Source organism: Tympanuchus pallidicinctus, unplaced genomic scaffold, assembly GCF_026119805.1.
Source record: "Tympanuchus pallidicinctus isolate F22 unplaced genomic scaffold, pur_lepc_1.0 scaffold22, whole genome shotgun sequence".
NCBI classification, from domain to species: Eukaryota; Metazoa; Chordata; class Aves; order Galliformes; family Phasianidae; genus Tympanuchus; species Tympanuchus pallidicinctus.
This window is the reverse complement of record NW_026294739.1, coordinates 19,547,396-19,835,753: the sequence shown is the minus strand read 5'-3', so window position 1 is coordinate 19,835,753 and position 288,358 is coordinate 19,547,396. Positions and strand designations below refer to the sequence as shown.

The following is a 288,358-nucleotide window of genomic DNA, read 5'->3' as shown; positions in this document are numbered from 1 at the left end:
AATAAACAAAGGTTTTCAAGTGGGGGGCACGTTTTACTTCCTGTATCTCCTTGAGTGCTGTGAAGCTGAGCTTATTTAAATTAGCTTTTCAAAACTTTTTTTAAAATGAAACATGGAGGTTATGCTTTTTGCATGTGTTCACATTTGACAGAAATGTAAGGAAGACAGCATATGCTAATAGAGAGGGGAAGAATCAATGAGTGTTAGGCTTTTGTGTGTGGTGCTGTTGCAGATATGATAGAAGTGTTGCTGGTGAGTTATCCTAACTGTTACCTTAACTGTGCACGTTTGTGAACTCAGTTTTTCCTAACACTGATGGTGGAGGAGCATAAGATCACATTCTTCACTCCTTTCCCCATCTCAGAATTTATCTATAATTTTGTGGGTTACGTATTTGCTTCTCATGACTGTTGTGCAGGAAAACACTTCTACAGATAAGATCCAAGATGCAGAAGTAGTGCCTGTGACCCCTCCTCTTTTTGGCTGGGGACCTGATTTGAATGTGATGAAAGCATGCAAAGAACTAGACTGCCCTTTTCCCTGCCCTCCAGGGGAAGGAAATACAGTGTGACTTGCACTACTTAGTTTTGCTGCAGTGCATAACTGGATGCTCTGCTGGGGAACACATGGGACTCAGAACAATTCTTTGGCCCTTCTGCTTGACTGTAGCCCAAGTGACTTATTCCATAGAAAATAATGTTGCTGAAGTACAGTATAAACCCCATGCTAAATGACCAGCAAGTGATGTTGGTCCAGTGCCCTAGGGCCTGGGAAGGAGCAATCTGCTAGTTTGGCATGTGGGTTAGGATCTTTGCCCTTTTTAACTCTCACTGTACCTTTCTGAGGCTGAAAATGGGAGTGATATGATGCTGTAAATTGCAGATAATAAAGCAAGGAGGAGACCAATATGCAGCTATCTGCTGTGCCCAGAGCTATCAGTCAACTCACTGAATCACTTCTCTGGGCCAAAATGTCAGTGGGTGTGTGGGTAGGAAAACCCAGTGAACAATCAAAGCATTTAAAAAACAAGGCAACAAATGTGAAGCATTTGAGAGTAGCAGCTGATTTTTTTCCCTGAGCGATCTAACAATTTCCATAATCATAAAGAAATATTAATTTTGTTTGCTTAAGCCATCCAGTGTTTTGCTGTGAGCATTAATCATCTGGTGTCACACAATAACACACTAAATGTCACACATTGAATTGTGTCTTTTGTGACACCATTATGAATATTGTGGATGTAGAAAGAAATGCTTCGTGCATTGCTAGCTGTAGAGCAAGCATAGTCTTACTGCTTTGTTTTGCATTCAGTAGATCTACACAACAGGAAGGCAGCATGCAAAGTAAGGAAGAATACTGTTGAAGCTCAACTGCTGATCTTCTACAATGTGACTGCAAAAACTCAGGGATCTGAAAAGATTTCTAAAAAAAAAAGTGCAATAAGATGTTTGCCTGAAGATGCAACAGCACCATATAATGCTTCCTGCTGAAGACAGAAGTCTCCCCCAGTGCAAGCCAAGGAGAAAAGAAATTTGATATTACTCATCTGCTGGAATATAGCATAGAGTTAGCAGTGCAAGATGAAGTGGAGCAGCTGAAAGGTGAGCGTAGTTTATGTTTGAGATCAGTTCAGTGGCCAGGCAGCTCTATGGCTGGGAAATTTACTGATGTAAATTTACTGATACTGTACTTTACTGGTTCTGTCCTGGCTCTCCTTTTGCTCAGCAACAGATTTAGCTTTGCTGAAGTCTAAAAACCTGGGTGGTTCTGTGGTGTGTGTATGTGCAGTAAATACACAGGAGGAAGAGTGAGGAAATGAATCTAAACAAAAGTATAAATTTGCCTTCAGAGGTGATTCTGTATGAGATCAGCTAATGCAGAGAGAGGCAGCAGGTGAACTCATTCGGTTTCAAGCCAGAGTGTTGCCTTTATTGCATCCTGCTCAAAGCTAACCTGTTGGCTGGAAAGACTAATGCACAGAGATGGTGTGCTGCCCTTGTCAGTGATGGCAGACACGTGCTCTGTGAAGTACTGCCAGCAGGCTTGATGTCAGAACTGGAGCAGAAAGGCAGCGTTAGGTGAAGTAAGGTCGTCTTGTCTTTTGAATATGAGAGCGGAGAACACCATCTCTACTGAAGCCAGTAGGTCTGATTTGAATTTGGTAATTGTATGTGTGCTGCATGGATGTAAAATACTTGTTACTCAGAATTCCCTATGTGATGAGGCCAGCACAGCACTCACACTTATGTAGCAGCGGGTACAAATACATATCTGAAGGATGAAGCATTGTAAAAACAGTCCAAAGAATGCTTAAATGCCCCTAGTGCTGCTGAAAGGAGAATGTAGCATAGCCCTCAGGACTGCATATTTTTTTCCTTCCTTTCCAAATTTCTTGTATCTCTGTGAAATCTTTATGACAATGTGATACAACAAGTGTATTCTCTGACTTTCACCGCAAGCAGGTTTTCATTGAATTTCATTTCTTTTGGCAGGCCATGTCAGTTTCTAGCTACATCTCCACTTCTTCCTGTAAGAGAAGTGCTAAGGGAAATAATGCTTTTTCTCCTTGCTTCTATCATAAGGCTGCCATTTTTTTTCAAGCTGAAAGCAATTGGGAACAAATTATTAACATTTGCTGTGAAGAGTTGCACGATTGATGCATTTTGAACGAAAATGGAAGGGTCTTCTCATGGTTCTTTACACTTTTCTGATTGTAGGAGGCTCTGTTTTCAGTTAGAAAACATCTTTATTATCCTTGCAGGCAGTGAATAACAAGGCTGTCAATTGAAGCACATTTTTTTTTGACAATAAGATAGGGAAAGAATACAGATTAACAAGATCAGAGATATCAGGAACAAGTTCTGCCTGCTCATACCCATTCAAAGGTCGTGGTTCTGTCTCTGGTGTCTGCGAACGCAGTTGTCTGAGTTTTAAACAACCAAATTATATGCCTCCCTTAACTGCATTGCTTTGTGTGTTTTTCTGTTCTTCACATGTGTAGGGCTAGGTGGTTGTTTGCGTTTTGTCCCACAAACAGTAACGTCGGTGGGAATTGTAGTGCAGAAGAATATCCTGTTAGCATTAAAACCAAGGAAAGAAGGGGTAGGAAGGGGCTTTGAAAGAAATACATTAAGGTCCATTTACACTGGAATTCAGTGATGTCTGTGTGAGAGTAGTTATACCATGTTCTCTTGCTTGTCTTTGCACATTACTTATGAGTGTAAAGATGTGCATGTACACACACACTCAAATGTGTGTATATATATATGCAGATACACATCTGTAAATACACGTATACAATGGATTGGCTGTGCAGGTGGATTTCTGTAGTTTGTGCCTGCATCCACAGAACTAAACATATTCAGTATATGAATAAAACAGATGTTCATGGGAGGCAGGAATGTACTGGGAGGAAGGGAGGAAAAGGTGCAAAGTATTTCAGACAAAAGTCAGGCTGTGTAGTATGAGCAGCTTGAGAACTGCTGGCACTGATGATGCCAAACTGAAGAAGTCAGATGTATTATGAGTAGTGTTCCTATTCCGTGCTTAAACAGATCATGTCTGTTTATCCTAAATATCTAACATATGATGAAGCAAGTTTATTAAAGGAGTGCTTTAGTGACTCCTAAGTATTTCCTTATTACCTGATCTATGTTTCAGGGAGTTTGTGATGCGTGAAGCAAAATGATTTTTTTGATCTTAATTCAAGCAATCAAGCAAATATACAAAAACAGCAACAAAAACCATAACTACTTAGCAGTTGGCAGCAGTAACATAAATAAATACAATTTATGGCAATTTTGTGGCATCTGCAATGAAGGAAGTTGTGCAGGAGAATAACCAGAGACAGTGGTTAAAATGACAAAGTGCAAGAGGAAGCTTACAAGACTGCAACAGGAAATTGTTTATCAAAATTAATTTAGAGTGATCTTCATGTGATTAAAATTATCTGATGAAACTCATGTTCAATAAATTAGGAAGCGCTTAATGAACGTTGTATTCCATTGGGATTTGTTAACAATTAACATGTGAAAAGGTGGAGCATGAGATTCATAGCAAAGATGTGGATGGGGGCAAAGGGAACTGTCCTTCTCAGAGTTTTCATCTCTGGGTAGCTCCATTATGTGTCTGACACTGTTTTGGCAGTTTTGGATATGATGTTTCAATTTGTGAGAATTAGGCAGCAATGGCATTTGGACAAGTCAAGGCTGACAGAAAGCTCATTAAAATGGATGGCATTTGCCTATCAATTTCAATGAGCTCTAAACCATGGCCTCCATAAAAGAATTCTTGGTTCAGTCTCTTATTAATAAAAATAAAAATCTGGCAGATACTTTTTTTTTTCCTTGTCTGCACATACAGGTTTGACTCTGCCCTCGCTGAGTTCCATGGCAATGCTCTTAGGGGCTAAAAGGTTAATCATAAGCTTGTGTGCACCTGTGGGCTAGGGATGCAATAACTTTATTCATTATAAAAAGCTGTGTTTGGAGGTTAAAGTGGAAATATCCGTCGTTTCAGTGAGAAATATAATAAGAGAAATCATTACACTTAAATGAAGAGGAGTACTGCATGCCACTGACTTCACTTGGGATCTGAGTTTGTTTTCTCTTTCATACAGCCATGGATAAGATGCCAAATGCAAGAGAAGGCAAGAAACTTCAGAGAAAAAAAACCTCGACACATTACTTATACATGATCTTTCTTCAGCGTCAGAAAAAGTCAACTTCATCCATAAATTCTTGACTGACATTTTATGAGAAAAGTCCAATTCAATAGTCTCCCCTAAAACTGAATAAAAATGCCATTCTTCATTCCGTAAGCATCTCTTTCTATGATCCAAAAACCATAAAATCGATGGAAAAACTCAATCTTTTGGCCAGATGTTGTCACTGTGGCTTATATAAGCTCTTTGTTTTTCCAGAAGAGAGGAACCAAGTTTCAGTAGTGTTGCTTGGTTACAGCTTCTCCAACTCTCTTGGAATTCATGGCTTCAACACCTTGGAAAAGCAGGCATATATTGTTTTCACTTCAATTATTTATGCAGTTAGTTGTTGATTCCTTTTTGTCTAACCCTTATGCACCATTTCACGAACTCTGCTTCTCCCATCCAACGCTTTATTTTGCTTTTCTTGGCTTTTCCCTGTAAATGCTCTCCAAGTACCATCACTGGAAGTGAGGCAGTTTATTGGAATCCCAGGTGGGCAGGACAAAAAGAAACTTGTTGCCTAGGTAACCCGATGAAATAACCAGATAGTTTATTCAAGTATGCCTGCTTTTGTGCAGGAACACAGATGAGCATATATATGCATTGAATATTGCTTTCCCTTTCTACTGCTTCCTGTATCCATTCAGATCACACTAATTAAATGTTCAAAGAAATTCTCTCAAACTGACTCATCCAGCAAGAATAACATAAATTTCTGAAAATAATCAAACCAGGTAAGATCAATATAGAAATTTAACTTTCTACTGTACATGTAATAGCATTAAATTCTTGGATCTAATTTTGCTGGTGGATCAACCTAATGGTCTGTTCTCACCAATCAGTATCAAGCTAACACTAAGTAAATTAAGAGATTTACATGAAATTATTTTGAGAAACTGATTTTTAGATGGTGTGGTGCCCTTCCATCAAAAATGTTATAACGAAGCAATGTCATTTAAGTGTTCTTTAAAGACTGTTAACATAATTTCAGATCAGAAGAAGTCAGCAGTTTAAGTGCCCGGGCTTTAAAGCCAGATGGCTCCTCTGTTCTGATCTTAAGGAAGTTGGTCTCTGTGATCATATATGGGTGCTGAGCCCACTGCATAAGCAGAATTTTTTGCTCTTGACTGCAACAGTGTCAGGATTTCATGCTCTGAGCACTTCAGTTAGTTCTGTGTGAAAGGGAGTGGGATAATCTTATTGCCTCTCCCTGATGCTTTGTCTGTCCACTCTGTTCAATTAGACTGTGAACTCCCTGGAGCAAACTCTGTTTACTGCCTTCTGTGGTGCCCAGCACAACAAGGCATCTCGTGGCCTACAGCAGCCATGATATCTTGAGTTGTTTCTGCCATTAGTCAGGTCTCAGGAGGGGACAAGTTCATGTATATTTCAACAGAGCACCAGCTGGATCTATTGGACAAACAGAGAAGAGTCAGATCAGTCACATGCAGGTAGGAGACGTGTGGCTGAGGTGGTTGCATGCTGTGTGTTTGCCCCACTCTGCCACTTTGAAAACAAAATTACTGCTGAAATTGGGCAGAGTGGGAAAAGCCACGTCTTTCTTGCAGGGATGTTTGTGCTGCTGCAGTTCTAGGCAGAAGCACGTTGTTGTGCACAGGTGGTAGGGATCTGTAAAACAGCGTTTACAATGGAAATGCTGACATCACCTTAATGTGTCATTTCAGGGAAAGAGCACAGATATTTTTTCCTGTGCTTTATGAGGAATGCATTTGCTGTGGAAGTTCTGAATCCCATTAGACTGTGATGTGGACTAATGCCTTTCATTTTATGTAGAGTTAAGTAAGAAGGGCCCAAATTACTGTCTTGTCTAATTTAAAAATGAAATATTAATTTCTATTCTGAGCAGGTAGAGAAAAGGTGTGCTTCAGAGACTTGAGGGAACTCTCAATATCCTGTCCTCTGCCCACCCTATAGTAAGGGTGATCTGTGTGAGATCTACATTTTCCACAAAACCTATGCGGAATGGTTATTTTGTTAAATTTCAGATAATGAATTGACAGTTCAACATTTGGGAATTTCATTATGACAAAAGAGTAGAGGAAAGAGAATTCTGAAGGAAAAAGAGGACAGGAGATGCATTTTCTGTGAAGAAATTGCAAGGTGGGAAGACAACCCTAGAAGTCTGTGACTATATGGTATTTTCCATTCAATATCTGTGGGCAAAGAAGTTTACTGTGTAATTTTTTTCACATTGATCCTAGTTTATTTATCCCCTCTCCTTGCAATAGGATGGTTATGAGCTCAAGTGAGGAAAAAGCCATGTCTGCAGAGTGGGAAATGCACTTGCAGATCAATAGAGCGTGATGGACTGCTCTATTATAACCTTAAACAACACAGCACTGAAACTTGGTTCCCGTAACCACTGCTAAGAGTCAAAAAGCTGTCAGTAAACTTCAGCAGGGACTGGGCAACATCCATAACTATACTGAGCTGCTGCAGTCCCATTGGTGGCATGTTGCCAGCATTTCCTTTAGGCGTGAGAGAGTCAAAGGAACATTGTATCAAACACATTTTAAAGTGAATAGCTTCGCTTGTTCAAAGGACATGTAGCTTTCAAGTTATAATGAAAATTTAATATAGAAATAAATCCCAAACTGATCTGTAAATTTCCCCAAGGGAAAGTGTTTAGTTTTCATTCTCAGATGCAAACTCAAAGAAGGTAGCGTGGAAGATCGTGTAAAAGAAGACAGAGTGTGTTCATGTGGTGCAAAGACATTCACCAGAGAAGAGGCATGTCATAAAGACCTTTAACGAATGGCACATAAAATATGAGACTCTCTGAGTATCTATTTTGTTTTCATCCGAAGTTCTGGCATTGTTTAACAAACTGTTCAACAGCCATTAGTGAAGGAGGGGACCATTTCCACAGAGGCAAGCTAACGGGCAAAAATGTGACAGTAATTTGGAAAAGTGAAGTTGTGGAGTGAGCACCCCTGAGATTCATCTGGATGATGTTGTGACAGGGGTCCCCTGCCTGCTTTCAGTCACCTTCTGGAAAGGCAGGCAGCTCGGTGACAGCCACGAGATCAGCACAGGAATTTGTTTGGTGTGCTTAAGAGATCAGTAACAGCCGCTCCTAACGTGACTGCGTTGCGAGGTGACAGTGTTTCCCTGGAGACACTGAATCCATACGGCCACAGCCTGGGCCTGGCAAGTCACCTCTCCTCAGAGGGTGCTGAACTACCACCCTGTGCAGGGGAAAAGATGGGAAGATAAGCACTGGCTGTGCACCAGTAGCCTTATGCGAGATGCGAGGACTTTATGCAGCAGCAAGCCATGTCGGAAAGGTAGGAGGATGAAAGAAGAGAAGGGAGTGCAGCCATTGCACAGCTGCCTTGACGTGCTTTGACAAGAAAGATAGTGTTACAGGATTGAGTGTCTTTTTTATAATGTACCAACCTGTGTTGCTGGTGGAGATTGTTGCGCAGTGAGAACAGAAAAAAATGCTTTTTTTTCTTGGTTCCATTGGATGATTACTGAAAGACAAAAGGTGTCTCAAGAAAAAGGTGTAATTTATTATAAAAATGTGCAAAAGACACAGTGGGATGTGGTGTTTGTATGGCTGCAAGTTAGATCCGTGATAAGCTGCACGGAATGTTAGTTAATTTGCGAGGTATGTACAATTATGCGGATAAGAACTAATTATGTTAATTGCACCTTTTTAGGGGGCAGTTTTATGATGTGTAACGCAACATTATTAATGGTACAGTTAGCAGCATTGTAACTGTAACTCACAGGTGTTTGTCACTAAATTATGCTCAAACAAACTGCTTCAAAGTGTTGGATTATGTCTTATAATGCCTATAAAAATAATTGAAGGGCAATAGAGCGTGAAAACACGATGTCCAAGTCCTATAGAATTCTAAATTCAAAGGGTTCTTTTAATAAGCCTTTGCATACAAGCCACACCTGCTACACAGCAGTAAATTGTCTGCATTTCGAACAAGGCACAGCCTGAATTTTGAGTTTCTTGGTTTTAAATGCCTATGCAAACTGTATTTGCCAGTTAACCCTGCAATTCATTTCTGTTGATCAGCTTTGGCATGTGCAATTGACTGAGACAATGTAAATAATGGGTGTTTGTATCGTGCAGACAATGAGATACGTGTCCCAGTGGTTGGGAGATCCATCACCACCTCTCTCAGAGTCTCTGTAAAGTCAGTGGCTCTTACCCAGATATAAGAATTCTTCACTTTCTGAGGGCTTATCACCCTTTCCTTACTTCCTTTTTCTGAAAGCTGATCTTAGAATCCAGCAGATTTCAGTCCTTCATAGCGATTTGTGTTTTTCACTTCCTTAGTAGTAGAATGGAAAGGCCTTGGAGACTTTGCTGTTGCATAGCAATCTGAGCAGACATGTTGCTCGGAACAAGAGCACAACACCTTTCCATCACGTGTCCTCTGGCTGAGCTAGACATCAAACTGTCGCCATCACCAGATGCGTTCTTACTCTGCATGTCTGCAAGAACGACACAGCCCTATTTCTTGTTCTCAAATCTTGCTGACCCAATGTATCAAGAGTGCTGACGATTTACATGGAAAGTAGTCATTGTTTGGTGGAAAGCTAAGCCTCCTGGGGGCTCCTGAGTCCTTAAAAGTGGTTGGGGGTAACACTATTGGAAACTAGACCAGATCTCAAAGCTACTCCAATTGCCAGTTGCAAGAGTTTCCTCAGCTTACGTCATCTACTGCTCAATATCTCACCCATCCTTATCCGGATACTTCTCACCACTGAGCTTTCCAGTTGCTGTTTTCCATGAGGCTACATCGAACATGTGCAGGAGTGCCTAGAATGTGTTTATATCAAGTCTATATCAAGCTGCCAGTTATAGCAGGGGAAAAGTCTTTTGACTGACAGTCCTTTCTTAAAGACCAAATACCTAGAACAATATGCAGGAGGGATCATTTTCACTCTGAATATCTTTTGGCAGTGTATCTTCAGAAGTACCACAGCTATAGCTTGTCAGAGTATTCAGTGGACTTTTAATATATTCTACACTTGAAGTCAACTGCATTAGAAAATTCAAAATTCAGCATTTTGTTGCCTATGAAAAATTTGCTGAGACTTCAGTGGGGCTGAAACAAACCCATTTCACTGACACGACTGGCACTGACGTGTTGATATCTGGGACTTTCATTAGTAAAGATTTTTCCCGCTAGTTTTTCGAGTTTAGTTTTTAAGTTTCATCTCCAATCGTCTTTTATGGGATTCTGAAAACATAGCTAAGTGTCTCTGCTTAACAGACATCATTGATGCCTCCCTACAGGCCCCAGGAAGAGAGAGAATGGAGGAAGGTTATTGCCATTGAGGGTTTCCATTACTGAAATTAATTCCTCTCTCATAAGAATTTAGATCTATGATTTATGATAACCACCCATTTCTCACTGCAGGCAAAGTGAGAGGAAATGACTCAGCCTGGACAGACATCATGAATCTCATTTTTTTTCCCCTAATGCTTGACATAATCTGGTGCTCTGCTCCCAGAGGTGTCATTGGAGATTCATATCCAGCCAAAGGGCCTCACGATCAAGGCAGAAAATTTTGTTGCTTTCATGCATTGTGTGGTCTGTAGTTGTTTGGAATTGCATCCTGCCTCATTCATTACAATTTCTTTTACATCAATTGTACAGCAAAATGGTCAGGAAAACAAAGAAAGGGAGCAAAAAGCAGTGTTGCCCTTGCTCCTTCTGAAAGATCCTCTGACATAATGTTAGGGTATTAAACTCAGTTTTGAGATGAAAAATGCTTCCTTCTGCCACTTGTTCCAATAAAAATCTCACCGCCCACCTGATTTGAGAAGTGTTATCTATCACATATTGATTCTGCAAAGTTATGTTTTATTTTCTATCACTGACACAGAATTTGGTGAGTGGGCTTCTGCCGAAATATCGGAATAGAAATCATCCAGCTACAATATGTTCGCCCACATTCCAAGGGACCAGCAATGTGTACTCGTGCCTCGACAGAGGAGGCAGTGAGAGGAATGTTTTGGGAAGTCTTGTGATTCTCAACAGTTACTTGAGTGCATCCTAACTTTTTTTTCCCCCGAAAGCTTTGAAGAACAACAGAACTTTTCTTTGAATAGAAAAATATTTTTCTGTATTTCTCTGGTATGACTTTGCTGAACACACAGGGAAATGAAAGCAAATCAGATATCAAGGGAGGACTACATATGAGCTCCCCTTCTTTTCTTTTTTGTAAACTGTAATTCTGTAAATCCTCTTTTCATAGGGTTGCTGTGTGTGAATGCCTGGTGACTTGCAGCACTGTACTCATATAAAAATGGCCTATGTGAGGATGATACCTAAAAATGCCCACGTACATAGCTGTTCTTTTCAGAAATGCTGAGCATGCTCTGCTTCTTCTCAGTCCCTTGTGAGTTATCGTGGCTGCCCTGGTTGCTTTAAACAAACAACAACAGTGCAGAGAAAACATAAAGCAAGAAGGGAGGAATAATTTCACATGTCAGTACTGTGCTCTGCAGTCAGCGTGCACTTCCAGGCAAGAGGCAATGTTTGGTTTTGATGATGTTGCAAAAAGGCAAAAGTGTTAGGAGGTCAACGCAGTAAGTGATTATTTTCCAATGAGTCTGTAATGCTAAGTTTTAACCAGCATGCTGTTCAGCCTGTCTTTTACACTCGATATGAAACTGTCATTACCATCCTCACTAGACCATTTTAAAGCTGCGTTTTTATTCTCCGTTTCTGCCCCTGACTGTAATTGTTTTAATGATGCTTTCTGACAGCTGATGCTTTCAGACAAGCTCTCGCTGAGCATGTACACTAAAAGTCAAATCGTAGTGCTGTAGGCACACACTAAGTTAAAATTATTTTTCTTAAGCATTCCATGGTAAATTTCTAAATTGCAGCTGCCAGTCTGCAAATTATTAAATATCTCTGAAGCACACTTGCAGAAATTGCACCATTTGAGTATGTAAAATACACTTTTGGAAGTGTTATTGGGCATAAACTGGCAAAGCCTATACACACACGACCTCAAGATATACAAAGTTTTGCTCTTCTTTGAACTTTTGACATTCTACTGAAACTTACTTAAAGGATTAAAATAAGCATGCAGCAGAGGAGTCATCTTGTCCTACAACCCAGATCCACAAACACAGGGCTATGCAGGAGAAAATGGGATGTATTGTGATCTTAAAGGTTAGTGTTTTTCAACAAACTGCTGCTTTTATGTAAATAAATGATATTTGTGGGAGAGGTTCCCTCTAGGTACCAGAGGGAAGTGCTGTACCTATGGTTTGACCAGAGTCACCAGGCTGTCATCTGGTGCCACATCCTGCCCCTCACTGCTCTGTGCCTTCTATTACTGTCAAATGGTTTGCATTTGTCTGAACAGAACCTGTTACTGGTTTAACGTCTCCTCTACAGTTCTTCAGGTCTGACTACGAGCAATCAAAAGTTCTGTACATCCTATTCAACCTGCTGCTCCATTCTCAGTGACGTACACACTGTTTCACCAATTTTATCAGCAAGCAGAGGATTCATCAGGCAGAGCTGTGACTCAGGGCTATCTTCTCCAGTAAGTGAGTTGCCTTATCAGTCTGACTGCAAGACTACAGATGAGTGTCACTGGCATAGAGTAACTAAGACTGAAATCTCTTCTTCACCTTTGAACCTGTTGTGTTTTGCTCCCCTTATCTCCCAAAGCTGGATCAAGTCACAAGACTATATGCTATGATGTCAGCAGTGTCAGGGACTTGACTCAATGGCCCAGAAGGCATTTGAGAACTGTGCATGGGACTGGGTGCAATGGACAAATATGTGATAATGAGCCTCTTAAGGAGGCTGTATGCATTTGCTATAAAATGTCACAGCCAGTGCTGCTCTGAAAGGTAACAGATATTCTGTGTGCAATATTTGAGGCAATGCATACAAGTAATTGTGAATCCAGAAAAGGCAGTGGTAAACTGCACCTGAAATGTGAATCCCCACAGCACTACCAGCTGCTGGATGTGTGCGTAGCTCAGCTGTAACGGGATGGAAAATGCCCTGAAATGTTTTAGTGGAAAGACAAAATGGGCAGAAACCTCATGTTCTCTAACGCTGCAGCAGGTTTTCCGTGTTTAGATTGAATGCATCATTTGCCTTCAAGATATTTTGTATGTGAGATGGTCTATAAATATGATTTCACACTTACGTATGCAGAAATTCATGCCATTGTATCCTCTCTACCGTGTGTCCTTTTGCTGTTAACCAGATGGTTTTAAGGCAGAAGACGGTGAAATCAAGTATGAATGTTTTTGCTTCTGCAGTAAGGCCAGAAATATAAGACAATACAGTGCCAAGAACTGCAAAACATTACTGATTCTTTTACTTCTTTGTTTTGCCTTTTTTAAGCTTCCTTCTGATCCCTTCAAGTACCTCAGCTGGCATGACATAGAAGAACATGATGTTCAAGGAAATCAGCTTCATTGTCCCCGTGTGAGAGAAGGTAAAGAGCAAAAAGACACGCATGGGTTGAAGCCTCATCTCTATTCTATTGTGTGCCATTACATGTTAGAGATGATAAAGTGGGGTTTACCACTCTTGAAAAGAGGCAGGATCTCAGCCCATGTTGTACGTCTTCGCTGTTTTTAATTGCTGGGAAAATAACCTTTGTATCTTTGAAAACAGGAAAGAGAAGTCAAAACTCTTAACTTACAATTTTTCAGCATTGCAATGTTTATTATTACCTCTCATAAAATCTCATTAACGTAACGATACCGTTCTGAACACTAAAAGCATATGCCAGACAAGAAACCAGGAGTGAAATCCAGTCCTGCAATCAGTGACATACCTTTTATTCTAAGGCTGAATTGGCCCAATTACAATCTAAAGGTGTAATCAAACACGAGGAATGAAAGGTGAATTTTAAAACCCAGTGTTTAGGGCTAAACAATGGAAAAACATTCCACACTGCCCTTTAGTTGGAGTTTTAAAGGTATGCATAAGCTGTAAGCATTTTGATAGACCCACTGACTTTTTGCCTTCACTAAGACAAATAAGTTTTCAATAAGGTTATAAAGCCTATTTGTAGATGTTGTCAATGACTGGCAAGCTGGAAACGTAATTCTTTCTCAGTACAATTAAAGTACAAGTGCAGCTCTCTTATGTAATCTCACTTGAAACATGCAAACAAATACATAGAGTGTTTAGAACTATGCCTGTCCTGTGCACAACCATTTAGAAAAAGCTTTTATTCTGAGCTCCAGAACAAATGTCAGTTATTAACCACATGCTGGATCATCACGACCTTACATTGCTTGCTGAGTAATGGGCCCAGAAATGGCAGAACAACTTCACATTCATTTACTTCATGCAAGCCTGGAAACCTATGCACCTATAACACTAGATATATTTCTACGCTTCAGGTATAATTCCCTGGTATATAAGTAATCTTTTAGCAAGGAATTAAATGCTGGTTCCATATCAAACCTACTGTTGTAAATCTTTTCTTTCTGAGCAGGGCCTTGTGAAGAAGAGCTATTTTTCAGAGGAGAAGAACATACCTTGAAAAAAAGAAAACAAGTAACTGACACAGAGAAGTGGCAAAAGAAACTGCAAGAGAACTGGGAAAACTGTGCTGTAAAACTTTCTCATTAATTCTTTGCACTATGGTAGTAAATAAGGCAAAGAAGTGAAGCACTGGCTGCTCCTTGCAGTTAGTCAATTTAAAGCTCAGGTTGGCACCACAACACTTTAAACCAGAATGTTTTTACAAAATGGAAGAACACTGGAGAATATTGTAGTTTGGATTTTTGAACCAACTCTGCTCTGGTGATAAAGCTCTGTGCTCAGGCATTTAACAGCTAGTTAAATCCTTTGCCAAAAAATTGATGAGTGAACGGCTAAAGAATGAAGTGGTTCCATTTCAGCTCATCCTCTCTATCCTCACACCAGTCTGAGCAGTTATTCTGTCTGGAGGTACTGCATTATTGCTGGCTCTCATCAGCAATAAGTTATAGCCTCTCTGAGTTCAAGGAGGAAGTCATGTAGGAACTTACTTACCTTACACAGTGTTCTGGTTTCACCTCCCTGTGCACAAACACATGATGGAGAATACCAGTGTTTGGCTGATGCAGAGCATTGTTTTCCAGATAAGATTATATATTGAATGTATAAGCATGATCACATAGTTGTGCACACACACATCCCCAGTCGCAGAGAAAAGAGGCACCTGAAAGAAAGATTCACATGACTGAGGGGGATGGGAGGGGAAGGTTCAGGCATAAAATACTATGTGGGAGAAAACAGAAGAATAATGAGGTAAAAAAGTGAAAGATTATAGAAAAGACTGTTGGAGAGTGGGTGGAGGGAGTGGACCAGTGGAGAACATGGCTATAGAGATGGAGACTGCTATCTGATTGGCAAAGCTCCAGCCTTTTCCACTGTACCACTTCGGGTGACTCTAACTTTCATAACATTATGCAGTGCAGTGCTGTGATTCAAAAGGAAATTTGGCACCGCCGTTTGTTTTTAATTGGTGGAAGAGCAGCATGATAAAATAGATTGACCTTTTAAGGATTTCTGACATTCAAAAGATTTAATATAGCTACTAAAACGCAAAGAAAAAGTAAGTCTTTTCTATTTTTTTCCCTCGCCAGGAGCTGAACCTCTCATTTCAAGACCTGGGTGATCTTTACCAGGTGGAAAACTCCAGAAGGATTCTCCAAAGATTGATACGGGTCGAAAAACTTTGGTTGGTGGACAATTCTTTGACAGACCTAAGTGCCATACGGTTGCCAAGGTAGGCAAGATGTCCTGCTTGTCTTTTTTTTATATTATAGAAATCAGAACTGTTATTTACTTTAGTAATGTCTGGAGCAAACCCTTGAAAACTGATTAAAGATAATATTTTGGGGATTATTATATGGGGAAAACATCACTGTATTTCTGTTCTGAATTGCCATTATGCTGAAATTGAAGATACTCAGTAAAAGGTGATGTCTGCTTTATTTCTGGTGGATAATGAATTCACAAGTCTTACTAAGTTCAGTGATTTTTGCTAAAAGATATCTTGTTAAACAGTGAAGATATGGTGAGAGGCCAGGTGTTAAGATTGCAACTATTTTACTATGCATCCATTGCTATTTTGCTGTCCTGTGCCTAAGAATACTGAAAGTTATAATACAGAGAACAGGAATAATGATGTATCTTTCATAAAATACAATGAAAGCTGAGAGAGTAAAGTATGGGGATCTGATCTTGCAGACCTTGGTTAGCAAAAATAACACAAGCATAAAACAAGTGTGAGAGCAGGTCCTTCAGAATAAAATTCTTGTACCACTTATTGGAAACTCTAAGATGCCATGACTTCAGGTAGATGAAGAACCTTCCCTGTGTTGACTTACAGGTATGTACTGTTATAGATGTGATCAGTGATGTCATATGCTTTGTACTTTACAGATGCAGAGAGCTAAATGTCAACAAAAACTACTTTACATCCTTCAGACAGTTGCCAAAGTTACCTCAGATTCAGCACCTGTCACTGGCTGAAAATAACATTATGACACTGAGTGGAATATCAGACTTGAGACATACTCCGCTTGAATCCCTTATACTCAAGAGGAATCCCTGTGAGTTTCAAGAAAGCTACAGGCAGCAGTAAGTCTTACCATCTCATGCACACTTGGACATTCACACTCTTGTTTTATTCTTCCCAGCTGATTTTGACTCCAAACCCCTGTTGCTAAGAAGAAAAAATTACACTTAGGTCAGAAAGGGTAATGAAGTGCATTTCTTACAAACTCCAGTGATATGCAGAGTTGGCATATCTTCCAACTACAATCGTTGAATCTAGTCAGCCATCTACAACTGACATGGATGATATTTTTGAGATAAACATGTAAACATGTTCTTTAGAAGTTCTTTCTTCCTAAAAAGGTAAAAAAAAAAAAGTAGGAACATCTTCGATGGAAGCTTTTCTGAATTTCCAGTAGGCTTTATATTTCAGTCTTGTAGATGTTCCTTTAGTAATGTGATGGTAATGCTTGTGCTTTTAAGCATACATAGGCAGATATCAAAGTGCCAGTTAAAAGTTATATTTAAAATAATGAATTTCACATTTTATTTACATATAAAAGATCCAGAGGAAGAAACACTGAAGAGCACTTTTTAACAATTACTATTTCCATGCCCCCAATCCTACCAGCGTTTAAGTCAATTACATGTACATAATTCTGGCACTGCTTTCACTGGCAGTGTTGGAGGACAGAGAGAATCATTTTCAAGCACTGATAAAACCCTGACACATGTATTGAGAATGAGAGAATGAGCCCTGAAATCCATGCTCACCTCAGAAGCTACAGAGCAAATGGCACAGCATGTGGGTTAAGGACCTGTGTAATAATGCTTTCAGGAAGCATTTCAGACATGATTCTTCCTCTAAGGAAAAAATGGAGTGGTCTTAATGACCAAGATCAGTAATACTGATACGCTGCTTGAAAGGAACAATATAACAGGAGGTGCAACCATTTATTTCTCTTTGGCACCATGCCCACAGAAGTGCAGAAATCTTTGCAGAGAGCCCAGTTTCTCTATCACAGGAGGATGAAAGTTGAGCTGTGCATCTTGCAGTGTGAATCCCTGATTTTCAGCAGTCCAGGAATTTCAGTGTAGGCCAGCACCGTGTGCTCTCTTTTACAATTAGACAGCTGGTTTGGTTCTACTCCATTCAAACTGTAGATTCCCGGGGTGCTTTCCAGAGTTTGATGATATAAAAATTGGACAGCAGAATGAAAACTGAAATTTATAAATTAGTTCTTTACCAAATAAATTCAGCAACAAATGCCAAATCAAGGTTTCCATCAACGCAATCATATCTGAATAGCACTGAATCCGCTGATTGTTTTTCATCAGAGCCTACTTCATTTGCAAGACCTCAAAGATATTTGTCTCAATTTCTATTATTCTTTCATCTCCTTTTCAGTGTATTCTCCAGTTTGCCAAATCTGAAGGTACTGGATGGTGTCCCAAAACTGCCAGAGGACTATTCACCCCCAGATACCAGTTTTTTCCCCAGAATGTGCACTGTACTCTAGCACTGTATTTGTGTGGGATCACAGCTGTGCTAGAATCACCTTACTTAAAAGAATCAATAAATTCTGTACGTGAAAACTACTCTTTTTTTGGGGCATTGAATCAGAAATACTACTTTTTTGAGCGTGTTCTTGATACCACAGTCATCAAGTGAGTATTGATAACTGGATTATAAATCAGACATGATATGTATGCTGAATGTCATGGGTTTCACATATTTAAAATATTGGCTGACTTTCTGGTCTAAGAACTCTGTGTAAAAGGTAACCCACAATTACTGACTTGCATTGCATTCACCAAACACATGTCCAACTCCAGACCACGTGTCCATTCTGGGAAGTGATGCAGGGATCAATGTCCAGGTTGCTAAGGGAAAAAACTGAACAGAAGAACCACTGACAAAGTAGAGCACAAAAGAGGAAAGAAGTCTGTCAGCTGTTTGCTGGTGTTGTGTAGGAATGTCTTACCATTTACTAAAGGTTCCTCTGCCCAAAGCTACAATGAGGAAAAAGAGCTGTAGGAGCACAAAAGGGATTTGTCATGGCTCCCTGGGGTATCTGAATGCAATTATCTGTGAGAGGTGCCTGTCCTTGTCTTTGATTCATTTCCTGCTCAATTTTAGCTCTTCTTCCAGGCAGCTCATGCTGGTGCACAAATAGCTATGTCCTTAATGGCTCAGGAAGAGAATGACAGAGTTCTAGAAAATAAAGACAATTAACAGAATTGCCTAATTCCAGAGACAGTCGATAAATTCTCTGCTGTGTATTGGCTGCGAGCACGGTTTGGTTCAATTAACAGAGCGAGGAATAACGAGCGCCCAGCCTTGCATGTTCTGAGTGCACAGAAAGGCTGCAGCTCAGTCTGTGTTGGATCAGGTCAAGAGGAACAGCCTGGGAAAGTACAGCTCTCCTGTAGCTGAGCGATCCAACCAGTCCATCCCAGCAATGCATGACCTAAGATCACACGATTCTGCTTGTGTAATATTGTCTAGCTCAATGTATGTCCTAATGCTGTGCAAGAAAAAAGGCTATGGGCTGCTGCAGAGAGGTGTCTTGATGAGGGCTCACCTTGATACAGTTCGACAAGCTTTCACAGATCCAGAGAAGAGGCACGGTTTCCACAGAAACAAGAAGGCATCCAGGGCTCTGAGACAGGCAAAGTAAAGCTGTGTGTGCTGTGCAAATGGGGCCAGAAGAGTGTCTTTCCCACAGAGAGCTAAAGAGCAGAGAAGTCGAAAACTCTGAGGAGTTAGGCTGGTATGCTGTCTAGAGTCTAGAGATTAACCCGAAAATAGGATAATACAAGGATCAACATAAAACCCAACTGCTGTATTTGGAAAGTGTGAAAACAGGACCTTCTCAGCTGAGGATGGATGTGAGAAAGCACAACCTCTGAAGGAGGGTAGGCCTGGGGGCTGCCGCTCACATCTTACACCTGTAATCAGGAATGGGTTGGTTGTCTCCATTGAACTCCCTCAGATCTTTGCTCTCGTGACCTGAGCCCTGGCTCGGTCACAGGCAGAGGAACAGACACTGATCTGTGATTTCCCGGTGGAGAGATGGTTCCTCCCTCATCATTTTTCCTGTCGTTATTTGAGTTGTTCGGGCTTTGCAGTCCCTGAGGATCACAAGATGATATCCCGGCAGTCCTGCTGATCTTATTTAAAGTGCATCCAGGAACAAGAAAGCACTGGTAATGTTTGAGTCACTTTGCTGCAATGAGATTTAAATGAGATGTTCACTATCAGCCATATCACATGGGAAACTGGGGAGAAAGAGCAATTACATTCCAGCTGTTTGGCTGGACAAAAGCCACGAGGCAGAGGAAGCACACTGGACACATTTCAACATCTCCAGTCAGCTGGAAACCCCAGCAGCGAGAACCTTTTGAAACTGGCCAAACCACGGATAAGTTAATACATATTTTAGGCTCTAAATTAGATTATTACTGTCTAGCTTTTCTTTTTCTGCCAAACTTACACTCAGCTCAGCTTTGACATTCCTTAAGGGGAAGTTCTATGCCTGCCCCATATCGGTGTCCCAGGCTCAGCACCGCTGAGGATGGATTGCATGCCATGGTCAACACTTGGCTTGGAAGGATTTGCTGCATCTGCTATGAGGAGAGGAGACTGTTTTGTTATTCTCTTATCTCAAAGGATGGACTTTTGGCTTAGAACATGAAGGAATCATGAGAAAAACCTGACCAAGCCCAAAAGGAGATGGGCCAGCAGCAAATTGGGTTCTCCTCCCTTGTTTTCCACAGTTATGTTATGGAATGGTCTAATCTAAACCTAACCTATGATTCTGAGAAAACCTGGCAGTAATGGGACAAAAGTAGAGCTCTTATTTCGCTTGAGCTTTTCAGATCTCATTTACTGCGATTACACTCTGAAATCTAGAATAATAGCTACCGCTTTGGAGCCAGCTGTGATCTGCTATTTCTGATCATCCCCAAAGCTTCAAACCTGACTTTTCATGAAAAGTTAGCAGTTTTTCCAAAATTTTGCCAACATTTAGCAGAAATGCTTCCTGTGACTTCAGAGCTGCAGGAGTGCGGCTTTACTTGGTGTGGAAGGAGGGAAGGGGAGAGGGAAGTGCTTACACACCAGTGAGCAGGTTACCAGAAGGGGCATGGTGAGGCTGCTCATTTCTGGGAAGAACAACACCCCCCCATTTCCCTCGAGGACCTCTTTCTGAAGATCAGTCTATGTTCATTTATGTCACCATTTCCTTCCTGACGGATTAAAATCAAATGCCTTCTCCTCTGTGTGATGCAGTTTTCCATCACTGCCATTTAAATTTTGCTCCTCAGTAAAGAACCTTTATCATTTTCGATGGTTTCCTGGCTATATCAGCATTCCAACTAAAAATGAATTTAGTGAATATACAGACTGATGTTTTAATCTATCTGAATACATGCATGAGACACAGAGGCACATCGGCAGGAAGCATGGGTGGAAAAAAAAGCTATTAAGATGTCTCTGAGCATTCATTTTTCATTTCTAATCTATCATCCAAGATACATTTGCTTTGGAATGGCCAGATATCTTGTTGCATTATGTGACTGGACGTGCTGAAGATAAGGAAAGAAAGCCATTGACAACATATGCTTTGGATAAAAGCAGTCATAAAAGCAAATGTAACAAGCATACCAGGGACCAGTCAAGCACGGATAGTAACAAATTGAGAATAACCAGAAATTTCATGAATAGTCAAACTACAGGAAACTGTGTAGTCAGCCCTGGGGAGTGAAATCCAACCCCCCCTTTTTTCTTTCCCCCTCCAGAGATCATTTTGCTTTTATTACGTGTTAACATGTTTCTCACTTCTACTCTATGTGCAGTCTGTTTCATTTGTGATGCATTAGTACACTTACTCTTCTCAACCTGAGCTCTGAGCCAGTTCAAGGATGTTTCTGTTGAGATGAACTGACGATGAAGTCAGACATTCCTCTGATGCAACTTTAATTTTCTGTACTAAATGTACAAAGCTCCATCTTTCTGAACACAAGGAAAGCCAAACAAGACTGCATCTGCCCTGGGGGCTCCGAGCCCTTTTTCACCCCATACTCAGCTCTCAGCATTACACATCTTTGAGCTTCATTCCCTGGGGACTTATCCTTCATCTTTCTCCGCGTTAGCTCATTGTGGCAGCAAAAACCTTCATCATGTTGGTCTGATGCTTCCCTTGAGCATGATACGCCAGCTCAGGATGCCTTTGGTTGCTCAGGATGCTGTGAGCTTTTTGTTACATCTCAACCCCAGCTGTTTGCCTCCTCCACCATATCCCCAGTTCCACCTTCAGCTACACCGCTGTGCTTGGTGTGTTTGGTACAGTGAAGACAAAGCAAGAGTGTCGGTGGAGCAAGAAGTTCTGTAGATTTAAATGCACCAGTAGAAGAATTGGAATAAAACAGGCCTCCATCCTGTGTGAGCTGTCCCTCATTAATCTTTCAGAGTTTTTGGTGAGTTTTTTGTGGCTGATTCAGGGCACAAGAGTATTAAAGAGTGAGTGCAATCTGGAGGACATGTAACATCAACAGAATCTAAAGGCAGGTTAAGGAGCTCAGACCTGCTGCACTTCACTCTGTTTAATGTTTTACTATTGATTCTAACTTGAAGTATTGGCATTCTGTTTCCTCTTCTGGCTTGGTTTAGGTTTTTTTTAGTGTCTTAGTTTAAACACGACAACAAATACAACTCCGAAAGCACAGCTTAAGATCAGAAAGTGTAGATCTGTGCCTGTAGAGAAATTGGAATATAACATCAATTTAACTAGAGAGAGAAGCAGTCAAAGGGGTTGTCATGCCCTGTGTGGTACAGAAGTGTTCTAAGTAGCTGAGTGCCTAATTATTATGATGGTGATGGGTTGATGGTTGGAACTACTGATCTTAGACATCTTTTCCAACCTCCACGATTCTGTGATTGTATTTGTCAGCTTGAACGTGCTGGACTAAATCTGAGACAAATTTCTCTCCTGATACAGTCCTGTTTATTGTAGTTGGATGTGTTTATTACACAGATGTCTGCCTATTATTGAAAAGGCCACAGCTGAGCCTACCCTAAACCTGCCTTTCAATTCTAGGTCGTCCTCACATTCTTGTTGAAGAGTAATGTTTGAATGTTGGAGGGGTTCAGGTGCTGGCTGCAGGATAATTTCAGCACAGTGTAGGTGAGCTTTTCAGGACCAACCTGCTTGAGTCCATACATAGCTGCAGAGAAGGTGGGCAAGGGCTGGTTATGTACTGAAGAGGCGTTTCTGCTCCACAGTGTAATGCTTTGGCAACCCAGAAGATGTACTGCAGTGTCTTCTTTGTGATGGTGATGCAGTGCCCAGTTATCTTCTCACCTGCGACCTCGGAAGTACCTGAAAAGGTAATGTCTTCTGTTGTATTAACAGTGGGAAAAGTTTAGATGAGTAACTAAAGCCTCAGATATCCCAAATACCTACAGTCACAACAAAATACAGTGTGACACAGTAAGTGTGTGTGTATTTAATTAACATCAAGCAGATTAGAAGTATGTGCAGCTGAAAAAGGCAGCTATAATGCAAGAACAGGATCAAGGCCTTAGGAACTTGGGGTGGGCTGGTTAGTAAATACATGGAAATGGTTATTTCTGAAAGAAAAAAAATGGTATTTTTGTAGCTAACTGCAGGGGAAGGTATGATGTGACAATATTAGGAGAAAAAAATATTTGAGTTTCTGCTTGTAACGCAGAGCAGATAAAGGGTTATGATGTGAATGAGTGGTAGGGAAGGAGATTGCAGGGGTTGTGTGCTTTGTGTAAGTGCTTGCTTATGGAGCTCTCTGTGCTCTGCTCTCCCAGACTCGTTGTCCTTGCTGAAGTTCCTCCTGATGGTCTGAGGACAACTGCCAGCACTCAACTGGAAGCAAGTAAAGAGGCAGTGTGGTGCTAAAAAAGGTGAGCAAATTATCATGCACCTTCTCATAGACCATAAAGTTTGGGTTATTAATTACTGAATGTGACTTTGTTGGAAAAAAGCAGCTGGAAAACAAGTTTCTTTAGAGGAGATATATTGCTGAAGGTTAGCATTCTCCTTGCATTTATCCGCTTTCCAATAATGCTTTCTGCTTCCCAACATGGGACAGCATGCTGAAACACCCTTTTTGGCCATTGTGCTGTGAATTAAGGGTGCATTTTGTGCTCTGCGTGTATCGCTTCTTCTGTCTGCTGCAAATCTAAATCTTTCAGAAGCAGGCTGCTGCTGTGTTCCCATTCAATCTCCATTTCTTTTTGTTTCTAAATACAAGCTGACTTTGGAGTGAGTGATTTCTGGGCTCAGGAAGCACGCTGTGGTAAAGAGGTACATTTGTGAAGCCTTTTACCTGGGAGAAGTTGTGCCCTGGGAATAACAGATGGCTGTTCCTGTGCTGGTGATGGATGGCCATGGAATCTCTTTTTTCAAAGCACTGCTAGGGCTGGTGTTCCCTTAGGAGTGGTCTGAATTAATCCTTCTTTCTCCAGCCTTCCTGTGTAGTTTTAATTAAGTTACAATTCATCACTTTCTTTAGAATAAATTGTTTTTCTAATTTACTTGGAGATGCATCCTTTAGTCTAAGATAGGGCTGCACGGATGGATGGTGTGCTATTTGCAGCAGAACCAAGGTACAATCTTTCAAGGAAAATGAATGGGGTTTCTCAGATATGCTTAGCTCTTGTTCTTGTCTAGAGACTGGTGAAGGGCAAGTCTGCGTATCGCCAACCCTTTCACGGCTCATTCCCAAGGCAGGGGGCTTTGCAGCTCCCTCAGTACTAATTGTAGTTACTTGCTATTAAATCTCCTGTTATTACTTTCAGGGTCTAACTCTGTTCTGACAAAACACAGTGGTTGGAAGTGAAAATATTCACAGAATTGGCTTACCTGTTAGACAGATATCTCTGTGAACACCAGAGATTGACATAGCAATTAATATTTGGGGGGCTAAATAATATGATCTGAATTCTCCAACAAGGAGAACAGGAGAGAGCAGAGCTGCAGCTGCCAATGAACTGCAGTGCCATCGTCAAAAGTTGAAACAAATGAGAAAATAAAAAGATGGTTTTTTTCTGTGGATTGAGCTACAGCAAATAGCAGCACTGATTTCACAGAGAAATGCTGACTTTTTTTTTTAGCAATAATAATCAGCTGCAATCTGATGCTCTTTCTTTCTTCTTTAAGCCCATTGGGTCTCCCAGTTGACTGCGCTCTCAATGGCACGTCTTAGAATTAACTAGATGTTCCTCGTAAGGCTATCCTGACTCATCCTGTCTTCTGAGTGGTCTTTTCCAGCCTTAATGAATCTATAAGCACCTATCATGAACTGTTCCTACCAGCTTTGCACAGTGATGCTCATCTTTAAACAAAGCCATCTCAATATCCCCATTCCCTTGTTTGGGGGTGGGGGAGGGTGAGCTCTTCCTGTTGCTGGTCTCGTGGGTGTGTTGGTGGAATCTGTTGAGGATGGCATAAGGCAACTTGTGGTGCTTATGAAGGGAAGATTGTGGCGGACCACTGCAGAGAATTGGTGGTTGGGTATGAGGAAAGATTTCTTCTTAGAGTGATGCTGCACTGGCACTGGCTGCCCAGGGAGGTGGTGGAGTCACCATTCCTGGAAATGATCCAGAACCATGGAGATGTGGCACTGAGGGAGGTGGTCAGTGGGCGTGGTGGGATGGGTTGGGGTTGGGGTTTATCTTAAAAGATATTTCCCAACCTTAATGATTCTTACTAGGAAGGTCAGATCAGAGGATTGTTCAGGAATGGACCTCACCAGCCTCACCCAGAGAAGAGCAGGTCCTGTGCTGGAAGGACTTCTGGTCTTGTAGCTGACTGATGTGGCTCACAAATGATTGAGATTCATCACTGGTTACACTTGGGATCTCAATTTTCATACAGTCTCTGTATTAACAAGTATATTACATACAAACTGCACCGTGTGCAGCACTAAGCTGTGACTGGAGAGCAGTATTTAAGTGGTAATGTCAAAGAAATACAAAGAATAGGCTATTTTGCTCAGACGTCAGCTGACAAGCTGGAAAGGCATTTAAGACAATTTTACCCACCACTTTTTCTTGATGAAGTGACAACCAGTGTAGGCTCGTCATCCACTCAGCTGCCAATGGGGATCAAGATATTATACACGGAAAAGTATTTATTGTAGACTGGTCTGGAGGGCTTTTGTACTTAGCTTGTACTACATAATAGAGAATCCAACCTGCTTTATTATCACACAAAGTCTTCTCTATTTCCTAAGCCTCTCACAGTAAAGCACACACATGTATTTTCTTTATTGAGAGACACCAGAAATCCCACTTAGATCACACAGCAAAACTAAACAAACAAACAAAAAAATTTATTGCAGGCTTAAATTGAATGCAGTAATACTGAGAAGGCATTTCAAAGATGGTGAAGCCCACACAGAAAAGTTACTCAACCAGCAGCTGCTGTCTGAAAGAGCAATTTTAAAGTATTTCCACGTTTTTCATGCTCTTTTATTTGACCTTTAGTTCAAGGCCATCTGTGCTGAGCTACTGACTTTTCTTGATCCCCTGAGTGGCTGCTGAAGATAGGCTTCAGTGTACATAATGAGGAACAAAACCTGCTTTTAGAGCTCCCCTCTTCCAGATAAAGTGTGATAAAACTAATTTAGCCCTTGAAGGAGCAAGTCTATTAGGCTTCTGATAGCTAATTTGATTCCTGATAATTTATTGTGCCGCGTGAACTGGGAAAACAGATTCAAATGTCTTTTGGAGGGCAGTAAGAAATCATTATCAGGAAGAAATGCTGTGGAAGAAGTAAATGGTTGAAAATCAGGTGGAGGTGGATGGAAACGCCTGCCCAGCTGGGGCTGTGTGTGGGTTTGGCAGCCTGAAGGAGGGAGCTGAAGGCAAGAGCAGTGTCTGGGGAGAGGATAAGGCTAGGCTGGAAGGGAAGTGCATTCATGTTTTGGGTTTGTTTGTTGTCTTGAGACTTTGGGAGCTCATGTTTTTCACTGTCAGATAAAAAGATCTCCTTTGCGCAAGGAAATTAGAAGAGTAGGTGGTGAGCCCTAAATCTTTTTTTAATTTTTTCTGAACCTCAGGGATTTGTATAACTTACTTAATGCTATCTATCGTCCCCATGGACCTTTATCTCTAGATATGTCCACAAAGTACCAATTTGTGTAGATCCCCTATTGGCTTTTACTGTTGATGAATCTGGAGGATAGCAGTACACTCCCGAAGTGAGCAGCCAGCATCAAAACAAGCCATTTGTATGGTAATCCAGAAAGAGAATTTATTGGCACATACTCAGTGTCTGGCATACGAGGGCAGAGAAATGTTCTGCCAGCAAGCCAAGGGAGCAGCAAAGCTACTCGTGTTTGCAGGACACCTTGCATATTAACATGTATTTTCCCTCACATTCAGCCTCCCCAGCAGCTCAGTGAGCGCAGCACAGCCTCCAAACTCCCAGTCTTTCAAATATGCATCTTCTCCTCTCATAATGTATTTCGTAGCTCTGCAGTTGCTGCCAGTCTTATTTGATGACTGCCATGTGTTAACAATTTTCCTAACACAAAACCAGCTAGCCCCATCTTTCTGCTTTGGTTAGGATCTGGCCTGGGACACAAATTTCAAGGCACGTGGGAACCCTGGTCCTGTTTCAGCTTGTTGCTTTATCATAAATTTTATTTGTTTTCAGGCACGCTGCCTCCCTTCTCTGTTCTTCCTTCTTTAAGGTGGAGCAGTGACATTATTAGTGAATAATTTGTTTGCTTGAAGCATCAGATGGACATTGGGTGAGCCCCACACCTCAGATATTTGAGCAACTTGACCAAGCAATGCCATGTTCCCCCCCTGCATAGTTCCCCACATACTGCAGTGTGAGCTCAGCCCTCCTAGACTGTCAGGTTGGTAGCATGGCATCCTCACTTATGAGCCATGAAATAAAGCTCATCTCCCCAGCAATTTATTGCCATGCTCTCCCATTGATTTTTATGGGTACTGCCCAGTGTGTCATCTCAGAATGTAATTGTTTTCTTTCTCGGACATCTGTGATTTCCAGTCCTTTGTTTAACAGCTCAAAGCCTATGGAGCATTCCATGGTATTTAGGTGGGAGGCATTAGCATAGCGTGGTTGCTTTAATGCTCTTACATATTAATCTTTAATATGTTCTTATTGATCAAGGCCTTGTAAGACAGCAAAGTGCCGCCCCACTCATTTATAGAAACAACAAACTGAAGCAGAGAAGGGAAAATAACTGCAAATGTCAAGCAGTATTTAGCAGCAGAGACACAAAAACATTTACTCTGATCCAGGAGCTGTGACACTCAGTTCATCCTTTTTCCTTTCGAGGTCTTTTTCCTTGGGGTTGAGTTGTCAGGACTGCCCGTGCAGGGGCTGCATCCCTCCTGCAGTGTGCTGCTGGGCTGGGGAGGTGCAGCCCTGGCTGCCCTGAGCCTTCACTTACAACCAGGAGAAATGCAAAGGATCTAAATTAGCTTCTAGGGTTAAAAAGCCCTAAGGCTACTTGTTAATTTATGAGGGTAAATTGTTGGTAAGATTATGTGAGCATGTGGAAACAGCTCTTGGGGTCATTAAAAACAAAGCCAGATTTATCAGCTGCTCAGATGTCAGTAAGCTTCCCTTACAAGCATGGACATCGTATCCTGTGAGGGAGTTAGAACGGGCAGGAAAGGTATCTGCCTTTGCTAATGCAATATTAAAGAGAAATCCTCTCTACTTAATCCTCTTATTAGGTATTGCATTACGTTGGCTGTTGGCATGCTTGCTGTCAGTAGGTAAAAGCAAGTCCTGCAGTGATCAGGTTCTTTCTGAGAGCACTGTAAGTGGTTTGTTTAGTGAGAGATGGCACACTGATCCATTGGCATTGACGTTATATGAGAGATGATACCCATATGGACCCAAATCTTGTGAGGGATGGGGGACAAATACCTAAAAGTCTGACTGTTCTGCCTTGTGGAGGATGGGTGAGGTCAGTGGTTCCACTCTCTGGAAATGGGGCTGTTAAGTATTGGCCTGGTGACACAACATGAGAAAGAGCTTTGTGGAATCAGAAGGAATCAAAGTCCCTTTGCGAGGGTGGATGCTTTCTCTGTGCTTTTCTTGTGTGCAGTAATTCTGCAGGTTTTAGAGGCAGGGAGGCATTTGGGGTCTGAGCTCTGTCAGCAGCTGATGCTCTGCAGTGATATGGCAGCTTATGGTGGTGCTGAGCTCCTCTACAGATGGGGCATTAATTGGCGGTTGAATGATCAGCAAACAGAGACTGAGAGAGTTCTGCAGTGCTCTGAGCAGCCAGACTGACAGCTGCCCAGCTCCTGGACACAGCCAGCCCAAGGAAATAGCATTGGCAAGAAAAATACCATCCTTGCAGACAAGTAATCAGAAAGCAAACTTTCTGAAAGCTAAGATCTGATCTGTGCTGTACTCGTGTTGATTTGTCCTCTCTGCGAGAGGAATGAAGTGCAGAGCTCAGCTGCCTTCAAGCAGGCTGAGATCATAGAATCATCAAGGTTGGAAAAGACCCCCGAGGTCATCAAGTCCAAATGATACTGAGCGGTGTGAGCAAACAGCAGTGAGGTTCTGTGTCAGTGTGCACTTGGCTGTGGGAAGTTCTAATTGCCAAAAGAATTAGCAGATCATTGGATTTGCAATTGATCTGTGTCCACATGAACCAGCTGAGCAAAACATGGGTTCATCATACAGAAAAAGGCTTAAAATACAGGCAGGCCGTGGTAGGTTGTAAACCTTACATGTGTGATGCTGTACATGGGGTCAAAAAATATCACGTCTTTAACACACCAAGGAGAGCCAGGTGACTCTGCTGGAAAGCTAGGGCTTCTGGGTCCTCAGAAGTTTCCTAAAATACAAACAATCTCTCTTTTCCCGTGCTTTCCCTTCTGATTATCCCTTCTTTCCTTCGCTCCTTGCAGCACTGATTACAATTCCTATATGGCAGATGTCCCACTAGCAATGCAGGTGAGATACGCACAGCTCAAATCTGACGTTTGGCTGAATCTAATGGTGCTGTTATCTGCAAAGGTCTTACATCTGTGGCGCTTGGTGTGTTGGGGGAGATCTGAGGCAGCACTTAGATCTCGCCATCCTTGGACACCAGTGGCACGATGCTCCCCAGCCAGCTTGTGAATTAATTTCCTAATCTCATTTTTACACTACTTGGGCTATTTTGTTCCGATAACAGATAACAGTACAATTTGTTCACTAATTAAGGCTGCCTTTTCCAAAATGCCATCTATGACATTTTGCTAGGCTGGCATCTGGCAGTGTACAAAATTCCCTGTGAAGTTTAACCTTTCATTAAAGCTAACCTTCTCTATCTGCTTCAGTACATGGCTGGGTTCTTAAGTGCATCTTGCAGACAAATGTAACATGGTCAGCTTTGGCATGAACAGGGCTCTTGCAGCAGTAGAACTGTGCTAACTTACTCCTGTTGTCAGCCAAAACCCTCCCTAAGAAGAAAGATGTTTCCATCAGACACTATACAAATTCATGGTCAAAATCAGCAGGTTATAGAGAGATGCCAGCATAAAATCACACCCAGAGGCGCTCAGGACCTCAGTTCCATCCTTGGGAGATTCTACAAGCGTGCTGGAAGAAGCAGTGAGGGGCTTCCAGTGCTCACAGCTTGCTGTGCAGCTGGGCTCTGGAACTGAGCTGAGGAATCAGGGCAGTTGGATTCCCTTTCTCAGCTCAGTTGTGCTGCTTTGCTTCAGTTTTTCCCTTTAAGGCAAGGTTTGATGTTTTTTAAATGCTTTGAGATTTGCAAACAAGCTTTGAGAGCCAAGTATTCCAGTGAAAGGAAGGTGTTTTCAAGGAATCACAGGTTAAAGACAGTAACACTGGTGGATTTTCTGTTGTGTGTTTTAGCAGGAAGCAACAAGTGATGGCACTGCTCGTGTTGTCAACTGAACTCCCAAACGTAACAGAGCTGGTGAATCCCTTTCACGTGCTGAAGCTCTAACAAAAGCTTAAAAATACATTATTCATGGATACCGGAGTCATGTAACTGCAGAAGTGATAATGATGAGAAAATAATGAATAACTTTGCATCTGAACCTGTAAGAACTGGGGAAGGGAAGCCTGGTTGGAGACTGACTGTGTGTCAGAGGCACTGGGCGCCATTTTTTGTCTTGGTCTGGGTACTTTGCTCCAGGTTTCTCAGTCCCTTCACTCTGCAACGATTTCCATTGAAATAGTACACATTTATTTCCTGCTGGGAGCAGAATCAGAAGTTCGCAAAGTAAACATGTTTTATGTGCTCAGACTTGAAAAACTGCATGAAGGTCATCAGTGATGGCTCTAAAGCTCCTTTGTCATGGAAACGGGCAGCAAAAGCATATAGAACTTGTCAGAAACTTGTTTGTACTTCAGTGAGAATTGTATCATTTTGTTTCATTTTTAATCACAGCTTGCTTCAAAGCAGAGATGGCTCGCCCTTGAGTAAGCCTGACTTTAGGCTGCGGTCATGGCTTTGGGTCAGGCAGATCCTGCAGGGCAAGTGCAGTTTGCACACTGCTGCTGTGTTGCTCTGCCCACACCTGGCAGCAGCCTCCAGCCTGCATCTGGTCCCAATTGCAGATGTTCAGATGTTCAAAGCCCCATGGCAAGGGGCAGTCGTTGCAGTGAGGTGAGTGGTAGAGCAGTCAGATTCCACCTGAGTCACTGGGGGATCTCTTGATCTACAGAATGAATCCTGCTGAGTTTTATTTTTTTCCATTGGGTGTGGGGTGTTTTTTTGTTTGGGTGTTGTTTTTTTTTAACATATTTTATGGCTAGAGCAAAATCCTCTTGGCTGCTTTCTCAGTTTATCATTAGGCAGGAGGAGATACCCCGTGGTGGCTCAAAAACTAGCAAGTCTGCCTTTCACCTTCATAAGGCCCAAAGGCTGCAGCTGCGGGGCATCTCCAGTTCATTTTTTCACATAGATCCATTAATTTATTGATCAGCAAAGTAGTCACTACTCCCTGTTATCTCAGAACTGTGGGGATAGCAACGAGGCAAGCATTTATATTCACATACACACACTGCTGATCTACATGGGACCTCAGGGTCTGGCACTGAGTACTGTGCACCAGGAAAGGGGACAGAATCTGGCAGCTCAGGGTGCATGGTTATAGTTGTGTGGTTTGTGCTTATGAAAGCTTCTGGAAGTCGTGGAGTGATGCTGTGAGCAATGCCAACCTCCAGCAGCTGGGCTGGGAAGCCCTGGGAAAGCCCCACCACGCCGTGCTGTAGTGGGAGCTGGGTGTTACGGGTTGCACAGTGCTGTTGTCAGCTATGGCTAAAGCCCTATTCAGATTGTTGAGCTTTGGTCAAGTAATTTTTCTCTGGAGTGAATAGGCTCTTGGTGAAGGATAGAACAAGCTTTCATTAAGACTTTCTTGGCCTACTGACAGTAAATGTGAACTTGTTTTGCTTGCTGAAGTAAATATTGCATCTGCTGTGTACACTGGCTCATACAGCACATAATAGGAGCCCTTATTCTGCAGCTCCCAAGTATGGGCAGAGTTTTGTTGTCGCTCTGGACTTTTGCTGGAGTGACAAGTTAGCCAAGCAAAGCCTCACAGCCTGACAGAAAACAAAAGAGCATCGTCACAGCTGCTTAATAAACACACTGTGCCCAAGGGCATTGGTGGCAGCATGGCCCAAATTCCAGCAAAATGGATAAATGCTCATTTAACTCCATTCATCAGCAGAAAATTGCTCAAGCAATTGCTTTCTTGACTTGGGGAAGAGAGCAGCAGCTTATTTCAATGTGAGGACACTATAAAAGTAGAGGTAGTGTAGATCATTTGCATCTGCGGATGACTTTGGCTCATTCCACACTGTAGGTGGACAGATGAGTCTGTGTCCTCTGCCTCTCCACCAGCATTAAAGCTGTCGTATGCATTCCATAACAAGTAATGCTGTTTCCATTAAAATAAATGAAGTATATATTGTGCAAGACAGAGCCCCATGTGTTCCCCTGTTAAGCTTGAGTTTAATATTTGTACGTCCACCTCCATAGTCACAGCCCCAGCCTTCTGCCACAGGGTAATGAAGGAGCCACAGGATGAGGGAGGACTCTCCTCCTGTTTGAACACACAGTACTGACTGGTTCCTACACCACAGCTTGGGCAGAGGACAGCTGGTCGTCGTCTTTCACTTGATAGAAAGGTTAAGAGATGCTCAAGTATGAACACATCACTTCACACTTGTGAAAAATCAGTGACCGTATTCCAGCTCATTGACTGCAGTCAAGTTTTATTATGCCTCAAATAATTAAATACTGCAACAGTGACATTAAAAATACAGGCCAATTTACCAAAATAATTGTATTCTGAGGATTATGTACATATCATACATTTTACAGTATCATGTAAACTTTTTTTATACATAAGGTAATTCTGATTTATGGTAATTAAAAACCCGAAGTACTTGCTGACAAAAATATTCCTATGAAACATAAGCACTGTGTCTGAGACATTCAGGAAAATTACCGAGAGTGGAAACCAACTATAAAACAGAATGTAATTGAGTTAGTAGAAAACTGAATTAAATTACATTCATATCAAAAGTTAAACTAAAACCATTGCTATGCATCGTTATTTAAAAAGGGAAAAATCCCAAACCCTCTCCTTTTATATATTAACACACACTTCCTAAGGGGAGCTACTGCGTGCCTCATTTCCAGCAATGGGGCATGGCCTAGGAAATCCAGATTCCCACTCTCCTTACAACATATATTAAATAACCAGGGTCTGTACCGATACAAACACTGTATATATTCATGCACTGCGATTATGTTCATCGTAGCTTACACCAAGGCACAATTTTTGCATCATTCCCCACCCCTTTTCCATTGCATCCAGGCATGCAGTGCTAGAGATGCTTGCTGTTCAAAAAGCTTCTGTGGGATTTGTCTCTCATTTGATTTTTCACACTAGAGGACACAGAAATCTTTCCAGCTTAAACTTAAAAATAAATTAGTTCAGCATCTGGCATCGAATCACACCAACTCATTTTAAATGCCTTAACCCTCTCTCCAGTCTCCAGAAAGCATGTCACAAAGATGATCTAATTACAGCTGGTAGGTCACATTTTTAATACATTAGCTAGGATGACAAAATTGCTCCTTCTGTAAATCTTAATTTGTGTGACAGCTGTAGTGTTTTGATTTGTCAGGAAGGATCATCAAGTCTAAATAGGTTCCCAGCTCGCATCCCAGCATAGCACCATTTACGTTATCTGCTATGTAGTGCATGTAATTGAAGTACCTAGGTAATAAGGTAATATTTATTAAAATAAATGCATAATTTAGCTGTATATAAACAGCTGCCAAAATGAACAGCTGTTCACCTGGCTGTATTTTGAAGGCTTGTAAAACTTGCATATTTTATAACTGTCCTGCATCTGTAAGAGGCTTGGTCCCATAAACAGCTGGGCATGTGCTCATCTTCAAGGATTTGAAGAATCCATGAGATCATAATGAATGAAACTACCTGTGGGCCTTCAGGAGCACTGCAGGCTGTGCCTCAGACAGGTAGCTGGCCAGCCATTAGTCATGTGAGTGGTGTCAGGGGAGACAGAGCTGGACTGACTAATGCTGACTGGGCTTAGGCACTACAAGTATTTCTTCAGACGTTAAGCGTATCTGAAATTAGACCAAGTGTCTGTCAGGCTTGGATGAAGTGGAAGCATGTTACAGATTGGCCTCTTAAAACATGCCCTGAAGGATGAAAAATGAAACCTGCGTGATGGCTGCTTATGTACATCTTTAATAGAAAAGAAATCCTAATCTAGAGTATCAAAATACTGTATTCATATAAACATATGAGAGCATCTAATAGAAAAGTAAAAAGAGTAAAACACAAACTTGTTTTGGGACTTAAATATCCCCAAAAAGTTTTTCTTAAAATCAGGAATGTGTCTGCTACCAAAAAGTGAGGACTACATCTCCCCTCGTCTGCGTGTTTTTGCTGCAGCAGCTCCACGTTCCTCTTCTTCCTCTTCTTCCTCCTCATAGTTTTCTTCATGAACTTCCTTCTGATGGTTGTTCTCATCTTGCATTTCTTGCTCTTGATCTGTTTCCCCATTATTCTTTTCATCTCCCTGATTTATTAGAAGAAAAATAATTAGATTCCGTGAAAGTGGCAGTTTCCTCATTCTAGGACAAGGAGAGGTTAAGGAAAAGAAAAAAGGAAGCAGCTGGAGTTGTTGCTGTTTTTCAGGCATAGGAAAAGCTTTCAAAGGTGTCCAAGCACCAACCGTGGACATGGAGGTGGAAGGGTGAGCAAAAGTAAGTTCAGGTAAAGTGTGAAAATCCAAGGTCTATCATCTGAGGAAAGTTCCAAGCATGATAATGCAATGTCACTGTGACACAATCACAGCTGTGCCAAGTGTTTAATCCTCTCATGTCACCCACTGAGTTTATGGGTTTACGCAGCACTTACATTTTCATCATTTTCACCATATGGTTCTTCAGCATTGCGTTCCAGTTCTCGTTTCTTCTCCTCAGTCAAATCTTCCTGAATCTGAAGAGCACAGAGCTGTTCAGTACATTTTAGTCATCTTTTTTTTTTCTTTTTTAAAGTAGCCTGTGGCATAAATGTGCTCATCTTCACAGAAGAAAGATTTTTAAAAAGAAGAAAGGGCACGGAGAGGTTAAAGGAAAGAAAGCACAAATCAGGAAACTGCTCACAACTGCTCCTGGAAAACTTCAGAAGAGTAAACAGGGATTGGCAGTGAAGAACAATCTCTTTCAACCCTGTCCTCTCTTTTCTGTCAGCACTTTCCCTCACTTCCATGTCCTTGCGTATATAGGTGCAAATTACAAAGAAGTAAACTGGATTTTCTGTTGAAGAACTGTAAGCTTTTGTGCACACACTCTTCAAACAGTGACCTACAAGTTGGGTATGATGCTTCCCTAAGGCCTTTCAGCTCCCCCAGTGGAAAACAGCCACTTCACATAGCTGGAAAGTATTTGCTACTCACTGCTGCCTCCTAGCCCTGCCACAAACATCAACGTGAGTGCTACTTCCAGCAGGGCTCCCTTTCACATTCTCCTGAACAGCAGCAGCAACAGCCAAATTATTTAGCTTTTCTCTCCCTCGCTCTGTCAGCCTTCATTGTAGCAGGACAGTGTGCTCAGCAGTTTCTCGGAGCAGGAGGTGAAAGCTGCTCGTGAACGTCTTGTTTGGGGTTAGCTATTGCTGCTAGCAGATGAGAAGCTATCAAACCTGGATCACTGAGGGATATTTTAAAAAGATTTGAACAGCAGCAGCGTATAATATTTCAGTCAACCTCATACAGAAACTATTCCTAGTTACAGCATCTTACCTCATTCTTGATTACCCATTCAGTTGCTGCTTACAATTAATGCTTCCAGTAGGCACGCTGGTTCTAGTCCTTTATGAAACATGCATCAAATTATTTCCTGTAGCCAAAGTAATTGCCAAATGCCAGCCATTCCCAGATCCTAATGACTGGTTTGATTTAAGTACTGTATTTTGAACTGTTGAATTCTAAGTGCATCCCAGCTAATCCCCATTAGTGAATAATGAATAGCCGTTTTGTAAATCATTATGTATGAAGTAGAAAATAGCAATTGATTAGGTAAGTACTGAAGAACTGCAGAGCACATTACAGGGTAGTGCATGTTAATGGGCATGCCATTCAACACATGAAGGAAAAGTTCCCTTTCCTTCCTTTCATTTCTCCAGCTCAAAGCAATGTGCAAACAGCTTCCCACCTATTTGACTCCACCAGCAGAGCAGTAGGGGCTAACTTGCAATCCTTAGGAGGAGCACAGATAAATCAAAGTCAGTCTTAAACAGTAAATAATTGAGCAGGAAAGCAGTTTGCCCAGAACAGCAATGTGTGATTAGAAGAGCAAAGTTAATGAGGTTTGCAGTGACCTTCAAAGGGCTCGAGATCTGCAGGATTTTATCCTTGCATTGCCAATGGCCTAATCTTTTCAATTATTTCACAATTAATACTGTGTTACATGGAAGGCTAACAAATCACAGCACATGAGCAGGAATGACACTAACTGTGTCTGTGTCCACCAGTGCACAGCAGAGTAATGGCAAACACTAGCAAGGTTTCATAAAGTCAGAAACTACCGTTGGCAACGTGCTCTGGGTTCATTTTGCAGTTATAAAAGATACCAGCCTTGAAAGTTAATGAACGTTTGCTATGCTATCTGATCCACATATGCCTTACATCTGTTTTCTTACCTCTTCCTCGCCCTCTTCCTGATACTGCTCATCCACATTATCTTCCTGCTGGTCAGGATTTCCTGCCATCTGCAGAAAGATCATGTGAAAATTCAGTTTTTGTGTACCTAGCCATTAATTTTAGAAGACAAAGGGTTAAAGATTCTTGTTCTAAAAGTAAAAACTTCACAGAAAGGCGTAGAAAAAAATAATAAGTTACAGAGCATTCATTAGCATTAATGATAGCCTGGGTATAAGATTTAGATTTGCCCTAAATTAAAAGATAGACAGCAGAATGATTATAATAAAAATCACTTCATAAAATTAAGCAATACTTCCCATGCTAATCAGGAATGAAATAGTCCCACCAATAAAGACCAGTGCCATAAAAATACAGCTTATCTGTGCCTAGAGGAGCTTACAGTTAGAACACAACTGAAAGGTGCAGCATTCAGTGGAATGGCCACAGAGGTAAAGGGATGCCAATGCTTACAGGTGATTGAGTGCTGATGGCATGGAGACAGCACAGCAAGGACAAACAAAAGAACAACACTTTGGAGATTGGACGAAGGGGGGCTCTAGCAGTGCTCTGTGTGAAGGTCATTACAGAGGCCCCTAAGAATAAGATTACAGAACCTCGTTGGGCAAAGCTAGTCATGAAAGACATACTGGTGTATCACCAGGAGTAATTTCATACTTTCACCTACGTATAGTTTAAAACGGATCTTTACATTTGGAGCTGTGTTCTCTCATCAAGCAGTGCTGGGCTGCTCTTACAGAGGACCCACAGGTGCTTTCTTTCCCTTTACTGACCACTAGGTGTTCTTCCACTCCAGGATGCCCTTGTTTCTCACTGTTCTGCTTGTGCTTCTCATTTTCGTCTGGTAAATTTTCTTCTCTCTCTTGTTCAGCCTCCTCAAATTCATCTTCTCCCTGGTTGTTAGGGTCATCAGCAGGGTTCACATCTTCCATGGCTGCCTTCTGGATTTTTCAGATATGATTGTTAAATACATATTCATTTAATTTCACAGCCAAATGCCATTTTACTTGAAAGCTACCTTAGCATGAGGTATGTTAGAGCCACATAGGCTGCTGGACTCTGTTTACTGAATATCTGAAAACTGACACAAAAAAAACCCCTAAAAATTTAATGTACACAGCTTAAAAGAGATGAGATCTGATACCAGTCTGTTTTACAATATTGACCTCATCTGTGTTTATATGAATGAGAAGGAAAAAAACCCACAACGTATTTAGTCTTCACACTTTGCCATTCAAAACTGAGCATTTTCTTTCTGCTTTTCATTGTAGAAGTCTTTCCAGTATCTTTATAGCCAACAATATGAAGGTGCTCTAAAAATATTTACTATCCCACTAAATTTGCTTACGGGGTGGGAAGGAAGGATGACAAGTTTTATTTTCCACAACACTATAAAAAAATGGAACTTGGGGAAGACATGATACTGATTCTCCTGCATCTAGCTCTCTGAGCAATGCATGCAGTGAGTGCTTTCAGTGCTGAAGTTCTGTTCTCCTTTCAAGAACTCACGCTTTGTGGTACCGAATAGATTTTGATCTAGTGACCACTGATTCCTGTGGAAAGGCTCCAGCTGGTTTCAGTGGTTGTTAAGCTGGCTCTCATCCTCTCATCTAATAAAAATGTCACCAAATCCTTTATTCTACCTCACGCACAGATCAGAAGAATTTACAAAAGCAACTGCCTTCCAACTAGAAAGCCCTCTTTCACTTCTTCCCAAATTAGAAGCAGCAACTTTAAATAGATCTCAGATGTAGTTTCAAACTGTCAGACTCGTCTTCCCAGCAGAACTCTGCTTCACCTTATTTCTGTAATGTGTAATTATGTTAGATGAGACTTCTGGGTTTTCATTTCAGTAGCAATTGCAATCCATAGCATCTTAATTCATACTCACTGGTTCATCAGCCTGCTGATTTTCACCTTGATGTTCTGGTTCGTGCTGCTCATTTGCATTGTTTTGATCCTCATCTTCACCTTCATCCCGGTGCTGGTTGTCATGTTCATAAGCTGACAAATTTTTGATATTATTGTATGACTGCAGTTTCTAGGTAGCCCTTTTAAAAAGAGTTGTCATATAGCACCTTTCATGGGTGCTTTTAGCAGTAGGCAGTTTCTTCCTAAAAAGCTTACCAAACAGGTAATGCCAACAGAGCTGTTTTACTTGTAGAAGGAAACGAACACTAAAAGATCATTACATTTCAAGACACCAAAGAAAATCATAGGCAAAGCCATATATGCAACAGAGACTTAAAAAGGCCTGTCTAAGGAGCTTAAGCAAAAGGACACCTTTCCTTTCAGAAATATGGATATGATCTTTAGTAAAAACTGTATTTCAGTCAGTTCCAACAGTGTTACTTGAGCTTGGGGTTTTAAACTGCTTATTTTTTCTTTGTTTATATTTCATCTGAATCTGAGCTGAATGTGAAATAATATCAAAACCTTGCATGAAAGGCAGTTCAGAGGTAACCTTACCTCCTTCTTCTTCCTGAATGCCTTGCTCTTCTTCCCCTTGCACAATATCATGGTCCATGTTATCATAACGAGCCTGCTGACTGAGCAAAGTAAATGCAAATTCATTATTTCAGCTTCAGAAACAAACACCCATACCACATCTCTGCCTCTTCCAACTCCTGCCAGAACGTTTTCCAGTCTAGCTTTATATTAGCTGTTATTTTTTAGCATCACCTTTCCTGAAAGACAATGCTCCTTATAGAATGAGCCCTCCCTACGCTAACTCCTGGGTACTCTCATTCCTACAGATTTCAGAGGCTTCCATGGTGAAAGGGGAAAAAACGAAACAAAAAACCAACCAGCTCCCACTCTTAAAACAGCAATCAGTTTTAGCCATAGAAAGGAAGAGTCGAGGCTAACTTGATTTAATTTCAGTACTGGATTTGCCTCTTTTCAGTGGTGCTGTGGTGGATGCCATAATACCCAGAGCACAGACCATGCAATGCACAGTCCATTACAAACATACAGAAAAGAAGTTAACCTCAGTCGGCTCTTATAGAATTTTTCTCCTTGCTCTGCCTCTCTCTGTAGCTGAAGCTCTTTTTCTTGAAGCTGTTGCTGCCTTAACAGCTGTGTTTGCAGCCTTTGCTGGTGCAGCGATTCCTGGTGTTCCCTGAGCTGATTGGCTTCCTCTGCTCTTTGGGCTGCAAGCTGTTGCTGCTCCAGTTGCTGTTCGTAGGCTGGTTTGTATCTTTTTGTGACAGCTTTTGTCGGTGTTACCTGCCAAAGAAACGTTTTAGTCATAAGTTAAAATCCTATATTCAGTGATCAAAAGCAAGCACAAAACTTCTGACACCAAAAGTAAGTGGGAAAATTAGGCAGATTCTGTATGCAACGGAGAAAATTATAACAAAGTTATTTCATTACCTCTTGTCATTGTTTAAATTTAAATCAGTTTTTTGAACAGATTTTGAGAGTTTTGGGGGTGTTTGTGGAGAACGTGGCAAAGAAGATAAAAACTGCAGGAAGCCACGCTTTTCCTACTCATAAATATAAAGAAGATCAGTAAAATGTGTATTCCTTTAGAGATCTGATCTAGAACATAAATCCAGCACTCGGTGGTTTTACTTAGAGCTGCACAGAGCAAGACCTGCCACTGCTCCACACTGATTTCCCCCATTTTTTGGTCTTGTTCACTTTGCAGTTTAAATTCCCTATTAAATGGCAGTGAACACAAGGATGGAAATGTGCTTATAGAGGGAAATTGTATCTGAAAAGGAAAGTCTGCAATTTGCTGAGATTAGTATGGCAGGACACCTCCTCATCAAAGTGCTGATCACGATTCCCTTCCAGCTCGGGCTATTCTACAATTCATGCTCATAAGCATGATCTACTTTCCATTATCTGCCACAGGCTTCAAATTTAAAATAGAACATTGGATTCAAAATGATTGTTCTTTTCTTCCACCTGTTGCTCTTTATCAGCAGAATTAATGTTAATTAAGCTGCATTTGGCAAGCACAGCAGTGAGCGTGTGCTGATCCTATGCGTGCAAGTGCTTTGAATCCCAAATTTTCTATAAATGCTACACCAATTTTACCTGGGAACAGGCAAGCGAAGTACCAGGACCAGCGATGACGAGCGATGCCTCCAATTAAACAGTGAATTAATTAACCAGCAGGTAAGAAAAGCGCTCCATACCTCTGATGGAAGACGTTCACCCAATATATTGGTTTCTTCTTCTTTCTGCTCCTGTTTCTTCCACTCATGCTCTTCTGGCACTTGGTCCTGTTCCTCTTCTAAGTGCTGAGGCTGACCTGCCTGCTCCATTTCTTCCTCTTCAAGTTCCTTCTTGCGTTCTTCTTCAGCCTGATCAACATGTTGCTCATCATCCTCTCCAGCTTCTTGTTGCTCCTGAATATTCAGTTCTTTGGCATGCTGGCCCTCATTAGCCCTTCTTTGTAGATGAAAAGACTCAGCTCTGTCATCTCTCTCCTGGCTATTTACTTCTTCTCTCTCTTTTGGCTTCTCACTCTGAAAAACATGTAACATTATATGAGTGCAAGATATTACAGATTTCATATTTTCAGAAGAGCTAAGCACTAGATACAAATATCTTTATTTCCACCTGCATAGTGAAACTGTAGTCAGGAGAGCCAACTGGCTGCCTTAACATGCTATCCTTCCTGCCAGAAGGTATCAATACCTGATTCTTGGCTCTGCATACCTAAACAAGCTGTTACACAATACAACAGCATCACCAAGTAGCCCTATATGTATGTTTCTAATGGAAGTTAAGCACGTAGCTAGTATTTTTACTAAATGGAAACCATTTCCTACGGCCTGTGTAGCAAGTCAGTGTTTTATACCTCTTTATGCTCTCCAGCCACAGCTTCGTGGTGTTTTGGGAGCTCACTGTGGGGAGATGGCGGCCGCACCTCCGCCTGTTCGTTTGCTTCCAACTTCTCAGGCTGGCGGAAACTCGGTATTTTGTTCAGCGTGTCCTTCAGCTGTTTGTATTCCTCTACCTGGGACTGAAGTCAACACATTAATTATGCCACGTCCAAATCAACTTCTTAATAAAACATAGTGAAAAACACCAGAGTCAGCTTGCTGGCAAGATATACGCAAGAAAGACTCAATATTCACATCACAGCAACTACTAGGAGTAGCAGGGATGAGAGCTTTTAAGAATGGTCGCTTCCATGCGCCTAACAGCAGTGATTCATCATCATCTTTGCAGCCAAAGTGCACGTGCATGTGAAGAACGTTGGAAAAATCCCCATAGGACAAAGATGAAGATTTTTTTTTTTCATGCCAAGCAGGGAGAATTGTCAGAAGGAGACGATGCAGTTATCTTGGCAGACTAAAGCGAGGGAAACAGAGCACCCCAGCTTCTTTACTGGTAAAAAGCAGCACAATTCTTTTAGCACGTATACACATCATGAAAATGCCAAATCCTCACCATTTAGACAGGTGTTACAAAAGACAACAGACAAGATACAGGACGGAGGCAACAAAAGTCACAGAACACCCTTGGCAAAGAGAGTAAGGAAAAAGAAAAAAAAGACCAAATGTAAATTTCTTAAGTCTTTCTAAAATGTAACAGTAGGATGTATTCTGATTTGCAGTTTAACTCCGTACAGGATCAGAATATTTTCCTCTAGCCTTGAAATCCAGCATGAGAAGCAAGACTGGTCGCTGCCTATACAATAGGCATAGAAGAAAGCTTGCCACACAGTAAAACTTATTGAGAAATGCAAGATTTATAAAAGCTGAGCAACTGCTTATGAGAGGCAGTGCCCCACAGCAGGGCACTTCTGTTGCTCCATGGAGATGGAGGAAGCATTTACTACTCTGAACTCTGAAGTGCATTTCACAAGTCATTTAAAAACTCAGCTTACAGTCTGGCTCCTGTGTGTGTGGTTCAGTGCGTTAAGTGGTATCATAGCAATCAATAGTACAGCAGACAGGCACGATGCATCGATGAACAATGCATACTACAGAACAATATCCACAGTGCTACAGATTGACATGATGCATTGCATTACAGCTCCGAAGCGAGGCGCACCTCGAAGCATCCTCAACAGACTAAGGCAGCCGTTAAAACAGACGGGTCTAAAAGCAAAGCAGAACGCACAGTAATTACTTTCACCATTCCAGAGGGATACTTCTCTTTCCTGATTAACTGTTGGAGAGTCCAATATGAAATTTTAGAGGAAAACATAGTATTTACTCAACAAAAGACAGATACGTAGGTCTTTGAGTTTTATTTTTCCCCCTATTTACTGACCACGCAGAGAGACCAACGCACTGGGATATTGAAACTATGCATGTCTAGATCAGACTTCAAGTGCTCCATCTCACCATACAAATCATTCTAAGCTGAACATTGTGATTCAAGGCCACAGCCTAAAAGGTATTAAGGCTGGCAGAAAGGCAGGATTTATAAAAATGTATAAAGAGTCTGTCTGGCTGTTTGAGCTATGGAAAAGGACACAGATTACAATGCCTTGAAGATTCAGGTCACAAATACATTAGTGCTGCATTGACTACTGATGCTTAATGTCTAGAATATACCTAGAAATAGCAGGGTAATTCACAGAGCCGCATTTCTAAGCAATAATCCCTTGTGCGCCTCCTGTAGCTGATCTGCAGGAGAAACTATATGAGTGTGCTGAATACCTTCTGTTCTGAAAGGCTGCAGGAGATCCTCCACTTGAACGAGGTTCTCCACATGATAAATGCCACATTCTGCTTACAGACAGAAATGCTTTGTCTGACACAAAACTAAATCCAAAAGCAGGAGAAGTAAATGGAGCCTCCCTTTGGCTTTGGTAGACCTTAACTCAGGCTCTGGGTCTGCCCTGGGTGAGTTTCAGTTATCAGAAATACATAGCAGGTAACTAACGAGGACAGTGGGAACAGAGCTTACAATCAGCTTCCAGCATGCTCAATGTTGGAAATTAAGAATCCTTATAAAGTCCATGAGAGACTTTCCTGGTCTCTCCCTGTCTTTTGAATATCTGCATGCAATGCACAAAACAAAGAGAACCCAAAAAACCTCAAGTCCTTTTAATGCAACTCATGATTTTGTGGACCTTGAAAAGCACTCAGATGAAGAAAGTTCAGCCAGGAACAAAAGCAACTTCCCACTGCCTCACGACCTTGCCCCTCATCTTTCACCAGAGCCTTCCATTCTCCAACATTACTCCCAACTTCCAGCCCTGTGACCTACACAGGTCGTACAGCTGACTGAATTTGCCATAGCCTAGCAAAGTTCAGGCTACACAGGCAGTTCATTTGAAACCAACATCTAAGACAATGCTGCTGATTAAAAAAAAAAAAGGAAACTAATTTGAATTTCAGATGGAGCTTCTGTATCTCCATATATATGCCCAATCTGTCCTGCACTGATGTATATAGCCTTACTCGTACAGGAAAAGAAACTTGATTAGACATCAGCATCCAGGTCTTTAAAAGTGATGCATGTGAAAGTCAGAGAGAGATGTTAAACTAATAAAAGTTCTATCAGAGAAGACAGAAAGAAAGGAATTCTCCAGCTCCCACAAGCGCAGAGATTCTCGCCAATAACACATGCACTCTGGGGCCTACAAATACAGCTTTGTATCTCCTCAGAGGCCTGTAAGTTGCTGCAGCTTCTTTAAAGCAACCCTTAAACTCATGCATTTCTCTGCAGTGTGCAGCACTGTGCTAATTACAAATTCCCCATGCGAAAGGCTACATGCATAACGTTACAGTCAGCTGAACTAGGAGAAACTAGCTGGAAGGAAGGTTAGAGCTAATACAAGCTGCTTTCCTTTCTGACCTGTGCAGCAGCTAGTGCACTCTTGTGGTCTTCCAATGTCACTACAAGCTGGTTGTGCTGGGACAGTAAGTTCTTATGCTGTTGCTACACACACAAAAAAACAAAAAGAGCATGACATGTTTCACAAAGTTTATTCTAAAGGTAAGTCAGGAAGCTTAGGGGGTTCTGAACTACGGAGATCACTTGATGCAGTTCAAAATGCAGCACTGTCTTTGGCAGATGCACAATCCATTACTTACAGTCAAATTTCCAATTCAGATTTCTATACTAAATACTTGTCTTCCAATTTAGTCTCTTCTTAAGTATATATAAACATATATTTATTTAAAATGATCATGTTCCTTAAGTGCAGGTGGCTAAAGACAACAAATCCAGTTCAGCCATATTTCTCTCCCTTTTGCCACATTAGAGAAACTACAAGTCTTTGCCCATTGCTTGCTATTAAATCTTGGGCTTTTTGTTCTATTTGCTAATTGTTCTGGCACCCCTCCTTCAAAAGAAAACCAACCTTTACATCTTGCAGCTGGGTATGAACATCTTGGTGAGCTTTTCTCAGCTGTCTGTTCTCCTCCCGTAAATTGTACAGGGATTCTATTTAAAAGAAACAACAGAGGTTAAACCCAGTTTAGTGTCGTAACACTAAAGCACCATAACAGGAACTAACTACAAATATTCTAATAGATATATTAGGATCTACACAATTCCAATATTAAGCCTGGATTAGCAAAATGGTAGGATTTGCTTTCCTTACGCCTCTCACCTATCCTATAAAGAATCTTACATTTGCAAGCAAAAAAAAAAAGCAAAATATTTGGTTAAATTTTATTACAGTGCACCCAGCCTGCAACTGGAACTGTGCATTGTCATTCATTCTAGGGACTGCAGATGGCAAAATTCATTATGGTAATCTGAATCTTTAAAACGCAGAGAGGAAGCCACCCTCCCCTCTTCCCTCTTCCCCCACACTGCATCTGGTGAGTGAGTTTCATTCCAAAGGACTAAGCTATTATTTTGGAAGAGGTGCCCAGATGGCCAGCATATTTAAGAAGCTTTACGTTCTGGGACCAGGGAGAGGGGCTTCTCTTCCCACTTCTTACATTATGTTGATGTGGAATATTGCAAGCAGACACAAGCAAGCTCTACCCACAGTCCAAGCTGTTAGGCTGCAGTCCAGCTCAGCCCCAGAGCTTGCTGTGTGACTTCACTGGTGCAGAGCCAAGGCAAAACTAATACACACAGCCTCTGCCTGTGAAATACTGTGCAGACAAACCTGCAGACAGCTCCAAAACGAACTCATGTGTTACTGACACATGGGAGAGAGTGGCCATGATGGGGAGCCCCTCATCCTTCTGTTTTATGCAACTGTATAATGAAGATTGGAGCGTTCTGCAAACTGCAAGAGATCTTTTCAATAGGAAACTGGGCACTAAGTGGTAAAAATGAACACCTCATCTTCTAAGTATGCAGGTGCAACGTTTCAGAGGAGCTGAGAAATACAGAGAAAAGCAGATCTGTGAGAAATGAGGTATGCGAAGGCCCTTCATAAAGGAGCACAATTAGATCTCTGATAGAAGTGACAAAAATCATTAACTTCCTTTTATAAAGAAGAGATTTCAGAAAGAGGCCACAGAAAATCATAAAGAAAATGTAACTAATCGGTCTGACCCAGCTTACACCTCCTAATTAGTGAGAACAGACATCGTGCCTGTCTATCTCACATCACACAAAACACGACTGACACACACTTAAATATGGGCAGCCAATATACCCTTCAGCTTAGAGATCTCCTGCTCTTTTTCCTGCTGCAGTTCTAAGTATCTCTGCTTGTGATCACTGAATGTCCTGCTGAACTCTTCTCCTTGTTTTCGGTGATCTTCCTCAAGGTTAGCGTGCTGCTTCTTTAGTTCCTCATGTTGACTCTGCAAATACCAAGTTGGACACCTGAACAGCTCTGTATTAGCATATCTGGCTAATATTGACTTTGGCAGTTTATTGAATAAGTCTAAATGAATACGAAGCATTCATAACAGGAAGTTTATTACTCCAAGCATGCAGCCTGCGGATCCTCTCAAACACAAAATGAGATCTGTGACAAGCAGCCTCCTTTTCTAGGGCTGCATCACCTCACCCAGCAGTTGCACTGTGCCACAGGGAGCTGCTGAATGTGTCTGAGAAATTCCTTAGATGCCAAACTATGTGAAGTCTGATAAGTCACTGCTCCATACAGGTAATTGCATTTGAAAAGATTACATTACCCAGTGGAAAGCCTGATTACTAAGAACCACAGTAAATCAGCTTTCAGCAGCACTGCTGTGCAAGGAAAGCACCATCAGTGTGCTGACATTCAGGAATGAGATGACTGAGGCCATACACCCTTTAAGCTGCAGAATACCAGTGTCCTGTGAGACTGGACAGCTCGGTCACCCACCTTCAACATCTGGTGCTGGACACTCAGTGCACTGTATCGGCTGTTTGAATCTTGCTGTAAAACAAACAAGCACACATTAGTACTAACCTGAACAGTACTGTCATTCTCCTAGCCTCCATACATGCAGTTATCCAGGAGTCATAAACCAAAGGACATAACATCATCAAGAAACAAATTAAGCTCTTCACTTGCTTTGAAACATAACAAGTGTATATGTACGTACAAGCGTGTATATATAACTATTACTACTTACTGCAGCAACTATGCATTTTTATGTCTTTTACTCAGCTCACAAAGCTCTCCCCACTTTCAGCCTGAAGCCTCCATAAAATACTAGCTCTACAGGTCTCTGGGTCCTGCCAGTGACCGCTTTCCTTCTGGCATTTGGTATCTAAAACACCTTATTGTTTGGGTTTCTTAATGATTTAATTACTAGTATTTATATGTGGTTTCCTGCTCAAAGACCATTTGTTAGAGTGCTGTCACTGTGCTGTCACTGTTCTTTTCCCTGTGGACTGAGCAATGAAAAGATTTCTAACACCTCCTTACTCCCCTGTCCCTTTAGAACTAATAATAGTGTTTGAATGACTATAATATAAACAGGAGGATATTTTCTAAAGTAGTTTTCTGGAAAGGTATTATTACAGCTTATTAGTTATATCTCTTACAGCAACTCACATAATTAAGAATGGCAGAGGAGAAATGCAGTGAGAGCTCCTTCAGTGAGCACTTGTAAGACCTCTTTCTTTGAGCAGCTGTAATTGCAGAGCACTGCCTTTTTCTTGCAGCCCACATAGCATCAAATATTACTGAAATCTCAGAAGCTGGTACTAGGAGTGATGACTTACCCTTCCTTTATTTAGGGTTTCCTGTGCTTCTAGTTTATAAACAAGAAAATCTACAACATAAGAGGAAAAACACTCATTAAGAACAAAACCAAAAACTTTGGAATCTGTACTTAAATAACTTTTGTGTAGAAAAACTTTCCTAAGAGCAGAATACAGTGCAGTTACAATTTCCAGATCTTCAGAAACAGAGGAAATTAACAAAATGCTCAAGTGCTGAAAAAGTATTTTCATTAAAAAAAAAAAAAAAATCAGAAATAAAAACATATTTAAAGTATTTGTATGAGGTACAGGGGCAAGAAGTTCAAGACCACGGGCACAAATCTGTCACACAGCCTCTCTCAGTTGCGTCATTCAAAAGGAAAAGGGCATCACGTGTGATTCTGTGATTTTTCTATCACAGTAAAGAGGCGTAGTTTAAAAAGTGAGAAAGTCAAGACCAAGGTGAAGTATAGAAATACATTTAAAAAAGGTCCTTTTGCTTCAGTTTGGGATTTCACAGTGACCAATTACCTCTGCACATCACGAGGCAGCTGTCCAGCAGATGGCACCAGGCAGCCATCAGGAGCCCCACCAAACGACGTCACTGTTGGAAATGCTCTCAACCTTTGCTACAGCAGTTATTTAATTCATTGAGTCATCAGTTTTAAGAATAACAGAGTCTTACATAGTTTGCCATGCTGTGGTGATCTGTAACAAGTCCTAAAAACACAATCTGCAGATCCGGTCCTACTGGTTTATTAAATCAGTAATTCAAGATTGAACAAAAGTTACTTTTTTCTTAAATACCCAACTTATCACAGAAATAAAGGGAAAAATGATGTTTTACCTTCTTTTGCTTTCTTATGTTCAAGCCTTTCCTTTTGCAGTGATTTTTCTAATCTTGATCTGTGCTCATATACAACTAAGAAAAGAAAATTTGTATACAGTTCAGTTCACAGGTGATAGATGCAAAGAAAAGAAATCCAACCCCTCCCAGAATATTCCACACACAATGTGCCCAGAAGATACAAGTGGAACGAGGTCACAGGGTGAAGGGCTGCTTACAACACTTGACCTTACGTCTCTGCATCTGATACTGAACCCAAAGTTTGGATCATTTCCGTTGCATAGCCATAGAAAGCAGTAGCTATAATTCATTTGTTTATGGGGAGTCAGCTACAGTTGTTCTACAGGAAAGCTACCCAATCCGTTTTCCTCCTACGATACAGACCTACACGTTTTCTCATTCTTTCTTTCTCTTCTGCCTTGTTTGTAAAGAGATGAGGACATAACCAGGACAGCCCTACCCCAGCACTGCCAGCGGAGATCCTGCAGCATACAAATGGCCACGGGAGGGAAGCGAGACGGACGCACAAAGCAGAATGGCTCTGAAAGGTGCAGCAGCACACTAGATTTCTGTTTAAGCCTAAGACGTGGAAAACTCAAGATCAATCCCTAAGTTCTTCTGAAAGCTTGGACAACTTTGTTTTCTTTTTAATTGCAGAGCCTGGATAACAGTAGGTTTGCACCACGTGGCAGCCACTCTGCGTCACAGCTCAGCACCAACAGACCAACGGTGCCATCCCTTGAGAGCTGACACAAGCAGACCCCTACCAAGGAGTGCACACATGGAGCACGCAGCATTTCCTTGTCACTGTCCCCAGCGACCTGTGACCCTCAAAGACCACCTGAGGCAACTGTTTGCTTACAACATTCCAAAAGACGGTTTCAGTTTATGATTTTATCTAATTGGTTTACTTAACAAAAACGTATTTCTAATTTGCATTTGTCAAAGGAATTGTACAAATTAATGGAACCTGTGATTTTTCCTTCAAAACTAGGAAACTCATTTGCTGAGAAGTAGACCATTGGTGAGCATAAGCCTTCAATAGGAAGCCTCAAATAGGGATTTTTATCTTGGCAGCCACAGAAAACTCCTCTTGCACCTTAAAAAGCATTCGTAATTCCAGCAAGATGCATTCTGCAGGCTCTTTGTCTCCTGGCTTATCTCAAAGTGTTTACATTTTGGCTTAGGTGACAAGGATTGATTAGCAATCCAGCTTCTATCTCTGCTTTGCTATTCATCATCCAAAGCCAAGGGCATCAGTCAAGATGAACGAATGTATCGACATCCTCTGCAACAAAACAAGCATTTAATGAATATTCACAAAGTGACCAGCAAGTAAGTTTCCAGAAAAGAAGAAAAAAATGGCACCACGACAGTAATGGTTTTATCTGAGCACTGGAGATCGTGAATGCTGAACTGCATTGCGAAAGAAGCAGTGGTTGTAGCATAGCAACTCAGGAGAGAAATGAAAATCCATCATGGTTTCCCCTCCCACGCAATCAGGAGTGGAAATAGGCTTCTTGGCAATTAGACCAAACCACAAATGGATCTGGAGGTAACATTTCTCACTGCACTGCTTTGTCTGCAAGCGGATCTGCTTCAGCTCCTCCCGGTGTTTTAACAAGCGTGGGGAGAAGCCCTGCACAATAAAGCCATAATGATAAGGGCAGGAAGAAAGGAGAAAAGGAATGCCACATCTCAGCTTTTAGGGACCACATACTTTGTACCTTTCACATCCAATTTTGGCTCTGCTAAGCTCTGGCTGCCCTGCCTTCACACGGCACTTCAGAGCAGTGCCATTAACATCCCTCTGGGTGGCACATCCCTCTGTCACTTCTGTGCTGAAGCCTTTGAAACATTGGAACAAAGCTCACCATGTCCTAAAATAGCCTTTTAGAGGGCCGAACAGCAAGTGAGGAAAGGGCTGAGGGGAAGTTCCTCTCCTCCATCACCTCCTACTTAATTTGCTGGTTTAAACACGTTCAGCAACACTTTTCTCTCATCCACAGCAAGGTGATCTAACCTCAGAGAGCAAAGCCCAGCAACAGAACCAGCGAAATCACAGCTAACTAAGACATCTTCTATGTTTAATAAGGAAATATTTAACAGTTCTTGAATTAAGACTAAAGACTTCTCTACCACCTTCTTCTCTTCCTAAAGGGAAGAAGCTCACGATGTTCTCAGAAGCTTACATCACCACGACCGCTGCTGAACGTTAATTGCAACACAGGAGTGGAGCGCTCTGATGAAAGCAAGGTTATTTAATATTCATGGTTGGTCCCCTCTGCTTTGCAGTCAAACTACTAAGAAGAATATGCTGTTATAGGATACATAACAACTATTTCCAGTTTGCCATTATCAGCAGTTTTTCAGCTATGTCACTTTGGTACTTGGTCTGTCAGAAGTACGACCTGAGAGCATCCAAAGCACCCCAACTCCCATCAACTTCCACACTGAGAAACTGAGAATACACTGGGATTTAAACAAAGACCATTCAACAAGTCTTATTAATTGCAATGTTATCATCTCTTCTGTAATTTTGCAGCCTTTCTCTGAGCTTAATGTCACCCTCAGTTTAAAACCAGCAGATTCCAGTAGTCTTGGCAACATCCAATGGTATTTCATCTCAGACCGTGGTGGAGCTGAACGGAACCAGCAGAGCATGCCCTACCACACTGGCACCTTCCTAGCAATGCCATGAAGGTCTGTACAACACAGACATTCATTATAAAAATACTGTTACATTTCCAATTCTCATCACTGCAAGCAGAACTATTTAAAATGTGAACCCATGCAAATTACTTTTCTGTTCAGAGAAAACCCATTTCAATTAGACGAGTGAGAGCCCCTTCAATCCGTACAGATTTTCTAGTCCAACGACAATAATTAAAATTGAGATCTCGGATGAGATTTTTTGACTCGTCTGACACTAATGTTTCATGCTGGGAGAACACATGATGAATACAGCAAGACTCTTGGAGCCTTGAGTTCTGCATGCCATGAAGGCAGCGAATCTGGCTTCAGACAGCGAGATCTGCCTGCGACCGTCTGACCAGAAACATCCTCCTACAGCACGGGGAGCTGCTGGATGAGCTGCCTGCCACTGCCCTGCCCCTACTGCAAGGGCTGGAGTAGAGCTGCATAGCCTTCCAGCATAAAAAACAGAAGAGTTGTATTTTATACCGAAAGCAGACAGCTACAGTATACCAAACAAAATATCCAAGCTATTTCATTTCTTATGCCCCTGTATGTTTTCTGTTTTTAATTTATAAACAAAGAGCTGAAATAGAAGCCAAGATAATGCGGAGCTGATCGTGCGTGAAGAACAAGCATTCTTCTGGCTTAATTAGCGAACAGTTTTGTACACAGGCAGGGATGGACTGCTCTCATTTTGTTCACTGCAAGCCACAGCTAGTACAGCGTGCAGTATCACATTTATATTCCCTTTTCTCCTACACTCTGCAGCTTTCACACGTAAAGAACAATCAGATAACAGCTTTGTCAAATTACAACCAGTTCCCACAAAGGACCAGAATTTCTCCTTGCAACTAAACCATGTGCTGCTAATTGTACTTAAAAATAACCACTGCCTTGACCTAATTCTCCAGTCATTTGTGTTGTGCGTGGCATTAATGATTCTGAGAAAGCACTTTGTATTTAACAGTGGGATCTCCTGCTTCCAGCTCTGCAAAATCCAACTCAGTCCCTGCTGTGTTGCCAGACAAGAACCATCACTGATGCTCCCTGTGGAACCTGCCCTACGTCGGGGGCTTTTACCAACCTCTGTATGTTGAGTGTGGAAATGGATTAGAAAAGGTATCAGAACCAATCGTGATCAAAGTTCAAAAGTACTCTGGAATGCATGCAGGCTTTAGATAAGGACACAAAACTTTTACAGGCTTATCAAACCTTCAGCTTTGCATCCTCAAACGGAAAAGAGGAAAACCCAAAGCACAACGTGCACGAGTGCTGCACATCCTAAAGGTTTTGCTTGCATGCAGTTGTGAAATGGGGCAGTGCTGGGGAATTTGGCACACTAATAAGAGCTCACCCCAGAAAGACACGCTTCTATTTCTAAGAAATAGTTTTGGCCTCCATTCAACCATCAAGATGATGTGAAAATCAATTTCCAAACTGAAGTAAACATCTAAATTAACAGAATCCCATTTCAGCCTGCCTCATGTACTCTCTTAGAAGTAAGACCACCTCGAGGAAACAAAAAGGTTTGAAAACAAATCCCAAGCAAAAACCAAGCGAAGAGGTGGGGTGAGAGAAGGTATTTATCGTGTTGGAGCAGCGAACATTTATTTTTAGCAGCAGCTATTCCAGTTTGAGAAGGATTATTAAACATGATTGAACGTTTAATCCCTAGCTGCCAAGCTCCAGACATGACTTTTATTTGGAAAAAGATCATGTTTTCCATCCCAGAGGAGATTTCCTGTACACTCCAAAGATTTCTTCCAGCCTTTCATGCCACACATGGCTGTGACACACGCAGTCACATTAAGATCTCACCTCCCATATGGCATTTCCTGTACTCCTGTCTATGCTGAAGTGGTTTCATTAGTTCTTTTGTTTCGAGTACAAAACCTGTTTAGTGAATGTAGACTTACATTTTTAACTTTATTTTAATGATTGCATTTGTAAGATATCCTTCTGCCACGCACAATTACAAGACTGTTCAATTCCTCTGCTGGTGAGTTGCCTGAATGCTGCTCAAGTTATCCTTTAAGCCACACGGGATGGTTAGCAGATGCCCTTGTAGAATAACTCCATTTCTTTGTTTCCTTTGTATTTTCTTCCTTCCGTAATTCTGCCATTTCTGTCACAACGCAGGAGATCCCTTTGTAGAAAACACACAAACACACAGAAGAGCTCCAGAGACAACAGCTTCCTCCTCCACGTCACCTCTGACTGTCTGGCTCTGCTCATCCATCTTTCAGCTCCAGGAAACAACAGCCTGTTCTTGCTCTCAAAAATCATTTTGGCCTCCTTTCAACTTTATGAAGAAGTCCAGTGATTCTAGTGGTGTTAAAATCCTATGTATGTATATTTTCCATGTACATTTTTTCTCATATATATATATATATATATAAATTAGCAAAAACTGGCACTGAGGAGAAATGCTGTCGATTCCCCACACAGCCCAACTATCCCAACTGACACCTCCATCTGCTGGTTTATCATAACGGAACGTGGCAGAAAGTGACACAACAGCTGTAATTATCACCTTACAAAACTGCTCAACCACTTCCTCCAGTTTGTTCATGAGTGCTGTAATGCAGGGGCCAGGAGCCAGCTTCAGGTGGATGCTTTGAAGAACTGCATACAGAAATGAATTGTTTGAGCCAGTGGTTCGTGATTTGTTTGTTATTTGTTAAATAGAAGATCCCTATAAAACCTTAAAACATGCATCCGAGTACGACAGATTAACTGGAACACTGACAACATCATTATTCAGTGTGGTGGCATGGATAGGAACAGATGCCCCCAGGAGCACGAGCAGACTGCACTTATCTGTGATCACCCCTGGAAATGACTGCTGAACATGGGGACCTGAGTCACCATAGGGAAACAAGGCCAACTTTGGACATCTTGGAGGAAGCAAAAAAACAAAACTGTGGAAGAGGAGATAATATAGTTGCAGTTTTTTTTCCTCAGGAACTTTGGTTTATTCTAGATGGCCAGAAAAAGAACAGAATTGCATCCAGCACAGAAGACTTGTTCAAACAACGAATGCTCAAACAGACTGCATTCCCCCAGCACTGACCTCAGCCTCCATGACATGAAAGTCATGCCTTTCACTCATCATTAAGACAAACAAGAAACCCACCAACACGAGTCACCCAACAAAAGGTGAAAAGATTCTACCTTAATCATTCTGCATATTCTTTTTTTTCCCCAGTAATTTCAATTATTTAAGCTTTCATTACAATTAAAGCTCAGAACAGGACTGACATCTAGCAGAACAGATTTAATTGTTATTTCTGTGCAAGGATACTATTGCAAAATTACTGAACTATACTAGCCACAAATTGCTGGAGGTATCTTTACAGCTATATAAGAGATGCTACACTGAATACTTAAAGCTCAGAGTGGATGGAAACTATCATGCAGTCGCCCCACCCAGATACACTGACTGAGTATCCTGTATCCAGCTCAGCAAAAACATCCAGCCCGATGAGACAATGTGTCTGGCACGTCATATGTAAGACATAATCTTACAATTGTAACTGAACCTCTCTGGGAGTGTGCAACCTCAGACATTAACTATAAAAAAAAACCTGTCAATACAATTGTAAGGTCTTTTCCACCCTCTTCCACTCTTCCCACGTTGTGTGCTTAGCACAGCAAGCCATCACCCGAACTATGCTGCTGATGCATTCTGCACATGTATGTGCATCTAGCTGCTGTGGGTCTGATGAAGTTCCAGCAGGTCACCTCCCAGGAGGGGCCTCAGTTTAGGCTGAGTGGCCCAAGAAGCACGGAGGAACTCCACTGGCTTTTCAGCTGGAGCTTTGCAGTACTGGATGAGACAGTTTTGTGGAAAGCCACACGTTGGCTGCAACTGTGCCAACTCTGACCTCCTGAGTTCAGAGCCCCTGCTGGGTTGCTGCCCAAGATTACAGTACATCTCAGACTGCAGAGATCGCCTGAAGGCAGCGGATACATTAAGGCTCCAACAGAAAGATAAGGAAAACGAAGGTAGTAAAAGACACTAGATTTATGCTGTCATTAGGATTAGAGATTAAGACAGATTAAACAGATTAAAACAGTACACAAGGAATTACCTCATGCCCAGAGGATGCAAAGACAGAAGTTGTGAGAGCTAAAAACCCGTTTGTAGATGCGTTAATCTCAAAGCAGTCCAAGATACGATCAGGTTTGTCTACAGCTGTCAACACATATCTGTTTCAGCAATGAAGTCTGCTCCTATACAGCCAGCAGCTTAAGACTTAGTTTGATGGCATCTTTGCAGGAGGCAAACAGTATCAAGTTTTGTTTTTATCATTTTAAGAAACATTAAATAAGATTGTCTTCATGTTTCAAATACATTAATGCTCTGAGAATGAGATTTAAAATAATCAGCTTACCAAGAAGATCATCTTCTCAGCAGAACACCTCACAGATAACAATGGCTTTGGGTTTTCTTAGCAGCCAAGAGATTTTGTTTCATCTCAAAATGTAGCCTCTGGTTAATTCCCAATGTGAAGTAGCCCTACTTTCTCCTGCCAATCAGAACTTTGTTAGGAGGTAAAAATGCCAAAGTTTGACATTTTCTTCCATGGAGTCCTGGCAGATGAGAAGCTGGACGTGAGCCAGCAATGTGCACTTACAGCCAGGAAGGCCAACTGTGTTCTGGGCTGCATTAAAAAGGGGTGGCCAGCAGCACAGGGAGGTGATCATCCCCCTCTGCTCGGCTCTTGTGAGGCCCCATCTGCAGCACTGCGTCCAGGCCTGGGACCCCAGCACAGGAGGGACGTGGAGCTCTTGAAGAGGGTCCAGAGGAGGGAACTAAGATGATCAGAGGGCTGGAGCAGCTCTGCTGTGAGGAAAGGTGGAGGGAACTGGGCTTGTTTAGCTTGGAAAAGAGAAGGCTGCAGGGAGACCTCATTGTGGCCTTCCAGTACTTGAAGAGAGCATATAAACAGGAGGAACGGCTGTTTACAAGGGTGGACAGTGATAGGACAAGGGGAATGGTTTCAAACTGAGACAGGGGAGGTTTTGGTTAGATATGAGGAGGAAGTTTTTCAGCCAGAGGGTGGTGAGGCACTGGCACAGGTTGCCCAAGGAGGCTGTGGATGCCCCATCCCTGCAGGCATTCAAGGCCAGGCTGGATGTGGCTCTGGGCAGCCTGGGCTGCTGGTTGGTGACCCAATGTGAGCTGTCTGAAGACCGTGCCTAAGATCCAGCCTCTAACCAGCTAACCTTCCCATGCTGCCCACGTCAGCCACTGCTCCCATCACAACCTGACCTTATTTCAAGAGCACATATGCTTCTCAGCTGAGTCCCACAAGCTGCAGACACCTGAAAGAGCAGAACACCCAACAGCAACAGCCATATGCACCGCTGTTCAGAACCAGTGCACACACTAAACAATTTTGACACCTCTTCCAGCATCACTTTCCAGCTATCTGTACATGCCGTACATTTAGGTCCTGTTTTCTTCTCCCCTGGCTGTACAGAAGACTCAGCCTGCTTCACATGCTGCATTTATAACGCAATGCCATGAAAAGCATAAAAATGCAAGACTGGCTTTTCAAGCAAAATCAGAAAATGCTGCTCTGTCAGGCATGAAGAATTGGCAAGTACCAAAAAGAAGCTTCCTATCACCAAGCATAGATTAAAGCCTTGAAAAAACGTGCAGAGAGAAAAGTGTAGAAGGCACAGCAGGGAGCAAAGGGAGCCTACACTTCAACTGGCATTGAAATCTGACCAGATAAACAAACTTAGGAATCACCTATGCTCCTTTAAGCATTTCACAGACCAACTCAAACTTCACCCAGAAACCCCAACAGTGTTTCTCTTTGTGCAGCCAGGAGAGCAGCTCTTCTACAGGCCCTATCAGTCCCAGCTGAACCCAACCAGATGCAGAGGACAGACAGTATTTCACTGCCATGCCAATACCTCAGCCCAGCAGCCCTTCCAGGAGCACCGCCAGCCCAGCACAGGATCCTCAAAAGGACAACTCCAGAAAGTTGCCTTTTTTCCTTTTTTAAGTAAATAAAGGCCTACTGATGAAATGTTTGCTCAGGAAGTACAAGTCCGGGGTTCGATTCTCTCTTCTGCTGGTAACGAGCTTTAAAGTCTTATTCAATCACCCAGAAAAGAGCAGAAAGCACTGAGGAATCAGCCACTGTGAATACACCCACTCTCTCCCTCCTGGCAATGCAACGCAAGTGAACCAGCCCTTCCAGCTACTTCCCATTTAAAAGATTTTGGTGCACTCTTCAAGACTCAACGTTATCTCAGAGAAACTAATTACGTCACATGGAAGAGATAAGCTGTGCTGCTTTAATTATAATGCAATTTTCATAAAAGAATAATTCAAAAACAATCTCTCTTGTGTCACAAAGGACGGCAGAGAGATGCAGCTTTGGTCTAGGGCTGTTTTTGTTTAGTGACAGAAACACTGTTGACTTAAAATCCGGACTATTTACAAGTTCAAAGCGCAGTCAGATGCTGCACCTGCAAACACAAGGTTTTCTGTTAGCACGTCATGTTGTTTACACATCCCTGTTCAGAACTAATTCCCTCCTGTCGCTCCATACGGAAGAGTTTAACAAAGCGGGAAGCGTTCAGAAATAGCTCTGGGTTTTCTGTGTTTGTGAACCTCCAGGTCAACTGGGCAGAGCCCCGAGGCCTCCGTGCTGCCACCACTAACAAACCCCTCCAGCAAAAACACCGAGGACGACCCAGAAGTCCATTCCAGAGTGCACCATACAAAATCTACTGGGATTCCTCCGTGAACTGGCTGGGATAGCTGACGGTACGTTTCAAAAGGGGAACACACGAACTAACAGTCTGCATTTAACCTATCTGATCCAAAGCCCATCTCTGTTTGCTTAGTTTGTTGCATGCTCCTCTTTGGCATTGCCAGAGCAACAGAGGAAGCTAACTTGTTGAATTTTAACCTGAGAACAAGATGTTCCTGTTTCCCCTTTAAATACTGTTGGCAAATATACAGAATAGCAAAAGTAGCCTTTTAGCCCTTTGCCACATACCCACCTCCCAGCCAAACACGTACACCTCGCTGGCAACTAAAATGAAAAGTTTTAATTATTTTTTGTTAGAGCGTTTCTGCTTGGAATTGAAAAACAAAGTAATGGAGGGCTCAGGTCACAGCTAAATACATTCAAGTTACAAACCATTATAGGATTATTCTATTAGACTCTTAATTCTGCTATCTCTGTATGAAAACTACACAATTCTAGGCATGCTCTTACGTCTGCTCCCACACAGACAAGTCTGGTTGAAGATCACCTTGAAGTTAAGTAGCGCTACAGTTGTTAGAGTAGTTCATTCATCTGTTTTACACAATTTTGAGGGGAAAAAAATGCTAAAGCATTCTGAAACCTGGCTCTGGACTTTGTATGTGTTGGTCTGATAACCTCACACTTCACAGTTAGACAGGTGCTGAGGTGCTGCACCCCCAGGAGTGCTGATGCTCTGCATATGTATTTGCCTCTTTGCATCTGATTCCTGCATGTCAGAGATCAGCAGCTTTTCACCAAGTACACAAAGCCCACATCTAATGCATCCTTAAACTTGCATTTATGCTACAGCTTTAAGCCAAGAAACTCAAGGTTGTTTCATTATCCATATAGTTTATTTGAAATTTACACTCAAACTTTTTTTTTTCCTTTCAGGGAGTAAATTATTACAACATTCCTCCCTCTGTTGGAGCTATTTCCATGTTACCTGTCCTCCTGGAACTACAGCTTTGTGCTTCTGCAGCAGAACAGTCGGTAAGCACCATAGAACACACCTGCACATAGTAGGGGGGGTTGAAACTCCATGATCAGTGCAGTCCTTTTCAACCCAGGCCATTCTACGATATGATTCTATGAATAGAACAAGTACAGCTGGGACAGCACAGAGGCATGGAAGTCCCAGAAGTGGGGTGTTCTGTGCTGCTGAGCAGCAGCATAGATGCCTTTTTCACTCATGCCAACTTCAGCATGCTGTGCGTGCCTTTGGGATTTGCAGGCACTCTACACAACGCATGGGAGTGAGGGATGCCTGGATCCACCCTATATGACCTACTGTACGGAACCGGCTTTAGCAGGGGATTGGACTCACGATCCCCAGAGGTCTCCTCCAAACCCTACGATTCTGTATCAGAGCTGTCTGACCCTGCTGGAGCTGGGGGGTCTCACCAAAGCAGGGCAGCTCCAGAGCCGGCAGGGAGAGGAGGGAGGGAAGCTCCTCAGGAGCAAAACTTGGCAAGCGGTGGGGCAGCGCGAAGCCAGGCTCACACGGAGAAGGGGGATGCGTGGCCGTAGGCGGGCAGCAGTACCTTGTAGCTGGGCCGACAGGGACTCCTGGTGCTGCTGGTACTTGAGCGCCGTGGCCTCAGCCTTCCGCAGCTGGCTCTGCAGCTCGTAGTACAGCATCGCCCCGTAGATGAAGCCGAACACCACGGTCAGCAGCACGAGGGTCTGGAAAATCCGCTTCTGCTTTCGGGAGCACATCCCGTTGCCCATGTCCCCCGCGGGGTCCCGGCGCCCCCGCCCCTCACGGCTCAGCGGCGGGAGGCGGCGGGCGGCGGCGACGAGGCGGAGACATCGGCGACCCCAGGTCCGCGCCGGGGGGGGGTGGGGAGGAGGCGGGGAGCGGCCGGCCGAGCGCCTCAGCCCCGGGGCACCGCCGCGACGCCCCGGGCGGCCTCGTGCAGCCCGCGGGCCCCGCGCCTCCAGGCGGAGCCGGCCCGCATGCTGCGCCGCCCGGGCGGCGGGAGGGGACGGCGGGAGGACGGCGGCGGCCCCCGGCGCTGCGGCTGCGGGGCTCGGGGCGGCTCCCCGCTCGCCTCGGGCGGTCCGGCCCGGCCCCAACGCCACCTGAGAGGAACAAAGGAAACTTCCCCGGCCCCGCACTTACGTGTCACCTCCTCTCCGCCGCGGCTCCCCGCCGCGGGATCCCCGAAGGAAGTCCCGCTCCGGGCGCGGCCTCATTGGGCCCGACCGCGGGGTTCTCCCCTCCCTTCGGAAAGGCAGCGCCGGAGCGCATTGGGTGCGCGCGGTGTCCGTCCGGCCCCGCCGGGCGCTCCGCTTCCCTCCGCCCGCCCCTCACCTCACAGAGCGGCCCGGGGCAGCGAAGAGGTGGAGGGAAATGAAAGCTCACAAAGCTGGGACGGAGCTCGCGGCACCGATCCTTAACCAGAGCTGGCAGGACTGGGGTTCTGTCTGCTGTTGTATTTATTGCAAATTAAAAAGAAACACCCTGCTCGCCTCAGGCTGAGCTGAGTGTAATAATAAGCCAAATTATAGAGTCACGGAGTTGTAGAATGGCCTGGGCTGAAAAGGACCACAATGCTCATCCAGTTCCAACCCCTGCTGTGTGCAGGTCACCAACCAGCAGCCCAGGCTGCCCAGAGCCACATCCAGCCTGGCCTCGAGTGCCTGCAGGGATGGGGCATCCACAGCCTCCTTGGACAACCTGTTCCAGTGCCTCACCGCCCTCCGTGTGAACAAATATCAAAGACGTGCTCTGAAGTTATGTTTCTAAGCACATCCAACTCGTTGATTTGTGTTTTTCACACAGGAATAATTCTGGCCTTAAAAGAAAGCAATATGAAAGTGGTTTAAACATTTGTTATTCAAATATCCCACATATACCAATAATAGCAGTCGGTACCACAGGCTGGTGTGACTTTTGCTGGAATGCATTTCATGTTTTTGTTTGTTGCCTTTTAATGTAGTGGAATACCTTGCTTTCCTAATAACAAGATTGAGGACTGAAGAGTTGAAACTTGTGAGTTGGGCAACTGGGGAGCAATTGTAAATGCTTTGAAATAGTGATACCTAAACAAAAATATATCATTTTCTTTTCCCTTGCCTTTAGGAAGCTTCCTGAAAGTCTCCGAGTTACGTACTGAAACTTTGGTTCGAAACTAGGAGTGTTTCAAACTGATCCATTTTCACTGAATATCCATTACTCCCTCAAATTAGTCTCAGTAGGCTTCATGGTATCACCCAGAATGCAGCTCCCCTTCCTCTCCCAGAGTCCTTCAGACACATTCTGCACTCTGCTGCTTTGCCAAGTCATTGGGATGAGTACAATGAGTACCATTCTTTATTTTTGGACTGAGACTGAAATCTCTGAAGGTGCTTTATGCTGCTATACTGCAGTTTGTTGAATTGTTAAACTTCTTGGGTGTCCACTTGTTGCCTACATTACCTTCTATAGAGCCACCTTTAGTTTTGGTGGCTTTGTGCTGAGGAATAATTAATTGGCTATTCAGCAACTACATCTGCATGCAGTAGTCACTTTTGGTTATCATTATGGTTTATACCCATTGAATAGACATCGTGAATTCAAGAGGACACTCAATTAACATTGTTATTTAAAACCTATTCCAAGTATGTTAATTGATTATGTGGTAAATCTAATTTATCTGCTTGTAGAAATTGGCAATATCATTAACAATTGCTGTGGGGGGGGGGGGGGGGAAAGAAGAAAGAAACGAGGGCTTCTCTGCTTTTTTCTAATCAAATATTACCTACATTCAGTAATAGCTGTGATACATCTCATCTTCTGCTCATGTAGATTGTGATTCTTCATGAGCAAACCAATTAATTAAAATGAAGAATTTATTGGGTGCCTGGGACCATTATGTGAAGCTATTAGGCAAATCTGAATTGGAAGTCCCAAAATAGAAAGGCTTGGACTTAAAAGAGACTGTAATATATTAAAATTACATTAGTTGCTAGGAGAGGAATAACGTTACTTTGACAAATTACTGAGTAAGTTACTGATACAATCAAGGAAAGAAGGGCTGTGGTGCTTCCTGAGCCATGTTGTACCACAAGAAGCCGGCTCAGAGTGTGCAGCAAGGAATTTATGGCAAGACATTTATGCACACTCTTTTTTTTCTCTCATTTTTTAGCCTGGTTTTCTAAGAAAATGAAGTTTATGCAATCAAACCATCTGTCCATTTCTCCCTTGTAGGGCCAAGGACTTGACCAACTCATTGGCCAATTTCAGATAGGTTTAAGTGGGACAGAAAAATGTTGAGCAAAATTAAGCTCCTGCAAGTTTGGAGACATTAGAGAAGGGATATGTAAAGAATAACCCCATAAGTGCCCTAAGAGAAGGAGAGACAATGTGCTCAGACTCAACTGAATAATGGAGGATTTACCTGGAGGAGGGACATCCAGTTTCTTCAGAACATGGGTTCTCACTGTCAACCACAATGCATGGGAAGCTCAAGAAGGTTGGCCATAAGAGAACTGTGCTTTTTACTCTTGCCCTTTTCCTTTGATTGTTTTTCCTCTTGCTGCAATTCTCTTGTGCTTTCTTTCACCTTTGCGCTGTCAGTCTTGACTATTTTTGTATCTAGGGATACCATTTTCCTAATAAGAATTGTTCAATGGAGAACAATGAGTTTTTTCCTGAATGACCCAGTGAACACAGCAGTGAAATAGATCAGACAGCAGAGCTTTATTATTTTTTTTAGTGAATTAGAGATCTAAGGCTATACAAGTGAAGGTTGTCCTATGCATCTCACAGCCCAACCATTTAGTCACCAAAACTTAAGGAATGTACTGGCAAGGCATATGTCATTGCTTCTCCAGCTACAAAACACATTCTGACTGCAGATTTTAGGACCCTTTTGTCCTGTGACTGAAGCACTCTAATGCATAACAAGATTGTTTTAACACTCAGTGTCACTTGTTAGTTGCCAGGAATTGAAGAAACAAAAAAGTTGGACCTCAAGAAGCGGTTTCTTGTGGTAAAATTGAGCTTGCCTTTGTGTGAGGCACAGTCTGTGATGTTAGGGGAAGTCACCAAAACCAAGCTTTGTGTATCTGTCTGTGTCTGAGTGTCCTCCTCAATAGCCAGGTGAACGCTGTCGGTTGATGAAGTGATCTGAAATGAGGACAAGGGGGGTTTGTGTTTTAATACAGACAGTGTTGTGCTTCTTAATATGCAAAAATTACACCATTGGGTATCCCAGACTGGACACCCAGTTTTGACATTTGTTTTCTGGTGCCTCAGTTCTCACTGCAAGACCTGAATACTGACTGCATGTAGGAAAACACTGGAATGTGAGTCAGCAATCGCAGAGGCACTCCTTGTACCACGGTGTGCCCTTGTGCCCCATTATTCTCGAGCTGACTGCTGCCATAAAAACTATTCAACAGAAATAGCATATGACAAATATTAGGACTCCAAATGAGTTAAAAAGCATTTGTTAAATCACTAATTGACTTTAGGCAATGGTCAGATGATCCACCTTATAAGAAACTTGCAGTTGAAAACCCCAGCACTCCTGAGGGCTGGCATTTTCCACAAGAAAAATAGTAATATTTGAGCTGTGCTGGTAATAAGAATGTTTGTATGGTTGAAGGGATGATATTTTAGTTATTAGGCACTCTCTGACAGCACGTTATTTGCATAGCACAGAAGTGCTGCGAGGCAGGGATCTTTGTGTGCTTCGGTTCTGTTGTGTTTACACTACAAATCAATCTGAACAGCTAAGTGAAATGCAAACGGTGATAATGCTCAGGCAGGTGGATGTGCTGTGCAGTGAGAGCAGCTGCACACAAAAGATGCACTGTGCCTCCAGTGAGTGCAAGCAGGCAGGAAGAATTTCTTAGGGGAGCACCATGCAGATATAAGAAGCATTTTGGCACAGCAGCCCGGTGGTGTTACTGTGTGGAAGTGTTTGGTAGCATGGGGAATCCTGCTTTCTATCTGAATGATTCTGAGGGAGCAATGGGTTTCCCCATTCTACTGTTTTAATAGATAGCAGTTGGACGCTCTGTTTTATGAGTTAGAGGAAAATGCTGAACTTGGGAACAGTGACTACAGACATGGATGTTTTTCTGATACACAGTAATCCCCAGTGATGATGTTTTCCTGGTGCATTTCCCATTGGGCTGGCCAGACTGGGAGCCGTGGCAGATGGAGGAATAAATAGTTCAGTGAATTCTGAATTTTTCCATCCCCTGTTTTTTTTCCAGTCTTGTCAGATGAGTCTGTTTTTTTCACCATCTTTTGTTTTTTTAGTGCCTGAATAAAAGCCAGAGTCTGATATCCTACAGCTGGGAAACAGTCTGACCTTGCAGGAAAGAGAAATCTTTGGCACTGCAAGATAAGGACAGTGAGTGATGAACTAATGCATGTGTCATTGACATTGGTATCTGTGACAAGTTTGCTTTGTTTTAAGGACCTGCAATGGCACTTGTAAGTAGAGTTTGGAGAGAACTGTTCATATTCTAGAGTTAATTCAAGGAGAGAAAACAAACACTCAGGAATCTAGCTATAAAATCTGAAGACATGTAGACAAAGAACTTTAAGTGAAACTAAAATTCACTCGCTTGAACGGCCGTGTTCACCTTCATTTCCATGTTCACAGGAGTGCCATCTCCATTAGTGATATTATCTTGGCCTCCCAGGGCTGGAAATAGATAGTATTACTTTCAGGGTTATCTCTGGAATACAGTTTTATTCACTTCTAGTTTTGTACAGTTCAAATGCACCAGAAATGCACTCAGCAGAGGTGCGGTGGGGCCAGCAGTTCCCTGCAGCATGGCATGAGAGTTCCCTGCAGCACGGCACTGCTGTCCCCATGGCATCCTGCTGACTTCATGGGTAAGTGTTCCAGTGTTGTTGGAGAGCTCAGTGATGACTGCTGCAATTTGTGTCTTCTGGTCATGTCCTTGTGGGTTATTTGTACTCCATTTTATAACGTGTACTGTGAGCTTTCTGTGAAGATGCTGCATAGATTCAACAAAAGGTGCACTGAGCAATGTGGATGTAGCATAACTTATTAACTGTGTCTCCTGCAAGCTGCATCTTCAGATCCCTTGCTTGTCCCATGTTTTCAGGCCCCTTTTCTTGAGGTTTAGTAGATTCTGCACTCTCCCACACACTCCCAAAGGAAAAAAAGCGAGAGAGAAAGAAGAAAGCTGTGTGCTTTTTCCAGAATCAAAAACTGATTCACAGAGCTGTCTTAAATTCCGAGGCCCATGTAGGCTCTTTCTATTCCTAAACCTATTCTCAACACCAAACAAACAAAAACAACTGAAAAAGAAAAAAAGAAAACAAAAACAAAACCAGCCCAAACAAATAACCATCAACAACTCTATTAGCATTTCATGAGCTTATTTTGTTGGATACCTGCTGGCAGCTCCCACTCACTGCCACATCAGCTTTCCCTGCAGCTCTCCCTGCAGTACTTCCTGCAGCTCTCCCTGCCTGCCCAGCTGCAAGGAAATAGGAATTCCCACAGAGGTTGGCTTTACTTTGCATACACACGTAAGTGAGGCTAACAAAGCCAGGAGCCTCCAAGAACCTTTTCTATGAAGATGCTCCTGACAGAAGTAATTAACAGTTACAGCAGGCAGGTTCTGGTGTAGAAATGACATCAGAAATTGATGTTTTTGTCTGCGAAGAAGTGTAGCTTGCTGTTTGGCTTGGGTCCATGCAGATCTGTAAGCTCAGGAAAAAAAGATCCCAGGAACTGTTTGGTTTTGCAGTGATTAATCCCGATGAGCTCAGTGTTTGGAAATGCTGCAAAAAAAAATTATATATATATATATATAATAATAATAAAAATAATAAAAAGGGGAGAGAAAACCTGGAGCAAAGCTAGGGAAACGCATAGCGGGTGGAGAGGGGAATGTCAGAGAGTCGGTGCCACCTAGTGGGTGCTCCAGGAGAGCCAGCATCTACCAGGCTGCAGCATCCCTGCAGGCATTCAAGGCCAGGCTGGATGTGGCTCTGGGCAGCCTGGTCAGGTGGTTGGCAATGCTGCACATAGCAGGGGGTTGAAACTAGATGATCTTTGAGGTCCTTTTCAACCCAGGCCATTCTATGATTTTAAGATTCACTCCCCAGAACGCAGGTCAGGCCTTGAGATTAAGAAATCATGGATGAGGATGTGACTGCAAAGAAGCATCAGTAAGCACCAATAATTCAGGAGAAGGAATAGTTTGTAGGCTGTAGGGGTGACAAAAGGGAATCAATGAAATCCCTGCACAGCCACTGCAGAGCTTTTTGCCTGCAGTGTGACACACAGCCTGGCTGAGGTGCTGCTGGGAGTGGCAGGGGAGATATGATGCAGTGTGCATGTGTGATTTATTCATCATCATCTGCACTGTAAGTGCTTGGAGGCAATGGAGCTCGTAACGTTTTACAAGCATTTACACAGCACATTTACACTGTGAATAAAGAAGCACTGTGGCCACTAATAAGAACCTTTGTGTGGAAGTACTGCATTATAAATAACAAGCCTTTAGAGTAAAATGTACTCGCTGGTGTTATCAGCCTTAGATGGAGGGTGCATATGATGTTCCTGAAGCTTTCATGCCAAGAGGTGGCTGGGTGGAGAGGGGAAAGCAGAGAGAGAAAAGCTGAAATGTTGTATCAAGGAGCATCTAACAACATGGAAAAATCCTTCTTCCTCCCCACCAATTGAACGCTTGTGAGGAGGGTTTGAATTGCAGGCAGTTTGCTTTGCACCCATACAGAGCTGTGCTTACCATACACGAGGCTGACACTGGGCAGAGAAAAGAGATACCTGCTGCCTATTGGGACAGATGGCTGTTGGCAATCCACTCGTTTCAGCACATACCCCAAATCCCTGCAGTGCAACCCAATTCCCTGCTGCTTCTCTTTAGATATTTTGTGCTTTTTGGAGCCTCGCTTGTGCTCACCTGCTAGAGAATTGATGGCAGTAGCTGTACATGCGAGTCGATTGCAGCATGTTGTAACTATTACTCTTCCAAGGGGATCTCCTTTTCAAACCGAGCCCCATAGAAGTTCCCAAACTTACACACAGAAACCATAAAGAGCCTGGAATCTTGCTTTGGCTGTTCTTCTTGCATGTTGCATTACTGAAGAAAAAGCCTAAACACATAGGGAGGAAGTGACACAGACACATTGCATATGATGAGGGCACTAAGCGAATGGAAAACAGAAAGCGGAAATTTGGCAGAAGCTGTAGGAAGATTAAAGTACATCTGGAATAGAGCTCTTTTTGCTCCAAGGGGTTAAAGAACCCAGATGACTGAAAATCAGAATACATCAGTGAATATTTTAGCTATTGAATACCAGCAATGAAGAGAGTTTATTCCTCTTCTCAGAAGAGAAGCACATTGTGTGATGAATATTACGTATATGAGACAAAGACTGGAATGCCTGCAGACTGTTTTGTTGGTTGACATACTGGTTCTGTTAAGTTCACCATCAGATTATTGAACATCATATACTTAAGATTTCACTTTTACTTTCTTCTGACTTCACAGTTTAATATGTGATCCCTTTGTTTTAACTTGCCTCATGACCTGATGTATGACTAATGTCAATATGCAGCGATAAAACTTCCTGTTAGAGTCAATCCTGAGAAACTCCAGTGATTTTATTGTCAATCTGGACTCACACCAATGCTACAGAGGGGATTTTTTTTTTTTCATCTTTATTTCCACAGTAAAAGTAAGAGGCCCCAGCTGAAATACGACAGCCAAGCTGCGTTTTGGAGCAGTTTGAAGTGCAGAGCTGGACCTGGAGCACGCCGTCTGGATCTTTTTCTAATTAAAATACTCTTGGTCTACTGTTACAGAGCTGAGGAGCTTTTGAAGTCAGATGCTTATTTTTCACTTTTGCGGAGTATTTTGAGGGAAGAGGGATGTCTGTGCTTCGGGGCCAATAAATGAAGTTGGAGAGGTAGGGTATAGTAAGCATAGATGAGATTGCATTGCAAGATTTTTGCCCATTCCAGAGTTGTTCACTCTGAAACATGGAATTTTTGCTGCATTTATCACACTGATATTTGGAAACGTGTTACAGAATGGGCTGTCTGAACTTTCCTAGGCTGCCTTTTTTCCCTCGGGTCAGCATGCTCTGTCTGTGAGGGCTCCGTTCGTGTGTTCCAGAACAAATACTGAAACTTGTTCAAGAAGTTTTATATGATTTCCTGAAGACACTGGGATTAGCGAGGATGGCCCATCCTCTTCATCCGTCACTTACAGCCAATTATGCAAACATTTGTCTATGAATATCACAGACACTCAGACTGGTCTGAAACAAAGGAGGATTTTCTTTTCACAGAAAGTGATTTTCCATGTTTTCTGAGTGGGAATCACAGAGCCACAGAAACATAGAATGGTTTCTTTGAATAGCATCTGAGATACTGTGGTTCCACAACGAAGTCTGAGAGGCTGGATGGCACTCCATAATGCAACTTTTGGGAAAAGAAATTGTTTAAACGTGATGGTGGGGCTATTAACTGCCTTCTCATGTCAACCCTCTGTTTATAACTGAGATCCAGAGCATGCACTGATGCTCTCCATCCTGTCAGCATGTCAGTGGCAGTGAATGGAAACCTCTGTGCAAATCAATGGCACCAATGAGTTCATGCTTGCAAGAAATCGGTTCACTTTTTGCTGAGACAAGAAGCCCTCACTGTAGCACAGTCATGTAATACATGAAGAAGGAACAGTGTATTCGTCTGCCAATTTTAACACCTTGTAATGAGAACATATACCGACAGAAACATGTCTTATGAATAAAGTGCTGAAGTGTTCTGGCTCCCAATTAGCGCAGTTGTGCCTGCTATTAGGTTGGTTTGTTGTCCTGATGGGTTGGTTGCTTTAACACTGCTCAGATGGGATTAAATGTTAATTTTCACATTTATTCATTGCAGTGTATGGATGGCACTGATGTGTGAATTTCTCAGCAGGCAGAGTAACCTGCTCACTGCAGAAGAAGCTGCTCTTCTTGACTATGGAAGGTGCTTCTCTCTGACTGACACGAGGTTTTTGGAATCATCCTGCATCCAGGCCTTGGGGCTGAAGCTGGTATGAGATTCTTCCTTCCTCCCATCCTTCCTGTTAGGCAGACTTAGCTCTTTAACTATGAATTTTTACAATTTATGTTCAATTTGCCCTCTATGAATCCTCAACAACAACAGCATGTGTCCTGATCCAATGTACTGCCAAGTAGAATATGACCCTAAGGAAAAAGCAGGCAGACTTCTGCAAACCCTGCTTTGTGTGGCTATTCTCTCAGTGGTGTTTCAGACCCTGAGATGTACAGGAGAAGCGGAAGCCGTGTGGATCTCCTTCTGTCACAACCTCGATCAGAGAGAAAGTGCTGCTCGGTAACCTCTGTGTAGATGATGCTGTAGGCTTCCAGCCTGTGTCCACCAGATGGCACCAAGTTACTGATGCAAGTAAAACCTTCTGCCGACTGTGACGGGCACTGCCGTGGTTCTGATTGGAGTGGTTGAAGTGAACGAGACGTGCCTTGGCTTTATCTTTGGCTCTCTTTTCTCCGGCAGCACTAAGTCCTTCTAGAGCTGAAGCAGTCTGTTTTTGTTTCAGACTTACTGCGATGAAAATTTTTCCTTTGCTCTTCCATGAGGTGACTACAGAGATGGAAATAAAGCCCCGACACACAAAGTTCCTGAGAACAAAAGTTCTGTAAGGAAATACGTCTTCCATGGGTATACGTGAAGGTGGTGGGACCTGAAGGAGTCTTCTGGTTGTGTGGATCTTTGTGAGAGGCTCTTTCTGCCTATCCTACCCTTCCATTGTGGCAGGGCACTTTTGTTGGAAGCCAGTGCCCTCACCCACCCCGGCTCCCTTGTTCTCTTGTGTGTCGCAGGCTTGCTATGGAGCTGAATAGGTTCTGTTCACTGCAAGATGCTGTGGTGTTAGTGCTTTCATTCTGTCAGAAAGGATTCGTTTCTAACAGCTTCAGTCAAAATTCTGGCTTAAAAAGCATATCTGGTTTCTGTTGACTTAAACTGACTTGCACATTTGGAGATGCATGAAGTGGTCACTGAGGCATGCTGTCCTCAGAGTGTGGCTGTTTGCTACACACATAAGTAAAGCAAAACTTTTGTCTGTTGTGATCCCCCTATCTGGGCAGATTCTGGCATTTTATGTGGGCAGTGTGACTGAAGATGTTAGCTACCCAAACCAACAGCATTTAAAGTTCCACAAAGTAGTAAATGCGCTCTTCTTCCACGTGATTTGAGAGTAGGTTTTGTTTAAGAGAAGGAAAAAGGAGTTGTGAGGTATTATTTCAGAGCCAATAAAGGGATGACAAATAGCAAACAGGAAAAAAATCCTTCCCCAGTTTCATCAGAAGTCATCACAGAGTCCAAAGATGTTTACTATGCCACTAAATAAGGAATTATAACAGTATGTTAGCGTTCGTCTCAATTTCCCAACAGCTGATCACTTTCATGTCCTGGTTACATGCCCTTAGAAAAAAGGAAGAACATTCTACTGTACTACACAAGGCAAGGACAGCAGGACAAGCCTCAAGCTATCTGCTCTGAGCATCCTGTCTGTGCTCTGAGCACCCTGTTCTGCTCCAAGCATCTTGTTTCTGCTTCTGATTTATTTGGACACGTTGCATAAATGCCTTTTGCTTCTCTCTGAATTAGAGATGATTTTTCTCTTCTTCTTCCCACGCATTATTTATTTACACTGTAAAGATTTTATCTCTCACTATGTATTTTTTCACAGCTGAGCTCATCCATGTGGGTATTCCTAGACATTAATAAAATAGAAACGACACTTGACTTCCATGATTTTTCTTGATATTTTTTCCCTGTCTATAAGATTTGGGAAACTTTTCCAGAACTTTAAGGCAGACTTTGCCAGAAGGTTATGAAGTGTTTGAAATCACCAGGATGATCACATCAGAGCAGTGCCACGTACAACGTTACAGGGAAGCAAGTCAAGGAGTGCTAGTATACAGCTGATGGAAGCTGGGCTGTGTCCCTGGCAAGCCTTCCATCTTGCCCCTCAGCTCTTCATCTTGTTTTCACTGCCCTGCTATCCTTACTGGTGGCTGAGTTGACTATTTTCAGTGCAAACTTGATTCACACAGCCCCAAGTCAGCACTGCAAGTGAAGCACTTTGGTTTATGTTGCCTCATTATTTTCCTTCATGGCACACCACGACACAGGGGTGTTTTCACAAAGCTTAATTGAAACCAACAGGTAATTGTCTGACCTGCACTCGTTAGAACTGACCTACGAGGTATCACTTTAGAAGACTTGGACTGCCTGTTAGCTTGCACACAAACATTTATGGCAAATTGCTTTTAAACCTATAGTAAGAGATTATTTCTTCCTCAGAATTTCACCCTTTAAAATCCAGGTTTTACTTCACAAATAAAATTGCATCTGTTCATTTCTGTTGAACAGAAATTTTACTACGGCGTGGTCCCACATTGACCAGAATTGCTCCAACTGGGGTGGAAAGAGGAATTCTGAATCCACGGAGATTCAGCAGGGCAGCTCCAAGCAGAGGCTTTGCTCACCCCCTCTTCTCATGAACAGCTTTTAAGGGAAATGTTTGTGGAGGAAAAATCCCACTAATTGTAACTGCATCGAAAACATATTTTTCTTTTCAATGGACATCTGTTGTGCTAAAGAGAAAATAGGGCTTAGAAAATACTGATGACTCTGTAGCTCAATATTATTTTCTCTGTATGTTCTCAGAACAGACCATGTTTGTCAAAAGTTTTGCTAAGCATTAGTAAGTGTTGATGTAAGTACAATATGCTGAAGTGTGTTTGTAGAAATCACATCATAATTCATAGGAATATAAGCACAGGGCATCCACAGCAATCTGGAGTTCACAGTGCTGGAAGGGAACTCTAATTGTTAGAAGAAATTATAAATGCTCCTGGAATGTAACTTCTGCAGTTTATTTCTCATCTCTAAACTCATTGACGGCGCTTTATGGGCAACTGAAAGCAAATCAGCAAAGACACGAGAAATGTGTTGAACAAGGTCAAGAACACTTGAAGGCAGCAATTTCTTTCCATGATGATGTAAAGCATAGACATTTCAGCACCTCCGTAAAGGTCAGGATGATTCAGGCTCAGCCTTTAGAGTGCTAGCCTTAAAAGAACCATAAACACAGAACGGCCCAGAGCTTTCTGGTGCTCAGCCGCTTTATAGCTGATTACTCCAGAATGAGCACGGGTCGGCAGCAATCATAAAAAGCCCTGCTGGCTTTACACCTAAAGGCATGAAAACTTTATGACGGGTTTTTTGAATACCCATTTTCTCTGAATGTTGCAAACGTGCCAGAAAAGCTCTGTGCATCAAGCAATTTCTTCAGCATCCCTCAGTTAAAGACAAGTGGCATTTCCTACAGCCTCTGCAGACACTGAGCACAGCCCTGTTTCCTGGAGGCTTTTTTTTTTATATTTTTTTGTTGTGTTTGGGTATCATAGAATCATAGAATGGCTTGGGTTGGAAGGGAACTCAAGGACCACCAAGCTCCAACCCCTCTGCTGCAGGCAGGGTCACCAACCTCCCCATTTAATACCAGACCAGGCTGCCAGGGCCCCATCCAACCTGTCCTTGAACACCTCCAGGGATGGACGGGGCATCTACAGCCTCTCTGGGCAGCTGTTCCAGCACCTCACCATTCTCACAGTCAAGAACTTCCCCCTGACATCCAACCTAAATCATTGCTCCTTCAACTTAAAACCATTTCCCCTTGTTCTGCCATTATCTATCCTTTCAAAGAGTTCATTCCCCTCCTTAAGGAAGGCTCATTTCTTTTGCGTGCTCTTTCTACTGTGGAGATGTAGTTGTATGTTGTCCATCTTCTTTCCCACAAATGGCAACAGGAACAACAGAAACCACTTCTTAACAAATGTTAAAACGATGCCCCAAATGCTACAGGAATGATGCAGTGTTTACGTGATTGCACTGTTGTATCTATATTTAATTGAAGTATCCTAGGAGAAGGTTGGTCGGTGAAGTGTGTTGAAGGTCTTTTATCTGCATGGATGCTTCACTTTGTCAGCTTTGATTTACTAATCTGTGGATTCTGGAGCCCTACCTAAATATTAATGGGATCGCATCTGCCCCATAGGGCCACGGTGCTAAAGCTGCAGTTTGCTCAGCAAAGCTGTCATCCTCAGCACTAAGATCAGATACATTCTTGGCATCCTGATCTGTCGAAGGCTTCAGATTAGGAGTTTGTTTTACATGGCTAAGGCTTATCAAACAAAATCACTGCACCAGGGGACGGGTGGAAATATTCACATTCTCTCAAGTTTGGAGTGGCATATCACAGCAGAGAGTGATTTCTAGAGAGCAGTAGTTTATTATGAGTTTCTTTCCCATCATTAGGCAATCCGAGTGCTCACATGGCCTTCATGAGTCACATCTCAACTCATTATCTTGGGAAATAGACCTATTATTTCTGAAAGCCACCCAGTCAATAAATTAGCTTGGAAGAAATGATAGTCCCAAACACCTTTACAATAGATTGCTGTCATGCTTGCTTCCTATCAAAGAGAAGCCTGAATTTTTGTGGTGACATATGGATTAACTGAGCCTTCCCTGCTGCGAGAAAACAAAAGACAAGTGGTGATGCATGGAGCAAGCTGATCTTAAAAGAGAGACATCAGCAAAGGAACATGACAGCATGAAAAGACAGAGTACAGTCTGCTGTCCACATTCACAAAGTCACCCTGTTGCTTCAGCATACCTCTATTGTCTATTTTTTCCCCTCAAAGTAGGTAACAATGTACCTTAATTCAAAAAACCTGCATCTCAGCCAGAAGGAAGAGATGTCAACCAGAGTTCCTTCTGGTTTTGCTCACACGTTTGTGCTCGCCACTGAGCTGCAGTCAGCTCACACAGCGTCAGCAAGGAGTCGTTCACCAAGTGCAGCTCCTGTCTTTGCTCTGCCTTTCATTTGTTCTTTCACATGTCTGAAACCACACTGAAATTTCAATGTGATGCAACGGAACGAGCTGATCTGTGATATTTTTATTTCATTATTTATTCATGACTATAGCCTTTTACCTGATGCACTTGGATTCGTTGCATCAATTTTACTTAACTCCGATGTATTTAAATAGCTCGCTCCATACCATTTAATGTGACCTTGTAATTGCCAATTATATCTTTGTGGTGCGTCTTTCTGGATAGAATGTGGAGACACAAAGCAGCTGGCTCTCAGCTGGTGTAGGACGGTGGCTCTGCTGGATCACATCATGTCAGGCACTGAGGATCAGTGGCTTGTTGAATGGGGGAGGATGGAAAGCCCCTGTTTGACAGCAGAAGCGACACAGGAATCCGTGCTGGGTGCCTGCTGGGAGTGCAGTGACATGAATTTTGAACTTCCTGAAGTGACTTTTTAAATTTCACTTTGGATAAATCACGATCATTAACTACTCCTCTTGTCCAGGTGAGCTGCATTTGCATGTTGATGTTCACCCCTGAAGGATCCGAGATTTTTTGTTCTGGTTTCTTCAGTAATAAATAGCATTTTCTTGATTTCCATTTTTATTGAGAAATAAACATTTTATTTCCTCTCCCTTTAAAAGTATCTCTGTTCTCTGAAATACAGCATGTCTGTACGGGAAAAAAAAGTCCATTGTAGAGATTTTGTCATACTGATTGTTGCTTTTAAGTATGATAATTTAATCCTCAAAGAGCAGCTATCAGAGCTCTTTGTCCACTGTCCTCTTGCCATTGCTATCCATAGAAAGAGACCTTTGAGGAAAATAAACAATTAGCTTTGCTAAATCTTCTCCAGACTGTCATCAGCACAGAACTGGAGAGCTTGACCCATCCCTCACTGATTCCTGTTTCACTTGCCTTATTCCTCTGGTCTGTTTTTCTAGAAACAAGCAAGGGAGGCCGCAGGGAGTTCCTGCTCAGTGCCTGCACCTAACCATGGGATGTAGGAGCAGAAGGAGCCTTGGATGACCCCACTTCCCTGCCCCTCACTGCAAACCTCTGCCTTGAGCCCACAAGCTGTATGGCAGTGAGACTCTGATGGCTTTCATATTTTCTATTCGTGCAGCCACAGCTTTCTGAGCACTGGCTAACAAATGGATCTAGCTAATTAGTCACAGGCTGTATTTAAGCTCAGAGGGAGGAGAGATTTAGGATGAGTTTTGTCTTCTGTGTTTCTGTTGGATAATCTAAATGGCTTCCTTATAGATATCAGCAACCGTATGCTGATTGTCCATTTGTTTTTAGTGCAGCAAGATTTCATGCTGCCTCTCTTTTCAGAGTTAAACAGCCTAAAGCTGTTCTGACTGCATTTACAACTCTTTTCATGACTCTTTTTAGGTCACCTGTGAGCAACGAGAGCAAGAAAATAAACCCAAAGTGCTATTCAAATGTTGTACTAAGGGACATGGTTTACTGGGAAATACTGGTGGTATGTGGATGGTTGCATTGGATAAACTTGAAGGACTTTTCCAGCCTTGGTGATTCCATGATTTTGTTTTAATATCTGAACCTTCGAATTCTGGTTCCTGTGCAGACTTTCAGCTAAGTGAAAGCAAGCCTTAAAATGAACAGAATATTTTATCCATTAAAACTCTGTCTGAAGACTATCACTGTTATGATCCCCACCTGAAAGAGAAGAAGTAAGAAATGTTCTTTCAATGCAAAGATTCTGGCTCAGAAGTGCTCCAGCAGCCAGCGTAGCCAGTTCAGGAAACAAACTGTGAGAATTAAAAGAAAATCAATATGAAATCACTTTCCAAGCTGGGTTTTAGCACATTGCTGTAATTTCTGGTACTGGGAGCAGCATGGGGACCAGCAACCAGGCACTGCTACCCATAGTTAAGTGACCCAGGAGGAGCAGCAGATCAGCAGAGCCATCCCACTTTGTCCCTATCATGTCTGGACCAAGCTCTGAATGTCAGTGGCATGCTGCCCGGGTTCAACTTACCAGCTCTAATAAAAGCTAATTGATGTTAAGTGAATGTTGTCTACCATATCAGCTTTATGAAATTAAATGTTTCTCTCATATTTTCCTACCCAGATTTTTTACTTGTAACAGTAAAAAATGCTGTTACAAAGAGTGAAGGAGTAGGAATGAGATTTTATTCCTTTATAGGAAACAGTATCCAGGTCAAAAGTACATCAAGCCCGAAATCAGCTCTGCAATTGCTGATCAGCCAGAGCTTTCCCTGCATGCCTCATTGCTGGAGGTGAAGGTCTTGTAAAGCAAATTTAGGAGGCAACTTAGCTGATGTTGCATGAAGATATTACAGAACCTGCCTGCTTCTCCTGCTTACCCATAGTGCTAACCTTGGTAGGTGTTATTTATATTACTTATAAATATTATTATATTATTGATATTATTCTCTTGAAAGCGTTTATCAGTCAATGAATGGTTTCAAGAGAAGTGTTTTAAAAATATATCTGGGCCTTGCTTTTATTCAGCCTCTAGGTGTTTCTGCGTGATCTAAAGGACAAACATTGCTCTCTTCTGAAGGGGAAAAGTGACAGCATGCTGTGATTTGGGGGTCAGACTGCCTGTTATTGCTGTTGTTATTTATATTAGCATAATGATAAGAATCCCTAAGCAAGGTCCAGGATTCTGTTGTGCCCAAACCAAAACCAAAAGATGATTCCCGCTTTCAGAAGGAAAAGGTTCATTTGTTGGAAGTCAGCAAACCTTAGTTAAGTTTCCATCTTCTGAAGCTATTTCGTGTAGCTGCTTACAGTAGAACCTCATTTTTAGCACATGAATTACCAGAGAAAAGATCATTGTGCTATTCTTGTACCTGAGGCTGCAATGCACCACGGTTATGGTGATAGGATTCTTAATTAAAACGCTGAAAAACAGCCAGGAACACAGGACTGAAAGGCATCACCTGGTGACCAAATCCAGCTCCCTGTTATCACACAAAAACATATTTTAGAATTTGTTTAATTAATTACAAAGTTCCACTGTTTAGCTCGCTTTTTTTTCCCCTTGTTTTTCCAACTGCTTGCATTAGGAAGCTATTCTAGACACTCTTGTTAAACGCTTAAACATTCCTTCATAATTTCCTGCTTAAATATATATGTATGACTAGTTTAGCTGCCTTATTCTTTTGCCAGCATTGTCTTTCCTCTTTGCCAACGTTTTAGCTGTGTCCCTGATACTTATCCTGTCCCACCTCCTTTGCAGAGTGCTTTAAGAGGTCAGACACAGTGATCCATTTCTCTGCCCCAGCAGGGACATGAACAAGCCATTTTAGCAGCAAACCAAAGTCTACCTGTGGTATTCTACAGAACTGGCTGACTGTTGATTCCATTTCTTTGTGTGCCATAGCAAAGCTTGCTGTTAGCCCCAAGGTATACCACCTAACATCTTGTTTTTTTCTGATTTCATCCTGCCAGCCTCAAAGGCTTGTTGTTTTTCCAGCATGATATTCTTGTTCTCTTCAACAGCATCTCTGAGCTTTTTCACCAGCAAACGCAATGAGGCCATGCCTGTTGCTTGTCCCATGATGCAGACAGCACTGCTTTTCTTCCCACCAGGCTCATTCCTGAGAGCCTGGATTTCCCATAACTGAACTTCCCATAACTGAAGAGTTCCCTTCTGACCACCCCTCACAATCGCATTCTCCTTATCTTTTCATGTGCTGTAGGCTGCTTGAGGTCAAGGTGATGATGCTCCACATGCAAGAAATGCTTCACTGAAGCTGTCCACATTAGAGTTTGCATCTAAAAAGCAATTATAAAAGAAAAATGTTGATTTAATTTGGCATGATTTTTCCTCATAATATTTTGGAATTTGAGTCCATGAATTATAGGATCCCTGAGAAATAGCCCTCAGAAATTTCTGATTTTTAGACAGGTTTTGAAGTCAGTCTAAAGCACCTCTAACCAATGACACTGCCTTGTCCTGCGTGTATCTAGCTGCTTGATTTATTGCTTTCTTGATGCTCAAATTAGTAAAGCAGGTTTGATCTACAGTACTTCATCCACTCAGCGGTGACTTTGTCGGAGCAATGACTGCACTTTGGGCCCTTGTCTATTCTTCTGAAACCCTTCTGTAAGTCTTTGTAGCATTGCAGACTTCTCTGGAAGTCAGAAATAGGAGTGGGCATTGCAGCTGGGAGTTCTATTCCAACACCGTTTGGTTGTGGTTGGTATGATCACAGCGTGACCTGTTAAGCTGCAGATAAACAGCCATGCAGGCATGTGTGAAATATTTGATTGCCACCTTGGTGCTGCAGCCCTGTGCTCACTGTTTGAGGAAGCTTGGTCAGCGTAATTCCCGTACACGGAATGATTTTATTTGCATTGAGCAGCAAATAGTGCTGATGCTAATAGCTGTCTCCCACGAGATTTGAAAAAGAAAACTTATTAAACCGTTTTCAGTTCATCAACTCCCCATAGACAAGAATGTGAAAATCCTGCCTTGTAATATGTAAATACCAATAGATGTGTGCACAGCAATATCAGGCCAACTCAACGTATTCAAAGAGCTGCTCAAGGATACTTAAGATTTCTTGAGAATAAAGGAAATGAAAGCCTTTTTATGTACATAGTTGTCACAAAGAAGAGTTTTCTATGCCTTTCATGTAGCCACGCTTAGGAAAACAGAATCCTTCTATTGCCAACTTTTTTAATAGTTCGTTTATCTTTTCAAGAGATATTGCTTGCTAAAGTGATAGGGAAGGATGGAGGGATGCTTGCAAATATCTTGTGCAGGTTTCCCTTTCCTCACATCTTTGATCTCTTACTAAAGGCAACTGAGCAGCGCTGTTTAGAGACTATGTGAAGGAATCTGAGTTTGACTCATTTTGATTAAAACAAACTCGAAGGGATTTTTAATTGTCTAGATCCTGTGGATTGTTGTTTTATGAGATGGTGAAAGGGACCAGGAGGAGGGAAAGAGGGGAAAAACTTCTTTCTATTAAAATATGAAGTTATCTGAATTTTAAATCACAGTATATTCTAAGAAAACTGAAAATAAGGGTCATCTCCTGTAGTTGCTACTCATTCCAAATCCATAGTGCTGTCCTCAGGTGTTAATATGAAAAGATAATCATGAAGCATTCAAATGTTTTGTTTAGATTTTGGATTCAAGTTTCATAACTCCCATGAAATCCTCCTGATTCCTCCCACTGGTCAGTAAGTTCACTGGATTCACCTTGGAATGAAAAAGCACAGGCAAGGCTCCTTGAGGCCACACATACGGCATCTTTCAAAGGCAAGAAAAACATGAAGAACGAGGAAAAAGCTCTCCTCTTTCATTTCATCCTTCCCTCCTTCTTTCCCTCCAAGCCACTACATTAATTAGCTGCCTGACTGATTATTCAGTCAAGGCCTTAAGAGATCAATGGTGACAGCAGCCAAGCAGATAATTCAGAGGGAAAAATGGCCAAGTACAGCTCTCACATCTCAGAACGAAGTGTGATCTCGTTGTGTCAGCAGAACCGAGAGGAAACCGATGCACGGTTATACACAGAGATGCACTGCGGAGTTTCGATTCTTCTGTGACAAGTTGTGCGAAAGTGCATTCCTGGGATTTCATTAGCTCCTAATTGGAAGCAAACCCACAAAAGTTGTATTCCTTTGAATGCTCCGTATTTTCGGCAGCAGCGATATGCTCAGCACTGTGTCAGACAAAGAAGAAAACGCAGACTTTCCAAGGAGCTCACATCTGAAATATGTGAGCAAATCCAAAGGGACGGGGAAACCCTGAGGAGAGCTCTACTTCTGAGCGCTTCTCGTCTTTGATTTATTTTGCAACTGCATTTTTGGCGATGCAGATTAAAGTTACCAGTCCCGACATCTGAAACCAAACTGCGAGGAAGCTGCCTACCCCAGAGGATAAATTAGAGCTCTTGAAGTATTAGCGCTGCTTAAGACAGTAGTTCACATACAGGAGTTCCTGCAGTGTTGTTACTGCCTGCTTTGTGGGGTTGAGTTCATCCCTTTGTGATCCCAGCACAGCCCTGGCACAGCTGCACTGTGCTGTGAGCTAACAAGAAGTCATTATGCAAAAGAGAGTGATTTCATTACACTTTTTTTTATTATTATCATTTTTATTTTTTATTTCTCTGTTGCAATCTTCCTAGAGAATAACAGAATAACACTTGGAGACCTCCTACCCCTCGGATAGACCAAAAATAGCTGAAAATCAGATGGTGTTGTTTACCTGCCATCGCTGGGATGACCTCAGGGTGCTCGCTGTATTTCCTCACTTGATGAGCTTTTAAACACTCCTAGCACGAGTTCTCCAGATTTGATTTCAGGGAGCGCACAGCACGCAGGTACCCTGCTGCATCTTGGAATGAGCTGCTGGTTCAGCTGTCTGCAGATTTACGGGTGGGTAAGAGGATGGCCCAATGGAATTAAATTGGTAAAGAATTGTTAAAAATTGAAAAAAAAAAAAAAATAAAATCCAGCGTTTTCTCCTCGAAAATGATCTGTAACGTTTGCACTGCTCTGTGAAACTCTCAAGTGCCTGCACCCCCATTCTTTGCATCGAAATGCAGCTGGGATAGTTCTGCTGAGCCTCAGTTCCATCTGGCCCTCACCTGTGCAGGGCAGGGAAGATGCAAAGTCTCCCAGATGTGTGATCTTAATGTGTGTGTGTGTAAGTATGCTGGATCAGTCGCTCATTGGAGTGTCATTACTCCAAATCCAGAAATAGATAGAAGTACTCCCAGTTGTTGTTGCCTGCCAACATAAAACATACTTTAGGATTATAATGTCAATAGTCAGTTCTTGCTGGGGTTTTGGTTAACTAATGTTAAAGTGAAAAGCTAAGAGATGAGGTCAGTGGCCTTTATATAAGTAATTGAGAACGTGGGTAACATTTTATTTTCTCCATCAGATGTAAGAGCTCCCTACAGAAATACATACTTGACTTGAATATCAATAGATTTCTACTTATTCTTTCTAAAAAAAATACCTGTTAATATTTTTTTTCCTTTCAGAGTGGCTGTACTGGGGGTCAAACTTTGTTTTTCATCTGTTTCAGCCCTTCCTGCCCTCCCCTCAGCCCGAATACTGAGCATGAATGAGAGCACACGGTTCTGTTATTCGGGCAAATGGGAAAGCAGAGCTGCTGCTTGTCAGAAGGATGGGGTAGAGGAGAGCATAGGATGGTTTGGGTTGGAAGGGACCTTAAGGATCATCTAGTTCCAACCCCAGATGGGAGATAGGCAGGATGGTGACAGCGAATTCACACCCACACCAAAACTCTCAGTAGGAACGAGCACTGCACTTCAGGTAGCACTGTTTCAGTCAAACATGAAGTTAATTCTTCTAGTCATCCATTCCCAGACAAGTGGTGATAATCAAAACTGTCTGTGAGCGCTGTTAGCAGAAACTTGCTGTTATGTGATGTAGGGAAAAATATCAGGGAGTGACACAGTGCCAGAAAGCTATTGGATGTTAAGACCCAGTGCAACACCAAGTATGTATTAGTGCTCTGCTTTTACTTCCTGTTGAATAAAATAGTTTGAACTACATTTTCTCACCTTACACAGCTGCTTTAGAGAATGTACTTCTGTAATAAGTCCATAATTAGGATTATCTGTGCAGGCTAGATCCTCAGCTACCTCAGATTAGTGCTCCCCCATTCTTTGCAATGGAGCAACGCCAATTTATTGCAGCAGAGGAAGCTTCCAGTTGCCTTGGTACACTGCTTCACATCTTTGAGGGCATTAACAAACCTTCTTTAATTCAGCCTTGCACAGAACTTGCTCTGTTTGGCCAGAACCAATTTAAAAATGGACCTACTCTAGCACTGTGTTCCTATGAACTTGTAAGCAAAAGGAATCCTTTAAACATCTTCCATCGACGAATTAAATTTACAGAGCTGCCTTTCTTCTGTCAGGTGGTCTGGCTTTGCAGGCCACCTCTGTTTCCTTCTTAAATTTCAGGTTAGCCACAGACTTACAAATATTGCTGTAATTATATGCTGGCTCTTACCACTTGTTGTGGAGGAAGGAACTCCAGTGAGATAGCTCAGAAAGGAAATATTTACCTAAAAATGTTTGTATCTGTAGAGCTGACTGCGAAACGTGGAGAAGAAAAGAATCACAAACCGTAGGGAATCTCAAGGTTAAGAATACGAGTCGGAAAGAAAGCATTCTGCATTTTTCAATTAATAAATCCTCAAAAAGGCTAAAGGTTAATCAACTGATGTTTTGAGCAACACAGCAATCAATACATTTATTTTTTTTTAATGTCCTTTGGTCACGCTGGTCTGCCTTCCAGTTGGCGCAATGAAGGCTGCAGTCCCACTCTAAGACTGCTGTAGCAAAGTTCAGAAGTCCTGAGGATGCACCAGTGGAGAGTTTGCCTCCACAAACAGGTACCATCTCTGCAGCTGGTTCTTTCCCAAGTCTCTCTCTCTCTCTCTCAGCATCCCTGTTTTTCATCTTGTGCATGGGAATTGAACAAAGTCCAAATCGGTTTTTGGAACAATCCTAAATCAGGGATACTGTGAAGACAAATGGTAGATGTCTGTTACCCCAGCTGCTAAGTTAATTACTGTAATGGGAAACATCTTGAGAGAAGCATTGCATATGGTTATTAGCAATTAACCCACCACTCCAAAAATCACAATTCCTGCTAATAACAGAACACAGCACAGCCTTTCTAATTACAGTCTCTGCACGAGAATTTCTTCCAATCAGAAGGGGATGTTAAATCCTGGAACTAACTGCAATTTAAAAAGGCTTGGAGATACTGAGGATTGGGCGGAAAAATGGAAATGGCACGGGGAGGTGTGACTGCAAGCTGTAGATGTGCTCATTCACACATCCACACTCGGGGAGAAACGGCAACTTTCACAATGTCTTTGAAGGAAAATAATCATCAATGAATGCTGATGGGGAGAGAAACACACTTCAGAATAAAGACAACAGTAGGAGACTCCACGAGAGATGCCAGCTTCTCTGCAGAACTCATGGATCTCCACTCTGTTGTAAGCAATACGCCGTTCGATAATGCTTAGCAAAGGGCTGCACCTGAAAATGTAAGAACGTCCTGATCAATGAAAGAGGAGAATAATGGAAGTTATGTATTTTCCATCTGACAGAAAGTCCTGCAGTGCTACAGGAGGTGTTCTTTTTCTGACAGCTTTTATTCTATGCGATTGGCTCAGATTATAGCTGACCTGCAGAGTCGCCTGAGGGAAGCAGGACTTTGGCTGCTCAGTTCCAACGCTGGATTTAATTTGTTCCTTTCACCACTCAGGAACAGAATTCTTTCACCAACACTGCTTTGGTGGTGGGCACGACATAGTTGGTAGGAATCAAGCTCAAAGATACACCATTTTGTAGCAAATAAGTTTCGTGGCTGATTGCATCTGGTTGGTCCTGGCAGGGCTGTGTGATGTAAAAGGAGTCACTAATTCTGTGCACACCACCGTTTTTCCCTGACGTTTCCCACTGCTCCCACCATAAGAACTAGAATAAATGAGTTTGCTTTCATGTCTGCATTGTCTGTATCGGGCCTGAAGATTTAACCGACTTGGGCTCAGTCAGATCAATTATCCCAATGGGCTTTTGAAGCTGCCTTCACAAATGCTGCTTCCCCGCAACTCTTACTCATGTGAATCGTCCCATTAAAGTCAATAGCCCTGCTAGATGTTCTCAATTAAAACACGGCTGAGAACAAAACATTACATAATATTTGAAGAAGGGCACATCGAGCAGACTGGGTTTGCTTTTCAGTGTGGGATAATGTCAGTTCCTAAAGCCTGCATGCTGTCCTGTGCTGATCACGAGGGGCTGTAAACCATTCCATCCTCAGAACTCAGCTGTATTTCACCCTTCGCCCCCATGTAAAGGTTTCATCCACTAAACAGCCTTCAGCAAGCGAGGCAATGGGAATTCTGCACTTCAATAGCCCCATAAAAGGCTGAAAAAGAAAAGGAAAAGCTGCTCTTCTTAGTAACTGGGTGCAGTAATTACTGTGCATCGTTCGGAGCCATCGCACGCAGATTCGAAATACTGAATAATTCTTAATGGTTTATTGTTGAGTTCCTTAAGATAGAACAAAAATTAAATACTAATTTACCTCTCTTGGAGAAACCAGGGCCAGGCAATCAGATCCTTTGCTACTTGGCCATAATGCCATCCTGAAAGTGGTCCAAATCGGGATGATGACTCGGGACATAATTAACACTCAGCTCTGAGATAATGAAGGTCTATTATTTTATGAAGAAAGATTTCCTGGGCTTTAAGAAATAAAATGATTAGAAAACGATGTGCTCTGCGGGAGGTAATGAGATTAGCCCGACCCAGGGTCCTGCGGAGCTCCAACTGCTCCAGATGCAAGGAGGGGAGGGGAGGGGAGGAGAGGGAAGGGGATGGGAGGGCTCAGCCGTGCGGTGCGGATCTCAGGGTACAATTCTAAGGTCAGGGAAGGGCTGTGTGTTTCCTTGCCACGGTGAAGAAATCTCTCCGCCTCAGGAGTTAATCGGGGACAACTTAAAACGAGATAATGGGGGCAGGGCGCTCCGAGCCCCACAGCGAGGAGCTGAAAGGGTACGTGAGCGTAAGGGCTGTGCGAGCCCGAGGGGTCCGCGGGGCTCCTCGCCGGGGGGCTCTTCGCTCCCAGCCCCGGTGAGGGGCGGGCTGTGGGCCGGGCCTCGCCGCCCCTTTATAGGGTTTGGAGGGTGGTGGGCGGCTGCTGCTGAGAGGGGCGCGGAGCAGCGCGCGATGGGAGCGGTGTGGCTGTGCCTCGGGCTGGGCTGGGCGCTGGCGGCCCGAGTGAGCAGAGCGGAGGAGCCGAGATTGCAGCGGGGCATGTGAGTGAGGGCTGGGAAGGCGCTTTGTTCGAAGGCTCGGGGGCAGAAAGTTCGGGTGGAGACCCGGAGCTCTCCGGTGATGCTCTCGGGGCTGAGGTTTTCTTCTTCCCGGCGCTGCTGGGTGGCAGCGCTGAGCCGCGCGCGGTGCTGCTCGCTGCGGGAGCGTTACCTGCGGGAAGCGACGGAGCAAACCTCAAAGCCGCCCCGGGTGCTGCACGGACCGCGTGCAGGCGGAGCTGAGTGCCGTAGCAGCTGCAGCCCGCGGCAGTTGGCGGTGCGCGGACACAAAGAGCTGCACGCACGGCTCGCGGCGCGGACCGGCCCTCCCTGAGCAAGTTTGTGAGGTGTTCTCGGCGGTGAGCGCCCTTTGTTTCGGAATGTGAAGCGAAACGCTTATCTTTCCGGACAATTTCTTGAGTAGGACAGCCGGAAACGTGCACGGAATCCCACGGACGAAGTTTTTGCTCGCTGTAAGTGGAAATATGATGGCTGGAAACTGTTGCGTGCTTTGTGTGGAGCGCTTCCCCCTGCAGAGCTCCCCTGCATTGTTAGCAGATCGCGGACGGCCCGTCCTCCCCACCCCCAAAGCGCTGAGAGCCGTCCCGAGGTGTTCCTACCTCCATCCCTGCCCTCTTTGTTCCCCCTTCTATTTATTTGTACTTCGTACTTCGTTCAACTCCATCCCACTCTCGCAGAATTCACTGCCTGCCTTTTGGTTCTTTCCCATTACTTCTCGCGTGGCAGAAGTGAAATGTCTGAGTCTGTCGTGCAACGTGTTCTCAGGCTGTGTCAGGCTAACACACGTAAACGGCCTCCAGCAGACTCCTGGTAAACCTTACTCCATTTTGTAGGGCCACGCTGTGTAGAGAAGTCAGGTTAATGTGCTTGGAGCTCTCATGGAGTTTCTTTGAGGCTGCTTTCTCTTTCTATAAGCAATTCTCCTAGAAGAGCACCGTTGGCCCGCACAGACCTGCGGTTGCTCCATCAAACAGTGGTGATCCAGAACTTCTGATGCTGGAGGCGGTGCCAGCTGTGAATTGCCCCGAACAAATTCTGTTGTAAATGGCACCACATGGAGAGTATCTGCCGTTGTGTCCGAGCCGTTGGGAGCAGCTGTGCAGAAAAACACGGACCCTGCCCCCAGCCCTAATACCTGTGGCAAGCCCTGAGTGCTTTCACAGGTGGGATATCCCTGCAATCACTCTAATTAGCATTGCTTTTGTTGAGTCAGAGCAAGTGTAAGTATTCCTCCCCTCTCCCTTTGCCCTGCTTAGAGACTTTGGTGCCCTCAGAAATACAAGAAGTCGTTGCCTGCCCAGCTTGCACTGCCATGAATCATTCTGCTGTTTCAGTTTTGTTCTTTTGGCGTTGATGACTTGTGGTCAATGGGATGAGTACAACAAATGCATCCCTTGGCACGTTCTGTGCTGGGCGCTTTTTTCCTTGCCATTTGCTGTTGTTTTGCCTAGGATCTTATGTGGCTGAGGGTAAGAAAGATATTTCTCCTCATAATTGTTCTTGTTTTGCTGCTGACTTTGAGTGTTTACTCCTAGCTAGAAATGCACAGGGTCTGTGTGCATGTTGGTTTTCTGCTTTCAAGCCCCCTGAGGAGGCATAATGCAGAACAGATCATGGGATGACTAACTCCATCAACCATATTTCCAGACAATTAGCCCTTGATGATCTTATATTAGAACTTAGAGAACAACCAGGGTCCAAATACACATTTTCACTAAAAACCATGGCGTTTAGACCTTGAAATGAGGAGTCAACCATCTCTCATCACAAAAAGCTTACCATTAACAGTTTCCTCTGCTGCCGTAAGCCCTGTGGTTTAAAATTGGGGCACATCATGACATATAAGCGGTGATGTGTAGCTGTGCAACACTGAGCTTGCATTCAGGATTGTGCCTAACAGAAAGCAGGAGTTATTGTGGGTCAGGGCAGAAATGGGAACTGAGACCAGAAGGCTTCAGCTGCTGTCAGAGGAGGAAAACCTTTCTTCAAGAAGTATTCACTGTGTGTTTTAGAAGTATAGATGCTTCCCCACACAGAGCAGGAGGAAGGAGTGGCTACAAGGCGAATGCCAAGGCCCTCACTTTGTGCACTGCTTGGGATCTTAGCAGGAACTGAGATGTGGCTCAGTGAATGGTTCCTCCTGCTCCCAGCTAACTGAAGTGAGGGCTGCTTTGCACAGCTCACCAAGTGCAACCTGTCCCCTTGCACACTCAGCCCAGTGCCATGCTCTGTGGCTGGGCAGCCCAGGATGCTACATCAGGGGTCTGCTTTGGTTTTAAAGGATCTCACCACAATCTTTAAAACCATTTTATTTCATTTTTTAAAAAAAATTCTCAGGTGTTGCAGCTGCATATCATCATGCTACCCATAGGCAAGTCACGTTGAGTGCACCTCAAGGAACACCTGGATTTAGAGCTGGGTTCCTGCCTTAGAAACACTTTTCAGGTTTCTTTAATTCTGTGTAGGCTCCTTGAGATAAATCATTCCCCAAAAGCAAGCTGTAACATTCAGCTTTGTATCTTCATTGATACAGTGGTCAAGTAAACTCAGCCCATCTTCTGTAAAGGTGAATGTGTAGCAATGGTAGCTGTTATTGCAGGGCTTCACTGTTGGTTGTGGACACTTTAAGAGTAGTGCAAACTGCAATCCTTAATTATTTCAGGCAAGTAGATGTAATTAAAAAGCTGAAGTCTGTGTTGTTGAGGACTGGAACGCATTTCACTGTGACTAGTGGTGTACAGGGTGCTTCCATACGAGAAGATACATTTAGATCCTAATTGTTGTTTGCACTGAATTTTAATATATTTGCAGTGACGTGCAGTTTGTTTGGCTATAACAAAGCAATGCAAGTCTTCCATGAGGTGTGTGGTGGTACAGAATCACAGAATGGCTTGGGTTGGAAGGGACCTCAAGGATCATGAATCTCCCACCCCCCTGGCACAGGCAGGGCCACCAGCCTTCCCATTTAATGCTAGACCAGGTTGCTTTGTATAATTTTTTGTAGAGCTGTGTTTGGGAGCCTGGAATTCTGTCACAAGGCTCTCTGGGTGATAAGGAAGAAGGCTGTGTAGTCATGTCTTGGTTAGATAGTATCCCAGCATATTTAGATGATATGTTGGGTTTTTAAGCTTCAGCGATGCCCATTTGCAGTTGTTGAGAGTTGGTTTGTGGGGCCTGACGTGTGTTCAGGTTTGGGAGCTGAAATAAAGCAGTGTGGTACAATTCCCTTCTGCTTCTGTAATGGAAAATCTTCTGCTCTCAGAGATGGCTGTTTTTAATCCTGCTGTCCTTCTTCAGTATCCAGTAGCGGTTGCTAGGAAAGAAAATAAATATGGAAGGGTTTCTCATCTTTGTGAATATGAATGTCACGGCGAACGAAAAAATGAGCGCTGCCATTCTAGCTGCTGCACTACAGCGTGCTGCCAGCAGATCGAGCTGTGCTGGTCGGCTCCCTGACAGAACCACAGCCGCAAAAAGTTGGCGTGCAAAGCCTCTTTTCAGCAGAATTTCTGGAGGGAAGTTAACTTAGAGTTTAGGCTTTTTAACAGATAGTGAAGGGCTCTCTTTCTGTCCCCTGGTATGTTCACTGGCTGGAGGATGAAAAGAAGTGGGTGAGTGATTTCTCTGAAGTTCCTTTCCTGAATTATAACACTTTATTCAGGAGGAGAATGAGATCAAGATACTTCCATCTGAACTCTGGCAGTGGGAAATATGTGGTCATAAAATCTGATAGCCTGAAGATGGTGTGTTTTTGTACGAAGGAACTGATCTGATTTACTGTAAAATATTGCCTGGTTACATCAATGCCTGCTCTCTTAGGGAGATCTAGAAACTTGCTACCTGTGATCACAATAGCTTATATATGTATATGTATACAATTACAATTGTTTGTGAGGGTGGGCAGTGATAAGACAAGGGGGAATGGTTTTAAACTGAGGCAGGGGAGGTTTAGGTTGGATATCAGGGGAAGTTTTTCACCCAGAGGGTGGTGAGGCACTGGAACAGGTTGCCCAAGGAGGCTGTGGATGCCCCATCCCTGCAGGCATTCAAGGCCAGGCTGGATGTGGCTCTGGGCAGCCTGGGCTGCTGGTTGCACACAGCAGGGGGTTGGAACTGGATGAGCATTGTGGTCCTTTTCAACCCAGGCCATTCTATGTACACATAGTATGAGCCTTAAGTCTGCACGTTTAAGGCAAAGAAGCCATTCCTTCCTCTCACTCCCAATGGGATTTGAGTTTAAGCTACTCTTCAAAAACACCCTGAGGAGGGAGAACTTGTCAGCACTTCTTCAGGTTTAATTAAGTGTCATTCTGAAATGTTGATGTGGCTCAGGTATTTATGTACACATCAGTCACAGTAGTGGAGAACCTGGTCTGACTCCTCCACAGAACCTCGTGTTGGAAAGGATGCTTTGGATCTCAGAGAGTTAACAGCCCATATTGCAAAATCATGTTACTCACCAATTAAATACCTTCCCTCTTTGAACACAGTTAATGGATTTCCTCCTTCTGAAATCCAAGCCTGTTATTGCTTATGTTCTCTCTAAAATGTATTGCTTTTAATTTATTTCTGAGGAGAAAGAAATTTCCTTTCATTATTGCTGAATCAAAGCTTTTGAAGATTATGTGCTGAGCACACGCAGTCTTGCTCTTTTTGCTTTGGGTTCCATGCTGCTCTTGGTTTGAAAGTCAGCATTAATTGTTCTGGGAGTGCACTGAAGACTTTCCTGCCTCTACAGTGCATGCTTTCAGCTGTGTTGGTTGTACAAGCTTGTATTTTTTGGTTGCCATTGACCTCTGGATGAGTATTCAATCCATGCATTTGAAAGAGGAGGGTTAGAGGAATCTGAGTGCCTGAGTTCCCTTTTTTTTGGATTCTTTAGAGGAAGTATCATGCCTCCTTCCTTTAATAAATCAACAGCAGCTTTTGGGCAGCAGACAACACCATGCCCATACCATGTTTTTTACATGGAAAATATATCCCAATAGCTCAGGCTGTGGCTGAGAAGCAGGCTTCTTGTAGTGCTTCTTATGGTTTTATAACAGAAAATGCATCTCAAATCACCCTGCACTTATCTGTTTTGTGCCTGGTCTTTTTCAGCCAGGCTATTCCTGAGTAGGAAATGAGTTTCTGTGCACTTCAGCCCTTCACACCAGCCTGTGGTTCTGCTTCTGTGTGGCTGCTAATGCTCTGCCTACCTGACAGATGCATCATCAATTGCAAAACTGCCTGGTGGCAATCCTGCATCAGTGGTGTCAACCTCTGTTTGTCAGGGCAAAACAATTGGGATACTCCAACACTTAAGATATCAGCATGTAAGAATTGAAGTTTTCCTGCATGTATTACACATTACTTTGGAAGTAAGCTTTGAAGAAAAGTGGTTTAGTCAAAAATCTGGCATCCTCCATGAAGGAGATGGCTGAGACCAAGGTAGTTTGACAGCAGTGATGCTTTCTGCTGGCTTCACTGGTTTCAATGTCAAGCAATGCAGCATTCACTGTAAACAAAATCGGAGCTTTTCCTCCTTCTGGCTCAAGTGGTGTGATATTTTTTCAATGGCTTTCATTTTAGTATGTTAGCATTAGATCCTCCTGTGCTTTCTTGCCAAGAGAAACTTTAGCGTGCGTACCTGGCAGACTTGCTGGGGTTACTTTTATTGCTCACTCTTCTGCAGTGGAATGATAATTGAGCCTGGGTGTATTTCAAGTGAAATTTCATCCAGAAGTGCCTGCTGCTGCTTCATGCCTTCCTCTTACAGCTCACTTCTGGACAATTGTGTGCTCTGTCTTAGTGCTGTGTACATGCAAACTATCTGGTAGCCTCCTCCTGTCTGACTTTCCTCATGGTTCGTTGTTAGATTGGAGCTGGATCCTTGAGGCACAGGTTCTTGAGCTGCCTAGAAGGCACTGTGCTGCTGGAAGGGTTTCTCAGTGCTGCTCCTGGATGCTGTCCTTTCCAATCTCTTGTTTAAAAAATAAATAGCCCCAGCTTAGAGATGTGAGGAGGTATGCAGAAGGCAGTTAGCAACGCACAAGCCAACCACAAAGAAGACCAGAGGGGTTAGGGAGATGCTAACAGGTCATTTTGCAATTATTTCCTATTTGGGTAGCACACTCTTCAGACTAAGCCTCACTCCAGCCTTGTTGTTGGATAACCTGCTGTTCTGGGTGCAGTACACACAGCAATGTGCTCAGCTTCCCTGCACGTGAATGGATGTGGGTATTAGGAGTTCATTAGAGTTGCATGCTGAAGTGATGATGTTACGTTTTTCCATCCCCTCTGGGTCTGTGCTTTACCTGATGTCTTACCTGATCCTGCAGAAGCCAGCCAGAAAGTAGCAGAAAGTGTGAAACTGGGTGTTGCTGGGAATATTTGGTTCTAGTTCAAATAAATAAAATAACTCCTTGATTAAAGATGCAAAAAAAAAAGAAAAAGTGACTGGGCATAATAATCAGTGCATGTTTATCTTCTACATTTCTTGCTAAACAAAACAGATTATCCTACCCTGGGGGAAGGAGGAGGATAGTTAAGTAGAAGCTGAAGGACAGACGCTGCAGCCTGATAGCAGTAGGAACTAAAAATCTTATTGTTGTTATAATAGTTGAGTGTGTAATTAATCATCTCATATTGATTTGCTTTGCATCTGGATGCGGTGCACAAAGGCTGGAGGAACTCTCGTGTTATTTAGCTGCTCCATCTAATCAGAGAGAGGATGTGAATAAGACACAGCAGTGCATTAGTAACCCGTGGGGTTAAGAGTCTTCTGTGGCAGACCTGCATCCACAGATCCCGAGCACAGCAGTGATAATGAGACCTAATCTAAATGAGCCTGGTGCTCCCAGTCTATATCCCAGAGGGCACATAAACATCACAAATATTGATACGGGATCAGTAGAGAGCAGGGATTGATTAGCGGTCAGGGGAGCAGGATGCCCTAATTGTCTCTGGTAGTGCTGATTAATTTTATCTGAGAAATGTGGGGAAATGAGCCTTAAAATAGTTGAAGGGTGGAAAGAAGAGTTTGTGGCAGTTTTTAAAGGGAAGAAATGTCTCTTCTGTCATTCCAGTCTTTGTGGACTATTGTTGCTCTTAACCAAAATATCTCCATATACAAAATGTATAACTATTTTTTGATTTGCTCTTTAGACCTTTTCATCATTTACTTCCTAACTTGATTTCTGCATTTGGACAAAATTTACTTTTTCCTTTTCCTCTTGAGTTGCTCCTTATAACAAACCCTGATCAATATCCTGTTTGCACACAGCATCGTAGTGCTGAGCTGTTCCCTTCTGGAGCACAGCATGCTTCTGCAAGGCTCCTTCTGGAGCACTCTTACAGAGGAAGCTGCTGGTTCTTGTGCTCAGGTTGCAAATTCTTCAGCTGAGGCCATGCAGTCTGCGATGCCTTGCATGTAGGAAGATGTTAACAGCCTTCTGCTTTAGTGTGAAAGTGATGTCATTCACTCGGTCTCTGTGGCAGACCTGCAATCAGACAGCCAATGTTTTTTACTTCATATTGTTTTGTCTTAACTGCACTGTTGAAAGAAACCTTCAGGGATATCTGAATGTCTGTTTGCTCTCTCACTGCCATTAAACTGATCCAGCTTCAGCTTTCTGGTTTTTAAGTTGGGACAGGGTAGAAGGTGGATTGATGGAAGGAAAGGCTGACTTCCCTTGTCGTTCAGGGGTCCAGGTGTTAGGGTTGTGCTATGCAGACTAAAACTGTCATGAAGACAATGTACCTCCTGGAATGGCAGAGCTGCTCCCATGTGCTCACTTGTCTTCCTTTCTCTTCACCCCTTCATCCCCCTGTGGAGCACACATGCCAGCAGTGTGCAGAAAGCTGCCTCCACGCTCCCAGGAGCAGATGGGCTGTGCTGGTAACTGCACTTTCCTTGTTACATGGAAACGGTATTGCACTTGATCAAAAGAACCAATCTATTGCTATATGAGATTACATCTGGTTGGGTGATAACGTGCAAAATAACTGCTCTACTGTCCTTCCCTGTCTGCCAGAATCATGGGCAGGAATAAAACCAGTGTAAGTCACTTTGGAAATGGTAAATCTGGGGCTTCTGTCATCCATCCTCTGCCCTGAGTTGTGGGAACCCTGTGGGTCTTTCACTGGGGAGCTTGTTTGGGATGCTGCTGAGGTTCAAAGACCCCAAAATGCTGCTTTTTTTTTTTTTTTTTTTTTTTAATGCTTTAGTCTGTGTCACCAAGCCTACAATTATTTTTCTTTTCCTGCCTTGTCCCCATGCTGTTCCCCTTTACCACTCACAGGGTTAGTAGTTGGAATATTTAATCTTAAATTGCAAGATTAGAAAGGCTGTTCTGAGTGGAAGCTGAGACTTGTGTAGGTGCACGCCTTTGGGATTTGGTGCCTTCAAGAAAGATGCAAATGAAATAAAACTCTTGGGATGGATGAGAGCAGAGTGCATTGAGCTTGTGGCCCACAGGCAGCCAGTGAAAGGCACAAGAGAAGTGTGAGTGTGCAGCAGAGCTTTGCTTCAGCCTCAGTGTGAGATTCAGGGGTGCCTTGAGGCAGCTTAGCAGTATTCCTACTTCACAGACCTCCACGTGGTTGATTATTTTGACTTCATTTTTTTTTTTCTACAAACATGTATATTCCCCTTTCAAAATGTAAACCCAAGAATGAATTATATTCCTTCTGGAGATGCTTTTAATTCTCTGATCTTTTCCTGTTGTGCAGTGGCTCTTGCTTCATGTTGATCCAATTATCTGTTCATTGGAATCTTAAGTCCTGAGCTGTGTATAGGGTGCCTTTGTTTAAAGGGCAGACTCTTAATGCAAATATTAAGCTAGAGCTTTCTGGCTTGCCTGACTCAGACTGAGGAGCTAATAATAGCCTTGGTGTTAGTCTTGGCTAACAGAGAGCACTGGTGTATAAAGGTGTTAAGGGATTGGTGTATCAATCAAATCAGAGAGCATAATACACACGTGTTTGGTTTATTTTAACACTTAAACTCTCAATAAGAAGTATTCTGAATGCAACGGACACGACAGTAAAAGTGGAGCTCTCCTTGCCTAAATGTATGTTTATAGAATCACAGAATGGCCTGGGTTGGAAGGAACATCAAGGATCACCAAGCTCCAACCCCTCTGCTGCAGGCAGGGTCACCAACCTCCACATTTAATACCAGCCCAGGCTGCCCAGGGCCCCATCCATCCAAACAGGCCTTGAACACCTCCAGGGATGGACAGGAGATCCACAACCTCTCTGGCTTTTCATCCACTTGAGCTTCAGTTTAGTCTTAGGTGGCACCTATCGAGCAGAGAGCCGTAACACATAACTAACTGCATTTTGTGTGGTACTTCTGTTCCAGCAGCTTGCTTGTTTATGTGTTATCTATCGAAGAGCAGTGAGACAGAGGGCTGAACTTCGTGTGTTGTGAGCTGGGAGCTGCGTTTGAGGAGGGGATGTGTGTTGCCCTTGGTTTTGCAAAGGATTCCATGTTATGCAACTGCTGCAGTTGAGTTGCAATGTAGCAGAGGTTTCAATATTTGCCTTTACGTTATCCCAAGGGCATGCTGGGGGAATGGCTTGCTTTGAATAAATCTTAATAAGCATTTGACTTTATGCTGCTGCCTTTCTTTATTCTGCGAGTGCTGTTTGTTCCTATTAACTGTATCATAGAAGTCAATACAGCCATTCCTGGACACGTGGCAACAGCACACGAGAGGAATTTATAGGATGGGCTCAGTCTGTCATTACAACAATTGTCAGCTTCGTTCTTTTATTTATGGAAGTGTGGTGCAGACGAATGTACCTTTATCTGGAAATTTTTAGGCAATTCTAATAAAAGGAGATATGCATGAATTATCAGTACATGATGTTCCATTCACTAGAGGGAGAGTCATTTTAAAAAAGCCTGCTAAGTGAGACATGGTTGCTAAGTAAGGCAAGGGTTTTATTAGACCAACTGACGTAATGGAAAAAGAAAGCAGGCAAGATTTTGGGCATACAAAGAGCTGCTTTGGATGTGAAACAAACAGCAGACTGTGCTAAGAATGGGCTGAGAACAATTGCTTTGAACTTAAACTAAATACGCTGAGTGCTGAGGTAATGTGAGAGGAAGGAATAGCTGGCACACATGGGCTGTTGAGTAGTGGAGGTGACATGGAAGCAGAGCAAGGGTGGTTCCAGGAGGAATTGAGGCAATCTGAAACTACACTGCTGTCTTCTGCTTTGCTTTGCAGTGTTGGCAGGCTCAAAGAATAGGAAGCATGGAGCCATCTAACAAACATCAATAACTGCAATCTCCCCACGGAGGAAGAAATATATGGGGTAGTGGGGAAGGGATCTGAAGGGGCCATGTTCAAGAAACCTTCTCTCAAGAACCTTAGGGATGGGATGTGGGGAAAGCGATGTGCCTTAATTCTGTGTCTTGCACTCAGTCAGCAGCAGAGCTTAAGTTCTCAGAGCTGACAGAAATTCTGTCTCCTGTGAAGAAAAGGACTAAAAGGTTCTCTTGAAAGCTGGGGGAAGGCCTTGGGGGGCTGATGGATCTTTCTGTGTTCTGGTGTGAGTTGTCTGGTGTGCTGTGGTTGATTGCTGCAGTCTCCAGGAGGATCCACAGTGATGGAAGCATGTATTACGTTCTGTAGAAGCAAGAGATGGAGGTTGTGATGTTTTCATTTTGGAAAGAAACTGAAATATTATAGTTTAGGAAATGTCTGTTTAAATGGTCGCATTGCAGATGGTGTGCGTTGGTCCCACTGAAAGTGTGGTTTAGGGTAATGGAGATTTGCAGCTACTTCAGTGCCTGGGGGAATTAGGTATCTTAGTTCAGGGGACTGCTTTTTATCAAGGTAAGTTTATCCAGGACAAATGTACTATTTATGCCTTTCTATCATAAGATAGGCTACCTACATAATGAAAGTCACGTCCAAAACTGTGCCCCAGTTGTCCAGTCTGGGACTATTTGGTTGTTTGTTTCTTTTTATTTTTTTATCAGCAGCACCTTTCAGAGACCTGCTTGGGTTTCTCATTTGAGGTGTTTTGCATGACTGTAGACCCCTTAATGTTGAGACTTTTTCCAACAACAGTGCACGGGTTGCTGCTTTTCATGCCAGCTGGGGAGATACCACCCAGCAGAACTAAAATGGAGAGGGGGGAAATGATTCAATTGTGGTGCCTGACTTTTCAGTTCTTATATTGCCTGCCTTAGGTACGCCGTAGTTCTGGTAGGCCTGCTTGTCGAGGAACTGGCAGGTTATGCACTAGAATGGTGTCGATAAGATTATGATTTGGCAACCGAACCTTGGTCTGTTTTATTGAAGGTAGAACAAATAAAACCAGTGCTGATTAGATGAGCTCCTTCCTCTTGTTCTTCTGGTAACCAAAGTCACACCTGACACTTCTGCTACACTGTAAAGTGGCTTTGATCTAGGCAGGCAGCTATTTCCAAGTGTTTAACTCATTGGTAAAAATGACCCTGCTTATAGGATTTTCCTGTTCTGCACAGGCTGAATTTAATGATGTTGGTAAGCTACCTGAAGACCTGCAGATGAAAGATCTACTTCTCATTAGAAAAGCTTCATTGTGTGGTATTCAGACATAACAAGGCTGCAAAGTACTTTGGGGCCCCTGAGGTAAAAAAGCCCAGTAAATCCTGAAAGAGATATTGCCAATATCCAGTGTAGCTAATGATAACTCTAACTGCCAGGCTGCTGTTGGGCGAGAAATATTATTTATTGCATTAATGGTGAAAGCAAGTTGCTTTCTATCCATTCTATCACAACCTCACGTTTATGCTTCTGTCAGCTGACTGTGTATTCTTCATAGCCTGACCAGGGCTCTCTCAAAGTGGAAGAACTCCCCTGTTAGCTGTGTGGCACACCTGCTACATGTTTACAAATGCTAAATGAGAACAGATATACAAAGTTCATGGTTTTGTCTCTGTGTTTTGATCGTGGAGGTTTACATTTGCAAAGGCTCTGTGGCTAGAGCTCACTGCTCTAATGGAGCTTAATTATTACATTAGCAGTCTGGCATGCTATTCCAGAAATAGCTTTATTTCAGTGTTGCTACATGAGACCACTGTATTGAAAGTCACCAAAAAGAGCTTTGTAGCTTCAGTTGGACTTGGTATGCTCTATGCAGAATTATTTTCTGTTATTCAGAACTTTCCAATTTACACCAGGAATAGAATTAAAGCAAGGCTGGCAGCATCTCTGCAAAACCCTCAGTCCTTTTGTAACCAGAGCTTGGTAGCAGGATGAGGATTACATACCATCCTACAAAGCAACACTTCTATTTTGCTCTTGCTGTTTTTGGTATCCTCAGCAGGGAACAGCTATGCTTCCTCTTTAAATCTCATATGCTTCCCTGAGGAGGCAGATAGCAGAGGGGGGCTCTTACAGAATGCCCTTTTCCCACAACAATTGCTTAGATACATCTTATCTGCACTTGAATCAATGGAGCAGCTCCCATTGAATTGTACAGCCTGAATTTCATTGTAAGTTTTGTTCGGTTTACATGCTGTTTTCTAAGGCAGAATCTGTTTCTATTATTTATACTCCGTCTGGCTATCTGGTAGCTGCTCTGCAGAGGTCAGTGCCTGTTCCTACCCTGCTTTGTCAGCTCGATAGTGGTTGCTGTGTGCTCCATAAGGAGCAATGGGGCTCCCAGCATTTCTAGCACAGGCATGGATGGCCTCAAGCGCCTTTCAGGCTCCCTCACCTCAGCCATCAGCTTTTTTGCTTACCAAGCACCACCCTTTGTCAGCAGAGCCTCATCTGAAAGACCATTGTTGTCTACAGACAGCAAAGAGTGCTGAGTTGTCCATCACATCCTGCTCAGGCACTGCAGGTCTCATTTTCTGGGAACGAGGTGCAATTGCATTTTGCTGGCCTAGCTGTTCAGAGGCCAGCTCTTGTGCAAGAAAATTGCTACCAGGATTGTGTTCCTGCTCGTGGCTTATGCAACCAAAACAGTAATGAAATCTTGGCTCTGTTCAGGTCTGTGACACTTGCCAGGCTGAATTCTCTGGGCTGATTTGTCAGGTGTTGATGGGTGCTGCTCTCTTGTTGTATCAGTTCAAGGTGGAAAAAGTCACAGATCCACAGTATTTTTAGTAATGTTTCTAACTCTTAACTGTTGCAGGTAGCTTAGCTTTCTGTATGTTCTTCTCAGATTTTCAGATATTGCATTGGAGAGAATGAAATGTGATTATTTTCTTTTCTTTCCCCAAAGGCCAAATGTCTGCCCCGTGTTGGAGCTGGTGCTGGTGGGACACCAACAGCCATGTGTTCAGGCCTTCAGCCGCATGGTGAAGATGTGGAAACAGGGCTGCACAGGGAGGAGGTGGTGCATGGGATACGAGAGGAGGTAATTAGTGATACAAATGAATTCTGGTACTGACACTGAAAGCAGTTTCTTTGTACTTTGAGAGTTCAGTCTGTGTAATCTCCTGAGATATATGCAATTTGGTTTTGGGCATATCACATCTTGCTGAGTCCTTAAGTCTGTTACTGGGTGGAAAATGTGACTTGCGTGTTTTGGATGTGTCATGGCCTTCTTGACTTAGCTTTAAATCACAATTTTGTACTCTGCTACTGATATGTGAATAAGCTGACTTGTTCTCTCAAACTGATTCTCTTTGAAGGTCTGGTTACTACACTGTGTACAAGCAGGTGTACAGAATGGAGCACCAGACTGTCTATAAGTGCTGCCCTGGGTGGGCTCAACACAACAGCGAACCTGGCTGCTTGCATAGTAAGTTGATGATGGCAAAACTGTGACAGAACAATGACTGAAGAGATCATATCCTTGGGCCTTTCTGCATCTTCTTTCTAGAAAGATTTTTCTTGCTATTTATAACTGGGAGTTCTAATTATGAAGAGGGAATCTATGAATGGAGAAGAAGCTGCAGTTATCTTTCCACCCTGAGGTTCTCCATCTGATGAGAGCCTGTTGCTATCAGTAATTCTTAAGCATGACTGGATGTTTTACTGAAACATGGAATTAAGTTGAAATGGTTGGGAAGCACTTTGTCCACTGTTAACAAGACATCAGTAAAAAACAACAATCTACTCACTGTTTATTTTTGCTGCTCCTTTCATCAACGGTTGTGTTTGCAGCTTAAAAGCAAGCATCTGTTCCTATGTATCTTTAATCTTTCTACCAACTTGAGGACTGCATTCAGAGATTGCTTTTCTTTTTTTTCCTCTTTATTCTTAAAAAAACCAAAACAAAATCCAACCACCTGAGAGCCTATTAGTGTCAGTGTGAATCTGCGTGTTTAGTGTGCGTTTCTTCTGTTGTAAGAAGTCAAAGGCATGCTTATAATCTGCATATTAGTCTCTGGCATAAAGGAATGTCACATATTTGAGCACTGGTGGCAGTACAGAATTATTTTCTTCTGAAAGAGCAGCTGAGACTTGTTGCAGATCGTTTAAGGCACAAAGGTAGCCACAGTGTTCTTTTGTATTTGATACTCTTAACAAATTTGGCTCAAGGAGGTGGAATTTAACCTGTTCTAAGTGAATAATATTCTGAGTTGAAAGAAAGTACCTTCACTTCCTCAGACATACATAACATCTTCTAATACCCTGCTGTTGTCTGCCTACTGCTGCATTGCCCTTCAGCAGTTCATCCCTTCTGTCATTCTACATGCTTCTGAGTCCTATGAAATTGTTTTCTACCTTTGAAGTGTCTTCAGGTGAAACCACGTTGCCCTAGACTTATTTTCATTAGAATTAAATTTAATGCTATCAACATTATAAATATCTGCTTTCTGATTTTAAAAGAATTTCATTTTATTTGGATGTTCTGTTGTAGTAGGCTATGAAAAGAGGAGGTAATTCTGGAGAATCCTTGGCAAAAAAAAAACAAAACCACTCTGCTTTGTTCTGTTTGTTCTAGTGCTGTGTGCTGCTGACACTTGCTTCAATGGAGGGAAGTGTTCTAAAGAAGGACCTCACGTGTGCCAGTGTCCTGCAGGATTTCAGGGTCCTCGCTGCCAGTATGGTGAGTCAAATGTCAACCATTGCAAATGCATCTGTGATGAACAGTGTTGCTCCCTGTTTGAGTAAAATGCACATAGAGGAACACTTATAAACAGAAATACCTTGTTACCGTTGGCTGTTGTGATTGGGGCAAAGAGTGTCAGACATGGCAATTTCCTTTTCAGCCCTGTTGGAAAAGTCAGCAAGCATTATTGCAACAAGTTTGTGTTTTCCAGGCCCTGGTCATAGAAAACATTTATTCATTTGTAAGCAAACAATTAAATAAAATGCAGAGCCCTTCACAATGAAACTTCTGACACCAGGCTACAGGATTTCAACCTCTGCCTTCAGGCAGTGTTACTCAGCTAAGCAGACCCTAGCAATGGTTCTCTGTACGGGCAGGAAAGAAATACATGAGTTTACACGTAGCTTGGTATGAACCAGTGTCACACCAATGGAGATTGCTTTGTTATGTAGAGCTGCTGCTTCGAGGTAAGCAGGATTAGAATCTCTATGGAGCCCATGTAAGAAGCTTTAACCAAATGCAATATTTCTCAGCAAATTCTGAACTGTCTTCACTAGACTTTCGAGTCTTCCTTCTGTTGTCTGGAAATACCTACAGCATTAAAGCACTTCTAACAGCAGATTATGTGGTCGTAGCACGCGGATAGCAGAGGTCAGATTTTCGGCCTGAAATGAGATTGTGCAGTCTCTATTTCACAGGTTGGTGGCTGCGGACACTGCAGAAACAAAGTGAGGCATCCTGCAGTCCTTGCTCTTTGCAGTCGGGTGGAACTTTATCTTGGTGGCTTGTCTGCTTTCTATTGATTCCGAGGGTTTGAATGGAATTTCAGCAGTCATCATTTCCAGGTTTATACAGTAGCTGCTATCGCAGCCTGGCAGGAGTGCGTTTATAAATTAAATTCTGAAGGGAAAAACCTCTCTTCTGAAAGAACATCATGGACATTTCACCTGCCTAACAAAAGTAAGGTAATTTAGAGTGCAAGGCTTCTTAACCATTGCAGGCATCTCCAGTCAGATGATTGTGGAGGCTCATATCATATTTGTTGCAAACAAAACTAAAGAAAATGTTCTGTGGAGCTAGCAGCCTTAGCATCTGGGCTTTTTCCAAGGGCTTTTTATTGTATTTTTCTGGCTGAAGTTGGAGCACTGCTGTTTTAGGTAGCCTGAGTTTTAATGCAGCTGTGTTACTTAACTGTAGCACACTGCTTTTTAAATGGTCATTAAATCTCCTCTATCCTCCCTGCAGCTTTACTGGAAAATAAATAATTTTCCTTCCTACACTTAACATACAGGACAAGGTGATCTCTTCTACCAAAGGCTTTGGCTTTGAGGTTTCGGTGAATCAGATGAGTGTCAGACCATAATGTACAGTTCTTGAATATAATAGATAATAGATAGATATAATGAATATAATAGATAATAGATCATGTTAATTGTATATAATATATAATGAATATAATTCATTATTGTATATATATGTGTATATAGTACATACATTGTATATATTGTGTATATATATTGTATATAATATATAATGAATATATAATGAATATAATAGATAATAGATCATGTTAATTGCAATGGTGTTACACAATGGCATCCTTTCTGGTAACTCTGGTTATTGGCCACTGTTGGTGCTGTGGCCACCTCTCAGTGTCCTGTTAGAGGAAAATCCATTAGCAATTGACAACACACTCATTATTTGATTGCATTCTGAGTTGTTGCAGTATCCCATCTGTTATCCCTTCAGCCCTTCTGCTCACCTGCTTTCTGCTTTTGCTGTTCAGCACTGACAGCTGATTTGAAAGTTTAGTATATGTAAGAGTTCATGATCACCATGCTTGGCATTGTGTTCCACAGACAACAGAGAGAACATTACTGAGAAATAAAACAAAAAGAGGAGAGCTAATTAAAATTAGACCCTCTAAACAAAAAACAAGCAAGAACAATAACAGAACACCCACACAAACAAATGGAAACGTTTCAAGACCTTCCTGATCTGTTTTCCTCTGTTGCATTTAACGTTTGCCCCTAAGTTTATTAGTAAGTAGGTCATCCTCCTGGAGATCCAGCTGCTGTGTGCTCTGCATGGTCTGTCCCACAGAAAGTTTGTGGCAGATCGTTGGGAATGACTGACGATGGCCCCCTGCATCACAGCAATGTGCAGCAGAGGTGATTATTCACAACTGTCACAATCAAATCTAATGACTTCTCAGGGTGCTTTAGCAGCCTGTAGCACAATGTTATTTCTGATTAGATGCTGAGAAGGTTATGATTCCTGTAACAAACTCCATGTAATTGTGACTAGAAGAGATGCATTACTGCATCTCTTGTATACCTCAAAGTTTTATTATTTTATCCACACGAGCAGCAATAAAAACTTAGTAGGAAGATTTATGAGTGAAATGGTTGAGCTCTTCATATAGCCATTACAAGGATTCAGTAACAGATTGAGCTGTCTCTCTCTCTGTCTGTTGCAATTTGTCTTGTAATAATAGACTTATATCAATTACAATATAAACTTACGAGCTGTGGTGTTTTTTTTTTTTTTAACTTGTTCAGAAGTTGAGATTCTCATTTCTCTTGAGCTCAGAAAAAGGGACAGAAAACCTGTAATAATAATTAACAAAACCCAGTGCCAAGAATAAATCAGCTTCAGTGCTGGTTTCATTGTTATTTGCTAGCTGTCCTGATAATCTCAGGCACCTGAGCTGGACTTAGAAATGAGTTAATTTGATTTAGCTTTTTTAATTCAGACTTGGAAGTTGTATTTGGACATGCAGCTAGTGAGAGCATTCCAAGTTCTACAAACAGGAGTAACTTCCCTCCTTGTACAAATAAAAGTGTGCAATGCGAAAAATAAGGATTAGTTTTGACTCTTAAACTGAGATCTGATGAAGAAAGGTTTATTGCTTTTTGGAGTTCCTCCTCCTCTGATATTAATGCACAAAATGAAGGAACAGGCTTTGTTGGTTTGACCAAAGCAAAAGCTTTCCATTACAATGACTTTGCAAAAAGCTACTGTGACTGGCAAGGTGACCAAAATTGGGCATCTCTGAGAAGATGGGTATTTTGAGATGTTTAAAAACAGGTGTGGAACAACCAAGGCAGACTCCTCACAAAGTGAGATTTTCTGTCTTAATCACTGGAGAAAGGCTGAATGCAAAGATGGAATATTCCAGTGTCTTACGGACTCAAAGTACAGATGCTTCAATTTTACAGTGCAGTACTTGCTGTAATGCAGGTGAAACTTAAATTCTTTACACTAGCTAATGTAAATTGCTAAATATTACATGCTTGGGAAGCAGTGTGGTCTATGAATGCAGTGCTTGCCTGATGTGTGAGATAAGAGCTGTTTTTCACCTGTCACTGACCTTGGATATGAATTCAATAACTTTGGCAAATTATACCGCCGTGCCTCAATTTCTTTGTGTGTGAAGTGCTGATAATAATAGTTCATTTCTTTGTAAAGTGCTTTGAGACCTAAGTAATTAAGCATGAGATAATAGCATTGGAATGTGTATATAGAGGCAGAATGTCCACTGCACGGTTAGCTAAAATGAAATGCTTATGTGATGGATATTTATCAGTTCATTGACTAGCTGTCAATCTATTCCTTGACTTTGGTCACACACTATTAAGGTATTGAACTGTATAAAGATTTTAGTAAACAACTGTGAGCACCTCCTACTCTGGATGGATAAGAGTTTGCACTACAGAACTAGTTAAAGAAAACACTTTTTATAAATATTGAATGAAATGGTATGAAGCCTGATGGATCTTCTTGCAACTTAAGAATACCCTTTCATGGTGAATGTTTCCTTCTCTATTTCTCTAGTAAATATCTCTAGGAGTTGCATGATGAATGCTCTTCCTGCTTAATACTTGTCTCTTGGAGAAATGCATGTTTCCTTCTGTGAGACTGAGGACCTGGATAAGCTTTACAGGGCAGTATATATCCATATATATCCATAAGGCTGTGCTACTCATTTTGCTTCTTTCTGAAATCACTTAAAATGGTAAAAGTCAAACCTAAAGTGCCATGGATCTGTTACCCACAGCGATGCCTTTAGATTTCATCTTTCCTAGGAGAACTAGATCATATTTGTGGTTTTGAGGGTAGATTAATTCTTTGTCTGCTTATGTGGTGCTGTTGATTGCAAGGCAGATCTAGGATCCAAAGCCCTTCAAAGTAGTGAAACTTTAAAAATATGCCTTATTAAAGCACAATTGCAGGTAGCAAGGTGTTTCATCAGATGTTCACAGTAGACTTTGGCACGTCCTTTGTGCTGTGTGAGCATAGGGGAAAGGAGCAGCACAAGGAAATACCTTTTGTTGGTGCTTTACTGCTTTTGCTTGTGTGGAGGTTGTTTAGAATCCTTCGAGGGAAGGGACTGACTGGAACTTGAAGGACAGGGGTACTCAGTTTTTCAGTGGAGCCATGCAGCAGGCTGGACACAGAGCCAGCTCTTGCCTTGCGATGTCACAAGCTTGGCACCTAACGTGGTCACTCCTACTGACAGTGTGAGAAGCAGTGTTAGGTAGGTATGTTTATTTAAGTATTTCAGAATGCTTTTTCCTGTGGGGAAAAATGGTGGATGGAATTTGGCTTTTTCTAGTGCACAATCTTAATTTATGCTTTATTAGTGCAAATTTGGACAGGCACAGCATTAAAAACTATATACTGCAGGCAGTTTTATGTAGTTAAAGTATTAGCAAGAGAAACTATGCTGACATACCTTTGGTGTTTAAAATTAGTATATTAATCAGAGCAGCTATTTATAGTTAGTGAACTGAATTGATTGTTTTTTCCTGCTATATCCTACACTGCTTGGAAGTAATTGATCTCATCTTATGTGCAGGAAAAACAGTCTTGCTTTCTCAGTCCTTAATTAATTTACCAACTTGAATGACGTTTGAGACATGATGAAGTCTTCTGACATAACCTTTAAGCAGATTCTCCTCTTGGTGAAAAGTTGGATAGCTCCAGCACATCAGTGACCTAATTGCCTTGAAAATCTCTGGATCAAATTTTTAATGATTTCTTATTTTTTCTTTTAAACCTAAGCCTTAATATAGCAAACACAAACCTCATATCAGCTTTTTAAATATTTTCAAATAGGAAAGGAAACACAGCTTTATTTTTTTTCCCCTATTTAAGATCCATCTTTAACATGCAGTGTCAGCTCCTACATGTAGATTCATAGGAAGTCATCTGATGACAGTGAGTAAATGCCTTCTTTTTTTGAACCTGGGGTTACATCCCATTCTCTAATGCCTTCTCTCCTTTGGCAACTGATAGATAGGCTGGTACTTAAAACAGATTGTGGTTTGAGTAATAAACTATATGCATATATAGTCACAAATTAATACAGAGGTAAAGTTGGACTTAAATACAAAATGCCAGGGCTGATTAGAAATATAGGACAGAAATGAGTCAAAAGTTCTTCGGTGCAGATGCTTTTGAAAGACAACTTTACTGCACAAAATAACACAGAAGGTCCAAGCTATCTGTTATCTCTCAAGGAAAAAGTTATGGATGACATAAAGTGACATTATCTGTTCTATTGACAGATAGCTGTTGATTCAGAGATTTAACTCCAGTTGCGAGCAGGACCTCATAAAGGATTTAAAAAGCAAAAGCGTGGCTTCCTCCAACCTTTCCATTTCTCCTTCTTTGCCCTTTCCCTGCATTCACTTCTCTCTTTGCATGCATCTCACCTTCATCTTTGCAGTCTTTGGGAACCCCTTTCTGCATTGGAAAGATATGAACCTCTACAGGTTTAAAAAAAAAAAAAAAGCCCTTTAAAAAAAGCCACTAAAAAAGCTTAGAGATAAAAGCTTTGTCATTTTAAAATGGGGATGGTAAAAGCAAAATCACAACTGGCTTCCACCTAGGTGTGACAGGATGTAATAATCAGCCCATCTTGCTGACATGCCTGGGCTTTGCAGCCATTAGTGCTAGCGGCAGGCAGGAGGGAACAGCAAACAGATGTCAAAAGTAAATGAACCTAAGTATAACCACCTGAGAGCAAATTCACCTTTATTCTGGCTTCTGTTGGGCTTTCTCACCAGTCCTCAGATGTGATTGGGTTGCTGCATGTTTCCAAAGAGGTACAAATAGCAACTCCTCACAAACGAAGCTGAAATGAATGTTTTACTTCCTACTTTGGTGATGTTGTTCTGAGGTGTTTCTGCCAATTGCTTCTATTTCTGTGCAGTGTTTTTTCAGAAGCTTTCAGTCACTTCTTCACAAAAGCAGAGACTTCCTTGAACAGCACTTAAAGGGCTGTGAATGAGAGAGTCAAATTTAGGTAGCTGACTTTTTTGCTGACACATGAATATGAACCATTTGACTGGAGAAAAAAAAACTTACAACAAAGCTATACTCTAAAAGTACATCTGCAGCTATTTAGTCAAGATTGGGCTATCTATAAGTAATGTTAGTCATGGGCACTGGGCTTTGGAGATGATTTTGCCCTCGAAGGAAGCCCTGTGGTTCAGTCTGCCATACCTCACCTGCAATTCTCTCAAACTGGGTATTGATATTTGCTGTATTCTGCAGTCTGTGTTTTAAGGCTTAAGAGTAGATCAGTTAATATGTGCGCTGCAGGAAACTCCTTCCATCCTGTGTCTTGTCCTTGGGTGTCCTATGAGTGCTTTTTTGGGAAGAGCTATCTGCTCTGGGCCATCATCCACCTAGAGTTTTCTTTTCTTGGTTTTAATGACTGCGATAGAACTTTTGTAAATAAATACAGTTTTAGTCATTTAACACATTCTTTAGTGCTGATGTTTATTTCATCTAAAAGAGGCAAAAGAGTTAATTACATTGTCTAGAAACAGAGGCAGAATCTTGCCAGCAACCACTCAGCACTGCTGCTCCCTTCGATAGAACTGCACTCACAGTCCTGGCAGCTGGATTTAATTATAAGTCTGCAACCCCGTGGTTTCAGCAGCAGCTGCTGAAGAATGGATAATGCAAGTAGCCTTCAAAGCCATTCACATTAGAGATAAAACCTTGTCATTCACAGAGACAGCTGACAGAACAAGTATTAAAATGAACAAAGATTTCCCCAGGGAGGTTGCAGTGCGAGGTTTGTTTTTTTTGTCTCTCTGGCACTTGCTCAGGTATGTCAGGTATGCTGTATTTTACCCTGTTTCCAAATATGCAGCTATTCACAAACAAGCCCTAAAATATCCGATCACCAAATGCATTGTACAGTGATGTGAGCATTTGAGTGACTTCCATACAGCTGAGAAGTTGGGGCTAAGCATGGGTTGTGTTATGAGCCCTCAGTTAAACAGGTTTAAAAGGAAGCAGTACTGTGTCATGTTGTGTTTCTGTGGCATTCCTGCAAGGCAAATGCTTGCTTGACACAGGAGTAGGAAGAAGGCTAAACTTCTGCCAAAAGCACTTAAATATTTCCCTCTTTTGTTTTTGATGTCATCAAAATATGTCAGTAATATGTCAGTAATGGACTGCCCTGACTCACATACTGTAGAGTCTTAGAATCACAGGATGGCCTGGGTTGAAAAGGACCACAGTGATCACCTAGTTTTAACCCCCTGCTGTGTGCAGGTCACCAGCCAGCAGACCAGGCTGCCCAGAGCCACATCCAGCCTGGCCTCGAGTGCCTGCAGGGATGGGGCATCCACAGCCTCCTTGGGCAGCCTGTTCCAGCATGTGTAAATAACATAGCTGTTACAAAAGATATCTTCTTGTTTTTTTTGTTGATACTTTCCAGTTCTCCTAGAATTTGAATTTGATTTGAATGTTGGAAAACTGTAATGGGAATTTCCAATTGCCTGGGAGAAAGTAGTAGTTTCCAACCCAGATGGGAACAAGAGCAGCTCTAAGTGACGTGGAATTCTGTGTTTGGTACAGATCATAGGCTTGGTTTCAAACCTGATTGTTTTGGTACCACTCAGCATGATGTCTTTTACATGTGAAGAACTAGAAGTCCTTTCTCCAGAAAGGCAAATCTGTCACTTCATTAGATTTACACATTAACTGTGGGTGCAGTAAGTTTAACTGCTTGTACTTAGGTTTCCCCTGTTCAGAAGGGCTTTCTGCTAAAAGGATTGTAGTTGCGCAGTACAAACTCAACAGCTTACAGCCTTCAGCTCACTTCGGATGCTCCCTGTTGTCACTTTCCAGCATCACTGATCACAAATCCTTCCTGATATGACTTCCCATGCTCTCCTCAATGCTGAGAGGATTAATGGTTTGGAATACTGGAAATGTATTTTTATTTTTCTGACTAATGTGAAGCTCACTGTTCTCTGAAAATAAGCTGTGTTCTTAAAGTATGTTTTGCTGGGCACACAAACCTACAACAATAACTCACATTCTATATTATGTGTTTCAAAGCTATCCTACACAACAATTTTTAGGCACTTTCTTAGATTCCTCTCTCTCCTTTTCAATAATAACAAGCTCTGAAATGCAGGAATATGCTGCTTACTGAGCATGGCTTTTATTTGTCTGGACAGGTATCTGTTGTTTGCGCTTTGTCACCTCCTGCAGGGGATGAGAAGGCTGCAGATAAAATGTTCTCAGGAGATGGAAGCCCTCTGTTCCCGTGATTCTCTGAAATTCTGCCATTTCTATTTCTTGTCTCAGTCGTCCTTCCTTCCTGTCTTCCCTGTTCACTTTTTCTCGTGTCCTCACCGCTTCTGAAGCCAGAAGTTGTGACTAAAACTTTGCATTCAAGCTATTCAAGATTGTGTTCTGCTTCTTCAGCAGCTTTCTAATAACCTGTTCCAAGTACAACCAAAGTGGGTAACGTCAGCTTTGTTTAAGGGCCACCTGCCATTCTATTTTTTTTTTTTTTTCTTTTAAGCTGATTGAGGTGTTCTGATGGCATTCATCACTTGTAGGGTACGATGGTAAAGGGAAAGATGTCAGTCCTATCCTTTCACAGAAGGCTTATTTCTAACTGTTTCCTTTTTTGTAAAATCCAATTGCTTTGGGTTCAACAAGAATTCATGGGCAATTGCTTCTCTCACCCATTCTGCAATACAGCTTTTGTGTTCGGGGTTGCTGGCCTGAATCTGTTTTCTTTCACGGTAATCTCATACTGTTTGGAGCTCAGGAAGCTGACAGGATTTGGAGGAGGCAGTGCTGATCTGTTACTGTTTTACATCCTTTACTTCACTTGCAAATACTGTAAATCCTATTAATATACGACAAAAGATGAGTGATGATGGGCTGGGGGGGGGGGAGTAGATCATTTCAGTGGACACTTCAGGACTCCTCTTTCAGCTATCCTTCCATCTCCTTTTTCTACACAGCTGTCCCTCAGCATGAAATGTACCTGCATATAAAAATGTGATTTTGTTTTCCCTCACACCACCCCTCCCTTTTATTATTTCTTCTAAATTCCAATTTTGCATTTATGCTAGAAAATAGAAGCTATAACTGGGTAAAAAAAAATCAACGGTGAAACCCAGTATGTTAAGCCTCCTGAATACTTTTTTCCTCATCTTGGAACATTGATGGATATATTCTTGAAACTGTGTAATGCTTACTGAACTGAATAGCCTTGTTTGCTCACCGTGTCACTGACTGAAGGACTGTTTATGTAGGTGATGGTCTCAAAGCTTGGCTATAAAGTACATCACTTCTGCATCTTTGCACAATCAAGGAAGCTGAGAGTTCAATTCAATCCACTCTTCCCTGATTTCTCTGCTTAGTGGTTAATTATGATCTGGAGAACCGCTTTTGAAGGTCTGGTTTAAAATCTGCTCTACTAGGTTTTCACATAGCTTCTATATGAAGATATTTGGGAATTGAATTTGGAATTATTTATGACTCTGGCATAGTGAAGGATCAATCTCCATTTGTGGTCGTTTTACTTCAGTTTTACATTGTGTCTGAAGCTCATCAGAAGGCACGCTTAACTGTGAAGTAACTGCATGTATGAACAAGACTTGCTAAACTCTTTGCCTGGAGGGCAAATTCACCCGTGGCATGGCTGTATATTTGGTGGTTGAAGTGGAGTTGTACTTGACATCTCTAGAGACAACTCTAGAGAACTCTGTTACAGTTGATTTCATGTTCCATCCCTGCTTTAACCAAGCAAACTTGAGATGGAGGAAAGGAGAAACTGTGGGTGCAGCTCAGCATTGCTCTCCCCATTGTTGCTGTATTTCAGATGGCTTTGTGCAGTGATCCGTTTCTCGTGGCAGTTGTTGATTATCCTGCTGGCCCCTCCACTTATTCTGACATGTGCACAATAAAGCAGAGCGTCTTCTGATGAACTGCTGGTGTATGTGATTAATATTCTGAATTTTTATGAGGGGGCTGTGCCCCCTCAAAAACTAATTAACTGTGCTAAAAACATTTTCTAATGTTTTGTCATAATTTCTCAAGAAAATTAGATGGCAAATAAAACCTGAGTTCAGCAACAAATGAAATGTGATCAGTCTGTAATGGGATGTGAGCAACGTGTTGGAGGTGAAGGGGCAAGCTAACAGCTGACTTAAAAAGTGTGTGAAGCATAAAAACACACTGAAATTTCACAGGAGATTTTAGGTATCAGTCCAGAAACACTGTTCAAGCAGATTATTTGGACAGTATGTGTCTCTTGACTTCGCATATTCAGTTAACCAGAAGTTCTTGAAATAAATATTCTCTCAATGGAAGTTTTCCTTATCACCTGGTGTATTGGTCTCATGGCCTCTTTCTGCATGTTCGTTTACATAAAGCTTTACAAAATGCAAACTTGGTACCTGGATCTTTCCTTTCTTTGTAATAGGCATATCAAAGCACCAAGAGGAAAGTGCCTGCTGGAATAACACTTCCATGTTTATGAACAGATGAGAATATGAGAATATAGGGCAGCATGGTGCCGTGGCATTCAGAAATTGAATGCTTGAAATACAGTTCATTAGAGTGAAGGTCAGAGCCCAGCTGACCTGCAACAGTTTGTTTTGTCTGTACAGCTCACTGGGTACAATGCTGTGAGTTTCTTTTGGTCTTCATCTTGATGCAGTTGTTTAGTAACAGTCTCCTGATTTATTGCATTGGACTCATTCCCTTCCAATATAATGTTTCCAGACTTAGTATTTCTAAACAAGACTTTTTAGTCTGGGAGGCTCACTTTCATGTCACCATTTCAAAGGTTTTGTGGGGCCATTATTAACTTTATCCAGTGCTAATAGGAAACCTGTTAGGTTCTTAACAAGCAATGATGACAAACGTTTGCCTACAAAATGTGCTATCTGTCTTGATAGATGTGCCAATCTTCCCATAACAGTAGTAACTGTAGGCTACATGAGTGGGTAACTTAATAGCTATTATGCACTGAGCATTGTTTTTATCTTGACCAGGTGGTATTGACTAGCAGAATAGGTCTAGACAAGTTGCCAGTAATGAGACCAATTTAAAGCTTTCTCATCTTGCTGTTTTACTTGATTGTAGCATACTTTTAATGATGTGATTTTTTTTCACAGACCTTTACGGACATCTTCAGTAATCATTTTTTTAACTGGAGACAGAAGCACTCCTGACCCTTTCTGTCCAGCGACTCTGAACTGATGTCCAGTCAACCTAGAAGGGTTGAAGTGTGCACCAGCTCAGGCAGAGAGGATAAGAAATAGTCTGGGTAGAAGCAAGTAAGGGAGCTTTTCCTTAAGTGAATAATGATGTTAATTGGTACAGAATGGTAGTTCCACAATTACATAAATCAGGGGCTTTGTAGACAATGGGAACAGCCTTGAACCAGAGCAGAAAAGTAGGGAGAGCAGCCAGCAGAGTGGATGATTGGTTAATATGTATTCTTAATATTTGACTGATTATCTTTTCATAGATTTTCTTTTTCCTGACTGAATCCAGGAAGTTGGTGGTTTCTGATGCAAACTGAGGTTTCAAGTCTTGGCAGTGAGATGCAGCTACAGCCATCTAGTCCGGATTTTGGCCCAATGACTTGCTGTACTCTGCCCATCTGTCATCAGCATCCTTCCTTCTGCATCAGAGTAAAACTGGGAGTTTGACTTCAGAATGCTTGTTATGCCTGGTGTATCACTGCTCGTGACAGTTCTGATGTACTTGTGTAGCAATTAATGGTAGTGCAGATTATCTTTTGGCACTCCTATGCTTCATGACTTATCGTTCTATACGTAGTTTAAGTGAACTAAATACTGAATGTTAGAGATAGTGAGGGCTGGGACTGCAGAGGCCTGCACAAATAGCCTGAGAGAAAATGTACCGTATTGTAGGGTTGGCCAGGCAACAGTACTTCACTTCTGTGATTATCTTCAAGTTCAGAGAGTGGTTTTGCTCTTGCTCTAATCCAGAATGTGTTGCTAAAATTCAAATCTATATGTACCTGAAGATCTCTGTTGTTGTTCTTTGAGTATACATGCAACTTCATCTCCTCTGGTAGTGCTGAATGAACCCCAAATGGTCTTTGTCCCTTCTATTATTCTCATGGATGAAACAAAAGACCAATCTGTTGCCCAGCATGACATGTCCCCGGCTCTGCACATGCCTGCAGCTGGGCTATCTCAGGGCCTGGCCAGCACAGCTCCTAGATCCAAGGGATGTCTGTCTCCCAGCAATTTCCCAGGTCATACTTACAGAAAGTCCTTAAGATGGGATCTTGTTATTCTCTCTGTTCTTCTCTAGCGTTTACTCCTCCTTGTGTTCCATCTATTTGTTTGGAACTCTTTCTGTAATTCCCAAAAAAAACTCAACCCACCACAATGCTGATCTCACTTCAGCCTATATGAATAATGACTCTGAAGTTTCTGTTGTTTGTTCTGCAAAGTGATGATTGTTTAAATGCAACTTTAGATTCACAGCTCAATTCTGCTCCTGTTGATAGGAATGTCAAACTTAGCTTCTGTCAGTGGAAGGAGAAGTGGGCCCTTTCCTCACATCTTAGGAATGAGAACGCTCTCACAAGCTATTGCTTTATAAGAACAAACCATTACAGAAAACCTCTTTGTATTTTTTTCAGTGACCAAAACATGTTTTCTGTATTCAAGCTGTAATGAGTTAAAGTTGAAACTTGCAATACCTTTGCTGGTTTTACTGAGGACTGCAGCATATTTCCAAACTGTTTTATAGGTGTAATGTTTCAGGATTTCACTTACTGTAGTCTTTAAACTGAAAAATGTCTGTGTAGAATTGAGCTGTCCCAAGTCCAGCTTGGCAGCTGTTCCACTGCAGACTTGTGCACTTCTCATTTTAAATCCTGTTGATCGAGTTATTCCGTATTCCATTACAGATTTCTCACATAAATGACTTCAAATCTCAAAGAGGCTGAAACAACCAATGCGGCGGCCAATTCTGGATTGTGATTTTTCTGATCTTTTTTCCTTTGCTGACAGTGAGTGCACACGTCAGTCCTGACTCAGCGACTGCCCTCCTCGGGCTGCTTTTTCCTTTGTACAATAACAATATCAAAGCATATAACATCGTCACCTCAGCCGGGTCGTTTTTAGTCTTTCAGCTTGACAGACTGGGACCATCCAGGCTTTGTAAAAGACTTAAAGTAGATGTTTAATGTAAAAAAAAAAAAAAGGCTTAGACTGACTCATTTCATTTCCTCTGTCATTATTGTGTGTGACAAATGAAAAAGCCAATAATAATCTTTTCAGGCCATTATTTAGACAGCTTTTTCACAAACTTTGCTTAATTCCTTCTCTGTTTTCTCTCGTCTCGATAGAGGGAGAAAGGACAAATATTAGATGTGCTCTCCTCACTTTACCATTTGCATAGTGAGCAACCACTTCTAAAAGTCACTGTTTCTGTCATAGGGTAATTTACATTAAAAATGAGCAAATATTTTTTCAAAATATCTGTCCCTCTTAAGTATAAAAACTGTGTCAATATTCTTCCAGAGAACATCGTATGGGGGAGAAAGAATTTTTTTTTTCTTTAATTTGTTGATTTGATGCCTTCTTTTGCAAAGGGGAAATGGGGTCTTAGAAAGATAGGCTTTAGCAGAAGCCATTTCAGAAAAATGCATGTGCATCTCTGCAGAAATCTGGTGATGGATGACACTGAACTGAGTGATTGATTGGCACCTGTGTTGCTTTCAAAATAAGTTCATGAAAAAATGAGTTCTGCTCTTTCTAAGTATAATGATACTGGAAGAAGCTGCTTGTAGACCCTCTCTGAAATTCACTTCCTCTTGATTTTTTTTTTTTTTTCAACCCAAGTGTGTCAGAAAGTGGTAATTTTGTAGTTTTGTTCCAGTTTAGATGAGATGCTTAGTGACGTGAGATGCTTAGTGAAGGTACTACTATCTGATATTTGTGGCCCTGCTGTGTGTAGACGTTGTCTGTCAGCGGATGCATAAACTTCAATGGAGGTCTGTGTGTATGCATATATGCTTGTCACATACCAAGGGGAAGAGAGAGTTGGTTTCCTAGATCTGTACATCTGATGACTTTTGATTCTTCTTTTAAACCGAAAGATCTTAAAGCTAAGGAAATGGTTTTGCTTTGCTTATATAGCTTAGTTTGCATACACATAAAATAATCTCCAAGTACTAGATGAGTTCACTAGTGCTAGCCAGACCCTGTGCATCCTGCATATGTACAAAGGCATCCCTTTAAGCTAGCCTCTCTTTCCAGTTACTATTCTGAGAAATTCCTCCAAAAAAGAACCTTGTAACATTTCAAGCAGAATTTTCCTTCAGAGGAACTATTTCTCAGCCAAGTGTCCTCTAGGGCTAACGTTTCAGCATGAGCCTGGACATCAAAATCTAGACACCATTAACTGAAGTGCCCCAATTACTTTAATTGGCACAGGCACATCTGAGGAGAAAGGCTGTTTCCAAGGTTACCACAATTTAACCTATAGCATTACTTCTTATATATATTAAAAAGTCACTTCTTCCTCTGAACTCCTTTCGTGTTAGAAGTCAAATAGATTGTAGGAAGGGAAGAGGCTTTTCCAAGCACTAGTAAATATTGTCCTAAGCAAAATGATTATTGACTTATGTAATGCTGTTGACACTTTGGTTTGCTTGTGGTTCACTTGCAAAGTATTGGTAGTTTGACTAGCTGTGAGTGAAGGGTTGCTTTCTGGATCATTTGGGGATGGGCACTGGCTTTGTGCTGGAGCTAATCACTCAGTGTTGTCCCCTTTCCTCTGTCCTGTAGGCTCAAAGTTAGGCTCTAAAGTTCAGGAATCATCCTGTCTGTAATTCCATATTTTCTTTAATAGCTTGATAGAAGAATACTGTCTGCAAGTAAGCTCAGCCATTAACTTTTTTTGGTGAACTTTGCTCCTAAACTTCATTTCCATCATTGTAAATCAGAAGGAACCTTAGCAATGCCAGTCTGAGTTCCCTTTGTGTAACTGAAGGGATAACTGGAGTGCTTGAAAACCAATCAGCAAATTTGGTAGAATCTGTGCTCAAAAGGAAGAGGGTTTTCCTTTTGTGGGAAAAAATTGTCAAGTACCCAGTTTATACGTCATGGAACGAGTGAGAGAACCCGGTTGACTTTTGCTTGAGGCCTCGTGTGCGTGTGATCCAGCTCTCACTGCATCAGATGCTGGTTGGGCAGGTCCAGTACCACTTAGTTCAGGTTTTGGCACACCTGCATTCCCTGCTCATCCAGAGGGCAAAGCGGCAAGTGGAAAATTTGTTACTGCTGGACATAAAATAAGAGAAGTTCCATGAGATTTCCCGAGTAATTCTATAGCTGCAATGAGTTTAGATAAGGCTTGGTGAGACACACAGGGATAGCAGATTTTTATGCTCATCAGTCAGCTGTGTAAATGTGTAATATTTGTTATGGGCGTGCTGTCGAGACTCTGTAAGACTCCAGTGAGGAATTGTTTGCAAGAGTGGTTCATCATAAATTTTGTCATGTATGAGTGAAAACAATTTTTTCTTATTGGACAGAACTGAAATATACATGGTTCTTATCCAGTGAACATCTTCTTTTGAAGCTTTTCTGGATTATATCTGCTTTATTAATCTACAGCCATTAAAGAAAATAAAAGGCTGTTCTGAGTCTGAAATCTTTTCATCAGAGAATTGGAGAATGCCACAGTAGGTGTGAGAAACTGCGGATGAATTTCCGTTCTGGTCCATGGCTCAGGTGTTTAAAAGAGGAAATGGTATATGAGATTAATCTGTAGTTCAGATTGTTGGCAAAGAGAAGAAGCAAGAGCAGCTTCTGAATAGCATAATGAAACTAAGGTGTTTAATTTTTTTAATATCTTCAAAAAGTGAAGCCAGCTCTAGACGTGCAATTGCTGATGTAATCGTAACCGATGCAGATGTAAGAATCACCACAACTGAAGTGTTTGGAGCTGTGGGACAAGTCTTTCCTCGCATCGGTTTTGTGGAAAAAATGAACTTTTTAGAATCTTCTAGAGCACTGAGTAGAGAACTCAGTTTGTCAGTGTTGAACTGGATTTTCTAGGTGCTTTGACATGTAGCAGGAGGCTTGTGTGTAGGGCTAGGCAACAGCCAAGCAAAAAGACAGTCCACGTCTCTGAATGATGAAAAAGGCAAATGGAACATTTGGAACTCTTACAGAGGAAAGGTAGAATCTTTTATTTCTCAAATTAAATGCAGTAGGAACATTCTCTATTAAATGAATTTGCTTCTTCATGGTCAAATTCAGTCACCTCTTTTTTTTTTTTTTCCTTGCAGAATGGAGCACTTTCAATACATTGCATGTTAGATCAACTCCTTTAATTGAGTAGGTGTGCAGTGATCGTCCTCTATTTTTAAGCTGGGTCCTTGTCCCAGCAAGGTCGGTCCCAGCAAGGAAATGGTTTTGAATGCCTGAAAATGCATTGGCCAGAAGATGACTACAGCAGTGCAGCCACGCTGTCTGCACTCTTCCTAGTGGTCTAGTCAGAGGTTGGCAGGAATCCCATCTGATAAACTGCCACAGACATAACACATGATGTAATCATAACTTAAATTGTTAGGAGGCCAAAGAATGTTATTTATTTATTTTTAAATAGAGTACAGTTGTAGCTGGGTTTTCCAAAGAATACTGTAAAAATCTCATTGCCAAAAAAACAAACCCGCAACAAAACATCAACAAAAAAAAATCTCCTCCTGGACTTGGAAATGATTAATTCTGAATGGAGCGCTTTGTGGTTTTTGGACACTGCTCATCTCAGCACTGTAAGCCTCTCTCTAGCAAATGCATTTGAGCAGCACACAGACACGTGTGTTTCTACAGGCACGCTCTAGGAATTGCTTATCAAATCCATAGAGGCTGTGTAGTCATTCAGTGAGACACCTCCCCGTAACAAATCAAGATTTCTCTGGTTCCAGTTTCCACCCAAAAAAATCACCAAAACACGTTTGGACTGTGGAGTTAAATTACCACCACTTGTTTTGTTCCAACATATTGAAAAATGGCATTAACGCACTTTTCATCGTTTTTCTCCTCATTTACATTCGACTGCTGCCCTGGGATTTGCCAAAGATTTTTCATTTTGCTATTTCTCCACCGAAAAAACAAAGTGATGGAGTAAGTGGTTGTACTGCAGGATGGTCTGGAGCTGAATCCTCAGCTCCTCTCTGGTTGATGGAAAAACTCTCACTGACTGTAGTGAAACTGAATTTTCTTCCTAAAATCTGTATTTAATGATAAACAATAAACCTCTTTGTTTTCTTTGCTGCCTTCTCTCCCCTCGCTTGGCTTTCCATCTTTGCTCATTTGTATTATGTTGAAATACTCCAGCTTGTGTGTTGTAACAAGTTTTGTTTTGGGTGGTGAAACTTTTTCAGAGATTCCCGTGCCTCTGGAGGATTTCTGAGTGGGAGCATTCTTCCACAGCAGGGAAAGGCAGGTACTTGTCCAAGGCTTTCATATTGTCAGCCCAAGTTGATATTTTGCCTTAGTAGATCTTATGAACCTTCATTGGTGAGCACTTGCCCTGAGCAAGTTTTTTATTTATCTCTTCAGCTTTGACTAAAATTCAAAGGGAATATTTTCCTGACTAAATATGAAACCTATGAAGCAGTCATTTGTCCTGTTGAAATTAAAGGTGATTTTAGCTTATGCTGCAAGTCCTTAAATAGTTGATAGTGCTGCTGGCTATTTTTGCCTATAGTATTTTACTTCCCCTGCTAAAACTTTTGCGTGCCTTCTTTAAGGAATTAATTGTACTTCCAATGGTCAACAGTTACTTGAAGAAACCAGACAGCAAAGTTTTCTAAGTCTACACATAGTAAGTAAAACACAGCAGCTGCTTTTGCAAGCGTTGTTCTTCTGTGAAGTCCTGGTTTTGTAATGCCTCAGTAAGGAGGGAATTGATGCACTGCTTCTGTTGTTAGGTAACCTCAGCAGACAGATCCTACAAAGATGCACATGAAAAGACTCCTGTCTATAGATACTGCTTTGCTGCGGTTGTATTTCTACAACAACTTGAGGGATTGTTAATAGATGTGACACAGATGTTCTTTCCCTCAGCCTCTCTCCCAGGAATTGGGCTTCTTACAGGATTTCAAAGAGAGGATCATTCTTACAGTCCATTTCCTAGGCAGAATAAGTGACGTTTTCAGATAGATTTGAGCAGATACATTATATTAAAAAAACCAAACATTGATGGCTCTTAAATTGTCCAGCGTGTAGTTTATTTGAAGTGGGGATTATTCCTAACATCCTGTAAAGGACCGTCTTCTTTAAAACATTAAAGCATTTCTATTTTGAACTGTTCTTATAACGTCTTCCCTTCCTGTGTTGTTTTCTTCCTTCTCTTTTATCTGAAGATTTGAAACTTGTTGACGATACCCCAGGCTTTATGCCCGCTTTATTTTTATTCTTGCATTGCTCACCATATAGAGTGCACAGTCTGCTTCTGAAAACATCACTAATGGTGCTTTCCTGAGATATGTATTTCATGGGATCATGAAACGCAGCTCCTGGTCCCTTTTGTTACTACCAGACTGTTCTTCAGGTTGTCAGTTAATTAATCACTTCTCAATTTCTAAAATAAAACTGAGCTTATCTTCTAATGAAATATTTGACAAATGCTACGTCGGTACACCGAATGAGGAAGTCATGGGAAAGTTTTCTGCTTCAGTTTTTACAGTTCTTTGAATAACCTCTTCAGAAAAAAAGAAATACCACTGAGGCAAATGGTGAAAGACTTTGCACACTGCAGCATCTTCCTGTTTGTTTGCACTGTTTATTGCTTATCTTGTGGTTTGGTCACGCCAATGGAGCTGTCAGATTTCTGAAGGCAGTCAGTGCTTCAGTTTTGTTTTGGGAGAGCTGTGTCCCTGAGTGTTCATAAAGGGTGAGGGACAACGTAGGACAATATGCAAGAGGGGACACTTGCCTTCATTTCTGTCCTGTGGGTAATGAAGTCTGACATCTTGACTGATGGAACAAAGCTATTAGGGACCTTGGAAGTATGGTAAGGCAAGAAAATGTATGCTTGATATTGCAGAGAGGGATGAATTTGCAGGGGAAACAGCAGTGATATTTGGCTGTAAATACCACTGCTGGTTTCACAAGCCTGTACACATAGCAACAGGGAAACTGCAGCACTTGGGACCAACAAATAAATAAAAAGGATGTGATGACATTAAAGCAGTCAACGCATAAAGACAACGCATGCCTTCCACAGAGGTGCAGCCATGCAGGTGAGTGCCTCTGTAGAAGCTGGGAGGCAGAGCAGAGCTTCGCACTGCGGTGCTGTGGGTGAGCAGCTGGCTGGCAGCTTGGTGGTGTGGTACCCAATAGGTGAGAGGAGGTGCAGCACGACTTCCTTACTGCAGATGGCACCCAGACAGAAAGTGGGGCAGCCCTGTTTTGCCTACTGCAATTTAATTCTTAAAGAAACTGGAGACTAGCTCATTAAAGCGTTCAAAACAATTTGTTAATTAGCTTATCTGTTCAAAAGGATACACCTAAGAGAGCATGGAATAATTGGACTGGAATAACTGGAATTCCAGTTTCCATGGAGAAGCAGATTCAGAATTTTAAATCTAAACAAAAGCATGCAGTGCACTAGCTCCCACTTCAAGCATCTGAGAGATAGAAAAACAAAGCTAGTGGTAAACCAAATCTCAAGCAATTCATTTAACTGGAGAAGCTGCCCCAGGGACTTAGATCTTTTTCCAGAGGAGCTTCGCTACCAAATGTTTGTTCTCTTTTTTTAGCTGCAGCAGGGTCAGTCCTACCGTTTTATTTCTCTATCTGTATATATTTTGTTGGTATTGCAAAGAAATTTTTTATTTTCGTTCACCCACATTTTCAGTTTGAGAAAAATGAATCCAAATCAGAACTACTCATCTTCTGTGCTTCATCATTTTATTTTCATATCTTTTTTCCTAGAGCTAAAATATACTTAGCCTCAGACCTGCGTGGCTGATACACTCACCCTCCATAAGGTTTCTCTATTTTGGATGTCCACTGAGACTTCCAGATAAATTGAATTGACCTGTGCAGCTCTCTGCCTGTTTCTCTTGCCTCATCCTCCTCTACAAGACATGCATACAGATTGGAATGAATGTGATTATACAGGAAAGCAAATCCTCATTTATAATTACTTTCACTTGCTACTACTTGGCAATAGAAAGTTCAAAACTCTTTTTCTATTCTTCCCCTAATGTGCTGTGTTTTTTCTTTTTTTCTTTTTTTCTTTTTTTTTTTTTTTTTTTTAAATTTTCTGCAAGTATTTGTTTAAATGGAGAATTGTGTAGACCAGTGATTGTGCCATGACTGGTTTGGAGATAGAATTGGTTAATTGAGAGCTTTGATTGCATGCCTAGTACTGCTGTTTATTCAGGAACACGTGTACGTTTTTGCAGCTAAGGAAGACTCTGATCTGAGTGGAAATAGTAGCTCAGTGTTTTGGTATTCTGCCTTATGATCATCAGTTCTACAAAAGCAGTTTTCCCATTTCATGTACAGTCTGTGGGAAATTTGTCTTTGTCAGCAGTGTTCCTCTGCTCTCCATACCCGAGGATGTCTTTTATCAGGTGCTTCAGAATTATTCTTTGCTGCACAGGAAGTCTCAGAGGAGGAATTTCTCCAGTCCTTTGGGCCAGGGATGTCTTCCCTCTGCTGCATTTCCTATCCAGCTTTTGCAATATTATGCAAACCTTTGCAAACTCAGAATTGTAACACGCTGTAACCAAGAGGGATGTTCACAACTGTATTTTGCCTCTTGAAGGTGTAAATAACAAACATCAATGATGCAATGTCTGTTTCACGTCTGCTGCTGTATGCCCTCCCCTCCTTCCCATCCACCTAATTCAGTTGACGTTCCACTAAAAATGAAAAAAGTAAGGCCATTCAATCTAAAAGTGATGTATGTCTGTCCTGTCTGTGTTGCATTTGAATCACTGCTGAAATCCCCATCAATTTTTTCCCCTCTGTCACTTCTGATAGCGGTGTGTTCAAGGCAGGTTTTGTATAAGAAATTTAGGAACTCACTTTTTAAGAAAAAACACTGTTTGCTATGACAAGATAGTTCTGTTCTTTTCCTGCATAGAGAACACTGAATTATTTTCCTTTTCAAGCAGCTGCCTACAAAGTGAAAGGAAACGTTAAGTGCTACAGATAGCTAGACACAAAGCGAGGTGGGACAGGAATCTGCCTGCTGCTGCTGCTAGCAGCGACAGTGACACTGATGGCTTGTGGCAGTTTTGCTTGCCAGACGGAAATATTTCATTCATCACTATCTGTTTCAGTTTCTCACAAAGAATAGGATTGGAATTCATCTCTTTTAATCGCTGTTAGCGGAATTAATAAGTGGGGAATCAAACAGCAGCATTGAGAAGGCTGGTAAGTTTAATGCTTACTTTTAAATAATGAACTTACATATGTGGAAATTAGACACTTTTTTTTCCCCCCTCACCTTATCTCAGTGTGTAATCACAGACCTCACAACACCCATTTAACCATCTGGCACTTACAGCTTCAATACCATTCCCCATTCCCCAAACTTGAAGGCTCATGGGAATGCCTGCAAGCACGTATTAATAATACATTTTTCGTCTGGATTGAAATCATTTGTAGTGTTCCTAAAAAAGGAGATAAAATTGAACTACTAAGTCTGTCTAATTTCTCTGTAGTGCAGTGTTTTCTTCTTGCTTTTGAGAAATTTGGAGATGTGGGTTTATCTAACATGAATGTTAGCTAAGCAGAGGTGCGACTAGTTTTCCTATGCCTTCTTGGAGAAGAGCATGCTATTTTACAGAAATAACTAGATTGTTGCAAGGTGCAGTGTTTGGTTGGGCCCTTATCTGACTCTGGATGTACAGTGTTAATTTTGTTTGTGTATGGCTTCGTTCTCTCCAAGCCTTGACTACGGAACGTATAAGCCTCAAACTTGCTCACAAAGACCCTACTCCCATGTTCAGACTACACTTACTATCAGCAAAGGCTCCCTGTAGGCATTACACAGAGCAGTCACAGTGCAAATCCTAACAGCACGTAAAGCACGTGTCCCACAGCAGGAGCAGGGAAGCTGACATTCCCAGCCACTGGTCCACCAACATGCCTCCATCACGCAGTCACTGGTGGGAATCCTTCCCAGCACAGAGCTGTTTGTTCCTGCTTTGGACTTCCAATAAGGCAGTATGTGTAAATTGGGTGTCAGTGTGGTGAGATATGCGCTGAAATCTGAGTTGAAATCCTTTAAGTGTGGAAATAATATTAGGAGTACAGGCCTTACTTAGAAACCTGTGATTTTCAGCAAGTGTAGAATGAAGCCAACCTAACAAATGCTGATTCTGATTATCTGTGAGTATTTCTTCTTGCTGTGTCACAAACAATGGTGCTCTGAGTGCTATACATATTTAGATACTAAAAGCTGTTTCTTATTAGGCAGCTTTATTCTATGAAAATATTTTTTTTTGCACCAAAAAAATTAGTGAAATCTCAGACCTCCCTGCTTGGTCATAAGCCCTCTCCTCTTCCACCACCTCCTTGCAATGATGCCTTTAATGAGACTGCAGTTCACATCTGGCTTTTAGTACTGTGGATGTATGACAGAACACAAAGGGTTTGTTGTCTAAAAGTGAAGACCTGAGGCTGGTAGGAAAGCTGTAGGAGTTGAAAGTGACTCTAAACAAAATCCATTTTAAATGAATTCAAGTCTTCAAGAGTGCTTCTTGTATATTTTGCATATCAAAGGCTTTCTTTTCTTGTTTATGATAGTTGAAAACCATATAGGCCATGGGTTGGTATTTTGTCTTATTTTACTATGCGGGTGTTTGGTTACTTCAGGGTATTCTGTCAATCTATTTATCTGTTCTATTTGTAGAGAGACAGTGAATCTCTATTCTCTGCTCAGGATCTTTATGTTCATACCGGACCAAATATTGCTGGTTTTTGCAGAGGAAGCAGCAAAGCGTTCTGTCTGATAGGCAGACCCTGCTGATGAGGGTTGTGAACACAGGACAGCTTCTAAAAGCCCCGAGGAGGAGGTGATGGGGCAGTCCAAGAGAGCTTTAGTGGCTGATAGGACCAAGCTGTTGTGAGTAAGGGGCTGTGAATCCTGCAAGCCAAAACCTCCCATATTTCAGGAAAGAGTGGGCATTTTATAAAGCGCTTTTTCATCTGCAAGCAACAACTGTGGAATGACTTTAATGGTAATCTGTAGCTGTGAAGAAGGTTATGATCTTTTGCTGTCCAACAGAAGGTGCTTGCACAAAGCCCCTTTTGCAAAAAGAGCAGAAATACATTAGCTTCAAAAATTACAATTTTTATATCTCGTGTTTTTGCAGAAGTTCACCATATGTTAAGGGAGTGATATAGCAATATATATTGCTAGGGCAAGCAAGGGGGCTCAGGAGACCTGGCTCTGCTTTGGCTTTGCTGTAGAATTGTTTTGCATAGTCTGCGTTAGTGCGTTCTTTTTTTTTGCTTTGGAGCATTGTTGCTTTCCACCTCCTATCATTTCTTTCACATTCATTTGAACTACTTCATAATGGGGATGGTTTCACCCTGCCATGTGGTCTCATCTGTGTCAGCTTGGATTTTTCCCCAGATTACCTGTTGCTATTTCTGCAGCTCATTTAGCCACGCTGCATCTGGTGGCTGAGTTAACTGGAAGCTCATGGGAGGTGCTGGGAATGGCAATTTGCCCTGCCGTGTAGGCACACCTTGATTGCTTTTGTACAGGCTGCTACAGCTGAGATCTCTAGATGATACCATAATATTTGTGCTGTTTTTAGATGGGCTGGTTAAGATTAAAGCAGCTTGTGTCTTTTTGTACTTTTCTTTGGTGCCTAGCGTTCCTTCTCAGCATTACTGATTTCCTGTACAGAAATACAGTGTGGTGGTTCGAATTAATGGCATGTGCCCTCTTCTGTGAAGCCATGAGATTCTGGAGAAACAGGAAATTTGTGATTATGAAATGGCACGTATTCCTTCTAAGAGTACACAGAAAGTCATAGAATCACAGAGTGATAAAGCCAACTCTGTTTTAGGCAGTGTTTCTCTTTCCCACGTAGTCATTCAGGCTGGAACTTCAATGAAATTAGGTTAGAGCTGAAATTGGAAGAGAACAGAGATTTCTCCCATAACTAAGTCTACTTTTTTCTCTTTGAGCGTTTTTTGTGTAGTTCCACAGTAGGATTTCATATCTCTATATGCTTTCAAGGCAAGCAGCTTTCAGCTGGTCAGCTGGAGTTAGTGTGCCCAAAACAATGTGGTCCTCAAAACAGCAGTAAGGTTTAGACTTTGCATTGTGGTGTGTGAATACCTTTTTTGTGTATAACCCTCAAAAGCAGGCAGAAAGTCTTCTTTCCTCTCCTCCCTTCCAGAGGAAAAGAGGGAAATGAGTATAATGAGCTGTAGCAGCCACTGATTCAAAGAGTGATGGAGAAACAATTTGTAGTTGGGCTTGAATAAAACACAAGCAAGTTAATTTTATTGCAAAATTTCTGTTTTTCACTGACAAGCAGCTGCTGGGCACAGCCTGGAGGTCAGAGCGAGCCGGGTTGGCAGCTGGTGGGGAGCAAGGGTGGCTGCTCTGATGTCTGCCCATTGCTGGGACAGCTGTTGGGCTGTCTGGTTGGGGTTGGTGATCCCAAGCCAGCCCTGGATGGAGGATTACAAGGTTCAGGTGTCCATGTGCTCTTGGATGCTTACTCTGCTGATTTTGAAGTTTCTGATATATGACAGACAAGGCCCTGGAATTTTGTCTTCTGGGAAGTTGTGTTGTTTGTGTTGCCTTTTGTTTCACAGAGGTTGATGTACTTTTTGCTGTTTTCGTCAGTAATGGGAAATTTACAAGACTTGATTCTTTGTAGACAGAGCAGCTCCTGTGGTTTGGCACCTGAATCTGTTCCGGAGCAAAGAAGATCTGTCTTCCTCTTTGGATTTGGTCAGAATATTCCAGGAGCTTTCAGTCTAGGCAGAGAGAAATTTAATAGTTAATATAATCAGGCTTATGCAAATGAATCTTGATCTATTGTTCTGATGCCTATATATATATATTTTTAAGTAAATGTTAATAAATGGCTGAGAGCTCCAGCAAGACCAATGTTTTGCATTGCTTTCCTTTACTAATCAGGCAGCATGCAGTGCCTGGAAGCATGTTGATGGTTTTCTGATATTCCTTTTCCTGGTGTGCCACACACTGCACCACTCGTGTTCTTGGGCAAACTGGCACATATGCTTTATGTTAAACAATGTTCCCTGTGTGTGTGGTTGGTGTAAGCTGTCCTTCAAACTAAAGATAAGGAGTTTCATCACCTCTGAATTCTGAACGGTTGCCTTTGTGACACATGGCATATTGAGAAATAAAGCCAAGCAACAAAATGCAGGAAAGATCTCTACTGCCTAAGGGAACCAAATACAAGAAAAGAATTACACTGAAAAGCACAAGCCTTCATATTTAACAGACACCAAAAACTCTACTTTCTGTGGACAAATTGTTGTTTTTGACTGTTTTCTGTTTCTGGAGCAGACAGAACCCTTCCTGGCCAAAGCAGTTTTCACCTTCATTCAGTTTCTCATTATGTGACCTGATTTTTTTTTCCTGTTAACCTTTCCTGCTCACACAAGGTTAAATCTTCAGGGATGTTTCCCTTTCCAACTAAAGCTCTGGTATGAGGAAAGCACAAAGCGTAGCTTAATCTGTTGCAGCTCCCCAGTTAATACAAACTCTGCAGAGATTGCAGGGCTGGCTGCTGAATTGCTTTTGCCTACCACTTGTCTGAGAGGTGACACAGTAATGGTTTCTAAATGCCCCCCCAGCACCTGATCTCAAAGCATATGGCAGATTTTGGTGGTATAAACTTTGTGATAAATGAGAGAAACTGGGGCACGTTGGTGTTTGGGGATGGTGGACGTATTGTGGCTTATTGAAATGGCCATAATTAAGCAGAATTGCCCAATCTCAGATTATTTTTTCAGCTCCTATGTTGCAGCTCGTGCAGGATAAAAACTGCCTTCGATAGATTTGTATTTTGGTGGAAATCTGCCTGTCTTCCTGCAGAACTGTCAGCTGCAGAAACTTCGTTTCTCAGAAGTGCTGGCTTCCCAGATTGTTAGAGAAGGCAACTGTGTAGGTAAGCTTGATGTATTCGAAAGCGTGGCTTCTGGGGATGCAGGATGTTACCCACTGTCTTCCAAAATTCAGTTAATTCTAGAAAATGGATGTAGCTTTCATCAGTGCTGTGGCTGAGCATAAATTCAAATATTTATTTGAGACTTTTTGGATGGAGTGACGTACCGTGTGGTATAAATAAGACCTTAACATGCCTATCTGAAGCAAAAATACAGCTCTTCCCCATCCCTTGCACTATCCCTCATCCTATTTATTTCTTTTCTGAATCTTTATGTTCAAGAAGAAAGAGGTCATCCACTTCCTTGAAGCTAAAGAGAAGTGCAGTGATACTTTCTCCTTCCTCCTTAAGAAATTCACAACGTGGAAAGAAATTCTGTGGGGAAACCAAACGTAAGCATCTAATACTTTATGAAGAATGATTTCTCCCCTAGGGTTACTATTTCATGTTTTTATTCTAATAGATCTTGTTAACCAATGAGGCAGGTAACTCTGTCCCTACTTTCAATGACTGGTTTTCAACAGAGCACAGCTGTTCATCAAGTTGAGTGCTTAATTATTGTTCCCTAGGCCATTTACAAATATACCCTGAAACAGTCTATCAGTGCAAAGATTAATTGAAGTCATTTTGATGTCTGGGGAAAATCTGAAGTCATTTTGTTGTCTGGAGAGAATTTCAGCAACTTTTTGTGATGTTCCCTGATCTTGTGAGTAGGATCCCAGAAAAGTTGTCCTGGACTCATGTTGGGGTTGTCATGTGTAACAGACAGCATTTTCTTTTTTCTAAGCTTTAAACAGCCTGTCACCATTCCCAAAAACAACACACTTTTGCTCAGCAGCTGATCCAAAGCCTGTATCTCAGGCTTTCAATCAAACCCTGGCTTGCTGGTTTGTGTGTTTGGCTCAGCTGCTGCTTGTTCCCTGCTGTGACTCAGAGGACCAAAAGAGCATCCACTTCACAGCCATCAACAGGCTGCAGTAATAAGAGAGAATGGAAAGACAGTTATCTCTCTTTTAACAGCTAGAGAAAGTTGCTTCATTAAACCAACATCAAAAAATACCCTCTCAAATAGTCTGTGCCTACATGCTAAGCAGTTGGAGTCCTGGGTAAGGTTTTGTATGTGATGTTTATCCAGCTTTTCATCAGTGACTTTGGGCTTTATGAAGAGTTTATGAACTCCTTACATGTAAGAATTTCTTTGTTTCTCTCATTATAAAAAATACATTAAGCGTAAGGATGGAGATCCTCAGATATTAGAACACCTACTAGTAGCAACTGGAAAAATATGCATTTGTTTATTAAAAATAATTATTTTCCTCTTATAGAAGCATGTAAAGGTATTAGTCACTTGGTGCCCATTTTTGTTGAGCCACGTAAAGCTACATTGCAGGAGGATGACTTCCTTTCCATGCATTAGCATAAGACAAATATAAAATGAGCAATAACAGGTGGAGGCAACAGATTGAGGGAGCACAAGTTAATGATGATATCACTATAATTAAAGTATTAGCAGTGGTTACTTTATGGCGACTGCTGTCAGGAACAACCTATCCAGCTCAAAACACAGATTGAGATAGGTGAGAATGTAGCATCTAGTGACAGTTACAGCTACAATCTTGGCATTCATGCAAACACATCTTAATACTTACTGGATATAATAATAGTTCAAAATCACTAAACCACCTCTTCAAAATCTGATCTAAAAGATGGACTCGGAGCATCTAATCTTGTAGTCCTGTGTTTGCTCCTAACCCGTGTTGCTTTTGATATGCATTTTTAAAAATCCTGCAGCTTTCTGTGTTTTTTGGGGAGATTGTATTAAGGCTTAAATATTGAAGTTTTAAAGAGTTCTCCCTTCTGGGCTACAATCTTGGAGTCTATTGTTTCAAAAATTGATAGAGAGACAGAGGGAAGTCGTGTGTCTCTGGAACCGTGCTGAGTTAAACTCTCCTAAGGCAACAAATGGAAGGTGAAAGGAAGGCACCCATTTCATCCTTTTCTGGGAAATCTTGAAGCGTGTTGCCTGATGAGGAAGCCTGATAATAGAGGGCAAATGTCCCTGCAAGTGTATTCAAGTGTCTCAAATTTGTCCAGACTTCTCAGGAGGAGCTGTTTTACCTTGAGGTAAAGCATCAGCCAGAGGAATAACACTGAGAATGCTGTGGCCATAAAAACAAAAGCAGCTTCAAGGCAAGCACCCCATTTGAGAGATTGGCATAAACCAAGTTTTCTTGCAAAAGCTGCAAAAATGCTTACATTTCAAAAGATCTGAAGGCAAGCAGCTCAGGGTGAGGAGCACGTGGACTAAGGTAGGGGAGGTCCGAAGTTCTCCTTCTCTAAAGTTCCAACATATAAAATATTTCTTATTTTAGTCTTTGCCCTCGTTAAGATACGCCTCTGAAGCAAATGCCATTAAGAAGATGAGTAACTTCTCAGTGTGCTGAGAAATGCCCAGAATCTAATAAAATTTGGGAGCTTGTCCCCACCAGGAGGTAATTGCTTTAGTCCTCAAACAGCTGATCTGCGTAGAATAAATGATTGGACCAAATACATCATTAGCATATGAAATATTTATCCTAGCTCTTCCTAAAATAATGACAATGCCTGGAAGAGTGCAGTGCAGCTGGAATGGCCGCCTTAGTTTGGCTTCTTTGCTTTGAAGAAGTGCTGCTGGGCGTGAAGGATGAAGGTGAGGGACCAGGAGAAGCCCTTGGCAGCAGGTGCCCATTAATCCCTGTGGGCTGCTCAGTCCTTGCAGCTCTTCCAAGGCTCCCAGTGCTCCCATCTGTGCCTTGTCCTGCTGCAAGCGGAAAACAGAAGCAGCTGGGAAAAGAAATATCCCAAGTTTTGAACTTATTTTTTTCCAGAAAAGGGTACGGAAATGTCATATACAAGAGAACGATTTAATAGGAAGAACTCCTTGAAAAGGCAGTCTTGCTGATTTTTAGCTTTGTAATAGACCCTTTTGCAATGTAAGGTTGCAAGACCTAAAGCATGTTTTCCTTACTCAGAATATTTCATGTATTAATAATTAAAGTTGGATTTCAAGGGACAGCTGGGCTTTGATATGCAGCTCCTCTGTTCTGCCTCTCCCTTTTTTGTTCATTAGAGACCTTTGGAGTGAGAGAGGAAAAAAAAGAGAGATTTGCATTGCCCTTTTGCTTTGCACGGGGACCGGGGAGTTTTTGAACTGCATTTACAAATTCATATTTTCATTGGAGTTGCTGATTGGATTAGCAATACTGCTGGCTTTATTATTATCCCTGATTAGAGTCAGAGCACTGGGGAGCTGACAAATGAAATCTGTCTGTAGTTTACCCAGCACACACTGTTTAATCCTGTTGATTGCAAGGCTTACCAAAATTGTTTAGTCACAAAGCTAGTTCTGTAAGTCGGCGAGGAGAAAAAAGGTAAATAAAAGATGACTCAGGAGGAAATGAGTTTGCAAATTATGTATGCTTACATAGCCTCCTTCAGCAGTCCAGAAAATCAGGGTGTTAGAGCTCTGAATGACCTTTCAGTCATCTGGTCTGCATTTGTACTAATGCAGGATTATTTCCTATGGTATATGTCTTTTAAGTCCTTGCAGAAAGGAGATCAAGTCTGAGTGCTGTGCCAGTGAAAATGGACTTGGGAGCAAAACAGAAGAAAAAATGGTACATATTTCATTTTTGGACCATAAGACCGAATAGAGTAGTGGTTCTTTACTAAGAGTACTAATAGCAGACAAGTAACTAATCAGCTGTTTTTTGGCTACAATCTTTGAGGTTTGGGGTTGTCATTTCTCTCCAAGAGCCCTATGTATGCAGCCCTCCATTGCAGGCAGCAGTCCTGCTCATCTCCTACCACCTCCAGCCCAGGAATGAGGCTGCAGTGAAATTTAATGGCAATCCTTCTGGTCTGTGGTCAGAACAGCTGTGGGGCTGGCAAAGCTCATGGCAGGACGCAGGTTTGCTGCTCTGAGCAGCCCCTTAAGAAAGAAGTGGAAAGGTTTTCATGTCCCTTGGTTTGTGAGCTGTGTGCTGTAGTTATGGAGGACTAAGCTGCCTCAGGGCAAGCCAGAGCTCCACAAGGTTCCCCAGTTTGGAGTGGTTTCTCATCAGAGCGCTGAGGCTTGGGGGGTGATGGCGCAGAAGACATTTTGCCATGTTCTTTCTCATGCTTGCCATAAGCATCTGCTGGCTTCTGTGATGGTGAAAATGTTTAAAAAAGAAACTATCAAAGAGAACAGGACTCTGATTTTTTTAGCTGGTTTAACTGATGGATTTGCAAGACAACCCTCAGGCAAAATTGTACAGAGGTGTAATTCCTGTGAACACATTTATGTGGTGCATCCCAATGACTCAATGCGTCCCATGCTGCTGAGAATCATCCTGCTACTCAGCAGAGAAGTTTCTCAAGTCAGCCTGACTCAGGCAGACGTCCCAGCACTGTGCTGGGTTTCCATAAGCACCACGCTTAATTCCCTACAGCCACCTATTTTCTGGTATGGTCATGGTCAGCTTATGACTTCCCTCGTTCAAAAGCATTCTGTTGGGTTCCCTCTTTGCACAGTTACAGTGGGAACTGTTTCAATGTTTGTGCTCCTGGAGTGAGCACCAAGTCTGGTTTGTGGTGTCCTGCTCACAACCACTGCTTCAGGGGCTGGATTTTTTGGATTTATTGCTTAATTCAGTACAGTAACACTGGAAACCTTCTGTTAGCAAATGCTAAATTAACTTTAGACTGTAGAAGGAGATGATATAAATGAGATGTGATAAATCAAAGCATGTAATTTGTACCGAATACTCTTGGAATGAGTGTTGTGGCTTTGGAAACTAGATATTACAATTTCAGAGTGGCAGAAATATGTTTTGGTGAGAATTAATTCCCAAGTAACAGAACTATGTTTGTCTACTCAGCCTCTCCCTTTCCAAGGCAGCATCTGGCTTATTTTCCTTCTTCATTTTACATTTGGATGAGGTCCGGATGAGAAAACTCATGGCTGTACAGCAGCTGAGCAAAGGATGCAGTCCTGCCGAAGTCCCTTTCTAACTCTCAGCTGCTCCCCATGCTGGTTTGTAACATGGATTATTTTTCTGTAGATCCAGTTAACAGAGATCAGTGAGTTCAGGTGGGAGTGGTACTGGATCTAAAAGGCTCTCCTCCCCCCTGCTGCCTTTGGCAGTTCATGTTTTCAGCTCTTCCTTGTTAAACTTTCTTACTCTCTCACCTTTGAGGCCTTGTCTTCTGCATTTTTTTAGTACATGTAAAATATGGTGTGGTGCTCCAGTCTCGTGAAGCAATGTTTGGGCTGCCCTGTACAGCAAGTTAATTGTGTGATCACCACGTGGTTTAAACGTCTGCTTTGGGTTTGAAGCAAAAATGCTGCGTAATTGCTCTCCACAAATTGTAACTCACACATGGGCTGGATTCTGCCAGGCAGATGTTCTTTTCATTGCCCAGCACGCTCCATGGCTCTGACTCTTAAGTACTGATGCAAGCAGAACATGCTCAATTAGCTCGATTGTCTGTGGCTAACCATTATGGCCCACGTTTTGTTTCTAGGTATGGCTCTGCAGTAACTCCCGACAATTTTCTCATGCATTCATTGATGTTAGACCAGCGAACCGAGCCAGAGCTGCAGCACGTGACAGTACAGAAATGCTGAGGGAACACAGGGTGATAGAACGGCCTCCTGACACTTGGGCATTGATAACATTTACAGGGGGAGGCCTGCGATCCTCCCAAGCCAACGCCACCTCTCCCACCAATCCATGAGCAAAGCCCTCTCCAAAATCTTGGGCTTTCAGTAGCACGCGAGGCAGGCGGTGATCAGTCTGGAAGCATTGTGGTAGGGCACAACTCCAGTTGTACTTTCAGAATCTCTCCTCTGAGACTCTGCAAGTGCTTAATGTTCTTAGGACTACAGAGTAGATGGCTAGAAATATTTGGAAAGATCTGGTTTTGGTACTTGTAGTGCATGGTAGCATTTTTCATAGAGTCATAGAATGGTATGGGTTGAAAAGGACCACAGTGATCATCTAGTTTCAACCCCCTGCTATGTGCAGGGTCACCAACCACCAGACCAGGCTGTCCGGAGCCACATCCAGCCTGGCCTCGAATGCCTCCATTCCTCGTCTTCCTTCTCATCATTTCACTAACTAAACAATTACATCTGCTTTTTCCTGATTTGCAGCACATATTCATCTCTAGTCAAACACATACTGCCTTCTTGCATATGGACTGCTTCTGCTTGGCATCTCTTCATTGGTCACTGTGTTCTTTGAGATTTCCATTACCCTTTTAAGTGTATTTTAAAGGCAGTGCAGCTGGTGTTCTGCTGGGAAAAAAATGTAATAAATCTTTTTTTTTTTCCTTAAAGGTGATTGAAGGTGATCCATCACATTATCCTCAGTCTTCTTTCTTTCATCTATCCTATAGCTCAAATTTATTTATGTTTTATCGTGTTGCAAAATATTCCAAAAGTGGAAAAAAAAACAACCACAAAACAAAGGAAGAGTTTACTCTATAAGCTTGGAAAAATTGGTACAAAGAAACCCAACTGTAAAGTTAGTTCTTAAAGCGTAATTAAATCAGCTCTGATCAGCAAGTATGAGGGATCTCTGTCCATGGTGAGGCAGGAATTGCTTTCAAAGGTGCTGTGGTGGGTCATGACTGTAGCATTGAAGAAGAGCCTAATCTTGTATGGAAGAGGCAGAGTGGAGTAGTAGTGATGGGATTTGGGTGCCTTGAGCCCCAGACTTTATTATTATTGCCATTCTATGCAATTGTTGGCCATTAAACATCTAAAATCCAAATGTGGGTGCTCAATTTGTCTAAATTTTCTCTAAGAATTCAAATTAGACTCTCCTGCCCTTACTTCTCTGCTGCTGATTGCTGACAAATTACTTTTTATATCCCTTTGTCACCAATGTAAGGAGAAATAAATATCCTTGAACACTGACTCTTTATTGCATAGGTGGGACCATCTGCTTTTAAGTTCACTCTGCTGTACATCAGATCCTGAAGATGTCACAAATGAACGTTAAAAATAGGAAGGCAAATGTGGTGTCTGAGGTCCACATCACTCATAATTCTAAATAAAGCACATTTTGAGCTGTAGATAATAGCTCCTTAAAAGCAGAGGAGCAGCAGAAAGTGTGCACATAGGTGCACCTGTCTTCTGCAGGATGAGATGCTACCAGGACACTGGAAAACTCCTGCTGCTGAATTAAGGAGTTATTAGTAGGAGCTCAGATCTTAGAAGCTGAAACTTCTAAGTATGGTATGCCAACCCTGGGGATGCCTGAGGCCATGGATGGGGGTTTGGGCAGCCTGAGGTGGAGGTGCAGCCAGGCCACAGCAGGGATGGGGCTGGTGGGCTTTAATTTCCCTTCCAACCTAAACCATTCTACCATTCTATGATAAGTACTGATCACACTTAAGAACACGTATGGGATAATTTTTCAAGGGAAATTAGGGCAAATGGATAATATCTTGTTCAAGAACGGCCTCCAAACTAATTTTAGGAGCCTAAAAAAAAAATAAGTAGCTCCCAAGGTGCAGAGTAAAGCTGTAAAGTGAATGTAGCTATAGTTGAGAGTCTGAGAATTCCCACATGGTCATCCTGAAATATTGTTAAATTAAGTTAAAGTTGTCTCATGATAAAAATTGATATTTTCTCTCCTCATTGGAATTCTTTCCTTCAGGAGAAAGCAAACACATATCATGTTTATTGTATTTAAGGCACGCACAGGCACCTGGAAATCTGACTGGTGGATTAAAATGTGTTAGGGAATAACAGAGTTTCATTTCTGATCCAACCAGAACTTTCATGCTGAAATTGATGTGGCTTTTGGGGAGATCTGGTCTGACTGTCCTGGGCAATTCTGTTACAGAAAGCTGCAGCTGTGCTGTGAGGGAAGGTCTGATCCATGGTTCTCATTAACACGAAGGGGTCTGAAATGTGGGCAGGAAAGAAGAGATGGAAACACAGCAATTCCTTGGAGCGTGTTGACATTTAATATTTCAAGATAAAAGATGATTTTCAGTAATGTTATGATACATCTTGAGCCTCACTGGTGCTATTTGTCTTTGCATTACAAGTCATTAAGAATTGCCTATAGATTAACCCAAGTTCCATGTGCTCTTTTAAAACATTGAGCTCTTTTGAAATCTGTTATCAGGATTGTCCTAATACAACAATGAACTTGTTGTGGCCAAACCAAACTGCACACTACGCTGCAGTATCTTGCACCCTTCCATCCAAAAGCTTCTCTTGACCTGCTGATAAGAGTACAAAAGATCCAAGAAATAATTTTTACAGAGGGTCGTACTGTGTGTCATAAGAGTTACACTAATGAGGATTGACTGAGATTCACTGATCTTGGAAAAGGCAGGAGAATAGCTAATTATTTTGTGAAGGTAAATAAGTAGGAGATGAGATCCTTGTTTATGGGATTGTTTTGTGATAGAAGAACACAGCATCCCCCTGAGAGCTTAGAAGTGGGATAGAAAGCATGCCAACTGGTTGTGCTAAACGGTGATGGTAAATGCATGGAATATGAAGAGATTGCTATCAAATAATTCAGATTTAGGATTGGAAGAAAGCTTGTGGGCCACTGACAGAGCTCCCAGCTAACATGAACAGATGTGTCTTATTAATTCCTCTGTAAACTTTTTAAGCAGTTGCTTTAAAAAAGACTGATGTTCTCATATTTCTGTCTTTGTTGGATATCTTGCTGTCATGAAATATTTTTCAGTGCTGTTGTTGTTAAACCATCTGGCTGTGGATGCAGAGCTCTATTTTTTTCCCAGGTTTTCCTTGTCTCTTCCTGCTGGATTTTGGCTTTCTTGTTTAACAGCAGACGTAAATCCAAAGAAATGAAGAGCTGAAGGGCTAAAACACTGTTACTTCTCCTATTTTATGACCCATGCACAGGCAGCTCTGATTTATAGCATAGACAGAACCTTGACTGTTGTGATGGAAATTCTGCTTTTACGTTGTGTTTAATTAAAACAAACCTTTGAGAGCACAAAATATCACAGATCTTGGATGACTTCTGTAAAATCCGTCTGGGCTTTGTTCAGGTAATCAGCAGAAAAAGTATGAAAAGAAAAAAGAAATCCTATTGCTTTCCCTGCACAATTTGTCTGCCTTCATCCCCATGGGAATGTTTTTCTCTACACAGAGTTGGCTGCAAAGGAAAGTGTTCTCAGGAATTGGGCAAAGCAGCCCTCTGATATCAGAGCTGAAAGTGCTGTGCAATATCCATTTTGTTGTAGAACGGGACAAAAAAAAATCTTAACACTCTCAACCAACTTCAAAGTGGAGAAGCTAAGAAATGTTCTATTTCTGCTTAGACAAAAGAAAAAAAAAGAAAAAAAGGAAGAAAAAATAAAGCAACTTCATGCTAATTGGAAAACATGACAAAATACCTGTAGATGAGCCTGACCAGTCTGTGGCACTGGGTGCTACTGGGGAATGAGATAGCAGTAAGTCTGGGAAGGGAGACAATGTGGGAATGGAATGCTGCAGTGTTACTGTAGAACAAAAGCAGGTGACTACAGGAATGTCAAGTAGCAAAGAAGAAAATAGGAAAAACCTAAAAGTATGTTTAAGTAGAGTATTTATAGTCAACTGTGATGCTTTATTTAAAAATTTAGACATGCTGCACACAAATTGCAAAATATTACAAATAATTTTAAAAGGCTTGATTTTTTGTATGACGTACATGGATACGAGGCACGACTTCTCAGGTTGTGGTTTTCTGTTTTGCTCTTCAGTGATTTAGCTCTTAAATGCTGTCACTGGACGATCACGGCTTCTCCTGGCTTTCTGACGGCACTCTTGTTGCGTGAGTCAAACACGGCTTGGTTCTTTATCAAATGGGCAGCAGCCAAGATGCAAAACACAAACTCCTTTGTCAGTGCCTGCTAAGGCTGATTGTATCAGCGTGGGGAAAGGCAATGGTAGGGGGAGGGGTTTGCTGACATCTCCCCACATTCCGTGCTGAGTGAGGGTCTTTCCCTTTTACAGTCTGGTTTAAGAAGTAGAAGAAGTGGCTTGGGGGTCTCTTCCCATTTTTGGTTTCCCTTTTCCTTGGGTTAATGAAGGTCACATTCCTCTCTGGCACCGTTACTCTTTTTAAATACCTATGTTTCTGTGATCGATTTTAGAAATGTCAGCTGGAATGCAGGATGAAGTCCTTTTGTTGTCCTTTTGGATTTACATGTTGATCTGTTGTGGACTGAAATTACGCTCTCAATTTTCCTTACTTTCCTTACAAGGTGACTGTAAGACCCCCATCTCCACCTCCCCACCTCAGTTTGAATTGCAGCTCCAGCAGTTCACGTCAATATTAGGTATATCTGCTTCTCCTTGAGCAGTTGTGAGAACAGAGGAACCAACTGAATAGTGATATCAGGTGCTGGTGATGCTATTTTCTTTCCTGGGGCCAATTTGAATCACTCTAGGTAAATATTTTGGTGCGGTACACTTATACATGGTTTCTATCAGCTTCTTAAATATTTACTTACATTTATATTTCAGCTTGAAATATTTATTTGAGCCAGAATTGGCTCTAAGAGGTACCCCATAACAAAATTATTTCTGTACTCAAGGTTACCTTTGGGTTAAGCATCTTGTCTACCAACCTGATGTTGGATCCTCTTCTCACAAGCAGACTTCCAAACAGTAGAGGAGCCAAGCAATCCCTGCAGAGGGCTCAGCACAGCAATCAGTGGCAGAGAGAAGATGTCCTTGTGGACACAGCTGCCCCATGGTGCCACAAAAACAGCTCGAGGCTCCTGGGTCACACGCCACGGGGAGGAAGAGAGGATGGTTCCAGCTGAGTATTGAGAGAAGGCTGATGGGGAATTTAGGTGCCTCTGTGACCTCATATTGACTCTTTCTCTGCAGTATATCTGCTTAGTTAAACCTTTCAGTGCGAGGGTATGTGACATGTACTTTTCCCTATATCAGATGAATTACCCTGATGAGAATTTCACTCCAGCAATAAATTTTGCCCTGTGCCTCCCCCTCCCCATCTCTCCTTCCTGTTGTGTGCGGACTGTACATCCTGACATTCCCTTGAAGTGTCTTTACAAACGACTGAATTAATTTTCTTTCGTGACTCCTATCCTGTGCACTGGCGGCGATTCGCAGTGGTGGTGGAGTTGTTTTTTAGCTAATGACTTGTATTTGATATCAAATGCCCCATTTTAAATGCAAACAAAACATATCCTGCCAAAATGAAAACAAAGCGTGTTAAGCAAAGAGCAGGCACACAGGGCTTGACAGATGCTCAGAAGTTATTTTTTTTCTCTGTGAACTCTTGTCAAAGTCTAGAATTCATGAAAGCAAAAAAGAGCCTTGATTCACTTCGTGTGCCCTCGGGGCGTATAGATGGCAAAAAGATTTAAAATTCTGATACAGCAGCTTCAAAAAAAAAAAAAAAAAGTGGCATCTGAAATAAATTACTTTCACTATAGACCAGCAAGTGAACTTTTACACTGAAATTATTCCTTTTCAACTTCTGCATGGTGAGCAATGCAACTGTCTCAAGCCATCGGGCACCAAGCAATCTCTGCCTTCCAATGCTGGCAAGGGCTTGCAGCAGCTGTCAGACTACTGTCTGCTCCCTGGTATTGATCATTTGACTGGAAAATGAAAAGATGATTAACGGCCTGGTATTTAATAGGGATTTGTTCTAAAACAAGGCAAAAGCGAGATGGAAGGGATTCCTGGTGGAAATTACCCTGAGATTGCGTGTTTCACTTAACTGCAAATTCGCTTCCCATCAATCGTAGCACTTCTGTTCCATATTAAATGGATTTAGTGTCAGCAAATTTTAAAACAATGTCTGAAGTGTCTAATGAGTTTATAAGCCACTAGAGAAGATAGGATGCTTTGCTTGCAGCATGGAGCTTAATTTGATATTCAAGGTCAGCACATCAAACTTCTTAATCAAGACCATAATGAGGAAAACATTTCTACTCAAGCAAAGGAGCAGAAAATAGGAGCGGGACAAGAATGAACATTTTACATTGCTGATGAACATGTTCTTGTTTCAGACTCCTGCCAAAGCTTAGCCAAAACTCTTAGACGTTCTCCTATTAAACTAATTCAACAAAATGTAGAAAAATTACCTTGTCTTCCAGGGGACTGGTAAATGGGAGTGAAGCCACGTCATTCCATTTTGCTAACGAGGTGACAATGTTTTGGCATCCTACATTTCAAATGGAAAATCTGAAAGCTTCAAGATTTAAGGCATTAAGTTTTGCCCCAACAGAAGCTGAGCACAGGGACTAGGAAAGCTTTGCAAAGGAGCTGGGAGCTGCTCTGGGAATTAGCGAAGGTATTCTGTTTGTATTAGCAAATGAAGATAAGGACTGCTCAGTTCTATAGCAGCAGAGTTAAAATCTCAGTCCTCAGGGCACTCTTTTGAATGGAAAAAGTCTGATGCTTTAATAATTGTATTTATATGGCTGATAACAGGAATGGCTTCTGTTTGAGCTAGCTGATGACCAAGGCTTGGAGCAGCGGCGCTGTAGCATTGCTGCTTTCTGTGAGTGCTGGAGGCATCGCCCTTTGCTTTGCCCTTCAGCAGGGTCCTTCAGGCTCCGTATCTCCAGATGACATAAGCAGAGTCTCCAAAATTCTTTCAATCTGAGATACTGTCAATATGTCATCAGCGGCAGCCTTACTGGGGAGTTTTAAGATTCTTTCCAGCACATAATGGATATATCTGTTTAAAGAGCCCTTAAAATTCTGAGGAGATAGACAAACCCAGCAGAAAATCAATACTGCGTTGCTAGTGGCTGTATTATTTATTAATTTCAAAACATCCCAGTGCACTCCTGTGTGAATATCAAAGGGGAGGGGGCTGTTATGAGACACTCAGGTTGGGTAAATATCTCTGGAAGGTCCATCAGTTGGACTCAGTTCCTTTGGAAGTCTGAGCTACATTTTGCACAATTTAAAACACAATTTGGGTGTATGGTGATATTTCCATAGAGCTACTTTTCTTCCTAGTGCTTTTTTTTTTTTTCCTCTGAAAATATTATGGATGTTTTGTTTTTTTTTTAAATATGTAGGCCTTGAGTATGATCTTTGTGTCAGTGGCGTTCTTTAATCTTGCCAGGAAATGAAACAAAGTGAAATGTCTGATACACAGAGAAATTTCCTTTCATTTATTAGTCTGATGCATCTCATAAATAAAGATTTAAGAAAACCTGTTTCAGTAAGCATACTTGTATTGAGAATAAATCTTTTATCACAGTACAAGCCATTATTGCTCAGCGTGAGTATCCACTATACATTGGCAATAGCTTGGGGCAGCTTTTAAATGGTAAATCTTGATTATGAAGATATTAAAGCCTGGCACTATTCTGAAAATAAGCACATAATGATGATACCTTCTTACTTGCAGCTCTACTTTCTGCATGTATTCATAGTCCAGCCTGCTAATGGAAGAAACTAAAATAGATTCTGCTTGCTCCTGGTAGCTCTGTAGTCAGCAAACTCCTGGAAATGGGAGTTGGGCTTTTCTCAGGGCTAAGCAAATCCACCATACTCATTAGGGAAGGATCTTCGTGACCTGTAATATATTCAGCAAGAGGGAAAAAAATCAAGGTTAGATTCAAGATGAAATTGCCAGGCTAATGGAAATCAATGAAAGGAAGCCCATAAACCAAGCATGGGAAATCTAGAGATTTCCTGGGAATCTGGGGATCTCCTGGACAGCTTTTAGAGCACCATTTTTATAAAGAAAAACAGCATTTCGATGTTCAAAAATTAATGTCATTGGGGAAATCCTCTTCCTTCCTGCAAAAATATACGGTCATTGGGATTTTATTTTTTTTTTAATAATATTCTTTATTTGAAAATTCAAATCTGGTCAGCTGTGAGTTTGGTGGGCAGTCAGCAGTATACAAGGCCAGAAAGGAAAACCAAGCCCTGGACTGCAGGCTGGTTCTTCTGCTGTACTCCTAGGAGCCATGTAAATGTACCCTCGTGTGTTTGCTGTGCTTTTGAAACTGGTGTCAAATACCAAACTTCTGTCTTCTCATCTGAATTAGTAAGGCTGGGTAACCCAGGAGGTGGAAATCTGTTCCAGGTGGTTAAGCATCACTCACTGCCCTTGTTAGCCCCTGAGCAGCAGTGCCTTCTGGTTTCTAATTAATCCGAGTTGCTGATAGGCACCTTTTAGTTTTTGTAAATAGGTAGCAAATTATTTAAATTGAATTTGTAAAACGTTTATGTGTATTATGATTCTCTGAGAACTTTGCAGAGAGAGGTGCAAAGCTTTCACAGCAAGTTTCACACCTGTGGGCTGGTTGAGATTCAAGCCTTAGGGCTCATTCTCATCTGGCATTAAGGAACCTACTTCTTCCATGTACAGAAGTGGCAACTTGCTCTTTAGCAGTAAGCTGACTCTGCTAATTGATGGCTTTTAATGCACATCTATCCAACTGATATATAGCCCTTGTTTTACACCATTGTCTTCCTCCCTATAGCCCTCATCTTACACCATTGTCTTCCTCCCATGTGATGCAAGTGAAAGCAAATTTTTAGATTTTTTTTCTGTCTATATACAGGATTTAAGCCTTATAGAATAAAATCATAGTGCGATTTGTAAAACTTTGTAATGGAGAGGAAACTGCCCATCAGGTTTTTGTATTAATTGTTTCAGTGCTGTTTAATTCCTGTGGTTGAGGTAGCACTATTCTTGTTTGGGCTTCTGTGCTTGAGGTGTTGTTTATGTAGCACGGGTACAAATTCCATCTGGACAGCCTTATGTACTTTGGAGGCACTATGACTTAAGATACAAAAATAAAGTATTGAAAAGTAGTCAAATTTGATTCTAAACTGTCTGGCCAGCCAAAGTCAACAACCAGTACAGAGAGAATGGTGTCATATCTTGAAATAAAAACATTTAAGGCACTGAAAAGGATGTGATAGCAGCTTTTAAGGACCATAGTCGGAGTTTGATTCTCTTGAGTTATTTTCCAGTCTAATGAATCTAAGCAGCATGGCTTTGTGATCTATTCATGCGTTCATATATGGAAAATTATGTCCAAATTATGCATGAATTTGGCCAAGTTTTGTCCAGGAAGAATGTTTACAAAATACTCCCGCACAGTGTTCTGGTTTAGAAGGTAAATGTACTGAGGTGTAAGCGTGGGCTGGCACAGAACTGGAAGGAAATCTCTGCTACCCTAAGGATGCAGCATCACTTTGGGTTAGCTCTGGAGCTGGGTCTGCTTTAAGGGAAGGAATCTCTCTTCTGCTTTTCTGAAGCAGATGCAAGGAGAAAGGCCACAACATGAAGAAAATGTACAGCAAAAAGTCATGTACATTTCTACACGTTACCACATCTCCCTGTGAAATCTAGAGAAAACGTGTTTAAAATCTTTCAAAATGAACACTTATGTAGTGCTCAGGCATGGTAGTGCTTGTTGTTTCAAATAATTTTTTGTAGTAGTTTTGATTATATTTTAATTTTTTGAGTTGAGGTAAAAAATAAAGCAGGAAGGCATGCACTAAAACTAGGATTTACTCCACTTAGTAGCTTCTCTGTAAGAAAGCTGTACCTGTTTTATGAACTGAGTGATGAGGTGTGGATTTAGGGCTCCTATGGGAAAAGCAAGAAGTGGATGTGAGAGAGGTGTATGCTGTAAAAGCAGGAAACTTCAATTCGGGCATTTCCTCTCATTCTTTCAGCAGCAATACTCATTTGTTCTGTTTCACCACTAGATTGTGCAGCTGTAAGTCCGTAGTGCAATTTATTTTTCTGCTTGGAATTCCAATTGACAATTGTAAGGAATTTCACAAAGTGGGATTTGATTTAGCATACTTTTCTGTAATATATTTGAATATGCAAATGCTGTGTTCTAGTTTATGGTAGCAAAATCCCTTTTAAATACACTTTTATCTTCCTTCTCACTAGAAAAGTCGTTGTTATCTGAAATATACTACCACTTTTTTGAAGATAGAACTTATTTAAGGTCTTTTTTGTTTTCAATAATTTATGACATATAAATCTTTGCTTATAACTTTATGAAGCCTTCAGGCTGGAGGCATTTTTAGAAGAAGAGTTATATGAGGCAGTCATTTTTATACGCTCCTAATAAATGGAACTAGGCTAGGTAAGGGTATAAAAAAGTCAATGCTTAAGAAGTAAAGACGTGAAGGCAGTAGATTGCATTTCTATTCTAGTCTGAATAAGAAACAATGCACACAGAATAAAGTGATGAAGCAAGGCTTGACTTGCATTTGAGTACACAGCAAATTCTGTGAAAATTCTTATTTTCAGCAAATTCTTGTATTATTCTTCTAAGTAACCCAAGTAGTTTCTGTGTGTCAAGCAGTTACATTTCAGCACAATTGTTTATCTTACATTTCAGATATGTAAGTACCTTTTTGATCCACATTTGCAGGAAACTCGATTCAGCAGAGATGAATTGCAGACGTAATTTTTCACCAAACAACTCTTTAAACTGTATTGATTGTGTGAAGCTATTCTTCCTCGTACAAATCAGTGCATGGGTGCACAGACTGAGGTACAGAAAGTGACAGAAAGAATGGCTTCACCCAAGGGATAACAGGGTCTGTGGCTTTATGTTCAGTCCTGCACCAGGATATGCGATGGGCACTTGAGTGCTTGCAACAGGAACTGATGCTCAGTGACTGTGGCAAAGGTAATTACACTTCTCTCAGGGCTGACCAGAGAGCACTTGAGACCACAGAGCTCTGAGTTTATAAATATGGGTCACATTCCATACTTGCGTATTTTTATGTTAAGTAAAAACAGCCACAAACCAGGAAAAATAGAAGCTTTCACCCAACGTGCTCTGCCACCCCCAGGGTCTACCAGCTATTATCTCTAACAAAGCCTGGATGTGTTTAGAAGAAAAAGGCCTGAGTTGCACTTCATAGTTAAAGGATGAATTGCCCAAAAATTTGGATGAAATCTGTCATCTGTCCTTCAGGACCATCTGCTCATGCCCATGGTCTGCAGCATGACACTGGGATTGCTGTGGTAGAACTCAAGGCTTGTGGTGTTCAGACATAGAACAGAAATGAAAATGAACTTATCTTCATGCAAAGTGGTAAAAAAGAAAAAAAAGAAAAAAAAGTGTATGATATCTACACACTCAAGGACTGAAACAATGTCACCAGACACTGAAGTTCCCCAGTATTGGACTGAAACTGTGTCAGGGTGCCCTGCTGGTCAGTGTCTCCCCAAGCCAACGCTTGGTTCTTACGATGGAGTGAATCTGAGACGCTACCTGGAGAGAAAGATTAATGTGTCAGTGCTGGCTTAAACTGTCAAGCAGGTAATATTTCTTGGTTTTTTTTCTAAAAAAGTAATTACTAGTGAGGTAAAGGATGGGCTTAGGCATCCAGAGGTTTAAAATGACATGAAGTATTTGGTGCTGCTATTATGAGCGGTGATTTATCCCAGTGGATCCAGAAGGCTGGTGGAATGAAAGTATTCCTGCATGCTGTTACTGCTTACCATGCATAAAATCCCTCAAAGAGAAATATCTGAACCGTGCTGAAGAATAGCACTGGAACGAAACCAAGTATGGGTGGTTTCTTGCAGCATATGAGTTCCTTCTTTCATTCTGTTTCTGTTTTCTCCTTGAAGATTCCAGTAAACTATCATTAATATTTACACTGAAGAACTCAGTTTTTAGAATTGTAAACTGCTGACCTATAATTGAGGTGTATGCGAGATTATTTGGCTGGTTGCCTTTTCACAATGACAGGTTTCCTTGTTGAGTGTGAAAACTAAATGCCAGTGTTTAAGTCACAACTGCACCTCGCCAACCTTTGCAGGTAGATGCACAGGGCTCTCCTTGAGGCGATGTTGGAGCCACATGGCATAAAGCAGTAATTGATGGGACTGATCTGCACATGAACTCTGCACGGTGTAAGATGTATAGTGGTGAAATTGCAGAAGCTGCGGTAATGAGGCAGGTTGTATTTCAGGCCGTTTTGCTAGATGTACACTGCTGCAGATTGCCCTGCTTTATGTTATAATACATAGTAAAAGGTGTCCAGATATAAACTCGACATTTTATCTTCAGTTTATTTCGAATCGGCTTCAAAAGTGTTCAGTATTTTGGAACAGGGATTTTATCAGAAGTACAAGTTGTCTTTTATGCACATTGTGCCAAGAAAGGAACATAAACATATATATATATATATGCATATATATATATACACACACATTTTTTATTCATTTGTTTTTTACTTTTTATGTGTTTACTTGCTTCTAAACAAAAGTTGGTGGCATCTGGAACATGACCTGTAGGTTTCTTGACGCTTGGACTGGATGATCTTGTAGGTCTTTTCCAACTTGGTGATTCTGTGATTCATATCGGCTTCCAAGGTGACTTCTTATACAGAACAGAACAGGTGTCTAACATGTTTGAAGTTCTTCAAAGAAAGAAAAGAGATTACTTTTGTGAAGTAGCTCTTAAATTAATGCATGTGAAAGCAGCTATGATCTTGCTTAGTAGCAATATACTCATTTCCGAATTTGACCATAATTCTTCTAGCAAAAGGAGACAAAGGTTTAGACATACATACAAGGCATCAGACTCAAAATTTCACATTGAGTTATATTACTGCATATCCAATATATTTCAGATTTGACATTTCGGTTTCCCTTAATTCTTGACAGGAATCACTACTCTCAAAAACGCCTTTCCTTGGCTCTATGTGCTGAGAGGTGCCTTCCTCTGTTTCCATCATGGCAGTGTTTGGCACTTAGCACACAGCTCCACAGCTCAACCAGGGGCTTACGGTGCTATGGAGAAGCATGTCAGAAAGCCACCACATCCCATAGGCCATACCAAATGGGCCTTCCTCTTCTGGCTTTGTCAACCTCTATCACAGATGTATGCGGAGTCATGATGTGAAAGCAGAAAAACAGAAGAATTAAGAAAACTGATAGTAAACTGACTGAACAAGTGCGTGTGTGTATCCCCTAAACGATGGGCAAAGCCCATACAGGTCCTCGTGTCTCCTCCTCTGTTCCTGCTTTCTCCCCACTTTCAGCCATGGAAGTGCGCATTTTGGGTCTGGATTTCTGTGTAAAAATTAAGGCTAGCTTGTGTTGCTGGAGATCAACCGGGGCAAGGAATCAGCGCGTGGCAATCGTGAGGGGGGAAAGGAGTGGAGGGCTGCTAGTGTTTGGATCAGAGGAGTGGCTGGAGCTAAAAGGGTCATGAAATTTATGCATTATTGACAGAATAGCCATAACGACTCCTGAGGAGCTATTATACAGTGATATGCGATGGCCTACGTTGGGGATGATTTAATTTATGAATCATTTCCATGATGGATTGCCTGTTATGTCAGACTGGCTGCTGCACTGTGTTCCTAATTCATTATGAAAGATTTTATGCAAAGTAATTGCTGTACAACAGCTACTTTTCAGAATGAAATAACGTGAATGTTTTTTCCCTTCCTAATAGCTTAAGCTTTTGTTCCTGTTATGAGCGATGTTCAGTTTGTGGAGGATCATCTGGTAAAGCTTTGCTAGGAAGCAGAGCTGCTAAAGAGCAGAGTTTCTGAAATGGCAAATAGTTTTGCATGTTGAGATCTAATCTTTCAGGTTTCAGGTTTCCTTCTGTTTAATGGAATCTCGTGTTAACTCACACGTAGATCACATAGTGGAATTCCTCATTCACAAATCCTCTGGAGAAATGTAGGAGCTGGGTTTAAAATAGCTGAGGTGAAATTTAAAAGCAATGGATTTCTATTATTTTGATTGTCTTCCCATGCAGTCTTCAGTGACACTCGTCATCTTTCTCTGCCTGTCTCTCCCCGCTGTGCAAAATAAAGGGAACATTCCCTTTCTTGCTTCTTCCTTAGAGAAAATGAACAAGTCCTTTCTAACAAGCAAAACAACAGAACTCATTTCTGCAAAATGAGGAGGACAGAAGCGGAGGTGAATTCGGAAGGCTCGGACAAATGCCATGCCCATCACTAACTAGGATGCACTTTTTGTCCCAGGAAATCACAGCAGAACAGAAGAGATCCAACTCTTCTGACACAGTGATTTCCCAGCCCAGGATAACAAACCAGGTCCTGGTCACAGGGGAGGCATCTCTCCTTCTCTTCTTTCAGCTGCAAGCTCTTTGTGGCCATGCACTCTGGCAGCAGGCAGTGGGAGCCCAGCTCTGCAGGCGTGGGGGTGCAGGGCCTGGCAGGAATACTTGTGAGCCCCAGCACAGGGAGTTGCATTAATGTGGTGCACACTTAATTTATTCTGCTCCTCGGGGGTCGAGTTGCAAGTCATTATTAAGAGAGAATATAAACACAGAAATCCAAGGCATGGTTCCAATAGTTATTATTATTATTATTATTTTAAATCTTAATTCCTTCATTCTACTTTCTTAATTCAAAGCGTGGCTGAAATGGTAATATATTCTTTTGGGAAGCATAAAAATGGATTCCTTTGGGTTAAAAAAAAAAAAATCAAGCTTGAGCTTAAAAATAACTCAAGTGATCCTTTTTCTTTCCACTAATATATGCTATTTTTAAAGCCTAGAGATGAAATCTTCAACATTTCTGTTTAATAAATGGGTGAATATCTTCAAAGTGCAATCCTAGAAATATTGTGAGAGGGTACGAGCACCTCTGCCTTGGACAAGATTGATGAGGTTAGCCTGACTGGCAAGTGTGCAGTTTAGATGCTAATAGAAAATAGGCTGTCTTGCAGGGAGAAAATACGTTGCAGAGTAAGTGTGGAATGTTTATTAGTCCCAATAAAGTGCAGTGGAGACGGTACGAATGATGTAAGAGAAACGTTGTGCAGGAAATATAAGTCATTAGATCAGGCATATGTGTTTCTTGGCCAAAACCCCTTTGTTTTATCATCAGCCTGTAAGGAGCTGGTGCAGACAGGCGTCGCGCTCATCGCCATCCTCATGTTTTGGGTGCTGCAGGGAGCAGCACTCCACCAGAGCTGCCCCATGGCTCCAGAAATCAAGGGTGGGTAAGACCTCGTAGGACAACTGGCAGGCGACCCATACTTGGTTTCAGGGGCTGTGTGGCTGTCGTCAGCATTGGCCATCTCTGCGTTCGCAAACATCAGGCTTGCTTTTTGTTGGTGAAGGGTGAAGCTCTCACCTCCCTGGTGACTGCGCTGGTGATAAATCACAGAGAGGTTTTGTAGCATGGCAACTAAAAACAAAATGACAATATATCCCTGCTGCACAAGGTAAATATGAAGCACCTCGACTTCATTGACTTTAGCATCTTTGTGAAGAAAAAAGGAATTTTGTTTCACGACTGTGACTAGCCCATTACTTATGAATTCATCCTTTTTTTTTAAGTTTTACTATTACTCTAGTTTTGGAGGAAGAAGGGAATCACATTTTTTGGGCTGTCCCTACTTTTTTGTCAAAGAGTAGAAGATTCCAATTAAGTTTCCTTTTTTGAATTCTGGCTTTATACGCATCCCCTTCAAATAGAACAAGAAATATGGCAATGACTGTAAGTTCTTTTTATCTTCCATACATAAACCTCTTCATTGCTTAAGCATGCTGGACAAACCTATTGAGTTTTCATTCACCACAGCTGGGAACGTACCCAAATTTCCATTTGTCCTATTAGAATGGAAATTTCCAAAGAATGCTGCCCTTATGAATTGCAGGTGAATCAGGGTAAAGCCAGCAGGAAACAACCAGAGCCAGAGCAGCTTGTCCAGTGCCATTGAGGAGAAATACAGCAAATCCATGGTACTGTTTCTCCTGGTAGTGAATCTGATCGTGTTTGTCTGCGTAGGTTCTGCTTTCAGTTACTCTAATACAACTCAGATTTGGTGTTCTTCAAAACACCTGGCCAATGGGCTGGACTGAGTAATCAGCACTTTGCTACATAAAGAGCATTTGAAGTCTTGTGCTTTGATTTTGGTTTGCCTCCAGGTACACAGAAGCATATGGATAAAGGACGTGCAGACAAACATAAGCCTCTTTTATATGACCAGTTGTTAACAATAATCTTAAAACGAGCCACCTGCTCTGAGTATGCCCCAGAAGTCACCATCAGCATCTTTTTAATCTGAAATGCTTAGAAATAAGAAAAACTCCAAAATGGTACTTTGATATAAACAGAGAATTCATACATTGGAAGGCTCTGGTGAAGAGATTTGGTTTTTTTTTTCCTTTAAAAAAAGAAAAAATTCTCATTTATGTATGCCATTTATCTTTATCCTTCCTGATTTGCATACTGGCAATGAAAATAACCTGCTCCCCCATTATTGGAATAGGCTTTTCAAGCCTGTTTCTTTTTTTAATTGCTCAATTTCCTTCTGGCATATAAGACAGAGTCTTTATTTTTTTTGCTTCATATTGTGGTGTAATAATTTTCAGATACATGCTCTTCTAGGAATATACAGTTTTCCGTACTATATTTTTAAAGCTGATTTACTGTTTTTCTTTTCTTAGCTTAAGGGTTAGAGGCTTTGGGCAGATTTTAAAGTCTGTGTTTGATCTTTTTTCTCCTATGAAGTTGACAGTTCACGGCAATCAGAGCGCTTTATCTCTCTGGGCTTTCTGCAAAATAAGTATCTCTTTATGTGAAAGTATATTTTTACATTTCAAACGGGGGCCATTTCAGAAATGCTTTTTTAACTTTTTAAAACAATGATAATGGTAAGAGACGATTCTTTCAAAACACAGAAAAAACAAAGTTCATTCTCTACCTTCCACGTTATCTCAGTGTGGATTTTGCTGTTCACTGGGATGAAGGCAGTGCAGTATATGTGTTCTATAAACCCAAAGCTGAGAGCAGTGGCACTCAGATGTGAGCATAGATGCTGGTCCTGCACACAGCACTGGCTCTGAACACGTGCTCTGATTTATCTTGGGAAACCATTTCTGATTATACAGTAGGTGGCTCTTTGAATTGGGCCCAGTAAAAGGACTGTGTTTCTATTTACCAGGAGAACACAAGTTTGACATTCTTCATTTTTCTTTGGTATGCTGATGCCTCTTTCAACTGCTATTAAGAGAGCAGATCTGCTCTTCAATGTGTGCACACAGAAGCCCTTTGGGTTTGGATGTGTAGTAATGTCCTGCTCTGCATACTGCTCTATGATGGAAATGCAGGAGGAGATGTTGATTATTGTTGACTGTGAGATAATACATCATAAATGTTGAGTATGGAGATATTAAAATTACATTATGTTAACAGCTGTTGTTATCTGTCATACTTATGGACCATAGGTAACTACAACACATCTGAAAGTGCTGGAAGTACGACTCCATTTCAAAAGATTTTTGTTTTGGTGAAGAATTGCTGGTAAGGGCTAACCCCATCATCTTTTCCCAGTGAAAAGAGGGAGAAATTTTGTGCTGCCTAAGTGGAAAGCATTTAACCATGCAATTAGCACGTTCATCTGGAGGCACGTGACGAAAGGCCCAAGAATCCTCTGGGGCATGCAGTGCGAATGCCAATGCATTAATTAAAATCTCTTTACATATGTCATTACTCTGCAGTTGGATCCACATCTATCATGGGGCCATCTTTTTTCATAAAGTTACTGTGTACACATACAGCAAATGATGTTTATCTTTTGCAGAGCCACTTTCCTTTGGAGGCACATTAAAGCCCGGAGGCTCCTGGGTTTATACAAAAGTCTCAGGCTGCAGAGAATCAAATTGTCCTTCCTGCAGGGAGACCCTGAGACACCCACACGTTGTGCAGCGTAAAAGCAAGTCTGTTTGGGTTGTCCATCTGGTCTCCTTTCTTTGTTGAAACTACGAAACTTGCAATGTAAACACCCAGTATAAATAGCCCAAACCAAATGTCATCTATAAACTTTTTTTTTTTTTGCATTGGGCTTCATTGTTTAAAATTCTCTGGAGTGCAAATTCCCAGACTCCTTACGCCTGGTGCTGAATCAGCAGATGCTTCCCTTTCATCCTGCTACTATGATTCATCCCACCAGGCCCAGGTTTTGTGGTCATCTTAGCTATTTTCTGTCTACTCTTACTCCTGCTGTCCTCTGCTCTTCTCAGTTACTCTCTTTTCCACTGTATTCTACCCCAGTTCTAAAATTTACTGGTTGGGACCCCTAAGCCACATGAACTTAAAGCAAGAACAAATGTTGGTGCCTTGGAATCCACATCCCCACCAGGACCAGCAACCAGGTAGTGAAGTAAATCCATGGGGCAGATGTTGGGGTAAGAAGACCAGCTGTCATGCTGCTCGTGCCAAATCTCAAGGGAGATTGCAGCTGGGAGGCATGGCTGCTGGCAGCTCACTCAAAGGTAGCTGCAAGCACCACGCATCCCTTTGCTCCTGTGTGCCCCAGGTGGGGAAGAACAGAGTCAGAGACACACATTTTCAGCTGTTAATAGGCTGTAGTTGGCTTGGCCGTGCCCCTTTAAGCAAGCCCCTCACGAATCCTATGTTGCTATGTAAAGTTTGTAAAGTTTTCCCATTCGATTTGTTGTTGCTAGGTGCTGGGTGTTGTTTTTTTTCTAGTGTGCTTGTTATGAAGAAGCCTTCAGCAGGATAAGAATATTTTATAAGGTTAGAAAATGGTGTTAAATGTTAATTAGCAGTTGCATAATCCCAGGTGGCATCGTCCAACATGCACTCGTCAATTTTTAATGAGTGTCACTCGTGCACATCAAACTCAAAATTAGCTTTCTTTCCCAAGCACTGTATTTGATTTCCACACTCGCTTCCCCTCCCCTTCTCCTTTGATGTTACTGACACAATATATCATGCTGGCATTTGCTTTGGTTTCATCTCCAGTGCATATTGTGATGTAGCTAGTTAGTTTAGCTGCTACATATACACATACTCATATTAATGGAAACATGTCCTGGCTTCTTTTGCTTCTTAGGTGTATCATGTAGTAACTTGAATAAGGGAAATTTGATGCAAAGGCATTTCAGCTTTCAACCTCAGAATTAAGAGATATGCTCTCCCAGCTTCTCAGAAGGTAGCTGAAGGTGACCCAGTGACTTGAATCACATTGCATCCATTGAAGCCCTAATCAGAGGTGGAAAGGATATTTAGCATCCGTGTTTACTCTACATGGGAATGCCCTCTGACAGCGGTTGGGTTTGGGTTTTTTGGAGGAGAGAGGTTTTCAAAATGAGAAAGTTGCCAAGCCCAGCGGTGTCTGGCAGTTGTGCATGTACAGATGCAGTAACCTCATGATTGTGATTCTTGCACTGACTCATTGGGTGCTCTCAAAGCAATAATGGTGTTACTCAAACAGCTGGTCTCATGGAGCACCCATACACAGGATGGATGCAAATAAAAGGACAAGCAGGCTGAGTACAGTCATTTGAACTTCTACAGAGTCTCTTTTAGTCTCTCAGGTTGAACAGGTCTGTAGACTCAGGTCTGTTAACCAGCCTGTATGGAAATCATGGACTGACTGAACAGAAGATTGGAGAACTGAATTTTTGTTGCTGATCATTTCCATTTTTCTTCTTAGACTCTCCTTCCTTTGCCCCCATCTGCCCCTGTTCAAAGCGCACCATTTCCGTCTTTGCTTCTGATTTTGATCACATAAATAATTTTCCTTTGGTCTTCATTTTGCTTTGTTTTTTGTTTGTTAAGGAAGGAGCTCTTCCAAGCATTGGGGTGATTGTGTTTTGTTAAATGGAGTTGTTAGCTCACTTGGCAGGAGGCTTTGTGCAGACTTTGCTTTGATTTCCCCTAAGAATACCATGTGTTTGAAACATATTGGCTTCTTGACACCATAGTGCCAATGACCTCTCTTTCCAATAGAACAAACTCAGCTTTAAATTATTTTTATTAATCAAGATTTTATCTCTTACCAGAGATTGACAGTTTTCCAAAAGCTTTTTGACAGCTACTGTTGCATGCAAGAGGTGAACGAGAATTAGCGATTAAGAGTCACAGGCCTGATTCCTGCTGTTACTTACTGCAGTGTAAATTGGGGGAAAGCTCGCTGATCCTCATGCAGTTACACCAGTGTAAATGAGATTACAATATGGTTGTGTATCCAGGAAAATGAAAATGTCACGGCAATGACTTGTGTCCAGCTTCTGAAATAAATAGATCCAAAAGTAGTAATTACATTTTGCTTTCGCCCTCTCTCGCGCACAGACAATTCTCACCAAATTTTGATGATCTGTACTGAAAGTATAGATGATAATAAATACTTCCACACTCATTGCTGGTTTGCAAGAGTGATGTAGCCTCTTAATAAGAAGAAGGCGGCGAGATGATGATACACAAATCATTGAAATGTCAAAAGGCCTCTATATTTTCTGAAAGTTTTCTGCTTAAAATATCTGTTTTTTTGTGTTCGTTTCTTCTTTTTCAAATTGCAGTAGCAAAAGGAAAAATAAGAGCACGTTTTTGTTTTGTTTTGTTTTGCTTTTCTCATACCTCAGCAGTGTGTAGGTGCCCCAGTCACAAACAGAAGGTTGGTGCAAACCCTGACCAAGGAGGGAGTAGGGATAACACCAAATGGTGCAACAGCTGCTGACTTCCTTTATGCTCTCTAGTGAAAGCAAGGATATAAAATACTCCAGTATCCTAATAGAAACATATTGTGCTTTCATTTCAATGTTCTTATTGTGTGGGAGAACTTACAAGAACGTTCTAATATTAATTAAACCTGCTTGATCTTTTGTAAGAAAAAGTAATCCGTTCTAAGAGGAATCCAGCTCTTGCTGCTCCTGAACTTGCAGCCTTTCTAGAGCCATCTGGAAACTCCAACGTGGTAGATGACTTGGAGAGAGAAACTAGTTTGAGTTTTTTCCAGTCTGGACCAGAAATTGGATGTTCAAAATTTAATGAGCTAGCTTGCTATTGTGGGAATTGGCACCCTGCTGGAATTTCTTAAAAGCTTTGAATAATAAGCAGTATCTATTAAGACTGAATTTAGGCTCATTTTGATACTCTGTCCACATTCTGATTTTCCTAGTTAGTTTTTCAAGGGATTTGAACTGCTGTCTGTTGAAGCTCTGATGAGATAGACACCACTAAAGAGGCTGGGTATTTCACACTGTTTACGTTGGTAGGTTATTAGACAAAATATCTGTTCACTCTGGAAGACCTCCAGTCATTTCATGTGAATTTGTCATCAAGCACGTCCTGCCAAGCCTCCCAAAGGCAGGCTTAGTCTTCTGTGTCTGCTGAGCCAGCTGCATCAGCCTTAAAAGGTTGTCTGAACTCTGACTCAACCTGGGAGAAAAGAGCAGAAAGGTGTTTTCAGTGCATTACTTCTCGGTCTGTTTCCTGACATGTAATTATATATTTTCAAACACACATACCATAGTATGTGAAACCTATTCATTTGGAGGGCAGGATTTTTTTTTTCCCTTGCTATTGAATTACGGTTTACTTAAGGTAAGATATTCTGCCTTCCAAGAGACAGAAAATTGGTTATTTCTGCCAATATTTGGAGTTATAAGCCGTTGCTTGAATTTGATGATAGCATTAATCCCAACGTGTAGATTGTTATGTAGTTAAGGACTGTCATATCAGCTCTAACAGCCCTTGGTATTGCTTCAGGCCATTGAGCAACAAATTGTCTGCAACGAATAATTTCTTGACAGCCACCCCCTCCCTTTTTGTAATGAAAGGTATTATATTTAACATTATGCTGTCTTTTGTTCAGTTGTCACCACCAGACAATGCCATCAACCCTTCAGTCTATATAATTGCCCAGTTATTCCCTCTCTTGGTAATATTTCTCAGACAAGATGAGATCAATTATGAAGTATTTTGAAGTATTGGCAGGTTTGTACTTTTTGGTAAAGTTCATGAAATGCACATCTGTGCATTACTGTTTTTCTTAGTCCGTGGCAATTTTTAGGACAGACAAAAACAGATTACAGTCTGCTTTGAGTGTCTATTTGCATGTCAAAATGAAGTTTTGTAAGTTCATATATCAGCTTAGAGAAAGTTGTGGCACAGGAGGAATGTGCCAGAAGATGGAATTACTGAGGAAACGTATAGTTATTGGATAAAATTATTAAATAAAATTGGGGATGTGAAAACATCAGAACATAACCTTGTTTTGAAGACAGATATATCATCTTCTCAGTTGCATTGTGTCCAGGTCTGATCTACTCACACTCTGACTCTAGGTTGTGTGGTGGAAAGGGAAATAAACCTGTTGTTTTGAATTAATTTATTCCCTCTTCACAGCTTGTTCCACCAAAAAGAGGGATAAGGGCTTTTTTAGCCTCTTTCCTTGAAGTTTTGAAAAAAAAAGGAAAAACAGTAGGTACAAGATCTCAAGATGTAACAGTCTGGATAGGACATCATGGCATCAGCAGCATTGAATGATCTTGCTGTATCTTACTGACAGGTGAGGTCCCTCCTGCTCATAAACAACATCCCTGTCTCTGTACCCCTTCGTGGGTACAGGTGGAGCAAATGCCTTTGATTTCATTTTGCTGCCCCATTGGAATTAATTTTGTCTCTCTGTAAATCAGCTGAGAGCTGGCCCAAATGCATCCCTAAAAATAGGCTGAGCAGCTGGGAGTAATGAGCAATTACACTGTGTAATGTCCATCCACCTGGAACTGGGAGCTCACAGGAGTATAATGTTATGACATAAGGCAAGAAACCTGCTTGGTAGGTCTTTTCTTCTTCCTTGGCCATTTTATATAAGTATGGTTTAGGGTTAAATAAATGTTGGATTCCAGCTATTGTAGTGATCTGCTCTAGACAGATATTAGTGCCTTGTTAGCACTCGGGCAGGATGAAACCTGTTAAATGCCCTTTCTCCTCCAATCATTAAGCTTGGAGAACCTATAAAGCCTATAGAAAACTTCAGGGAGAGATGGTGTGATGTTGGTACATTGGTGGGGAGGTGCTGATTGGTACTGCCCAAGGAATTTGCCTCCAGTGAAAGGTGGGTTGCATTTTTTATCCCCATTATCAGGAGAAGTCGTGCTTTAAATTCCAACTGGCTTAGATATGTGCAAATTTGTTGAAAGCTTTTGGTGATGCAGAGAGTAACTAGGATGTAATTTGGCTCTGCAGAACTTGAAATAGGAAAGTGAGAAGTAGGGGGTCTGCTTTCCCTTTTAGGGTAATGTATCAGAAATAACTGCTGAAATTAGTGAGCTACAGAACTGTAAAATTTGGAGAAAGTGAAAAGCAAATGAGTTCCATTACTGTTTTACTTGTAAACTCGATATATCTGATAAAGAAATCATTTAGAAATAATAAACATGCCATTTCTACAGTCACATTTCAGAGCAGAACTACACTTCAAGGGCTATAATTGTGACCTACATTCTGAATTAGTTGATAAGGCTGACCCCCCACGATAATCTCAAATTAAAATCTTATAAATTACCACTTTCTGGTAAGTAGGCTTGCTGTTATCATTTCAGTTTGACATTTATTCTTTGCTGTGGGTCACTGCTTTATTACTGTAAGAGCTTTTGGCCAAGTGCTGTTCCCAAAGCACAGGAAAAACGTTAAAGGTTAATTTCTTGCCAACTGTGAGAAAATGTTACTTCTCATTCATTTGGTCTTGCGTTACTGAATTTGCATTCTTTTTATAGTATGTGTATTAGTATGTAGCTAAAATCCCTCACAGCAAATCAACCAATAAATTACATTGCATTACAGTGCAGTAATGAATTGCTTGTCAGTTGGTTTCCAACAACAATAACAGGAACTTTTCTTTAGTGCTCTTAGCCAGACAATTAACATATTCTCTTGTGGTGTAACTCTGAAGTCTGTGGAGTAATGCCTGCAGAATATTTGGCCCAAAGGTTGTAAATACCATAACAGTTGTTTGTCATATCTTTATCTGAATATGTCTTGGGCTGTAGAATTGCATTTAAAAAAAAAAAATTACAGTGAGAGCAAATGTTTGGATCTACTGTGTGCTGGGTCTTCAAATGGACAGGCAATTTCCCTGGAAATGAGCAGCTGTTTCTCAAAGGAAAAACAATTCTTGAATGGCCAGCACGAGGCTGGATGGGTTAATACCTGCCAAAAAGAGCTCAACAAAACATTTATTCACCATGTAAGCTAAATTCTCCTGGGATTTGACGAGAGAATGCATGCGGTGGATTTCTTGGGATTTACTGGAACACGACCCTTCAGGTGGTGACGAGCCCAGAAGGCAACAAGGGTGATGCAAATGGCTAATTGCCCTCTGAATAGATTGTATTTGATGTGAAGTTAAAGGTATTAGTGTCAACCTTCCCATTGGGGACATTCTTCAGAGGAAGTGCTAATTATCTCCATGCTCATCTGCAATCCAGGGGAAGTAGGTGAACTAAAATGTCATAACTGCATGTTGCCTGGGCAAGGACTTTTCCCCATGGAATTGAGGTTGTCCATAAAAAAAAGTGGAGTACAATGTGAGATTAATAGCAGTAAAGATATCCCCTCACCCACATCCCTTTGGTATCACTCAGAGGAATTTGGCTGTGTGGAATAGGAGGGAAGGAAATATTGACACAGCTCTTTACCAGACAGAAATGATTAAAAAATGAATCATGGTTCACAACATGCAAGTTATCACCAGTGCTTCCCCTAAGAAATAGATTAATAAAGTCGTGGCCTAATTAAATCTCAGGTCTTTTTTTATCTCCTTGCCCATGTGAGGTTGACATTTTCAGGACTTCACCATCCCAGGGTCTCATGTGCCTTGTGTGTGGCTGTGGAAGCAGGTGAGATGTTTGCACATTGAGTATCTTAAGTATTTCCCTTTTGCACGAGGAGGTAATTTGACCAATCAATTAATTGCTTACTAGGTGTTACTGCAGGTAGTTTATGCTTAAGATCAGGAAACATCTGTGCGACCTCTCCTGAGGTTTCTGTCACTACTCTACTGCCTAGCTTTAGTTCTCTCCAATTATTTTGGTGATCTTGGTTTCTCCCTTTACTGCTGAGTTTGGAGACTCCAGTAAGCAGGAAATTAAATGTGTAACCTGTGTGCGTGAAGAGCATCCATATCTTAAAGGCTTTGCTTCATTTTGAACTTACTCTTACAGCAAGAGGAAGGTGAGCAATGTATCAAAGATTATCCAAGGTTTGCTTTGGTGCCAGTTGATGGTTATTTGTAATTGATGGTCTCCCAGGAAAAGCAGACAAGTGACGTGTGCATTCTCCTGGTACTGGGGGATTGCTGTCACTCATCCCAGGCCTAACACTAGTAATAGAAACCAAAGGGGTTCATCATTCCCAATGCTGGATGAAGTTCGTTTGAAAAAATAAATTTGATAAAATACTTCCTAAGGTGCTACATTGTGAGGTGTAAGGAATATATATACATAGCATGAAATTCACATCTTCATCTTTTGTGGCTTTGTAAGGGTTAAGATATAAGTTGGAGCATTCCGTGTGTTCCAATTCACTATATATTCACTGTGAAGGAAGTCTGACCCTTTGAGACTTTTTTCTTCTCCAGTTTGTAAGTATACTCCCTGTATTCTTTCATCCTGATTCAGACTCTTATTTTGAGTTAAGCTCATTGATGGCTGTCTGTGAAGAATGTACTTGCTGCTGCCCATCTTAAAAAGATATTTGAAGCTTGAGCAATTCCCCAACATGCACTGGTTCAGAAACATTAAGGGTTTCTGAATTGGTTCTTATTTCATTTGCAGTAAAATCACAACTTTTATCTTTCTTCGGGGAAGGAATGTATTTGACAGTGATTGGATGAGAATATGGATTTCAGGGATAGATTTTTATGGTGATATAGGTATGAAATACAAGAATTAAAGAAGCCACTGATGTGCTTATAATACCTTTAATATTAAATAGAAGGGGCATGCATTCCTCACAGAGCTAGTTCTCTTTTCTGATTCTTGTTCATGAGTAAAGAAATGTCAGTGATGAGGTCATTTTGGAGTAAGTTCTATGGCTTTCCTCTGCTTCCCTTGTACAAGGATGTGGTTTGGTTTTGGACTTATAAACGAGTTTTTTCTTATGACTCCATTAAGTGGAGATTTGATTGTGATACACCTTTGCTTTTGGACAGCTTTAACATTATATACATCTTCAACTTGTTCCTTGCACACACCCACAAGTCAGAATTTCTTTGCCAGTCTATTTGATAAAGTGGTCAACTTGATTGACCGTCTGACTGAAGAAAATCTTCCCTTGTTAGCCTATTTCCTTAAACTGTCTAAGGATTTAGGAACTATGTAAGGAAATATGTGGCATTGGGTCATCCAAGCTTAGTGCTGTAATTCAAACTAGGCTAAGGAATGAGGAAAGGATGTGTCATGAGCCTAGAATTGTATCACTCTGATGATCAGTTTATCAGTGTGGCTTTTTTATTGCCCATTGATGCTATGCTTTAATTCTAAATTTGAAACATGCAGTTTCAAATTTAGGTGTTAATGAAAAAATAATCCTTTTTTTTTTTTTTTTTTTTTTTTTTTTTTTTTTTGAACTGCACTGGTAATTAAATCTGTTATTTAACTCTGGTTTTAAATCTTTGTCTTCACCCTATTCCTGGAAATAAAGTCAATTCCAATTTTGTTTAAGATTGTACAGAATTTTGTTAGGCCCTGAAGGGTCAGGGTTTCTTTACTTTCCTTGAGGTTTTGAGCCCAAATTCACCATAATTGAAATGGTGTTCAGATTTACTTTTAAAAACAATGAATTGAAAATTCTATTCAGTTGCTGCATTAAATGAAAATAATTCTTAAGTGAAACAGATTGCAAAATAGTGACTTGTGGAATTTTGAGCACTAGTCTCGTAATTTGTATTGGAAAACAGATGTACCCTCTCTGCCTTCCCTTAGACTATCCATTGCATCACAGCTCAGATTAGGTGTGTTATCCATCATTCAGTAAGGACTAGAACTGTATCTCTAAAATGCTGTAAGGAGGTGAGACTGCCACCTCCTGCGTATTTGTATGGTACTTCCATCAGTGTATGATGGAAAGTTGTTTAAGAAATGCAATATGGTCATTTCAAAATCTTATGCCAGGGGAGAAAGCAAATGTTTCTCTGCAGAGTAAAGGTAGGAATAGAAAATGGCCAATGGAGTGGATTAAGGGGAATAAGGAGGAATTCCCTTCTTGCATAGTTCTACTCAGTTCTGCAGTTCCTTTCAATCCCTTGCTCTGGATGAGTGTGTGTACTTCACTGATAGCAAACTGTATGAATTTGTCCTCTAGGTAAACACATTTCTGTTTTAAAGAGTGGTGAAATTGCTCCAAGATACAAGTAAATGACCAAACGTGCTATCAGCTGCTGGTGTAATTTTTGGCTTATTGATCTTGGCTGCGATCAGATACAGCACATTTAAAGCCAGACAAGGGAGGCAGTGGAGAACATCCTCCACTGGCATGGGCTGACTGAGTAACACAGCAGTTTTTCTACTGCAATTTCTGGTCTTCTAAATAGCAAGGGTACAATGGGCAACTTGAAAACAAGCAAGAATAAACCGACAGAAAAAGCTAAGGAGTTCTAGCTACAGATATTTGCTGTTAAGGCTCCTGAGATACAGTTCGACTGACCAGATTGTTGCTCTTCTGTTTGAACACAGTAGAACTTTTTGAAAATCACTTGTGCAGGCATGCTATTTCTCTTTGAGTAATAACAAATTACCAGCTTTTATTTCATCTGTCGTGTATGCAGGGCAGCAGCATTACCATACTAAGACTAAATAATTTTTCCTCTATTTCCTTAGCAGCGTTCGACATGGAAAACAACAAAAAAAAAAGATTTTCAAACAATTGAATAACCCTATTTCCTTATGAAAAAAAAAAAAATATATATATATATATATATAAATAAAATAAGGTTTCTAGCACACTTTAGTGCTTTAGGTCAAATGTGCTTAATGTAAGCATAAGTAAAATAATAGCTATTGTAATATTTATGTAAGAGACATTTTGCTGTGTGCTGTGTAGCAGAATTGTGGCTGTTTTATGGAGATTCCTAGATGCCAAGATTTAATAATCTTTTTGATTTGTCACTCTGATGGAATGAAAGAGCTCGAAATACAATTTTCTAATCGTTCTTAGGAAAATTAGAAATATATGGCAGATTAACAAACCAGCCATTCATCTGTTGGGTTAAACATACTAACAAGATCTTAACAAGCCGTGTCGTCTTTTAACACATGCAAAGGACCAAATTATCTGCTGAAAGACTGACATTATGTAAATGTAACATTTGCTGGACCTCTAAACCCTGTGATTAAATTACTGTCTAAATTATTCTGCAATATGAATGTCACCTACAAAAAGAAAAGCTGAAGAAGAAATGACTGTGACATCTTCTGCGTTTGCAGTATTTCCAGAATGAATGTTTATAATGAGCAGTTTGTATATATAACTTAAAATTGTAATGAAATAAGAAAGACAATGGAAGATCTGATTGGAGTGAAACTTTACATAGGGGAAAATTTATCACAAGATTTCAGCTAGACTTCCTTAGCAGAAGTATGTGTTAAGAGGGGAATTTTGGCCTGTAATGAGGGCTTACCACGAGAGACATGCACTCCTGCTTCCTTCTGTGAATGCACAGGGCAGTCAGTGGCAGGTAACCAGCTTTCACTTAAGATTTCATGAGATACACATGGATAAAACAGCAAAAACACAAACAGAAGCATGCTGAGACACTGCAAGTAATTATGTCCCTGAAAAGCCACTTACAAACTGTGCTCTCAGCAAATAGAATCAGAGGCTTGAGTTGGAAGGGACCTCAAGGGTCTTCAAGCTTCAATCCCCCTCCACATGCAGGGCTACCAACCTCTCCTTTTAATACCAGCCCAGGCTGCCCAGGGCCCCATCCAACCTGGCCTTGAACACCGCCACGGATGGACGGGGCATCCGCAGCCTCTCTTGGCAGCTGTTCCAGCACCTCACTGCTCTCATATAGTGATCTAATAGTAATCTCGTGCAGAGCCAACCGATCAGTTAACATGTGCTGTATCATGAACTCTTGTGAATTATCTTTTTCATTTTCTGAATGACTGAAATATGAATATCTGGAAGAACAAAAATCCTTCAAGAAATGGAGGGATAGAACGTTCTATTAATGGGCTGCTTAGTAAGCCTCCACAGCACCAAGAGGAACAAGGCAAGAGAGCAATTAATGGAGCCTTGTTGTGCACCTGTGTAGTGAATGAGTGACTTCTGTGATTACACAGCACTGGAGCCCACAGAGATGGAGAGCTGATGTTCCTGTTCCCTGAAAATCCATAAAAGATGGTTTGTCCTTCCCTTGGTGTCTCCTTGAAGCTGTGCTTGGAAAGCTGTGGTGTTGAGGTGCTCAGAGGGAAAATGTGGTGTCCATCTTGTTGAGAAGCTGGAGATTTCTCTAAAAACTCAGCTTTAATTCTTTGTTGGACCTTTTATTCTGTGTAGGCATTTTTCTTCTTGCTTGCTCAGTAGTGAATGCTTAAAGATAGGTGAAAGGAGAAAAATATGTCTTCATTTAACTGAGGCAAGATGCTATATTACTGTTTTTAGAGTGGTTAATTTGAGCTCATGCAAAAGAAGACTGATAGAGAAATGAAGATTTAAAGAGTGGTGACAAGGGAGAAAAGGCAGGTATTTTTGGCAGATATTTTTATGTACTTTCAGATGTTCCAACCAAACCACACTTTCTTCACATGAAAGTCTCTTGATTTTTGAGATACCTTGTTTCATTTGTGCTCTTAGCTGCTAGGTACTGAGAATTTCATTCTGCCCAATAATACTTTGGAGTGTTTGTTCAGAAGTCCATATGAGAAGAGCATGCCCAGTGCTGGTTCTCAACAGATGGATTTTCAGGGTCCTTTTTGCATTAGTCTTGTGTACTGATTGGTTTTCCTTTAGGATTTGTTGTTACCCCAAGGGCTCGGATCCTCAGCACCTCCCCAGTGCTACTGTGTAATCATGAAGACCAGTTCCAACCCCTGGGAACTCTCAATGGGACTTCCCAATTCTTTTTGTAGGTTTTTGCTGTGGTGACTAAAAAACAGAGTCTGAGCTCTGTACCTGCAATGCGTGTTATCTTTTCTTAGCCTGCTTGACAGCAGTATTTTGCTGACAACCGCATTCATTTGCTTGTGTGCCATTGCCTCTCGTATCATGAGGGTATCAATTCTATGTATATTACTCAAATTCTGAAGAAATCCAGATGTAATTTCCAGCTTAGTAGCATATTTCGATGAGCTGAGCTATTGTGGCACCATTTTCAGATGAAACAAATCTCTCCCAATCCTATGCTGTTCATGGAAACTTCCCTCATCTCCCTGTTCTCCCTCGTGATTTCATTCAGTGAGAAAGGGGATGAAGGGGACCCTCATTCAGGTAATCCTGCACTGAGCCTACCTGACTCAGCATACTGATGTTTGCCAGTTAAATTGGGTATTACAGGGTTTTCTGCTAGAAAAATGCTTTTTGGTGGAAAGCCTGGAGTTGAGCTGGTTTCCTTTGAAATCTTTCTGTTTGTTGTATGGGAAAGAAAGCAGAAAAGTGCAGGGGGAACAAACTTCTCCCCAAAACTAGGAGAAGGCTGAGCAGGGGAATCTGATGAGGGAATTTGACGAGGGAATCTGGCTTTCTTTGCCCCCAAACCCAGACTGCCTCCAAGATTTACTTCACTTTTGGTTGCAAAGGAAATATTTCTTTCTCCTGTTCCCCTCTGCCCTTTTGGTCAGTATCCCATAAATGCACCAGCAAATAGTCCCTGCATTTCACTCTGTAATTAAAAATTCGAGAGAAAGAAAGAGAAGCAGGAGAATAATTGGAATGTTCCCTGTTTTTCCAATTTATTCATATTCTGGAGAAATGGAGACGCACAGGAAAATAAATGAGTTTGAATGCTATGAGAGTGAGGGCTGGTCCTATATTTGATTCTTTCTGAAATGTATATTGCTCTTAGTTACACCATAATCCATGGTAATAGAAGAGATTGGTTACTTCTGGCACAAACTTCAGTAGTTTTTCAATATCTTGCTACTGAGCCTAAATTACTGTAGGTTTACAGTGGTGTAACTGTAAACTGAACTTAATCATTAATTTTTCAGCATTAAAAAGAAAAAGTAGGCTAAACTTCAGCTATAGATGAAGTATTTAAAATAATTTCCCAAAGCCCTTCATAAATATGACATTGATTCATTGATATACAGACCATTAGCAGTTAGTCTCCTCTGTTCATATATCATTTCAATTATCTCTAGACTTCCCCAGGGTCTTTGACAAATGGGAGACAATTTGCATTTTGTACATTAATGACCTTGGTAGAATTTATAATTCTTTTTCCCCCCTTCTTATTGTTATACATTAGCATTTGAGAGGAAAACCCCACTAAACTTTGGATGGCCAGTTTGTAACTTGTAACCAGAAGTGGATGGCTGTGAGAAAGGGGAAAAGGAAGAGCTGTCAGTCGTTCCCCCATACCAGCTGATTTGCACAGGAGGGACTTGCTGGTCTCTTACACTAGAGGAGAGAGAGTTCCACATCTCTGCCCTTTGGAAGGGGCAATAATGAAGCTTCTAGTGGGCCAAGAAGGTGGTACAGTGTACAGAGAAAGTTGAATTGCCCACTAATTGTAAGTCAACTTGATGGATACTGCATCAGTTCTGACCTCAGAAGTCCCCATGGCCAGCTGTCAGGATTTGGGGGCAATGTGTTGCTTTTTTGAGACTCTGTGTAGTAGATCCATCCCTTGTGATAAAAATGTGGTTGCTGCCATCCCAGGAATGTTCTCCAGCTGGTAAAAATTCAGCATTACCATCAGTAACGGAGCGTGATACCTCAGATACCAGAGCCTTTGCCTTTAAACAGTCACTGCAGTCTCTCAGGCAACATTAGGTGGTGACTGTTGGCAACTGCTATGATGTTAGGAGCAACTTGTTTCCAGCTAGATCTTCAGAACCATCCAAAGCGCTACACTAAATGTGCTCTTCTTATATATCACACTTTCCTTCTGTGAGTCAGAACGATTTTTGGCTGTCTTTTCCATGCAAAAACAGTAATTAGGCTGGTTTGAATGTGAGGAATTTATTTTTTGATTGGAGCTGAAGGGTGAAGTTGCAAATGTGGGATGTGAAATATCAAATTCACTGATGCTCACACTTAGGAGGAATGGATGCATGCAGCAAGACAGGTCTTGGGTCTCAAGAGCCCACAGTGCAGTGTGGAAGGCTCAGGGCATGCTGTTGTGCATTGGTTTCTTCTGATGTGCATCATACTACTGTTATTCCACGTGCTGGAGAGCTATCAGCATTTGGCTTGAAGAGAGTTGGATAAATCAGAAGCTCTGAGTGGCCTGTAAGAATGAGTGAAAGATGAAGGTAAACATATTATAGATTTATTTCATCACCTTCTGAGAGCAGGACTAGGCCTCCAAATAATACATGGCTCTGGAATATGTCTCTGTTTGCCCAGGTTGTATGCTCTGCACACAGATGCTGTGTGGATGGCTTTATTTCTGCACAGCCTGCATGGCCATGCTTTGATTTTTCCACCCCGAGCAGTTGTTGCCCTTTGATGTCTGTTTTTAATTTGTTGAACATCTATAATAAATCTTAAGAATATTAAATATATTTCTAATAAATATTCTACTTAAGAGTATTAACTTGAATACTGTGACTTTACTGCTGCTGACAAAGTACAACTGGTTATCTTAAAACCAGTAACTTGATAGTTGTGTGCTGTTATTTAAGATTTTACAGCAGTAAACCCTTTTTAATAGTCAGGAATGTGAAAACAGGCCTAACATTTGCAAGGAGAAGGGTGAAGGAATGGATGTTTAAAAGTGTAAAAGGATCACATGTGAGAAGACCAATTGGATTTGTGAAGGCAGGAGTGTTTTGCACCATCTCACCAATGCTTTGCTGACAGCACAAATGTGAATTTCTTTGGTTATACCCCTGGAAAAAAAACAGGGTAGTGGTTTGGACATGGCTTGTTTTCAGTCTTGCTTAACTCCATCCCCAGGCTCAGGTGTCCTGCTTGAATGCATCAGCAGGGATTCCTTTTCAGTACAGGGGTGCTCACCTCACTGCTGATTCTAGATATTTCTGGAATATTTAGCCCCCATTTAGAAACATTCGAGGCAGCTGTGGCTTTCCATCAAGGTGCTGCACAATGCTGCTCTTAGGAAACCTGCCCTCCAGGAACACTGAGTAACAGCTAATGAGCACCCACTTGTGCCAAATAAGCGAGAGGAATTTGGAAGACAAATTAGGCAATGAGGTCTCTGGGAATAATGACTTCCCTGGGGTTTCTTTACAAATTAAACTGATGAAGATTTAATCATTTGTTTTTATTTCTGTGGATTCTTTTGCCCTTGATGTGCCAGATCCGTTACAAGAAGGCACTGTGAGTGAGCACAGCTAAGTGGCAACGACGTACGTCTGTGCAGACCAAATGAAGAGTTCTCATTTATGCTCGTTATTAAAGGGGTGACCTGGTTGTATGGTCGTGTTGCAGCCACCCAGGAGAATAATTACAGAAAAGTTATTTTCCATAGTAGGAAAAAGTGAGATGGCTTTACAACCGTAGCTTGCAGAGGTCATTTGACAAGGTAGCGAGTAATTCAACATGAAGAGATTTTGGGAGTCTTGTAATAATGAAAGACAAAAGACAAGAGGAAATATTCAGGAGGAAATAAGAAGAAAGAAATGTTTAATGCAGAAGCAGAGGCGTTGTCATTCATTGCTGCCTGATCTAATCCCTAGTGATGAGCAGAGCCTGTCCTACCAGTGATAGACATTGAATGGCAAGGACAACTATTAAGAAAAGAGAAGAAAAGAAAATAGAACTTTCCAGTTAAAACTCAATCATCATTCTAATTCTAAACCAGAAGCCTGGCATACACCTGTTCCACACTTCAGTTATCTGTATTTTCATACGCTATTCTGGCTGGCAAGAGTTTTTTTGTTTGATGGAGGAAACAAATGGCCCCAAGCATTTTCTGGAAAGGTCTCTATGTGCCACCTTTTGCAGTACTGTGTCCCCTTTCCTACATGCATGCAAGGTGAACTGAAGTTCCAAATTTGCAATTATTTTGTAGGACTGAAAAGAAGGAGTTGTGCATTTGCTTCTGTCAATCCATTCTTTTCCTGAGCACAGGAAAATAAGAGTGACAAAGCTGGAATAAATACTTTGCTTTACATTTATAACGGTATTTTTCCTTGTTGCCTTTCCTGGAATGAGAAAAAAATAATCATGATTTGAAGTTCCATTATATTATTTGGAATTTCTTTTCCAAGGAGGCTGCTCTCAGAGGGCCCCACTTGCTGCTCCCATATCCTGTTGCCCTCAGCTCGCCCTGCTCTGTTGTCACCACCTCTGCTTGCTGCCATGTGTGGATGCTGAAGTAACAGCATTGCAGGCATCTAAACACCCAGTGTGTGCCACTGCTGACCTGGTTGGCTCTGACCCATTGTTACAGGCTTTACCTGGAATCCAGAGTAGTTATTTCTTTCTGAAACTGCTGCACAGTGTTCTCTTTATCTCTGCTTTTGTTACTTCTGTGCTCAACTCGCAGTGCTCTATGCAGGAGGTGACATCTTAAATCTCTTGAAAATAGAGGTTGAGCAGAAGGTGCCTTCACATTCCTGTCATGCTTCTTTGATGTCAGTGCTGTTCACCTCTGAGATTGTGTTTGTTCCTGAAGATGTTGGTGGTAGCTAACCTGTAGCTACCTTTGGGTTATTTCCACATATATGTCAGTTGTCACACTCCTGCTATTGTGGCCTGAGAACCCCAATGGTTTTACATAGCCTTGATTTTTTTTTTTTTTTTTTTTTTTTTTGTGTCAAACTAACTATTTCTTACCACTTGAGATTAATAAATGTAAATGCTAAGCTTTTAGCAATGACCTAGCTTATCTGCTTTTTCTATACAACTGCAGTCTGATGACCCGTTTTATGGGTGATAATGGGAAGGAGGGCATAAGGCAGTAGTTCTGCATATAAATTTTCTTGAGATACAGAAGATGGAAGCTGGACAGCTCAATGGAAAAAAAAAAAAAAAAAAAGAAAAAAAGAAAATACTGTGAACATCTCAGCCTTCATTTTTGATCAAAACCTGATTTTCTTACCCATGAAACAAGGGGTGGAAGGCTGCCAGATTGTCCCAGGGTCGAGTTGCTCTTGGTGAGCTCCCCAATAGGCTCCAGCACTTGGCTTGGCTGGAACCCAACACCTAACTGGTGCCTTCAATTCCTGCCAGAAATTGAGTCGGTCAGGCTCTCGAAGTCTCAATAATAATAACTGCTTTGGAAATGATCTTCACAGAATGTTTACCTGCCTGCAAGTTAGATAAGAGCTTATGTCGTGAAATCTAACCTCCAAAGTTCAGAGTCTTTTCTCCTGTTTGCATGCGTCTAGCCACCGCTTGTTGGTAATGGAAGTCAGATATAGCACAAAGAGAAGGCGTTTGTAACACAACTGTGTTTTCAGACAAAAGCAAAGGCTTTTAAGGATGTCACTGCAGAGCCCTGCGTTCTTTCTAAAAAGGCTCCATTTTGTGGCGTGTAAAGTCTGAGCAGAAAGAAATCCGTCTCAGAAGAGCTCTGCTGTAAGAAAAGATACATTACAGCAAATTAGGCTTTCTTTTATGTTTTGCTCGTAACTGTCATAGCAGGGGAAGGCAAACTCTTGTCTAATTTGATAAAATATCTTTAATTGCAGCAGTGCTACTCGCAGTTTGGGCTGGGTGCTCTGTTTGTAATCATAGCTCTAGTTGTGCTCCACAATCATCTCCAATCACATCCAATTAGCAGTCGTTAGTCTGTTGTTGCTTAATTCAGGTGTTCTGAGATGTTCGGTTTCATTATTCATACCTCGTGTGCAAAATTGAAGTTAAAAATGAGTACTATTACAGGATTCCATTGTACTGATGGGCTTTTTTCCTTTCGTTGTAGTCATTCCTGTTGGTGTAGAAAACTTCATGTAGGTCCTGCAGTTAACTTTGAGGAAGTCGCTGCTCATGCTAAAGGCGATTTCATGAAGTGGGATAAAAAGAAATCCAAGCAGTGTTTTTTGCTTTTTTTTTTTTCGCCCAATAGTTTGGTTTGGAAGTTATTGTTGCAAAATAGCATTGAAGCTTAGGAACATGAGAAGGAAAAAAGAGAGTGAAAGAGACCAGCCGTGTGTGTGGTTTTGGAGGATAAGCAGTAAGATTTGGAAGGACTATTAAATGCCAGGTTACAGGATTTAGTCCTGAGAGCAGATGTTGGAGTGGGCCTTCTCCATCTCAGAGCACACGCTGAACATTTCCTGATCTTGCACCAGATTAACGGCAGGTTGAGCCCAGCACAGCAGCCCTGGCTGGTGCCTTGCTTTTTTAAAGCTGTTCTTTAACTTGCTATTTAAACTCTAAGCTTGGTGGTTTCTTTTTTCCTTTTACCAGTTTTTATTCTGATTTTGAAGGACTTATTCTTGATGCGTGCAAGGGCAAAGCACTGATGCATCTTTTGGCTCTTTTCAATCATCAGCTATCATTTTAATAAGAAAAAATTAATACTGTTGATGTATGTCTAACAAGGAGTTTTATTTATTTATTTTTTTGTTTGGTTTCACATCAAGATTTCCTGAGATCAGGGTTTTTTTTAATGATGCACTAACAAAGGCAAGCAAGCTTTTCAAGGATCCACCTCCCTGGGGAAGGGTGGGCCACGAGCACAGCAGATAAATTGGATGGTTGATGCTCTCTGTGTATAAGAATGTGACAAAGGGCTGGAGAGGAATGCATGCAGCAGTAATTTTTCTCTGAAAAAGGGAAAAAAAGATGTCTGTATAAAAGGAGGTGCTAACTGGTGGAAGCACAGGTTCGACAGCTGGGGGATAAGGTGGCAATGAGGGAAGCTCTCTGAGAGCTGGCTGGAGAAAAGTCTGTGCCAAACTCAGAGATGTTTGCTCTACTAATCGGGAGCTTGTTAATAACAGCTCAGATTTACAGTACTTCATAACAGCACAAGAAGAACTATTCCTCCAGTTATTGACTTTGTGGAGAAAGGAAACCTAATAAAGCATAAGAGTGCTTAATCAATACACGTGTAGAACCTTGCCTGGCTGTCAGAATGAGCAGCATTGTTTTCTATTCAGATGATAATCTATAGTTTGTGCTGGAAGTGATGGATGTAATTTATGTTTTCAAGACAATTACTGTCCAACGCTGACTGTTATATAGATCTTGCATGAAATGAAGAAAAAGAGAGATGCAGGAGCTGGGCGTGAGCATTGTGCGCTCTGTGTGTAACGATGCTGTGTTGCGTCTGTATTCACATGAACTGTGTGATGTCACAGCACTGAGTGGCCTATAAAGTTCAAGTCAACTTTCCCAGGCTTCAGGATTTATTCAGACATATGGTTTTGGTTGCAGACCATCTGGGCTGTAGTTTTAAAAGCAGTGTCTGAAGCCTTGTGGAGTTACGCATTCTCTGCATCTCTTAGCTCTTTCAAAACCGGAATCGAATTATTTAGATCTGTAAATGAAAAGTTGTCTAGTGTGCATTATAATTTGGAGGCACTCGCCTGTTACACCTCCTTGTGAAACAAACAGCATGCATGCCAATGTACTTCTTTGTTCATGTACCAGGCACTTGTCTATCGTAAGATACTCAAATAGGTGTGTTTAAGTTGCACTAGATATACTTACACTCTCATTCAGCACATTGATTTTGTGCTGCAGTGCTTGCAGGACTTTCCCTGCCTGGTGCAGACCTTGAGCAAGCCTCAGTCCCTGCAGGCAGGGCAGGCTTTGTGCCTCGTTGCTGTGGAAGATGCTGAACTCTGTGCTGTTGCAGCTCAGCAGCCCATACACAGTAGAGGTGTGCAGGGCACAGAGTTAGTAATACTGCAGGTCACCTCTGTTAGGTCTAAATTTGGAATTACTGATGATAAACTTCTTGTCCAATGCCTGCATTTATATAAAATTTGTATTTATTTGTGGGAAATCTTGAGTCATCTCAACTTAGCTAAAAAAAAAAACTTGGTGAAAGTTCATTTTCTCTGGAGCTGGGCATGTTTCAGGTTTGCTCTGCTTTGGGATACTGTGGGACAGTGGCATCCAGCAGGAAAGCAGATGGCTATTGGGATCAGCCCTTCTCTGTTCAGCACATGGCTCTTACGTATATTTATTTGAGCAAAAGTGATCCATTTCAAGACAAACAGACATGCTCCTCGACTGTGAAGATATCAAATATTTGAGATTTTTGAACAAATAAATCCATTTGTACGTAGGGCAGTTCTGTAATGCCTCACATTGGGAGTATGGGACATAGGGATATGCCTACAATCTCCATCCATGAATGCTGCTGATTTAAAATGCAACATCATTTTTTTCTCCACATGCGGCAGATGTCACGTGCAAGTTAATATTAAGATCATCCAGATGTTTGCTCTTTTTAATTTCTTTTTTCTTTAAGACTTCCCACTGCAGGATTGAAAGCTCACATGGAGCACATCCCATGGATAACATTTTTGTGTTGCAACATTGGATCTATAAATAAATGTGAAAAATAGCAGTAGAAAGCATCACATTTATTTTTCTGAGGTGCCTACAGCATGTCATTACAGATGGATTGATAGTCCTGATAACATTGAACTTTCGTCAGCCCCAGCCTGGCAGACTTGTTACATGTCAGAAATTTCCTGTCGTTTTTCTTGCTATCCAAAAGGCAAACATATTTGCAACCTTGAATGACATTGAACATGGATAGCAGACAGAAATTTATCATTTGACAGAATTGTTGTCGTCTTTTCCTTTTTTCTTTCCCTCTTTTTTTTTTTTAACTGACAAATCTGTAATCATATAATATAAAAAGCAGTAGATATTTGGTAGTATAAAGCAGTGAAGAAAACAAATAATGGGGCAGAGAGAAGGAAATAAGGGACGCAGGATGAGAAAGAGATGAAGAAGAGGAGTTTGTTAGTTAGGACAGCAAGTGCTGCTGCTGGGGCAAAATGTCCAGATGGGCCACAGGTTTTAATGCTTAATAAGAAGATTCCTGATTGAAAATAAAAATGTGTGGCAATCAGGAGGAAAAACATTTTGTACATTAATATGCAACAGCACCGTACACTTCCGTGTAAGTTATTATTGTGAAATCAAGGGGATAATGATTACTCATCTGGAAAGGTTTACTTTCAGTGCTTTGGATGAAAATATCGGTATTTTCCCAGTTGTGTATTGGTGCTAATCAGTTGGGTTGTGCTTGGTAGACCACACGATGTAATGTTTATGTCAATATTTTATGCTAGGAGATCATGTGGTACTATGGATGCTGAACTAGAAAACATGAGTTCCTCACATAATTTTGTTTGCAAAAGAAAGAATAAGAGATTTTACTAGTTTTCAGCACTATTAGTGCTAAAGATGTGGAGTGGGGTTACTGTGCAGCTTATCACTGTTTATTACCACGAGGCGTATTGAGATGTGTGCTATTCAGAAGGAGAAAATCACTTAGAATGCGTCCGCTTTGCCAGCCCTCTGCGCGATGCTCGGCGCTGCCGTGCCTTCTTCCTGTGCTTTGAGGAACAGGACTGAGATCTGTCACTTGTCATATGTTCTCCCAGCTTCTTGCTGAGAAGCAAACAGACGAATGTCTTATTTTGGTATGGTTTGTTTTTGTGTTTCGGGGTGTGCAAGTGTTTTTCTTCAGAAAATTTTCTCTCTAAATCACCAAATCGAGAGCATCTTTGCTGGCTTTGTGTGGGATAAGCTTTGGGTTGTTGTGTAGCTCTGACATAACTGAATATTTTTTAATGTAGCCTGCCAGTGTCACTGGGGGTGAAGAAAGTTTTACTGCATCGCACTGAATGTAGAGCTGTAGAGTAATGAGGTCTTTGAGCTTATGCTGGTCCCAATCCACATTGTCAAATGTTGATGTTTCTTTGTATGTTTGTTTGTTTGGTTTTGAATAATCTGAAGCCTTCCTTAAAATTTCTTTTAACTCTTTGATTTTTAACCAAAATCTTAAGCCAATTAGTAAAATTGATCTCAAGCTCTTCAAAGAACAAGCCTTGGTAAACCTTAGTCATTAGCAGCTAAGGACTGCTGTTGAAAGCAGTTGTTGACTGCTGTTTCTCTAGGGTACATATAGGAAATTCATTCTTTCTTGATTTATTTTTTTTAACATAACTTTGTATTTCTTTTGGACAAAATCGAGTTAGATTTAAAAATTAAAAAAAATGAAAAAAAGAGAGAAAAAAAATCCATATTTCCCTATTGATGTTGCAGAGTGTCTCTCAATGAAGTAATTGCTTCCATTTGTACAGTCAAAATATTGCTTACCTTCTGTTGTTTAATCATCCTCCTCCCAGCTCTCTTGCTCTCTAACCTGATTGCTGGTTGACTTTGCAACTTGCACTCAAGCAAAGGAGGAAAGTTTCTCCCATTGCGGGTTGAACTGTGGGGCACAGTAACACAGATGGGAGTAGAGATGACCAGAAGGGTCCTTATTTATTTCTCAGTGGCTTTCTCATTCTGTAGAACCAAAATCATATGCATTGTTCTTAAATAAGCACATAGAATCTGGTCACAGCCCCTTTTACTGACCACTTGATCTTTTTACTGACAGATGTAAACGAGTGCAGCACTGAGAACGGAGGCTGTCAGGACCAATGCTGTAACACCATTGGCAGCTACCACTGCAAATGTCCAGCTGGCCAGAAACTGGGGGAAGATGGGAAATCGTGTGGAGGTAATGTGCTGTCCTGTGCCTTACAGCTAGTGAGGAATCACAGAAGGTATTGGAAAAGAAATAGAAGTGCTAGCTTTTATCTGGAGCCACCTCAAGAGTGTGCATTCAGAGCTGTTAAGAATACCGATCGTCTCATGTCTGGATTATAAGGATATAACTCTAAGAACACTTCAAAGGGCTGTGTTTTTTTCTTTTGAAAAATGGTTATTGCTTAACCTGGATTGGTTGTGCCATGTTCTGATTATGGAATTTCCATCATCAGTTTTAAAAACCTGAAGAAAGTGTGTATGTTTTATAGCATTTTGTGTCTCTAAAACAAAATGGGTCTTATCAGAAAATACATATACATTTTTGCATTTCAATCACAATTCCACAGCTAGAGATTAACAGAATAAAAAAGGATTTAAAATCACATGCTACATAAACCCATTTGTCTTCTTCCTAAGGGAAATAGGAACCCAGTTTCTGCATTATGGGGTAAAATTTGTTCTTATGCAAAGGTTTGACTTTCTGTAAAACTGAAACATCACGTAAGCTTATATTAGAATGCTTAAGGATTCACTAAAGTCATATTGGTAAACATGGAGCGGATGTAAAAAAAAAAAAAAAAAGCCCATTGGATCTGTTAATCTGCAGTCAATCTACAGTCATTTTATATTTATCTACAATCATTATATATGTATATAATAATAGTTTTCTGATTTTTCTCAAGAGGAGAGATGTTAGGTACGTTTTTGTGAGCCGTGTTATCTCTTTACAAGAAGCCTCTGACTTTTCCTGTTGCACATCTCACAAATTCCTTTCCTCCACGATTTCGTTTTACTATTGCCCTTTAACATGTTCCTTAGGACTTGTTGCAAAGCAATGTATTTCTTACCTGTGATCACATTCCTTATTTTAATTTTATGATTATACATCTCCACTCCTTTTCTTTCCTCAAGAAGTTTTGTAGAAATATTTTGCAAGGTAAGCTATCATTCAATGTTGAGCTTGACAATGTATTTTATTTATTTGTATTTATTATTTATACATTATTTTATTATCATAGTTTTTCACTATGGTCCTTGGTGCTTTCTTTTTGGTCTTTTGAGGGCTGAAGCTAGAAATAGTATGCATGATTCCCAGATCCCTGCTACTTCAGCTCAGTCTTCCCTTGCCCTCTTGGTGGCCAATTGGTGATGCTCCTGTGAGCCAGTGTGTGGGTCTGTTCGTTGATGAATACTGACTGCAGATCTGCTTAAAAGTTTACCAAAACTTGTGATTTTCAAAAGTAAGGGTCCTGTTCATTGTAATCCTAGTTGTTCAGCGTGTGAGAGTACTGCTTCAGTTAACATGGGTTTGTATCAGTTAGATTAGTGTTCCTCTGTACGAATCTGCTATTCTTAAGATAGTCTTCAAATTCTGTTATTTTGGCATTCTGTAAAAACTCAGAGCTAGAAATACTTGATTCATGTGTTACATAGGAATGGGAGAAGAAAGTACTGTTAGCCATTTTGAAGCCTCTGAAACCTTCTAACAAAAATGGAAACGTGCAATGAGCTGAAGCCACTCGAGTCATAGATCAAGGGGAATGCAGCAGTGATGATAATTGCACCTGAACTTTTGTGGTGCAGGTAACAACAAGGAGCATATGGCTGTACTTGCAGCAAGGCACTTTCAGCAAACTCGTAGCCATCAGATTTAGCAATGTAAGTGACTCAGAGGTTGAGGGAAACACGAGCTCCCAAAAATACTGTGCGTGTTGCTGGAAGGTGCTGATCTCTCAGGACTTGGTGCTTTATTGATGCAATGGTTCTGCAGTGCTCAAAGGGCTCTTTTTGCAGATGAGGGCAAAGCAGTTTCTCAGGTTAGCCAGCGTTTTGGGGGGAAGAAGGCTGATAGTCATTCTGGGTAGTTACATTCTTTTTTATAGCTTTGCTGTGCTTTATGTCAGCTCTTAGTCTAAACTGTAGCATTAAATGGCTGCGCTCTATTGTTCTGCTCCCATTATCTGTCTCGTGGTTGGTTTTATTTCACTGGTAACTGAAATGATCAATTGCTGTAGAGTGTGGGTTTTTTGTCAGCCAGAGTACAAACAAGGCATATTGTTACAAAAGCTCATGGAAGAAGTGTAGGTTTTATTCAGTAGGTCATTATTAGTGCAAAGATTGATCTTGTTTTTCAGAAACAAAATAGAGCATCCATCTGACAGAAAGAAAAGATGTCAGGAAATTACTACCAGAAAAAAAAAAAAAAAAAAGAAAAAGAAAAAAAAGAAATGTTGTTAGCTATTTGTAGCTGTTTAACATTGAGGAGGAGAATGGTGAATAAAAATTCACTAATCTGGCAACATAATGAATTGTATTACTGATTAGTCAATAATAGCTGCTTTTTGTGAGCTGTGTTAGGAAACTCAAGAGCCGAATCTGACAGTGGGCAGTTAATAGGAGTTGAGACGCTCAGCATCTCAACCTTCTTTGTCATCAAAGGTGTCCACAGGACACAAGGCTACAAGAATATCAACAAGACAACGGTACAAACAAGCATCATCCTTAAATAAAAAATAAAAAAAAAAAGGTTGCTGCAGTTAGGATTCAGCAAACCTGGCCTTGGGGTGGTTCTTTCTATAAAAGCTGTATGGGAAAGGGCCCCACAACCCAGGGTACCCCATGCTGTGCCCCTTCCAAAACTTGTAAGGAATGTTTCTCACTGGTTGTGGTCTCTTATGGAATGAGATGTGATTCATATACGGTATGTAACATCTTATTTCAGTGAGGGCTACTGGCATTAATAGGCAGTTACAGTAAGATGAAGGCATATGCATCTATATGGAAATGCCAACCAAAGTGGTGAGCTGATTAGCCTTTCAAGACTAATTAACTACATGTTGTAATGCACCTTTAATCTCCAGTCTTTATGGACAGAACTTAAGTTTTCTTATTTGACAGAGAAATATTTTTTGGCAGATAGTCACATAGGCATTACGGATTTTGACATAAAGCTCATGCTTGCCTCTCACTCTTCACACAGCCTGTTGAAATTAATGATGAAAGAGGATTTGGATTTAAATCTCTGCATCTTACAATAAATTAATATTTGACATTTATTAGTACATGGCTGAAGACCTTATTCTGTGTCCAATGCATCTGTAGCAGCATTCAATATTTCTGGGGGCAGCCTGGCTGATGTCAGTGAGGGAATTTGCTCAGAAAGTTGTAGCTTGGTCTGAGTAAGGGAGGAAAAACACATATTTGTATGCAGAAATTGGCTCCATCTTTGTGCAATAGCTCCTCATTTCTTGGGCAGAAGTAACCTTGATTCCTACATGGTATTCTGTGATACATATAGTATTCTCTATCTGTATTGTATATCAACCTGAAACAATTTTACTCAAGCATCACAAAAAAAAAGCAAAAATGTTATTTTCTAAACATTAATACCATTTTTAAGCTCACCTATCAGCACAAGCTCAGATCTGTAAAGCGTGCTGAGGCTGGAGCTACAAATGCATCTTTTCACACATGAGTAAGCTACAGAAGTCAAACGAAAAATGTTGTGACCTTATGTTAACCTTCTTTGGTAAAATGTCATTTCTTATTTATATTATTGTGTTCTCATCTGTCAAGGCAGATGAACGAAGTCCTATGATTAGCTGTTGATGAAAAGAAGCTTTTATTTTACTGATCAGGACAGTATTGCAATCAGTGCAGCCCAGTCCCTGGGCATCCCTGGGGGCTGAGCCCAGCTCCAGAGCCTGGGCAGATCCCTGACCTTTGCAGGAGAGGCTCAAGGAATGGCCACCTTCAGAGGACGTGTGTGACTTTGCAGTGCCACTGCTGTTTATCCAAGTAATGTAATAGTTGTTGGTGTCAATCATTTATCATGATTTCTTGTCTGATGGGAGCTCTCTAAACACTGCTTCCACAGGGAAGTTAATAGCTTGACTAAAAGGAATGGTGAAGGATTTGTTAAAGTGTTTATTAGGGCGACCTCAGAATTTATTTAATCTGTAAAGCTTGAGATTTTGGTCATAACTTATTCTTGTAAAATACTGTTTTTTTGCCAAAGAGAATAAGCACACTAATTCTGTATTTGGACTGGTTTCCCTGCCATCAAATCAATGCATCACACTTCTGCTGTGTCCTGTGAAGAAACTGAAGGACATAACACTGTGCACCTGCAGAGCAATGCTAAGTAGTTGTTTTTCCTTTTTATTCTTAATTATTTACTTATTTTAACTGAGGAAGAGGATGCAGTCTGTGGGAGGGTGTCTTATTTCAGAAAGTTTGTGGTTTCGTACTGCTGTGATGTGCAATGGCACAAAGGAGAACATGGAAAAGAAATGATAATTTACAAGAAGAAATATAGATCAGACTTGATTATACATGCAACAAGTGCCACTCAGCTTGAACCCAAATCTTAAAGTAACCCAGTGAAGGCACTCTTTGATGTGCAGAAGCCACCCATCCCTCTTTATCTATCTCTGCTTCAAGATTCTGTCCTGAGATATGGAAATAAAGCAAAGTCATAGCAATTGCCCCACAGTTATCTAATTATCTGTGACTTACAGACTATGCCCACTTAATGTCCAATTCCAAAGGAATTCTTTTGGAAATTGACGCTTCTCTTTTTGTTTTACCTCTGGTTCTTTTGGAGGAATGAATGCTGGAGGTCATTCTAGCGTCCTTTCCTGTGCACTCCCGTGCTGCATTAGGAGCCAGCCAGGATCGATAGATGCTGGGAGCTGTTGCACTCTCCTAGGCAAATAGTGTCATCTTTCTGCATTTGTCTCTCTGTGACAGTATTACAGCCAAAAATATACTCAGAAATAAGTAGGAAAAATTACAATGGATTCGTAGTAAAGGTAGCATTAATTGTAGGTTATTGGACTTTTAAAGTGAATTACCTGAATCCTGATTAATGGCGAGCCCAAGGCAGGCAGAAACCTGAGCTGAATTTTGGGTTGCTAATTGAAGGCTGACAGCACACAGTGAGTGCTGCAGGTTGGTTTGGTCACTGCCCTCTCATTCTGTGTGCCCCTCCAAACCTAATCCGCTCAATTACTCACACAAACCTTTTCCATCTTATTAAAATGTATCATATACTAAACTTAGCAAAATCACCCTCACTTCAGCTCTGACCTGCTTCTCTTCTACCGGGGAGGGTGGGGGATGAACACAGCGCTCGAATCGAGCAGGGCAGACAGGACCAGAGACTTCCAGCCTATATCTTGAGTAACAGTGTGGCACTTTTAGCCAGGAAGAGAACCTGATACTCTGATAATCAATTCATTTTAGAATTTCAATTGCATTGCATTACACTTTTCCTGATTCATGTTTGGCCATTGCAAAAATCTCCCCTTTCTAATCTGTGGGACAGAGAAGGCTGAATGAAATCACGGATCCCTCGAGGTAGGTGATCTAGCAGCTATAAATACATCCATTGAAGAGTGCACTTGTTTACCCTGGGTATGTGTGCTTAGTGGAGCCAAGGACACACACTGGAAGATTTTGGTCACTTTTTAAACAGGAGTTTCACACTAACCAGTTGGGTGCAAGCAGGTAGAGTCAAGAGCAACACCTTAGCAAGGGGCTCCAAAGCAACAGCTTCAGTACAGGAGTCCTACACAGCTCCCTGGGCAGGCTGGATCCCAGGTCCTATTCTCTTCTTTTCCATGGAAGACTTTTTTTCTTTTTTTCTTTCCTGACTGTTTCTGTTTAATTCAATTGCAGCATTTCAATAAGCCATTTGCATGAAGTAAATGCAACAAGCAGTTTAATTTTAAAATTATGTAAGGATGGCTTTGAGTCTTGTGTAGTTCTACATATATACATACGCATATATGCATTATATATTGATATGTAATATGTTTCCTACAGCACATCTTCTGCTATGTTCCAAAACAGCATGATTTTTAAACAGCGTGGTATTATTCATAAAGCACAGAAAACTGGCACCTTGTTCTGCGTGTCAGCTATCAGATGAATTATTGATCACTGTTCTGACACAGACTGAAAGAGAAAAATTGTTTCTCAGTGGCACAGGCCTCCCAGGTAACAGCAAGCTCAGAGTCCCAGCTCTGCTGCTCAGGTCCGTATGGCACATGAAAGCTCACCGTGTCTCATAGCTGGCTGTGGGCTCTATCAGCAGGGTGGAAGTACTGTCTGGAACCATAACTTGCTACTATCTTTGGAAAGAAGTGGTTGTGTAAAGTGCTGGGAGGATGGCAGTTGTTGCCTTCATGGTTTTTCTGTATGCAGTGCTGTTCATTTGTGCAGAATGCTGGGGGTGGTCAAACATGCTGCTGTGATAACTTCTCTTTGTGCCAACTGATGTACAAAGCTTTACTGGTCCTCTTTAGGCAGTGAAAAGATTGGAGGTTGGGAAACACTGCAGTATTTACTACACGAGTCAGGGATTTCATCTGTTTTAATTAGTGGATGCAAAGAGCTTTGAATAGTTAGACGAAAAGCACAGTACATGACAGCCCTATTATTGTCCAGACAAAATAAAGTAGTTAGAAATAATATGACAAAAATGATAGACTGCAGTACAAATATATTTTGAGGCTTTTCTAGGGCTCTGATTAGTTTATATTAGCTAGTTTTTGGTATTTGTGACTACCTTTGAAAGGCAGGTTACGGAGCATGTTAACGTTCCACTGGGCTGATTGACAATAATTAGTTTATTTTAAAGGAAAGGAAAGAAACACGGTATTGTTGCAGCTGACTAATGTGAATTAAAAGCGAGGTAATCTGTTCTGCAATTACGGAGATACAATGATTGCTGCTGTCAGAGAAGAAAATACACTCATACTTTCAAGAACCATTGTGTAGGAAGAGTTTTGCAAGCCTGAAATTGAAGCCCTGTTCATGGTCTCCGAAATTACAGTTAGTAATTTTATGCTGAACTAAGAGTTTTGAATACTTAAATTATAGCTTGTTTGTAGCAAGGTATTTACCAGCAAATATAAGCATCTTATAAACAGCACATGAGTCATCTTGGTGTTGGTTTTGAGCACATCGAAAATGTAAATTGCTCCTGAATTACTCTTGCGGAGAGAGGCAAGGCTTGGAAACCTTCAATTCGTGTTTTAAATGGAAATTATAAAAGGAAAAATGTGCACATTTGCCTTTCAGTGGAGAGCATTGTGCAGGGTAACTATTGCATTCTCTATAGCTTTGCCTACAGGCTTTGTAAACAGTGATGAGCAGCAGATACAGAGATATGCAGAAGTACGGCTCCCCAGTGCTGTTTATATTCCTCTTTAGAAGCATTTAATGTCATCTTTAATGGGGACAATAACAGAAATCCCACTTTTTATTGAAATGCGCCTGGATTTTATGAGCTATCTGATATGTCCCAGGAAAAAAAAAAAAAACAACATGGAACTTTAAAACAATTTGTGATAGAATCTAGAGCGGAAATCTGTCAGCCTCTCTGTTCAAAGCACTGGCCTGGAGGAAGCGATCCAGACGTGACTGTCAGCAAGATAGCAACTGCTGGGAAGGCTGCAGTTCCTTATTAAAAGATCAGTAGTGTGATCAGCATCGCATTGGATTACTTAAACTTCAATTACATGAGTACCTGAGGGTTTTATCTGGGATTTATTAGAAGACTGACTTGACATATACCTGCTGGTGGTGCATACCAGATCTTTGAAAGACCCACCTGAACACCTTGTTAACTGTTCCTATCCCAAAAGGGATGCGGTGTCAGTGGAGGAGTGTTTTGGGATGTTTGATGCCTCTTCACCTGTTCTTATGGAGGAATCTCTGCAGTCACGGCTAACATATGTCATATAGTGTCAGGAAGAAAATCTCTGTAATATACTGTCTTTTCCTTGCTGACAATTTATGTTTTAGAAGTTCAGTCTGGTGTTACGATAGCTCTAGTGGGAGCATTTTGAGGAGGCATCAAATGAATGAATGGCTGTAGAGCAATTTCAGTGAGCTGGATTTTCAGTAATAGTGTGGGAAGTACTGTGGTCTCACCTGGGGGATGAGATATGCTCAGCTCAATATTGTGTTATTTCTTTCCCTATCTTCAAATACTGACAGCACTGCAAGCATTTCACGTGTTGAACAAAACAGATCTGACTGGCAGCTTCTCCACCCTAACCAATTATCACCAGGACTGACTTCTGTTCCACTCAGTTAGCAAGATGAGACTATCCAGGTGATGGCAGAAAGCTGCATCCCAACCCATGCAGGACGTTTGTCTCAAATAAGCATTTATGTTTCAGATGAGCAGAGTGCATGCACAGTAAGCAGGAAACATCAGATTATGAAGGTATTTGCGGCATTATCCTTTTACTTGCATATTTTACCTACTGTGGAAAGACATCTCTGTGCCCGACCGCAGTGAAGATGCTCATTGGGCACAGCAAGTGTGCATTAATGCTGCTACAAACAACAACAAAAAAGAGGTGTTCTCATAACAGTCCTTTCTCCCTTTTTATTCCATGACTGTTGTTTTTTTTTCAGTTGACGTATCATGCTAAGAGAAGATGCTGATGTTCCAACACAAACCTCCTTAGTACCTCTTCAGTTCAAACCCGCACAAGAAATTTGGCTGCATTGTGCTGTTGCTTATTAATGCATCTCCTCATGTATATCCTTTCCTCCTTTGCCACCCTCTCATCTCCCAGCATGGCCTAACTGAATTGTGCAGAGGAATTGTCTTTAAAAATTGATGGCATGATGCAGTCCCACAACAAAGTGTCCTGCTGCTGTTGTGCCTCACGTCACAAGCTATTCCAGTAGCACTGCCCTGTACCTTCTGATGCAAGTGATATCAAAGCCTCCTTCTTAAGCAGAAGTTACACAAGTGTTCAGCCCACTCTGTGGCAGTGCACAGGCAAAATGTCCTCTTCCAAATTCACTGTTTGCAGCCACTTATCCTGGCAGCAGTTTGTCACTGCAAGCCTACGTCCATCTACGTGGGTTTCATATTGATGTGAATTGGAGTCATCCAGTGGGTCTGGCTGCCAAAATATCTATTAGCGTAACCCAGCACGGAGGCCGGTAACCCTATCAGTCTTCCTTCTTGGCTGTAATTCTCTGTGACGTGTACTTTGATCTGAGATTCAGAAATGGATCATTCTTTTTTCATTAAAAAAAAAAGGCGAGAGAAATGTGCAGATTTGCATTGTAAAAAGAAGATGGAAAGTATTTATTCACTGCTAAATGCAAGCGTTCAGTGTAGTCTGAAGGCTGCCCATGAGAATTCAAGTGTTCTTTAATTCTATACCCTGACTTTCTTTCAAATCATCTGACCCCAATCGTTCCTTAAAGCTCACATATAGATGTCTGCGTGCGTATATTTAATGAGGAATGCCTTGAAACTCTAATTAGGGCTGCTTGACTCCAAAGCAGTTTACATATCGCAGGCTCACACAGCTATCAAACAGATGCTTCTTCTTTTTTTCATTCAGCTGACATTTTCATTTTCTCTGCATATTTTGAGGACTGAGCAATGATGTGTTTTGACTCCTGAGGCTATAGATGGTATCAAAATGAGGATTAGAAATGAAACTTTACCTGTCAGTTAACTTATTAAGCTTGTCCTCCACAGCATCTATGCTTTCAAATGGCCTGTTTATTGAATTTGAAATAGTTTTCATTCCTGACCTTGTTTCAATTGAATGGACAGTTCTAATTACAATCTTCAGAGTTTTCAACTGCAGCATATGGTTTGTATATAGGACTGTGGATGAAGGGCTCTTGACTGTTTATTGAGTTAAACCACCACTAAATATCTCAGGAGAGACTGGTGTGTCAGGCACTGAAATTAAGCAGAAATCAGCAGTGCAGCTATTGGCCATTTTGTCTTCACATCCCTCTGCCCGTGAGATCTGCTCCTCACTGAGGAGTGAACTGAGATGGTGGGACCAGGATAGGTGAGGAAGAACAAGTCTCTGCCCACCACAGTGCGGTTGCATTGTGTCAGTCTTTACATGAAAGACAATATTTAAAACAAATGAACAGCAACCACCAACAAAACCACCAGGCCCCAAAATGAATTCAAATTACCAGAGTTTTTGTCAAATCAAACTCCATTCTCTCAAATCAGCCATGGACCCACTAATAAGGTTGCATGCCATCTCACAGCAGTTTATTTGTGCGTTTATTGTCCAGTAAGGCCAGTGACAGATCAGGAAATTGAAATCAGGACTTGATTGGGTGAATTATTCCATCCATCAGTGCTCCAGGTGTCTCTCCAGATGGAGGGTGACTGCTCTGGCTGCCCCACGTTCCTCCCTGAGCAATCTGTACTTTAGAGATGACTCTTTCCTCTTCCCTCTTTGAAAAGTGTCAAGAAATCAAGAAATGCATCTCCCTTCAAACCTGAGCATAAATATGTATTACCCAACATGACTAGTGTCCCATATATGACTTTCATTTAGTATTTTCCTCTGGTGTTCTAGGGGTATGGGAGGGGAAAGCCAACCTAATCACAGCTTGAAGTCATTGAATCTATGAGGAAAAACATCAGAAATATAAGGCAAGATATCAACCACAGGGTAGAAAATTCCCCTCTTTGAGGTGACCGATTCAGCAGGGAGGTCTGAAGAAAGGAGACAGACTGAGAGTCAGTGAACCTTCTCCAGAAAGCTGTCTTTCTGTCTCTCCTTCTGTCTTTCTCTAATACCATTCATTTTCAGAGGAAGGTAAGTAATTAGATAACACGGAAAGCTTGTTTCCATGCATGACTAATTGGGTAGCCCTGCCGAAATAGGTGCTTTGTGCTTAATCCCAGGCAAAGAAGAAATACTGTGCAAAACTCACTGCACTAACAAGGGTCCTCATTCAGTGAGCAATTGGTTCTCAGCGACTAAATTGGGTAAAGAATCTCTTAACCATCCCTTTTAACCAATCTCTTATCAGATTTGACATGCTCCTTTCAGTATGACTCGCTCAAGCTATTCCATTAATTAATTTTGTTGCTTCCCTCGGACACCTGTGACTTACTGAAATTTAAGTAAGCTTCAGCAGTGATTTGAGCTAACCTGGCTGACTTTGAAGTGAAGCAGACAATGGATGCTCATATAATCCATTGGAGGGGCCAGAAAAGGGCAGAGACAAATGCCTGAGGAGAGAAAATAAAAGCCTGGGAGCGGCAGCAGTTTGAAATGACCCAGCTAACTCTACAGGAGCACATTTATCTCTGCTGAAAGCTGTTTCACTGAGGTGTTTTAACATCAGTTTCCAGTGGACCACTCAAGAGAGCTTGTCAGGTATTTATGGCATTTTTGGTGAAGTAGAAAAGAAAGTTCATGGAAGATTTTGCAACGTAAAATCTATCAAAAATTGCTCTCTTTGCAGCTCAGTTTGATTCAGTGAAACAGAAATAGGTTTTTAATTCAAATTAGCAGGAATTCTGCTTTTTCTTGTTGAACTTTAGACTTAAAACCTGTTGTATTTTATTCCTTACAGTCAGTGCTAATGTCAAACAACCTTCAAAGTGGAAAAATTGAACAAATATTTTTCTAGCACCAGGAGGTCCCAAACTCCTTGAATCAAACTTTCAAACCTCAAAACCCCTTTAATGGCCGTAAAGCAGGGGAGATCATTTTAAAAACTTCTGCTTAAGGAGCAAATCATGTCACGCTTCATAGTAAGTACATTTGTGAATGGATTCACACTGGCTGTCAAATTGCAGGCATTTCCAAGCACAAGACGTGAGGGGAGACTGCGTGATTTAAAGGGAGCTGAATGTGTCATAAAATTATCTACTGACAGTGGTTCTCACTTTATGTTTCATTCTCACAGAATTAATTTCTGAATATCAGCTTATGCACCACTGGATATTAAGCCTGTTTCCTCCCCTTCTCTTAATTATATAAATTATTTAACTTAGAAACGTGAAAATAATGTATAAAATCCACTTTGTGAACTAGTGGGAAAGACGGTTTGATGTTTTCACTTCATCACTTGTGTGAGGTTTAGACATCCCTTGGATTCTACTAACCAAACCAGTGCAGCAGGATTTTTGCTAACTTCAATCCAGAAAATTCCCAGGTTAAACAGTTCGTGCGCTTCTGGTGATGTTAAATGCAGCCCCTTTGTGTTTCTCATTGTGCTTCTTTACCTACTTCTCCCTGCCTCCCTATATCCCTACTGCACTGAATCCTCTCTGTACCATATCTGCACCCACAGAGCTCCTACTTTACTAAACTCTAAGATGATGCTGCAAAGATCAAATCTATAAACAATTACTGTAATTGTTTCTAATTAGAGTCTGACTTTATAAATTTAAAACTACTGACATAAGACGTTCTCCAAGTAGATGGAAGCAGGATTTTGTGTTTCCCTTGGTTACATCCCTTCTGGTGGGTTGTGGTGAATGGAAAATGGTGATGTGCACGTGTCATTCATTCCAACTGCATGCAGTGTCTCTTGGGCATCTGGGAACAAGGGTACAGTTGTGGAAGCCTTTGAGGTATGGTGGTTTCCCTCAGTGGAAGGAATTTTCAGTATTTCTGCAAGCACTGTGAGATCTGACATAGTGGCCATCCTATCCCTGCACCACAGCTCAACTCCATGTGTGTCACTATAGCAGAGAAAGAAGGATGTGAATGTACCACTGTGAGAGTGGGGATGCACTGGTTGTGGGAGTAGTGGCTGTAGAGATTTCCAAACAGCTCCCTTGGGGAAAAAAAGGATTTAAAAGCAAAGAGGACCTGGGATAGCAAAAGGTGCTGCCTGACCCCAACCGGTGTGCAGCCTAGTGCACTGCAAATGAAAACCCACTGTAATGTGCAGCTGGTAGGAGCAGGAGGGTCAGGGGAATGGAGAGAATTCTGCAGTGCTTGGTCCTTCTGCTGTCAGAACTCATTTTCTTCTCTTTCTTTGGGCTTTCTTTAGTTGTGCATGTTATGTTTCTTAGTGTAAAAAGTGAAGCTGTTTGTTAGCAGGAAATTGATCTGGAAACACCTTGTTGTTGTTTTTTTCTTCTTTATAAAAACAAAATTGGAGGTCCACTAATTATCTGTGTCTGGCACTGCTCTCTGTTTATTTTTAAGGAACTGATTGATCATTGCTGTTCCTAAAGATTGTAAGTAGCAATACAAAAACAATCCTGCAGGCTGTGTACAAAAGCCACTGATGTGATGACCTTGAATTCCAAACAGGCAATCACACAGCTTTAAATTGTTTGTAGTGCAATTTAAAAGTGTGTTTAAATGGGTATTTGGCAGGGAAATCAGTGTGTTGCCAAAGCAGCTGGGGGCAGACTTCCCTGAAAATTAGCAGAGCCCCCATTTAGAAATGTGGAGGCTTAAAATCTTTAATGTCGTCAGTAAAACCTGCCTTGGAAAGGGCAAGGTGATGTGTCATTTCATGGGTTTGTGTGCCCAGCATCTGCTCCCACATTTGGAACTGGTGTTGTGCATCCCCATCCTCTTTGGTGTGGGAATGGGCGGCATGCAGCCATGCTGTGTGGACCTCAGAGGTCTGCCAGTTTTCATCCTGGCACCAGGTAGCATTGACTTTTGGTTTGACCATAAGACCATTCCCATTGATAAGTGGGTAAGTCAGGGCATCATCTCTGTGCATCCCCAGTAGGCTGTGGGCTGCCAGCAGAGACTCTCAATGGGAGATTTCAATAATGTGCATCTCTGCCAAAACTCTCACAGGTGAACTGTAGGGTATTCACACACTGACTCTGCTTTTTTCACCCATCAGAATAATTCCATGTTCAAGGTAGTGCTGGGACGGCACAGATTTCTCATTTTGCTTCTCAGTCTCAATCTACTGCTCCACTCATCTCAATGGATGGCTCTGCCTCTGTCTTCATAGAACGGCCTGGGTTGAAAATGACCACAATGCTCACCCAGTTCCAACCCCCTGCTGTGTGCAGGTCGCCAACCAGCAGCCCAGGCTGCCCAGAGCCACATCCAGCCTGGCCTTGAATGCCTGCAGGGATGGGGCATCCACAGCCCCCTTGGGCAACCTGTTCCAGTGCCTCACCACCCTCTGGCTGAAAAACTTCCTCTTCATATCTAACCTAAACCTCCCCTGCCTTATCTTAAAACCATTCCCCCTTGTCCTGTCACTATCCACCCTTGTAAACAGGGGAAGTGTAGTTGCTTTCATCGCAGGGCAACTAGAAATAAGAGAGAAAAAGTGGCTTGAAATTCAGGTTATTTGGAGAAGCAGCCTCAATTGTAACTGTAGGCAGTGTAGCACATAGGTATTTTAGTTTGATCTGTGGTAGAAATGAATCCAAATTTAATTATATAATAGAGTTGAACAGATGCAATCTCCTGTAATCCTGTGTGGAGTGACTTCATAATTTTAGATTTCCACAGTTATTTCTGTGCAGAAAAAGAAATGGCTGCTTGTCATACACCACTCATATGCTTCTGGCAATGTAAGCTGTTGCTTCCCTGGTGTGTGTCCTTTACACGTGTTGCTATTTTAATATAAAAGTGCCAATAGCTTACACCTGTAAAACTCTTAATTCAGCTCTAGCATTTAGATTAGTTCTGCTTTTCAGCCTGCTTCCCTAGGAAACATAATGAAGATGTTTTTCTTCTGTAACTGGGGGGCAGAGTTGTTTCCTGAGATGTAGGAGGCACCAAAGGCTGCTGCTTGTTGCATATTTCTTCATTATATCCTCAGCACGTGGAAAGATCTTTCAGTGTTTAATTCTCGCCATGCTGATCTCCCACAGAAAGCCCCAGAGGGGCTTTTTGAGTGGTTGGAAAAGAAGGAGGTGGGCAAAGGGTCTGGCCATGCAGGGGGCATGCTGACATTTTGGGACATTTGGGGATGAGGTTTGCAGAAGGGCTGTGGCCAGTGCAGAGGTCCAGGTGCTGTGCTGGAAATCCAGGCACCAAAATGCTCCAAGAGAGTCAAACAGGTGGGCCTAAGTGTAATTGCTAGTTTTGGTTATCTTAGCTATTTTTTCTCCTTTGTAAGCACTGATGTCCTAATGTAAAGCTGTGTTTGGTGCATGGAGAAACTCCGTAGCTGACTGCAGCCTATAAAGGTAATACATTGAAGCTTGAAGTAACTGAGTTAATGGAGGTATAAATACTGGGATGCGAGGAACTATATAGCTCATCCTCTTCCTTCTTGTATTTCTCTGAGTCTTTTTTGTGTACTTTATTTCTTCGATACTCAAGACAAATAGTTTCTTGGTTTTGATTTCATCCTGGGATTTTTCAGCAGAGCGTTTCTTAACTGCATAACATCCAACAAGATGAATAACATTTTCTGTTTACAGTTTACATTAAAAAAAAAATGAAACTTCTGTTTTGGTTTGTTGGTTTTTTTTAAGTATTCCAGATGTCTTCAGGCAGTAGGAAATGTACATAGTATACAGTCCAATAAAAGAACAAATATAGCAGGAGGATTAAAAAGTGGCACACATTAGCAAATGGTCTGAATTTAAATGCTACTCAGCACCAGGACTTCATTTTAGGTGAGTGAAATTCACATGTGAAATATTAAAATTTAACTTGATAAATATGTTTCCTTAGGACCAGGATGTCGTGCATTTCCAAATCATCTTTAAAACTTCCTTTTTCATTTAATTTTGATTAGATTTTCTAGACTGGAATAAACATAAAAGCGTAACAAATGTAAACCATCAAAGCCAAATGTAAAGCAGATACATTGACAGCAAAAATATGAAAGCCAGACCTCTGTGCTCCTTGAGTGCAATACCAGGGGGAAAGATCCCCTCTTTGTGCTCTCCTTTCCATGCTCCACTCTATTCCACATTCCTGGCTCTGCTACCATCCCCTTCCCTGCAGCAGCAGTTAGGAGATGGCCTCTCCTTGTAGCCACTCTTGTCTTTCTTTCCATTCCACTCTCCTCATTCACAGCTGTTTGGACGAGTGAAGCCTTTCAGGTGGTTTCAGAATGTTGATCTAAAGGGATGTTAAGTCAGTGTGAATCTTTAAGAGAAAAAAAGTCACAATAGGGGATACAGATACAGAGTGCAGAGGGGAATTTAGGGAAGTTTGGGTTTAGCAACAAGAGGGAATCTTCAGCGGTCAGCATGACTTGGCTCCAGCATTGCCCCTGGGTGAGATGGAGGGATGTGAAGCTGCTGTCCCAGGGGGCTATGAGGAAAGGGCAGACCCAAGATAAGGATCTGCCAGGTCAGGGAATGGGTAACTGGCCCTTATTTCCAGTGATTTCTGTGTCAGTTTTTAAGGTAATGGTATCAACATGCCAATCAAATGCTGTTTACTGTAGTGTGGTGTTGCAGAAAATATACAGAACCTGCTGATGTGATACTTTTGTAAGTTCAGTCCTGTGAATTATTGCTGAACATTCAAGTGTTTAATTCAACTTTTGTTGCTCTTTTTTGTCCACCATTGTCTTCCTTCTCAGATGAAGTGTTACAGCAGTTGATTGTCCTGGTTTCAGTTGGGTTAATTATCTTTCTAGTAGCTGATACAGTGCTGCAGAAGACAGTACTGTTGGGAACACAGCAATATTTTAATTGTTGCTGAGCACAGATCCAAGGACATTTCAGCTTCTTGTGCTGCCCTGACAGTGAGGGGCTGGGAATCATAAGGAGATGGGAGATGGCACAGCCAGCACGGCTGACCTCCTTGGCCAAAGCCCAAGGGACAGGAGTCACAGAAAATGTGTCACAGAAAATGTGTAGTGCCTGTGCTCTCATTGATTGGGAGCACGAGCTCTGATCTTGCACGCCTCTTTGCCATGCCAGTTGTATGTGCTTGTATCCTTAAGAAGACCTTCTATAGGATTAAGGACCTGATGCATAAAGAAATCTATTTTCAGCATAATTTTGCGGTAGCCAAATGTTTGACCAGTGATACCTTCATACCCAGACATGTTTAAATTCTGTCTTATCTCCCTGAACTCTTCTCTTGCCCCTGAGGAAACATTGGTGTCACAGATCATTCTAATTAGCCAGCGCTTCAAAAGGAGAGACCACAGACATGGTGCCTGTGGGCACTTTGAAAAACACCATCAAAATTTCAATTTTCTTTGCTCTGTTTACAGTGTGGCTGCAAAATAAACCATTAAAAAAAAAAAAAAAAAAAGAACACAGCATCACAGTTGGAGCGTCGTGGTTGCATTATGTCCAAGCTATATGCTTCTCCAGGAGAACTGAACTATGCCTCTGCTGTTTGGTAATTTCAGCCATTTCTCTTCCTCCTACAGATGTGGATGAGTGTGCAGAGGTGAATGGAGGCTGCCAGCAGGGCTGCATCAACACCCACGGCTCCTTCCACTGCCACTGTCAGACAGGATACAGGCTGCACTCCGATGGGCGCACGTGCTTGAGTGAGTACATGCTGCAAGGCATGGATATATGTTTTTCTCCTATGTTCTTGTAAAAATGCAAGGTTTTGTAGACTTGGGCTTTTCTGCTGCAAATTCTTCCACTCTTTCTTGGTCTTTTTTTCCTGTTTTTCCTTAAGAAACACAAACAGCAGATAGCAAAGCTCTCTTGCAGTGCTGTTGTTCTGATCAGTCAGTCCCAGAATAGATCTTGTGTATTTGGTGACAAAGGCAAAATAAAGGGTTGGGGTTGTCAACCTAAATTTGGCTTTAAGTTGGCCCACAGTAAGTGAGATCTCCATTAGACTGAATGGGCTGCGGGTCCTGTGGGTTTCCCAGATGGTTCCACGAGCAGAGGGAAACCATCAGCTCTGCTGAGAACTATGACAACAAAGGAGAATCTCTGACAGTATTTTCCAGTGAATGGAGGACCCAGAGCAGAGGCTGAACTTGTGAATAACGAAGATACTTTTAGGAATGTGGTGCTATGGGCTGGTAGTTGGAAAGAGAGTGATAAAAAGCTAACAAAATACTGAAGTAGCGTCAAGTTTGCACACGGAGGTCTTTTCTGTTTTCAGGAACTGCTTAAAAAGAAACCTTTCTGATTGCCACTTCAGTCTCTGCTGTACATTTAATTTTTTAATATTTTTTAGGTAAGGCAGTAACACAAATTTGTCTGCTTTTAATTTTAATCATTAGGCAAAATGAGAAGTATGCATGGGGTGGGCTGGAAACTCTTTTTCCAAGGCTTGTCACAGGAATGTTTTCTTGTGCTAATCTTTTTAGCTCACAAGGGAGGTTCTCATGAATATGAATGAAGATGAGAGTTTGGATGTTCTGCTCTTGCTGCAGGTTGATAATGTGGGTGCTATGGATTTGTGATAGCTCCTGTTCCATCAGTAGTTCTGTCTCCTTTCATCCATTCCTGAATTTAAATCTGTCTTAAAGGTTTACGTCACTCCTGTTTGTCAGAAATATGTCTTAATCTGCTGCAGACATGTTTTAGTAGCTCTGTTACAAGTCGTACTGAATTCCTCTTCCTTTGCTCAGTGAGCAAAACCCATGCTGTAATTCTCTATGGCACAAAAGACAAGAAATGAAAGTCAACAACCAAAGAAGTTGCAAAACAAACCAATCTGTTCACTTTATATCATACTGAAGATCTCTTCTCTTGATCGTCATTCCAAGCATCAAGGAGTAGAAAACAGTAGGAAGAGGGATTATATGGTCCTAGTCATGTAGAACAGTGGTCATTTCTGTGTTTGTTGAGAAGATAAGCAGTTCTGCCATTAGCAATAAATGTTTTGCTTCTTACATTGGACTCCGGGCCCTGAAGTGAGAGAGGCAGAGTTAATTCTGCATCTTGCTTAGAAAATCCTCATATGTATATACATACTCTCATTTGTATTGCATTTAAAATAGCATAAAAGTCAGGTTGTCAAGTTCTGCAAAAATAATGAAAATATTCTGTCACTTCAGCAGAAGAAGTGAACGTAATTTGTTTGAATTTTGAAGCCTGATTTCAGGTAATTTGAGAAGAACAGTCAAGTGTAGTCAGACCACATCTGCAGAATCAATTCACTCACAGTTTTGTCATTGTTTCTGTACTGCAGTGAATTCCCTTGGTTGTGCTTAAATTCAACCAAATATGTCATTCATTATTTCTTGTATTATCACAGCAATAAATTTACTGATGCAGCCAGAACACAAAATGAACTCATGTTCAGGCTGCAGTAATAACTTTTTTTTTCTTAATTTAAGGAACTTAGCATTTCAGATTTGTTGGGTTTACTGCATACAAAGACTTTCAGCATTTTGGTAATGAACTAGAATTAAAAATATGGCCAAGTCGGAATCTTTTCTTTGCTCTCTCAGTTGGGTAGAGAGTGCGTGAGGAAGCACAAGGGTGTGAGAAATAAATTAATTTAAGGCAAAAGCAAGATGTCTCATATTTACATAGAAGCAGAAGTGTATGAATTACAAGAGAAGAGAGAAATCCATCTCTCTCTGATCGGATATGAGCAGGTCTGACACAGAAGTGAAAGACGGGATGTTTGAATTGCTTTGCTCTCTCTGAACTGTCTAATTTTCAGCACTGGTAGAGAGGGAATTTCATACTAAAAATGACTAATGTGGCTTAGGGGGAGAAGTGATAGAGAAGTGAACGATAAATACAAAAAGTAGAGATTGAGGGGATTAAATGAGTTTACCTTTATAACACCCATAGCCTTCTGTGGGCAATCTGTAGCTGTTTGCTCTTGGCACTGATCGTAAAGCTTAGTTTTATGTTTTCCTAGCTATGAACATTAACAGAAAGTGAGTTTTCATTTTGGGAATGTAAGCATTGAAAAGCAGTTATTAAAAATACTTAACACAACGTTCAACTCAATATCTCAGAAATTATCAAAGAGAAACAGAAATAAATCCTGAGAGGAGAGACAGAAGGAAGTTACAGAGAGTTGCTATCATGGTAATGGATGTACACAATACCGAGCAGGGAATATTGAGTTCCATTTCAGCTATTTAGACAGGAAACGAAAATAAACGGATATAATAAACTCTCATGTGCTGGAGCACAAGACAGATGCTAGCTGACGAGGACAGGGGGAAGCATTTCATATAAAACCATTTTATAGCCCAGGGATTTGGGCATGAACAGCTCATGCTGCCCAGGTGCAGGTGGGGATGGGGCTGGCATGGCCTGCTGCTCCAGTTTCTACATTTTGAGCACTCATCTGATCAAGAGGTAAATGGAGCAGTGCACGTCTCCTTCAACCTAGTGCAGCTGAGCAGAGGGTCTAACATTTGCAGCAGGGCTCATAATAGCAAGAGTGTCTGTTCGAAGAATGCATTAGAGGATGTAACAGCCTCTCAATCATACAAAGAATAAAAAGGGTCTGCGTTCTGGAAACGAGCTGTTTATTGGAGGTTATTATCTCCGCTACAGAAATTAGAAACAAGGATCCCTTTAGACAGGATTTCAGATGCACCCAGCTCAGATTTCTATTTTGCTCATTCTTTCCATTTTTGGAAATCCTACGTTTCAGGGAGCAGTGTGCCAAAATGACTTCAGGGAAGCAGATTTTGATACCTCAATGTCTTGGAATTCTCCCATACATAGGAAAGGGGATCTCTCTTCTAAGATATTCAGCCCACATTTGAGGACTTGGAAACCTGGTAAAGGCTACTTTATTGTGAGGTTGCATGGGAGACTACTCAAGTTCTTTGCAGCAAGTCCAGTCCTCCTACTGCATCATCGTGATGTGTTTGGGACCCATCTGTCCCTGGGGCACCACCAGCATGACCCTCAAAGAGATCTGAAGAAATCCGTTTGTCATTTCTCCTTTTCTCATGAGAAACTTATGCTTATTCTCCAAGGCAGATAACTTCTGAAGTGGGTTACTATCTTCACAAGTAAACAGCATCCAAGAGCAAAATTCTTTCTTGTTGAATATTTTGATGATCTCTGATACTTTGTGTTATGCCACAGTATGCCACATCTTTTACAACGCTCCTTTTCTCCATTAGCATTTTGTCCCACAAAATTTTGCTCAGTACTGAATTCATTTTTGGTTATATGTGCCAGGCTGAGCATTCACTACCAATTAGGCAATTAAAATAACCAAAGGTAACAGAGTCCATTTCTTCTGTTTGGTTGTCAGTGCCTTGACTATGCTAATGTCACAAATTTAACTTCATTAAAGTTTAACCAGCTGGTGTCTGGGAAGCAGAGATTCAAACAGAAAACATATTTATGGCAGCACTGGGCTGTGCTTTTGGATTGATGTAAATTCATTGTTTTCACTGGAATTTATTCTTGTTTGAACTCCAAGAAGAGAAAGCAGAACACAGGCTTTGGAGCCCAATTCATCTCTGGTGCCAGCTGTTATCTTTGATGTCTGCCTTGTGTAGGAAAGCTGTTGGGATGCAGTTCTGTGGAGGCTTTCAAACACTGTGACTCTTAATAGGGGAAGTAACGAAGAAGGTATCTCTACAAATCTATAACCTTTGTTTTACCACACAAGTAGAAGTACAGTATGTCTGGTTACATTCTTGTCATAATCTGAGTTGGTGAAAAACACAGGCAGAAGGAGGCTGTGTGCTCTGACTCCATTGTTACTATCAATCTTCCAGCAAGGGTTCCATGCTCAGGGTTCCATACATTTTTTAGCATTATTTTAGGCAATAACATGTTGAGAAATGTATATTATAGGTCAGAGCTTGGCTTTTCTGCCATACAGAAACTAATTGTCTGCTAATGGATAGCATAGGGTGAAATGCCTCCTACAGCTGCTTTTGTAGCTAACACTTTCTGAATATCTACAAGAGATAACTGAATTTATACTAATATTAGTAACGGAAATGTCAGAACTCTTTGCTGGCATCAGTGGGTCCAGAGTTTGGTGCCTTCCATGGAGGACAAAATAGCCTTTCCAGCCACTGATGGAGAGCATAATACATCCCTGCTGTTAGTATGGATAGGTGCAGCCCTGCACACGCTCACACGTACGTGTGTGCAGCACAGTAACGGGTTCAGAGAACCGATCTTATTTTTGTATGCAGTGTGTGGATAGGTGTGGGTGTGTGCTAACGTGTTTTGGCAGGAAGAGAAATGTTTCTCCAGAGGCTGGGGGTCTATGCTGAACAGAAAGAATATTAATTTGCCTGGGTGAAAGGAGAGGTATCTTCAGAGATGCTCAAGTCCACCTCAATCCCTGTTGTTTATTCCATGTGACTGTGCTACGGTCCTTCAGAGCCTGAAATGGGCGATGCCAGGGGGGCTGTTCTGTTTCCCCCTCCTTCCCCTGACAGACCCTTGGGCCCTTTGCTGCCATCAGATCAAAGAGTGGCTGCACTTCAATCATTTCTTCCTCTATTCACTGCCTTTGGCCAACATTGCGATGCCAGGCAGCCCTGTGCGTGCCAATGGAGTGACGCAGGGGCTGGGATAGGTGCTGCAGTGAAAGCTTGGTGAGTATGTAGGAAGCACAGGACCGTGTGCATTCATCCCATTTCGTATAATCGATGGTAAAAAGATTAATGTAGCTGAGGTGTGAAGTTTGCCTTCTTTCACAGTCACAGAGCTTTTGCCCTCATGGACTCCTGGCCACTCGTTTCACTCTGGCAGCAATGCCATAAGTGAGCAACACGGTCACGTTTTAATCCCAACATTCATTACTCATCAAGTTGTGTATAGAGTTGGCCTCTCAATTTTCTACTACATGATGTCTTTTCTTTATCTGATTTTGGCTTATCTCGCTCCTAATCACAGCCTGATTCATTCCTCCCCTTCAGGCTACAGAGCACTTGCAAGCAGAATAGTAATGCTACCTTTGAGTTTGATTGTTGCCTTTTTTTTTTTTTTTTTTTTTAGCAAATCCATCGTTTTTTAAATCAAACCTCCCCCCGCACCATGACAATCTCACACACATGGCACCCTTGGATGTGCCAGTGAAATATGGGTCCAAACTCATGGATTTATTGTGCTAAAATTCCCATCACAAAACTGTTTCCATATGGCTCTGCTTCTCCTCAGGGCTTTTCTATGCTGTGTACAAAGTGTGAGTAAATCCTGCCGTCAGCTCCCGTGGCATGCAGAGCTCTTGGCCTCAGGGTCTGGCTTGCGTGAGCTTCACCACTGGAATTCCTGAGCAATGGCTGTGTCTGTGGGTCAGATCTGAGCTGGAGCCTGTTGTTAAACTGCATGCAAGGTGATGGAAATTGAAATGGAGAAGCATAGCCTTTCCAAGAGAGCAGCTGTGGGCAGAGGAAGGAAGATTTGTCTTGCAAGAGGAGCTTAGCTGGCAAAATGAAGGCTGAGTGGGATGCTTTTCTCCCATGAATGCCTTAAAGAGTAAAAACTCAGGGGAGAAAAGTGCTAGTTAAGCTGATGGACAAGGTTTTTGCAGAACAAATGAGAATAAAGTGGCTGTGAGTGCATTGGATTGGCATTTAGGGCTGTCATCCCAGGGCTGATGCTGCAGCCAGGATCCTGAGAGGCAGCAGGGTGAAGCCTTCCCCACAGAGGCAGGGCAATGGGATGGAGTTGTGAAGAATCAGAGTGATGAGGTTGAAGCACCACGTGTGTATGGATGGGATCTGTGGTAACACTGGTACTTCTGTAAAGGCGCAGGCTGTATGACTTCTCTGCTAGAGTGAGTTCTACACTGGGCTAGGAGTGATGAGGATTTTCTCCTGTGTAAGGTCACAGTTGCCACGAGCAAGCAAACTGTGACAAGACCCAATTCTCTTTCTTTTGCTGTTCTAGTGTGCACAACCAGTAGGATTGTAGAACTAGACCTTGTCCTTTGCAACCTGCAGTGAAGGTCTGGAAGGATTCCCAGCACAATACAACACATGCTTTCCCAAGAGCATTGTTTTTGCCTCAAATCAGTGCCTTGGTGTGGCTTTTTCAGGTTGCCCAAGGAGGTTGTGGATGCCCCATCCCTGGAGGCATTCAAGGCCAGGCTGGAGGTGGCTCTGGGCAGCCTGGTCTGCTGGTTGGTGACCCTGCACGTAGCAGGGGAGTTGAAACTAGATGATCATTGTGGTCCTTTGCAACCCAGGCCATTCTATGATACAATTCTGTGTCTCAGGACAGCCTGGGAACAGATCAATTCTGGGATTGTTTGGGGTTTTCTTGGTCTTTGTTTTTTGAACACGGCATTTAACAGCTTGGAATAGAGTTTCATAGGATGTAGTCTGTTACCCAATAATGTTAACAAGTCAGACAATATGAGACAAATGCTTAGAAGAAAGAACACTAATGAGATGTTTCTAGCTTTTCCTGAAACCTGCCCATGACAGCAAGAAACAGATATGTCAGAATGAAACAAAAGCAAGTAAAACAAGTCAATCTGTAGTTGCTTTATGTTCTGAAAATCTCTTTCCTTTACGAATTTTTATCTTGTCTAGGGACTTCCAAGGCTGCTATTTTTTATTCAAATTACTACATTTTACTACCGTGTACCCTATAATTTGTTGTTTGCTTGTAGTCATGTCACAGATTATTACAAGTCTTGCTCTCTGCTGTAATCATTCTCAAATTAAAGCTTTAGATGCTCTGAAAACCTTTATAATATGTAGGTTTAACAGATGCTGTGTGATAGTGATTTCACTTAATTTATCCAAATAATAATAATAAAAAAGAATCAACAAATAATATTTCGTATCAGTCAGAGAAAGAGTTCTTGCTTGCAGCTAAATCCTTTGTAGACAGGCAACTGTTTAACTGCAGAGCCAAGCTGTCAGCCTTGAAAGTGTCACATAAGATGAAGTGCTGCTGTCCCTTGAAAACCTATTTGCAACCTATCGTGCTGAAAGTCCAACAGAAAAATTCAGTTCTAAATCCTTAACTGTGATATTATTTTATGCTATCTTGTCAAATTCTCAGCCTGCACACTCGAGTGGCTGTGTTCTTGGGATGTCAGGAGGTGAAATGAGGAAATTTGAAGGTGTTCTGGGGCAGTGTCCTCTGTTGCCAACAGTGACATAAAATACCACTGGCTACATAGGTTAAAAAAGCAAAACTTGGAGGATGTGGGGGAAAAAAAAAAAGCACCACCATGTTTAATGTACCACCACTACAAAATAAAGGTCTTGTTCTCCCAGCACCTTCTTCATAGCTCAACATATATGTGTGTGGGTAGCCAATGGAGCAAAGTCTGGAAGGAAACACCTTAAACTGATGCTGGCTTTCTTTCCCAGTTCCCCTCTAGAAGTTACTCTGAGTAGAACTTGAGATGAAGGAGAAGTGAAGGAGAAGTCAGGCTGGAGGCAAGTGTGGAGTATTGGTCCAGTGTTTTGAATCAGTCAGTAATTAGTAAGAAGCTAAAACTATGTTACAGCATGAATTGTAAGGAAATAGCCTTGAGTTTTAAATGGTTTAGAATGCTGAAAGACTCATTTTTCAAAAACATCCCACAGATTTGCCTGCATGCTGTTATTTACCAGCGTGTCAATGTAACTGGACTCCAACTGGAACACCAGCTCTGTGCAAAATATCAGATTTTAGTATGAAGACTCTGGCTCTTAACCCAAATCATCCTGTCCAAGCAGTCCCAGTAGGCCAGTTTGTGTATGGACAAAGTCTTTGTGCAAACACATCAGTTTGCTTCCAGCAGCCATGCACTTCAGAAATAAACACATTAACCACAGTGAAGTTTTTGAGGTGGAGACTTCTGCAGGCACTTTATAAATGTATTTTTAAGTACTCATCACTTAGAACTGCTTATCCTTGAAACTGCGTGTTATTGCTGAATAAGAGTGAAAAACCTTGATGTATAACATTAATGCCACGTGTTGTTAGATTGAAGGAGGTCTTCTGGTGCTCTTCAGCAAGTGTTTTCTTTGGAGACTTCTACATATACATTATTCTTTGGCAAACTTCATGTTAAGTGTGCTTATGGGTTAAAACACTGGTGTACTAATTGCTATTGTTTAGAGCAACTCTTGAAATCCGCTCAGTTATGGTGAAATAAGGATAAAAGCTACTCTCCTGTCCTGCTTACGGAGAGTAATACAACCACAATTTCCCTCATTTTATAGTGCTGCTGATCTATGGAAAATGCTGTCCAGGATCAGAGAAAATAGCAGACAGAAAAACAACGGATTTAACCATACCTCAACTTGTGTCAGATGTTTTCTCAGTCCAATCTTTCACAGTATTGTAATCTCAGCTGTGGTTGCAGCGATGGCAGGTAAGACTGTTTTCAGGCACAGGCGTGACCTTTAAGCTGACAGTGTGCTCTAATTGGTTTCAGTGATAGACCCCTGCACAAGTGGGAATGGAGGATGCTCACACATCTGTCAAAATGAGAGAGGAACTGCCAAATGCGAGTGTCACCCAGGGCATTATCTTTCTACAGACAAGAAGTCCTGCTTAGGTAAGAAACTGTGGACTCTATTAGAAGGAAAGTATTGTTTGGTGTTCTGGCTTATTGGGCTTTGAATTAAAAAGTTCTATTTAATTAAGTTGTTTAGAAAGAGAGTGGTGAGGTGCTGGAACAGCTGCTGCCCAGAGAGGCTGCGGATGCCCCATCCCTAGAGGTGTTCAAAGCCAGGTTGGATGGAGCCCTGGGCAGCCTGGTCTGGTATCAAATGGGGAGGTTGGTGGCTCTGCATGCAGCAGGAGGGTTGGAGATTTGTGGTCCTAGAGGTCCCTTCTGACCCTGGCCATTCTGTGATTCTGTGTAAAAGAAATATGTTGGAGAAACATGTACATGTTTTATTGAAGCAGCATTTCTCTTTGTGATATTTGCATCAGCCAGTAGTCATGGAGGGGCACCTTCATGATGGCAATTATTCCATGATCTCGTCAATCATTGTTTCTAGCAGTGGGATTTCGCAGTGCTGTCGTGTTATTCCTGTAGTGTCCCTTTAAAATAATGCCCCAGATACAGCTCCTGAGAAATTGGTTCAGGTAACACTTTGAACCAGGTCACCGAAAACCTTTTTAGAATTCAAAGGGCTTTTTAGCTGGAGAACTGTTTCCATATTCATAAAGAAAGTACTGTGAAGAAAGAAATCACGAAGTCTACTTTTTCCAAAGAGAGGAGCTTAAAAAGTTGAATTCCGAAGTCCTGCATTTAGGCTGGGATTTTCAAAGGGATCTGAAGCATTTATGACCTGAAATGTGTGGAAATTAGTAACCAGAATTGCTGCTTTTCTCTTCAATATGATGCTTGGAAGCAAGAATTTGTCAGTTTAATGAAGCACAGAGCACCCGTGGACTTCATGATGTGCAGGTTTCTAACAGCCTTGTCAGGATCAGGGCACGCATTCAGACACATTAATTTTAAACTCCTCTTTTTGAACACTTGGCCAAGATTGTACCAGTACTGGACTCGTTGTGTTATCTCTATGGGTCTCTGTGCAGGATGCTGATTGCATACAAAGTATTTTACTCAGCTGCCTGTAAACCCTTCCCTAGGGAGCACAGCGCACCTTGATGATCCCAGTCCTGTTGGGATGACTCATGTGTAAGGTTACTGAAAAAGCATTTTCAACACCAAAAAGTAGTTTCAAGTAGTGTAGCCTCTATGGTGACGATTAATTAGTGAAACAGCAGTGAGTTTGATACTGGGGTCAACATATTCCTCATTTTATCTTGAATAAACGTTGACAGTTCTGTTAATTTATGTATAAAATGAAGCACTAGATAACTAGCAATGTTACATACTGGAACAAATTTTCTTTCTGACCTCATGGCAACAGTCATAAGTTATTAGGCATCATTTCCTAACATGAATATACATATATATATGTTTCTCTTAGAAACTATTCCATGTTTTTTGCCAAATTCAAGCTGGTATCTGACTCTGTAAAATGAGCTAGAAGGAAATCAGGGCAAGGAGGTGTCATGCTTTAGCTATTAGCTGTGTTTACCAGGTATGAAGAAATGAGTACACCATGGTGGCTGTGGGATGGCTCTCTAGTTTTTGCTTTCTTTTTTGAAAAGCATAATAAGAGAAAAGAACTTTTCCAGCAACTGCCAACATTTTTCTACTTGCAAATTGACATTTTATGACAAAATAAGGAGAAATAATCCATTTTATTCTAAACAGCAGCTACACACATGGCCACTTCAGAGCAGCTGTCATTCATCCTGCAATCTCCATGGGTCAGTGTATGGTGTTTGCATTGCCTGGGGTCTCTTTCTGCAAGTAGGCTGATTGCATCCGTAAAGCTTCTTGTGTTCAAGTGCAGGAGTCTGTGAGCACGGGTCTGATTACAGCACATATGGAGTGGAGCTGTTAGAAAGCTGTTTTCTGGAGTAAAGAGCAAGGAGCTGCATGCCTGGCAGCAGCTCCTGGACATGAGGTGCTCTGTCCCTGGATTGTTGCAGGGTATAATCTGCATTTTGCAAGTGCAGTGTCAGAACCAAAGCAGGAGCAGGAGGTGGGTAGGCGTGTGCTGTGTCTGCGTGCAGGCTGGGGGTGTGCAGCTGTGCTACATGGCAGCACTATCTAGTACAAATAAAGTTCCCTTCCCTTCCACTGAGACTTTAGGAAGATATATGCCTTTAGTGGCATGTAACTCCCTGCGTACAGCTCCTTGCCTTTTCTATTTTCTCCTCTGAGGAGAGGGGATTCCTCACTGCAGAAGGAACTTCAGGATTTGTGGATGCGACAGAGAGGATCTGTCTCCATTGTACTTGCTGCCATTTAATCCAAATCATTTAACACTCAGGAAATAATCAAATATTTCTTGTTCCACTACTTTGAATGTAATGGCTGTGAGGACCTACTGCTAATTTTAGGGTAGAAGGAGTTAGGACTTTTGTCTGCGTTCTTCACATGGCTTCTGTTACCATTGCTCTTGTTAGAGGAAATACAGAGAAATTATGTTGGTTGCTCCAAAAGTAATGCCTTTTATTTGTTACCACGGAAACTACAGCAGATACAAAGAGCACAATTACACTGTTTAATAGAGCAAATTCTCAGCTACAAAGCACCTTTTTTCGACATAGTCAGCACCATGATGAGCTGATTGAGATGCTTCTCATTGCACGATGTGACAGCTGTGCACGGCCATCTGGATCATTTTGCCACTGCTGAAACACAACGTCCACTGCCTCAGTTTGCTCACATTCACCATTTGGCCCCATAAATGTTCAACAAACATCGATGAATGTCAGTGAGTGCCATACTCTGAGTGGAACATACCATCACCATCTGCTTCTGACATCATGAGCCAACATAATAAAATAGGAGGCATTACTTTCAGGGCAACCCTCATACGTTGGCTGATACAGTAAATATGATGTCTGATGTAAAAATTCGTGCTGAGGGGCTCAAGGTAAGCACTGAGTAGAAAAAAAATATTATTTTGGAGAATATTGCTGTGAGTCCAGTGTTCCTGGATCCATCAGCTGCTGTCATTTGTAGACCCACATCAAGATGCTCTTTCCACTGGACGTTTGGAAACGCAGCCATGTGATCATAAGGGGATATTTTTGTTAGTGTCTTTGCCTTTCTCTCTGCTTCCTAGACATTGACGAGTGTGCAGAAGGGAGAGCCAGGTGTGCTCATGGCTGTGTGAACACGCTGGGATCCTTCACCTGTGCCTGTAATCCTGGCTTCGAGCTGGGGGCTGATGGGAAGCAGTGCTACCGTAAGTGACAGCTTTACAGCTCTGCCTTTCAGGTTGCCTTATCTGCCAACTGCTATGCTTCATTTTTAATTCAGTTGGATTAACACTCCCAGCAAAATAAGTATATGCAAAAACTCAAGCTTAATGTTATTTTCTTCATCTTCTGCTATTGCCATTTTTGCAGGTTGATACCTTCTTAAGCCTCTGTTCACCGACCTTAATTACTGCATTTCAAAGAGCAAATCTCCCTGTTGGTTTATCTTCAGAGCCTGGTGAATTCTATTCCAGCAACACCAAAATATTGCTGTTCTGTGAAATGTATTCATTTCTGCCCTCCCTCTCCCCATTTTCTTACATGCCTAGTCTGATGCGGAAGAAAACCAACATGACATTCTGCTCCTGTCTTCATCTGCATAGGTTTACTCATGTTTCTGCAGAGATTACTGACACTGTTAAGTAGATGCTTAAAAAGGGGAAACAAAACAAGATTTAGAATGGAAAAAAAAATACATTGGAACAGCTAAAATTTCCCAAGCTAAAGTAAATGAGCCCTGTTTATTTCCCTATGCGCACAGCAGGGTTTCCTAAGCTGCAGTGCCGTCCTTGAGCGGGGGATTGGCTTGTTGGGAGGCGATCCCTGCACTGTCCTTAAGGGTAAGATTAGGTTAATAAAAGAGATGGTGTGGGAGAGTTGGCGTTATTATGGACATAACGTAAGCTCACTGAAATGCAGACAAAAGCATGACCTGTTTTAGCAGAGCTGGGCAGTGATCATTCAGTCCAATATTACAGTGCAGGAACTTTCAGCAGGATTTCTTTAGGAAAATACGTGGTGTGCCAGAGAGTAAATGTGTACTTCAAGAATCTGCGTGTAAGAAATATTTAATAAGGATGAAAATCGCTTTGAAACTATCAATGTACATGGAAAGCAATATAATAATGTATAATATATCATATTTTTACCTCAGTGTTCAGCAGGTCTCTGTGAATGGGGATTCTCTGTGCCTTATGCACAAAGCTATGGAGCAAGCAATATCAACACAAACATTCTGCATATTTTTGTGATCAGGATTATCACAGTGTTTGAGCAATTCACAGTCTTTGTTTATTCTCTCATTTCCCCAGCAGCACAGGGAAATCCGTGTTTTACTAATGAACAACTAAGACAAAGTAAATGGCAAAGATAATGCATAAGGGCTGGGTTTGTAAATCCCAACTTAGCATACTGGACAGCAGCCTAGATTTCTTTTCCCTGATGCAAACAATCACACAGTGGATTAGATGTAGCCTTCCATATATCTTCCTCAAATTGATGTCCTCTTCCAGGTAAGCTGAAAGGAAAAATGGAGTAGGATCAGTGCCACCAATGGAGATGTATCTATGAGGTGCAAAAGAGGGGAAATGCCATCCATCTGTGCCAGCTCTGCCACATGCTGCTCTGAGCAACATTTCTGGCTGTACAATGGCCCCTCAGGGGCGTTGTTTCTTAGCCCCCCTGCACAGCACGGAAAATTCCTCTCTGGATTGCCCTCTAAGGCAGCAATAGGGTTAATTGAAGAGAATTAGGCTTTATAATCGAGCTTCTTCCTAAAGAAATCATTTCATGAAGTAGCTGGATAGGAAAGAGATGGATAGATGTTCCTCTTCCCATATGAAGGTTTCCACTGAACCTGACCAAAATGTCTGTGCCCAGACAAGTGTGGGAGAGTGGGGAGATCTGTCAGGGTGAAGGGGACTGGTGTCAGCATCGTGTTGTCTCCCCATTGAAGGGTCAAAGCCTGTAGGTTGTTGGCTAGATATCGGAACTCTGTGATGAAAACATACAGAATTTATGCTTGGAAATCAACTAAAAGCAGCTTTTTGGAAAGCACAGGCACGCTTGGTAGAGCTGACTCACTTGGTCTATTCAAATGCTTCCATTCCTCTGGGACAAGGGCAGAGCGTGCTGCCTATCCTCATAGTTCAGTGGCTCAGGGCTGTGCTGTTTCTGCATGTAGGTGTGAGCTGGCTTTCTCTTCCTTGCCAGCATTTTGCTTGTTCATGGGTGCTTTCATATGCAGCACTCATTCTCCAGTGCCTCTCCACTTGTGCTCATTTTTACCATCCCTTTGATTTGTTTCTCTGCAAGGCATTGAAATGGAGATAGTGGACAGCTGCCAGAAGGACAACGGTGGGTGCTCCCACGGCTGCGAGCACACGGCAACAGGGCCACGCTGCTCCTGCCACGATGGCTACGTGCTCAGCTCAGATGGCAAGGCATGCACAGGTAACCCAGGGTACAATTCATGCTGTCAAGACCACGTCTGCATGCAGCCCAAGCAACACATTGCTGAGGCTTTGTTTTGTTTTCCTTCCCTCTCTAGCCAGTTTGGGATGGGAGCATTACGACTGCATTAGGTTACAGCTGCATTAAGTTAGCTGTTTTTCAGCAGTGCTGCACGTGCAGACTCTGCTTTGTGCTGTGGAAGTTATTCTGTTTCCGTGCTTAGTGGTGAGCTGTGTGAAGTGTCACTTAGGAAGTGGAAGCCATAGAATTACAGTTGTTTTTGCTTCAAAAAGAGCTTAAAAATTCCTTCATGTTTTATATATTTTTATGACAGGATTGTTTTTCTTTACAGCTTTTGCTATGCTATCTTGTTCTATTATCGCTATGCCATTAAAATTTTAAGGAATAGACAAGAAGAGAGAGGAAAAAAAGGAGCAGGCATTGTGGAAAAGAACAGTTAGATGGAAAGAGAGAGGCAAGGAGTGGGAGCTCTGGGGACAGCATGGACAAAGGTCCTCAAAGGAGAAAAGAGCAAGGAGGGTGGATGGGCAGGGAGGAGGAAAGCACAGCTCTGTAAGGGTGGCTGGTGCTGGGGCACAAAAACTGAGAATATAAAGGAAGGAGAGAGGAAGGCAGACATGGATCCTGAGCCAATGAGTTGGGCTGAGAAGGTTCCTTCAGCCACATTCCTGTGCTGAGGAGGAGGCAGTGACTTGCTAATGGAGATGTCAATGTGAGAACTGCCCTGCTGGCCACAGCCAGGGAGAGGGAGCAGAGGTCAAGGGCTTGGCAAGGCCAAGGTAGTGCAAAGCTGCTCTTAACAGCAAAAATTTCCTTCTTTTGGAGGCACATTTTGCATTCCTGCACAGACAGTGGGCTGCTAATAGACCCCAGAGCAAGGTGTCATCTGACAAAGTGCAGAGAAGCTCAGCTTGTGACATTTCTGGAAAACACTCCATGTCCAAATAACCTACATTAATAATTTTTGTGCTGACCTCTTCACCTCGACTGATTAATTACATTTTCCTTCTCCTCTTTCTCCTGCCCGTGCTTCCTAATAACGTTGGTGCTCTCTCCAAGGTTAATTGAGACACAGACCTTTCCCATCTGCGGCTCTTCGCCTGGGTAACGTTCAGAAATGTTTTGCAAACTCAGCATTGACAAGATGGCCTTCAATGGCCACTGAGCAGGGCAGCAGGCTGGGAGGGGGAGATCTGCCAGGAGCCTGCAGTCAGAAGATAGCAGCTCGATTCTTGAATCTTTGAGCTGGAGGTGTGCACTTGCAGCCCTTAAGGCCAATGTGTCCTGGGCTGCATCAGCAGAGGTTTGGCAGCAGGGAGAGGGTTCTGCCCTCGTGAGATGCCAGCAGCAGTAGTGCATTCAGGCCTGGGGATGCCAGTGTGAGAATGACATTGATGACAATGACAAAGAGGTTTTGGAGCAGGTCCACAGAAGGGCCACAGAGATGCTTACAGGGGTGGAGCTTCTCTCTTCAGAAGTAAGATTGAGGGAGCTGGGCTTATTCAACCTGGAGAAGGGAAGGCTCCAGGGATACCTCGTAACTGCCTTCTAGTACTTAAAGGGAGCTAATAAATGAGAAGGAGATCAGCATTTTAAGTAGTCTGATAGTGACAGGACAGGGGGGAATGGTTTTAAACTGAAAGAGGGAGATTTAGTTTAGAAATTTAGGAGGAGATTCTTAATGCAGAGGGCAGTGAGGCCCTGGCACTGCTGCCCAGAGCTGTGGATGCCCCATCCCTGGAGGTGCCCAAAGCCTGGGCAGCCTGAGCTGGTGGTGGCAGCCAGCCCATGGCAGGGGTGGAGCTGAGTGGGCTTTAAGGTCACTCCCAGCCTAACCATGCTGTGATTCTATCATTCTAAGATCTAACCACAGGTGCATCTGTGCCCAGGGTACCAGTTATAGATATGTACCACATCTATGTATAGCAGAAAGCTGTCAGTTCTCAAGAGGCTACATTTGCACTTTGCAGGCTGGCCCCCCAGCAGCTGCGCTGTTAGGCTAGAGCTCTGTTAAAAGCAAACTGCCTTGCAATAGCTGCTTGCTATGTGTGTGCATTGCATTCTGATGCTGGGGTGAGAGTTCAGCCCAGGGCTGACTGAGCTGCCCCATCCTTGCAGACCTGGATGAATGCGAGACCGGCGAGTCGTGCTGCTCCCAGTTCTGCATCAACTACGTGGGCAGCTATGAGTGCAGCTGTAGAGCAGGCTTCCAGCCCAGTGCTGACGGCTGTGGCTGCGATGGTGAGTGCCCTGCACTGATCCCACCCAGCTCAGCATGGTTTAAAAATGAAATTTCCACTTTGTAATGTTGGAATACAGTAAGCCAACATCCAGTAAGGACAGATGGGCCACGGGAGATGAATCAGGGACCTTTCCCCCTCTCTGTGCATGCTGTATGTGGATGTGTTTTAAAGACTACTTCTGCAAAAGGAGAGCCCTCAGAATAGCCAAAGGATCAACAGAGCTTAACAGCTTAAAGCAGCTGTTTTCACTTGAGGCAAAAACATAGGTGGAATGATCTCTTCCATGCTGAGCTGAAATGTTTTAATACCTTCAATAGCCCCAAAGTACTAAGAAAATTTGGTTTCCTTATGTTCAGAATAGCTCTGGCCCTGTACAGAGAGCACTTTCCCAACAGAGGCACTAACCAGCCTTTATGCCTGTTTATTAGATGTGGATGAATGTCGTCTTGAGAATGGCAACTGCGACCACGTCTGCATTAATTCCCTGGGGTCGTATGAATGTGCCTGCAAGGAAGGGTTCCGGCTGGGCGCTGACCGGCGCACCTGCATCGGTGAGTTCCTGTTGCATCCTGAAGTGTTGGTCAGTATTTCTCAACTGTGAACTCAGAACTGGGATGTTCACAGGTCCTGGGATTTTGGGAGCCCAACTGGAGAGCTCTCAGATGTGTCCACGGCATCTCTGAGGTGTCCAGGTTCTGCTGTGGTGGAGTCAGTGGCATGATTCTGGATTTCTGCCAAAGCAACCAGATCAGCAACCTAATTTTATAACCTATATTAGCAGCTGCTAAATTTTAGGCAAGTTTTGATTTAACCAACTGAAAGAAAGCCAGCTGATTTCCTATCACGGTAAGACTTCAGTTGTAGTTTTTGGAAATGGGCAGCCAGACTTGCTCTGTCTTTGTCATCTCCCAGATGAGTGAGAGTAATGACCTTCACTCACTATCAGCAATCATGAACTTCAGGTGGAGAAAATCAAACTCCCATTGAAAATATGGCACAGTAACAGGGATGGTCTCATCTGAGGCCCAGGGTTCAATTACAGAAAAAAGAGAAGTATTTTTGTTTCTCCTTGTCTCTTACCTTGGGCATCAAAAACGGTTCATATCCATAAACCAGAAAACGAATCGGCTGCAACATGATGTACCAAAGCATAGCTGGGAAGTCACCGAGCACCAAAGCACAAATGCAAGATGGGTGCTGGGGAGAAAGTCTGGGGATGCCATCCTAACCTTGTATGCATTGTGTGTCAGTGTTAGGAGGGGACTCAGCAGTGTCGGGCTTCGCAGGGGCTCCGGGGCTGCAGTTCAGAGGTGCCCCCCAGCTCCTGCACTACGTGCTCGGGGCCCTGCGTGAGGATGAGGATCAGCGAGGGGAGCTGACGCTGGTGCACAGAGCTGGTGAGTGCATGTTCTTATTTGTGAATTAAAAAGACGCACATAACTTCCCTCTGGAGGTTCAGATGCTTTGGTGGTGGCTGGGGCACGTCCTCAGGGAGGTAACTACATAGAGATGAGGCAGCAGAGCCCACGAATGCACATAGCCGTAGGAGTGGGTGCAGAACACTATGTCTGTGCTGCTTCCAGCTTTGCACCCTCTGCACTCTACACAGCATCAGTTTCTCCCCAGGAAATGGAAACTGCACCATGGAAGGGCTCAAACCCAACTCTCAACCTTTTGATGAGTGCTGATGGCTCATTCATGCTTGTTACATATGCCCTATGATTTTGGTATTAGCTCTAATTACTCATCTGAGGGCTGTGCCCTACAGGCAATGAATCAGGAATCAGTCTCAGCTATGATCAACACAACCATTTAGGCCTCCGAGATCACATAGCATCCAGGTATACTCAACAATACTGATAATCAATTAGGAAACTGGTAAATGAGATAACCATGGGCAAACCTCAACCAAATATTTATTAACAAGTTTTTGTATGTTTTATCTATGTTTAGCCACACAAGCATGGGGATTTTTAGTCATAGTGAGCACCTGCTCTTTTTCTAAAGCTGAGGATTTACAGCATGTGATGGTTTGTAGGAAAAGGTGAGGAAGGAAAGAAACTCATGTCTCAGTAAGTTGTTTTACTTCTCAAATATCCCTGTATTTTTGTGCTGGAATCTATATTATTAAAAAAAAATGCTTTAAATGATTAAATGGAGCAAATAATTAATGATTTTCTATAAGCTAAATGACTTTCTAATGTAGAAGCGTGAAGTTTATGGTGGTAATTTGTATTCTTCTTCTGAAGTATGCATTTTCAGCTTGTTCCAAGTGGGAGCACTGAGATTCTCAATGCCTCTGCAAACCTGGGCGTTTGCTCAGCTTTAGAAGGAGGAACAGTCGGGTGCTGAGACTTTAAGGAAATCTGGCCCCACACAGAAAATTGCTGGTGAAAAGCAACCAGTCTGCTGACTTGCTGCAAGCTGAAGTAATCTGCCTGCTTGCTCTCAGATGTTTTCTAAAATCCCCTTCTAAAAAGGCTCCAGCCACATTTGTAAAGCCTGCAAAGCAATAGTCTGACCACATGGATAAGATCTTCTTGTCACCAATGCATTTTAGCTAAGAGGAACCCTTATTTTTCTCTTCCTTTGTCAACAGAGCCCACAAAGAAGAGTGTGTGCCTGTGTGTGTTCATAACTGGGCAGAGAAGGAGGGCAGGATGGGGAGGCACAAATGCATTTTTGTATTTCTTAGTTTTTCTGCCTGGAATTACCCTTGCTAGAACAAAAAGGAAACAAAGAAGTGATAAATGTGTATTATCCTTTGTCTTCCTAGAATAACTCAAACTATGCTGTTAAAAATATTGCTTGTCTGTGCTTTACAGCACAGAATGCACCTACTGAAATCACAGAACAAGGTGAGCCTCACAAGGAGAAAAGGTTCTCTCCTAGTAAATATTTTTTGTTGTACGCAATTATTTTTAGCATTAGCACAATCTCAATTTTTCTGAAAGCTATTTGCTCTTAAAAAGTACTTTTAAATGCTCTTTGATGGGGAATCACAGTATTTAAGGGCATGAATTCCAGCTGCAGACCCAGTTTTCCTTTTATTCAGATTAAAATTTGAAGCGGAAAATTTGGGAATGTCCACTTGGGAGTACATTTTGGCACAGCTTGGTGATATTTGCAGTGCTTCCAGCATGAACGCTAATGACTTGAATAGGCTTTTTTTTCTGATTGTCAATGTCATGCACGTTCCCTTTTGTACTTGTGCATCTGGAAGGACAGCTAAGAGCCTCCAGAAGTGTTTTGTCTGATGCTCACTGAGCCTTCTGCATTTTTTTCCTTTCAGTTTGCCTTGATAATACTTTTGGCAATGACTGCAGCTTGAGCTGTGAGGATTGTATGAATGGAGGCAGATGTAACAGTGAGAGCAGTGGCTGTGTTTGCTCACCTGGGTGGACCGGCATTACCTGCAACGAAAGTGAGTACAGTGCACTGAACTCGTTTGAAAGGCAGCGACTTTGTCCTGGAGCTGTGGCACTGAAGATAGGGAGGAAACAGGAATAAACTGCTGTACTTTTAATCCAAGAAGCTCTTCAAGGAGCGCAGCTTTTTCACTTCCAGATCAACATTTTATTACAGTATGACACGTTAGGTGTAAATTGTGTGGATGCTACAACAAATGACACAAACCTTCAGACAGCGAGGTCTCTGCCATCCCATGCAGTGCAGCGCCCCATACGAAATGCTCACTTTGGGACCGTTCCTATTCACTTTGCTGCAAGAGGTGCCAGGTGCTGCAGTGTGCTTGCAATGCTCCACTCCTCAGCTCACCCAGCTGAGTTTCAGAGGGCTGTCCTGGCGGGTGGTGTGACTGTCTGGGTGGGCAAATGTGCTAAACTTGGGTTTTCCATTATAGAATCTCAAGACATTGCCTTTTTTTTTTTTTTTTTAATTGTATTGGTAACACTGAGCTGTTTGTTTCTTTTAATCATCCTTTTTATTATTAACATAGTTTTCTGGCGCTGGTTAATTTTTAGCATTGCACATTGTATGTTTCAGAGTTTTCTTCTTATTCTTGGTAGAACATCTTTCTGTTTCAGAAGTATGCATGCGAACCAACTGGAAAGACAACGTTACTTTGCATCAATAGGCAGTGGTCCTCAGGTTAATCATCTTGTTTGTTTAGAAGGCATCATCACAGAGACAGAAATGATTGCAAATGATTGAAATCATCAGTCTGCCCTTGGTTACTTCTGGAGACCAATCCAGATTTGGTTTGTAAACACCAAGGGGAGCTGAAGGAATAGGAATGAAGAGAATTGAAATGATGATTTCTACCTACGACTACTCAGGCTACTATGTTAGGATGATTTTACTGACATTCATGGTGCTGTAGAGGTTCTAGAGAGATTACAAAAATTTCAGGACAGGAAATTCTTCAGTTCACTTCATAAATAATAATAACATTTTTGCTCTATATTTACACTGGATATCCATGCATGTGATGTTTTGGAATTTAATTTTGGCATTTAGAGAATGCAGACTAATGGAACTGTATTAAGCCATACCTGCAGTTCAACGAAGCAAGCACTGACAAGAATAAATACGACATCTAATCTGTATGAAGTAACCAAATGTGATGGCTTTCATTCTTTTTTCTTTCTTTCTCAAATGAAAAAAAAAGAATGGCGTAGTTCATGGGCTTAGGGTAAGCTAAGGAGCTGAGAAATCTGGAACTGTATTTCTATAATAATACACCATAGAAACCAAATGAAAATGGATGTGAAATGTCAAGTTTCTTAATGTACATTGATAAAATGTCAGTTAAGTCAAATGACTCCAGCAACTGCAGTTACTCAACTGGCTGAAGGTGCAAACAGGAGCAGTGCTCTATTTCACCACTATTTTTTTTAATTTTTTTTATTTTTTGCACCGGCGTAATCAGAGCAATAAGAAGGAGTGCCATGCTGTTGTGGACCCACTTCTGTATTATGGGCAGCTGTGGAATTTTGGAGAATGTATAATTAAAAACACAGCATTTTCGTAATGGTTATTGGTGGATGGGAGGTGTTCAAAACATGCATTTCCAACTGTATAAAACTGTGCTGTATTTTCAAGCTTGGTACTTCCTAGGCAGTTGTTCTGAGCCATTGTGTGAAGCATACATAGGGGAGAGTATGGGTACCACACAATGGGTACTCTTCACTTGAGTTAATTTGGTTGTTTCAGACATCGCTTTAGAACCGTCTAGTAAACATTAGGGGAATGTTTTTGCCCTATATAGAAAGACTATGACATTGCTCAGAGACTGCTTGACTACAGGGATTATTTTCTTCCCAGTTCTGATGCCTGCCTTCTCATTTTGCTCCATGTGGAGCACAGGGGCGGGATGTCGGGGCCCATTCACTCTTTCTGCTCTCCCTGCAGCCTGCTCCCAGGGCACGTACGGTGACGGTTGTGCCAGTACCTGCAAGTGCCAGAACGGAGGCTCCTGCGACCCCATCACAGGGCTGTGTCGCTGCCCACCAGGAGTCCAGGGGCCATTTTGTGAAGATGGTATGAGCTCCCTCATCCTGCCAGGTGTAGCGTGAGCCTGAGGCTTTGCCATCTCCCTTCGTTTCTCCCTGTCTGTCATATGGCGTGTGGTACATCTTGGCCACGTGAGAGTAGTTTCCATTTTGTGGGACACAGTGCAGCCCTGTGGAGTGCCTCGAGTGATGTTTGTTTAAATAAAGGCAAGAAAATGGATGAGGGAAAGCAAGGGCTTTGCTCCAGTGGCCTGTGTAGAGGCTCCTCCTGAGGTCATCAATATTGTATTTTCTATAGCACCCTTTAAAAGAGAGCTGACCTGGTGTTCATTTAAATCCTTAACAACTGATGCATTGCCTGCATTTATTCACTCTAAAGGTTGTCCCAAGGGATTTTTTGGGAAGAACTGCAACAAACCATGCAACTGTGCCAACAGCGGCCACTGCCACCGGCTGTATGGAGCCTGCTTGTGTGACCCTGGGCTGTACGGACGCTTCTGCCACCTCAGTAAGTCCTAGCAGCCTTCCTGATCAGTTTATGTAATGTGTGCACAGCATAGCAGACTTACTAAGATTCCACATGTGTCCAAAATGAGCAAGACTTTGGGATAGGGCTTGCTGGGTGGTGTTAATAGGAGAGCTCACACTGGGGATGTTCGTAGTCCATGAGCTCTGCAATTAGAGAGGAACAGAAAATGGAAGACTTCTCAGATACTCTGTGAGGCCCCAGAAACTCCATTTGCCTTCTTCTGCAGCAATTAATCCTTGCTGTAAGAGCTGAGGTTTGTTAATGTGTAAAAGTGAGGGCTATAGGGTGATTTGGGTTGGGCATGTTAAAGTTAGGGTTGTGGATAAGGTTCAAGTCTGATAATTTCATTGCTCACCCTATGGTAAATCAAAAGTCATAAGCACAAACTTTAGCTTTCCCTAAATTTGTGTCTCTTTCCCTGCATGGATTTCCCAGCTGTGACATCCAGGATTTGTCCTGAAGTGAGAATGCTCATAGCACAAAAGCACAGCCATGAATGCAACCAAATGTTAAATGGGAATAAAATGGATCAAAACAAAAAAGTGTCATAAAACAGGCAGTCCAGTTGCTTTTCACTTACAGTTTTTGTTTGGAAAATCCATGCAAGATAGAAAATAGTTGCTTGATTTTTTTCTTTTGTCATGAAACTTTTGTTCTGGGCTATATCCAAATATTTTTCATTCCAAAACTTAACTAAGTTTGTGTCAAAACATTTCTGATTCTTGCATTTGCCACATATTGCTTGGAATGGAGTTAATTACTTTATATAGGAATCCTATGAACTGCATTTTACACACCCACACACTAATAGGCACTGCCATAGGAAAGTGGACACTTTTCGCAGTCATTGCATCCTGCACAAGGGTGTGATTTCAGATAACTCATGCCTAATTACAGACCTAATGATTCCCTTTAACCTGCCTGCAGCCTGTCCCAGGTGGGCTTTCGGTGTGGGCTGCTCACAGGAGTGTCAGTGTGTGAAGGAGCACACGCTGGGGTGCAGTGCACAGAACGGGACCTGCAGCTGCAAGCCTGGATATCATGGCAAGAAGTGCCAGAAAGGTACAGCAGGAAGGGATGTTCCCCCTGTCTTTTTATTCCTTTGTCCTCTCTGCATGCCTCCTTCCTCCTCCCATGAGCTTTACTGTGCTGCTGCTAATGGTAAATTCATATTCCACTAATTATTTTGTCTCTGATTTTTCATATTGCAGGCTCTGTGAGTGCCCGATATCACAGAGCCTGCAGAGACACCACTGGGAATGCAGTGCAACAGTGCTGTTTTTCAGCAATCTAGAAACCAAACTCTATTACAACTCTAAATAATGAAGATTGTGGGAGTTTTCACTTTTGCTCTTTTTTTTTTTTCATGCAGACAGCAAATAAGTGGCAAAAACTGTGTTTTACACGAGGAGGCTCATTTGTAAATGGTTTGTAATGCTGTTTTCCTTTAGCTTTCCAGGTCTTTGAATTCAGGATATTCTGTGTAGTTTTGGGCATAGTTCAGAGAGAATTGTGTTCTGCATTCCTGTTTGTATGTCTCTGTAGGCAGAGCTGGAGTAAAGCAATATTCTCCCTCACAGTTCTTCCCTGGGCACACAGTAACACATCAGATTCATGGCACTGCATTTGGGAGTTTGGTGAAGAATGGGAGTGATGATATTTCATATCTTCGTAGTCTAATATAGCCTCAAGTACTCTCATTCTGTTTCTGGGTTGCATTTAAGCAACGACTTCTTAGCAGTGAGTGTGGGTGTGTTTAATTGTTGCTTCCACTTCATTATCAACACCTCTGAAATATGTGTTACAGTAGATTTTTCTGTCAAGTTCTGCTAATTATTGTTCTGACTTCTGTTAAGTTTCTTTATCTCTTCCATTTCCTCACACACACCGTGCCTTTACTTTCATTTTCCAGCATGCACACCAGGCTTTTATGGGGCTGGCTGCAAACTGAGGTGCAACTGTTCCACCAACGTTTTGTGTGACCATGAGACGGGAGCCTGCAAACATCCGTGCCCGCCTGGTTTCCATGGAGAAAAATGCCATTCCTGTAGGTACTCACTGCAAGTTTCCCTGGGAGGTACACACTAGGTGGGAAAGCTTACTATGTACCTTATGTTCAGATGCAGAAGCTGCAGATAAAAAAGTACAGTTGTTGTTAGAATAAGACAGTGACGCTGACGTAGATCACTCTGTGCCAGCACAGCTCTGTTTAAAATTACTATAGAGGGTGAATCCTGTTATCTTTCAAATGCTTTGCTGTATTAATCAGCTCTTTGGGTTTCCTCTGACAGCTTGCCAGCCCGGGAGGTTTGGGGTGGACTGCAGGCAGAGCTGCAGCTGCGGGGGAGCACCCTGCGACCCAGAGACTGGGCATTGTATTTGCCCAGCTGGGAAAACTGGTGCCATGTGTGAGAGAGGTACGTTCCATGTGGGGTTAGGGTAGGGAGTGCTTTGCTTTGGCAGAGAGGGTGAAGAGCTGGATTATGGCATTGTCTACCAAAACTGCTGCAACCCAATGTGCTTTGCTTGAAGTACAGGTAAAGGGTGAGTCTTGATGGAGAACTTATGACATCCACTCAGTGGGATTGCTCATAGAAAGTGCAGTTATCCTATCGTGTCCTCCCAACTCCATTAATAACAGTGATTTGTATGCTGGCCTAGGTGCACAAAGTGTGCCCTTGGAGCTCTTGCAGAGAGTCGGTATGAGAGAATGGTTCAGGCTAGAAGATACATCTGGAGGTCACTTGGTTCAATCAGAATAGGACTTGGAATCAATGAAGGAAACGAAAAGGAATGCATTACTCTGGAAAACTGATAAAGGAGTGAATAAATTCTCCAGGACATTGCATTGCCATGGGGTCAGGGCTTTCCCCTCTGCTATTTGCATGGGAGGTGAATCTGGGTATGAAAAACAGGATGCCAATTATACCAGCTAGAAATGCAGCTCTTCAAAGCACCTCCTGCATCCAGCCCAGCAGAAATACAAATGCAGCCCTCTTCTCCTGAGCTTCATTCTAGATTTTCCTTGGCTGAGTGTGGAAATTCATTTTTCATATATACCCATATGCTCACAGTGTTACTGGATCAAAAACCAAACCAAAAAACAGACATGCAAGGCAAGCTGGAAGAGAGCCTTTGTGTCTGCCTTTAGATGTATTCCTGCATGCTGCACTGTAGGGTTCTGTTGGCTCTTTCAGAGGGTTTCCCTTGAAAGCGCTTTCAGTCCACAGAGATAACATAATGCCTGGGTGAAAATTCAGCTTCTGGTGTGGATTTTGCCTTCTTTCTGTTCTGTGAGATTTTTGTGGCATTAGGGACACTGACCCAAAATAAAGCACTCTGCAGCCTGAGATGTTTCCCAGATCGAGTTTGACTATGTTTTGCAGACAGAGGCAGGTAACAGATAAACGCCAAAAAAAGGCTAAACTGTATCCTAAATTGATGTTATAATTAAAGCCATATTTAGTTAGAAAGGCAATATTAAATAGCCATAATACTTGCATTGTAGTTCTGATTGCTTGGTGAGAGGTGCTGAGCAACTGGCCCCATGGGTTATATAGGCAGCAGTGCAAATTTATTGCACTGATTCTGTATTAAAGTGTGAGGACAAAGAGTGATATCACAGACCATGAGAATACCCTCAAGCCCCCAGTCTATGCTGCTGGAGCACGGCTCCTTCCTCAGCTGAGTGTGTTGAGGCTGCCAGGACAGACAGACATTCAGGACAGAGTGCTTCATGCAAGGCTTCCATGCTGGCATGTGTTTTCTCCTTGTTCATCACAAAATCACCCAGTGCTTTGGAGAAGATTTTTCCTCTGGCTGATACTGATGGGCAGAAGTATCCAAAAGGCAAAACTGTTCCGCTTACAGGATTCAGCCCTAGCCACTCAGTACACAAATTGCAGATGCTTCCTTCATTTCACCATTTTGCTTCCTGGATCCAGCTAGTGCATGTTTTAGGGGACAAGCTGTTGCTGTCTCGTTTGAAAAGATCTGTGCCTGAATTATTATCTAGTTTGCTCCTCTGCTTTCAGCCTGCCCTGTTGGATACTATGGACAAAACTGCCTGCTGCCATGCAGCTGCAGCAGTGATGCTTTTTGTCACCACATCACTGGGGAGTGCGTGTGTCCCCCTGGCTGGACTGGTCACGACTGCAAGCACCGTAAGTCAAACACAGACTTGCTATCCATCACATGTGGTATCTCACAGAGACTCATCTGCTACTGTAAGAGCCAGCTCTGTTTGTTCTTAGCCTATTACGTTTTTTTTTTCATAGACTTTCGCTAATCTTATTGCTCATGAAATGGTGTATTTGTGGGTTTGCACAGCCTGGATGGATATAATCCTTAATTATCTAGGTTCAAAGTGTTGAAATAGATGGCCGATGAAGCACCAAGTATTGATATAAGCTCTTGTTTCAACACTGTGGAACCCTTTGCCCACTGTCGGCACTTTGACTGACAGTTCTGTTTTTCATTTCCTGCACATATTAGTTTAAAGATTAGTTCCTCCATTTTTCACACTGTTTAGGGGAGATTTATCCAACAGGTGAGTGACATGTACAGTCTTGTGTCTTAAGGTCACCCCCTAACTTGTACATACAAATGCTGGGAGAACCTCTGTTCTCTGGAAGAGCAGCACATCCTTTCATTGACTTTAGCGTAGCTCTCTGCGTTGGTGGCAATGTAAGAGCCCAGATTTGCCCTTTTTGGACAGCACTATTGGAATGCCAACCCGTTCTGGTTGATTCTCTCCTTTTGTTCCGTTTACATCTTTTCTGCTTGATCTGTTACAATCCCTCTTGCAAAAATCCAAGAGAGCACAAAGCTCTCTCTAAACTTAAAATTAATACCAGTTAATTGCAGGTGTTGACAGAAGCAAGTTTTTTGGATCTGGCTTCTCAAGCCTGATGCTGAAGAAAATTCTGGGAGAATTTGAAGCCTCCTCCAATTTGTGAATTTTAAGTTCAACCAGTAAGAAATACATGGAGCCATTTAGATAACTTCCCAGAAATCCTCAGGCTGTCTAAAGAATTACGTGACCATGGCAAAGAAAAGCTTTTATTTCTGTTTGGGAAGAGCTATGACAAAAGTTGTTTTGCAGAAACCTCTCAGTCAGACAGCTCTTCAGCTATTGCAGCCTGGGCATGAAACAGATATTCAGCTCCAAAACCGTTTTTTCTGGTCCTAATTGACATATTCATCCTTACTCTTACATGAAAGGAAGGAGATGCTGCGCTTTGGCTGTGGCACGCTGTCATAATCGTGTTATATGATTTTCAGAATGAAAGCGGCGCGATGCCTGAACAAAGACGCTGAGGTTTCTCTGTGTCCACATTTCATCTCCCCGTATTGTGAAAAGAAATCTTAGTCATGCTTCCAGTTTTAGCTGTGCTTGTCTTAAAACAAGGGGTGTTTTTCTTTTCCAGCAGCCACTGTCAACACACAGCTGGGAGAGAAAAACTGCTTCAGGGTGATTTGCAACCGTTTGAAAATCTGCTACGATTTTCTGTAGAAACTCTCCAGACAATGAAGGCGATCCCATGAAGCTGAGCTTCCTTTTCCCCCTTTCCCTGTAAATTCTCAAGTATGGAGATCCTTCTTGTTTATTTTTTGTTTTCGTTGAGTTTTAGAAGAGTTCAGGCGCTCGTATAGAGATAGAGAGATAAAACACACGTTTCTCAGTAGAGGAGAAAAGAGGCATATATTTTTCTCCTAGGACTTTGCTTGTCCCTGCTTCCCTCCCATTCAATAAACGGTTTGTACTAAAATAAAAATATCCCTCTGCACAGAAATGAGGAATCCTTATCTGTCTTGCCAAAAGTCAAAGGCGAGTGTTCCAACACCAGGCACTCGAGCCTTCCGTACATACCTGAAAAAAGCTTAATTTTCAGAGGCAGCCCACTTCTGAGGCTCCCATTTTCTTCTGTCATTTCAAGGCCAGAAAGCCAGCTATTAGATTATTTGAAGTCTGAATCCCTGCCTAACACACGACAGCCAATCTCATCCAGTCACACTTCTGCCGAGCCCATTTCCATGTCCTTGACAAAGGCAGAAAGACACCCAGCTTTCAGGAGGGGGAGAAGCTGCCTTCTCATTCAGAACTTCTGCAGGTGGCTGGCTGCTAACAAGTTACATGTTGTACAACCAGCTAATCCCAGTTATGCCTATTTTTGCTTTATCAGTTAACAGCTGATATTTTACCCCTACGAACGTCTCTGTGCTTATTTTGCATCCTTTCTGTTCTCTTATTTATAAGTGAAATCATCCCTCGGCCGAGCTCAGAGCTCGTTCTCAACATAAACACTGCTTTGCATTGCAGCTTGCAATAGCGGCCACTGGGGACAGCGCTGCGAAAACTCCTGTGCCTGCAATAACAGCGATGGGAGCTGCGATCCTGTCACCGGGTCCTGCTTCTGTGAGCCAGGATTCACCGGGGAGCACTGCGAGCAGAGTGAGTCTCCCTTTTGTCAGCAAAGGGAATTTGGAAAAGCAAGGAGCAGGAATTTGTCCTCCTTGCAGCCGCCTGCTGGGTTTCAGCAGGGTCCAATGCTGTCACTAATTTGGATCCCAGACAAGTTATTTTCAGGCCTAAATGGCTGTTTTGAATCTTAGGATTTAATGTGAGTAATAAGATTTGATGTATGTTTGGTGTGTAGCGTAAGGTTTTCCATATTGGTTATATTTATTCAGTTGTAGGTATGCATATCTTCATAAATGCTCTTTAAGACCAGGCATTGAGAAGTGTTTCGTGTGGACATAACAGATGCAGGATCAAGAAGATTTAGGATCCTCCAGTAATTAACAACAAGAATGTCCCATGGCCTTACCAGCGACCCAGGATCTCCACCAATCCATCTCCAGCAGGGGTCAATAGCAGATGCCCTGAGAGGATAAAAACAGTCATATAGAGGATTTCTGATACGTTTTCCCAGGCTTCAGCAATTTGTCATTTGGAAGTTTCTTAAAACAGAAGCAATGTGTCTATATTTAATACAGTTTGGTATTTTCTTCCAACTAATGTGCCTATTCCCTTTTTTGATTCCATGCAAACATTTGGTATCCACTCATCTCGTGGCAGTAAGTTGCATAGTTAAGCTATTTTGTTATTGTTGTTATTGTTGCTATTGAAGAAAATGAAGATTTTATCTATTAAACAGTCTTACAGTAGCACAGAACCAGCTGCCAGAATCTCAGTAGTGCAGGCAGAATTATCTGCTGGTGTCACACAGAAATGTCAGAACAATTAATCTGGAGTGGTGACCCAAAGGCAAAAACCCTCAAAAGACTATCTTAGGGCTCTTACTGCTGTTGGCCCACAGGGAGTGAAAGGACTGCTATGGGAAGGCCGTAGCTGCCAACTCCACTTGTCCTTCTCTCTTGACCTCTCTAAAAATGCCATCTCTGCAGATAGGAAGCAGACAAAGAGCTGGTCTTCATCTTCTCTGACAGAGGAAGCAGGGAAGCCATTGCTTCTGACAAAGCTTTTGGCTACCCCTGATGTTCCCTCGTTAGATTTGCTGTTTTCTTCAGTCTGTGTTTTGTTCCACTTTAATTATATGTATTTGATGCCTAGGCATCTCTACATTTCAGCTTGTCCAAAATATCTAATGTCAATTAGGCAACTGGCCCTGTTCTTGACTAATTTTCCTATAACCATGGAAGAAGTTATTTTCGTTCTCAAGTGCTGCCTTTTCCTTCAGATAGAGAGCAGCATGCAAATCTTTTCAAACTCTGAACATGAACTGCTGTGGAGATGTAACCATTAATCTGTCCCACAGATGTAACGTGTTAGGCTGTCCCATGAATGTGATGTGTTTTAAAGCAGAGCCCGAGAGTGAATTATGCAGCTGTCTGCAGCAGTCCATCACGTTCCATATTTTCTCCAGCTTTCTAGGGAATGAGGATTTGCAGGAAAACAGAGGATATGGCTCACAAGGAGGCAGTGGGGATGGGAGCCTTCCCCTCCTGGCAATAGGTGTCCCGGAGGACTTGGGCATGTTAGCAGTGCTAGACCATCAAGCAGAAAGAGTGGAGTTGCTGGCTTTGCTGCTCTCACAATCAATATATTTTTTCCTGAGCGGAATTCAGTCTTCTAACACCCTGACATTTTCCTAAACAACGGAGTTTTAATAAACAAGCCCTAGGAGAGCACTTAATGATATCAGATGTAAGGCATTACCTTAACACCTCGAATCCTCTTTTGCAAGCAGTAAGAATTTGTTTGTCTAAAAATTTCTCTCTGCTACATCATTCACCCCGTATCTGGTTTGGATTCCTTGCTGCAGGATGTCCTGAAGGAAGCTTTGGTCCCAGCTGCAAGCACAGCTGCCAGTGCCAGAACGGGGCTGCGTGTGACCATGTGAGCGGAGCCTGCACGTGCAGTGCTGGATGGACTGGGACCTTCTGTGAGAAAGGTGATGTGCCTGCACTGCTCCCCATCCTTTTGTGCATTGAATACCATGCATCTGTGGGTGGATCTTCCAAGGGAACTCTTTAAGAACAACCAACCTTTCAGCTTAACAAATCTGACAGGTCATCTCCTATGATAATTTGCTAGAGTTGGAATGGACTGGATAGATTTCTTAGGGATGTTGTTGTGAGCCAGTTCATGGCATCATCTAATGTGTTGTGTCCTTGTGCAGATCATAAAAATATACAGCTTTGGGTGCAGCAGGAATAGCACATAGTCAGACATTCAAAAAATTGTTTCTTAATGATTGAAAGTTTAATAAGTGATGATCATTACATCAAAACCACAGTTATTTTATTCCAAAAACCTTATCAGCTAATTTATGATGGTAGCATTAAGAGGGAAATGGCAGCACTCGCAGGACCCTACTGCCCTCTGATGGGAAAGTGCTGCACAGCCTCCCTGCTCACATAGCAACATGGGGCTTAGTGTTTTCCTCCTATTCTTACCAGGGGTTGTTCTATGAAACGAATATTCTTTCCAAAGCTCTGTTACCGAGCGTGTCTCATAATTCATGGTACCTACATTGTGACCCTTTTAAAAGTCACACTTTCTATTTTAACCTTATTTTCATAAATTTTTGTTTTGTTCTGTTGTTTTTTTGCTCTGGAACACAGAAATTCCTTGTAATGCATGAATACAGGGCTGTCATTCCCAAGCAAGACAGTGCACATCCTGTAACTCCTTTGTTATGTTGTCATAGGTATGACATCAGGAGCTGACAAGCCAAATCACCTGGTTTGGGTCTGTTTAGTTAGAAATTAAGTCATACTACTTGAGAAATATTAGTTGTGGATACATCAAAAGCACTGGTTTCTGCTGGACTGTGACAATACTGAAAAAGCAATGCTGTTGTCTGTGTGGTGTTCTGTTCATTTCGGCAGGAATCAAAAGGAGGACAAACTGGCTAAATATCCTTCTGCAAAGTAGGTGTGAGGAACAGGGGGAAACCTGGGTGATACAATTGGGAGAGAAAATAAAAAACAACCGAATTCCAGTTTCCAAATCAGATTGGACATAGCTTTTTAAATAGTTGGAGGACTGTAGAGGTGAAAGTGGAATTTTGTGCCTGTTGCTCATGACCTTGAGTTGCCGCCAGACCCCGTTTCCCACGTTTTCTTTCAGGCAGGCTGAGTGTTTGCTCTGCACTGATCTGTTTTACCTTTTCACATAGAAAATTACAGCTAGAACAGTTAGGTTGGCTTCAAAAAAGTGAAGGCAGAGGAAAACGTGTGGGTGGCTTGCCCTTGCTACAGCTTTCCGGCACTTCTCCCAGGAGCTGTAGCACTTCTGTTTTTAGTGGCTTGGCTTCCTTTTGGCAGGGATGTGCTTTTTGCTGTGCTCTTGACAATCCACCCACATGGGCCAAGCCTGTGTGAGGATGCAGAGATGCAGACTGGAGCTGCCAAGTTGCCTCGTGCTCCCAGCAAACTGCTGGTGCTTCATCCCAGGGCCAGGAAGGCTTTTCCATCATAACATTGAATGTGACAATTTTGCAGCCTCCTAACTTTGAAGTCTTAGGAGACGGCAATGTTTCCAGTAGCTAAAGGAAGCCCATGAACAGGAGGTAAATCAACTCTTTGAAAGATAATAGCAGGATAAGGAGTAATGGTTTTAAATTGAAGGAGGGAAGATTTAGGTTGCATGATCAGGGGGAAGTTCTTTACCAAGAGAGTGGTGAGGTGCTGGAACAGCTGCCCAGAGAGGTAGTGGATGCCCTGTCCATCCCTGGAGGTGTTCAAGGCATCCATCAGGTTGTATGGGGCACTGGGCAGCCTGGGCTGGTATTAAATGGGGAGGTTGGTGGCCCTGTCGGTGACTGGGAGGTTGGAGTTTGATGATCCCTGAGATCCCTTCCAACCCAAGCCATTCTATGATTCTATGATAATGTTTTCAGATCTCAGAGATAGAGAGGGAGAAAAAAATATTTCAGCATTCGCTAAAATGCTAAAAAAAAAAAAAAAAAAAAAAAAAAAAGATTGTTTTGCAATTTCAGCTTGCCCAGAAGGATTTTTTGGGCTTGACTGCCACCAGGTGTGCAACTGCAAGAACGCTGCAGGCTGTGACCATGTCCTGGGGACGTGCCGCTGCCTCCCGGGCTGGAGGGGCGAGACCTGTGAGCAGCGTAAGTACAGTGACAGCTGGGCTCTGCTGGGTGTGGGGCTGGGGGCTACAGGGTGGTACACACATTAGATGGGTCATCTTCCTGCCCAACAGTAGCAAAAAAATGAAACAATTAGCAGCAGTGCAAATAATCCACTTTTTTTTCTTGTTTTTTAGCTGATGTTGGGACTTTTTCAAGTATTTTAGGCATCGTTTATTGAATAGCAGTGCTGTTATCTGACTGGATCTCAGCTTTACATTTTGAGAAGTGTAAGGAGACGAAGTGTTTTGTCTGTGTTGCTCAGGTAGCTTTCGATTACAATGTGGCACATTACAGATGTACAGTGTGGAAAAATGAGAGCTGGGACTGTTGCATTATATAGCCAGGAGAAAGTAGTTATAGAAGTAATTCCTAGAAAAGTTATTATTATTTTTTTAAAATATCAGTTTCTTGGGTTTTCATACGTGCAGATCATCCCACAGTATTGGGATTGATAAGACTTCTGTATGTCTGTGTGTATACCATGTAAAATTGGCTCTTCTGAGAAAGTAGTCACCAAATTTCATCGGAAATGGTACTATTTTCTGTAGCTACATGGCATTACAAGTGTTTTCAGGTGTTAACTACTCAATTAATTTCCTAGTCTCACATCAGGGTGATGCCATGGTCTATACTTCCTTTTGAAAACACAACTGCTTTCTGAGCACTGTGCTGTAGACTGCTGTCTGAAGCAGCAGTATACACGGACCCAAATTTTGCTGATAGTAAATGCTTATTTCCAAGATTTCTTTAACCCATAGGCTGCAGATTTCTGCAATAGAAAATATGTTTAACTTAGAAAACAGAGAGAAATGATACTTGCATTGAAGCAGTCTGATTTTCCACTGCAATATATCCAGCCCTAATTGAGGGCTGCATTTGCTCCTGGCATCTTTCCCTCATTTGCCCTCCACCACCCAACATGGCCCCCGAAAGGATTTCTCCCATAAGATCCCTGGCCCTTTTGAACCAGCAGTCTGTCCCTTTGGCCCTTCCCTGCTCTTTGGGCTGTCCTAGAGATGGGAAGCTTTCTCCTCTCATACTTCATTAAATTCACTTAGGAAATACATCTCTTTGTCAGCGGCCTTGTGGCCCTTAGAAGCTATCCATCCACTTGCACTGCAGTTGTTAAAGCCCTGTGCCAGCTAATTTCTTTCTCCTTTGGTTTAAGATTGCAAATCCTACAAGGTCTCTTCTGCCAATAAGTAAAAGAGCAAGGTCAGCCAGCAGTGTGGTATGGCATCCTGCTCTTTCCTTGGCTGGATGGTGCATCTCCATTCTGACTTGAATGCTGTCTGGTAGCACCTCGCACTACAGCAGTTATTACTAAAATAGATGGCAGTGCCCCTTTTCAGATCATCTGGTCGTGCACCCCTCCCTGTCCCTGCCTGGTGTTAATATTCACCCTACTCTGTCCTGGGGATTGCCAGCTCTGGCAGCTGGGAGATCAGCATTTGTTTTCAAATAATCAGATTGCAGGCAATGTGCTGGAGGATACTGAGGAATAATTTTGACATATGGGATTTGAATTGATCTTAAGGTGGCCATGCAGTGAGTTTTATACACTGTATCTAATTACAGGAGATATGGACAGTAATGCCTTTTGTTAAAGCTGCCTGACACTTTCCATTACAAGACCATGTTTTGCAGTTGCTTATAAATGATTTATAATAATTTAGGATTTCTCCCTCCTCTTACAGATCTGTTTGGCAATTGTATTTTTTCATGAATGTCCACCTAAGATATTTTAGGAATCCAAGAAGGTGTTCTAGATACATTACCAATGTTTGAGAACATTTCAGCTTTACTTTGTTGAGTATCATGATGCCACAAAGATATAGCAGTGATGACTTGACACTTGGCATCTTTTTGTGCCAGAGATGTAATCTTCCCTTCTGCATACAAACTCATCCAAATTTTGTGACCTCCAAAAACGAGGAGAAATAATAACAAAATGGTGTCACAATATGTATGGACACTCAGCAAAGGTATTCTGCCCTTCTTTTTGTACAAAAATGCCTCTTTCTGAAGCAGCCATGGCTCCCCAGGACCTTCACAAGCAGTTTCCCTTATAGTAAACAGAGACCACATTGGTTTTACAGATAAAGAGTACAGAAAGATTGGTTCTTCCAAGAGCCTCTGCTCAGAGGCACTGATAACCAGAGCTTTGACATTTCACAGTATGTGAACACTTGACTTTGCAAATTTCCTGATATTTTAACAACATTTTGGGAAGCATAATCCACGGAAGCTGTATGAAATCCAATCTTCTGGGCACCCCACTGAGCCTTAGTGCACATCTTTTTCCCCACGCTCCCCTACGTTTTTGATAGATGTTGACTTCCAGACTGAATGTTTTGGCTTCCAGTTTCTTGTGTTCCTCTCTCTGCATGTAAAAGCAGATTTTAAAGACTTTGAATGAATAATTTCTCCTTTCACGGAGGAAAGGCACTGAGAGGAAAATGTTGAAGCAGGAAGAAATGTAATAATTTAAGCCTTGCTGATGCTTTCCTTTGCACTCATCATAAAGAGAGGAGGAAAAGCCCCAGGGATGTTCGTACACTCAGTTGAGGAACTGTGTGAAAGTAACTGCAACATATCACTTATCTTATTCTTCAGAAAAGTGGTTTGATAACTAAGATTGTCCTAGAGAGAAGCTAAAAGAAGTTTGTTTGCACCCAGTAGAATACTTAAAGTTTTCTCCTCCAGAAATTTCTGCTTTCTTACTACAGTTTTCACTAGAAAACTCTTTTGTCTTCATGGTAAGTATAACAAGAGCTTAGCACACATGCTCCAAAAACCTCACTCAAACCACTAGTAACCAGTCAGGGGACATGGTTATGAGCTGGTTTTTCCTTTGGCTTGGTTGTGATATAGTTCTGGTCTGTATTGTGGAAATGTTTAGTTCTGCTCCCAAAACTGAGCCAAAGCTCTGTAAGATGGGCTGAACCCATCAACTAGAACTTGGCAATCAGGCAGCGTTTGCAGAACAATCTTTGACTGTGATGGGACTGCGCTCCTGCACTTCCTTGTGGTTTTAATGTGGATGGGTTCCAGGTATGTGAAAAAAAATGAATTGTTGGGAAGCCCTGGGAGAAATGGTGTCTGTGAGAACCATGTCTGGAAGCTGGAAGTCTCCAAATGGGAAGAGAAGGGCTGTGAATGGGTCAGATACTGTCAACCAAACATGCTCTCACAGTCAAGATGATTTCACTCCTCCATCCTGTCCCCAGGGACATTTCCTCCTGCAGCACTCCATCATGCTTCGCCAGCTGGCATCCTCAGGAACACAGAGGTTCTGGTGGAAAGAGATAGTTTGGGTGTGATCCTGGGAGATGTCCTATTCAGGGAGTGCAGGACACTTTTCTGGCTCGGGGATCTGAGCTGTTCTTGTCCCTACAGCACGTGCCAGCAGGGCTGCAGGGAGGAGAGGCTCTGACGGCTCCATGCATGTGAGTGGGAGCTGCTTGCTGCAGACACAGCCGTGCAGTGAGGCTCTCCAAATTCACCAACTCTCTCTGCACGCTGTGGGGGATGTTCCAAGAAACCAGAACAGCAGGATTGCCTGTTTTCCACCATATATCCAAACCTTCAGAGCAATGGAGACCAGAGAAATTTTAACACTGCCATTCTTCATGGGTGGCAGCACTGCAGCGAGATGGTTTTATTAAACTTTCACCTGGGACCCAGCTGCTTAACTGAACGTGTTGGAAATATCACTCCTCTCTGACCAAAGAATGAGGCTCTGGGTGAGCTGGTGCATCCAACTGTGAAAAATGAACAATGAAAACAATGAAGTTGTCAGGTCTCTTACCAGGATGCAAATAAATACCCAGGCTGTCAGGCCAGTGGTGCTGCTGGACCATTAGTTCAGCACAAAGGAATTCTGCAAGGCAGGGGGATGACAGCTGATCCATCACCCCAGCAATCCTACCCTTTTGTGGAAGTCTCCTCAGAATGTGCTATGATACATATTTTTAAGGCACATTATTTAGTGTCAGAGGTGGTTAATGCACGGACTTATGCACCATTAAGTTGTGAAAGGCATGTTGACAGAAGGCAATTTGCAACTGGCACTGGGTTTGTTGTGCGATGCCTCCTTGGATGCTCACTGATTGGGGACTCCTCTCATTGCAGCGTGCCAGGGGGACAGGTTTGGGCAGGGCTGTGCTCACACCTGCAACTGTCACAACGGAGCAATCTGTGATCATGTAACGGGGACATGTGCCTGCACCCCAGGCTGGGGAGGAGCCACCTGCCAACAAGGTATGGCCAGGGAGAAAAGTCCATAAGCTTCTATTTATGACACCAGGGCACACACTTTCTATGCTCTACTGTATTGTCCCATGCCTTTGATTGATTCACATCATTACGGTCACAGACACGGTCTAAATCCAGAACAAGTGAAAGGCACTGGGAGCTGCAGCTTTGAGCCCAACTCCAATGAGGCTTAAAGAAGAAGGCTGGCAAACTAAATGTCCTGGTTTGATCATTGATTGTCAAGCATACCCTTTTTCTTTAATGATATGTTTGGAGATTTCTGTGTTTTTTCTTTTTCCTTTGGAAGGAAGGAGGTAGAAAAAGTGTGTGAGGATGGGAAAGCCATCCCCCAGTCACTGCTTTGACAGAGGAAGAATTTGCTCCTGTTAGCATCCTAAAAAATCTGTCCATCTGGTACATGCCAGAGAAATAGGCTCTGCCCATCGGTTCTGGTTGTGATAGGCATTAGTAAACCTGTTTAACTTCAAATTAGGTGAACTGTAAACTGTTATCTGGCAGCTGTGGATAGCAAGATCATTGCCCATTGGAAAAGTAATTGTGATATAAGAGCACTGTACAGAGAGACGCTGGAAGCTGTGAAATCAATAGCTCTAGTCCTTGGTTTTGAGGAAGCTGGTGGAACCAAGGCTTGTTTTCCACAGGTGTGAACAGAAAGTCTTAAGGGCTTTGGTGGCCTGTAGTTAGCTCACTTCATCAGGCGTGCTTTCTCCTGTTTCATTCCTGGAGCAGTGTTACATTGTTACACCGATGTAATTACTTGCAAGTTATGGTCCCCATTTGTACCTCCTGCAGCACCAACAAAGCCACTGGGGCAATGGAAAGTGAAAGTTTGTGTCCTACCCATGTCCTCCTGCCCTCCTAACCCATGATTTTGCTGCTCTCTCCTCTCCCCAGCCTGTCCTCAGGGCTGGCACGGTGCCGGCTGCCTGCAGCGCTGCATCTGCCCTGGCCAGACTGCATGTGACCCCGTGACTGGAGAGTGCCAGTGTCCCAAGGGCCGGACAGGGACGTCCTGTGAGCTTGGTGGGTGTTTTCTCAGTCCTTTGGTACTCTTGTGCCTCATGTCACTGAGCTGTCACTGTGCTGTCTCACTGCTGAGTGTGAGGATGTGAGGTGCGGAGTGGGATGCTGGCAGAACTGCTGCAGCCATAATGGTTTAGATCACTGAGATTGCCCAGATTTAATGTAGTTTGTGCGTTTACATCTATGTAGATCCCTTAACAGCAATCTCACAAGCTCAGATCCCTCACAAGCAATCTCACTAGGTATCAGATGAGTGCAGTGTACGTTCAGTTTCTCCTTTGGCACAGTGTGATTTTTGTAAGCCATGAACACTGTTCTGCTGCACTGTAAACTGCTGAGGGACACAAGGGTCACCTGTAACACCATGTAACACCTCATAATGCCAACCTCACACCACTTCAGGCCTCACTTTCTCCTAGATCACTCTGTAGGGACCCATGAGTGTCAGCTCCCCCTCTGTGCACCTCGCTGTAAAAATATATGGTGCTTTCATATCTATAGAGATCATCTGTATATGTACTGTAGACATCATTATGAGTTTTCATTAATAACCAATGCTGAATGGTTTTATATTTTTAATATTTATTTCAATTACATTCTGTGGGCATCCAGCCTTCTGAGCTCCCATCACCATGCAGTGAACAAGCAACACACTGTCCCTGCTGCAGCACTAACTCATGCTCTCTGCCTGTTTCTCCCCACAGCGTGTCCCCCAGGATATTTTGGAGAGAGGTGTGAGGAGCAATGTGACTGCATTCACAGCGTGTCCTGCCACCCCCAAACAGGGGCTTGTCGCTGTGCCAGGGGGTGGCGAGGCAGGCACTGTGACAAGCGTGAGTGTCTGTGGGGCACGCATCCCATAGCCATCTTGGGATCCTTGCACTCCGAGTTGGTTTTGAGGGCCTGTCAAAGAGGAGTTTGGGGAGCAGCTTGGTGCCATCCTGCCCTGGTGCTAATGGGATTTGGTGTCCTCCTGCAGCCTGCTTGCCTGGCCACTACGGTGTGGGTTGTGCCCGGCGGTGCCACTGCCCTGCAGGCATCCCTTGCCACCACCTGACTGGTGAGTGCGGCTGTCCTCCAGGATTCACTGGCCATGGCTGCGAGAGAAGTAAGTCACAAGGATGCAAATAACTAAAAACTGTGGGGGTAACAATTAGTTTCTTCACTGTCTAAGGCAGAAGGAGCAACCTTTGCAGCAGTGAAGCTGGACAAGGATAGGAATGCAGTGCACAGCTGCGCTCCACATGCATATGTCACTCACCCAAATGGTTTGGCTGGTTCTGAACGCTGTGCCTGGTATGGTTTGGGCAGGTGAGGTTTGTCCTCTGGAGGTCCGTAGCCTTCTGACAGCCAACACAGACTGAACTGGATAAATATGACTTCCCCTCCCAGTAAAAGCTGCCACTCCTGTGTTTGCTTGGATAACCTACAGATGCAGCAGTGCTCCTGCTGCCCCTCCTATCCCTTAATGTCCTCTGGGCAAGGTAGCCTGGACAAAGCCTAGGGGAAGACGAAGGTCAGCTGTGCCTCTATTCAGAGCCACCACTAAGAACTAGACATGAGAAGTCTGAAAAATGGAAATGATGTCCTTGTCACCAGGCAAAGTGAAGCCCACAGAAATGTTTGTGCCAAAGCAGCTGTGCAAGTTTAAACTCTCTGCAAAAGGTAGAATGTCTTTATCCATATGTCTGGTCCCTGGTGAGTTATACTGTTATTTCAGTCAATTTTACCTGACATTTCCCTATGATTTTCTCTAGTGACAAGAGAACTGTATCTGGCCCTTGACAGTTGGGCACAAATTGACTGAACGAAACAAAATCAAGTGGTGAAGTAACCCCCAAGTAAATGCAATAAACCCAAAGTCCCGGAGGACGGTGTCGTTCTGTGGGCAGGGGTTTTATTCAATAAATTTCAGCTTGCTCTTTGTTTGAGTGCTATATTTACCAAGGCAAATTGAATTTATTGGTTTACATTTCCTCTTCCCCGAGCTTGTCCACCAAACACGTATGGCCAGAGCTGCAGCCAAACCTGTCGCTGCCGTGCTGAGGAGGACTGTCACCCCATCACTGGGCAATGTGTGTGCCACCCGGGGTACCACGGGGCCCTGTGCGACCGCCGTGAGTATCACAGATGGGATGCTCATCTTTTGGGGGGTCCCGACATGCAGGAGTGCTCAATTCATCTTATCCTTCAGCACTGACTGAGACACAGTGAGCAGAGTGCTAATTTACAGTAATAGCTGTGCCTGCCTTGTTGCGGGGGATTTACTTTTTCCTGGGGGCGAATGTGGTTTGCTACCTAAATTCTTTCTGATTTCACGCTGTGCTGAAGAACGTCAGTGTAATTCTCTGTGTTCACACTTCTCATCTTCAGCTACACCTGGATATTGATAGCACTTTCATTTCAACACACCTTGGCCAAAATGTTTCCCAAAATCTCTGAGTGCTGAAGTCGGGACAAATGGTTATGATAAAACGACAAGCTGCGATTGGCAGTAAATCTAAGCGATTCATAAAGGCAGTTAAGTTGCAAGGCCTTCTGAGGAACAATCAAATTAAACAAATTGTTAGTCTGGATTGAAAAACGGTGAGCAGTGTAGAGGACGGAATGCCAATTGGCTGAATGCTCCATCATAAAAAATATTCCCAGATCCACATGCCTCATGCTGGTATTTTAGGACATCTGTGAAGTTGTTTCTGGTGGAATGTGACAACTGATAAGAAACATATCCCAAAGTATCCAGAGAAAGGAGACAGTTAATTGCCTTTTTATTTACAACTTTAATTTTGTTTTTATTCTGTGCTTGTAATAGTCTGTCCTTTCAAGCTCAGTCTTTTTCTCTCAGGAAAATGCTGATTTTCCTTTCCTAGGAATTTAGTATGGCTGTGTTTGGGTTGCTTGGTTTTCACAGAGCACAAAGGGCAGCTGCAACATAGGCAGCTCTGGTAAGGGTTAAACTTGTGCGTTATTCTTTGAGCAGAAATGGCTAAGAGGCTCACTTTGGAGACAGACGTTTGTATTACCACCCTGTCATCAAAAGTTATTCTTTAAAATATAAATGTAAATGTAAGGATTGATTCTATCCTCCTTTGTACATCAGTTCTCACTGTGAGTGATTGAAATTCAACCTTCAAAATCTAGACTAAAGCCATCTGGATCCATTATACATTAGATTATAATAAATATTATAGCAGAGCAGTAGTGGAGATCAACTATTTAACAGCATCATTTTAAAAGACTTAATCATGGTTAGCCTATTACCTTTAACGTAGTAATCTTTCAGTAGTGATTACTCGTGCATATGGTACTAATTCTCCATAGATTGTAATAAATGTCCTTATGTTTGCTTAGGTCCCTAAGATTTCACTGGAGAATTTAAAATTTAAAACATTAATTATACTCCAGTTCTGTTACAGAAGAAATTACTTACAAAATCAAATCTGTGTTTCATTGCATTTGGAGGGTGTTTTGTCATGGACTTTGGTGCCGCTGGGATCAATCTACATCATGTGAGATGTGATCCTTCAATGCATTTTGCTGTCCTACATAAATGCTCAGCAAGTTCTCAATCGTTATGAGTTTTGTTAAACTTCGACAGGAGAGGCAGTGGAATGGCAGAGATTCACTGAGGGAGAAAACTTGTCTGGCATCTATCATTTCTTTTTGTTATTCTCTCTTATGTTGTTCAGGCCAAGCCATAGAGAGACACAAAAATGGAAGGAAAGCGGCTCGTGCTTGAGGCTTTTTTAGCTCTATGTCAATGGAGTGAGAGGTCACGGACCTCACTCTGAAGCAGCTTATCTGACAACTGTGGATAGCTCGCGTGACTTTGGTGGAAACGCTCTTTGTTCCTGCCGTCCTCACTGCAGAGAGAGCTGGGGCTGCTCCAGGATGAAGAAGCTTTCGACATAATATTAAAAACAGCATAGGGAGCTGCTCCTGAGACGTGAAATGGGCTTCAGGCCAGTCAACATGTGGTTGGATGCTGCTGGAATCAGTTTCTGGCAACTACTGGTGTATTTATAGCACTGTGAAAAAAGGTTCAAGAAAATATCTATAAAAGGTGTAGTTGGCTGGGAAGTCAAATTTCCAGGAGCCAAGAGCAATGAGGCTTTCATGTTCTCAAATTTTGGAGTGAAGAGCTGAAACAGTCTCCTGTTTCAGGAAGGATCCTGAGGAAGCAGACAAACTAGCAATAAGGTTCCCTTCAGCTGTCTGTAACTCAGAGGATGGGCAGATCTACTGGAGTGGTGTTAGGAGCAAAAACCTGTAAGGGGTGTTGTCATGGGCAGAAAGACCATGCTACATCTCGAGTTGGGTGAACCCTGAGCCAGAAAGACATCACCAACCTCACCTTCAAGCTGTGGGTAACAGGATGCTTCCAAAATGTGTTTCTGACGGTGCGTTAATAATAGCGGTAAGGAAAGACTTAGTGTATGTGGTTGGTATGAAAAGATTTAGGAACTATTGGTCATGGCAAAACCACCCAAACCAGAAGGGAAAACTCAGGAAATGAGTTAGAAATCTGTCTGCTTCTCCTGCCATTCTCAGAATAACATGTCAAATGCACAGGAAACTGTTAAATTAGAAAATGTCTTTATTAGATAACTGGTGGTTAGAGGCTAACCCTCTATAAATGGCAGGACTGCGTGTCAATTGCTGTAGCTGTCTGCATCGTTCTCCCCCAAAGCAGCAGCAGATGAGATGGCATTGGTAGCAGTCACGTAGCCAACAGTTTTGCCCTGCTTGTGCTGCTCTGTCTTGAACAAAACTAAGTGAAATGTTGCAAGGGTAAATAAATTGGTACTGGGGGAATTGCTGCATCCCCTTTTTTTAATGGAACAGCTCTTTCTAGTCTTGAGGAACAGCCCTGAAAGCTTTGCCAGGGAGAAGCCAAGTGTGTGGGAGTGTGGGAAACTGAATTAAAAAAGAGAAAAGCCAAATGATGACTGAAAGGAAAGGGAGGATGAAGAGAGAAACTCACTCAGAGTCCAATTAAATCATTGAATCAGGGTGTGCCCTTAGCTTCATTTCCATGAAATAGATGTTGCAGGGCTCACACCTCAGTGCCAGGGTTTGCACATGAAACAGATTTTCTGCACCAACAGATGGAAGCACTGACAAAGTATTCATGGAGATGAGAAGGGCTGAGGAGAGTATCTGCATGTTGGAAAAGTGTGTATCTGTTTAGCCCTGATGATCTGCTATCCTGATTTGAGCAGAAGCCAATTTTCAGCTTTATTTTAAAAGGCATCCCTTTAAAGCGTTACCGTAAGCTCTCCTTCTCTATGGAATGGTTTGAAAAACCCAGGGATTTCTCCAGGCACTCAGACCATGCTTTGATGCTTTCAGAAAACAGAAAAAAAAAATATAAAGTTCTTCATACAGAGATTGCAAGAAATCTGTTGCCTGGAGACGTGCAAATATACATTCAGCCAGATTGCCAAAGTAGCCATAAGCTTTCCTTTGGTGGAGATTAAGAGAAGGAAGAAAGGGGCAAAGAAATGTCATTCGGAGGCAGGGAGATGAATGCGACTGTTGAACAATGATTGCTCTAGAAGCACAGGCTTTTCACTCCTCTGGTATACTGAAAACTGGGAGAAACTCATTGCCATATAACACTGGCTTAGTAGTCCATCCAGGTCTTGTGTTTGTTTGAGTGATTCCAGAACAAAGCCTTATTCTTCTCAGAGAATTTTCTGGCTTTGCATTTAAAGCATCTCACTCCTGTATCTACTTTCTGAGAAGGCATCACCTGAAATTCCGCATTACTGTCACACGCACATCTTTGAAGTCTTCCATCTACAGCTCACTAGGTTTGCCACAGCACTGCAAATTCCAGTTTGGTGGTGAAGAGTAGATTTTAGTGAATCCAACTTTTGCTGCTTGAACATTTTCACAAGATGAAACTTGCCCACTTTCTAGAACTGCTCAGCTAAAACAGGAGCACAATGAGGCAGTGCTGCTCATGGCTCCTCGTGATAAAGCAGGCTGCTGTTGCCCATTGAAAGAGAGACCAGAGCCCCATCTCCTTCCTCTGCCATGGAAAGGAAAAGAGAGTAAGTTGATTTGGTGTAGAAATCTAAGAGGAGAATCTCTGAAGAATTCTCTAGGAGGAGAATCTCTGGGCTTGCTTTTCTTGCTACCTTCAAGGATGAGAAATAGAAGGAGGAGCCAGTCAGGCTCTCTGGGGCTTTGGCTTGGAGTCAAAAAGAGGTTCTCTGCTCAAGGCAGCCATCTGCCTGTCAGTGCTTTCTGCTGATCCTCTGAAAGCAAATAGAGTTAGAAAATGAAAATCGAATTTTGCACGAAGGCAACAAAGGGCTTATGACATGAAATGTGAAAGTCCCAGCAGCAGCGTAGCCTAATTGCCTTTTTGTTTTCCTTAAAGCAGGGTGTCCAAAAGGTACTTACGGTTCAAACTGCCAAAAATCCTGTAAGTGCATGAATGGAGGCCATTGCGACCCAGTGTCGGGAACTTGTGATTGCGCGCCTGGTTTCATTGGAGCCGACTGTAGTAAAAGTAAGCCAACATTCATGTTCTGTTTCTTTCGAAAAAACAGCAGAGAGAATAATCTGCGTAAGAATTTGTCAGTATAAAAACAGACAGATTGCAGTTACCTCCTCCTTGAACTGTAAATCGGGATTCCAGCTTTGTAAAAATTCTCTTGCAAAATATTTTCCTTCTTTTCTGTGTGAGTAGAAGCAAGGACACTCATCCCAGGATTACAACCTACTTGCCCAAATTTGTTTCGAGAGCCAACTCAACATGAATTGCTCAAGTTCCTTCTTCCTGTCCAAAATTTCTAGGTTGAGAAATTGTCTCAATATTTTGTTTCATGCTACGGTGCCATTATTTTCAATAAATGGGAAAAAGAACAAGATTTGTCATGGCAAAACTGGTAAAGGCTCCATGGCAACACTTCTCGTACTTCTCTATTTCAGGGCTAGATCATGTGGCTGAATTTCTGTGGTATTTCCAAAGCTAAGATCTCCTAATATGGATAAATACAGAGCCTTTGGGATTTCCACTTGCTATACCTGTACCAACTATAGAGGTTTCAGTGTTAATCAGAGCTTAACTGATGTTTTATCATCTTCAGTCCCTTTCTGAAGCTTCTTTCAGCTTATTCACAGAAAGACAATGCTTTAATGCTAAGCAGTTGGTAGCTTTGCTCTTCAGCATAGGAGAGCATCAGTATTGAGGAAGGAAATAAGTCTTTAGCTTGAAGCATGAGCAGCTGATATGCACACTTGCCTTACTGGTGGAAAACCTACTAAGTATTTCACGTGAAAGTGTAGGCTATATTTACAACTTTAAAAGAAAGATTTCAGAGGAAGAGGCAGTCATGTCTTTGGAAGGGATTTGTTTTCACAGTCGTTTCGAAGTGTGTTAGATGGAACAAAGAGGAAGCCAACTCCCATCAATAGATCCTGCCTTCATTGGAAATGAAAACTGGCATACCCTAGGTGTTTAACAGAAGTCTGTGTTTCCTTCAGCTTGCCCAGAAAATCGATACGGGAAGGACTGCGCCCTGTTTTGTGCATGTGGTAAAGGTCAGTGTGACCCACGGACTGGCAGCTGTACCTGTCCTCCTGGCCAAATGGGACCTGGCTGCCAACAAGGTAACAAAGTGGGACCGGAGTTCAGCTCGTCTGCTGGGCTCATAGTTGCAAATTAAACTCAGTGCCAAGCATTGTGTTTCCCACTGTGTTTGAAGCCAATATTGGCTCGATAATGCTTGCTGCATTTTGCAGGGTCTCAGCCTTGTCCCCCTGTTCCGCTGCCCTGCCCTTTTCCTACCCATCTCTGCCCGTATCTCACTGCCCTTCCACCAGCACCACTGCACTGCTTTCTGTGCAAAGATAAAGTCACTTCTTTCAAATACTGCAGCTCAAGCAGCATGAACCTAAAGATGGGGAAAGTGTTCTTACCACACAGGGAGGGCGCTGTGAATGGATGTTACGTGGGATACTCAGCAGGAAGCATGTGTTTGCATTTATTCCCTGTCACTTTCATCTTTTGGGGGGATGCTAAATTTATTATTTTTTTTTTTCCCAAACTTTGTTAATTCTCTGTAGTGTGTCCCCAGGGATGGTTCGGCCCCAGCTGCCGCCTGACGTGCAGCTGTCAGAACGGTGCTATCTGTGACCACGTGGATGGCAGCTGCACTTGTGGACTCGGCTGGACAGGAAAATCGTGCGAGAAAGGTAATGTCTTCCTTTGGTAGTAGTGAACACATGCATTCAAGCAGGGGTTTGCAGTGGCTGTGGGCCTTCAAAAAAGGAACAGGTTTTGCTTAATTAATCTCACTACCAGCTGCTTTCATCGTTGTAGCTTCTCTCATGCTGCCTTGCCCAAAGTTAGAGCTTTAGATCTCTTTTTAGAAACAGTTTCCTCTTGAGTCTCACTCTGTAATCCTTGTAAATTCCTTTGAATGGACTCTTATTTCTTCTCCTATCCAACTTTTTGTTCTTTTGTTCATGGGAACATTTTTTTTGTATCTTCTTTGAATTGCTCCCCTGAGGTCAGTAGAAGCCAGCATCTCAATCCCATCTTGTTACCTTCTCTCTCCATTTTCTCTTCCCTTTGGCACTGGACTGCAGTTAAACTTCTCACATATTGACTTCCCTGATGTTCTGGCAACATCTGTCCAAAACAATTGAAATTATCATGCTATCTTGTCCTCACTTCTCTGTGTCAGCTCTCAAAGCACACTGAGCAGAATGAGCACAGAGTCTTTTTGCGTGTCTTTTCTTTCTTTCCATTTCCTGAAAGGCATGAGATTCAGAGCTCTGCTTTATGTATATAGAATAGCTGCCAACTGGAGTGATGATGTCAATACCACTGTGGATGAGCACTAAAATACCTCTTCCCTTCATCTCCAAATTAGTGCTGTTTACCAATAACTGGCAAACACAGTGTTGCATGGACTGTGAGCATCTCTGCCTGCTCCTTGAAATTTGTATAACCGTACATGGGCTGTGTTTGGGCTGCAAACTGTGATGGGATGGTGCAGATGTGGAACAGTGTCTTGTGTGCATCCTCTAGATATGCTTAAATAAAATGACTTTGATATCCAACACTGGGGAGAGATGTGCTCGTTGCATAAAGGATGGAGTGCTGTATTGCTAGGAAGGTCTTCATGGTTGTCTTTTGACATACATACTGAGCTATGGGAAAACTGAATCTTTCTTTCCACAGCAGTGTGGTTTTGAGCCTGTTTTGACTAGAAATCAAAGATCTCTAATCAGGTATCTTTCTGGTGATTAGATATGATGTTCTCCAAAGACCTTATATGCCATTTGCAGTTATGAATCTGATATGTACATGGCCATGCTCTGTTAAGTCGGTCTGCACTGCATCCAGTTATCACTTCCACAGAAATTATGCCCATATTAGTTATATTGACCAGTCACTTTTTCATGACATGGTTTTCGACAGTTTGAGATGCACTTAGTTCAGTACAAGTAGATATCTAGTTATACATGGAAAGTCTATGTGTGAAAAAGAGACCTTCCCTTTCTCCTTTATGAGGAGTTCAAATACTGTGAATTCCAATGATAACATGGAGCAGGAAAAGCTGTATGTTTTCTTTCACACTTCGTATGTGTCTAAAAGAAAGCATTGCTGTAGATGTAGAGGGTGGAAAAAGAAGATATCATTTATTATGTGCCTTTACAACACTTGTGGGACTGGAAAGGCTCAATATAAACAATATAGTGAAAGAATATTGAACTCTTCAAACATCTATAAAGTATAAATCCTCATCAAAGTATGTAAATACATAATAATGGTGCAGAAATGCTATGTCTTCAGTGAGCACGACTGCATGGAGAGAAAGAAATTCACGAGAGTTCACCTGAGCTCTGCAAGTTACTATTTGAGCGTCATGCCTCAGCTGTAAAAGCCATCAGATTTTGGTGTGAGATGGGTGTTTTTCTTGTCCTTTTTCTCTGTCCACACGTGGCCAGCAGAATGTCTTCCTGGCAAGTATGGCCCCAGCTGCAGCTTGGACTGCTCATGCCAGCACAACGGCACCTGCGACAGGTTCACGGGCTGCTGCCACTGCCCAGCAGGGTTCTACGGCCGCTCTTGTGAGCATGGTGAGTACACAAACCCCGCACAGCCCCACCACCTGTCCTCCTGCAGGGACAAATGGGAACTCAGAGATGTTCCTGTAGAGCAAATGGGATTACTACCGGCAGTGGCAAATATCAATTTTGCTGGCTCCCAAAGAAGGTAGCTGCAAATATAGAGGAGCTCAAACGGATCCATGTTTTTCTTCCTCCTGTTTCCTCACTTGACACTTTTCCTTTCTCAGGGTGTCCCCCTGGGTTTTATGGGCTGAGCTGCCTGCATGCATGTGCCTGTAAAAACGGAGCGAGCTGCGACGCCGTGATGGGGCAGTGCGTTTGTCCCTCGGGGTACCATGGTATCCACTGCGAGAAAGGTACTTACACCCACCTGGTTTAAAAAGCAAATAAACCACATCCTTATCTAAATGTTTGTTTGTTCAGAACCACTTCTTCCATATTTTTCACGGTTCTTGAAACACTGGATTTGTGATTGCTTACCTGTTCTGTATCTGGGTGTTCTCAGTTCCTTATGCGTTAACCACTCTGGTTCTGATTAGCACAGTGAAAGTCCTGGTCTCCACGGTGTCTTGCAGCAATGAGTTCCACATGTTGTTTATTAAGAATAAGTTTCTTTTACTGATTTTAAGTTTGCTTCTAAAATTCCAAGTAAGATTATTAAATTGATGCATGTCAGACCAGTGGAGTGTTATGAAATGGTCTTCTAAAGAGCCCTAATTAAAAATGAAAATAAGTGCCAGTAACGTTTTGGGACAGATTTACAAATACTTTTGATAAGTTGGATTAGATGAAACCAACTTAAAGAGAGTGCACATAAATATTATGCCTATCTGCTGCATTCGATCCTTCATTAAACTTGGCATTAGCACTGAGTTCAGCTCAGAGTTTACGAACTTTCCTCCGAGCCATCCTTCAAGCCCTGCTCTGGCTGACGTATTTGTTGTGATGTTGGTGTGCAGTTCTCCTAACAGGGGCATTTATGGGTCTCTTCCCTCCAGGCTGTGCCAGCGGGCGCTTTGGTGAGCAGTGCCAGCACCGGTGTGACTGCGGAGGAGCTCCTTGCAACCCAGCCACTGGGAAGTGCCTCTGCCCACCTGGAAAGACTGGGGACAAATGTGACATTGGTAAGGGAGTATTTCCTGTGTGCTGGTGTGCAGTGAAATCCATTGGTTGGTCTGAGCACAACAGCAAAAGGACGCGTGCCAGTACAAAGTATTCCAGGACACACTGTTTGCAGCAGAGTATTCTCCTGCAGGTTGCCAGGTTTATCAATAGGCTTACTGTGATTAAATCAGTGTTTAAATTGATGCATCAATAGGAAAACCATGTATGGGCCAGCAGTAAAATGTCATTTGTCATGATTGTCAGCACAGCACAATAGGAAGGGCTCAAGGGTTCTGCGACAAGCAAGAAGGGACTGGGTTCCATGGGGATTTTGTCATGGGGGCACTTATGGGGTTCTTCCAAGAGCTCAAAGAGTGTGTAATTTGAGGTGAGGGTGGTGGAGCTGCTGCAGTGTTCCTGGTTCTGAGAACCAGCAGTAGTTTGGGAACACTGACTCCAAATAGCGTTGCCTCATTCACAACACAGGAGCTGTGTGCTTGGTAAATGGTTGGCCCAGAGAAGCAGAATTGTTTTGCAACAGGCTTGTAAAAATAGGCGAGAGAATTCTCCTGTGAAGGAAACCGAGCAAACTGTCAAAAGCATTGAGGGCTGAGAGGCAGTAAGGACAGGGATTCTTGAGCCAGATTCTGATCTCAGTTGTGCTGGTGGAAATTTAGGGCAATCAGTTAAGAGAACTGCACTTTTCTTTTAGCAAGTGTGAAAAGGGATGTGTGATCCCAACAAGCAACGTACAGGGTGGTGAGCATCCATGTGCTAACATTGAAGGATCACGCAAGGAACCACATTCCTCCCAATCCCCAGTATCACAAAGGGAGAATATTCCTCATCCTTTTGTTCTGGGACAGGGCAAGAAACAGCTCTGAACATCCTGTTATTAATGTAAGCAAGAAGTCAAGTAAATTCTGGGAGCCTGAAGGCTACTGCAATCCCAAAAACTAAAATGGAGATTGCCTTGCTTGCCAACATGCACCATCATCCTGCTAGAAACTGAGCAGCCCATCCTCCTGCACTGGTGCCACTGGACTTCAGCCACCCAGCACTCAGCACCGTGCATCAGAGGCCTTTCCAGTGCGATTCTAGCAGCAGTGGAACACAAGGGGGAAGCTCAGCACCGATGATGTGAACCAAGGTTTTGCTTCTTGCAAACTCTAGGAGTCATTTTTATTTTTCTTAAATCAGCTAGGGTCGCCCCCGTCCATGGAAAGCTGTTATGGGGTAGGTTTTATTTGCATTTTTATTTTCAATTAGGCGCAGTTCATCTGTGATATAACTGTGAGCAGCTGTGTCTGTGCAGCAGCCATAAAGATAAAAGGCCTGATTTTAATTTGAACTCTGGTAAAGCACCCATTAAACAGGCAAAATGTTAATTAAAAAAAAAAAAGAGAGAGAGAGAGAGAGAATATAACAGACTTTTATGGGCGTTCCTTTTCTGTAGTAAATTAACATTGCAGACTTTCAAACAGATGTCTTAAATACACATTGTTATTAACATGAAAATGTGGTATTACATAAATTAAAATCAGGTCCAGAGGTGTTTGTGGAGACCTTTTCTCATAACATTTCCTAATTGAAAAGGCCGAGCTCTGAGCACTTGGGGAGGGTTGTCCCACGTGCTGGGGCTGCAGCTGATGTGGGGCTGGGGGCTTGGGTTAACCCTGCAGAGCTATGTGAGAAAGGCAGCTTGGGTTACTTACAGCACTGTTGGTGAGGTGAGAGAAAGAAGGCTGTTGTGTGCAGGGCTCTCAGCACCCTGCCATGGGACATGCTGGGGGCTTTTCCTTACAATGAGAATTTGCCCATAAAATATATTTGCCCATCCTTTGCAGAGCTGGGAGTGAGACCTTTGTGAGTTTACATTGCTAGGGAGTAACTGAATTGTGCAAAGTGGACATGATGTACAAATATACCTAAAATGAATTAATTTCCATTTGGGAATTGCTTGAGTGAAAGCTCTTTTCTGCTCCACACTGATAGCCAGGCAGCCCCAAAACCTCTCCTTTTGTGCTGCCAGCCCCTGGGTATATGCCAGGGATGGTTCCCATTTCAGGAACTTCTTCAGGTCAGGTGGGTCACAGTTTGGGTGGGCTGTGCAGCAGACAAAGCTTGAGGATTGCAAGGTGTTCCAAAGCGTCATGGCTCAGTATTAGCAGGTGTAGATGTCAAAGCAGATTCCCAATCCCAAATCTGTACCTCCTGAGAGAAATAGCAAAAGCATGTCATAATTTAGGACAATTCCTATACAGTATACTAATAACTTACTGAGGCTTTTTTAGTTTCGTACTGATAAGCATATAACTTTAGGCAAAGTGAGAGTCTGGGTTAGAAGAATTAACCTCATGTGAAATTATATGAAGGCGTTTTTTAAGAAACAATGTTATTTTCAGTTCATCTGTTGAGGCTCACAAAGCTTCCCCTAGTTTACAGAGCTTGATGGAGGTCTGAGTTCTCACTGAAACCTGTGTGAGCTCTACATTCTCTCCCAGTGAAAATCCAGGGACTTAAATATATTTTTTTTCTAAGTAAACATCCTTAATTTCCCTCCTGTGCTTGCATTTTGCCCTGAATGCTGACCTTGGTCTGAATTTCTATTGCATGCACTTTCAAGGATGCTCCTCAGCATAGCACAGCCATCGAGCAGGGAAAAGCATTTATCCTCTAACAAACACTTCTGTCCTTCCAGGCTGCCGGTCGGACCAGTATGGCCCCGACTGCTCTCTGCGATGCCAGTGTGCCAAAAAGTCCCAGTGCAACCCATACAATGGGAAATGTGTCTGTCCAGCCACGTGGATGGGGCCAACCTGCAAGGAAGGTAACACTGCACATTGTGTTACAGACATTGTGCTTTGGTTGTGTGTTGAAGAGCATGGTGAAATAGTGGCTGGGTAAGAAGATAAAACGTCAGAAGATTGATCTGTGTGGGTGACAAAATGCTCAACAAAAAGTTTTCGTTTGGTTCGCTTTTTGGTTCTTCATTTAGATGATTGCTCATTTTAATGATGCATAAGACCATGCGGAACTTTTTTCCCACTTCTAATCTAAACATGGTCAGCTTGCTGGTAATGCCATGCAGTCCTTCCCTTAGTTTAGGAAATACTGTGGAACCTTCCATCTGAGGGACTTTTTTAATGTCTTGCTTGCTCTGCCTGCCTGTGTGAGGTGGCCAACATAACTCAGTCCTCTACCTTCCTCTGAAGGTTATCATTCATTAAATTATATAAATGTAAATTCTGTGATTTATATTGCAGTATTATATTATATAGACCTAAGGCTGCATTTCTACTTAATTCTCTAGGTGGCCCTCCAAAGCTTCCTTTTTATGAAGAACAAACTCAAGAAGGAGGGAATATTTTTCCGAGAGCTCTACAACAGTAACGTTTGGACTAATAAATGAACTCTTTTATATGCACAGAAGGTATTTGAATTTGGATATGAAAACAGGTATTCAATTCAGCCTGAATTGTACTGAAGTATTCACACTTCTTATGGAAGACTACAGAGGCCTTTTAGTAGCTGGTTCCTTTTAAAAAGTTGAATCTGTTTCATGTATTTATTCCTAGCCTGTTGCCTCTCCATTAGTCTACTTGGGACATTCTTTCTGATAAGTAGTATAATTCCTTACTTGAAAGCTTGGACATGTGGATTTTCTGTTTTCTTTTTGCTTTTTGTAAAACCAGCTCCAAAGAGGATCAGTAACACACCAATTTAAAGTGAGCCATGGCATGCTAAATGAGCATTTAACAGATTATGAAGCTAATGCAAGTTCACTGCAAAATCACATTGCTCAGAAACCAGTGGGATTCACCAAGTCTGTGAAGAACATTGTATGTTCTAGAAAAGCATCCAGTCTTAAAGTCACAGCTGATGAAGAATCTGCCACCATCTTTGATAAGTTATTCATTCGTTTGAGAATACATATCGTATTTCAAGTGTGAATTGGCTGGCTGGAAGGTCTCCATCTATATCTTGTTTGCATCTGAGGCTCCTTTCTAAAGAGCACAATGTTAACTGTCAGGCTCCTCTGGTTTTCTGTGTTCTCCCATCTCATCAATGGAGTTTCTCAGCAGTTTGTGAAGTCAAACTGTTCAGCAGTTCTTGCAAAAATTTCTTACAGTGGAGGAAGCTGTATCTTGGATGGAGAAAGCCGATAGTGAGGATAGATATGAAACAGTAATCTGAGTTCTCTTTATGTAAAGGATTATAATGTGATCTTTACCACACAGTAATCTAATTATCAGCTTTAACAAGTCCTGATACCACTCAACAGCTGCTGTTGGTCACCTACAACAATGGCATTTTGGTGCTATTTTTGTCTCTTTAGACAGGCTTTTTTTTAATATAGGACCAAGTCATTATTAAGAAATGATATTCTTTGTTTTAGTATTCTGAGTTAACAAGGCTAAAAGATTTCAGAGTAACTCTTAGTACTTCTCTTTAGATTAAGAGTTACAAAACGTGCTCAGTAACCTCTTGAGTCTTACTAAATCAGGAGTGACCTTGGTTAAAGGCATCAGGACCACGGGCTCTGGCCAGGTAGCACAAGCTCTTCCAGGTTTTGTGTTCATGCTAGCATTACCATTCACACACCACAACGAATCGCAACTCCGCAAGGGATTTTTGTCATAGAAGAGAGAAAGTGGCAATAATTGAAGCTCACTTGTGATTTTGAATAATGTTTATGTTTGCAATTGGATAATGAGTATGTGAAGCAACAGTTACTTCTTGGTTCTCCTCAAGTCCAACCAATATGTCTGGTTCGAAGCAAGTAATGCTTGCTCACCTGGAACTGCAATTCAAGCTGTGATCTTTTGGAAGCAATAAAGGTTTACTAGGTGTTTTTTCAAGCCTCATGGAAGTCTTATTGTTGTTATTCAAAATTTCATGGGTGTTGGAAGCCGTTCTAAACTCAGTAGAGATATTTGTGACCGCAACCAGATGAACCAACCAACTGTGCTTTCAGCCAGAAAATGTCAGGAGCTGGTTCTGAACTCTTGTCCTTTCTTTATGATAGCTCTGTAAATTGCAAAAAAAAACACTTTTCCTGATGCAAATGTGATAAATCTATTGTTCCCAAACTAGTCTGAAGTGAGTTGTTCTCAGCAGGATTTTTTCTATAAGCCATGGTAGTTAAAATGTTCATTTGGAGATGTGCTGGCCTAGGTCTGATCTCTAACTGTGAAACTGGGGCAATTTCACTGAATTGGAAGTGTTTAGGTAAATCTTGTGCAAGATGATTAGATATCATTATAGTAACTGATGGAGAAAAAAAGCATCCAGGTACAGCAACAGGCATCTCTTGATTTCAACTACGGATTTACCGCAGAGCCAAACTATAATAGTAGTGTAAACACTGCCTCATATTCAAGATTTTTCACATTAAAGAATGAGCATTGGATGAGATCTGGAGATCCAGGTTTCTCTTCGGCCACCTCCAAGGTTAAATGAGATTGCTCAGAGATTCATCCAGTTGTTTCCAATATCTCCATGGATGGAGAGCCCACAGCCTCTTTGGGACCATGCCCTAATGTATATTTCATATCCATGATTTATTTCTCCTAGTTTCTAACCAGAATTTCCCACATTTTGACTTCCATCCACTGCTTCTTGTCCTTTCAAGTGCACCTCTGAGAAGAGCTTGGCTTCATCTTGTCTGCAGCCCCCATGGGGTGGTTGAAGACAGCAGCAGACCTTCCCATGGTCTTCTCTTCCGAAGACTGAAGATACCCGGCTCCTTCAGCTCACCTTGCACGATGTGTGCCCCAGTTTCTTCTCACCTTACGGACCTTCCATTGGCCTTGTTACAGTTTCTTGGACATAGAAGTTTTTGGAAAGATACTCAATGTCTGATGTGGTTACTCAGCAGCTAATGCATAAAACCTGAGAGCTTACATTTTACTGTTTGACAGCAGCTTATAAAAAATACTGCCTTTTCTTATCTACATATCTAAGTATACTTATATGTGATTGGAGCAGCTAATCAAAGGAGAAACTTTTCTCAAGCCATATTCTTTACACCTGTGTACCTTGTTTACATTTTCCACAGTAACTTGATATTAGAATTGTAAATATGTACTATAAAGGAAATAAAAGATTTTGTATGAAGTATTATTAAAGAATGTCACCATTTTAGGTACGTGATGAAACACGTATTTTAAGTGGTTGACACTGAGTCTGTGCCAATGAATCAGAGGGCCAAGAAGATCTGCTTGGGAAATACTTCAGCAGACTTTTTGTTTTTAATTGGAAAATGCCAATTCATACAAAACTATTCATATGCAGCAGTCTTTTTTATTAACTCCTTCTTCAAAATACTTCTTAATTACTTAATGTTATTGTCCTGATGAAAGAAGTTTACTTCAGTTCCATAGAACAGACTGTCCTGATTTGGGTCTCGATATGAGTTTTGGTTCCAAAACATAGAATGAAGTACAACTGTATAAAACTACGAATCAAAATTATGTATTTCAGATATTTTAGCAGACTTTTGGTAGAGTACTTTTCATTGTCTTTTCTTGGTTTGCTATATGTGAAGGTTTTCACTTTTCACAAGGCAGGGAAAAAGGCAGGATGTCAGTTTCTAGAAGAAAAGTTAAAGCTACTCATAATTAGCTATTAATTAAGTAATTTTACTTGTTTGTGATATCAGTAGTATGTTTTGATGCTATTCCTTTCTTCATATTAACGAATTTACCTTATTCTGTGCATGCTAACTTGTTTCTCTTAGACTGCGTGTACTTTTTGTAATGGAAAATTCACTAAATTATTATCCTAGTAGATTCACGTTATGGAAGGTGAGCTTAATTACTGCTAAAACAATATCACTCCCCTTATTTTGTTCATCAGTGGAAGACTGTCGGGATGATAGCATCCTGAACATAGCACTGGCACTTGTTGAAAATGAAAGCAAAAAATTCCAGTGAAAATGCTTTTTGTGTTTAAATTTATGTCCGTCTTCCACTTGGTAAATAACTTTCTTGGCTCTGTATCCCAGAGGACCTAAGTTAATTATGCTTTCTTGAAATGAGCGGTCTGTGTATTCCACTGTAGCACACTTGCACACACAGATAACTCCTTTCAGAAAGACATTTCAATTATTTTGAACATGCTGTTTCTGTGCCAGATGCCACTCTCTTACCTTGTTGTTCATTCCAGATAACTCCAGTTTGAGAAGAGTGGCAATGAGTTGAGTGTAACTCAGTGGGTCCGGCAGAATTTTATTCAATGAGAATTCATGAAACCAGAACAACATGTTTTAAGTTAGACTTCAGTATTTATAACACTATCCTCATAGGAAAACAATCAGAATTTTAAAAATTCCCCGCTTCTCCTGCCAAAAATTATTATTCTACTTTTATCCTTTTTATGTTGAAGAACCATAGCTATTAAAGTTTGCCCAGATTTCTTGCCAACCATATTATTTTGATTGGCTGCAGATTTCTGTTTGTGTAAGTAATAACCATCATAGTATCAGAAGTTGCCAACAGGACAAACATGGAAATTATACCTTTATGTCCTTTCCAGAAGAGCAAAAGACAGAGTTTGGAGCCATCGTGGCTTCATGCTGTTGATCTAACAATGACAAAAAACAACGTCTGTGTTAGAGATTTCTTTTTTATCGGAGCAGAATTCCGAAGAGTTCTTAAAAAGAACTGGTGGAACCAGAAACCTCCATCATCCCATCCCTCTTCTTTTTTGTAGTTAAGCTGGAAACCTTCTCAAACCCGGGTTCCTGAAGGACTTTTCCTGTGTGTTGACCTACGACTGACTGCCACAGTGGTGCCCAGCAATTATTTTGCAGGGCCAAAGCTTTAGATTCAAACACTATAAAGCAATTTTCAGTAGCAAGCGAGGATTCTCTGCTTTTAGAGTATGTATTGCTCATTCTATTGCTATTAATAAGCACATGCATAACAGTATTATGTCTATGGGTTTGTAGCCTTTTACAAAGAATATGTGGGGTATATCCCAAATCTGTACTGTACCCCTATCGTAGTGAAAGGATGCTGTTTTTTATGGTAAGATGTCATTAAATTTGCTCATTTTCTCCTTATTGACAGTCTTAGTGCAATAGAATTGTGTCGTAGATGAAAATGTATTAAACTAGTTTACATTCAGGGCAAGCACTTGGAAATCACATCTGCTTTTAGTGGTTTGCATGGAATAAGTAATGACCTTATGTATAAGTGGGTTTATATAAAGATCCTCGACCAGAGCAACTTGTCCTGTGACCGAGCCTGATAAATAGAGGTTTCTGGCACTCGGACTCCAGAGTATAAGAAATATTCAAAACAGAGCATAAATCTTGTTGGAAGAAGCTGGTTATGAAGTGTAACATTTCTGGAAGACTTGGGCATTAAGCACTTTGAAGGCATTTGAAACCGCACACCTGCAGGCTTCCATCAGACTTCTTGGACACTTCCCAGAGCCTAATACTCTCTGAACATATAGCCTTGTTCACCTTAAGGGTATTGTCTTCTCACATTGGCAGGAGCTAAAGGAACACATGGGCCTGTTTAATGCCAAATAATGCAGTAAGTGTGTGCTGGTTAATTGGAAGTAGCATGCTAAATTGAATTCAAAATGTGTAACAAAGGGGTGACAGTATATCAAGCTGTTGGAGAAGAAGTGGACAGATGTGGAGAGTTAGACCCTGGGAGAACAGCTTTACAGTCTTGGGCTTATATTTAAATTTCAGAGCAAACACTTCTTAAACTGAGCTCTGCAGTACTGGAGGATTTTGATGTATGTGATTTACTTCATTTTTCATACAGCTTTTAGTAAGGAGTAGAATAATGAACTTCATTTGGTTTGTCATCTTTTTGACGTGTGTTGTAAAGATAGTCCAGTAATTCTTGTAACGTGTTCAATATTTTTTTTTTTATTAGAAGCAGCATTTAAACCATTTAGAGAAGCTGTTGAAGTTATTGCAGTAACCTTCAGTCCCAGTGGCTGCTGTTAAGAGCTGATCAAAAGTAGACATGGTGAGTTAATGCACCCAACCTGCGCAAAGCTAGCGTTGGTCTGCATCATAAGCTTTTAAAAAAGATGTTGCTTGAAAAGTTCACGTATCCTCTTAGTAGATGTAAGTCAATGGGAATAAGAGTAATGTGACTGTGATGCTGGAAGCACTGCTCCCTGTCACAGTCCCTTCCACATCTTAAGAAAATGTTAAGCCCATCTGTAGCCAGTACTGTTTATCTCTTATTTCAGCCCACTCTGAAAGTTCACAGAGTGATAGTGCAGTATTCTGTATATACAGAAAGAAGGAAAAATAACAATAAAAACCAAACTGTCCAAAACCCAGGAATGATTTAAAAATAACTTATAAGTTCAGTTCGATAAGATACTGCTTTGTTGATTTCTTCAAGCATGGTAGTTAAAAAAAAAAAACAACAAAACACTGCTCAACTCTGTTGTTTTATATAGGAATAAAGATGTCAGCAACTAGTCATTTAACTGTCCATGCCATTTGGCAGTATCTAGCTTCCTTCTCAGTAATAGCCCAATAAATCTTTATCTTTTAGTAAGCTGATGACAGCAAAACATCTTGAGAAGCTGCATGTGGTGTAGATATTATAGTTAATTTTTAAAATGCTTCATGCCACCATCTACAGGGTGTTTTCTCCAGTCCAGATGTAACATCTTGGCGTAAGACATATTCTCATGTCTCCCTCTAGTGACTCCAAAGACCTGATGAGATTTTAATTAGTTACTTTCAGGGCTGTGATTGCTTGATGTAAGAGATCCAAGCTAGTGCTTCTGCTGCCCAGAGGTCAAATTTTGATTAATTGATGACTATTGTAAGCTACAACCTACCAGCATCGGTAGCAGAGCATGGTCCAACTGAGCAAAGGCTGCCCAAATGGAGCACTGATGGTCCTGCCTGAGGCCACTCTGCTCGTCCTAAGCAGCAGAAGTCCATCTGTTCATACGGCCCCAGTGCTTGCACAGACCTCTTAGCAGCGGTAATACAGAATTTGCAGGTTTCCAATTTGCAGAAGTTTCTGCGTTGATGTTTTCTACATCTGCCTACAACTCCTTCAGAGTTCTTCCAGAAGGATGAAGGAAGCCCGCTGTGAAACTTCAAGGTTTGTCTCATTCCTGTGCTGCTCAGAAAATGTGGGGGCACCAGGGTTAAGTGAGTGCACGTTTCCTGCTCTAGTGGAGCCCCATTTGGGGTTGAAATACTGCATTGTTCGCACCAATTCTGTCCCGTTGTTCCAATTCTAATTAATAAGAAGCCGCCCTGTCATTTCTTTGTTATTTTGTCAGTCTTAGAGTGCTATAAATTACTTACAAAGTGACTTAATGAAAATGCTCCAGTTTTTGCAGCTGGCGTTTTTTTTTCAGCCAGGAATCCAGTTTTGAATGATTTATATGTCTTGTAAGATGTGCAGTGCAATTCCTTTCTGTATGTCATCAACAAAGAGTAAGATCAGTATGAGCAGAGGCTGCGGGGCCATTCCTGCCTGTCGGTTTGCTTTTTTGTTTTTTACTTTTCTATTTGACATTTATGTTGTGGTAGCCAGTGTGGATCTTGGCCTTGCTCTACTAGGCACATGAGAAATCTGCTCTTAATTATTGCTTTAACCTTAAGGGTATGTATGAAGTACAGAACAGCAAGCATAAAAGCATCACATTATATATGGGATGTACTCTTGGGTAGCGAAGGGTTGGATGGCTGCAGGATAATGAAGGCTGTGCTCATGGTGCTGCTCTACTTGAACCTTTTGCTGTGCCCTATCCCACTCTCTTTCCCCCTCTGAAAGCAAGAAGTTTGACCAGACACCATCAAGAACTATTAGAACTGTTCACAGACACATTTAACATGTTAAATTTTTACAAGAACTAGTGAATTTGATCAGAAAATAGTTATTTTTGGCTGCCAATGTGGCAAAACCACTTAAAATGCAAACTCAAGAATGTGTTGAAAGGAGACATTTTGCCAGCACAGCTATTGTTGTAGCAAAGGTTCCCCTCTGATCCGGCGGGACTCTTTTCTCCACCATATATTATTCCAAAAGTCAAGGTGGAAGTCAAGAGCCTGGAAAATCGTTATGTCATTGAAAAGGGTGTTGGCAGGGTTGTTTTGGTTTGGTTTCTTGTTGCAAAGGTTTTCTTCAGTGGAGTGGCACCTGGCTTTTTTCTTCGCTGGACATTAATTTCTTCCTTTTGCACATTAGTTTGATAGTCTTGCGCCTTTAGTTCATAAAGTTCCATCTGCAAGGGATAATGGAGACACATGATTTGTGGGCAAGCCATTACAGAATCACAGAATCATAGACTGACTTGGGTTGGAAGGGACCTCAAGGATCATGAATCTCCAACTCACTGCCACAGGCAGGGCCACCAACCTCCATATTTAATACTAGACCGGGCTGCCCAGGACCCCATCCAACCTGACCTTTAACACCTCCAGGGTGTTCATTAGGCAGTGCTTCCAGCACTCTGGAGTCAGTTTTTCACTTTAAAAAAAAAGACAAAACAAAACAAAGTATGCTGTAATGATGAATTTGTCGTCAATTTTCTATTAGCTCTGATTCCTAGCTACCCCCCCAAAAAAAAAATCCTGAATTTTTAAAGTCACTCTTCAGTGTAAATCCTAAAGCTTCCTACTAACAAGGGAGGTTCTCCAGAGATGCAGGGCTGGTTCCCTGAGAGAACGATGCAGGTCTATAAACATTTGGGAAAGAATGATTTCACCAAACCATAGCAGCAGGAAAAATTCATTTAGTGTATATCTTGGTGAGTGCTTGTGCAGGCAGAGAACAGGCACTGAACACTCCAGGCACTGAAAAAGGGGCCCATCCACATCGCACGTTATCTTGAATACATAAATGGTGCTTTGGAGCCCTGAGCTAAAGCAATCACGTGATAAGTGCGTGCCAAGTCATGTGAGATGAGAAATACATAGCAGCTGATAAAGGCATGTTTCATTTTGAGTAGGCATAAAGGACGACGTTGAAAACTGGGTTTCTTCCTGACTGTGCTGCCAAGAATACAAAGCACCACACAGGAGACTTTGAAGGTCCCTCTGGGAAAAATGCCATTACCAACTGAACTATGGTGTGTTGTCCAAGTTGCCCTGAAGGAATCTCTGCCAGAAACACCTGTTAACAATAAGGACTTGTTAACATTTCACAATTATTTTCCCAAGTATGTTATTGCTACGCTAGTTCCCAACACCAGAAAATTTGGCAAACATTAAATGCACACAATACTTCTGGAAACCTCTGGTCTGTCTGCATCTGCAAAGACCAAGATAAAGCTGTATCTTCAAGTCTGGTGAGGGCTCAGAAGAGCTAAGCTTGTACCCAGCGGGGAGGGATTAATGAAGTGTGTTGGGCACACATTTGAGATCCTCTGGGAACTTGTGCTGGGGAAGAGATGTTTGTCCATAAGTGAAAAATGATCTACTCCAGGTCCTCCTTACCATAGCATTATCTATCACAGACTAGTTTGTTTGCCCATCCATTGAATTCTCACTTTGGAACTATCCTTTTTCAGTTCAGTGGGCCACTTCATTACAGATGAAAAATGGCCGACTTCTGCTTTTTACACCATTCCCCTGACATTGTGTAGCATCTCTCCTCTACTCTATACGCAGAAAGAACAAAGAGTTCTGATTCCTAACTCCAGAAAACCATCAGGTCATGCCACTTGCAAATCAGTGGTTTATCAGAGAATGAGCTTCTTCCTTCAACATCATTTACAGAGATCTTTACAGGCATGGTAGATTTCTGCTCATGAAAGTCAAAGCTGTTGGTTCCTAAAACCAGTACTAAGAGCCTGCCTTCATTCTTGAGTCTTTAGCTGTATTAAAAATACCATCCTCAGGCTTGATGCACATCCTCAGTGGGTATTTAGATGTAAGTAGATGCTTAAATCTCATCTGTTGCATTCAGTTTATGTGCTGCTGTTTAACAGCTTACATTTCCAATTAGTGACTGGATAGTAAATGACACGGGTCCCATGGAACTGTTTGCACTGATGATGCATCTCTCCTAGATTCTCATTTGCTGAGTTTCACATACATTTCTTACAAAAAAAAATTCACAGACTCTGACAGACTGATTCATTTTGCTTGGGTTTTCTGGGGGAATAGGTGAATTCAAACCTGCTGAGATACAAGAGGGAGATAGATTTGGCTTTTCCTACACCTTGGGTAAGTGCTCTTGTCATCAAGTGAGCTGATGAAAGGAAACAGTTATCCATGGCTCTCTTCCCACCAGCTTATGAATTTAGCTTTCATGTTTGTTTGTTTTTATCTGAAATGAGCAAACTGGCTCTTTGCACAACTTTTCAGCCTTTAAAAATGTCTGAGTATCTCAGTAGGTGGCACCCTTTCTATTCCTTTATTTTCCACCAAAAGTAAAAAAGAAATCGGAGCTGAAGCTGATGAATATGTGAAATGAGTTCAGTAAAAATGTAAATGCATATTTGTCTCCTTAATTGAATATATTATATTGTGAAATCATTACTGTCACGGCACACTTTGGTTTATACGAACACTTAAGTAAGGAAAATATATAAACCTAGATTGACTTGAACAATTTGAATGTGATAGCAGACATCTGTGTTCAATAAGGTTACTTTGGTAAGCGGTGTTTAATATTTCATGTCAAAGTGAGGAGGGTAATAGAACAGGGTATTTTCTGAATTCTTAGATTGCTGAAGTTTATGGGACGGCGTAACGTATAATCTGTCCTTTGTCAAGCTCACCAGAAAGAGCCCTACTGCAGCTGAAGATGTAACGTGCTCTAATATATATGTTTCTAGACCTCTCCCTGCTTGAGGAATTAATCTTGGAAGGTGCTGAGAGCCCTGAAGTGCCAGTGAAGTCAGTGGGATTTGAAGTTTCTCACAGCTCGATGGACAGGGTCCTTACAGGGGATAATTACCCCGCTCCGTCCCCGGCCAGGAAAGCCTTTAAGCACTGCTTAACTTCTAGGATGAGAGGAGTCCTCTTAAAAGGGGGTGAGTAACTCTGCTGAGGTAGTGCCCAGCTCCCGCCTCTGTCCTATTACCTCTGCTGCTCTCTGGCCTGGGGAACTGCAAATGTGAATGCAAAAAGGTGAAAAAGAGGGAGCGAGCTCCTTGCCCAGGGCAGACCTGCCACCAAGGGTGAGCCCAAAGTGCCAGAAAATGAACCGCTGCCATATGATCTAAACTTGAAGTGGTGAAGGAGGCAGGTAGCTGTGTATGTTCATTTGCTCCACACAAGGAACATACACAAATACACGGCTGGCTAAAGGACCCTGTTTGCTTTCAAAAAGTTCAAAGTAAGTGAAACTTTTCTAACTATCTTCCAAGTCTATTATTAATGAACAATTGCATTGATGTTTTTGGATGGGTTCGCACAGAATAATTCATCCACAAACAATTTTTTCTTTGGTATTTTCTCCCCAACCCCATTCTTTTGTATTTCAGTTTTAGGTGAAATTCTGTGGTAGAACTGGCCAAAAGAAACACCCTCCCAAGCCTTTTGCTGAATGTCTGTCTGGACGTTTTCATTTTAACTGCAGCTTGGGAAAAAAAAAAAAATGTCAACATAGTGTTGGCATCATTTCTAAATTGAAACTGTCCTTCCCCCATGATCAAATACATTATAAATGTTTGCTTAAAAGACACATGTTTATTCACCTCGTCTCTGAGAGAATTACTGTGTGCATAGGTAGTCACACAACTGTATTGAAGAGTGAGAGAGATTTCCCTGGTAAATGGCTTTTTCTTGACTTCCTATTAAGCATCTTAGTGCAGCTCTGCTGCAGCCTCTCTGAGGAGGAACGGTTGCACCAAGAAGGAAGGATTTTTAAAGTTGCAGATGGTTACATGCAGTGAGCAAATAAGTGGTGTTTTTGCTTTATGATACTGGAGAGAAAAGAAAAGAAAGCCTTAAAAAACTACATTACACATAACAGTTACCATGATGAATGCTGTTCCTGACATGCCATGTCATTCCTTACAAGGCAGATGATCTGCAATCATTATTCCATAATATTCTTTTTTCTTACTGGTTTCTCAAGTGGTGTTTTTTGATGTGACCATTCGCTGCTCCTGGGTTTGATATTCTGATGTTGCTCAGGTACCCAACTGTGCCACTTATCACCTGGTGCTTTCGTCCCATGATTACCAGTACAAGACTTTTTACGTGCAAAAACAATTTCCAGTAACGTTTTGTGCATGAGACTGTGGAATTGCTTTTCCTTGAATGTGGGTCACTTGGATGTTTGTGGAAAGAAAATGCAAAACAGGAGGGATTATAGCAGAAAGAAATTAATCAGGCTGTTTGTATGGCTAGAGGCAGGACTTCCCAGCTTTGTTCACCCAACTAGTTCTCCTATCCAATTAAATGTGCACTTGGCAGTCATCAGACTGAAAGACTCAATTTGCCATAGAAGCTGGAGATGGAAAACACCTGCTCAGATCATCCTCTATCCAGTGCAGAGCCATTTCCCTACAGGACTTAGATCGTCTGTAAATTCTGCAACTGACATACTATATACAACCTCAACTGGCAACATCCTGTCCAGTGCTACACTTCATAAATCAGGCTTAGGCCCAGTAAATCGGCAAGGAAGAGCAGTTAGCAAAAGCATATCTCCCTTCCCAATGGCTTTCTTATGTTTCAAGGAATCAGTGGCATGTCAGAAATGATAATCTTACTCAAACACTAAATAGCATCTTGATAGCGCTGTGTCTTGCCAAGTGAGAGCATAAGCAAACACTCAGGTCTTCACTGGGGACTTGAGCAATTGCCCTCCACAGCCAACATTCCTCCCAGCTGTTTAGGCGCCTGTCATAGGGTCACTGCTGTTGTTATCAATAGCTGATATTGTTATTGCTGCAGCACTGTGTCATATTCTCATTCCTGGGTGGGAGGATGAGTGAAACGATGAATCCGTGCGTATTTGTCTCAATGGCAGCCTCTGGTTCTCCGTGTTTCTGTGGAAACCTGGCCCTGGTTTAGCTGAACTGGCTTTAAAATCTGGCCCTGCTATGGGTGCTGAGCACTCAGGGAAGGAAAAATATCTGGTTCCGAGCTCCACTTGAAAATCTGGTCCCAGATGTAGGGGTGTTTGTTTATTTTTACATTTAAGAGATGTAGAGAACTGCACCAAGATGCAGAATAGCACGACAAAAATAGTCTTTGCAAATGCTAATCTGCACCGACTGGCACTAAGTGGATGTGTATCCTTGTCATAAAGTTCTGGGTAAGTTTAACTTTTAAGAGGCCAAAAAGGAAAGATCAAAAAAAGCCTGTATCAGCCAAGATCATTAGTTTAGACTGCACATAGAGCCAAGAAAGTACAAATTACACAATTTCATCACATGCACCCATTACTTAACCCTTTCTGGAGTAGTCAAAACTCAACAGAAGTTGATGACTCCAGTGGGTAGAGGTAGACTTCATATTGGGTTGTGGCAGCTACTCCTCACCATGGACCTTTGGCTCATTGGTCTCAGTGTAGGTAATGCAGATGATGCAGAGTTGTTACTTCCTTACTTGGTGCCACAAAGAGTATTTTGAGCAGAATCCCCTCGGCTTCTATTTGGAAAGAGCGTGCCTTCTCCTCCATTAGATACAGATTGGAAGCAATTCTCATTAACAGCTGTTGCTTCTCTCTCTGAAAAAGGCCAGAGCACTACATTATTGTGTCTGTCTTACTGGGTCCTGGGATTAGGTTTTTGAAAGTGCACTTGAGATACCTGTAACAGATGGTGACATTTTCAAATATCCACCATGCTGGAGAGTCTGGACTGTAATGTAGGCAACTGCCACACTGCAGTGACACTGGGGAAATAGCTGAAGTCTGGCTTACAGAGCAAAGATTAAGTAATATTGTCCAAAGTTTAATAAGGTTATCACAGTGGGTCTGGGAAAACTTTGGCCATGCAGTTCTCTACAGGAAAGACTTTGAGGTACTGTTAATTAAATGACTGCTGTGTTTTTACCTCCCATAAAATGCTCTAACTCTTGTAAAAGCTTTTTAGCTTGACAAAGCATCAGGCAGAAATCCTGCCCAGTGTGCCTGCTTTTGAGCCAATGCCTTGTGTAGCTGCTGTAGGCAGCCACAGCTGTGGTGCTAGCCCTGTAGCCCAACCTGCATCAGGCTGGACAAAATGTTTCCTCTGCCCTGTCTCAGCCCCACTCTTGGGCATAAGTGAGACAGTGGCACCAACCTCCTGCCTGATGACTTCAGCTGGGCAAAATGGAGAAGGTATGAAAAAACATTCAGATTGCCATGAGTGAGAAGCAACACAACATCCGTATTGCCTCTCTTGTTCTTGGCATTGCAACAATGCATAGTTTTCTGTTGTCTCTGGAACCGCTCAGGCACATAATGAATGGAGTACCAGTGATTGGAAAAGTTCCTTTTAAGTGGATGTTTCCATTACTTTGTTTTCCTCCATAAGACTTGTAATGGTTTTTTCAAGTGTCAGCAGAAGGGCTGAAGCATCTCTTGATCTTGCAGATCGCATGTCCATGTGGACCATTCCAGGCACTACATGGAATTTTCAACACAATATTCACTTGTTCTCCAAGCTCTCAATGTTTTTATTATTTCATTTCACGGGTACTAAGAAGGAAAGGCTTCCAAGGTCTGCATTTTTCTAAGAGATTGCAGACAGTGATTCTGTTCTCAAACATGAAAAGTAAAGCTGATTTTCAGAAAAGATGAGGTCATCTTCTTCTCCACGACTCCAAGCAGACTTACGGGAGTTTGATATCTCTGAAGAGCTGGAAAAAAATGTTGGCTACTCCCTAAAATATCATCTGAACCTTTAGAGTTTCTTCAGTCCACGATGTACCCAAATCACAAGCATGCTGCAGCTTTAAGTAGCGCCATGGTCAGCATATCTCAAATGAGCAAGAACTGGGATTACAAACCTACACTGAGTGCATCAGAGCAGAGATTTGTTCTTGAATTTTCCACACCCAAAGACCTAAATTCCAGGCCATTAGCAAGATAGAAACAGTTGTCAAGCATCTATCTTGTTCAGCTGGAGAGTGGGGGTAGACAGACAGGGAGGGAGGAGGAAGAGAGGAACGGAGAGAAAAAAACTTGAAGATTTTGGCTTAATCCCAGTATGGAAACCTTTTCCCATTTTGATTTAGCTGAAAATAGAGCCAAGACTAGCAGCCAGTGACTTAGTAATGTAGGAACCCTACTCAGCAAACTGTCGAATCCTATACTTAAGTGTACGTAAGCACATGATTTACATTGAAACTTGCTTGTTTTGCTAAATTAGGATGGATTTAGTTGGAAACTTGAAGATTCTGTAGAAGCAAACCTCTATTTCCAAAGTTTTGGTCTTTAATTATGCGGAATACTTAGCAGCCAATAGACAGCCAGGTGAATACTGAAAGAGGAGATTACTTTTCTCCACCCTGCAATGATAAAACGTAGAATTTAGAGCCCACTATCCACGTACTCATTTTTTCTTGTCTGTGAGATGCAATGCAGATTTGATCACAGTAATTTAATCTCTGAACATCTCACATAAAACGGAGTGACTGTATTCAGAAGATGGCTCTGAAAAGTCCCCAAAAGTCACTCCTAAATTCAACAGCAAGCACAGGTGCTCAGTGGGAGGATGTTCTTGTCCCCTCATGTTGAAGTTGTTCTTCTGCAGCAGAAGCGTGCTGGGCAAAGTGAATTAGGAAGCCCAGAAAAGGGGCCGGGAATTTGGATGTTTGTACCATGAAGAAGAATATACATGAAGAATATCCTGTGTCTGATTTTCTTTTGTATCAGTGCAGTAGAGGAGTCTTGCACTCTTGTGCTTCCAGACATGCTTGATGGATTTTCATGAGCTCACAGAAATGTGAAGTTGGCTGGGACTTTGGGAGGTCACATAGTCAAGCTGCTGCGTTGATGCCAAGACCATCCCTGACATGTGTTTGCCTTCACTGTTATTGAAAACCTCTTCTCAAGGGACTCACTAACTCCACTCTTTTCATTAAGTGCTTCACGACCTTTGCAGTTAGGAAGCTTTGCCTAACATCCAAACCACAGCACCTCTGCTGAAAATGCAAGTGATTTCTTTCCTCACGAGATGCAGAGTTGATCATTGCTCTTTTCATAACCAGGTTTTTTGTGCTGGGAGACAGCTACCACGTCTCCCATGTGGAAAAAAAAAAGAAAGCATCTTTTTAATTCTCTTCGGACTTCCTAAGCTCAATCCTGTTATTCTCCAAGTCCTTCCCAAATCCCCCCAAGTCCAACATCGGGTGCTGCAGGACCTGCGAGTCCCAGTGGCTGCGTGAGGTAGCCAGGTATCTGGTGGTGCCTATGCTGATACAACAGCATCATTGTTCTTAGAAGAAAAAAATTGGCATCCAGGCATGACTCTCCCCCACAGAATCATAGAAGTGATTTAATATCTTAAGCTGTGAAACGTCTTTTAACAGTTTCTGCAGGGTGCAAGGGCACTTACAAGATAGCGCTGTATTAGTCACTACCATGGGCCACCTTCTGAATATTATAAACCTTAATTTACTTTTTTTATAATCTGAATGGATTTTTTAAGTGTATCTAAGGGAATTGGAGCGAGGAGAACCATTGCTTAATTCAGCCATTGCATCCTTAAAGCCAGATTGGAAACATGGAAACCATATGTGAGCTTTTAGCTAATAAAATAGAATGCCAAAATGTGCCGGCTAAAGCTATTGCACCCAAAATATAATTGCACATATGCTCATTTACTCACTTATAATCAAAACATTAAAAAAAAAAAAAAAAATTGATACTCAGACTAGGTGTAACTGTTGGACTAAGTTATTTTACAAAATTATTTTATATGGAAAGAATGTGCATGGGGTTTTCTAATGGTGATATGAAAAGCAAAGTGAATAAATGCAACCACACACAGCACCGTTTGATAATGTTTCACCTGAGCACAAAAAAAGTCCTTAAAATCCTTTACAGGCTAAATTTATTTTAATTTTACTGTAAAGTAATCTTACTTTTAAATGTCTCTAGACTATATATTAATAGTAAATATGTTTTTGTGTGTGTGTGTTGAATGTCACTTTTCTTAGCTGTAGGTTCAGTTTTCCTTGATTATGAGTCTCAAAGAGATATTTAGCACTGCCAGAGGTGCCAGAACTGAAATCATCTCTTTACTTAAACACTTCATCCCTCATGTCCTTCCTGTCTCTATAACATTTTACTTCTAGTTGCTTTTATTCTCTTCAGTCTGAATTCACCCTCCCAGAAGTGATTGGAAGGTTCACAAAGGCCTTGGGAAAGAGCTGCTTAAAAACAGGTCTGTCCCCTCTAGAAACAGCAAAATTCAAGCCATGGGCACTGATTGCAGCTCTGCTGGATGCCATCAGCGGGGCAGTAGAGCTCAGAGGTAAGTGGATGTGCTTGAACGTGGGAATGGGGCAAAAATAAGAAAACAAATTGCAGGGGGACTGTAAGAAAAGAAGGCCGTGCACAGCTATGGCAAGTCAGTCTGCTCAGCGCTGCAGAACCAAACTCCTATTTTTGCATCAGCAGACCTAACTTCTTATCAGATGCAAAACACAGGGGATGACGAGGCTGAGTTATGTGCATTTTAAAGCTGTTTGCTAGCTACTAGCTGTACCTACAGCAGTGGCTTGTGCCATGAGGATGTGATAACTTAATCACTTGGTCGTACCTCAACTTTTCATTCAGAGATCAAGAGCTGAGAGGTTCCTTTTCACTTAGTTGCTATTGGTGTCATACTGGTTGCATGAATTCAAGGAATCACAGTTGTAATTTGGGTGGCTAAGTTGGTTTTTCACAGGGCATGGTCCCTCTGGAGCTAAAAGTCCGCAGCCTAGCGTAAGGCTGCCATCCAGAGATTGAGGGAAGAACATTTATCACATCAGTTGTGAACACTGAGGTATAGTGCAAGGCTGTACTGCTGTTGGGGCCATAATAAATCCAGTTTTGCTGTGGATTAGCTGTCAAGAGTGGAAAGCAAGAAGGGGTAGCATTGCTCTCTCTGACCGATAGGCTACACTAAAACTTGCCTGAGCGTAAAGCCCAACCTAATGTGCAACAAAATGCCACTGCCCAGCTGGAAATAACGGGAGCTACTCTTTCATTCTGGAGGCACTGACCTTGCTGGCATTGCCCAAGTTTGTCACTGCTGACAGCCTGGCCCCACGTTGGGCAACTGCTAAGGCCTTTCCAGAGCTTTGTTCCCAAAGCCAATGTGAATTTCAATGAAATTAACCAAAATGACTGAAAAACAAAAGCAAAAAAAGTGTGAAATGCGTGAATAACTAGATTTTGCACACTATCACAAGTACTTCATATTTATTTGTTAGAAACGTGAAGGAACGGTCTAGAAATTACACTGAGACTGTAAAGTTGAGAGAAAAATTAATTTATGGGGAAGCAATTGGTTGGGAACATGGGTTAAGTGCCTAGCTTTGCCACTGGCTTCTTTGGTAACCATGGCCAACAGCCATATTTCTTTCTTTTTCCAACCTTCATGGCTCTCCTGCCCCCGTACACCATCTGTAAAGTAGCTCCCATCTGCAAAGTATTTCCATTGTTTGTCTTGAGAGCTTGATGGCTTTTGACTATGTGCAACACATTGCACAATGGCCTCTGGATACTATTTTATAAACAACAAATATAAATAGAAGACTTCTAGGGAGACTAATGAAAAACTTGAGGAATAATCTGCTTAAAGTGCATTTGAAAGTGAAAAGCTGATGTGCAGATGCATTACTAGGAATATCTTTAAGGCAGGCCAGCCAAGAAATAGGACTTTGTTTATTTTTCTATGTGATAAGTTAGATAGGAAAAATGTTTTATATATATATATATATATATTTTTTTTTTTTTTTTACAAAAATTAAAAAATCAGATGGCGCAGCCAAAATAATGAGTGAAGTCAGATCAAAGATGACAAATTGAGTCTGATGAGATGAAGAGTTTACCTATTTCAAATGCCCAACTTAAAAAGCGTAATTTATAGAAAATTATTTCTTTTTAAAAAAGTGAGGAAGAAAAGAGAGAAAAAGAGAGAGAGAGAAATGAAAAGAAAAACATGCCATGGCCAATAAGTTGTGAAAAACTGTGGAGACTGGCACTTTCAAATGCTTGGCAGGTTATTAAGCCAATTTTTATTTAGTCCACTATAACTGTTGGAGGGTCTGTGATTCCCAACTGTTTCACATCAGAGAATGAAAACAACTATAGCCCAGCCAAGACCACATTGGTGACTGCCAGCCCCTTTAAGTGCCAAACATGAAAGCAACAAGTCCAGATGCTTTGATCCCAGCATTTTTGGATTTAGCCCAGAATGTTTTTAACTCATGTTAGGACAACATACATTATAACTGGAAATCAATCAATAGCACTGTGACCTTCAAACGCAGTAAATGTTTGGAGTTAGTTTCTGAGCATGTAATCTAAATTGGGGATTGGAAGTTGGAAGAGATCCTAACCTAACAGGAAAAAAAAAAAAAAGTCTAATTTTAAAAGCTGGAGTTGCAAGGAAGCAACAAATGAAGGTTTAATTATCTAAGGGAAGAGCATTAGGCATTGGAGATGCATCTGATGCAGAGGGTTGCATAAGCCCAAGGAGTAAATCAATGCCATTGGATCATCCACCCCAGCATAAAGGGAAAACAATAAATGTGATAGTATAGGGGAAAGATATAAGGAGCAGCCCTCTCCATATCCGGGCTGGGGACTACGAGTCCATTTCAGTTGTGAAATAGTCCCTGGGTTGGTGCCACAAAAAATGGGCCTCAGCCGCCTGGTGAGAGACCGTTGGCATCTGCCTTCAGCACAGCCGTGGTTGGCCTCTGCTGCCTGCTGGGGGTCAGCAGGCAGGGTGGTACTTCAGGGAACGAGATGCCTATTGAGAACAGGCAGAGAAAGCATGTCCATGACTCACTGGGGGGCTTTAAGCATGGAATTTGCACCTAGGGCATGTTACACGAATTCCTGAGTCACCGCATGGTGCTGTGGCACTGCTTTGGCAAGTGCTGTATCAAAAAAAAAAGAAAAAAAAGCACATAAAATAATTTATTGCAAATGTAGCTGTAACATAGACCAGGTTTTAGGTAGGCTTATAGGCTGACACTGTGATCCCTTTAATCTGTACGCTGTTGCAGAGTCAGTGAGTAACACCTGATTTGCACTGATTTAAATCACATCAAGTCCTGACTTCTGCAGGGGAGAAGTGGCTTCAAAAAGTAATTAAAATAATTTCATCTCTCTTTCTTTTTCTTTTTTCAGTATGATTTAATTGTATTGCCACTAAATACCAGTCTAGACGCTGTCTTGCTTAAAAGCTTTAAAAATCCCAGAGTCGATTTTACCTATTAGTGATCATGAATGGCTGTTGGCAGACTTTGGGACAAGCTGTCCCCTCACAGCAACATTGCTAACATTGCAAAATCCTGCCGTGAGGAATTAAAAAGAAAAAAATAGATAAAGGCTCTTCTCCAGCTAGAAAAGCAAGTCTCTTTTAGCTCATGTGAGACCCACGGGGACAATGAAGCTCAAGTGAGAGGCTGAGGTGGGCCATGAACCACCAGCCCATGATCAGCACTCATGGTGCACCAGGGTGGCTGTGTGTATCGGTTGTAATCTCTGGAGGCTGGGAAGCAGCTTGCCCTGTCCAGCATTGTTTCCTTCCCTATTTCCCCACCAGATCTCGCCTGGTTCCAGCTCTGCATGCTTGAAGCTGTGTGCTGGCCGTGGTCAGGGCACAGACTCAGCACCTCAGATTTGTGTAGGCTGGAAAACAGGAGCCAGCAGTGATGGCAATTTAAAGGGAGGATGCAAAGAAAGCAGAGCCAGGCTCTTTTCCATCCTCCTGGTGATGAGGGACTGGCACAGGCAGCTCAGAGAATCTGTGGATATCCAGTCCCTGCAAGTGTTCAAAGCCGGGTTGAATGGGGCTTCATACCTTGTCTACTTTGATATGATATACATGGCACTAGAGTTTGGAACTAGGTGCTGTTTAAGGTCAATTCCAACCCAAACCATTTTACGATTCTGGTCTATGATTATTTTTAGTGGTGCCTAACGAATAGGATGAGAAGCTTTGTGTTCAAACAGAAACACACGAGGTTGTGTTTGAGGATCAGGAATTATTTCTTTAGTGTCTGGGTAACTGAGCACTGGCATAGGTTGCCCAGAAAGCCTGTGGGTTCTCCCTCTTTGGAGACCTTCAGAAGTCACCTGGCCATGGTCTTGGGCACCATGCTTTAGGTGTCCTTGCTTGAGCCATGTCCTTGCAGGTCTCCCACAGGCTGCCATGCTGCCAGTGCTTGGCCACTACTCTCAGCTAACAGAAGGTTGCTGGTACGATGTGACTGTGCAGGTTGCTCTGGCTCGGGTTGGTGAGCCCCAGTCAGGAAGGTGGCTGGCAGATAGCAGACCGACCTGGAAGCATTTTTGTGTCTGTCTGAGCTGATGGCTTTCCCGTTTCATTTCCTCCTGTGTAATGTTATAGGGGACATATATGAGATATTCAGTGAGGACTGAACCAGGGAAGTCTGCAGGAGTGTTTAGTGGGAGGTCAGGAATTTTTAAGAGGTATTATTACAAGGCGGTGTGGTTTGGGTCATGTTTCTTGTAGACATCTTGTCAGGAAACTTTTTAAATAATAAATTGTAATCTCTTTATATATTGTACAAGCTTATTAAACTCAATCTTTAAACATAAACCTGCCTTTTGAAAATAGCTTCAGATGAGCTCAGAAACTAAAACAACAAGAAAATATGAAGAGAAATAAAACATGTGCTGGCCAGAATTTTAAAGACAGTAGCCACAGCACACCAGATTTTAATTAGCAGCTACCTGCAGTGTCAGCTGCCTGAGATGAAATGTTCTGATATGCGTAAATGTGTCTATAAAACAGTTGAAGCTTTCTTAGATCCCATATCTTCTGTTTTTTTCTGAGCACTGTGGTTATCCAGCATGGACATTTCACAGACCAGGTTCTGGGGAAGATCTGAAGTCTTGCTCTCTGTCTCTGTTTCTCCTATAGTAAAAAGAGGATAATTGTATTTATTTCCTATGAAAGACTCTTAACGCTTCCCCCCAGAAAAACAATATTCATAGGCTGGGTAGAAACAGCAGTTGTAGTAACAAAGAGTGGAAGGCATAATCTTAAGTCCTGCTAATATTTTGATTAGGAGAGTAATAATAGAGAGAAAGATTTCCTTGTTGAACTATTCTCACTCTGCCATCTATTTTCAGAAACATCCTTGCATCTGACTGGTATGTGGTTTCAGAAATGGGAAACAAATGATTTCTGTTCTTTCTCCCAAAAGCTTATTGTGAATGAATGCATACTGCAGAACTCCATGGACTTAGCCAAGTCACTTCCCACATTCTGTCCATGGAAGGCAGCACAATGATCCAGGCACCAGCTCTACTGGGGATCGCTCATGACAGCAGCTCAGATGTGCTTTGAACTGGGAGCTCTTTGCTTTGGCATCACCCTTCCCCTCCTAAATAGGTCAGGACTGCAGGGAATCACAGTAAAAAACAATAATTCATCAACATAACCTTGTTTCCCAGAAGGATGCAGGGTGGCAAGAGCAGTCCCACAAAGATCTTCGAGCAGGGTGGCCATCCCCATCACCATGCTCTTCTCTTCCATACCTGTTGGACATGGTAAGGCAGGGCTGACCCAGTCTGTCACACCTCCCAGGATTTCACACTAATGCCTTAGATGCAGAGGATGCATCATAGAATCATAGAATGTTTTGGGTTGGGAGGGACTTTTAAGATCACCTAATTCCAACCCCCTGCTACAGCAGGGACACCTTCCTCTAGAAGGTTGCTCGAAGCGTTTTCCAGTCTGGCCTTGATGTCCTGACTTACATGCTATGCACTTCTGGCCCAGCACTGGCAGCAAGCACCTTGTGAGGAGATAATATTCCCAGGGAGCCCCATTCCATTGCAAATAATACCAAAATGATCTGACCCTGGATACAAATTTCCTTGCTTAATACACAGACGAATAGAGCTTTCCTGCAAAGTGAAGGCTTTTTGTGAAGGTGCTTTATATCAAACACTTGGAGGAGGTAGGTGGGGTGGTTGGTTATGAACTGCCAGCCATGCAGTAACAGAAAATGTGATTAAGGTAATTAAGTTGTAGGCACTGTCGCTTATTAAAGATATCTGTAGATTTTTGTTATCTGTTTTGTCAGGTTTAATTGGTGACTATTAATGTTCAGTTACATCAGAAGAGACACAAAGCTTTTTAATGGGAAATATGATCATACCTTGGGGCATCTTTCTTTCCTCAGTCAAGAATGTTTCTCATCTTTGTCATAGGGAACTCGTGTATTCCTCAGTACTACAGTAGCTCTCAATTAAAAACTATCCCTCAGTAGTTATTAGCAGGCATTAGAAGGACTTGGATGAACAGATAGCTTGGGCAGTATACAGGGAACTGGGAATGAGAGTTTTATTCTCTGTATTGCTCTTTACCTGTGTTTTGAACTTCTGGTCCTGTCTGCATATTTTGGCTGCAGAGTATTCAAGGGAAGGAGAATTGCACTCCGTTTGTGCAGAGCTGAGCATATTGGCTCCAGTCTTATTTTGGGGCTTGTTGGTCTTTCTGTAATGAAAATAGTAACTACAGAATATTACCAGAGTTTGGGGATTTTTTTTTTCTTTTTTAATTTAAAATTAAGGTCCAGATTGAGGCATAGAACAAAAAAAAAAAATTGGCCCAGTCAAAGTTCAGAGCAAGGGAATGGAAAATTGGCAGATGGGTAAATCAGTCATAAACCAGGCAAGTTGCACTGATGAATGATGATACCCTTGCTCTCAAATCACACTGAAAAGCTGCTCCTTCCAGTGCTATGCTACATGAGCACCTTGTATTAACCTATGGGGAGCATCCCTACTGCTGAACCACACAGCTCATCAGCTTTGAATAACATGCAAGATTTATCCTCTGCAAACTCTCATCCACATGTATAGATTCGGACCAATGTTGTTAAGCTTGTGAAATTTGATGGGCTCACAGCACGAGGTAGTTTAGCTGCTGCTATGTGAGATTCCCATCTATGTTACGGTTTATTGAAAACGTTATGTCCCATCTGTTTCTAGATGCTCCTTTCATGTTCTTCATCTTTTTAGGCTCTCTTTTCCAGAGGGTTTGCTTGATCCATGTGGAGTTAATAAGTGATTTTGGTGTGTGAGTGCATGCATAAGGACCAAGATGTCTTGTTTCATAAAAGTCTGTCGTTGATTTATTCCTCCTTCTAGTGCACTGCTTCCTGTTCATTTCTCCTCTCACTTGCAGAGCGAGGGACGCTGTTTATATTAGGGATGTTTCTTGTGTTTACAGATGGGGCAACATTTGTAAATGATTCTGAAGAGCTGTTGTTTCGAAGAAGCATCTCCAGGCTCTCAGAAGGGATCCCACCACTCTGGTGGGTTGGGCTCACGGTTATGGAATTATTTTACAGGTCCTAGAAATGTGCCAGTGAGAGCGGTCAGTTCCTCCTGCATCACTGCCTTTGGAAAGCCAGCAGACACGTGAACATTGGTGGTGTTGGTCTGCATGTGCAGGCTGACTCTCCTGTTGCATGTGATTGAGCACGATGTGCAATCATGCGGTTTTGTTTCAGAAAATCATCTTTCCACCTCCTCTCTCTCCATGGTGTGTGATGAGGCTTCATCCCTATGCTATAACTAGTTAGACTGGAGTTCTACAGTAACTCTATTTCAGAGAAATAGAGGCAAAATCACAGAGGTCTTTTGTTTTATCTGTGCACATGCTTTGTCTTTTGAGTCCTACTTTAAAAAAAAAAAAAAAACCAACACATTTGTCGTTTTGGACATTTTTGGGTTTATTTAAAAACAAACAAACAAAACAACAACAAGACATATAGAAATAAAGTCAATGAGCCAGAGTTATGGTTCCTTGTGGAGGTCCATCTACTACTCATGGTGGATTTCATGCTTCTCTTGGTGTCTGAGCCACAGAGAAACACTGCAGATAAATATGTTTATCAGCCAGATGTGTATGCACTTGATGTCATGGAAGAGTGGATACCAATTTGAATCAACTACCATCCTTTTTTTCCCAGGATGTGGGAGGATATATTTCCCCTGGTGTCATGACATAGTTTTTGCATAGCCTAAAATAAAAAGCACATGTTGGAGAAAAGCAAAGTTTGCTGATATCTCAGCTATCAGAGCGGCTGAGTGACCAAGCCAAATACCTTTGGCAAAATGAAGCAGGAATTCAATGTTGAGCACTGTGTTTAAAAGAAAGAAAGACAGGAAAGAAAAAAAAGCTCATTGTTGTTGTTTGCAGGAGGTTTTACAAAAGCAGCCACATCTCAGCACGCACCGCAAGCTGAAGTTTTGCTGAGCCAGCAAGAGTTGAAAACACAAATGGCAACCAATGGAAAGGAGCTGATGGCTTTTGGAAAACATCACCTACATGGGAGCATTCCTGTCTGTTCAGAGAGAGGTGTGTGAGGGATATGGAAACAACTATGGTCACTGAATACGTTTTTATATCTGAATGGAGGTACGTGCAGAGAAACTGTCCCAACCTGAAGCGTGGCTAAGTAACAGCAATTCTGTTTAGAAAAGAATTGTGACGTATGCAAAGAAACTTTTGCATTGCCTGGGTTGAAGTTGTGCAATTCCAGTTTTAACCATTAACTGGGAGCCATTAACTAGATGGAGCTGGTGCTGAAATGTTGTACTCAGAGATCTGAAAGAAACCGATACTTCTGTGATGATGCAGATTTGGATACTTGACCATTCTTTCCATTTATATTTGTAATATGCTCCATTACAAGTAAAATATGCAAGCACCATGCCAGTGTTACAGTTTTTTGAAGTACTTCTTCAGCATGGTAGGAATCTTTTGGCAGGAAAAATGTATCTTTGACAGGAAATTCTGTAACTATCAAGATAAGTTTAGAAAATATTTTCTTTTTTCAAAGAAACATGAATCAAGCAGTGCCTGCAAAGTGATACTCCAGATGAAGCAATGAAAGCCTATGGAAAAGGCTACAGTTCTTTAATTTTTCTGTTATCTGGAGATGCGTTTCCAAAAATATTTTAATGAATTTGTATTCTTGGAAAAAATACTTTCTGCATCATCACTGAGGGCTGGTGCTGCCAAAAACGCCCATTGTCCTTCTGGGGAAAGAGGCAGACTTGATGCAGAGATGTGCCTGATGGGAACAAGCTGTTATCCCCTTCGGTCTGGCAGCAGCCACCTATGAGTTACCAAACTTCAGTATTCAGTTACTGCTGCAGTGGATTTGACCAGGCAGTCTTTAGAGACTCGGTGTTTAAACTCTTCAACCATCCATGCCCTGAATATTAATGTTATTGCTACGAGCTCTGATGTAAAGCACAGCAGTCTTCCGAAGAGGAGGTTGGGTTCTCTCTAGGCCGTTATGGGAAATATTATCTTTCAAAGGAAAGGGAGCATTTACATCTTTAAAAAATTAATTCAAGATCAGAAGGAATGACTCCCAGTATTATTTTTCTTTTCAGGTTTCAGCAATCCAAACTATCTGATCTCACCTAATAACGCTGCAGCACGCCGACCGATCGGTGCAGCCGTCTTTGTTCCTAGGTAGGCTCCACTAAGACATTCAGCTCTGTTTGCTTTGGGTAAGATACCAAGCTATTCCTATATTGTTTTGTGGGGGACAATTTTCTGACATTTGATTGCCTTGGGTAAGACATTTTTGGTGAATCATTATACCGAAATGCAAAGAAGGTAACTTGAGAAAGATGCTTATGTTTCTGTAGCACTTTGCAGCAGATGTCTCCTATTTACTGCTTTATTTTATTGCTTAATGACTGGATCTCAAGTAATTGAACAATTTGACAGATATTTATTTGTAAAACGTGATTCATTTAGTCAGACATTGTGAAACAGTTTCATGCCAGTTCTAGAGATTCTGGTAGAACTTTCTAAAGATGCAAGCATTCAAGTAAATTGCTCATGTCAATAGCACATCCACTTTTTACTGTTCTTTACTGCACACAAATATTTGAGTTGACAAAAAAGCACTGGTGAACAGACTACAGGGACTTCTGAACTTTAATCAACCACAAGCACTGGCAGGGTTCAGAAGTAATTTCCTAACTATGAATCACCTGCAGACAATGAATCACATACTGGAGAAGATTGCCAAATAAAACAAGCCATCATGTATAGCTTGCATTGACTGGACTATGGAAAGGCCTTTGATTCACCTAGCTGAAAGAGAAGCTGTGATGAAAGCTCTGAAATAAAGGCATAAAAGAATGTAGGAATCCCAAACCACATCTGCTAGCAGTGAATGGCGACATTTAAGTTCGACAAGGAAGATAAAAGAAAATGAGACTAAGCAAAATATCAGGCAAGGAGACACTATCTTACTGGAAAAGGCTTGCCTGGAGAAGAGCTTCACAAAGCGTTTCTGGGAAGAAGACCTTAACTTCAAACATATGTGCAAGCTCAGATTTCCACTCTGATGGAGCAGTTGTCTTTTCTGAAACGGCCAATGATCTCCCAGTGATTCTGAGGGGAACCGAAGTGTGGGGATTGCAGGGAAGACAAATGGCAGGCGAAGGCTGAGAGGGAAGGCGCTCTCCTGTCTGTCAGCCTGCTGCTCACTGGGGTGAGCAGAAAGCTTTTCCAGTGATTTCACAGGCTGCTGTGACGGTCATAAAAAGCAAACTCCTTCTGCTGAAGAAGAGGTGTTAGATTTCTGTCTGTAACTTAAAGGGGCCAAGAGTTTTGGTGCTAACAAAAAAAAAAAAAAGGACCAGATCTTGTATAACATTTTTCAGAGGCAGAGATGAAGCAAGGAATACTGAAATAGGAGAAGAAACCAAAAACTTCCTGGAGGCTGTAAAGGACGGCACATAAGAGTGAGTCCTACCACAAGGAAAAGAAACAGAAGAAGGAATAAAATTTACTTGTTCAATATTTTATTTCTTATGAGAGGTATTTGGCCGTGCTTTCCCAAACAGAGAGACAATAGCTGGTAAAGCAATGACAGTGGAAGGGAAAAAAAAAGCCTGCAATTATCTAGACTTTGATGATTCCTTCTGTTTGTGCCAGTATTCAATAATCCCTCAAATTGCATGCTGTAGCGGGAGAGTGAATTTACTGCAGCCAAAATCATATGAGTGCAATGAATCAAGGCAGCCTTTCTGCACTGCTCAGGTCTGGCTCGTGTGTAATGCTCCACGTACGAATGCATGCTCTGTTTCTTATACTTGGCGTAATTGAAAAGAATTGCAAGGCAGGATTTCCAAATTGGGACAGTTGCTACCAGCTAATTAAGCAAAACTTGCTGCCAATGCCTGGGAGCATCACGAGTACATCACTGCTGCTGTCTGCCCAGCAAGGCAAGCAGGCAGAAGTGCCTTAGCTCCTGCCTGTTTCTTGGCTTCTCAAGCAGGCAGTGGATAGGCAAAAAAATGAATTTGCTCCCCAGTACCAGCCAACAAGGAGCTGCGGTAGCCCAGAGCTTGTGTACTCGGCTGTAAAGAGCCCTGAAAACAGTTGGAAATCCTCTTTCTGGAGAATGTGTAATTGCCTAGGGTCACTTCCAGTTGGCAACTGGCTCTTTACTGTAATTTGTTGTGAAAAAAGCCACTTTTGACCCGCAGGAGGGAACGCCAGCAGTTCCCCCAAACAGCCACGAGAGAGCAGCCGGCAATTAGGGCTGGGAAGGTGCCGCACTTCTCTGCAAAGAAAAATAAACCACAGACAACGTTAAGAGAAATCTGTCACAGGATTCCATCCTCGCACCACTGTCTGTAAACCAAACTGCAATCAGACATGCAAGGCACAGTTCACTAACGCCTCGTTACCTGTTTGCAGACCCACTTTGCTCTGAGGTTTAGCTGTGGAGCTGAACATCGGGGCAGCAGCTGTGAAATACTGCCCCAGTGCAGGAGGTAGAAGGGTTTGCTCCCATTTTATGGTATTCCTGGTCAAAGCCAAATGCTGCCTAATGACTGCTGGCAACGTCGACAGCCGTTTAGCAGCAGCTAGCTCGTACCTAACTTGTCCATTTTCTTGTGTGCTGAATAAAACTCAGGCATCAGATGATCAAAGAGCCTGCCCATGAAATGCAGCTGAAAGAAGTTTTCCACACTTTATTTCTCTCATGTTGGATACGTCGATACAGACAAGAAATGCTGTGCTTACGGGCAGGAAGGGAGGAAGGGTCCTTCACTCTTCTCCATCCCCACGGGGCACATTTCTGGGCTCTCACAAGAAGAATTGCAGCATTCGTGGCAGCAGCCAAAGCCTCTGTTGTTTTCAAAAAGCTGATGCCAGTTTTACCGTAAGGACTGGGGTGAGCTCTGAGAAGAAGACGCACAAATAAGAAGTAATGGAAAATCTTTTACATAAAGGTTTCATGTTCTTGGACAGTGCTTTCAAACGTGCCAGTTAGCATTAAAAAAAAAAAAAAAAAAATTGCAGAAAGCTCTGCCTCTAAACCTCAGATCACAAATGAATCATGTTGCTCACGAAGTGCGCGTTTGTTCGTGCGGTCAGTGGGGAACATATTTTTGCAGGCATGTCAGAGTGGCTGTGAGGCTGCAGTGCAGGTCTGGTGCCCAGCCAAACGCCGTGCCAGCCCCGAGCATCACCAAGAGGCCAGGCTGGGCTCCCTGTCCTCCTGCTGGGCAGGTGGCTGCTCTCCTGGGTCAGAATTTGGGAGCACTGATGGTCGGTGTGGCAGAGAGAAGATGCATACGGCTGAAGGATTTGTAAAGGAGATGGGATGGTTTGCCCCACAGCCTCAAGGCACCTGATTCCTAGTGAGGAGCGTTTGGCAGCTCTGCTGTCCAGCAGTGGCAAGGTGGAACTTTTCAACAGGAATTTTAAAAAAATTTTAAAAATTTAGAACAGCAAAGTGATGAAATACAGCTCGTTTTGTATTTGCCTGCCCACTGCGGAGATGCTCTGGCTCCTGCTATTGAAACAGCTTCCTATACTTGAGTTCAAAACAAAACACCATCAGAAGCTCTGCCATGCACCTGCCTGCACTGGTACAGCAGTGCACACACTCAGGCATGAGCACAGGGACCTTTAAGCAGGGCTAATTTGAAAGCATCTCCCTGCTCCCAGAGTTACTCCCAGCCGCTGTAGCTGCTGCCGTCTGTCGGGTGAGCAGTGAATGGTATCTCCCAAACTGTGCAAGTGTAAGTCTATAAAATCAGAGAGGAGTGAAAAACTGCAGAACGTGCAAAGCCGTGTTTGAAACCATGTCAAGTCCAGGAGTATTTCCAATCCTGCCTTTGGGAGAGTCAGCCCCTCACTCAGCTGTTACGTACTGTATGGAGGAAGACCCCTAATTAGGACTGTACTTGCATATTAGAGAAAGGATGAGAAAACAAGATCTTACTTAATCCAAAGGGTTTAAGTAGTGTAGATATATTCAACTGGTGGAGATGGTAGGGTTGATTCAATACCAGGCTCCAAAAAACGTAGCAGAATGTGCTTTAAAAGACATCCATAATGTTTACTGGGAAGAGGAGAAACTCTGCAAGTGAGAATATATAATGAGTCTTCCTCATTACATAAATTTGGGGTTATTGAACAGCAATAACAAATGCCACAGGTGATGCTGCAGGGAAAACAGTGCCAAACAGCCAGTGCTCGAGGAAGGCTTTTCACATTTCTAACTCCATCCGCTGGATCATCCTGCAGTGTTTGCAGAAGTTCTTCCTTCAGATACATCTTGTAGCCAGGAAATGCTGTTTATATACATCAACAGCAAACAGATCTTAACTGAATCTATACAACTGACGTCTGTGTTCACAGAACAAAAATAATGGTCCCAATAAGTGCTTAAGGTGGAATGGAGCTAGGATTGCCAAACGTGGGTAGGTGATGGTTTGGGCTGACAGGCAGGCTGCTAAACATACCTTCTGGATCTGTTTTAGGAATTGCTTATTAACCACTTCAATAGTAAACAGAGAGATTAAGAGCTCGTAATAAAAGAAGATCCAGCGAATATTTCACTCGATATCCTCGAGAGCGACACGTTTATTTCCTTCAGAAAAAACCTCTGTTGTTGACTCTGTAACGTGATTCAATGTTTACTTCAGTTAATGATTTTTAGAGACCTTTCGTTGGTCGTTTAATGCCATAAATGCTATAACTGCAGCTGAGATTCGCGTGACATAAGGGTTGGGTTTGCTTTCTTAAATGTAAACACTATCAAAGGAATTTAAATTATTATTTAATCTTTATCAGCCACTTTTGGGACGGCCATACGCACCGCTGCAATAACGTCGCAATGAAATGTTGCTGCAGGCCTGATGCTGCAAGGCAAGTAAGTGATTTATGTACGTGGCTTCATGTGTGCTTCTGTATTAGCAGCAGTGGCCCCAGAGGCAGGGGCTGCTTTTGGAAGTTGCTGAGCAATGAATTATTTTAGGGCCCTTGTGCAGCAGACACTGACTACTAAGTGGGTGCTAGCTCAGGCTCTTAAGTGTGGTTTTAGCAGTAAAGATGCCTGTTTCAACTTGGCCTCCGAGGAAAACGTCCTGGTGTATTTAATGTATGCTTAATTGCATTTTAACCCTTTCTTTAAGTCGTGTTAAACTGAGGGCTCTGGCTGCTGAGATTAAGCAGAAAAGCGCTCACGTGTCATTTGGATAACTCACCCAACTCTGCAGAGACCAGGGGCTTAACAAGAAACACTTGGTGCTTAAAAAGGTTTTCATTCCTGCTCCGAGCTAAACATTACTTCTCGTGTCTGAACTCTGAAGTGTGCGAAGAAAATGCGTGAGTAGCTGGTTCTTTCCTCAGCCTCAAGAAAATAAGTTAGAGTGGGTCCTTGCAGCTTGCAGATACTTGTGCTTCCAGGATTGTTTCAAGATACAATTGTTAGGCATGTTTAAAAAAGAAAAAAAGGATCTTTCAAGAGCTCATTTCCCAGAACATTGCCAGCCAACAGCCTTTATGGGTTTACACCGCAGAGCAATTGTTGACTAATACTGTGTGCTTTGTGAAGGAAAAAAAAGAGAGAGAAGAAACAAACTGTTATATGTTTTTTTGTTGAGATATATTTAGAGAGCTTTCTTATTGTTAAGAGCTTTAGGAACAATAATCAGTGGTATGTCATTCTGGTATTGTTAGCAAAGTCCTTTCTATTGAATTTTCAAGATGTTGTAAAGTGAGATTATGTGAGTAGCACCTCTGGACACTTTTTCCCATCATTGTGTTGGTATCAATCGCTGACTTCCACTGTTTCTCCTGGTATTAAATGAAAATGTTGTTTCCCACTACGCTGATTGGAGGCTTTATAATGCATGACATAACTGATAACCCTACTGAGATTATGCATTGTAGGATTCGAGCTGCACGAGAAATTTGGACAACAAAGTAGGTGGCCACTCTGACTGGGAGACAAAGTTTAAAAGAAAATGTACCGGGATCATTGTTTCAGCTGAAACGAAGAAACATGATAGATGGATAATTTGTGAGGCTGGTCTTTCAGGTTTGGGAGATATTTTTTTTTTTTCTCTCTTTTTTTTTTTTTTTTTTTTTACAGTGGGGAAAAAGGGAAGAATTTTTCTGATGGCAAAGTGCTGCCCCCAGCCTTTTTCATCCCCAGCAGAGCTGTGCTATAGCAGAAACCAACACCCTGCTGAGGCTTCTGACATTTTCCAAAGAGGAAATATTAAAAATTCAGTGGCAGGGTAGAGGAGAAGGAAGTTATGTTTTGGAACCAACGGCAAGCTGAGAAAGCCAGATTTTTGGACTCTATAATAAAAAGTGAAAATAATGAGAGGCTTTGAGCTAGCTCCTGTATTACACACACCACCAGTATCTGAGCAACAGAAAGACTGATATAAGGAGTTCCCTTGTAGATGCTTTTGGCCCGTACCAGTTCCATTACACCATGTCAGGTTGCTTCAGTTTTGCACTCATGCCTTTGAGGGATATTTGGGGGTGGCTGAGCCATTCCAACACTGCCGTGCCATCCTGATGATGACTTAAGCACGTTTCTTCTCTCCTAGCAGCACACCACATTCAGACTGGATTTCTGTTGTTTTATGGTGGTGTCAGTATTTAGATGTACCCCAGTCCCTGTTTCTGCTCTCCTAGATCTTGCATCAAAGTTCCTTCCACCATTGCTCCTTGCTAAGCTAACAGAGGGTGGCACATGCAGAGCTTGTTTTACAATTGGCTCCAGGTGGAAGGAAAGGTCACCACGACTTTCCACTTGTCCTTCCTTACAAGCAATGAAGGAAAGCATGGCAAAAATCCAGTTACCAGTCCTTCTCCTCCACTTCAGCTTCTCACCTCACTGAGCTGGGGCAGGGACAAATTCTGACCTGATTCTGGCATTCTTCAGCTGACAAGGTGTCAGCTCCAAAAGCTAGTTCTTGATCTCCCATTCAAGGTTTTTATGGATGAGTGTAAAGCTGGAGCAAGCTGCTCCATGCAGTGGTTAAGGTTTTAATAGCTCTTAAGTAATAAAACTAGCATAACGGCTTCCAAAAGGAGTACCAGGGAATCAACTCTAAAAGTAATAAAGGTCTTTACTTTGTTAGAGTGAATTGCAAAGGGTTTTGTGGCTTGTGGTTGCATTGAGCAGAGGTTCTGGGGACCCTTTGGATGAAGTTTTTACTGCACAGTTGTGATTGCAGCCGAATAGACTTCACATCTTTGGGAGTCCCCTGCTGAGACAGGGCAAGCACGGCAGTGCATCGCACTGTTACGTAGCACAGAGACTTCAGGTTGCTCTAGGGTTGCAAAGATCTTCTTTTAAGGTGTGAGCATGGTGCTGGATATTACAGGCACGTTTTCTATGTCTTCTTTGGAATATTTTGCTTTTATCCAGTTTGTTCAGTGAATCGTAAGGAATGAGCTGCAGCAGGATGACTCTTCTAAGTTTAATGTTGGCCTTGTGTCCTATTCAATGTTTAAAAGTACTGAAGTTGTTTTCGCAGATCAATTTTTGCTGAGGAACAATGTAATGCCGTAAGAGGTCCTTGCTTTTTTGTTGCTGATGTTTTCCTCCTCTGAAAGGACAAAGGCACACCGTGTTCTCTTGGGGCCTGTGGGGACGTTTGGGAAGAACCCAGCCGCTGTTTGTCTGATCGGTGCCAGCCAGGAGAGAGTGGAAGCTCAAAAAGATCCTCGGCCGTGCTCAGCCTACAGGCACATAAGTGAGAAGATGCAGCAGGTGGGTGAATAACAGGCCAGCTGGAAGCAGGAGGGAAGTTTGGGTGCAATGAAACACCTGGCTCCATAATTTGGAAGATTCATTTTTAAATGAAGACCCTGAGTCTGCCCTGCAGTGTTTCGGTTTCATGTTTGTTGTTTGTAGGGATCTGAAATGGAGACGACTGCTTGGGGTTCCAACACAAATCCTGATGAAATTCTGGGTTTAATATCTCAGTATGCTTCAGTTCATCTCCACATCTTAGCTCTTGCCTTTTTTTTTTTCTGGGTGCCTTAGCACGTGAGTTGCAATAAGAGCAGTTGCCCTATATTTTGGGATCCTACTGAGTAGATGAGACAATGTGTCTCAGGACACAGAAATCAAATGAAGTGCAGAAAATTCTCAAAACCATGTCACGTTTCACATGTTTGACTTGTGACAAAAGGCTGTGCTCACACCTGGATGTCACCAGGCCAGCCCACACTCCCAATGAGAGACAGACATGGAGGGTGGGGGGTCACAAAGCCCAGCCCCAAATCCTGCCGCAAGTACCTAAAGGCTTCTTTGGATGCAGGACCACACAGCGATCTGGTGGCTTACCACCCTGAGCTGCTTTATCTATCCACTGCTAGTAAAAGTTCTCACTCCATTTAACCTCTTCCAGGTGCTTTTGGAGCATGGCTTCCCATGCAGCAGCCCTGAGGAGCACCATGGCTAAGCAGAACCCCAGCACATGCCTGGGCCAGGGCCACGATGCTGAGTGACCACGTCCTGCTGCTGTGGGCCTCAGCCCAATTAGCATGGGGCTTCCCAGACCTTAATTGGGCCTGACATATGCCTGTTTAAAGAGACTCCCCAGGAATTGAAGTGCTACTTCTACAGTTTGAGTTGGCTGGGGATGCGAAACATGACACGATTTTGAGAATTTTCTGCACTTACCATGAAACAAATATGCCACAGGTATCAAGCGGGCTTTGTTTGGGGGCTATAATCATATTACAAATTGAACATTTCCACATGTGCGTGCTGGCAAACCCACCCTTGCTATCTCACACGTATCTGCCCCAAGGTACAGATGCTGAGGTCTTGACATAGCATAATGCACATTGAAATATATTTCCCAGATTGCCTCAGCGCATGCTAATGAAAACGAGGAATAAGGGCTTGAAAGAAGCAGCTGTTTAAAATTTTCTTCAATCCCAGAAAAATCAACTTCTTAATTACTGATAATTTAGCATCAAAATGACCACTAACCCCTTTCTCCCACTAGACCCTCCTGCGAGGGGAGTTCTGCTTCCAGGCTCTCAGGCAAAACTTCTCCTTAGCAGTGCAACATTTCATCACATTTCTTTAGCTTTTCTGGAATTAATTAGCATTCAAATAAAGCTAGAAAAAGAAGGATCTTTTCTGAAGGTGCCTTCTTGCAGATCCTCGAGTCAAGCAGGCAGGGCAGATACTGCTACAGCTCCTGTCCAGCCAATTGTCTCAGTGCTTCTTATTTCCACAGCACCTTTCACAATAAGAGGTTCTAAAAACTTCCCTGAGTGGATTTATAGATGCAGACAGCCTCAGCTGTCACACAGTCATCCTGCGTCTAATTAAAAGCAGCCTCTCCTTGCAGGATGCTGTGGCACAGAGCTCTGTGTGGCTCCTGGTAGTCCTCAGGGGCAGCTGGTCCCCAAAAATCCTGCCGCAGATATGGGACATCAGCTCCAGTCTTGCATGTTCCTGGCAGTAGGGCCTCATTTGAGGGTTTATTTAAATGTTATTCTGATTAAAATCTCAATTCAGGAATAGTAGTAAACTTTGCTTTGCTAAATTGTGTTCCTCTAATAACAAATGGATCTAAACTGGGGAGAAGTGACGGAAAAGAAAAAAGAATCGTAGTAATATTTTTTAGGCTTTGTTGCTTGTTCTCCCCTTATCCCGCTCCCCAGCCCTCGTTAAGTGAATCTGAACTGTAAAGCTGAGCATTTCCTAATGTTGGCACCATTTTCTGTATCGAAACAAAAGATGAATTAATAGGACGAGTGGAAGCCACATAGTAGGTATACTCATAAAACTTACACAGACTTTCAATGGGATGGGAAGAGGATGGTTTTGGCCAGGGTTCAGAATACATTTTTCTTATAACTGGAATCCTGGCAAGGTACGTGGTCTTTGACATGGAGAAAGGATCTTCTGTTTGGTGCTAGATGGATGTGTTTTGTTTAAATCATTACTGGAAGCATCTTTAAACTCAAGCAGCTTTTCTGCGCCGCTCCGTGACTGACCAGCAAAACCACAAATGAGACTTAATGCGGCTGGAAGGCAGCGCGGTGTGGGGAAGGGATCCAGGAGCTCGCAGTGATCCTGCGTGTGCCTGAGAAAGGGGGAACTGACAGAAAGTTTTAAAGTTCAAGACGTGAACGCAGCAACCGGCCAAACTGAACCTCTGAGCTAAAGCAGCCTCTCAAATGGTTTTATAATAACTTCCCCTCCCATTATGCTGCAAACGGCGGCTGTTAACGCAGTGAGGCAGTGGGGCTGACACAGGAGCAGCGGCTCGGACTTGTGTGCTGGTGAGGGTCTGGGCCAGGGTGAGCTATTGATTAATCATCTTGTCATGCTGGTGCTTTGTTATATTCTGTAGATGGAAATTGAGGCGCTAATACGCTGCTCCATCCTGTAGTGAGTCTGCTGTATCACATGGGAACGATTTGTTGACTTATGGAAAACTACTACAGTGGGCTGAACGGTAGGATGATGCTGAAACAAGCTGAAGGGATTTTTTTTTATTAAACTACTCCTCAAATAACTCTTTTCTTAAAAAAAAAAAAGTAATAACTGCAACAAAAAGCCAGAAACTGGGGTCCTTGCTTAGCAAGCTGTTCGTCTGGACAAGTGCATTTGTTCCTATCTACAAGGGGAGGTTGAGGGAAGTTACCACAAACAAAAAAAACTGCCCAGTTCTCTTCAGTTATGTGTGAGGTGAGGTAGCTTGATGAAATCCTGGTTCGCATTTCAGTTGCTCCTCTCTGTAAGTAACAATGCTGCTGAGAAAAGGCAATGAAAGTCAAGGTCATGGTAAGGTACCTGAATGAAGTCGAAGGACCCCTACAGATAAATCTGTCTCCCTTTGTTCCAAGCTTTGTGTTTTCATTTCAAAGTATCTCACCAGCACTAGAGGAGTACAAGACAGGCTTACACTACTGTTTTCTATACTACAAACTCATTTGTTTCCTGGTACGTTGCAAAATATTTTTTACTGCCCTGCAGGGACCGTAATAAATTAAGGAGAAAAAAAGTCCTTCTCAAATAAGCCTAGGTGAATAACAGTCATACATCAAGATGATCAAAGTGGTGGATTTTCTTCCTTTTCTTTGAAATCCCTGTTTTAACTGGCCCTTCTCAACATGGTTCCAAGCCTGGCATGTTGTCTTCCCCCTCTGTCTACCCCATCCCATACACAGACCCTCCCCTTACATGGGGAACCTCCCCAAGGGTCTGCAGATTCAGGAATGCATAGGTTAAAATAGTCCTGCAGCTCAGCTAAACAAGGCCTTTCCTTGACAGTTATATGATGGGAGGGTGCTAAGTAACCCAGAACATGAAACCCAGGGGAAGCTGTCCCACCCTATCCCCACCTTCCAAAAACCCCCTTTCATCTAGGTCAGGTGAGGGCTGAGCTGATAAGAACTGTCACTGCATCAAATTAAAGGAGAAAACGATCTGGAAAGTTGTTTGCAGATAAAACTTGACTGATTAATCTATTTGTTCCCTTTATTTGGCAGAAACTTAAAACTGAGTTCCTCAGTGACTTGAACTGCATGAAAAATAATGGGCTATTTATGCAATTATCTGCACGTACCTGACCATTGGCTCAAGCCAATGAAGTGAGGACAAAACCATGAAAGCTGGCTTTTTTTTTTAATTGATTTTTCCTTCTTTTCCAGGTGTGGTTTAGGTGAAAATCACAGGCCTGTAGGTCACAGCTTGCCACTGACGTGCGCTCGGGAGCTGGCAGTGCTACCCAAGGCAGCCTGCGCCTGTCCTTGCTGTGTTCAGCCACAACAACACCCATGTTTCTGCCTGGTGATATCAAGTAAGTGAGACCAGAAGGCAAGAATGACACCCTGGTATTCCAAAATGCAACTTAGCACCTGCAAATGCAGTTGTGCTGCCTGGGGGGATATCTGGCCAGCAGCACCTTCCCATCCCTTTGCACTGAACTAAAGGCCTCTGGTTTTGGAAGTACTTTTGGCTTCACTGGTGCCAAATTTAACCAAACTTCCCACAAATCATAGCCCCTCATTGCTCCTTTCCCACTGAACAGTGCTGCTTTTTGCATGCGGTTACTGCACTGGGACAATGTGAACAGTCTTATGCCAGCTTCCTTCCGTCTGGTGACAACAACCCTTGGTCCTGTTGCAAAAAAAAGAGTCAAGACATTTAAACACGAAGGACAGCCATGTGCTGCAGCTGCAGAGGGCAACACTGGGGAGTGGTGGGGAGAGTCATCCTCACTATTCCCTTTTAGCCCTCCAGAAGTATACTGAGATTTGGGGTTGGGATTGAAAAGACCAGACCAAGACCAAGCTAAGATGATCAGAGAGCAGAGATTGTCTTATTACTAAGATATCAGAGGGCTGGAGCACCTCTCCTATGAAAAAAGGTTGAGGAAACTTTGTTCAGCTTAGAGAAGGCTCTGGGGAGACCTCACTGTGGCCTTCCAGTACTTGAAGGGAGCATATAAACAAGAGGGGTAATGGCTGTTTACAAGGGTGGACAGTTATATGGCAAGGGGAATGGTTTTAAGCTGGGATACGGGAGGTCTAGGTTAGATATGAGGAGGAGGTTTTTCACCCAGAGGGTGGTGAGGCACTGGAACAGGTTGCCCAAGGAGGCTGTGGATGCCCCATCCCTGCAGGCATTCAAGGCCAGGCTGGATGTGGCTTTGGGCAGCCTGGGCTGCTGCTTGGTGACCTGCACACAGCAGGGGGTTGGAACTGGATGAGCATTGTGGTCCTTTTCAGCCCAGGCCATCCTGTGATTCCATGATTCTATGACTCAAGCTGCTGTACCCCAAGCACTGGTCACTCACAGCGCTGCGGACACACAGGCGTGCACTCTTCACTCCCCAAACTGCAGATGAAAAATGACATTTCCGACCTGACCCAGACAAAAAAACAAGAACAAGCAAAAAGAAAAAGATTCCTTCAGTTTTGTAGTCCTTTATTTTTTTTTTTTTAAAGTTGATCCTCCCATAGTAATGTACTGAAATGCGTAACAGTTACATTGTACAAAGCATTTAAAGAAAGTACCTCAACTTGCCGATTATTTCAAAATGAGATTATAAACAAAAGGAAAAAGAAATCTGGTCCCTCACTAAAGGCCAAAAAAACCCCCAAAAATAACTGAATGCCTTCCATTCTTTATTTATTTTCTTTTTAAACATAAATTTGGAACACTTCATCTTACAAATAGGATTAACATGAACATAACATCACACAAGCTCGCAGACAACCAGCATAAAATATTGGGTACAGTTTTTAATCAGAAGAATCATGCTTTCATGAAGAAATTATAACTGTTTATACAATTGAATCAATTTACCGTATTACAAAACAAAAAACTAAGTCGCATCTATTCGTTATTTAGTTCATTAAAAGGAAAAAAAATAAAATAAAATAAAAGAGGAATGTAAGAAAATTTCAAACACTGTTTTGCACTCCCATATACACAGATCAGTTCACCTCACTTGTGTTTTTAAGTACATGGGTGCCTACATCATAGCGCAGTGGGGGACTGGAGCAGTGCTGTTTGTTACAGGAACAGTGCTATTCTTAATCAACAAACGTTTGTTTGCCAACAAATAAATACATGGTACACACAACACAAAGAAGAGATGAGAGGGAAGGGGGAAAGGAAGCGACACAACAGAAGAGCGACATGATTGTCTAAAATCAAAATCTCCTTACAATGATTGGAACTAGTGGTGCTGTCGATGGACGCGGTGCTTCCACGGAATTATCGGGATGATTCAGCTTCTTGGAGCAGTGAACATTCATAGTTTACAATATACACAAGCCTCCTATGTATTGTTTCTCATAGTTCTTTTTTTTTTTTTCTCATTTTTCCTTTTTTTTTTTTTTTTTTTTTTTTTAAAACAATGTAGTTGAGAAGGCAAAAGAATTACGGAGAGAACAAAATATTCCCTGTTACTTCTTTCTACGTTTCTGATGGATAGTGTGCATTTCATATAGCTGTTTTCTTTCTTTCTCTGAAGGGCTAAAATGCATAAAGCTTTAATGAAGAGATTTGTACATAAAAGCAACTGTTCCCAATCCTGTGTCAAACTATTTTACACAAAAAGAAAATCAATTCAGTTCCTACTTTAAAGGAGTGCCCGTGTGTGTATCAATGCAGTCTTAACCCTTTTGCCCCTGCCTCTCAAAGCCGGGTGAACTGGAAGACACTTTTTCCTGGCCCCAGTTTACATAATCCACTGAAACTCTTTTTTTTTTTTAAGTCGCATTGATCCTCCAGAAGTCAGCAGCTGCCTTTGCTGTGCAAAACAAAATATTGAGAATAAATAGTTTCTTTCTTTTTAAAATTATTCAGTTTAAGGTCACCGGACTTTAAATGAGTGACCCTGCAGATTTATAAGGCATTCTGCTCAGCAGTCTTTTAAATAGTCATATATGAAAGAGCCATGCTACTGGTTTGGACTTGGTCCCATTCTTGCTAAGACTTCACAATGTCATACGTGACTGATGGATTGGATGGCGCTGGATTCTGCAGCAGCTCTCGCCATGCTGTGCCACATATTGGGAGAATTGTGGGATGCAGAATGAAGGGAGTCCTTGTCAGAGAGAGAGAGCATCATGGCGTACGCCTGGATGGGGAAAGAAGGAAAAAGAAGAGGTCATGCTGCAAGTTCTCTGAGCTTGAAACCTTCAGCTTCCATCTGCTTACGGCATCTTTTGGACCGCGACTGGTCTGCTAAGTTCAATGGCAAAAAAATCACAGTGCATCAGGTGAAACCTGTCAACGTTTCCACTGATGTTTTTGCCCCACTGATACTATTAATTACCTGAGCCTTCCCCTGGCTTCATGAAGCTCTGAAAAAAGCGCTGATAAAAGGCAAGGTCCCAGAGACTTTCATTTGCCTTCATGTTACAGTAAATAGGCTTCTTTCAAGAGCCTGAAGCATCACATTATCTTTTGGCTGCTATGGTATCTCACCAAATACCACAGTCTCCTTTGCTGTGTCCTTCTCCACAGGTATATTCTGCGGTTTTTAAAATACAAATCTTTCACAAGGGCTAAAAAGATCCTTTTTAAGAAATGCCCCTTGGATGTTAGCTCAATTATCACTGTTTCTAAGTCATGCTCAATGAAGTAACATTAACAGACTATAAAAAAAAACCACCACAAAGACAAGCCAGAAGAGCAAGTAGCATCCCTACAGTTAAACTGCATAGCTGAAAGCAGGGAGCAGATTTCTTATCACGGCAGGTGGCAGACAGGAAGAAAAGCAACACAGAAGTAAGAAAATCCCCTGGTACCAAGGCCAGAGCACCCTGTGCTGTCTCACTGTAGTGGGAGTGCAGTGGGAAGCTGAGGGACGCTCAGATTAATGGAGGTGAAGCCCAGCCCTGCCTGACCGATCTGAAAAGACTTTGCCTGCCACAGACTAACAGCTTAATCCTTTAGGTATTGGGTGACAATAACATTTTAACTGAGTTAAGCTTTTACCTGGGATTTGGATTTCCTGTACAATGGTTGTTTTAGGTCCTCTGGCAGCTGGGAAGTATTGAAAGCTGCCAATTCAGCTTCACTATATTGATTTTCTTCCATTTTCCTCATTTTGAGGCTATCTGTGAAGTGCCTTATGTGGTCCAAAGCTGAAAGTCCAGTCTTATTATATTCCTCCTCTTTATACCTACAAAAACACCACAGAGGTTACAGGGACTTTTAACATCAGTTAACTGGAGGCTGCCAGTGAACTGCTGCCTCTCAACACTATTCAGGCATTCACGTTTACTCCCAGGTTTTTAACCACCTGCACCAAAAACCACGTGTGCTGCAGAGCAGCCTGGTAAGCAGGAGGTTGGAAGGAGCCCCCAGAGCCCCTTGATGTCCTGCTGGTGAACTGCAGTGCATGGTCACGTTGGCCAAACCACCCTTGGTAGCATTTAGTGCTGCCCACCATCACCAACTTAGCATTTAAGGCTGATCCTCACTGCAATCCCTCTTCCTCTCACATTTACACCTCTGATTTTTCTCCTTTTACAGGTTCGTAAACCACCTTGTGCTCTGGCACCATGGTCCTGAAACAGAAGGAACCACATTTTCTATTCTAAAAAGGAGCAAGTGGGCAGCAGGAACAGAAGTGGGAGAGGCTGTCTCTCTTCTGTGGTGTCTCCACAGCCTTTCTCAAGACCGTTATGGAATATTAGGGTATGTTTAAGGAGCAGATAACATATCTCCCACGAACATTTCCTGTCTCACCCAGAACATGACAATAGTTCCCTAGGCAAACTTATTTTTCCCCTTGGAGGCCACAGTTTGCATGAAGAGACTGAAAACAGGGCTGGTATTGACCAAAACACGGACGGACGTTGCTATCGTAACGGGAAAGTTGGCTACCTCAGACAGGTTCCCACGGCACACAGTTTGGTGCTGGCACTCTTGTATGGTTTATTGTTTTTATTTGTGTATTGAGCAAACCAATACTAGGAAGGAACCAACCTGCCAGGGGAAGCTTTGCAGTTCATGTCCAAAGTACTCGTTTCCTCGTAATCCTCCTCAGGAGTCCCCTCGTGTATGTCACTTGTAACAGGCTCTTTGACTGTTTTCCCTGCCATTTCACTTTCTTCTTCTTCTTCATCCATCATTACTTCATCTTCTGCCTCTTCGTCATCCAACAAATCTGAGTTCTGGCTGTTTACCATGGCTTTTTCATCCTTAAAGTGGCTGCCATTCATTCTGAAAGTACCAAAAGAAACAAATGCAATCACCAGAAATCACTCATGAAAACTCCATGCCAGCGGGCTGTCAGAGACAGATCTAAAAAAGATGTACCAGTAAAATAACAGCATTTCATTTAGGCACTATTGTAGAAAATTCCACTAGAAATCAGTGGGGCATTACAGTGCAATCAGCACGAGATTTTCCTGCCATTCTGAGAGCCTAAACTACTGTTCAAGAGGAAGGATGTTCAGATATCCATTCCAAATTTTCTCACGCATTATTTCATCTCATATTTCCAATCATGTATGTAGTCTAGGCAAAACAACTCATTGACTTTTTGCAGAAGCCATAAGGGGTCGAGAAACTCGGAAAATCAGATCTGGCATTTTCAACAGTGACATCCAATACTGTGTTCAGCGTTTTAAAGTCCAAATTACATGCATAATTAATTTTGCACACCACCATCCATTTGGAAGCCATATTACTTAACCGAACGTATGGATTACATACATGGGAACCTAAGTGATTCAGCTGAAGACCCAAAGAGTTGTCTGTAATATTGCCTCCAGACTGAACTGCATTACTGACTGATTTGAAGAATTAAAGAAAGATCATAACACGTTTGAAATGAGAAGTCTTTAGTCTTACGAAATGAGCACGTGGAGAACCCTTTGCTCCACACAAGGTTACTCCATTGTCTGTTGCATCCAAACTTTCCTTAACTACTTCCTATGGGATCTTTTCAAGGGCATAACATCCATGCTGTAGTAGGGGCTTACTTGCAAATGGCCTCAACCACCAGGATTGGATCTATCTGCAGCCACATCACGTCCACTGCATTCATCGAGGGCCAACAGTAATCAGCACAACTGTGGCATCAGCAAACGCAAGGCCAGAAGCGCTGAGGATACGACTGGGCTGAACCGATGGGGCCACATGAATGCAGCCACCAGCCTATCTGCTCCACTGCTTTATGTAGCATGGAGGCCTTGATTCAGCTATTGTTCTAACTGTGCAAAAGGTCCCTACTCTTCCAGGAATACAGTTACAAAAATGGAAACGTTATTGTCTGCCTACAGTTGGTGACTGCATGTGCTTCAAACTGTGTGGGACAATGTGGGATACAGCAAAAGTTTTAGCTCGATAAGGATGAGGCCTATGAACATGTTTGATATCTAATGTAAGACTCACAGTCATAACAGATGTACTTTTCTTCCCTATGGAGGACATACAAGTGAAAGATAGTTTATTACACAATAGCGTAATTTCATCTATTTTCTGAGCAAATTCCAGCTGATTGTGACAAGCATTAAGAAAAGTTAGGGAATGGTCTGTTTATATCACAGTTTTGAAACATCTGAGGCTATCCAGAGTCGGGAGAGCTGGAGCAACCACCCCCTCTCTAAGTTAATCAGAGCAGTATCTCTTTATCATCTTTTATTTAAATAGGCAGATATAAGAAATTGCTGAGTATGGCTTAGGCTGCCAACTTGCTTGTTATGCTCGATTGAGGCTGCAAGGAATGAAAGGGAGATGGACTACAACCAAAGTAACAAAAGCCATGTGATTAAGAAAACAGATTCTCTAATTATGCTTTCAAATGCAGCAATTTGCCAGGGATAAAATATCCATCAAAAGCAGTCTGAAGTGCCAAATTTAGAAAGGAAACACTGCATAACCCAGCAACCTTTTCACTTTGCTGACTTCCTGTTGGAGGACATGTTGAGACCAGATGTGCAAAGAAAAAATCCCAAGCCCTCACTGCCAATCAAGAAGGAATGAAATTTGAATATGCATGTAATCACTTAATCCAATACTTGCAGGGAAATTTTTGTTACGTCCACCATTTTTATTCCTTCACAAAGACATCTGGAAATTGAGAAGACAGTGAAGTTTGTCACCAACAGTAAGAAAGTTTTGATGTCGATAATGTAATGCCAACTCAAAAGCATAAATAATTCATAACGCAAAACCAGCCTCACAGAAATATGTATAGTTGATATGTGTATCCCTTTACAGCCTTTTTAGCTTAGCTGTAATCTTTATTAGCTGAAAATACTTAGAAATGGCCTCTCTTCTACTAGCTTAAAAGAACCAAAACACGTACACTTAATAAATCTTACCAGGTGTTCTCACCTACCCACAGCCTTACTGACTTTTTGCTAGCAAGCATCCTTCTAGGCACTGAGTCAGTTGCAGAACAGGAACTTCTTAGATATAATGCTCCATTTCATTTAAGAATTCAGCTTACCCTTCTTTACTAACTACACATTTAAATTACATTTAAGTAATCCTTCCAGGTTTAGCTATTGGATGTAGAGTCCACCTGTTCTGCTGTGAATGTAAAACAAAGGAAACTGTAACAGTCACAACTTACCTCTCCTCTGAGTTTCGGGGGGACTGATTGTTGTGGTTGCTGTTTCCAATAAAATTCCTAATTTCTGTGAAGTAAGAATCTTCCTTGTCATCTAGGATGGCTCCTGTGCTTTCCAGTTCTGA

At 42.0% G+C, this 288,358-nt stretch overlaps 3 protein-coding genes and 1 long non-coding RNA gene across 22 annotated transcripts in view; 2 read left to right on the top strand and 2 right to left on the bottom strand.

Annotated features, from left to right (window-relative positions):
• Window positions 1–15,089: 15,089 nt before the first annotated feature.
• Window positions 15,090–17,815, top strand: LOC128082493 (uncharacterized). The gene is made up of 3 exons (XR_008207696.1): window positions 15,090–15,472; window positions 16,132–16,329; window positions 17,654–17,815. It is a non-coding gene; the product is annotated as an uncharacterized LOC128082493 (long non-coding RNA).
• Window positions 17,816–32,511: 14,696 nt separating this feature from the next.
• Window positions 32,512–59,688, bottom strand: GOLIM4 (golgi integral membrane protein 4). Of its 4 annotated transcripts, none has more exons than XM_052687097.1 (16): window positions 59,420–59,688; window positions 48,400–48,474; window positions 47,574–47,623; window positions 46,726–46,779; window positions 46,066–46,216; window positions 44,806–44,888; window positions 44,298–44,381; window positions 41,338–41,502; window positions 40,670–41,002; window positions 39,496–39,749; window positions 38,991–39,070; window positions 38,413–38,525; window positions 37,295–37,462; window positions 36,503–36,571; window positions 34,718–34,798; window positions 32,512–34,376 (listed from the first exon to the last, which is right to left on the bottom strand). In XM_052687097.1, exons 1-16 carry the CDS (start codon window positions 59,604–59,606, stop codon window positions 34,215–34,217), a joined length of 2,109 nt encoding a protein of 702 aa, XP_052543057.1. In that variant the 5' UTR covers window positions 59,607–59,688; the 3' UTR covers window positions 32,512–34,214. The 4 variants fall into 4 exon arrangements, with proteins under 4 accessions (XP_052543057.1, XP_052543058.1, XP_052543059.1 ...); XM_052687098.1 differs by having other exon boundaries at window positions 39,511–39,749; window positions 59,420–59,686; XM_052687099.1 differs by lacking the exon at window positions 44,298–44,381.
• Window positions 59,689–84,540: 24,852 nt separating this feature from the next.
• LOC128082672 (multiple epidermal growth factor-like domains protein 6) lies at window positions 84,541–244,601 on the top strand. Of its 7 annotated transcripts, none has more exons than XM_052687082.1 (35): window positions 84,541–84,641; window positions 97,878–98,012; window positions 98,290–98,399; window positions 99,549–99,653; window positions 172,608–172,730; window positions 189,866–189,988; window positions 198,748–198,870; window positions 201,977–202,099; window positions 204,207–204,344; window positions 206,484–206,606; window positions 207,037–207,159; window positions 207,895–208,005; window positions 209,901–210,032; window positions 211,982–212,110; window positions 212,462–212,590; window positions 213,539–213,673; window positions 214,524–214,658; window positions 214,903–215,028; window positions 216,646–216,774; window positions 218,934–219,065; window positions 220,900–221,028; window positions 223,081–223,209; window positions 227,365–227,493; window positions 228,403–228,531; window positions 229,236–229,364; window positions 229,511–229,639; window positions 230,520–230,648; window positions 234,923–235,054; window positions 236,032–236,157; window positions 236,614–236,742; window positions 238,510–238,638; window positions 238,857–238,985; window positions 239,628–239,753; window positions 242,435–242,563; window positions 243,047–244,601. In XM_052687082.1, the coding sequence occupies exons 1-35, from the start codon at window positions 84,553–84,555 to the stop codon at window positions 243,124–243,126; spliced, it is 4,356 nt and encodes a 1,451-aa protein (XP_052543042.1). In that variant the 5' UTR covers window positions 84,541–84,552; the 3' UTR covers window positions 243,127–244,601. The 7 variants fall into 7 exon arrangements, 6 of the variants coding, with proteins under 6 accessions (XP_052543042.1, XP_052543041.1, XP_052543040.1 ...); XM_052687081.1 differs by having other exon boundaries at window positions 207,859–208,005; window positions 234,926–235,054; XM_052687080.1 differs by having other exon boundaries at window positions 207,859–208,005.
• Window positions 244,602–282,994: 38,393 nt separating this feature from the next.
• The window catches only part of MECOM (MDS1 and EVI1 complex locus), a 298,479-nt gene continuing 293,115 nt past the window's right edge, over window positions 282,995–288,358 (bottom strand). For 9 of the 10 annotated variants that reach the window (XM_052687086.1, XM_052687088.1, XM_052687089.1 and 6 more), the window contains 4 exons: window positions 288,237–288,358; window positions 285,638–285,874; window positions 284,642–284,828; window positions 282,995–283,778 (listed from right to left, as the gene is read on the bottom strand). The exon at window positions 288,237–288,358 is cut by the window's right edge and continues 23 nt beyond it. In XM_052687086.1, coding sequence (XP_052543046.1) covers window positions 283,644–283,778; window positions 284,642–284,828; window positions 285,638–285,874; window positions 288,237–288,358 — 681 coding nt within the window. In that variant the 3' untranslated portion in view covers window positions 282,995–283,643. The remainder of the gene's footprint in view (window positions 283,779–284,641; window positions 284,829–285,637; window positions 285,875–288,236) is intronic. The other variant, XM_052687091.1, reaches the window with a different exon arrangement.

Coding starts and splice junctions, on each gene's coding strand:
- GOLIM4 (XM_052687097.1), bottom strand. CDS start 59,606: ATGGGCAACGGGATGTGCTCCCGAAAGCAGAAGCGGATTTTCCAGACC. Junction 46,217..46,725: donor TCCAGCACCAGATGTTGAAG/GTGGGTGACCGA, acceptor TGGTATTTGCAG/AGTCAACATGAGGAACTAAA. Junction 41,003..41,337: donor TGGCTGGAGAGCATAAAGAG/GTATAAAACACT, acceptor CATGTTTTTCAG/AGTGAGAAGCCAAAAGAGAG.
- LOC128082672 (XM_052687080.1), top strand. CDS start 84,553: ATGGGAGCGGTGTGGCTGTGCCTCGGGCTGGGCTGGGCGCTGGCGGCC. Junction 212,111..212,461: donor GGGGCCATTTTGTGAAGATG/GTATGAGCTCCC, acceptor TTCACTCTAAAG/GTTGTCCCAAGGGATTTTTT. Junction 212,591..213,538: donor CGGACGCTTCTGCCACCTCA/GTAAGTCCTAGC, acceptor ACCTGCCTGCAG/CCTGTCCCAGGTGGGCTTTC.